Source organism: Phyllobates terribilis, unplaced genomic scaffold (genome assembly GCF_046119375.1).
Source record: "Phyllobates terribilis strain yellow unplaced genomic scaffold, ASM4611937v1 Scaffold_66__1_contigs__length_7565176, whole genome shotgun sequence".
Lineage (NCBI taxonomy): Eukaryota > Metazoa > Chordata > Amphibia > Anura > Dendrobatidae > Phyllobates > Phyllobates terribilis.
Genome location: NW_027362826.1, coordinates 2,899,977 through 3,188,334, shown reverse-complemented (window position 1 = coordinate 3,188,334; position 288,358 = coordinate 2,899,977). Strand labels below are relative to the sequence as shown.

The 288,358-nt window shown below is 48.2% G+C and overlaps 2 protein-coding genes and 1 long non-coding RNA gene across 6 annotated transcripts; all 3 read right to left on the bottom strand.

Moving 5' to 3' along the window:
- Nucleotides 1-67,434: 67,434 nt before the first annotated feature.
- On the bottom strand, nt 67,435-68,199 carry LOC141193549 (uncharacterized). The gene is made up of 3 exons (XR_012266459.1): nt 68,019-68,199; nt 67,600-67,661; nt 67,435-67,517 (listed from the first exon to the last, which is right to left on the bottom strand). It is a non-coding gene; the product is annotated as an uncharacterized lncRNA (long non-coding RNA).
- Nucleotides 68,200-122,749: 54,550 nt separating this feature from the next.
- LOC141193548 (uncharacterized) lies at nt 122,750-173,368 on the bottom strand. 4 transcript variants are annotated; one of them, XM_073662148.1, is made up of 5 exons: nt 173,032-173,368; nt 165,807-165,974; nt 127,688-128,095; nt 124,418-124,549; nt 122,750-123,559 (listed from the first exon to the last, which is right to left on the bottom strand). In XM_073662148.1, exons 3-5 carry the CDS (start codon nt 127,893-127,895, stop codon nt 122,964-122,966), a joined length of 936 nt encoding a protein of 311 aa, XP_073518249.1. In that variant the 5' UTR covers nt 127,896-128,095; nt 165,807-165,974; nt 173,032-173,368; the 3' UTR covers nt 122,750-122,963. The 4 variants fall into 4 exon arrangements, with proteins under 4 accessions (XP_073518249.1, XP_073518248.1, XP_073518251.1 ...); XM_073662147.1 differs by having other exon boundaries at nt 173,133-173,360; XM_073662150.1 differs by lacking the exon at nt 127,688-128,095 and having other exon boundaries at nt 173,032-173,358.
- Nucleotides 173,369-201,363: 27,995 nt separating this feature from the next.
- Nucleotides 201,364-243,005, bottom strand: LOC141193547 (isovaleryl-CoA dehydrogenase, mitochondrial-like). Its single transcript, XM_073662145.1, has 4 exons — nt 242,704-243,005; nt 240,456-240,542; nt 207,466-207,538; nt 201,364-201,853 (listed from the first exon to the last, which is right to left on the bottom strand). Exons 2-4 carry the CDS (start codon nt 240,498-240,500, stop codon nt 201,720-201,722), a joined length of 252 nt encoding a protein of 83 aa, XP_073518246.1. The 5' UTR covers nt 240,501-240,542; nt 242,704-243,005; the 3' UTR covers nt 201,364-201,719.
- Between the last annotated feature and the right edge of the window lie 45,353 nt (nt 243,006-288,358).

Sequence of the window (288,358 nt, the reverse complement as noted above, 5' to 3'; positions counted from 1 at the left end):
ATCTAGACTGTATGCTTCTGTTAATACATCCCAGAATTGTATTTGCCTTTTTTGCTGCTGCATCACACTGTTGACTCATGTTCAGTCTATGATCTATTAGTATACCTAAGTCTTTTTCACATGTACTGTTGCTTAGCTCTATTCCTCCCATTCTGTATATCCTTTTTTCATTTTTATTGCCCAGATGTAGTACTTTGCATTTTTCCCTGTTAAAAACCATTCTGTTGGTTGCTGCCCAATGCTCCAGTTTATTTAGGTCTTTTTGAATCCTCTCTCTCTCTTCTCTAGTATTAGCTATCCCTCCTAGCTTTGTGTCATCAGCAAATTTAATCAGCTTACCCTCAATTCCTTCATCTAAATCATTGATAAAGATGTTGAACAATACAGGTCCCAGGACGGAGCCCTGTGGTACCCCACTTGAGACATTCATCCAGCTAGATGTGAAGCCATTTACAACCACCCTTTGAGTCCGATCACTAAGCCAGTTATGAATCCACCTAACAGTTGCCTGGTCCATTGCATACTTGGTCATTTTTTCAATAAGGATGGTGTGAGATACTTTGTCAAATGCTTTGCTGAAGTCAAGATATACTATATCTACAGCATTTCCCTGATCCACCCAGTCAGTGATTCTGTCATAGAAGGAAATTAAGTTAGTCTGACATGACTTGTTAGTTACAAACCCATGCTGACTCTGGTTAATCACTTCATTCTTATCCATGTACTTACATACATGTTGTTTAATAATTTGTTCAAAGATCTTTCCTGGTATAGAAGTCAGACTCACCGGCCTATAGTTCCCTGGGTCCACCTTCTTCCCCTTTTTGAAGATAGGAACAACATTTGCTCTTCTCCAGTCTTCTGGGACTTCTCCTGTTCTCCAAGAATTTTCAAAGATTATGGAGAGTGGTTCTAAAATTTCTTCTACGATCTCCTTCAGTACTCTGGGGTGTAATTCATCTGGACCTGGAGACTTGAACTCATTTATGTTAGCTAAATATTCCCTCACAATCTTTCGGTTTACAGATAACTTGGATTCCTCTATTCCTTTAAAAGGACAGTGAAGATCAGTTGATGTTACATTTTCTTTCTGAGAGAAAACAGATGCAAAATAGGAATTAAAAAGTTCGGCCTTCTCAACATCCTCTCTTACCATTTCTCCATTTTCATCCTGTAAAAATCCTATAGCATCTTTGACTTTTCTTTTACTTTTGACATACCCCCAAAATCCTTTTTTATTGCTTTTGACATCTCTTGCAAGCCTTAATTCATTGTCAGCTTTAGCTAACCTGATACGTGCCCTGCAGGATCTGCAGACTGCATTATAATCTTCTTTAGATATGCCTCCCTCTTTCCATTTAATAAACATTTCTTTCTTTCTTTTTAGCATGTGTTTAAGTTCTGTGTTCATCCATCCTGGTTTCCTTAAATGCTTCCCATTCTTCCTACTTTTCGGGATTGTTAACGATTGTGCTTTGAGAATCTCATTTTTAAAAATTTCCCATCCTTCCTGGACATTTTTGTCCTTAAGGACATCCAGCCATTGGATCCCTCCTATTCTCTTTCTGAGTCTCTTAAAATCTGCCTTTCTAAAATCTAACCTTGAAGTTTGAGTCTTCACATGTCTTCCTCCTCTAGTTATCCAAAATTCTATAATAGCATGATCGCTGCCTCCTAGGGTCCCAGCCACCTTTACCTCCTCAACCATTTCCTCCCTGTTTATAAGGATTAGATCCAAAGTAGCAGATCCCCTTGTTTTCTCCCCTACCTTTTGGAAGATAAAGTTGTCAGCAAGAGAGGATAAGAATTTGCTTGACCTGTTAGTTTTACTTGAGAGAGATTCCCAACAAATGTCTGGATAGTTGAAATCTCCCATGACCACTACGTCATATTTTTTGGAGAACTTGGTCATTTGATACATAAAGAGTTCATCCATATCTTCAGCTTGCCCAGGTGGCCTGTAGTAAATGCCTACAATGGTGTCCTTTCCGTTGTTCTCTCCTTGTATTCTTACCCAAACAGTTTCCACAGAACTCCCAGTCTCTGAAGCTTCAATCTCTGTGCAGATATACGCTTTTCTAACATACAATGCAACACCTCCTCCTCGTTTATCAAGTCTGTTTCTTGCAAATAAGTTGTATCCTTTTAGCCTTTTAGTCCAATCATGTGTATCGTCCCACCAAGTTTCAGTGATTCCAATGACATCATATTCCTTTTCCTTCATTAGTAGTTCCAATTCTCCTTGTTTGTTGCCCATGCTTTGTGCATTTGTATAAAAACATTTTAGTTTGTGATTGGTTTCTCTTCCTCCCATATTTTTATTATTTAGATTTTTTTGTCTTTGTTCTTCCTTTCCACTTCCAGTAGCAGAGATCTCAATAGTATTTGTCAGCTGTATGGCTTTTTCAGGCCTTTTGCTTCCCTTCCCACATTGTTCTAGTTTAAAGCTTTCCTGATGAGTGTAGCAAGACGACTTCCAAATACATGTTTTCCAGTCTTCGTAAGGTGCACCCCATCTCTAGCAAGTAGTCCATCGTATAGGTAATTCATTCCGTGATCCAGAAATCCAAATCCTTGTTGACGGCACCATCGACGTAGCCAGTTGTTCACCTGTAGAATCTTATTCCACCTCATTGTTCCATGGCCATCCACTGGGAGGATGGATGAGAAGACCACCTGCGCTCCCAATTCTTTCACTTTCTTGCCTAAGTCTTCAAAGTCACTGCAGATGGTTTCCAGGTCCTTTCCTGCGGTGTCATTTGTCCCCACATGTATTAGCAGGAATAGGTAGTGATCTGTAGGTCTGAAGAGTCTTGATATCCTGTCAGACACATCTTTAATTTTTGCTCCTGGAAGACAGCACATTTCTCTTGAGGTTATGTCTGGTCTGCAGATAGTGGCCTCTGTTCCTCTTAACAGGGAATCCCCCATAACCACCACTCTCCGTTTTTTCTTCACAACATTCTTCTTTCTCCATCCAGGAGGATTCTGAGGGCTTACAAGGTTATTCATTGCTGGCAAAGTCTTATTTTGCTGTATTTCTTCATGGTTCTCCTGCGTGAGAGCCTGGTAATGGTTCCTGAGCAGTATGGGTGCTGACTGCCTCTCGATCCTCCTGCTTCTGTGGGTCACATGCTTCCATTCCTCTGTTTCGTCAGGTGCAGTTCGAATTTCTTCTCTTTCTGAATCATGAAGAGATAATTCTGCTCTGTCTAAGAACTCTTCACCTTCCTTAATGATTTTCAAGGTAGTTAACCTCTCTTCTAGATTTCGCAACTTTTCCTCCAACAGGGACACAAGCTTGCATTTCTGGCATGTGAAGTTTGGCTTTTCCACTGGCAAGTCTGTGAACATGTAGCAGGATATGCAGCTCACCAAATGGCTCCTGGACTCTTCCATGTTCTTACTGTTAATGTTCTGAAAACAGTGAAAAAAGCTTAAAAAAAAAAAAGCTGCAAAATGCCGGCGCGCGGTTTACCGATGTCCTCTTTTCAGCTCCAACAGCCAAAATCCAGTGTTCTTTGAGCTCGCGGAGACTCTTCACTTACCGCAAAATGCAGTGGGAATATGCAAATTATCTCCTCAGGACTCCTCCCCTGGTTTACCGATGTCCTCTTTTCAGCTCCAACAGCCAAAATCCAGTGTTCTTTGAGCTCGCGGAGACTCTTCACTTACCCCAAAATGCAGTGGGAATATGCAAATTATCTCCTCAGGACTCCTCCCCTGGTTTACCGATGTCCTCTTTTCAGCTCCAACAGCCAAAATCCAGTGTTCTTTGAGCTCGCGGAGACTCTTCACTTACCCCAAAATGCAGTGGGAATATGCAAATTATCTCCTCAGGACTCCTCCCCTGGTTTACCGATGTCCTCTTTTCAGCTCCAACAGCCAAAATCCAGTGTTCTTTGAGCTCGCGGAGACTCTTCACTTACCCCAAAATGCAGTGGGAATATGCAAATTATCTCCTCAGGACTCCTCCCCTGGTTTACCGATGTCCTCTTTTCAGCTCCAACAGCCAAAATCCAGTGTTCTTTGAGCTCGCGGAGACTCTTCACTTACCCCAAAATGCAGTGGGAATATGCAAATTATCTCCTCAGGACTCCTCCCCTGGTTTACCGATGTCCTCTTTTCAGCTCCAACAGCCAAAATCCAGTGTTCTTTGAGCTCGCGGAGACTCTTCACTTACCCCAAAATGCAGTGGGAATATGCAAATTATCTCCTCAGGACTCCTCCCCTGGTTTACCGATGTCCTCTTTTCAGCTCCAACAGCCAAAATCCAGTGTTCTTTGAGCTCGCGGAGACTCTTCACTTACCCCAAAATGCAGTGGGAATATGCAAATTATCTCCTCAGGACTCCTCCCCTGGTTTACCGATGTCCTCTTTTCAGCTCCAACAGCCAAAATCCAGTGTTCTTTGAGCTCGCGGAGACTCTTCACTTATATACACAAGTCCCCCCCACACAGCATACAGTATATAGACAAGTCCCCACACACAGCATACGGTATATAGACAAGTCCCCCACACACAGCATACGGTATATAGACAAGTCCCCCACACACAGCATACAGTATATAGACTAGTCCCCCACACACATAGCATACAGTATATACACAAGTCCCCCCCACACAGCATACGGTATATAGACAAGTCCCCCACACACAGCATACAGTATATAGACAAGTCCCCCATACACAGCTTACGGTATATAGACAAGTCCCCCCCATACGGTATATAGACAAGTCCCCCCCACACAGCATACGGTATATAGACAAGTCCCCCCACACAGCATACAGTATATAGACAAGTCCTCCTCACACAGCATACGGTATATAGACAAGTCCCCCCCACACAGCATACAGTATATAGACAAGTCCCCCTCACACAGCATACGGTATATAGACAAGTCCCCCACATACAGTATATAGACAAGTCCCCCACACACAGCATACGGTATATAGACAAGTCCCCCCCACACAGCATACGGTATATAGACAAGTCCCCCCCACACAGCATACGGTATATAGACAAGTCCCCCCCACACAGCATACGGTATATAGACAAGTCCCCCCCACACAGCATACGGTATATAGACAAGTCCCCCCCACACAGCATACAGTATATAGACAAGTCCCCCTCACACAGCATACAGTATATAGACAAGTCCCCCACACACAGCATACGGTATATAGACAAGTCCCCCACACACAGCATACGGTATATAGACAAGTCCCCCACACACAGCATACGGTATATAGACAAGTCCCCCCCACACAGCATACAGTATATAGACAAGTCCCCCCCACACAGCATACGGTATATAGACAAGTCCCCCCCACACAGCATACGGTATATAGGCAAGTCCCCCCCACACAGCATACGGTATATAGACAAGTCCCCCACATAGCATACGGTATATAGACAAGTCCCCCACACAGCATACAGTATATAGACAAGTCCCCCATACACAGCATACAGTATATAGACAAGTCCCCCACACACAGCATACGGTATATAGACAAGTCCCCCCCACACAGCATACGGTATATAGACAAGTCCCCCACACACAGCATACGGTATATAGACAAGTCCTCCACACACAGCATACGGTATATAGACAAGTCCCCCACATAGCATACGGTATATAGACAAGTCCCCCACACACAGCATACGGTATATAGACAAGTCCCCCACATAGCATACGGTATATAGACAAGTCCCCCACACAGCATACAGTATATAGACAAGTCCCCCATACACAGCATACAGTATATAGACAAGTCCCCCACACACAGCATATGGTATATAGACAAGTCCCCCACACACAGCATACGGTATATAGACAAGTCCCCCACACACAGCATACGGTATATAGACAAGTCCCCCACACACAGCATACGGTATATAGACAAGTCCCCCACACACAGCATACGGTATATAGACAAGTCCCCCACACACAGCATACGGTATATAGACAAGTCCCCCATACACAGCATACAGTATATAGACAAGTCCCCCACACAGCATACGGTATATAGACAAGTCCCCCCTACACAGCATACAGTATATAGACAAGTCCCCCACACACAGCATACGGTATATAGACAAGTCCCCCACACACAGCATACGGTATATAGACAAGTCCCCCGTACACAGCATACAGTATATAGACAAGTCCCCCCCACACAGCATACGGTACATAGACAAATCCCCCACACACAGCATACAGTATATAGACAAGTCCCCCACACACAGCATACGGTATATAGACAAGCCCCCCCCCACACACACAGCATACGGTATATAGACAAGTCCCCCCCCACACACACAGCATACAGTATATAGACAAGTCCCCCCCACACACAGCATACGGTATATAGACAAGTCAAACCACACCCCCCCACACACAGCATACGGTATATAGACAAGTGCATAGCTGTGCTAGGGTAGGAGTGGGAGGAGCCTTCCTTCTCTTGTCAGTGCTGGCCCTGCAGTGGAGCCCAACGGGGAATTCCCCAGCAGGCCAGTCCGAGCCTGGTCACATGCTGACTAGAGTCTCAGACACCTCTCTGAGTAGCCCACTGATAGAAGTGGATGAGAATCTAGTCGGCATTTGACCTCAACTATTACATCATAACACCGGCTTTATCTTTTTAAAGCTTTGTAACCTTTACTCACTTTATGAATCAGCCACAGATAAAACTCAATAAGGATGGGTTGCTACTGTGTGCAATTTGCCAGCCAGCCCAGAACAGCGGTGACCTGAGCCGACAGCAGCGACTTGAGTAGACTGTGGCCACCTGAGCCAACAGCGGCATTTATATTGAGCTATCGCCAGGAAATGGATGACAATGGCAGTCAGGGGAATGGTGAAGGCCTGCATGGCTGCCATCTTGGTACTCCTGTGAAGTTCATCCACAGTCTGGACTTAATCTTATAAACTGTATACTGCATTACTAGAGGATTACTGTATATAGAATAAGCAGTCAAGAGATGGCAGGTTCAAGTGCCCTAAGGGGACATAAAAAAATAAAGTAAAAATGGAAAAAAAAGAAAAAAGTTTTATAAAAGAAAAAAAATAAACAAAAATGTTAAATCACCCCTATTTTCCGAGGTAAAAAAAAAGAAATTAAAAAAGAAACATTTTATATTGTCGTGTCTGTAAAAGTCCGACCTATCAAAGCCCAAATTATTTAAACCGCACGTTAAATAGCGGAAAAATAAATTAAGAAGCCAGAATTGCCGTATTATGGTGTCACCAAACAGTAATAAATAACCCGGTATTGTGTCACCATTTTGTGAGACCCTGCATCTGTTCCATGTTTCTGCTGATGAATCTGGGCGAGGTTCGCTTTCTGCTCGCCGACCTGCGGGGGTTATTGATGCCATTCTCTGCTGTCTACAAACTTTTCATCTCTTTTTGATGCATTTTTTGGGAGGTAAAATTACCCAAAAAGAAAAAAAAATTGGGTGTTTAGATTATCTTTGCTGTTGGGCATTTGCTGTAGGGGTTAATATATTTATGATTTGATAGATCGGACTTTTTGTCAGTGTGTCAATACTAAATAAATAAATATATATATATATAATCTTTTAGTCTTGCTTTGTATTGACAAATGGAGGTAGGAAATTTAAAAGGATTTTTTTTATATATATAAATTTTAATTTTAATCCTTTTCTATCACATTATTTTTTGCTCCCGTTGGGCAACTTGAACCAAAAATCCACAACTCATTGGAATTGCGACACTTAAATTCTGCGGATGTCGGGAAGGGGATAAAGAGAATAAAGTAACTTTGCAGAATGCTTCCGTTTTGTGTACACAGCTCCTGTGCTGACTTAGTGTTCTCTTTGGTTACACCACACACCGATTCTGTGTCCGGCCCCCACAGATCGCCATCTCCATATATATATGGGGGGATTTCCTCATGTGACGACCCCTCTGCCGATGTATACAGATCACATGTGGCTTCACCTTCAGCTTTGATCTCCGCACTCTTCAGTTCCGGATCCTCCAGGATGAGGGATAAATCTTTCTTGCTCTTCATTCCCCTCCGTGGCTGATACAGCAGCTCCACCGCGCCGACGTTCCCCTCATAGGGAGGAATCGCTCCGCAAAGACTGTTCTCAGCCACAGGACGATCCGCCGGATACAGGAGGAAAGTTCTCCTCTCTGCAATGAAGGATTATTCAACTTTTCTGCCATTTGTAAGATCTCTGCTTGTTGTCTGAGAATAAAATCATTCTTGTTAATATCCAGAACCTGAAAAAAATCTAATCCTGACAGCAGCGGAGCATTTATTACAATGGTATTCAGTGTAGACAATCCCCCTCCTGTCCTGACCGTTTGCTACAATGTATCAGTGCAGGGAAAATCTATCAGTTCGGACTTGGTTTCCCTTACAGAGGATTGTCCAGGCCAGACACCATTGTACCCAGTGGCGTCCCGCCAATGGCGGCAGGCCACGCGACTGCTATGGGGCCCGTGAGCTGGGGGGGCCCCATAGCAGTCGCCTGCACTGTGTACCCCCGCATCGGGTCCCCCTCCTGCACCCAGGCAAGAGGCGGGGCCCTGAGCAGGCGGGGGGCTTACTCGCCGTCGGGCATCCCGGCGCGCCATGGGCCCCCCCTCCTGCTCAGGGCCCCGGCCGGCACAATACTTACCTCTTCCCGTGCCCTAGACGCTAGAATGTATGGGATCCTTCCAGGTATGATGTAATTTCCGGGGGCGTGTTCTAGTTCAGCACCAGACGCCAGAGTCTCATGCAGAGACAGAGCTGCCGGTGAAGCTGCAGGAGGAGGTCAGTATCCTAAGCTGAGAAACAGGAGATTGTTCTATTAATTGCAGGTCTGATGTCTTTTCTTCTTGTTGTTTTTGGGGTGAGGGGGCTTGATACTTGCGAGTGAGGGATTTGGGGGGGTTAATGCTGGAGGGCAGTCTGGTGGGGTTAATTAATGCTTGTGGAGATCTTAGGGGCTCTGGGGAATAATGCAGGGATAATGTGTGCTTGTGGGGGCCCTAAGGGGATGCTGTGGGCTTGTGAGGGATCTGGGGGGGATGCTGCGGGCTTGTGGGGGCCCTAAGGGGGATTTTGCGGTCTTGCGGGGGCTCTGGGGGGGATGCTGCGAGCTTGTGTGGCCCTGGGGGAGATGCTGCGGGCTTGTGGGGCCCTGGAGGGGATGCTGTGGGCGTGTGGGTGCTCTGGGGGGGATTCTGCGGGCTTGTGGGGCCCTGGGGGGGATGCTGTGGGCTTGTGGGGGCCCTGGGGGGGATGCTGTGGGCTTCTGGGGCCCTGGGGGGGATGCTGTGGGTTTGTGGGGGCCCTTGGGGGGATACTGTGGGCTTGTGGGTGCCCTGGGTGGGATGCTGCGGGCTTGTGGGGCCCTGGGAGGGATGCTGTGGGCTTGTGGGTGCTCTGGGGGGGGGTGCTGCAGGCTTGTGGGTGCTCTGGGGGGGATGCTGTGGGCTTGTGGGTGCTCTGGGGGGGGATCCTGCGGGCTTGTGGGTGCTCCGGGGGGATGCTGCGGGCTTGTGGGGGCTCTGGGGGGGATGCTGCAGGCTTCTGGGTCCTCTGGGGGGGGGGGTGCTGCAGGCTTGTGGGGGCCCCTGGGGGATGCAGCCGGCTTGTGGGCGCCCCGGGGAGGATGCAGCCTGCTTGTGGGGCCTCTGTATGGGGTCCAGTCTGCATATGGCATTACATGGGGACCAGGCAGTATTCTCTATGGTGAATTATATGGGATCCAGTATTTTGTATGGAGCATTATATGGGGCTCATAATACTGTATGGAGGACTATGTGGTACCCATAATATTGTATGGAGGACTATGTGGTGCAATTACACTGTATGGAGGACTATACTGTCCGGACTGCACTGTGCGCTGTCAGGATTCACCGGTTTCTGAGCTATTGTAGAATTTACAGAAGATATCACTCATGAAATGTAAGAAGTCAGTGAAATGTTTGGCATTGTACTATATCTATATCTATAATTTCTCTGCTGTATCTGTGCATCATGAATGGTTGGATGTGTTAAAGGGGCCACTGAGACTCTTTCGCCCGGGGCCCACGAAAACCTGGAGGAGGAAGCATCATGTGACACTCCCTCTCCCATCATTCCTCCTCTGCGTCTGACGCAGCGGCATGATGACGCGCCACGCTGTGTCAGACAGTGGAGCTGGCAGCTGCTGAGGTGATCAGCTGCAGAGACTGAAGCAGCGGGGAACGAGGAGCGGTAAGTATGTATTTATTTTTTAAATCATTGTGTACTGATAATACTGGAGGACTGGGGCTGCATTTTACCCTACGGGTGGGGGGGGCTGCATTTTACCCTATGGGGGGCTGCATTATACTGCGTACAGGACCATAGGGGAATGCATTATACTGTGTGGAGAACCATGGCGAGTGTCTTATACTGTGTGGAGGACCATGGGGGAGTGCATTATACTGTGTGGAGGACCATGGGGGAGTGCATTGTACTGTGTGGAGGACCATGGGGGAGTGCATTGTACTGTGTGGAGGACCATGGGGGAGTGCATTATACTGTGTGGAGGACCACGGGGAGTGCATTGTACTGTGTGGAGGACCACGTGGGAGTGCATTATACTGCGTGGAGGACCACGAGGGAGTGCATTATACAGCGTGGAGGACCACGAGAGAGTGCATTATACTGCGTGGAGGACCATGGGGACTGTATTATACTGCGTGGAGGACCATGGCGAGTGCCTTATACTGTGTGGAGGACCATGGCAAGAGTCTTATACTGTGTGGAGGACCATGGGGGAATGCATTGTACTGTGTGGAGGACCATGGGGGAGTGCATTGTACTGTGTGGAGGACCATGGGGGAGTGCATTGTACTGTGTGGAGGGCCATGGGGGAGTGCATTGTACTGTGTGGAGGACCATGGGGGAGTGCATTGTACTGTGTGGAGGACCATGGGGGAGTGCATTGTACTGTGTGGAGGACCACGTGGGAGTGCATTATACTGCGTGGAGGACCACGAAGGAATGCATTATACTGTGTGGAGGACCACGAGGGAGTGCATTATACTGCGTGGAGGACCATGGGGACTGTATTATACTGCGTGGAGGACCATGGCGAGTGCCTTATACTGTGTGGAGGACCATGGCGAGTGCCTTATACTGTGTGGAGGACCATGGCGAGTGCATTGTACTCTATGGAGTATGTAGAGGTGTGGGGCGGTTGGGGGATCATACTGTGTTGGTGTCATCATACTTTACCCTGGGAGTTGAGGTGGGGTACAGTAGGGTCATTATACTGTGCATATGGAGGAATTCACCATGGGGGTATCATACCGTGTTTGGGGGGCACTTTTGTTGGCACCACACTTTATGGGCAATGAAAAAGGGATCTAGGACTTCAGCAGGAGGAAAATTACTATGTAAAGGCTGGAAGGTTGTGAGATCTCCTCTTCTGTGACTCCGACAATTATTTACATTTTTAAATTTTTTTTTGGGGGGGGGCCCAATTAGAACTTCTGCTATGGGGCCCCATGATTCCTATGTACGCCCCTAATTATACCAAATCCTCAGCTGTGCTGGTACTAAGGATATGGACACTCAGACATTTTGGGCTAAATATATACATACAAATATTTTTTCAATAACGTTTCATAAACAATTTGGCTTTTTTATTTCCTTTGCATTGCTAGTTGCAGAATGAGCTCACTGAGAATTTATCAGTGAGCTCATTCTGACCTTCTCTGTGCTGATTATGTTCACAGACCAGCATGAAAGTTGGGCTGATCTCTGATGCAGTCATAAATCATCGCAGAAATAAAAGCGCTGGAAACTCCACATCATAAGGAGCTCACTGACTGAATCTCAAGTTAACTCATTCTGCAGCCATCAATGTGCTGCTGGGAAACAAAAAGCTGGTAAAGGCCGAACAGAGCAAATATTACATGAAGAGAAATAGTAAAAAGTATTTTTAGACCAATATACATGTATTTAAAGGGATTGTCCGGTGTGAAGCTGAAGGCTGCAGTCATCTGTGTGACTCTCTGTGACTGCAGACTTGTAATCCTCACATCATGTAGACTGCGCGCTGCCAGCATTATTCTCAGCCCAGAGATGGCAGAAGCCCCTGTATCATGTGTACAGGAATTGTGCCCCCTCTCCCCGAGGAGCAGCAGTGCCTCGTCCTCCAGATACATGAGGGTCCCATCGGGGAGATCCGCATGTACCGGCCATGATGTCATCTCCATGGATACGGCATCAATGTGCAGAGCAGAAGACCCCTGTAAGGGAGAGCTCAGACGTGGGGGGATTGATGTGGATGTGAGGAGCAGATCCCCCCATATTCACAGATTATCGCACAATACATGTGGCCTTGCACAGGAAAAACTGTGAGGAAAGAAGAAATCAGATTTCTTACAATATAGAATAATGTCCTCCTGCCCTCGCTCATGTCCAGTATTATTTATCCCCTGACCTTTTGGGTGGGGAACCCCTCCTGAGCCCCCTCCATTATATAGGAGCCATATATCTGCTCCATTACTGGCAGAAGGTAAGGAGCCAATCACACTGCACGGCTTCTACTTCCTGCTCTAAGCCCCGCCCACCTGCCTTCCCTTGAGATCTCCATGACAACCCTTGTGTGACTACAGTGACAGGCCACGCCCCCGAGGATTCTGATCAGTGCGGATGTCTCCATATTGCTGAGGACTGTGAGCGGCTGATGGGCGGAGCCAGCAGCGATGTGAGGGGCAGAGCCAGCAGCGATATGAGGGGCGGAGCCAGCAGCGACATGAGGGGCGGAGCCAGCAGTGATATGAGATGCGGAGCCAGCAGCGATGTGAGGGGCGGAGCCAGCAGCGATATGAGGGGCGGAGCCAGCAGCGATGTGAGGGGCGGAGCCAGCAGCGATATGAGGAACGGAGCCAGCAGCGATATGAGGAGCGCTCACAGCACTGACAGGAGCAGGTGTGTGTGCAGCCAGTTCCTCTGCTGTGGGTGTTGTGTTGTGTGAGCTTCGCCGTGTATATATTATACACATATATATATATATATATATATATATATATATATATACAGAGTTGAAATCAGAAGTTTCCATACACTGTATAAATAGACACATCTGCATGTTTTTCTCAATATCTGACATGAAATCAGAATAAACCTTTCCCATTTTAGGTCAATTAGGATTACCATCATTTTTAATATTTGCCAAATGCCAGAATAATGAGCGTCTCTTGTAAGGGGCATTAAAACCGTCTTGTTATACCACTCTGACCTCCACGTGTCTTGTAAGGGGCATTAAAACCGTCTTGTTATACCACTCTGACCTCCACGTGTCTTGTAAGGGGCATTAAAACCATCTTGTTATACCACTCTGACCCCCACGTCTCTTCAGAGGGGCATTAAAACCGTCTTGTTATACCACTCTGACCTCCACGTCTCTTCTGAGGGGCATTAAAACCATCTTGTTATACCACTCTGACCTCCACGTCTCTTGTAAGGGGCATTAAAACCGTCTTGTTATACCACTCTGACCTCCACGTCTCTTCTGAGGGGCATTAAAAGCGTCTTGTTATACCACTCTGACCTCCACGTGTCTTGTAAGGGGCATTAAAACCGTCTTGTTATGCCACTCTGACCTCCACGTCTCTTCTGAGGGGCATTAAAAGCGTCTTGTTAAGCTACTGGGACCTCCACGACTCTTCGAACGGGCATTGCATTTCCTCATAATTTTTGGAAGCTTTTGCTTGGAAGGCATAAGCAAATACTATGGGAGACCCACTCCCCAATAATGGGAATAATGTTTTTAAGATGCTGTACTGTATGGCTCTTGTAAGGGGCATTAAAACCGTCTTGTTAAGCTACTGTGACCTCCACGTCTCTTCAAAGGGGCATTAAAAGCGTCTTCTTAAGCCACTCTGAACTCCACAGCTCTTCCAAGGGGCATTGAAATGTTGTTTTTAATTACCTTACCTCTAATCTCCATGACTCTTCCAACGGGCATTGCATTTCCTCCTAATTTTAGTCAGCTTTTGCTTTTCAATGCAAAGGTGAAAACTAAGGGAGACACACTCCCCATTAATGGGTAGAAGGTTTTTAGTACGCTGTAATCCACATCTGTTTCCAGGGGCATTGCAGTTCCTTATAATTTTTGGAAAGCCTTCCATTCACTGCTTAGGCCAACAGTGCACAGGAGACCCAGTTGCCATAAATGGAAAAAAAGGTTTAGTTAAGGCCCTCTGACCTCCATGTCATTTCCAAGGGGCATTGGAGTGCCTCAAAAGTTTTGGTAGGCATTGCACTCACTGTATGCCCTATAACTGTGTAGCCAAACCGCTCCTTTTGTTACAGAAACATATCCTACAAGACATATGTGGTTGACTGGCCTGATATTGATGTGAATGGTCCCTGTTCCTCCTGCTCTTTCTCCTTTGCCACTACCTCATCCATCATTTATCACTTGAAGCTTTGTTTTAACGAGAGTCATAGAACTTGGATAGTAGCAGGAAAACATCCAGCAATCCTCGGAGGAGGTAGGATATGCGCCAAAACGCTGACCACCTCAGGCCTAGCCGCTACTACATACATGCGCTTGCATTCCTTGAAAACAAAGCAGATGCTAACTTCTATCATCCTCATCATGCTCCTCACCTTGGCACTCTCAATTCCCCTGATAAAGAAGCCAGGGCCCACCGGAGAAGTCGGGTTCTTTGGTGGGCTCGTCCAATGCTGCCCTAAAGCAGGCCAGTCTAAGAAAAGTGTGTGGGGATGTTCCGCGGAGAAATCGGGGCGGCTTGGAACCGTTTATGGACACCTGGCCGCGGGGCGGCTGGGGACCGAGTGTGGACACCCGGCCGCCCCCTGGCGGCTGGGGACCGAGCATGGACACCCGGCCGCCGGGCGGCTGGGGACTGAGTATCGATACCTCGCTGCCGAAGCACCCATGAGGTAGTAGCCAGCTCTGGCCTCCACATGCCTAAAAGGCCCAATTTCAAGTGCACGCATGCTAGCAGTATGGTATTGCAGCCTCGGGGTGGGTTGGTGGCAGGTTGCACACTTATGCTTGCATTCCAACAAAACAAAGCAAATGCTAACTTCTGTCATCATCATGCTCCTCACCTTGGCATTCTCACCTCCCCTGATGGAGTCGGTTTCTCTAGTGGGCTTGTCCAATGCTGCCCTAAAGCAGGCCAGTCTAAGAAAAGTGTGTCGGGATGTTCCGCGGAGAAATCGGGGTGGCTGGGGACCGTCTATGGACACCCCGCCGCCCCCAGGCGGCTGGGGACCAGGTGTGGACACCCGGCCGCCGGGCGGCTGGGGACTGAGTATGGATACCTCGCTGCCGAAGCAGCCATGAGGTAGTGGCCAGCTTCGGCCTCCTCAAAACTAAAAGGCCCAATTTCAAGTGCAAGCTAGCAGTATGGTATTGCAGCCTGGGGGTGGGTGGGTGGTTGGCTGCATATTTGCGCTTGCATTGCAAGGAATGGGGGAGGTATAATTGAACACTGCCCTGGGACAAGGACTTGCACGGGGATAGTTGCAAGTCTGCATCTTCTGATGCGGCAAGGATCACTTCTGATGGGCACACTTTTAGGCAGTGACCTGGGAGTCAGAGATCCTTCCAGGGGTCTTCCCCATGCTGTTCCCATGTCTTTTCAGCACTATATGCATGTGTCACACAGCACATGGCCAGATAAGGTTGTAAAATGTTAAAATGACATTTCCCGGTGAATGCATTTGTCACAGTTGAAAGCAATACAAAAGTGCAAAAACGCATAAAAAATGCTACTTGTGAACATAGCCCAAGGTGTGGAGGAGTATTTTTGTTTTTGGTTATTTATTTTACCTTATACACAAGTCTTTACCCTGGAAAAGAAATTCCTTAACATATTTCACAGGAAAAATGTTTCACTTTCGTTTTTGAACATTTTCTTATGAGCCTGTAAAAGTGGCTTAATACCTCTGACCACGTTGTTGACAACAGTGACCTGGGGGTCAGAAATGCTTCCTGGGGCGATCCCCATGCTGTCCCCATGTCATCTGAGCACTGTCACTATCATTTTGGGCACTTTTTAGGCTTTCTACAGACTGCCGGGGGTGCCGCCGCAAAAATGCTCGGGTCTCCCATAGACTAACATGGGCTCGTTGCTCAGGTCGAGCACCCGAGTATCACGGCGAGCTTGGGCCGAGCTTCGAGCACCCGAGCATTTTAGTGCTCGCTCAACACTATTTATAACGGGGGCACAAGCTAGTGACTGATTTATATTCTCAGTGGAGCAGACTTCATTGCGGTGAATGATATACTCATGGGCACAGTGTGGCACATATTTGCATTTGGTGGCACAGTGGGCGGCATTATTTATTTAAGTCGCTTATATTTGTAACATTTTTGTTTTTCAGGAGTGCGGTGATCTGCTGAAAAGTGCGGAGCAGCCGAAACCTGGACAGCAAACTGCAAAGACGAATCATGGCGGGAAGTCGTCACGAAAGACTGGACTAGGTAATGAAGAGAAGAAAGAGAGCGACTGCAGTGTATAAACTGGAGGGTTAGGTGGGGCCCATTATATTATAATAAATCTATGTGGGGCCCATCATATTATAATAAATCTATGTGGGGTCCATAATATTAAAGGGACGGATATGTGGGGCCCATTATATAATAATAAAATCTATGTGGGGTCCATAATATTATAATAAATCTATGTGGGGTCCATAATATTATAATAAATCTATGTGGGGTCCATAATATTATAATAAATCTATGTGGGGTCCATAATATTAAAGGGACGGATATGTGGGGCCCATTATATAATAATAAATCTATGTGGGGCCCATTATATTATAATAAATCTATGTGGGGTCCATAATATTATAATAAATCTATGTGGGGCCCATTATATTATAATAAATCTATGTGGGGCCCATAATATTAAAGGGACGGATATGTGGGGCCCATTATATTATAATAAATCTATGTGGGGCCCATTATATTATAATAAATCTATGTGGGGTCCATAATATTATAATAAATCTATGTGGGGTCCATAATATTATAATAAATCTATGTGGGGTCCATAATATTAAAGGGACGGATATGTGGGGCCCATTATATTATAATAAATCTATGTGGTGCCCATTATATTAAAGGGAAAGCTATGTGGGGCCAATTATATTAAAGGGAAAGCTATGTGGGGCCAATTATATTAAGGGGAAAGCTATGTGGGGCCTTTTATATTAAAGGGAAAGCTATGTGGGGCCCATTATATTAAAGAGAAAGCTATGTGGGGCCCATTATATTAAAGAGAAAGCTATGTGGGGCCCATTATGTTAAAGAGAAAGCTATGTGGGGCCCATTATATTAAAGAGAAAGCTATGTGGGGCCCATTATATTAAAGAGAAAGCTATGTGGGGCCCATTATATTAAAGAGAAAGCTATGTGGGGCCCATTATATTAAAGAGAAAGCTATGTGGGGCCCATTATATTAAAGAGAAAGCTATGTGGGGCCAATTATATTAAAGGGAAAGCTATGTGGGGCCCATTATGTTAAAGAGAAAGCTATGTGGGGCCCATTATATTAAAGAGAAAGCTATGTGGGGCCCATTATATTAAAGAGAAAGCTGTGTGGGGCCCATTATATTAAAGAGAAAGCTATATGGGGCCCATTATATTAAAGAGAAAGCTATATGGGGCCCATTATATTAAAGAGAAAGCTATGTGGGGCCCATTATATTAAAGAGAAAGCTATGTGGGGCCCATTATATTAAAGAGAAAGCTATGTGGGGCCCATTATATTAAAGAGAAAGCTATGTGGGGCCCATTATATTAAAGAGAAAGCTATGTGGGGCCCATTATATTAAAGAGAAAGCTATGTGCGGCCCATTATATTAAAGAGAAAGCTATGTGGGGCCCATTATATTAAAGAGAAAGCTATGTGGGGCCCATTATATTAAAGAAAAAGTTATGTGGGACCCATTATATTAAAGGGAAAGCTATGTGGGGCCCATTATATTAAAGGGAAAGCTATGTGGGGCCCATTATATAATAATAAAATCAATGTGGTGCACATTATATTAAAGGGAAAGCTATGTGGGGCCCATTATATTAAAGAGAAAGCTATGTGGGGCCCATTATATTAAAGGGAAAGCTATGTGGGGCCCATTATATTAAAGGGAAAGCTATGTGGGGCCCGTTATCTTAAAGGGACATCTACGTATATGATAAATTCTATATGGGGCCCATGATATTTAATGGAAGGCTATGTGAGGCCCATTATATTAAATAGAGGACTATGTGGGGACCAATACATTAAAAAGAAAGCTATATTGGGGCCCACTATGTTATCTGGAAGGTTTTGTGGGGCCCTCTGTATTAAATTGAGGGCTATGTGAGGCCTATTAAATTAAATGGAAAGCGTTGCGGGGCCCATAATATTATATGGAGGGCTATGTGAGGCGCATTTATCAAATAAAGGGCTATGTAGCGCCAATTATATTAAATGGAAGCCTGTGTTTTGTCCATTATATTAAATAGAGATGTATCTTGGCTCCATTATAATAAATGGAAGGCAATGTGGGGACCATTATATTAAATGGAGGGTTATGTGGGGCCCATTATATTAAATGGAAGCCTATATGGAGCCCAGTAAATTAAATGTAAAGCTATGTGGGGCCCAATATTTTAAATGGAAGGTTAAGTGGGGCCAATTGTATTAAATAGAGGGCTATGTGGTGCCCAATATAAAACATGGAAGGCTTTTTGGTGCCCATTATATTAAATAGAGGGATATTTTGGCCCCATTTTATTAAATGGAAGGCTATGTCAGGTCCAATATATTAAATGGAGTCCAGTGCGGCCTATTATATTAAATTGACGGTTATGTGGGGTTCAATAAATTAAATGAAAAGCTATGTGGAGCCCAATAAATTAAATTATAGTACATGGAAGGCAATGTGCGGCTCATTATACTATATAGAGGGCTATGTGGGGGCCATTATACTTTATAGAATTCTATGTGGGGGTCCATTATACTTTTGCCAATGGCAAATTGTGTGTTCCGGTGGCACTCCAAAGGTAAAGGGTGTGCTCCGGTGGCACTCCAACGTCATAGGGTGTGCTCTGGTGGCACACCAATGGCAAAAAGGCCAAAGAGTAGACTCTGGTGGCAGACTGAGCAGCCCTAGAGTGCGCCCCAGTGATAAGCAATAAGGCCAAAGAATGTACCCTGGTGGTAGGCTAAAAAGCCCTAGAGTGCGCCCCAGTGGTAAGCAATAAGGCCAAAAAGTGCACCCCGGTGGCAGGCTAAAAAAGCCTAAAATGAGTGCCCCGGTGGTAAGCAAAATGGTCAGAGTGTACCCCGGTCGCAGTTAAAAAGCCCAAGTTGGGTGCCCCGGTGGTAAGCTAAAAGGCCAAAGAGTGCACCCCGGTGGAAGCTAAAAAGCCCAAGATGGGTGCCCCGGTGGTAAGCAAAAAAGGTCACATATTGGGCCCCTCTGGTAGGCCTACGGGAAATAGAGTTCTCCGATGGCACACCAACGGTAAAGGGTGTGCCCGATGGTACTCCAATGGTAAAGGGTGTGCTTCAGTGGCATGCCAGTGGCAAAAAGTGTACTCCGGTGGCATGCTAATGGTGAAAGGTGTGCTCTTTTGGCACCCCAACTGTAAAGAGTGTGTTCCAGTGGCACCCCAGCAGCCAATGGTGTACTTCGGTGGCAGACCATCGGGAAATGGTGTGATATGTAAGGCTCATCATAACAAAAGGGAGGGCTATGTGGGACCCATTATTTTATATGGAAAGCAAGGTGGGGCCCATTATATTAATTAGGGGCTTATGTGGGGCTCTTTATATTAAATAAAAACATATGTGGGCCCCATTAAATAAAATGGAAGGCTATGTGGACCCCATTAAATTAAATGGAAGGCTATGTGGACCCCATTAAATTAAATGGAAGGCTATGTGGGGCCCATTATATTAAATGGAAGCCTATATGGGGCCCAATAAATTAAATGAAAAGCTACAGTATGTACAGCAATAATAAAAATGGTAATAATACAGGGTGGGCTATTTATATGGATACACCTAAATTAAATTGAATGGTTGGTGATGTCAACTTCCTGTTTATGGCACATTAGTATATGGGAGGGGGAAACTTTTCCAGATGGGTGGTGACTATGGCGGCCATTTTGAAGTCGGCCATTTTGGATCTAACTTTATTTTTTTCAATGGGAAGAGGGTGATGTGACACATCAAACTCATTGAGAATTTCATAAGAAAATACAATGGTGTGCTTGGTTTTAACATAACTTTATTCTTTCATGAATTTTTTACAAGTTTATGACCACTTATAAAATGTGTTTAAAGTGCTGCCCATTGTGTTGGATTGTCAATGCAACCCTCTTCTCCCACTCTTGACACACTGATAGCAACACCGCAGAAGAAATGCTAGCACAGGCTTTCAGTATCCGTTGTTTCAGATGCTGAAAGGTTATATGGTGCCTATTAAAATAAATGGAAGACTATGCAGGACCTCTTGTAATAACTAGAAGGCAATTTGTGGCCCATTATATTAAACTAGATGGTGGCCCGATTCTAACTCATCGGGTATTCTAGAATATGTATGCGGCCGGCCGCGACCAATCAGCGAACCGTGTTAGTGAGGACCGGAGAGCATGTTTAAATTTGGCGCCAAAACCGGTGATTGGTCACGGCTGGCGGCCGCGACCAATCAGCGAATCGTATTAGTGAGAACCGGGGAGCGGGTACTTCCACTGTGAGCAGCCGGGAGATGACCGGCTGCTCGCAGCAGAAGTATCCCAACCAGCGGCGCCGCTCCCCGGTCCTCCCTTCACACTTGCCGTCGGGAGATCAGCGGCCCTAGCCGCTGATCTAGCGAAGGTAGCCGCATGAAGGTCAGCGGCGCCGCAGGTCGGGGTACTTCTGCTGCGAGCAGCCGGGAGATGACCGGCTGCATCGCCACTGACCTCTGTGCAGAGCGGTGTTTAAATTTGGAGCCAATATCGCTGATTGGTCGTGGCCGCCGAATCGTATTAGTGAGGACAGGGGAGCGGCGCTGCCTGTGCGGGTACTTCCACTGCGAGCAGCCGGGAAATGACCGGCTGCTCGCAGCAGAAGTATCCCGACCGGTGGCGCCGCTCCCCGGTCCTCCCTTCACACTTTCCGTCGGAAGATCAGCGGCCCTAACCGCTGATCTCCCGACGGTAGCCGCATGGAGGTCAGCGGCGCCGCTGGTCGGGGTACTTCTGCTGCTAGCGCCGGTCATCTCCCGGCTACATCGCCGCTGACCTCCGTGCGGTAGATGAGCTGCTAATGGCCGCCATCTTTTTCTGAAATCCCACGTAGCTGATTGACCACGGTCGGACCAATCAGCGACGCAGGACTTCCTGGACAGAAGGACAGACAGACATGATAAGACGATTATATATGTTAAATGTAAGGTTATGTAGGGCCCAATATATTCAATGAAAAACTATATGGACCCATTATATAAAAGAAAAAGCTAAGTGTGGCCCATTTTATTAAATGGATGATGGCGTGCTCCCTTGGCAAGCCAGCGGGAAAGTGGGGTGCTTCCGGTGGCAAGCCAGCGGGACAGTGGCGTGCTCCGGTGGCAAGCCAGCGGGAAAGTGGCGTGCTCCGGTGGCAAGCCAGCGGGAAAGTGGCGTGCTCCGGTGGCAAGCCAACGGGAAAGTGGCGTGCTCCGGTGGCAAGCCAACGGAAAAGTGGCGTGCTCCGGTGGCAAGCCAACGGGAAAGTGGCGTGCTCCGGTGGCAAGCCAACGGAAAAGTGGCGTGCTCCGGTGGCAAGCCAACGAGAAAGTGGCGTGCTCCGGTGGCAAGCCAACGAGAAAGTGGCGTGCTCCGGTGGCAAGCCAACGGGAAAGTGGCGTGCTCCGGTGGCAAGCCAACGGGACTGTGGCGTGCTCCGGTGGCAAGCCAACGGGAAAGTGGCGTGCTCCGGTGGCAAGCCAACGGGAAAGTGGCGTGCTCCGTTGCCAAGCCAACGGTAAAGTGGCGTGCTTCGGTGGCAAGCCAACGGGAAAATGGCGTGCTCCGGTGGCAAGCCAACGGGAAAGTGGCGTGCTCCGGTGGCAAGCCAACGGGAAAGTGGCGTGCTCCGGTGGCAAGCCAACGGGAAAGTGGCGTGCTCCGGTGGCAAGCCAACGGGAAAGTGGCGTGCTCCGGTGGCAAGCCAACGGGACTGTGGCGTGCTCCGGTGGCAAGCCAACGGGAAAGTGGCGTGCTCCGGTGGCAAGCCAACGGGACTGTGGCGTGCTCCGGTGGCAAGCCAACGGGACTGTGGCGTGCTACGGTGGCAAGCCAACGGGACAGTGGCGTGCTCCGGTGGCAAGCCAACGGGAAAGTGGCGTGCTCCGGTGGCAAGCCAACGGGAAAGTGGCGTGCTCCGGTGGCAAGCCAACGGGAAAGTGGCGTGCTCCGGTGGCAAGCCAACGGGAAAGTGGCGTGCTCCGGTGGGAAGCCAACGGTTAAGTGGCGTGCTCCGGTGGCAAGCCAACGGGAAAGTGGCGTGCTCCGGTGGCAAGCCAACGGAAAAGTGGCGTGCTCCGGTGGCAAGCCAACGGGAAAGTGGCGTGCTCCGGTGGCAAGCCAACGAGAAAGTGGCGTGCTCCGGTGGCAAGCCAACGGGAAAGTGGCGTGCTCCGGTGGCAAGCCAACGGGAAAGTGGCGTGCTCCGGTGGCAAGCCAACGTGAAAGTGGCGTGCTCCGGTGGCAAGCCAACGTGAAAGTGGCGTGCTCCGGTGGCAAGCCAACGGGAGAGTGGCGTGCTCCGGTGGCAAGCCAACGGGAGAGTGGCGTGCTCCGTTGGCAAGCCAACGGGAAAGTGGCGTGCTCCGGTGGCAAGCCAACGGGAAAGTGGCGTGCTCCGGTGGCAAGCCAACGGGAAAGTGGCGTGCTTCGGTGGCAAGCCAACGGGAAAGTGGCGTGCTCCGGTGGCAAGCCAACGGGAAAGTGGCGTGCTCCGGTGGCAAGCCAACGGGACTGTGGCGTGCTCCGGTGGCAAGCCAACGGGAAAGTGGCGTGCTCCGGTGGCAAGCCAACGGGAAAGTGGCGTGCTCCGGTGGCAAGACAACGGGAAAGTGGCGTGCTCCGGTGGCAAGCCAACGTGAAAGTGGCGTGCTCCGGTGGCAAGCCAACGTGAAAGTGGCGTGCTCCGGTGGCAAGCCAACGGGAGAGTGGCGTGCTCCGGTGGCAAGCCAACGGGAAAGTGGCGTGCTCCGGTGGCAAGCCAACGGGAAAGTGGCGTGCTCCGGTGGCAAGCCAACGGGAAAGTGGCGTGCTTCGGTGGCAAGCCAACGGGAAAGTGGCGTGCTCCGGTGGCAAGCCAACGGGAAAGTGGCGTGCTCCGGTGGCAAGCCAACGGGAAAGTGGCGTGCTCCGGTGGCAAGCCAACGGGAAAGTGGCGTGCTCCGGTGGCAAGCCAACGGGACTGTGGCGTGCTCCGGTGGCAAGCCAACGGGAAAGTGGCGTGCTCCGGTGGCAAGCCAACGGGAAAGTGGCGTGCTCCGGTGGCAAGACAACGGGAAAGTGGCGTGCTCCGGTGGCAAGCCAACGTGAAAGTGGCGTGCTCCGGTGGCAAGCCAACGTGAAAGTGGCGTGCTCCGGTGGCAAGCCAACGGGAGAGTGGCGTGCTCCGGTGGCAAGCCAACGGGAAAGTGGCGTGCTCCGGTGGCAAGCCAACGGGAAAGTGGCGTGCTTCGGTGGCAAGCCAACGGGAAAGTGGCGTGCTCCGGTGGCAAGCCAACGGGAAAGTGGCGTGCTCCGGTGGCAAGCCAACGGGAAAGTGGCGTGCTCCGGTGGCAAGCCAACGGGAAAGTGGCGTGCTCCGGTGGCAAGCCAACGGGAAAGTGGCGTGCTCCGGTGGCAAGCCAACGGGACTGTGGCGTGCTCCGGTGGCAAGCCAACGGGACTGTGGCGTGCTTCGGTGGCAAGCCAGCGGGAAAGTGGCGTGCTCCGGTGGCAAGCCAACGGGAAAGTGGCGTGCTCCGGTGGCAAGCCAACGGGACTGTGGCGTGCTCCGGTGGCAAGCCAACGGGAAAGTGGCGTGCTCCGGTGGCAAGCCAACGGGAAAGTGGCGTGCTCCGGTGGCAAGACAACGGGAAAGTGGCGTGCTCCGGTGGCAAGCCAACGTGAAAGTGGCGTGCTCCGGTGGCAAGCCAACGTGAAAGTGGCGTGCTCCGGTGGCAAGCCAACGGGAGAGTGGCGTGCTCCGGTGGCAAGCCAACGGGAAAGTGGCGTGCTCCGGTGGCAAGCCAACGGGAAAGTGGCGTGCTCCGGTGGCAAGCCAACGGGAAAGTGGCGTGCTTCGGTGGCAAGCCAACGGGAAAGTGGCGTGCTCCGGTGGCAAGCCAACGGGAAAGTGGCGTGCTCCGGTGGCAAGCCAACGGGAAAGTGGCGTGCTCCGGTGGCAAGCCAACGGGACTGTGGCGTGCTCCGGTGGCAAGCCAACGGGAAAGTGGCGTGCTCCGGTGGCAAGCCAACGGGAAAGTGGCGTGCTCCGGTGGCAAGACAACGGGAAAGTGGCGTGCTCCGGTGGCAAGCCAACGTGAAAGTGGCGTGCTCCGGTGGCAAGCCAACGTGAAAGTGGCGTGCTCCGGTGGCAAGCCAACGGGAGAGTGGCGTGCTCCGGTGGCAAGCCAACGGGAAAGTGGCGTGCTCCGGTGGCAAGCCAACGGGAAAGTGGCGTGCTTCGGTGGCAAGCCAACGGGAAAGTGGCGTGCTCCGGTGGCAAGCCAACGGGAAAGTGGCGTGCTCCGGTGGCAAGCCAACGGGAAAGTGGCGTGCTCCGGTGGCAAGCCAACGGGAAAGTGGCGTGCTCCGGTGGCAAGCCAACGGGAAAGTGGCGTGCTCCGGTGGCAAGCCAACGGGACTGTGGCGTGCTCCGGTGGCAAGCCAACGGGACTGTGGCGTGCTTCGGTGGCAAGCCAGCGGGAAAGTGGCGTGCTCCGGTGGCAAGCCAACGGGAAAGTGGCGTGCTCCGGTGGCAAGCCAACGGGAAAGTGGCGTGCTCCGGTGGCAAGCCAACGGGACTGTGGCGTGCTCCGGTGGCAAGCCAACGGGACTGTGGCGTGCTTCGGTGGCAAGCCAGCGGGAAAGTGGCGTGCTCCGGTGGCAAGCCAACGGTAAAAGGTGTGCTCCGGTGGCATGCTAATGGTAAAGGTGTGCTCCAGTGGCATTCTAACGGTAAAGGTGTTCTGCGGTCACATGCTAATGGTAAAGGCGTGCTCCGGTGGCAAGCCAACGGGAAAGTGGCGTGCTCCGGTGGCAAGCCAACGGGAAAGTGGCGTGCTCCGGTGGCAAGCCAACGGGAAAGTGGCATGCTCCGGTGGCAAGCCAACGGGAAAGTGGCGTGCTCCGGTGGCAAGCCAACGGGACTGTGGCGTGCTCCGGTGGCAAGCCAACGGGACTGTGGCGTGCTTCGGTGGCAAGCCAGCGGGAAAGTGGCGTGCTCCGGTGGCAAGCCAACGGGAAAGTGGCGTGCTCCGGTGGCAAGCCAACGGGAAAGTGGCGTGCTCCGGTGGCAAGCCAACGGGACTGTGGCGTGCTCCGGTGGCAAGCCAACGGGACTGTGGCGTGCTTCGGTGGCAAGCCAGCGGGAAAGTGGCGTGCTCCGGTGGCAAGCCAACGGTAAAAGGTGTGCTCCGGTGGCATGCTAATGGTAAAGGTGTGCTCCAGTGGCATTCTAACGGTAAAGGTGTTCTGCGGTCACATGCTAATGGTAAAGGTGTGCTCCGGTGGCATGCTAACGGGAATAGGTGTGCTCCGATGGCATGCTAACTGGAATAGGTGTGCCCGGTGGCATACTAACGGGAAAAGGTGTGCTACGGTGGCATGCTAGCTGGAAATGGTGTGCTTTGGTGGCATGATAACGAGAAAAGGGGTACTCCATTGGCACCACAATGGTCAAGGGACTTGGAAATGTCACATGTGAAGTCATACTCGCATAGTGTCTGTTGTTGCAGGGATCAAAAGAGCGACCCGGTGGAACAAGATGTGGACACTGTGCGGCAGATGGTGGTTTAAGGACAGCAAACAGCAAAATAAGACCAAGCAACAGCAAGAAAACAATCCAAGAATTACCGCAGCAGACAAGTAAGTGATTGTGATTCTTTTAAACGGTGATGTACGATCAGATGAAGTGGAATGCAGTAAGTTTGGAAATATGATTAACATGTTAATAAAGTGTCTGAAATGTATGAGCGAGAAAGAGAAAAAGGTGGATTGTTACAGGGGGACAGCTGAGAGTAGGGAGTTGCAGAGAAAGTCCTTGTGACAGGTTTAGGATGTATACGGCTGTTTATTGCCTCCTCCACATACAAAGGCAGGAGATGAGACTATCAAACTATTGAACTTGGAGTTGTCAGTAATGTTGGAGGTGAAATTAATAAAGCAAGTAAAATGGGAAAGAAAAAAAGGGGTTGTATGTTTGCCTGGTCAGAGGGATGTTTGCCTGGTCATGGGGATGTTTGTCTGGTCAGAGGGATGTTTGCCTGGTCAGAGGGATGTTTGCCTGGTCAGGGGGATGTTTGCCTGGTCAGGGGGATGTTTGTCTGGTCAGGGGGATGTTTGTCTGGTCAGAGGGATGTTTGCTTCACGTTGGGGAAGAGGGAAAGGACTGAATGATCCGGCACCTGTCCTTTCCACAGGATGGTCAGCTAGTGCCGCCATTGGGAAAGAGCTGACCTAATGTCACTATCAATCATCAGAGTCTGCAGTACAACTGATTAGGGGTCCAGCAGGGGGGCGCTGATGACACAGGTGGACCTTGGGCGGTTTTCCGGTTGCGGACGCTGCACCTAGAGGGTTTTCTTCATGTAATTATCCTCCTCACATTGCAGACTTGTGAACTTTATAAATTTTCTTCATTTGCTTATTTTCTTCCTTCTCTCCCAAACACGTTGCTGAAGTGCTGTCTCACCCCCACTGCCCCCATCCAGAAGCTTCTTGTGGCTGCTGTTCAGTGAGATTTGTCCTCTATATACCAACAGTCTGTGTATGGGCCTGTCCCTGTCTGATCCTCTCTGCTCTCCACCCCTGCACTCAGACATGGGAAACCCTGTACTCGGATTACTTCACATCTTGGTGAACAACAGCTGAAAGGACCCTATAAAGGAGCCTGTACCAGGCAGGTGACAGCGGTGCAGCATTGTGCTTGTGGGGGCAATCGGGCGGTGGAGTCAGAAATTGGGGAATACTTGGGTGCTCTCTGGGTGGACAATATTAGTGCTGCAGTAATTTCCCACAAGTTTTTGCACAGAGCGGCCACTAATATAGAATAAAGTAAAACAATTGTGCTCTGTAAATAATGGCTGTGCTTTGCTACAAATGCTTCATGTTCGCAGGAGGTTTTTTTTTCTTTAATAAATTTTATTTAGTTTATAATTGATTTTTTCTCTTTCTGCTAGATATCAGGACATGATAGAGGCCGTACGGGACTGGTATAAGAAGTTCTTGGCTGAGAAGGAAAGAAGCTTCATTCCTCCATGAGCTGCAGTTCTTTGTGTCCAGTCGGGAACTCTATTAGTAAGTAGATTTTATCACCGGCGCAGACATTTCCGGGAAGGTTCCAATTGGCCGAATACAAGACGTTCATTAAACTCTTCATTTGAAATAAACGTCTGGTTATCATCCACAATACTTAATACCGGTCACTTGTCACAAATTTGTATATTTTTTACCTGTTATAAAATGCTGCTGATCCCTTGAATCTTTTCTTTTTTTTTGTCATTTTAGACAAAACATTACATATTTCTGACAAGTCGCAGGTCTTTTCACACCACTCGTTTTGCAGGTTCTTTAATGCTACAGCACTTATGTTATTGGGGTCATTTTTGTGCAGTTTGCAGTTACATGATTTTTTATACATGTTTTTTTTTAGGTTTGTCTTGTTATTACATCACATTCATCTTTTTCCTCTCTTGCTTTCCTGGACTGAAGGAAACATATCTCCAAGTCACTCTGAGCTGCCGGCAGGAGAGATGGACCCTCAGGAGCCTCCTAGTCTTCAGAATCCACATGAAGGAGAAGTCCAAGAACAAGAAAGGCCTCCGACAGCAGAGCAACCTGTCCGCCAAAAAGTCCCAGAAGAAGAAGCGATGGTCCCGCAGCTCATCTGTGTTTTTCCTAAATGTGGATTATACTTTTACTGATTGTAATTTTCTTGGTCGATACCAGATAAAGTTTTGGATGACAACTGTCTGAACTTGTGTCTTATTTTACATTTCTCCTTTTTTCTTCTTGCTTCCCCTCCAGTGAGATCTGGCTTAGGTGATAAAAGCCTTTCTCTATCCGGTATTTTTGCAGCAGGCTGGAGAATGACTTTCTGGATGATAACTTGCCTTAGTCTCAGGTGCCCATACACTAGTTAGCTTTAGACCGGACGCTTGTCCACACAACACATCCCGACTCCCCCATATACATGAATGTGGTTATATGTGTGGGGGAGATGGCCCCATACACAGCACATGGTCGGCTGCTCCAGCAAAAATCCTTGGGTTTGACCTACCTTCCTGTAATATATATGGGGGGCCATTAGTTGGATGTTTGCAGGACCCCTCTTTGTCCGACAGCTTCCCTCCCCCACACATAGCAAGCAGTGTACAGACAAGCTCCCTTCCCGCACATACAGCATATATATCATATAAAGAAAAAACCTAGAAGTCTGAACTGAAACATAAATTGATGTGCATGCAAAATGTAAATGCATGTTCACACACGGCCACTAGACAAAGAAAAACCAAAGACAAGCAAAATACCCAAGTAACTGGAAGTAAATGGGTAAATCGCACAGTGCAAAAATAATAAATAATGAAGGGTATTTAGTTAACATAATTTTGATCAAAATAATGTAAAAGCTATCCCGCCACGTCATAGCAACCCTTATGGGACAGTCCTAACTCTAATATTAAAACCTTACCATTTGTCAAGTGACGTACATATGGATAAGGGCAGAGAGACTGACCCCCTAGTAGAAGCATAGACCTGAGGCAGAATAAACATTTCAGCTCAGACAAAGGGTGGCCACACCCTAATATGTACTAAAGCACACTGAACTACAAAGAAAAAACCTAGAATTCTGAACTGAAACATAAATTGATGTGCATGCAAAATGTAAATGCATGTTCACACAAGGACACTAGACAAAGAAAAACCAAAGGCAAGCAAAATACCCAAGTAACTAGAAGTAAATGGGTAAATCGCAAAGTGCAAAAATAATAAATAATGAAGGGTATTTAGTAGTGAAGAGCGAGCACTAAAATGCTCGGGTGCTCAAAGCTCGGGCCGAGCTCGCCATGATACTCGGTTGCTCGACCTGAGCCACGAGCCCAATGTTAGTGTTATGTTCTGCTACCAAAGCTAAGGAAAGAGAGGAGATCTGTCCCTACTATAGGACTCAGCTGAATCCCTACGATGTAACAGGGAACCTGATCCTGCGATCAGACCTGCTAAAGTCCTAATCTAGTCTGTACGAAGACCTATAGATGTGGGGAGGGAATCCCTACAAGTACTAAGGACTGGGAGGAATATGGGACACCTCCTAACAGAAATGGTAGCAGACAGACGAACAAACAAAATAGATAGAACATAGAGGTCCGTAGACCAAGCAAACTAACAGAGTAGATACAGAGCACAGGCTAGCTAGAAAGTAGATATACAATGAAGTCCAGCAAAGCCAGAAGGGCGGAGCAGGATTAAATAGGCCAACAAGGTCATGTGACCAGCAAAGGAAAAAAAACCTAACAGCAAGGTTCTAACAGTACCCCCCCTTCTAAGAGGATCCTCCGGATCCCCTAGGACCAGGCTTATCAGGAAATCTCCTGTGAAACGCTCTGATAAGTCTGGACGCGGAAACATCATCTGACCTCACCCAAGAGTTATCCTCGGGTCCGAAACCTTTCCAGGCCACAAGATACTGCAAACTACCTCTATTCCGTCTAGAGTCAAGGATGCGAGAAATTTCATATTCCCTGTCCTCCACCACCGGAGGAACAGAGGCATAGGCGTCACCATCCGACACAACAGCTTTTTTTAACAGAGAGACATGAAAGACCGGATTAATTCTCCAGGAGGTAGGAACCTCCAACCTAACAGCAGATTGGTTGACAACCTGAAGCACCTTAAAGGGCCCTACAAACTTGGGACCCAATTTCTTAGAAGGAATCCTTAACCGCAGATTCCTAGAGGACAACCAAACCATGTCACCAACAGCGAACAAAACCTCCTGTCGTTTCCTATCAAAGTAGTCTTTAGATTTTCTGTTGGCCTCCTGAAGATTACCACGCACATCCGTCCAAACTCTTTCCAAATCACCGGAAAAATTCTCCTCCTCAGGCACGGCAGATCCCAACTTGGAGAACGACCCAAACGACGGATGTCTCCCAGAACAACAAAAAAAAGGCGAACAACCAGCAGAAGAAGATGTATGATTGTTCAGAGCAAATTCGGCAAGTGGCAGAAACTCAGACCACCCCTCTTGATTGTCTGCCACAAAACAACGCAAGAACTGCTCAACATCCTGGTTTTTCCTTTCTGTCTGGCCATTAGATTCAGGATGATATCCGGACGAAAACGACAAATGAATTCCCAACCTGTCACAAAAGGCACGCCAAAAACGAGCCACGAACTGAGGACCCCTATCAGAAACAATGTCAGTCGGAACGCCATGAAGTCTGACAATTTCCTTGACAAAGGCCTTAGCGAGAGTTTTAGCGCAGGGCAGTTTGACGAAGGGAACCAAGTGACACATCTTGCTAAAACGGTCCACGACCACCCAGATGACAGTAAAACCCTCAGAGGGGGGAAGGTCAGTTATAAAGTCCATAGCCAAATGTGTCCAAGGAGCACTGGGGACCTCCAAAGGACAAAGCAACCCCGCAGCAGGAGTATGTGAGGACTTAGATCTAGCACATATAGTACATTGGCGCACCCACTTAATGACTTCCTTCTGCCATCCAGGCCACCAAAAACTGCGACCCACCAGTCTCTTGGTCTCAGAGATTCCGGGATGACCTGCCAACCGAGATTCGTGACACTCAACAAACAAATCTCTCCTAAAGGTCCCAGGCACAAACAACCTCCCATGAGGAGTGTTAGATGGGGCATTCTCCTGAGCTTTAAGAATCTCATCTTCCAAAACGGAGTCTAAAGCAGCTATCACAACACCTTCTTGTAAAATGTTTTCCTCTTTCTCAGCACCGACTATGGGAGAAAAACTGCGAGACAAGGCATCCGCCTTAACATTCTTAGTACCAGGGATGTAAGTAACGGAGAAATTAAACCGCGAGAAAAACAGTGCCCACCTAGCCTGACGGGCATTCAGGCGCTTGGCAGCGTCAAGATATATCAGATTTTTATGATCCGTAAGAACCTGAACGGGAAATTCCGCACCTTCCAAGAAGTGGCGCCAGTGTTCAAATGCGAGTTTAATAGCCAATAATTCCCGATTACCAATATCGTAATTCAATTCAGTCTCCGAAAATTTTTTTGAAAAAAAGGCACAGGGATGTAATCCATCCCCGTTATCCTGAGACAATACTGCGCCAACCCCCACAGAGGAAGCATCAACCTCAACCAAAAACGGCCTAGTAACATCAGGCTGCATAAGGATGGGAGCAGAGGTGAACCTCTCCTTGAGATACACAAAAGCTTCAATGGCCTCAGAAGACCACTGAACCGCATCAGCACCTTTCCTGGTGAGATCAGTCAGAGGTTTGACAATACTAGAAAAAATTTTTATGAATTTTCTATAGTAATTGGCGAAACCCAAAAACCTCTGTATCGATTTCAAACCAATAGGCCTAGGCCATTCCTGCACAGCCTGAACCTTAACCGGATCCATCTCAAAACCTTTGCTGGAGATAATGTAGCCCAAAAAACTAATTCTCTGTACAGCGAACTCACATTTCTCCAGCTTAGCAAAAAGCGAATTGTCCATTAATAACTGTAATACCTCACGCACGCTCCGCCAATGAGACTCCAGATCTGGCGAATAAATCAAAATGTCATCCAAATACACAACCACATTTTTACCGATCAAAGGTCTAAGGATGTCATTAATCAGATTCTGAAAAAATGCAGGAGCATTAGTAAGACCAAAAGGCATAACCAGATTCTCAAAATGACCCACAGGAGTGTTAAAAGCAGTCTTCCATTCATCACCCTCCTTCATGCGCAACAGATTGTATGCCCCCTTAAGGTCAATTTTAGAGAACCACTTGGCCCCCAATAACTGGTTAAACAGATCAGGAATCAATGGCAGTGGGTAAGGATTGCGTACCGTAATTTTGTTAATCTCACGAAAATCCAGACAAGGACGTAAACCGCCGTCCTTTTTTTTTACAAAAAAAAATCCAACCGCCACAGGAGACTTAGAGGGCCTAATGTGACCGGCGGCCAAACTTGTCTGTATGTATTCCTCCAAAGCCTTCCTCTCAGGAATAGTAAGGTTAAATAAACGACTTTTAGGAAGAGTCGCTCCAGGGACAAATTCAATAGAACAATCATAGTCTCTATGGGGAGGCAAAACCTGCGATTCTTTCTCAGAAAAAACTCTCCAAAAATCCTGAATAGGAACAGGCAATTCTCCCCTATCCAAAGCTGCAATACGCCCGTTACAACACTTGTCATAACATTTATGGCTCCAGGATTTAATTTCACTGGTAGACCAATCCAGTACAGGATTGTGAAATTTTAACCAGGGCAAACCCAATATTACTGGAGAAGGCAAGTTATTCAACACTACCAAATCCAATTTCTCATGGTGAACACCATTAATAGTGAGAGGAAATTCACAGACCTTGAGAGTAATATTCTTCAAAGGGGAGCCATCCACAGAAACCACAGCAATGGGGGATGATAAAGGTTCAGGTTTTAAATTGAGTTTTTCCACGAATCCCCCATCAATTACATTCAGTGTAGACCCGCAATCAACAAACACCCGAAATTCCATTAATTTTTCCTGAGCAATCGTGGAAGCAGCTAAAAATATACCCTTGGAATTTAAACAGGCAATACGGGCGTGACTGACCATTTTTTTTTCTTTCTTCATACGAAGCTCACAGCCTTTAATCAAATGACCAGATTTCCCGCAATAGAAACACAAGCCTTCTGAAAAACGACGGTGTTTTTCTTGAGAGCGAGGTGCCACCGATCCAATCTCCATCGGTTCACCACTGTTAGTACACACATTATCATAACCAGAAACTGACATAGCAGAGGATTTGCTCTCATTAACCCTAGCACGCAGTCTTCTATCCACCCGTATAGCTAATTGCATAGCCTGTTGCAAATCCTCAGGTGTAGGATAAGCAATTAGCAGGTCTTTAACCCTTTCACTGAGCCCAGCAAGAAATAGACTTTTCAGAGCAGAATCGTTCCACCCTGTTTGAGTGGACCAACGACGAAAATGTGTACAATATTTTTCCATATTACCTGATCCTTGTTTTAAACGTCTCAACTCAGTCTCAGCTGATGCCACACGGTCAGGATCATCATATAATAGTCCTAAAGCAGAAAAAAAACTATCCACTGATCTGAAGCATGTATCACTAGGTTGCAAAGAAAAGGCCCACTCCTGAGGCTCTTTGCGCAAAAGTGACATTATGAACCCTACGCGCTGGGATTCATCCCCAGAGGACTTGGGTCTCAAACGAAAATACAATAAGCAAGCATTTTTAAATGAAAAAAATTCTCGATGTTCACCAAAAAATAAATCCGGCAAACATACCTTAGGCTCCAAGAAATATGCTCCAGGACAGTTACTCACGTGCTGACGGAGCTCGGCCACTTCCAGAGAGAGTCCCTGCAGGTGTTTAGCCAAATCCTGAACCGACACCATGATGGAACAAAAAAAAATCTTTCCTTAGAGAATTTACAGGCTGGACTTACTGTTATGTTCTGCTACCAAAGCTAAGGAAAGAGAGGAGATCTGTCCCTACTATAGGACTCAGCTGAATCCCTACGATGTAACAGGGAACCTGATCCTGCGATCAGACCTGCTAAAGTCCTAATCTAGTCTGTACGAAGACCTATAGATGTGGGGAGGGAATCCCTACAAGTACTAAGGACTGGGAGGAATATGGGACACCTCCTAACAGAAATAGTAGCAGACAGACGAACAAACAAAATAGATAGAACATAGAGGTCCGTAGACCAAGCAAACTAACAGAGTAGATACAGAGCACAGGCTAGCTAGAAAGTAGATATACAATGAAGTCCAGCAAAGCCAGAAGGGCGGAGCAGGATTAAATAGGCCAACAAGGTCATGTGACCAGCAAAGGAAAAAAAACCTAACAGCAAGGTTCTAACAGTTAGTCTATGGGAGACCCGAGCATTTTCGCGGCGGCATCCCCGGCTGTCTTTTAAAAGCCTAACAAGTGCCCAAAACGATAGTGACAGTGCTCAAATGACATGGGGACAGCATGGGGATCGCCCCAGGAAGCATTTCTGACCCCCAGGTCACTTCTGTCAACAACGTGGTCAGAGGTATTAAGCCACTTTTAAGGGCTCACAATAAAACGTTCAAAAACTAAACTGAAACTGCTTTCCTGTGAAATATGTTAAGGAAGTTCCTTTCCAGGGTAAAGACTTGTGTATAAGGTAAAATAAATAACAAAAAAAATAAAAAATACTCCTCCACACCTTGGGCTATGTTCACAAGTAGCATTTTTAATGCGTTTTTGCACTTTAGTATTGCTTCAACCGTGACAAATGCATTCACCGGGAAATGTCATTTTAACATTTTACAACCTTATCTGGCCATGTGCTGTGTGACACATGCATACAGTGCTGAAAAGACATGGAGACAGCATGGGGAAGACCCCTGGAAGCATCTCTGACTCCCCGGTCACTGCCTAAAAGTGTGCCCATCAGAAGTCATCCTTGCCGCATCAGAAGATGCAGACTTGCAACTATCCCCGTGCAAGTTCTTGTCCCAGGGCAGGGTTCAATTGTACCTCCCCCATTCCTTGCAATGCAAGCGCAAATATGCAGCCAACCACCCACCCACCCCCAGACTGCAATACCATACTGCTTGCTTGCACTTGAAATTGGGCCTTTTAGGCATGTGGAGGCGGAATTTGGCCACCATGTCATGGCAGCGTTGGCGGCCTGGTATCCATACTCAGTCCCCAGCCGCCCGGGGGCGGGGTGTCCACACTCGGTCCCCAACCGCCAGGGGGCGGCCGGGTGTCCATAATCGGTCGCCAGCCGCCTGGGGGCAGCCGGGTGTCCATAAACGGTCCCCAGCCGCCCCTATTTCTCCTTGGAACATCCCCCCACACACTTTTCTTAGCCTGGCCTGCTTTAGGGCAGCATTGGACGAGCCCACCAGAGAACCAGACTCCTCCGGTGGGCCCTGGCTTCTCCATCAGGGGAGTTGAGAGTGCCAAGGTGAGGACCATGATGATGATACAAGTTAGCATCTGCTTTGTTTTGTTGGAATGCAAGCGCATGTATGTAGTAGCGGCAAGGCCTGAGGTGGTCAGCGTTTTGGCGCATATCCTACCTCCTCCGAGGATTGCTGGATGTTTTCCTGCTACTATCCCAGTTCTATGACTCCCGTTAAAACAAAGCTTCAGGTGATGAATGATGGATGAGGTGGTGGCAAAGGAGAGCAGGTGGAACAGGGACCATTCACATCAATATCAGGCCAGTCAACCACATATGTCTTGTAGGATATGTTTCTGTAACAAAAGGAGCGGTTTGGCTACACAGTTATAGGGCATACAGTGAGTGCAATGCCTACCAAAAATTTCGAGGCACTCCAATGTACCTTGGAAATGACATGGAGGTCAGAGGGCCTTAACTAAACAGTTTTTTTCATTTATAGCAACTGGGTCTCCTGTACACTGTTGGCCTAAACAGTGAATGGAAGGCTTTCCAAAAATTATGAGGAACTGCAATGCCCCTTGAAACAGACGTGGATTACAGCGTACTAAAAACCTTCTACCCACTATTGGGGAGTGGGTCTCCCTTAGTATTCGCCTTTGCATTGAAAAGCAAAAGCTGACTAAAATTAGGAGGAAATGCAATGTCCGTTGGAAGAGTTGTGGAGGTTAGAGATAATTAAAAACAACATTTCAATGCCCCTAGGAAGAGCTGTGGAGTTCAGAGTGGCTTAAGAAGACTGTTTTAATGTCCCTTTGAAGAGACATGGAGGTCACAGTAGCTTAACAAGATGGTTTTAATGCCCCTCGGAAAAGACGTGGAGGTCCCAGTAGCTTAACCAGACGGTTTGAATGCCCCTCGGAAGAGGGGCTTTTAATGCCCCTTCCAAGAGCCATACAGTACAGCATAGTACAAACATTATTCCCATTATTGGGGAGTGTGTATCCCATAGTCATTGCTTATGCCTTCCAAGCAAAAGCTGCCAAAAATTGGGACGGAGGAACTTGCAATGCCCCTTACAAGAGCCATGCAGTACAGCATATTCCAAACATTATTCCCATTATTGGGGAGTGGGTCTCCCATAGTCTTTGCTTATGCCTTCCAAGCAAAAGCTGCCAAAAATTAGGACGAAGGAGCTTGCAATGCCCCTTACAAGAGCCATGCAGTACAGCATATTACAAACATTATTCCCATTATTGGGGAGTGGGTCTCCCATAGTATTTGCTTATGCCTTCCAAGAAAAAGCTGCCAAAAATTAAGAGGAACTGCAATGCCCGTTCGAAGAGTCGTGGAGGTTAGAGTTAATTAAAAACAACATATCAATGCCCCTTGGAAGAGCTGTGGAGTTCAGAGTGGTTTAACAAGACGCTATTAATGCCCCTCAAAAGAGATGTGGAGGTCCCAGTAGCTTAACAAGACGGTTTTAATACCCCTTGGAAAAGTGGTGGAGGTCCCAGTAGCTTAACAAGACGGTTTTAATACCCCTCGGAAAAGTGGTGGAGGTCACAGTAGCTTAAGAAGACGCTTTTAATGCCCCACAGAAGAAACGTGGAGATCCCAGTAGCTTAACAAGACGGTTTTAATGCCCCTTGGAAAAGTGGTGGAGGTCGCAGTAGCTTAACAAGACGCTATTAATGCCCCTCAGAAGAGACGTGGAGGTCCCAGCAGCTTAACAAGACGGTTTGAATGCCCCTTGGAAGAGACGTGGAGGTCACAGTAGCTTAACAAGACGCTATTAATGCCCCTCAGAAGAGACGTGGAGGTTCCAGCAGCTTAACATGACGGTTTTAATGCTCCTCAGAAAAGTGGTGGAGGTTCCAGTAGCTTAACAAAATGGTTTTAATGCCCCTCAGAAACGTAGTGGAGGTCCCAGTAGCTTAACAAGACTGTTTGAATGCCCCTTGGAAGAGACGTGGAGGTCCCAGTAGCTTAACTGGCCGGTTTAAATGCCCCTTGGAAAAGTGGTGGAGGTCACAGTAGCTTAACAAAACGCTATTAATGCCCCTCAGTAGAGACGTGGAGGTCTCAGTAGCTTAACAAGACGGTTTTAATGCTCCTCAGAAAAGTGGTGGAGGTCCCAGTAGCTTAACAAGACGGTTTTAATGCCCCTAGGAAAAGTGGTGGAGGTCGCAGTAGCTTAACAAGACGGTTTGAATGCCCCTTGGAAGAGACGTGGAGGTCCCAGTAGTTTAACAAGACGGTTTTAATGCTCCTCAGAAAAGTGGTGGAGGTCCCAGTAGCTTAACAAGACGGTTTTAATGCCCCTTGGAAAAATGGTGGAGGTCGCAGTAGCTTAACAAGACGGTTTGAATGCCCCTTGGAAGAGACGTGGAGGTCCCAGTAGCTTAACAAGACGGTTTGAATGCCCCTTGGAAGAGAAGTGGAGGTCCCAGTAGCTTAACAAGACTGTTTTAATGCCCCTCGGAAAAGTGGTGGAGGTCACAGTAGCTTAACAAGACGCTTTTAATGCCCCTCGGAAGAGACGTGGAGGTCCAAGTAGCTTAACAAGACGGTTTGAATGCCCCTTGGAAGAGACGTGGAGGTCCCAGTAGCTTAACAAGACGGTTTGAATGCCCCTTGGAAGAGATGTGGAGGTCCCAGTAGCTTAACAAGACGGTTTGAATGCCCCTTGGAAGAGACGTGGAGGTCCCAGTAGCTTAACAAGACAGTTTTAATGCCCCTCGGAAAAGTTGTGGAGGTCACAGTAGCTTAACAAGATGCTTTTAATGCCTCTCAGAAGAGACGTGGAGGTCCCAGTAGCTTAACAAGATGGTTTGAATGCCCCTTGGAAGAGAAGTGGAGGTCCCAGTAGCTTAACAAGAAGGTTTTAATGCTTCTCGGCAAAGTGGTGGAGGTCCCAGTAGCTAAAAATACGCTTTTACTGCCCCGCGAAAAAGTGGTGGAGGTCGCAGTAGCTTAACAAGATGGTTTGAATGCCCCTTGGTAGAGACGTGGAGGTCCCAGTAGCTTAACAAGACAGTTTGAATGCCCCTTGGAAGAGACGTGGAGGTCCCAGTAGCTTAACAAGACGGTTTTAATGCCCCTCGGAAAAGTGGTGGAGGTCACAGTAGTTTAACAAGTCGCTTTTAATGCCCCTCAGAAGAGAAGTGGAGATCCCAGTAGCTTAACAAGACGGTTTGAATGCCCCTTGGAAGAGACGTGGAGGTCACAGTAGCTTAACAAGACGGTTAGAATGCCCCTTGGAAGAGACGTTGAGGTCACAGTAGCTTAACAAGATGGTTTTAATGCTCCTCGGAAAAGTGGTGGAGGTCCCAGTAGCTTAACAAGATGCTTTTAATGCCCCTCGGAAAAGTGGTGGAGGTCCCAGTAGCTTAACAAGACGCTTTGAATGCCCCTTGGAAGAGACGTGGAGGTCACAGTAGCTTAAAAAGATGGTTTTAATGCTCCTCGGAAAAGTGGTGGAGGTCCCAGTAGCTTAACAAGATGCTTTTAATGCCCCTCGGAAAAGTGGAGGTCCCAGTAGCTTAACAAGACGGTTTTAATGCCCCTTGGAAAAGTGGTGGAGGTCGTAGTAGCTTAACAAGACTGTTTGAATGCCCCTTGGAAAAGTGGTGCAGGTCCCAGTAGCTTCACAAGATGGTTTGAATGCCCCTTGGAAGAGACGTGGAGGTACCAGTAGCTTAAAAAGACGGTTTTAATGCCCCTCGGAAAAGTGGTGGAGGTCTCAGTAGCTTAACAAGACGGTTTTAATGCCCCTCGGAAAAGTGGTGGAGGTCCCAGTAGCTTAACAATACGCTTTTAATGCCTCTCAGAAGAGACGTGGAGGTCCCAGTAGCTTAAAAAGACGGTTTGAATGCCCCTTGGAAGAGACGTGGAGGTCCCAGTAGCTTAAGAAGACAGTTTGAATGCCCCTTGGAAGAGACGTGGAGGTCCCAGTAGCTTAACAAGACGGTTTTAATGCTTCTCGGAAAAGTGGTGGAGGTCCCAGTAGCTTAATAAGACGCTTTTAATGCCCCTCGAAAAAGTGGTGGAGGTCGCAGTAGCTTACCAAGACGGTTTGAATGCCCCTTGGAAGAGACGTGGAGGTCCCAGTAGCTTAACAAGACAGTTTGAATGCCCCTTGGAAGAGACGTGGAGGTCCCACTAGCTTAACAAGACGTTTTTAATGCCCCTCGGAAAAGTGGTGGACGTACCAGTAGCTTAATAAGACGCTTTTAATGCCCCTCAGAAAAGTGGTGGAAGTCCCAGTAGCTTAACAAGATGCTTTTAATGCCCCTCGGAAAAGTGGTGGAGGTCCCAGTAGCTTAACAAGACGCTTTGAATGCCCCTTGGAAGAGACGTGGAGGTCACAGTAGCTTAACAAGATGGTTTTAATGCTCCTCGGAAAAGTGGTGGAGGTCCCAGTAGCTTAACAAGATGCTTTTAATGCCCCTCGGAAAAGTGGAGGTCCCAGTAGCTTAACAAGATGGTTTTAATGCCCCTTGGAAAAGTGGTGGAGGTCGTAGTAGCTTAACAAGACTGTTTGAATGCCCCTTGGAAAAGTGGTGCAGGTCCCAGTAGCTTAACAAGATGGTTTGAATGCCCCTTGGAAGAGACGTGGAGGTACCAGTAGCTTAAAATGACGGTTTTAATGCCCCTCGGAAAAGTGGTGGAAGTCCCAGTAGCTTAACAAGACGGTTTTAATGCCCCTCGGAAAAGTGGTGGAGGTCCCAGTAGCTTAACAATACGCTTTTAATGCCTCTCAGAAGAGACGTGGAGGTCCCAGTAGCTTAACAAGACGGTTTGAATGCCCCTTGGAAGAAACGTGGAGGTCCCAGTAGCTTAAGAAGACGGTTTGAATGCCCCTTGGAAGAGACGTGGAGGTCCCAGTAGCTTAACAAGACGGTTTTAATGCTTCTCGGAAAAGTGGTGGAGGTCCCAGTAGCTTAATAAGACGCTTTTAATGCCCCTCGAAAAAGTGGTGGAGGTCGCAGTAGCTTACCAAGACGGTTTGAATGCCCCTTGGAAGAGACGTGGAGGTCCCAGTAGCTTAACAAGACAGTTTGAATGCCCCTTGGAAGAGACGTGGAGGTCCCACTAGCTTAACAAGACGTTTTTAATGCCCCTCGGAAAAGTGGTGGACGTACCAGTAGCTTAATAAGACGCTTTTAATGCCCCTCAGAAAAGTGGTGGAGGTCCCAGTAGCTTAACAAGATGCTTTTAATGCCCCTCGGAAAAGTGGTGGAGGTCCCAGTAGCTTAACAAGACACTTTGAATGCCCCTTGGAAGAGACGTGGAGGTCACGGTAGCTTAACAGGATGGTTTTAATGCTCCTCGGAAAAGTGGTGGAGGTCCCAGTAGCTTAACAAGATGCTTTTAATGCCCCTCGGAAAAGTGGAGGTCCCAGTAGCTTAACAAGATGGTTTTAATGCCCCTTGGAAAAGTGGTGGAGGTCGTAGTAGCTTAACAAGACTGTTTGAATGCCCCTTGGAAAAGTGGTGCAGGTCCCAGTAGCTTAACAAGATGGTTTGAATGCCCCTTGGAAGAGACGTGGAGGTACCAGTAGCTTAAAATGACGGTTTTAATGCCCCTCGGAAAAGTGGTGGAGGTCCCAGTAGCTTAACAAGACGGTTTTAATGCCCCTCGGAAAAGTGGTGGAGGTCCCAGTAGCTTAACAATACGCTTTTAATGCCTCTCAGAAGAGACGTGGAGGTCCCAGTAGCTTAACAATACGCTTTTAATGCCTCTCAGAAGAGACGTGGAGGTCCCAGTAGCTTAACAAGACGGTTTGAATGGCCCTTGGAAGAGATGTGGAAGTCCCAGTAGATTAACAAGACGGTTTTAATGCTCCTCGGAAAAGTGGTGGAGGTCGCAGTAGCTTAACAAGACGCTTTTAATGCCCCTTACAAGAGCCATACAGTACAGCATTTTAAAAATATTATTCCCATTATTGGGGAGTGGGTCTCCCACAGTCTTTGCTTATGCCTTCCAAGCAAAAGCTGACAAAAATAAGGACGGAGGAACTTTCAATAATGGCAACACGGACCACGGTCACCCTGGTGGTATAGTGGTGGTGGAGGCTGAGGATAAGGAGAAGAACATAAAACAGCCGAAATGAGGAAGCGTATACCCATGTGTGGGTGTGAAGCGGTGCATGTGAATACACCTTCCGAAATAACACAGTGGATTTGACTTTATGTTACTCTGCTGTCATTTGGTGGTGATGAGAAGTCTGGCCCAATCCAGCTACTGTTCATTTTGATAAGGGTCAGCTTGTCAGCATTGTCAGTTGACAGGCGAGTGCGCTTATCAGTTATAATTACCCCAGCAGCACTAAAAACACGCACCGATAACACGCTAGCGGCAGGGCAGGCCAGGACCTCCAAGGCGTACAGAGCGATTTCATTCCAGGTGTCCAGCTTGGATACCCAATAATTAAAAGGCACAGAGGAATCACGGAGGACGCTGGTACGGTCGGCAAGGTACTCCCTCACCATCGTTTGAAACTTTCCACTGCTTGTGAGAGTACCCCGCGCCTCAGGGCCTGTAAGCTGGGCAGGTCTCAGAAAACTGTCCCAGAATGTTGACAGTGTTCCCCTGCCTCTGCTGGATTGGAGTTGCCTCTCTCTCGCTTGTACGCCTTGGTTGGTCAACGAACTGTGACCTCTGCCGCTAGCGTGTTCAGATGGGAATTTTTTTTTAACAGTTCTGCAGCAAGGGCCTTCTGGTACTGCCCCATTTTCGTAGACCTCTCCACCTCAGGAATAAGAGAGTGAAAGTTCTCCTTGTAGCGGGGGTCTAAAAGTGTCACCAACCAGTAATGACTGTCACCCAACATTTTGACAACGCGAGGGTCACGGTTAAGGCAGAGTAACATAAAGTCAGCCATGCGTGCCAGACTGGTAACGGGCAAGACTTCCGTGTCCTCACCAAGATGACGACTGACCATGCTCTGCCCCCCCCCCCCCCCCTGTCCTCAGGCCACCCACGCTGAACTGACAGTATGACAGTTGTACAGGTACTACCGTCTACAGCGCATGATACAAGCTCCTGTTCTTCCTCCTCCTCCTCTCCCTCATTGTCCCCCAATGCACGTTGGGATGAGATGAGGCTGGGCTGTGTGTAATCGACCGCTACGGCTTCTTGATCCATTTCATCATACTCTGGCAGCAATGCCTCCTCTTTAATTCTCTGCAGAGAGCATTGCAAAAGACAGACAAGTGGAATGCTGACGCTAATGATGGCGTCATCGCCACTCACCATCTTGGTGGACTCCTCAAAGTTTGTCAAGATGGTACATACAGTACAGACCAAAAGTTTGGACACACCTTCTCATTTAAAGATTTTTCTGTATTTTCATGACTATGAAAATTGTACATTCACACTGAAGGCATCAAAACTATGAATTAACACATGTGGAATTATATACTTAACAAAAAAGCGTGAAACAACTGAAAATATGTCTTATATTCTAGGTTCTTCAAAGTAGCCACCTTTTGCTTTGATGACTGCTTTGCACACTCTTGAGAGACTGCCATAAAGACTGAGAGGAGGGGGCATCTTTGCATGCAGTATGGACAGGGGATTGCCATGCGCACACAACAGGTGACACCCGCTGACACTGGTCATGGACCCTGGGGTTCGCCCCACAAAGTCGGGTGCTTTGCTGCCATGTGCCTGATCATGCTGGTGGTGGTCAGGCTGGTAGTTTTGTCACCCCTGCTGATGCTGGCATGGCAGGTGGTACAAATGGCCTTTTTGGGGATATCAGCAGAGTCTTTAAAAAAATTCCAGACTCTGGAAGACCTACAGGTTGTACTGGCAACGTCCCTCGTGTTGGTGTTACGGGGAACTGTTGCCGGCCTTCTGTGTGCGGCCACCACACTGCTTTTTTTTGCCTGTTGGGGTACTCTGCCTCCCTCACCCTGTCTGCTGCTGGCCTCGCTCTGCATGTCCTCCTGCCACATTGGGTCAGTTACTAGATCATCCACCACCTCCTCCTCTTCCACTTGCGCACCACGATCCTCCTCCTCACTTCCTGGCAATTGTGTCTCGTCATCGTCAACCTCTTGTGACAAATTGCCAGCGTTGACTTCCTCTGGCCGTGGCTGTTCAAATATTTGGGCATCTCTACATGGGATCTCCTCTTCCACCACTTCAAGCGGAGCAGGTGAGGGGCACAAATCTGGAAATGGACCAGTGAACAGCTCTTCAGAGTGTCCAAGTGTGGGATCAGTTGCTGTCTGACGACACTCGGCATGGTGGGAGGGAGGAGCATCAGGGTGAGGAGGAGTATGCGGTCGAGACTCATGGCTACTAAGAGTTGACCGTGTGGAAGACAGACCGGAGGTGGTGGTGCCCAGGTAACTGGAAGTATTATCTGCTATCCAATTAATAACCTGTTCACACTGATCTGGTGTTGTTCTGTGCTTCCCTAGTAATTCGGTCAAGAAGTGGGAGCGAGAAGATATGGCTGTTGGTTGTGGCACATTTTCACCTTGGCCACGGCCCCGTCCTCTGCATGCACCATCACCAGAACGTCCACTTCCATGTCCCTTGCCACGCGCCTTGCCCATTGTAAAGTAAGTAAAATAGCTTACACTCGCACCATCAATGGAAAAAGGGTAATAAAGTAGATTAGAACCGTGGAAGAGGAAAACCACAGTTCTATTTCTCTGGCCTACACCCGACTCTTTTAAACAATCTGAACAATCAGGGAGAAACTATTACTGTTTTTCTTTACGGAAAAAATACCAAAAGGTGAATAATAGAGATTTTTTACCGTGGAATGGCAAAACCACAGTTATTGTTTACTGGGGTATACCAGAAAATTTTAAATAGATATATTTGTGTCTGAACAATCAGGAGACAGTACGGTTTTTCTTTACAGCAAAAAATGCAAAAAAGCAGGATAATACAGAGATTTGACCCGTGGAACTGCAAAACCACACTTGTATTTCTCGGGCCTACACCAGACTATTTTCAACAGATATATTTGTGTCTGAACAATGAGGAGACACTACTACTGTTTTTCTTTGCGGCAAAAAATGCCAAAAGCAGGATAATAGAGATTTTTTACCGTGGAACAGCAAAACCACAGTTATAATTTACTGGTGTATATCAGACTATTTTCAACAGATATATTTGTGTCTGAACAATCAGGAGACACTATTAGTTTTTTTTTTTACGGTGACACATATTACTATAACTTGCACCCATAGTGCAAAAAAAAAACAAAAACCCCAAAAAAACACAATGGGTTCAACCGTACTCAAATTGTTAACTAGGAGCAATGATTAGTGTGAATAATATAATATTTTGATTGGAGATGATCCAACCTCTGGTTCCACCACTGATCCTGAGAATGAAGGAATGGGGAACCTATCAGCTTTTTTTTTTCCTGCACAGCTGTGCTCCCAACCACCCACAGTGCAAAAAAAAACCCTAAAAAAACAATAGGTATAACCGTACTCAAATTGATAATTGGGAGCAACGATTAGTGTGAAGGATATAATATTGTGATTGGCGATGTTCCATCCACTGATTCTGAGAAAGAAGGAATGGGGAACCTATCAGCTTTTTTTCCTGCACAGCTGTGCTCCCACCCATTGCGCAAAAATACCCTAAAAAAATGCACGTACTCAAATTGTTAATTGGGAGCAATGATGAGTGTGAAGGGATATAATATCTTGATTGGCGATGGTCCGACCTGTGGTTCCGCCACCGATCCCAAGAATGAAGGAATTGAGAACCTGTAAGCTTTTTTTTTCCTGCACAGCTGTGCTCTCAACCACCCACCCATAGTGCAAAAAATAAAAAAAACAATAGATCCAACTGTACTCAAATTGTTAAATTGGGAGCGTGAAAAAAATAATGCATCCACTTCTTTCTAAATTAGGCTGTCAGACCCCCAAGAATGACATCCTAGTAATATGCCATGACTTATACCTCTTTAAATGTATGCAAAGGATAAACCTGGATATCCAGGTATACGTTCTATTGATTGATTTCTATAAGGGCCTATTTACACATGTAAATGTGTATCTGCTACGGACATGAATGATCGGCTGCAGCCCTTCCACGTGGCCAGTCAATGGATCCGCAAATCACAACAAGTAATTCAAGGAAATGGAAAAGTAAAAAAAAAATTTCTAGTAACATTGCATAGCGTACCGGTGATTGCGCTATTTAACTTGCCATCAGTGATTGACAGCATATAAATGGTTAAACAGCAGTGATTGACGCTTCGCTCTGGCCGCTGCTGTTACAGCAAGATGTCAGCTGTGTAGGATGGGGGCTCTGCTCCTGAGCCCACCCGAAACAGCAATCCAATGGACGGTTTCACACACCACATTATCCAGTGGTGTTTAATTTGCTTTTCTATTTAGGAAACAAAACCGTTTTAATAACGTTTTCCTTCTCTGGTATCTAGGAGCCATTTCAGCTATTTGTAAAGGGAATCTGTCAGCAGGTTTTTCTTGGCTATTCTGAGAGCAGCATGATGGGGTGAGCGCCACACTAGGAGTAGGACCACCGAGCCCAGAGCTATTGCAAGACGTGCAGACAATATATACCAGGTATGAATGAATCCAATACAACATTATTGTTACTTGGGAATTAACCTACTTGGATATAATACATCCCTTGATATGTATATACCAAAAGGTCATTATCTTGGGAATGCCTATATTGGCTTTTATTATTTGGGATTATATCCTTTTACTATGTGACCTAGGATATACTATCAGTATGCATTAGCACAATTGGAGCTACTACTATTTAGCCCTGGTGTCTCTGCAATTCAAATATTTACATTATACCTCCTCACTATTATATGGTATTACTATATATATGTGTGTCTGCTCTTTTCTTTCCCGCCATGTACCCAAATTATTATAATAAAGGTCTTTTGACACATTGACCCCTTGTCGGATGTACTATATATTGGTTGTTGTTGAGAGCAGCATGATGTAGAGACAAAGACCCTGATTCTAGGGACGTCTCACTTACAGGGCTGCTGGTTGTAGTTTTGATAAAAATCACACTTTTATTAGCAGAAGATTATCACTAGAGGACTAGTAAACCTGCAGCCAGGTAGTCCAACCACGCCCCCCACCACTGATTGGCAGTTTAAATACAGTGTACACAGAAAGCTGCCAATCAGAGGTGTGGGTGGGGTTATTATACAGAGCTCAGCATTCAGAGATCTGCATGAGATAAAAAACCTGCAATTTTATCAAAATAACACCAAGCAGCCCAGTAAGTGATACATCGTTGGAATCAGGGCCTCGGATTATGGTGCTCTCAAATGGGATAGCAAAAACCTGCTGACATATTCCATTTAAAGGGGCAGCTGCTACTAAATCCAGACATGGTGCAAAATTTAAATTCTGCTGCAGATTTACTGCTGTAGATTTTTAATTCCTAAAAATCCCTGTAGATTCAGAGGATCTCAACCTTTTCAATGCAAATTATTTTCAAGACTTATTCACAGATATTATGAAATATTACAGTAGAAATAAAAAAAAAAAAGCACAATACCTAAACCCCTTCCTTGGGAAAAATATACGGCAAGTTTAAGAACGACAAAAATTTATTCTGGAGTCATATTGAAGTCTAAATAGACTTGTAACCATACAATGTAAACAGCAGCAAATGTAAGTAGGATCCACTGGATCTATATAAGAGGAACGTTTTCCAAAGCTGATCTTCTGAGCCCACCGCTATGCTGGCTGCACCGGCATTGTGATCGTCAGCACCTGGAATATACGTCACGTTTTACTGCAGCTCATAGAACCAAATGATAAGACGCAGAGCAGTGCGAGGCTTGTGACTCGCTATACACAAAATATACGACATGTTTGATGAATGGCATAAAGGAAAGCCGATGCATTCAGATGTCTCTGGGCAACTATATGTTGTGATAGATAAGTTCCTGTCAGGGTGAGGGGCAGCATCCTATCTGCTCACTCATCATGACAGGTTTACAACATGTTGACTCATGGACGTGATCAGTCAGTCAAACAATGACAGATGCACGTTCTTGATTCCGACAGGTAGGTCAGAGATGTCCGTCTCAATCAGTTTACCTTCACCCATCTAGGATGGATGGCTGCTGACATCGTTGGCCATTATGTCCATACGCAATTATTATCCCCTAATTGTGATGTACAGTACAAATTTATATTGTGGTACCGTGTTAGCCAGAAAATTTGATGGAAATAATTTTATGCCCAAAAATGGCAAAAGTATTCTCGGAGTGATACCTTTATTGGCTAACCAGAAAAAAAATATATATATATGCAAACTTACAGAGCACACAGGCTCCTTCTTCAGGCAGGATTACAAATGTTATGAATTCATTTGTAATATTGCCTGAAGAAGGAGCCTCTGTGCTCTGAAAGCTTGCATATATATTTTTTTTCTGGTTAGCCAATAAAGGTATCACTCCAAGAATACTTTTGCCATTTTTGGGCATAAAAGTATTCACATAGAATTATCCACTAATTAAAAGAATTTATTTTTGCTAAATAAATGTATACATTTTTTAAAATTTTATTTTATACATTTTCTTAGAGAACCTCTTTAAGAAGGAGATTTCAGAATGGGCTATAAGACATGTCCAGCTTTGCTTAATTGTCTCACCTTACTGTCCTTGTTGAACTGAGCTCCACTTTGTTCTTGGATGATATTGTAAGGAATGAAGACGTCTAGATGGTACAAATCGGGACGTCTGACTATTCTGTCTTCACCCAAGTCCAACACAAGAGATCTAGCAGAAGACTGTAAAGAGAAGACCAGCGTGGTAACAACGCTTATGTCGCTGAATGCTTCTGTACGGGAAAGAAAGTTGTAACCAACAAGTGCACAAAAATCTAAACTTTTATCTTGATACGTGGCCAACTAGAAGTTACTGTGTAGCTCCAGACGTCTCCTACATTAAATCTGACACGTGGAGGAACTGCTCACAGAAAATGCTGAAAAATATTTTTTAGGATTCACACTGCATTAAAAGGGGTTGTCCTTCACTTTAATACTAATGGAATATCCTTAGGATAGGTCATCAATATTAAAGTGCCAGGCAACCCCTTTAAGTGAGGCATAATGAATGGTACCAGAATTTCAGATAATGTAGCCTTCATTAGGCAGAAGGCCCACTCGGTTATATGAAGAAATCTGGGGTCCCCAAAAGCAAACCCAGTAATCACCAGATTCCTGTGTGGTGACTACTTCATCTGCTTTTTGGGAAGACCAGAACTGACCCCTATATTTAACCAAGTGGGTCCCCTCAAGCTACATTATCCTGTCTGATGAAGGCTACATTAGCTGAAGCATTCTTAATCTTCATTATGCCTCATTTAACGCAATGTGAATCATGGACATGAGAAAAATCAAATTAAAAAATAAATACATTTAAAGCATTTTCTGTGCGATTCCTCCAAATGTCACATTAATATAGAAAAAATAAAGAGCGGCGTGTTCTACACTATTGCAACAAGCCTCTTTCATCATTTCTATCATCATTATAACATCATTTATATGCACCAGCACCATGGAATCAATGGCACTATATAATTAAATAATAATAATAATATATACATCTTCGCACCAGCTTGTTTTCCCTCTATCTCCTCTCTGGATCTATGAAGCCAGAACTGTCAAAGAAGAGGTGATGGTGGAGATGGAGGGGAAACAAGCAGGGGGGAAGGCTTATATAAATGACTGGTCCCGCCGTGAAGCACTGGGCATCTGTGCTTGGTTTGAACAGTCATTCTCCGCTGACAGAGTCGTTTACAGAGATCTTCTTTCCCATTCCAACAGCTTGCAAACAACCCACCATGGTATGAAAAAAATAATTATATCATCATCATCCAGTAAATGTGTCACAACTGCCAGCAATTGGCTACTGTGGACACATCAAAGCTGTGATGATAAAAGTTGGCAGAGGAGGACCGGTATCACGAGGTTGGCACAGACTTTTAATAAGGGAAGACTATTGGAAATCACATGAAATGCAAAAAGGTCACAATCCTAAACCACATCTGAGGGTCTCACCACTTTAGGTAAAGAGACTTCAGCCACCAGAAAACTTGGGTGTCCTACAGGAGGTTCCGCCACAATCATGTAATCTGGTTTCACGGGTGAACTGATAAAAAAAGGAAGGAAGCAGTATATTGCAAGGGTACACCATCAATTTATGATCTGTTGGGGTCAATCTCTAATATAATAAAGGGGCACTGATGCTGGTAATGAGGAACAGCCCCTTTCAGGGTCATTCCCTGCACATTGGCATCATGGCCTCCACTGTGCAGCGGAACGACAGCATAGATCCAGCAAAGTGAATGGGCTTAGCTGCAGTTCTCCTGCACAGTGAATATCCGGGTAGCTGCCCCACACCAGCATATTCTTTAAAAAGGGCAGCGGGGTTACTTCCAGGCTGCAGCCCCCTTATTCTTGGAGTCCAAGAAGTTGGATATCCTATATCTTTTGTAAGATGGGATTTTAAAAAAAGTAAATGCATGCATTAAACCTCAAAGTAACCCAAACCTTTCAACTTCTGAGATGAGGGACTTGCTTGGAGTTAGCTGGGAGGGTCTGTAGGAAAAAAATAAAGACCATAAAGGCATAATAGTTAAAACAAAAAAAAAAACAATGTCCACATTGTTCTTGCACCATAACAAGCCATTCTGCAACTTCCCCCATCTGTTGGGTTTAACCCATCACCACGAGGAGTGGCGCTCCCCCATCTGTTGGGTGTAACCCATCACCATGAGGAGTGGCGCTCCCCCATCTGTTGGGTGTAACCCATCACCATGAGGAGTGGCGCTGCCGCTTCTGTTGGGTATAACCTATCACCAGGAGGAGTGGCGCTCTTCATACTTTGTGTACCTAGAGGAAATGTGGTATTATAAGACATCCAATCAATTGAATGGCCGACCATGTACTGCATGGATGAGCGAGGAACATCAGAGAAGAAGCCGCCGATGCTCAACAGCAGCCTACTCTGTCGTCTTTTACAGACTGTATGCCATAGACTTGTACCTTAGAGTTGGGACTTACCCCATTATGTTCATTTCCTGAATCATCGGTTTTGATTTGGTTCTGATATTCTGTTCAAAAATGGATCCCAGGAACTTCCGATTTTTCGGCATTTTCCACTCTGAAGGGAAACCATAGATGATTAACAGGGTCGGACTGGAACTGAAACTCAGCTCTGGCATGTGAGAGCACGCAGGCCCGCCCGACGCGCGTTGAATTTGAAATATTTTCGTGAATGATTTGGGTATATGTCACAATAAAAATTGCTGCAAACTGCACTTTATCATCGATAGACAAAAACTGACATAATGTAAAATATAAAACTTCCTTCCAGGAAAATGTTAATTTCTTTCAACTGGAGGGACGGACATATTTGTAATATAGAGCTCCAAGTTCCCAAAAACACTATGTTTGATAGTACCAGGAAAAGCAGGAAAAGTGAATCCTTGCAGATTTGAAGCAGTTTCATGTCTATTCTTTCAGTATTTTTGCAGCGTTTCTAAAGAACGGGAAAAAAAAAATCTAAAAAAAAGCAATATCAAGGGGATTTTCCTGCCGAGCGACAGGTTTTTTGTGCAGAAATGTTCTTCCCTTTCTTTTTTGTTTATATTTTGTGTTATACACTAGTGGCGAAAATTGAGGTAACACCTTCAGTTTTTCACCATCACCAATATTTAATGGAGGATTTCACTGACCTACTTACTTGTACACACGCCCTCTTCTGCCATATGTATTCTATGTTGGTTTATAGTGACCTGAGTGTGATTTAAGACAGATATTGTGCGATTAAAATGCGGTTTTTATATTTTAAAGCCAGTTTGTCATCAAAAGGTAAGCAATTACATGTTTTCGTTCTCAAAGTGTGTAAGCGGTTTCAAGAGACTGGTTCGATAAAGAATAAACCAGGTAGAGAAAGGAAGAAGGCTACAAGTCCTCAGACTGATAGAAGAATTGTTAGAATCGCCCTAAATAACAGGAAATAAACTGATGTCAAGGAGCTTGTCAACACCGGAGTGACAGTGTCTGATCGGACGGTTCGACGACGATTGGTAAATGCGGGGTTAAGAGCCAGAATACCAGGTAAAAAGCCATTTTTGAAAACCTCACAGCGTCAGAAACGTCTGCAGGGGCCAAAGAACATTGTAAATGGACCATTGAACAATGGTGAAATGTTATATGGAGCGATGAGACACGCATATCCATCTTTGGCAGCGACGGTGTCCGCTACGTTCGACGACGACCTGGAGAGGACTGGTTGCCAGAGGGTACAGTACCCACCATGAAGCCTCCTCTGAGTGTTATGGTAGGGGGCTGCGTGTCCAGAGATGCAGGTGGTCGGCTGCAGGTAATTGAAGGAACAGTTAATGCTGAAAAGTACATCAAGGAAGTCCTTCAGCCTAAACTCATTCCTTCGGCACGTGATGTATTTGGTGAAGGGACACCGTTTATTTTAAGATGGAGCCCCATGCCATATAGCTAAAAAATGTCTCTCTTGGTTCAAGGACAAAAATGTCCAGCTATTGAATTGGCCAGGAAACAGCCCAGATCTCAATCCTATTGAGAATCTCTGGGCTCGGCTCAAAAGAGCGGTGTCAAAACAGCGGGCTTCACACAAGCAGGAACTCATTGCAGCCATCATCAAATCATGGCTTCATATCATCACACCATCTGATTTACACAAACTGGTAGATAGCATGCCAAGTAGATGCCAGGCAGTCATCAAGGCCGAGGGCTATCCAACTGAGTATTAACATTTAGTGTTAGATATGAAAATAGGACAAATCAATGGCTTTTCTCCCACAGTCATCTGAGTGACAATAGTGTCCAATTTGTTGACAAATGAACAAATTTCCTGCTAATATTGTGTTTCTATATGAGATTTTATTTCTACTTAAAAACTTTACTGTGAAATCAAAAACATTCATGAAATTTGTATTTGTATTGGCAAAATGCTAAAAATTCATAAATCTTGGGGGTGTTGCCTCAATTTTGGCCACTAGTGTATAGAGTTCCTCAGTATATTTATATGTTGTCCCCCATCACCTTTTTCATCTCTCCTTACAAGTATGCCTTGTATCTTAGCTAAAACACGGTAGTAAGTAGCATATGAAACCCTTTTATAATAGATAGTGTAGAATCGCTGCATATTTCAGGGTTATGCGCTCCTGAGGACTCATTAGTGCTGCCCTCCTCAGGCGAAACCTGTTTGTGACCTCGTATAATATGGGGCTAGCCGGTCTCACCTACCAGTTTGGGTCACAAACCCTTTTTTATTTGCTTTGATGTTTTACTCATTGTTTATTACTAGTGTTGAGCGAGCACTAAAATGCTCGGGTGCTCGAAGCTCGGGCCGAGCTCGCCGTGATACTCGGGTGCTCGACCCGAGCAACGAGCCCAATGTTAGTCTATGGGAGACTCGAGCATTTTTGCGGTGGCACCCCGGGCAGTCTTTTAAAAGCCTAACAAGTGCCCAAAACGATAGTGACAGTGCACAAATGACATAGGGACAGCATGGGGATCGCCCCAGGAAGCATTTCTGACCCCCAGATCACTGCTGTTAACAACGTGGTCAGAGGTATTAAGCCACTTTTACGGGCTCACAATAAAACGTTCAAAAACGAAAGTGAAGCTTTTTTCCTGTGAAATATGTTAAGGAACATCCTTTCCAGGGAAAAGACTTGTGTATAAGTTAAAATAAATGACCAAAAACAAAAATACTCCTCCACACCTTCGGCTATGTTCACAAGTAGCATTTTTTATGCGTTTTTGCACTTTTGTATTGCTTTCAACTATGACAAATGCATTCACCGTGAAATGTCATTTTAACATTTTACAACCTTATCTGGCCATGTGCTGTGTGACACATGCATAAAGTGCTGAAAAGACAAGGGAACAGCATGGGGAAGACCCCTGGAAGCATCTCTGACTCCCAGGTCACTGTCTAAAAGTGTGCCCATCATAAGTGATCCTTACCGCATCAGAAGATGCAGACTTGCAACTATCCCCATGGAAGTTCTAGTCCCAGGGCAGTGTTCAATTGTACCTCCCCCATTCCTTGCAATACAAGCTCAAGTATGCAGCCTGCCACCCACCCACCCCCAGGCTGCAATACCATACTGCTTGCTTGCTTGAACTTGAAATTGGGCCTTTTAGGCATGTGGAGGCGGAATCTGGCCACCACGTCATGGCTGTGTTGGCGGCCTGGAATCCATACTCAGTCCCCAGCCGCCCGGCGGCCGGGTGTCCATACTCGGTCCCCAGCCGCCCCGCGGCCGGGTGTCCACACACGGTCCCCAGCCGCCTGGGGGCAGCCGGGTGTCCATAAACGGTCCCCAACAGCCCCTATTTCTCCTTGGAACATCCCCCCACACACTTTTCTTAGCCCGGCCTGCTTTAGGCAGCATTGGAAAAGCCCACCAGAGAACCAGACTCCTCCGGTGGGCCTTGACTTCTCCATCGGTGGAGTTGAGAGTGCCAAGGTGAGGAGCATGATGATGATGACAGAAGTTAGCATCTGCTATGTTTTCTTTTAATGCAAGTGTAAGTGTGCAGCCTGCCACCCACCCACCCCCAGACTGCAATTCCATACTGCTAGCTTCCATACTGCTAGCTTGCACTTGAAATGGGGCCTTTTAGTTTGGAGGAGGCCGAAGCTGGCCACTACCTCATGGCTGCTTCGGCAGCGAGGTATCCATACTCAGTCCCCAGCCGCCCATATTTGTCCTGGTGTGCCTTATACATAAGATTAAGCATGTATACCAAAACATTACCTGTGCCCTCCCCAGTGCATTTAGTGGGAAGGAGAGCCTATTCCGCTGTAGTGTGTGCATGCCAAACCCCTGTTCATGGTACATGCGAAGATGCCTCCCACCTTGCACCTGTCGTTGCAGACTTGCAACTATCCCCATTCAAGTCCTTGTCCCAGGGCAGTGTTCAATTGTACCTCTCCCATTCCTTGCAATGCAAGCGCAAGTATGCAGCCTGCCACCCACCCACCCCCAGGCTGCAATACCATACTGCTTGCTTGCTTGCACTTTAAATTGGGCCTTTTAGGCATGTGGAGGCGGAATCTGGCCACCACGCCATGGCTGTGTCGGCGGCCTGGTATCCATACTCAGTCCCCAGCCGCCTGGTGGCCGGGTGTCCCCGCTTGCTCCCCAGCCTCCAGGGGGTGGCCGGGTGTCCATACTCGGTCCCCAGCCACCCCTATTTGTACCGGTAACCTTTCCCACACTTTTCTTAGCCTGGCCTGCTTTAGGGCAGCATTGGCCGAGCCCACCGGACTATCAGACTCCTCCGGTGGGCCCTGGCTTCTCCATCAGGGGAGTTGAGAGTGCCAAGGTGAGGAGCATGATGAGGATGATAGAAGTTAGCATCTGCTTTGTTTTGTTGTAATGCAAGCGCATGTATGTAGTAGCGGCTAGGCCTGAGGAGGTCAGCGTTTTGGCGCATATCCTACCTCCTCCGAGGATTGCTGGATGTTTTCCTGCTACTATCCAAGTTCTATGACTCTCGTTAAAACAAAGCTTCAAGTGATAAATGATGGATGAGGTAGTGGCAAAGGAGAAAGAGCAGGAGGAACAGGGACCATTCACATCAATATCAGGCCAGTCAACCAGATATGTCTTGTAGGATATGTTTCTGTAACAAAAGGAGCGGTTCGGCTACACAGTTATAGGGCATACAGTGAGTGCAATGCCTACCAAAAATTTTCGAGGCACTCCAATGCCCCTTGGAAATGACATGGAGGTCAGAGGGCGTTAACTAAACCTTTTTTTTCCATTTATAGCAACTGGGTCTCCTGTGCACTGTTGGCCTAAGCAGTGAATGGAAGGCTTTCCAAAAATTATGAGGTACTGCAATGTCCCTTACAAGAGCCATGTGTGGCACCCCAGGGGTCTGGTCACCACAGTAATAGAGATTACGTCGGAGAGCAAGTGGGAGGTTTCCTGGTCAGGATCCCTTAAACATGCAACATCCTCCTGCCCCAGTCCTGGGAGGGGAGAATTCTGCCCTTATAAACTGGATCTGGGGCGGGGTTTAGTGAGTCAGAGAACAGTCAGAGTCAGAGTGAGAGCAAGGGAAAGTAACAGCAAGGAGCTCTGTAGGAGCTAGGAGCTAAAGACCAGGGGCTGGAAGCTGAGCAGAGCTCGCCCTGGCAGAAGACAATAGGAACCGGACACAGGAGTCCGAAGCTGTGAGGACTTATATATCCAGCAGCAGAAACCACCCGGCAGGGGATTTCAGGTCCTCTGGCCATAGAAGCCCGGAGGCTCAGTCACAAGCAAGGGACCAGCACCGCCTTCGTGGAGCGGAGGCTAACAGAAGGCCCCAAGTCACCAGCCATATGGGTGAGCACTACAAGGTACACTCAGGGACGTGGGCTACTTCTACCCGCTTACAGCAAGGTAGCCAGGAAGAGTGCAGACAGACGGGGAGGCCTACAACTCCACCTGGCCAGGGGAACTCCTGCTTGCTCACAGACTGACCAGGCCTCTTATGCTAGCCAGTACTCCCGGGAGGGTCTACCTTATAATCATCAGTAAAGACCCTGAACTGCACTGCAAAGACTCTGAGTCGTTCCTGCTGCGCTCGTGCACCATCACCCCCATCATCCACACTCACTGCCCTGAGGCTATACTCCTCCCGAGGGGAGTTATCCCATTCTATGCTGCGCGCACAACAACAGCCTCAGCGGACTGCCTCGCAGCGGTGGTACTCCCTGACCGCAATCCACGGGTGGCGCAGTCGGACAATTAACCTCAAAACCTAAGAAAGACTGCCACTGGTTTGACCAGCCTGAGCCACGGGACCGGGTCACTGCCACGGAGACTACAGACCCCAGAGACCCGGCACCGGGTATCCCACACACGTGTGCACACGGCCCAGGGGGCGAGTCACATGCAGTACAGCATATTACAAACATAAGTCCCATTATTGGGGAGTGGGTGTCCCATAGTATTTGCTTATGCTTTCCAAGCAAAAGCTGCCAAAAATTAGGACGGAGCAACTTGCAATGCCTCTTACAAGAGCCATGCAGTACAGCATATTACAAACATAAGTCCCATTATTCGGGAGTGGGTGTCCCATAGTATTTGCTTATGCCTTGCAAGCAAAAGCTGCCAAAAATAAGGACGGAGGAACTTGCAATGCTGGCACCCTGGTGGTATAGTGGTGGTGGAGGCTGAGGATAAGGAGAAGAAGATAAAACAGCCGAAACGAGGAAGCGTATACCTATGTGTGGGTGTGAAGCGGTGCATGTGAATACACCTCCCGAAATAACACAGTGGATTTGACTTTATGTTACTCTGCTGTCATTTGGTGGTGATGAGAAGTCTGGCCCAATCCAGCCCTTGTTCATTTTGATAAGGGTCAGCTTGTCAGCATTGTCAGTTGACAGGCGAGTGCGCTTATGAGTTATAATTCCCCCAGCGGCACTAAAAACACGCTCCGATAACACGCTAGCGGCAGGGCAGGCCAGGACCTCCAAGGCGTACAGAGCGAGTTCATTCCAAGTGTCCAGCTTGGATACCCAATAATTAAAAGGCACAGAGGAATCACGGAGGACGCTGGTACGATCGGCAAGGTACTCCCTCACCATCTTTTGAAACTTTCCACTGCTTGTGAGAGTACCCCCGCGCCTCAGGGCCTGTAAGCTGGGCGGGTGTCAGAAAACTGTCCCAGAACGTTGACAGTGTTCCCCTGCCTCTGCTGGATTGGAGTTGCATCTCTCTCGCCTGTACGCCTTGGTTGGTCAACGAACTGTGACCTCTGCCGCTAGCGTGTTCAGATGGGAATTTTTTTAAGAGTTCTGCAGCAAGGGCCTTCTGGTACTGCCCCATTTTTGTAGACCTCTCCACCTCAGGAATAAGAGAGTGAAAGTTCTCCGTGTAGCGGGGGTCTACAAGTGTCACCAACCAGTAATGACTGTCACCCAACATTTTGACAACGCGAGGGTCACGGTTAAGGCAGCATAACATAAAGTCAGCCATGCGTGCCAGACTGGTAATGGGCAAGATTTCCGTGTCCTCACCAAGATGACGACTGACCATGCTCTCCTGCTCCTCCTCCTCTTCCTCCTCCCCCCTGTCCTCAGGCCACCCACGCTGAACCGACGGTATGACACTTGTACAGGTACTACCGTCTACAACGCATGATAGCAGCTCCTGTTCTTCCTCCTCCTCCTCCTCCTCTCCCTCATTGTCCCCCAATGCATGTTGGGATGAGATGAGGCTGTGCTGTGTGTAATCGCCCGCTACGGCTTCTTGATCCATCTCATCATACTCTGGCTGCAATGCCTCCTCTTTAATTCTCTGCAGAGAGCGTTGCAAAAGACAGACAAGTGGGATGCTGACACTAATGATGGCGTCATCGCCACTCACCATCTTGGTGGCCTCCTCAAAGTTTGTCAGGATGGTACATAGTCAGACATCCAGGTCCACTCCTGAGGTCTTATGTGTGGAGTCTGACCTCAATATCGACGGCCTTGTTGCAGCTGGTACTCCACAACTGCTCTCTTTTGCTCACAAATCCTTTGCAACATGTGGAGGGTAGAGTTCCAACGTGTGGGGACATCACACATCAGTCGGTGTGCCGGAAGCTGCAAACGCTGCTGCAACAAAGCAAGGGCGGCGGAAGCTGTAGCCGACTTGCGAAAATGAGCTGACAGGCGGCGTACTTTCACGAGCAGATCTGGCAACTCGGGGTCCGATTTAAGAAACCGCTGAACCACGAGGTTAAGCACATGAGCCAGGCATGGTACGTGTGTGATCTCACCTCGCCTCAGAGCCGCCACCAGGTTACGGCCATTGTCACACACGACCATGCCGGGATGTAGGTTCAGCGGTCTCAGCCACAGATCTGCCTGCTCTTTCACAGCTGTCCACAACTCACAAGCAGTGTGAGGTTTATCACCTAAGCTTATGAGTTTCAGCACAGCCTGTTGCCGCTTGGCGGAGGCAGTACTGCAATGCTTCCAGCTTGTAACTGATGTGGTGATATCTGAGATGGAGGCTGAACATGAGGAGGATGCGCAGGAGGAGGAGGATGCGCAGGAGCTGTACACTGTGGGGGCAACTCTGACTGACATAGGGCCAGCAATCCTCGGTGTGGGGAGGATGTGTTCCGTCCCAAGGTCCGACTGGGTCCCGGCTTCTACTATGTTTACCCAGTGTGCCGTCAGAGAGATGTACCGATTGCGGTAGGATTCCGTCTCCATCAGCCTAAAAGGCAGCATTTCCAATGCAAGCAGTCGTGAAATGTGCGAATTTAGGACTGTGGCCTGTGGGGCGTTAGCTGCGAATTTCCGCTTTCGTTCAAAGGTCTGGGATATGGACAATTGAACGCTGCGGTGGGACGTGGACGTTGATGCTGTTTCTTGAGAAACTGCCATAACAAGTGAAGACTGAGAGGAGGGGGCATCTTTACATGCAGTATGGACAGGGGATTGCCTTGCACGCACAACAGTGGAAGAAGCAGTGGTGACATCCGCAGACACTGGTCGTGGACCCTGGGTTTCGCCCCACAAAGTCGGGTGCTTTGCTGCCATGTGCCTGATCATGCTGGTGGTGGTCAGGCTGGTAGTTTTGTCACCCCTGCTGATGCTGGCATGGCAGGTGGAACATATGGCCTTTTTGGGGTTATCAGCAGTCTTTAAAAAAATTCCAGACTCTGGAAGACCTACCGCTTGTACTGGCAACGTCCCTTGTGTTGGTGTTACGGGGAAAGGTTGCCTGTCTTCTGTCTGTGGCCACCACACTGCTTCTTCCTGCCTGTTGGGGTACTCTGCCTCCCTCCCCCTGTGTGCTGCTGGCCTCACTCTGCATGTCCTCCTTCCACGTTGGGTCAGTTACTAGATCATCCACCACCTCCTCCTCTTCCACTTGCGCACCACGATCCTCCTCCTCACTTCCTGGCAATTGTGTCTCGTCATCGTCCACCTCTTGTGACAGATTGCCAACGTCGACTTCCTGTGGCCGTGGCTGTTCAAATATTTGGGCATCGCAACATGGGATCTCCTCTTCCACCACTTCAAGCGTATCAGGCGAGGGGCCCAAATATGGAAATGGTCCAGTGAACAGCTCTTCAGAGTGTCCAAGTGTGGGATCACTTGCTGTCTGAAAAATATACAAGACCCAGCACCACCTTATGATAAGACATACACCTGTGCCAAAGTCCCTGAGAAATAAATGGGAGAAAAAAAGCAAAGGATAGAGCAGGCACCAAGCATAGTAAATAATCAAATATAGAGGCAGTGTATTGAAAACATTGTAGAAATTTTATTATAGAAAAGACATACAGCACCACTTAATTAAAAAGTACAATTAAAAAACATATAAGACAAGAAAAAACAAAAAAACGCATGGACAAAAATAATTTTTTGTTTTTTCTTGTCTTATATGTTTTTTTACATACAGTTATTGTTTACTGGGGTATACCACACTTTTTTAAATAGAGATATTTGCAGCTGAACAGTGAGCGACACACTCAAACTGTTTTTTTTTTAGATACCAAAGGCCCAAAACTGGATAGTACAGCGATTTGACCCGTGGAACTGCGAAACCACACTGGGATGTCGGGCCTACACAAGACTATTTTCAACAGATATATTTTTGTGTCATAGAATGGTAGAATTGGAAGGGACCTCCTGGGTCATCTGGTCCAACCCCCTGCTCAAAGCAGGATTCACTAGATCATCTCAGACAGATGTCTGTCCAGCCTCTGTTTGAAGACGTCCATTGAAGGGGAACTCACCACCTCTCGTGGCAGCCTGTTCCACTCATTAATCACCCTAACTGTCAAAAAGTTTTTTCTAATATCTAATCTGTGTCTCCTCCCATTTAGTTTCATCCCATTGCTTCTAGTCTTTCCTTGTGCAAATGAGAATAAAGATGATCCTTCTACAATGTGACAGCCCTTGACATATTTGTAGACAGCTATTAAGTCTCCTCTCAGTCTTCTTTTTTGCAAGCTAAACATTCCCAAATCCTGCAACCGTTCCTCATAGGACATGGTTTGCAGACCAGTCACCATTCTGGTCGCTCTTCTCTGAACTTGCTCCAGTTTGTCTATGTCTTTTTTAAAATGTGGTGCCCAAAACTGTACACAGTATTCCAGATGAGGTCTGACCAAAGAGGAGTAAAGACCGATAATGACTTCACGTGATCTAGACTGTATGCTTCTGTTAATACATCCCAGAATTGTATTTTCCTTGTTTGCTGCTGCATCACACTGTTGACTCATGTTCAGTCTATGATCTATTAGTATACCTAAGTCTTTTTCACATGTACTGTTGCTTAGCTCTATTCCTCCCATTCTGTATATGCTTTTTTCATTTTTATTGCCCAGATGTAGTACTTTGCATTTTTCCCTGTTAAAAAACATTCTGTTGGTTGCTGCCCACTGCTCCAGTTTATTTAGGTCTTTTTGAATCCTCTCTTTCTCTTCTCTAGTATTAGCTATCCCTCCTAGCTTTGTGTCATCAGCAAATTTAATCAGTTTACCCTCAATTCCTTCATCTAAATCATTGATAAAGATGTTGAACAATACAGGTCCCAGGACGGAGCCCTGTGGTACCCCACTTGAGACATTCATCCAGCTGGATGTGAAGCCATTTACAACCACCCTTTGAGTCCGATCACTAAGCCAGTTATGAATCCACCTAACAGTTGCCTGGTCCATTGCATACTTGGTCATTTTTTCAATAAGGATGGTGTGAGATACTTTGTCAAATGCTTTGCTGAAGTCAAGATATACTATATCTACAGCATTTCCCTGATCCACCCAGTCAGTGATTCTGTCATAGAAGGAAATTAAGTTAGTCTGACATGACTTGTTAGTTACAAACCCATGCTGACTCTGGTTAATCACTTCATTCTTATCCATGTACTTACATACATGTTGTTTAATAATTTGTTCAAAGATCTTTCCTGGTATAGAAGTCAGACTCACCGGCCTATAGTTCCCTGGGTCCACCTTCTTCCCCTTTTTGAAGATAGGAACAACATTTGCTCTTTTCCAGTCTTCTGGGACTTCTCCTGTTCTCCAAGAATTTTCAAAGATTATGGAGAGTGGTTCTAAAATTTCTTCTACGATCTCCTTCAGTACTCTGGGGTGTAATTCATCTGGACCTGGAGACTTGAACTCATTTATGTTAGCTAAATATTCCCTCACAATCTTTCTGTTTACAGATAACTTGGATTCCTCTATTCCTTTAAAAGGACAGTGAAGATCAGTTGATGTTACATTTTCTTTCTGAGAGAAAACAGATGCAAAATAGGAATTAAAAAGTTCGGCCTTCTCAACATCCTCTCTTACCATTTCTCCATTTTCATCCTGTAAAAATCCTATAGCATCTTTGACTTTTCTTTTACTTTTGACATACCCCCAAAATCCTTTTTTATTGCTTTTGACATCTCTTGCAAGCCTTAATTCATTGTCAGCTTTAGCTAACCTGATACGTGCCCTGCAGGATCTGCAGACTGCATTATAATCTTCTTTAGATATGCCTCCCTCTTTCCATTTAATAAACATTTCTTTCTTTCTTTTTAGCATGTGTTTAAGTTCTGTGTTCATCCATCCTGGTTTCCTTAAATGCTTCCCATTCTTCCTACTTTTCGGGATTGTTAACGATTGTGCTTTGAGAATCTCATTTTTAAAAATTTCCCATCCTTCCTGGACATTTTTGTCCCTAAGGACATCCAGCCATTGGATCCCTCCTATTCTCTTTCTGAGTCTCTTAAAATCTGCCTTTCTAAAATCTAACCTTGAAGTTTGAGTCTTCACATGTCTTCCTCCTCTAGTTATCCAAAATTCTATAATAGCATGATCGCTGCCTCCTAGGGTCCCAGCCACCTTTACCTCCTCAACCATTTCCTCCCTGTTTATAAGGATTAGATCCAAAGTAGCAGATCCCCTTGTTTTCTCCCCTACCTTTTGGAAGATAAAGTTGTCAGCAAGAGAGGATAAGAATTTGCTTGACCTGTTAGTTTTACTTGAGAGAGATTCCCAACAAATGTCTGGATAGTTGAAATCTCCCATGACCACTACGTCATATTTTTTGGAGAACTTGGTCATTTGATACATAAAGAGTTCATCCATATCTTCAGCTTGCCCAGGTGGCCTGTAGTAAATGCCTACAATGGTGTCCTTTCCGTTGTTCTCTCCTTGTATTCTTACCCAAACAGTTTCCACAGTACTCCCAGTCTCTGAAGCTTCAATCTCTGTGCAGATATATGCTTTTCTAACATACAATGCAACACCTCCTCCTCGTTTATCAAGTCTGTTTCTTGCAAATAAGTTGTATCCTTTTAGCCTTTTATTCCAATCATGTGTATCGTCCCACCAAGTTTCAGTGATTCCAATGACATCATATTCCTTTTCCTGCATTAGTAGTTCCAATTCTCCTTGTTTGTTGCCCATGCTTTGTGCATTTGTATAAAAACATTTTAGTTTGTGATTGGTTTCTCTTCCTCCCATATTTTTATTATTTAAATTGTTTTGTCTTTGTTCTTCCTTTCCACTTCCAGTAGCAGAGATCTCAATAGTATTTGTCAGCTGTATGGCTTTTTCTGGCCTTATGCTTCCCTTCCCACATTGTTCTAGTTTAAAGCTCTTCTGATGAGTGTAGCAAGGCGACTTCCAAATACATGTTTTCCAGTCTTCGTAAGGTGCACCCCATCTCTAGCAAGTAGTCCATCGTATAGGTAATTCATTCCGTGATCCAGAAATCCAAATCCTTGTTGACGGCACCATCGACGTAGCCAGTTGTTCACCTGTAGAATCTTATTCCACCTCATTGTTCCATGGCCATCCACTGGGAGGATGGATGAGAAGACCACCTGCGCTCCCAATTCTTTCACTTTCTTGCCTAAGTCTTCAAAGTCACTGCAGATGGTTTCCAGGTCCTTTCTTGCGGTGTCATTTGTCCCCACATGTATTAGCAGGAATGGGTAGTGATCTGTAGGTCTGAAAAGTCTTGATATCCTGTCAGACACATCTTTAATTTTTGCTCCTGGAAGACAGCACATTTCTCTTGAGGTTATGTCTGGTCTGCAGATAGCGGCCTCTGTTCCTCTTAACAGGGAATCCCCCATGACCACCACTCTCCGTTTTTTCTTCACAACATTCTTCTTTCTCCATCCAGGAGGATTCTGAGGGCTTACAAGGTTATTCATTGCTGGCAAAGTCTTATTTTGCTGTATTTCTTCATGGTTCTCCTGCGTGAGAGCCTGGTACTGGTTCCTGAGCAGTATGGGTGCTGACTGCCTCTCGATCCTCCTGCTTCTGTGGGTCACATGCTTCCATTCCTCTGTTTCGTCAGGTGCAGTTCGAATTTCTTCTCTTTCTGAATCATGAAGAGATAATTCTGCTCTGTCACAACAGTCAGGAGACACTACTGTTTTTCTTTACGGAAAAAAACTACCAAAAGCTGAATAATAGAGATTTTTTACCATGGGATGGCAAAACCACAGTTATTGTTTACTGGGGTATACCACACTTTTTTAAATAGAGATATTTGCGGCTGAACAGTGAGCGACACACTCAAACTGTTTTTTTTTTTAGATACAAATGGCCCAAAGTGGATAATACAGAGGTTTGAACCGTGGAAGTGCAAAACAACACTTCTGTTTCTCTAGCCTACACCAGACTATTTTCAACAGTTATATTTGTGTCTGAAAAATCAGAGACACGCTTTTTTTTTGGGGGGTGGGGGGGGACGGGGACACACCAAAAGGTTAATAAGACGGGTATTTGTACAGTGTGAAGGAGAAAAAAAAAAGGAGGATTTAGATGAAAAAAAAAAGGATTTTTCCTGGCCCCCGACACCTGGTGCTAAGTCCAGCAATTTCAGCAACAGGAGCACACAGGACTGTAATGCAGCGTTTGCTGGTATAACCACTGTGTCTCCTATACAGCCTTCCTGCCTGGTATCTGGGATGGATATTAGTCCTGAAAAGGACTGTTTGTTTGTTCTGGCAGCCTTTACAGACCCTACACTAACTATTTTGCAGTTTATATCTCTCCCTAAATCAGCAGCGCTGTCCCTACACTGTCTAATCCGGAGCGACTGTGTCCAAGATGGCGGCGCCCCATTTTAAATACTCGAGGTGACGCTGTGCGGCCAGCCAATCACTGTAATGCCCACAACCAACATGGCTGCGGCATTACAGTGACTGGCTGGCAATCCCTGCATGTTCATTGGCTCTGTAAAGAGCACCAAACATGCAGGGCGGAGACCCGAGCTCCCGCCCGAGTAACCCGGAAATGCTCGGTGCTCGCCGAACATCCCGAGTAGCGTGATGCTCGGGCGAGTACCGAGCAGTGTCGAGCATGTTCGCTCAACACTATTTATTACGTTTACACCCAAAATCTCTCCTAATCCTGGAGATCAAACCTATGAAAGCAATTTATGAATGATCGTAACACCTCTATGAAGGGTAATTATCATCGCCTTCATAAATATACATTTATATGTATAAATACATATGAGGTCAATGCATAGTACTGGCACATGACTTATCACTTTCCAGGACCTTACAAAGCACCAGGAACATTCATAACAAGCGGAGGTGAAGCGATTCTGGCAACTTAATAGGAAAGTATTCTTTACAGTTAGAGCAGTCAGACTGTGGAATGCCAACCACAAGATATAGTAATGGCAGATAGTATAACAGCATTTATAGAAGGGCTGGATACTTTTTTAACAAAACATGACATTGTGGGTTATAAATAATCTAGTAATAGAAAATGTATAACTTTGGAGATAGACCTAGGACATTAAAGTTCAAACTTTTTCAACCTATGTAACTATGCAAGTATGCAGAATGCACATTAGGAAAATGCTTGAAATGCAATTCCCTATAATATTATTTTACAAGTAATTTCCTCTTAACTTTCTGCTTTGTAAAGTGCTAGTTATAAGCCCAATCTATGGATCTAAAAAGTGCAAAACACTCCTGAAACACTTGTACGTATGTTCTATAATCTGTATTTCTTATGGTGCCTAAGGGAAGCCGTAATGATAAGACTCCTGCTTGGTAACAAGTGCAGTTATTTGCCTCCATAATGAAAGTGAATTACAAATGATGAAAGGGTTAATACTTGGACCCTGCATCAGTAATAGCCCTTGTAGTAACCATGACAACTATTGTGAGGGCATAAACAAGTGTCATAAAGAAGATTCCATAAAAGAATGCCGCGCTGCCACGATCAGCGCCATTATTGATGATGCGCCTGAGGACCTTGAGCTTGACCACCCCACGTAATGTGCCAACGTTGGTGTAATTTGGAGGTTCTGGCAGGGAAAGGGGTTGTCTTCTTAGACACCCCGGGGGGAAGGGAATGTAACAGAGGGGGGGGTCCCCAAAACAAGATCCCCTTCTGTTACTATGTACAAATAGCTGCTCTTCTTTGGGAGTTCATGGATGGATCCTTGACTTTAATGGGTGATAAATTGGGAGGGGGAGGGGATATTCTTCCTAAGAGGGGTTATCCATAATGAGCAACCCCTGTAACCAAGTACCCAACTTCTTGAGAGACGGAGCTGGATCTGTAAGGGAGAAGTGGTAGATCCACCTGGGAAATCAGATCAACTAAATTCGTTCCAGCAATAAATGTGGTGACAGATATCGCAGCCAGATCTCTCCCACATCCAGTTTATCACATTAATAGTCTATATTTGTTATGTCGTTCCCTGTAAATATGTAGAAATTCTAAAACTCCGTCATATATCGGCACTAACTCTCTAAGACCAAGGGAAGGGCAGCCCTCCAGCCATGGTTCCCTAGAGGTTTCCTCCACAGGGGGTTTTCCTCTCCTGAGCGCTGCAGGGTGACTCTTCGTGAGTCGAGGGTTGTGCCATTTTCGGTGTCATGTAAATTTAAATAAAGTTGAGAACATTTGACACCTAATTGCAATGCTTTGTGTATTTATTTTGTATGTGTCTGATTTATTTTGTTTGGGAGTCGGGGTCCATCACACTTCACTGAGTCATACGTCTGGACATCTGCCGCCAGCAGTTTTGCCCCAGGGGTTGCCCCTGCTCTGGGGAGTTTGATGGAGCAGAGAAGACAAGAATTACAGCACTCATCCTCAGAATAAGGACTTCTATTACAGTACTACAAGCAGCTTCCTCACCTCATTCAAACAGTGAGTATTTTGGGCTCTAATTTACATCAGTATTTGTAAGCTGAAAACCAGAGGGGAACAAACACAGTGAAAAATAGTAACTGAAACACTTTCACCTCTTCTGTTTTGGATCCACTCCTGGCGTCTGCTAACAAATACTGATGCAAAATATCGCCATGGAAGTGCCCTAAATTCTTACGGACTGATTTGACTGTTTGAGTTGCAGTCAAGCAACAGAGGTTGCAAGCGTTAAAGGAGTAATCTGGTATCAAAAACCCCTGTCCCCCTTGCCATTTTTCTCTATCCTGAACCTGTGCTGCCTGCCCCGATCTCAGATTGTCTGACCTAGTCCTTGTCTTCGCTCTCCTGTGTCTGGTACCCTGGTACCTCCGGAATGCTGCTGCAGTCCAGGGGACTGCACTGAAGTGGTACCTGGTGTCTACCGGCGGCCCAGTCTAGCCTCACCACCAGAGGTTCTAGTGGAGACCCAATAGACATCTAGTCACAACCCTCCCGTGGGGCAGTGGGTCCATATCCACCAGCGCTACACCCACATAGCAAATGTGGTACCAATATTCAAGAAGGGGATAACATCTGAGCCTGGAATTTATAGGCCGGTAAGTTTAACTTGTACTGTGGGCAACATCTTTGAGGGTTTTCTAAGAGATACTAACCTGGAGCACCTCAATAAGATTAACTAATCTGCAAACTAATCTGAAAAGATTCTATGGGGAGGTAAGTTCTAGGTTGGACCAGGGAAACTTAGTGGATGTTGTCTATCTGGACTTTTCAAAGGCATTTGATACGGTGCCATACAACAGGTTGGTACATAAAAATGTTCAATATATTATATGGTAAACTTGCTCCACGAAAGAACAAGTCCTTGTGTGGTCGATGGAAAAATCAAGGAAAATATCAGTGATGCGGTCGTTACCTCTTGACAGCTCCATTTCGTACTTGTTCTCTAGTCCCTCCATGGCCACGGTGATAAAAAATTCCCTGAAAAGCTCATTATTCTAATAAAAAAAAATACAAAGTAAGGAGCTGACACAAAGGAGAGCAGACAGCTCGTATGTCGGAATAAGCAATTGCAGTTACCTTAATTTTCTCAAAGAAGGTGCCATTAATCACTATGTCGTACGCCGTACAGCCGCCTCCACCTGTAGGACAAAGTGCACCAGGACTTAGATACTTTGCGGTGCCGACTCAATCCATTGACCTTAGTAGGGCTGCTATGAATAAGTGGTATAAGTTCTTAAAGGGGAATCCAAGTATTGGACAATCCCTTTAAGTCCTAAATCTAAACCAAAAAAAGTTCAAAAGTCAACAACAAGATGTCAAACTTTATTCCGCAGACTGGAAGTGGACCTACCAGAACCTGTGGAGATGGCACCTTTGACCATTGAGGATTAGTAAGTTGTAATACTTGCTATTTTAACCCCTTTAAGGATATCTCTGGACTACCCCTTTAAAAAGAGACGCGCTGTATTAAAAAAACAAACAAAAAAAAAACGTACTATTATCAACTTCAACGTGGGGCTCTCCAAGGCTCATGGGGACTCGATAGCCGGAGGGATCATCAGATTCCAGGATGCTGACTAACTCCTGCTCCGTCAGGTCCGGGGCCGCTGGGATCTGGTTTGACTTGCAGATGTTAATAAAGATTTTGGTATTTTTGGATGTGCGAGTTTTAATGCAGAAACCTAACACAGAAATAAAAACAAAAAGTGAACAAAAACACAATAAAATCGGCAAAAGCCAAGCAGCATTTACATGTAATCAACTGTATAAGAAAAAACGATGTGACCCCCCACGTTGGTTGCATCATGTGACCGTTGCAGTCAATAAGACCCCACTGCCCCACTGTGGTATCTGTCACATAATATGCACAAAGTAATCTGGATAATAATCAGAGGACGCCCATCTCACCAGGCTGGGGTCTGATCTGTCTGCTTTCTGGTAAGTTCGGTATTCTGCTCTGTATCTCCTGTTTGGCCTGAAATGAGGCAACAAGTGAGAATCAGTGAGTAACATGAACAGGATGGTTCTGCAAACTGATTTTTCCTGCAACAAAATAGTACAACTGTGAGGGGTCTAAAGCCAACAATACACATTAGGTAAATGTTGGAGACTGCCGCGCCCCCGGCGGATGACGGAGGAGACAATCACCCGGTGATTGCTGGCCTCTCCAATTCATCTTTCGTACCTTCATCAGCATCTGTTCATACAGCGCTTCCGCCATGTTTGTGTTCAGTTCTGCAGAGAGCAGCGACTTGTCAGACTCCATTTTTTCGGTCAAAGACAGAAGCTCAGGGATCTTGTTTTATAAGAGAAAACCTGAAAAATGAAAATATGTATTAATCTTCTCCACAGACAACGACAAGGGGAGAGTGCGGGAGCCCGACGGTCCGCGGCACGAGGGGGTGCGGGAGCCCGACAGCCCACGGCACGAGGGGGTGCGGGAGCCCGACAGCCCACGGCACGAGGGGGTGCGGGAGCCCGACAGCCCACGGCACGAGGGGGTGCGGGAGCCCGACAGCCCACAGCGCGAGGGGGTGCGGGAGCCCGACAGCCCACGGCACGAGGGGGTGCGGGAGCCCGACAGCCCACGGCACGAGGGGGTGCGGGAGCCCGACAGCCCACGGCACGAGGGGGTGCGGGAGCCAGACAGCCCACGGCACGAGGGGGCGCGGGAGCCCGACAGCCCACGGCACGAGGGGGCGCGGGAGCCCGACAGCCCACGGCACGAGGGGCTGCGGGAGCCCGACAGCCCACGGCACGAGGGGGTGCGGGAGTCCGACAGCCCTCGACACCAGGGGGTGCGGGAGCCCGACAGCCCACGACACCAGGGGGTGCGGGAGCCCGACAGCCCACGACACCAGGGGGTGCGGGAGCCCGACAGCCCACGACACCAGGGGGTGCGGGAGCCCGACAGCCCACGGCACGAGGGGGTGCGGGAGCCCGACAGTCCACGGCACGAGGGGGTGCGGGAGCCCGACAGCCCACGGCACAAGGGGGTGCGGGAGCCCGACAGCCCACGGCACGAGGGGGTGCGGGAGCCCGACAGCCCACGACACCAGGGGGTGCGGGAGCCTGACAGCCCACGACACTAGGGGGTGCGGGAGCCCGACAGCCCACGGCACGAGGGGGTGCGGGAGCCCGACAGCCCACGACACCAGGGGGTGCGGGAGCCCAACAGCCCACGGCACGAGGGGGTGCGGGAGCCCGACAGCCCACGGCACGAAGGGGTGCGGGAGCCCGACAGCCCACGACACCAGGGGGTGCGGGAGCCTGACAGCCCACGACACGAGGGGGTGCGGGAGCCCGACAGCCCACGACACCAGGGGGTGCGGGAGCCCGACAGCCCACGGCACCAGGGGGTGCGGGAGCCCGACAGCCCACGACACCAGGGGGTGCGGGAGCCCGACAGCCCACGACACCAGGGGGTGCGGGAGCCCGACAGCCCACGACACCAGGGGGTGCGGGAGCCCGACAGCCCACGACACCAGGGGGTGCGGGAGCCCGACAGCCCACGACACCAGGGGGTGCGAGACCCTGACAATATTGCGAGTGGGATTCTGCACACCTACAGCTAGCTACTTATTGTCCTGAATGTAGTAATCACCTTGGCACATTCCCATCTTCTTACCTGTAGTACATACGCCAAACACCACTACTCTGACTACAATCACCCAGCTACAGCGTCACCACGCCTCAGCAACAGGAGAGCGTCTAGATTGGAGTTGATTTCTTGAGGGGGAGGAGTCATGACATCACCAGAAGGGGCGGGGCCGTCTCAGTACAGTGGACACTATTCCACCTGCAGCTGCAGTAGTGTGCACATTGTGCCGGAACAGGAGGACTGGTGATGAGGAGCTCGTGTTCAGCGTTGTGCTGTGAGGACTGAGGCGGGGAGAACTGACCATGTGAATAAATGCTGTGCTGGCATAAAGGGGGGTGGTGTGAGGGGCATCCAGGGGGCTGTGTGGGTGGTGTGAGGGGGCCAGGGGTGGAACACACACACACACACACCTGATATATCACGTGACATGTCACATGATCCCCTGTGATAGATCATGTGATAGTTCATGTGAAATTAATTTGGCACAATATTAATTATAATAATTTTTTTTAGGCTGTGTGCCCACTATGCGTTTTTTAAGCGTTTCCGCGGTGGCAATTCCGCTGCAGAAACGCTTAAAAACGCTTGGTAGAAGGCCTGCCATGTTCCCCAATGATAATCCGCATGTGCTGTGCACATGCTGCGGAAATTTCCACTGCGGATTACCATTGCGGAAAAATCCGCAGCACTACCAATTATTTTGCGGAAGCGCGGCGTTTTCGCCGCCATTGACTTGCATTGGAACACATGGAATCCGCGTGACTGCATCTGTACATGCGGATTCCATGCGTTTCAATGTGCGGATGGTACCCGGGTTTGGAGAAGAGGAGACTCTCCTCCGGACCCGGGTACCATAGAACCTGTAAAAAAAGAATAAAATAAAAAATAAATATTATACTTACCTTCTGATGGCCCACGGTGTCTTTATCCGATGCGTCCTGGCTTGCCGGCAGCTCGCGATGGTCTGAAAAGGACCTGCCGTGACGTCATTTAGTCATGTGACGGGTCACGCGACCGCTGACGTCGGCAGGCCATCAGAAGGTAATTATATATTTATTTTTTACCATTCTTTTATGGTCACACTATATAAATCCATGCCGGTTGCATGTATTTATATAGTGTGACCAAGTTGTCAAGCACTTTTCAAGTGATGCTAAAATCGCTTGGAAAGCGCTTGTCAACCCGCATGCGGAAATGCACGTGAAGAACGCTTCACATCAGCAAGTCCCTGGCAGGAAAAACGCATGTACAATCCACATGCGTTTTTTCTGCCAGGGAGATGAGGAAACGCTCAAAAAAAATCCGGAGAATTTCTGCATCGTGGGCACATAGCCTTACATTAATTGTATGACTCAATATTGAGCACACGTAACCATCTATACACAGCTGGAGGCCGCACGTAGCCATCTATACACAGCAGGAGGCCGCACGTAGCCATCTATACACAGCGGGAGGCCGCACGTAGCCATCTATACACAGCGGGAGGCCGCACGTAGCCATCTATACACAGCGGGAGGCCGCACGTAGCCATCTATACACAGCGGGAGGCCGCACGTAGCCATCTATACACAGTGGGAGGCCGCACGTAGCCATCTATACACAGCGGGAGACCACACGTAGCCATCTATACACAGCGGGAGGACGCACGTAGCCATCTATACACAGCGGGAGGCCTCACGTAGCCATCTATACACAGCGGGAGGCCACACGGCGCCATCTATACACAGCGGGAGGCCGCATGGCGCCACCTATACACAGCGGGAGGCCGCATGGTGCCCCCCCCAGAGACAGCGGGAGGCCGCACAGCGCCATCTATACACGGCGGGAGGCCCACGGCGCCCCCCCCAGAGACAGCAGGAGGCCGCACGGCGCCATCTATACATAGCGGGAGGCCGCACAGCGCCCCCCCACAGAGACAGCAGGAGGCCGCACAGCGACATCTATACTCAGCAGGAGGCCGCACGGCGCCCCCGACCCGAGACAGCAGGAGGCACGGCGCCATCTATACTCAGCAGGAGGCCGCACAGCGCCACCTATACACAGCAGGAGGCTGCACGGCGCCACCTATATACAGCGGGAGGCCGCACGGCGCCACCTATACACAGCAGGAGGCCGCACGGCGCCACCTATACATAGCGGGAGGCCGCACGGCGCCACCTATACACAGCGGGAGGCCGCACGGCGCCACCTATACACAGCGGGTGGCGCCACCTATACACAGCAGCAGGCAGCACGGCGCCACCTATACACAGCGGGAGGGCGCACGGCGTTACCTATAAACAGCGGAAGGCCGCACGATGCCATCTATACACAGGGGGCCGCACAATGCCATCTATACACAGCGGGAGGCCGCACGGTGCCATCTATACACGCGGGAGGCTGCACGGTGCCATCTATACACAGCGGGAGGCCGCATGGCGCCCCCCCCAGAGACAGCAGGAGGCCGCACGGTGCCATCTATACACAGAGGGAGGCTGCACAGCGCCCCCCCCCAGAGACAGCAGGAGGCCGCACGGCGCCATCTATACACAGCGGGAGGCCGCACGTAGCCATCTATACACAGCGGGAGGCCGCACGTAGCCATCTATACACAGTGGGAGGCCGCACGTAGCCATCTATACACAGCGGGAGACCCCACGTAGCCATCTATACACAGCGGGAGGACGCACGTAGCCATCTATACACAGCGGGAGGCCTCACGTAGCCATCTATACACAGCGGGAGGCCGCACGGCGCCATCTATACACAGCGGGAGGCCGCATGGCGCCACCTATACACAGCGGGAGGCCGCATGGTGCCCCCCCCAGAGACAGCGGGAGGCCGCACAGCGCCATCTATACACGGCGGGAGGCCCACGGCGCCCCCCCCCCAGAGACAGCAGGAGGCCGCACGGCGCCATCTATACATAGCGGGAGGCCGCACAGCGCCCCCCCACAGAGACAGCAGGAGGCCGCACAGCGACATCTATACTCAGCAGGAGGCCGCACGGCGCCCCCGACCCCAGAGACAGCAGGAGGCCGCACGGCGCCATCTATACTCAGCAGGAGGCCGCACAGCGCCACCTATACACAGCAGGAGGCTGCACGGCGCCACCTATATACAGCGGGAGGCCGCACGGCGCCACCTATACACAGCAGGAGGCCGCACGGCGCCACCTATACATAGCGGGAGGCCGCACGGCGCCACCTATACACAGCGGGAGGCCGCACGGCGCCACCTATACACAGCGGGTGGCGCCACCTATACACAGCAGCAGGCAGCACGGCGCCACCTATACACAGCGGGAGGGCGCACGGCGTTACCTATAAACAGCGGAAGGCCGCACGATGCCATCTATACACAGGGGGCCGCACAATGCCATCTATACACAGCGGGAGGCCGCACGGCGCCATCTATACACGCGGGAGGCTGCACGGTGCCATCTATACACAGCGGGAGGCCGCATGGCGCCCCCCCCAGAGACAGCAGGAGGCCGCACGGTGCCATCTATACACAGAGGGAGGCTGCACGGCGCCCCCCCCAGAGACAGCAGGAGGCCGCACGGCGCCATCTATACACAGCGGGAGGCCACACGGCGCCCCCCACAGAGACAGCAGGAGGCCGCACGGCGCCATCTATACTCAGCAGGAGGCCGCACGCAGTCACACACACACAAACATATACAGACATATACATACACGCATAAACACATTTGAAACACAAAAATACATATAAACAGACATCACACAATGACATCTGCCTGCACACACACACACACACATACATACATATACACACACACACACACACACACTCACCATCCCCCGACTCGCCTCCAGCTCTTTTCCGGTGCAGCACTGAAGGCCGGGTGCGCACTGCGTGACGTCACAGCTAGGAGACACGACCGCGCACAGGGCCGTGTCTCCTAGCAGTGATGCGGCCGGGCCAGCACAGGGAAGTTAACTGCTGCAGTGCTGGCCCGGCCAAAGAATATATATATATATAACCTATACTCGTTATCCATCATTATAAATTAAGAAGATTTTCCACTTTATCCGATATATCCACACTCAATCAGTAGATTAGATGTCTGCTGAAGAGGCGATACGCATGAACGTCTCCATGTCATCCTCCCCGACTGTATCTATATGTGCCCCGTGACCCCCGATCATGTGTCTCCATCACGTGCTCGCAGCGTCACAGGTGACATGTCGCCGTAGTTGCCTCGTAGCGTTGTGTATCGCGCCGCGCCTCCTCAGCACCCATTGGTTGGTGGAGACATACCCCCATCCCGATTAGCTATAGTTGGCCGTTTAACTCTTAGCTCTTTCCGAATGATGCCACCCCCTGACGAAGACAAGAAGCCGAAACATATGTCGGGTGGACGCCATTCAGGAGTGGGATCTGCATCTGCTATAGCGTGAGTACAATGCACATGTGGTCACCTTTTTTAAAAACGCTTAAAGTGGATACAAATACAGATCTGTCAACAGCACATATGCCCAAGTCAGTGCACTACTCTCTACAGGATTCACACCGACCTCCAAATAATAAGGGACCAGCCCTTGTATATATACATATACAGGTGCATCTCACTAAATTAGAATATCATCAAAAAGTTAATTTATTTCAGTTCTTCAGTACAAAAAAGTGAAACTCGTATAGCCATAATCATCAGCATTAACAGAAATAAACAATAACTGTTTGATTATATTCTAATTTAGTGAGAAACACCTGTATTTGTTCACATATGAGATATATAATTTATGTAGATTTATTCTTTGGAGGCACTTGCACTTTATGTAAAGTTTATGATAATTAAACAATCATATGTACAGATATATCTAACTAATGATATGTATATATATTTTTAGATACTGGATTAATTTGTGGCTTGATTCTCTGTATTATCCCTTTGCTGTTCTAATCATGATCCATTCCCACTGGTGTTAATTGTAATTCCTGTCTCGACGTCCCCTTTGCGTATAGTTTTTAATTCCCCCCTTTTTTTGCATTTCCTCCTCTTCCACCTGGTTATCAATATAATAATTATTAGCATCACCCACATGCCTGGACTCTTCTGGTCGATGTCTCCTTTCTGCTATATACTAGAGTGGTACACTATGTGCACAGATACATGGAGTGCCATATACTTCTCAGGAGGTGCGCAGCGTCCACCTCCTCACCGCACAGGCCCACAAGCTCCTCTCCGGCAGGAAGAAGATGCATTCAGGCGGCTCCTACCACTGCAGCAGACGGCAGTGCACAAGTATACAGGGTGCAGTGTGGATGTGTCTGCACCACTGGGATGTGGCCGACCTGCATGTATACATATGCCCCTCTGCAGGGGATACTGGCCGACCGGAGGATCGGGAAAACCCCCGGGTCCCGCCCCCTACCCCCCTGGGCCCTGTACAGAGAACAGAGGACCACCCGGTTCGCAGCACTGCCGATATGATTAGTGATGGGCCCTCTGCCTCCTCTGCGCAGTGCGACACTGCCGGCGCGTGCGCAGGAGGTCAGTCTCAGGGTGATGACGTCATCGCCCTGGGACTGCTTTCTGTGCGCGCTGTGGAGTACGGACCCTGCGTCGCTCCAGGCAGCGGCTGCAGCTCATCTCGACGCGTGAGTATGAAACGGGGAGGGGAGGGAGGAAGGGATAGGGGGGAGGGGTGACTGGGAGGACCCCTGGCCGGGGCTGGCAGTAAATACTACTGGGCAATGGGCATGATTATCATCATGCCCATTGCCTAGCATGTCCTGCTGCCAGCCTCTGGTTACTGGTACTATGCCTAGCAGCATGTACTACCACCAGGGGCTGGCAGGACATGCTGGGTGGGCATGATAGTACCAAGGGGGCTGGCAGGACATGCTAGATGGGCATGATAGTACCAAGTAGGCTGGCAGGACATACTAGGCATGAATCATGCCTGCCTAGTGTGTCTTGCCAGCCTCTGTGGTACATCATGCCCACCCGGCATGTTCTGCCAGCCACTGGTGGTGTGGTAGTCAGGGCCGGCGTCAGCACCCAGCGCACCTGGGCAAGTGCCGGGGCCCTGAGCAGGCAGGGGGCCCACTCGCCGTCGGGCTCCCCGCCGGGCTATGGGTGGAGAAGAGCGGTGCCACCACCCACCCTTCTCCCCCGCTTGCTCAGGGCCCCGGCAGCCGGATACTTATCTCTCCTCGTGCCTCCGCAGATCCGCTGTCTTTCTGCTGTGCGCTCCCTGTGACATCTCAGGTCAGAGGGTGCGGTGACGTCTTTACACCGCGCCCTCCCCTGAGCCGTCACAGGCAGCGCAGAGCGGGAAGACGCCGGCGACGCTGGAGTACAGACCTGAGCAGCGGCAGCAGGTGAGGAGGAGGGAGGTGAGTATTTGATTATTATTTTTTTAATGTATGGAGGCATGGGGCATCATATGGGGGGTGACAGCCTGCATGGGGCATTATATGGGGGGGGTAACAGCCTGCATGGGGCATTATATGGGGGGTTAACAGCCTGCATGGGCCATTATATGGGGGGTGATATCCTGCATGGGGCATTATATGGGGGAGGTGACATCCTGCATGGGGCATTATATGGGGGGTGACATCCTTCATGGTGCATTTTAAAGAGGGGGTGACCTCTTGCATTGACCATCATAAAGAGGGGGGGTGACATCCTGCATTGGGCATTATAAAGAGGGGGGGTGACATCCTGCATTGGGCATTATAAAGAGGGGGGGTGACATCCTGCATGGGGTATTATATGGGGGATGGAAGGGACATCCTGCATGGGCATTATATGGGGGGGACTTCCTGCATGGGGCATTATATGGGGGGAAGTGACATCCTGCATGGGGCATTACATGGGGGGGGGACATCCTGCATGGGGCATTATATGGGAGAAGTGACATCCTTCATGGGGCATTATATGGGGGGGGACCTCCTGCATGGGGCATTATAAGGGGGGGTGGACATCCTGCATGGGGCATTATATGGGGGGGTTGACATCCTGCATGGGGCATTATATGGGGGGGAAGGGACATCCTGCATGGGGCATTATAAGGGGGAGGACAGCCTGCAAAGGGCATTATGTGGGGGGAACAGCCTGCATGGAGCTTTATATGGGGACCAGTATCCTGTATGGAGCATTTTATGGGGGCCAGTATACTGTGTGGAGCGATTCGCCGGTTTCTGAGCTATTGTAGAATTTACAATAGATATCACTCATGTAATATAAGAAGTGAAATCTTTGCATTGTACTATACTTATATTTCTCTGCAGTATCTGTGCATCATGAATCGTGGTATGTGTTAAAAGGGGCCCACTGAGACTCTTTCGCCCGGGGCCAAGAAAAACCTGGAGCCGGCCCTTTGTGGTACTATCATGCTAGTACTACTACCACCAGTGGCTGGCTGGCAGGACATGCCGTGTGGGAATGATAGTACCACAGAGGCTGGCAAGACATGCAAGGCATGAATCATGCCCAGCATGTCCTGCCAGCCACTGGTGGTACCATCATGCATGCCCATTGCCCAGCCACTGGTGGTGTGGTACTATCATGCTAGTACTAACACCAGTGGCTGGCTGGTAGGACATGCCATGTGAGCTTGAATGCTAGTACCACATAGTTACATAGTTAGTAAAGCCGAATAAAGACTTGCGTCCATCAAGTTCGACCTGTTAGTTCTGTAATTGCTAAAGTTGATCCAGAGGAGGGCAAAAACCCCAAATGATTTGGCCAATCTTCACCTGAGGAAAAATTCCCTCCCGACTCTGAAACCAGCAGTCAGAATAAATCCCTGTATCAACCTACTATTTTATTCTATTTTTAAGTATATGCTGAAATCTGCTTGGTATCTAGAAATGCATCCAGTCCCCGCTTGAACTGGTGTAGTGAATCCGACATTACCGTCTCCTCACTCAGTGAATTCCATATTCTCACTGCTCTTACCGTAAAGAACCCCTTCCTATGCTGGTGCTGAAACCTTTTCTCTTCCAGTCTTAGTGAGTGCCCTCTTGTTACCGTAATATCCCTCCTTTTGAACAAATCCCGGGCAAGGTCTCTATACTGTCCCCTAACATATTTGTACACATTTATTATGTCCCCCCTCAACCTTCTCTTTTCCAGGCTGAATAGTCCTAGTTTTGCCAACCTCTCTGGGTATTGCAGTCCCTCCATTCCCCTTATTAATTTTGTTGCCCTCCTTTGTACCTTTTCAAGCTCATTTATATCCTTTCTATATATTGGGGCCCATAACTGAGCACAGTATTCCAAGTGTGGTCTGACCAGTGCTTTGTACAGTGGAAGAACAATGTTCTCATCCTTTGCAGCTATACCTCTTCTGATACATCCCATTACCCTGTTTGCCCTTACAGCAGCGGCCTGACTTTGGGCACTCCAATTTAGTTTGCTATCAATCAAGATGCCCAAGTCCTTCTCCATCTCTGAATTCCCCAATGGTTTCCCATTCAGTGAGTACTGGTAACTTCCATTTTTCCTTCCCATATGTATGACCTTACATTTCTCCTCGTTAAACCTCATTTGCCATTTAATGCTCCACCTACCCAGCTTATCCAAATCCCTCTGTAGGTCATCACTATCCTCTTTTGTATTAATTGTTTTACATAACTTTGTGTCATCTGCAAATATTGATATTTTACTATTTATCCCGTTGACTATGTCGTTAATAAAGATATTAAATAACATTGGGCCTAGTACAGACCCCTGTGGTACCCCACTAGTGACGCTTACCCAATCTGAGTATATTCCATTTATAACCACCCTCTGCCTTCTATCCTTTAGCCAGTTAGCTACCCACTTGCAGACATTTTCCCCCAGCCCCATCATTCTCATTTTGTATACCAACCTATTATGTGGCACGCTATCGAACGCTTTTGAGAAGTCGAGATACACGACATCCACTGGTTCCCCCTGATCTACTCGAGAACTAACCTCCTCGTAGAAGTCAATCAGGTTTGTTTGGCAGGAGCGATTCCTCATGAATCCATGTTGGTTCGGGGTTAATAGATTATTAGCATCAAGATGCTCCATGATTGCCTCATTAATAAAGCCTTCAAAAATTTTGCCCACAACGGACGTCAGACTCACCGGCAGATAGTTTCCGGCGTCACTTTTTGCTCCCTTTTTGAATATTGGCACTACATTCGCCTGTCGCCAATCAAGTGGTACAGACCCAGTCTCAACAGAGTCCTTAAATATAAGATATAACGGTCTGTCTATCACATTACTTAGTTCCCTTAGTACCCGTGGGTGTATGCCATCAGGTCCTGGTGATTTGTTTATTTTAATGTTACTGAGGCGTTTCTGTACCCCAGCTTGGGTTAGATTTGTCATACTTAGTGGAGGATTAAGTTTGTCACTTCTCATTTCGCCTGTTAGTTCTTTTTCCTTTGTGAAAGTTGACGAAAAAAATTTATTTAATAGATTAGCTTTATCCTCATCTTTCTCTATGATTTTGCCTTCATCACTTTTTATCGGTCCAATATTATTCGATTTAATCCTTTTACTATTTATATACGTAAAGAACAGTTTGGGATTTGATCTACTTTCCCTAGCAATACGTCTCTCTGTTTCCTCCTTTGCTATTTTTATTTGTTTTTTGCAGGTTCTCGTTTTTTCCTTGTAACACATTAGTGCCTCCTTGCTGTTTTCCTGTTTTAATCTCTTGAATGCCTCTTTTTTGCTATTTAACGCCCCTTTTACGTTCTTGTTCAACCATATTGGTTTCCTCTTATTTCTGGCCCTTTTATTCCCATACGGTATATACCTCTCGCACTGAGTATTCAGAATTCTTTTGAAGGTTTCCCATTTACTATTCGTATTTCCTTGATTAAGAACTTTGTCCCAGTCAATAAGTTGAAGGCTTTCTTTCAGCTGATCAAACTTCGCCCTCCTAAAGTTTAATGTTTTAGTTGTTCCCTTATTGATAACCCTACTGAAGGGCATTTTGAAATTGATAATATTATGATCGCTATTTCCTAGGTGCCCCCCTATCTGTACCTCAGTTATTCTATCAGGCCTATTAGTCAATATTAAGTCCAACACTGCCTTCCCTCTCGTTGGTTCCTGCACTAGTTGGGAGAGATAATTATCCTTGATATTTGTCAAGAACCTTTTTCCTTTCTGCGATCTACAGGTTTCTGTTTCCCAGTCAATATCCGGGTAGTTGAAGTCCCCCATTACAATCACCTCATTATGTTTTGCTACTTTGTCTATTTGTCCTAATAGCAGTTTCTCATTCTCCTCTGTTATATTAGGTGGCTTATAGCAGACCCCCAGTAATATTTTATTATTATTTTTTGCCCCCTCTATCTCTACCCACATGGACTCGACCCCCTCTTCTCCCTCTCCTATATCTTCCCTTAGTCTGGGCTTTAGACGTGACCTTACATATAAGCAGACTCCTCCGCCCTTCCCCTGTTTCCGGTCCCTTCTAAATAAACTATAATCTGTTAAATTTACCGCCCAGTCTTAGCTATCGTCTAGCCAAGTCTCTGTTATACCTACGATGTCATACCTCTCCTCCGATATAAGCGCCCGCAGCTCATCCGCCTTATTGGTCAGGCTTCTTGCGTTGGTCAGCATGCAAGATAAAACTTTGGGGTTATTTAGCATCCTATTCTTCTCTAACGATCTAACTGTACTATCCCCACCCCCCTCTCCACCCTCATTATATTCATTTCTCCCCTTCCCCCTTGCTTGCCTCACATCCCACCTATTTCCTTGGTTTCCCCCCCCGTCTCTAGTTTAAAAACTCCTCCAACCTATTAGCCATCTTCTTCCCCAGCACCGCTGCACCCTCCCCATTGAGGTGCAGCCCGTCCCTACGGTAGAGCCTGTAGCCGACAGCGAAGTCGGCCCAGTTCTCCATGAACCCAAACCCTTCTGCCTTGCACCAACTCTTTAGCCACTTATTCACCTCCCTAACCTCCTGTTGGCGCTCCTGTGTGGCTCGCGGGATTGGTAGTATTTCTGAGAAAACTACCTTGGAGGTCCTTGCCCTAAGCTTCCTACCTAGATCCCTGAAATCATTTTTAAGGACCCTCCATCTACCACTCACTTTGTCATTGGTGCCAATGTGGACCATGACCGCTGGGTCTTAGCCAGCCCCACCCAGTAACCTGTCAACCCGATCCGCGATGTGCCGGACTCGAGCGCCAGGGAGGCAGCACACCGTTCGGCGATCCCGGTCTTTGTGACAGATTGCCCTGTCTGTCCCCCTAATAATAGAGTCACCCACTACCAGGACCTGTCTAGCCTGCCCTACACTTCCCCCTTCCCCCTCATTACTGGAGCATACACTCCCCCGGCGGTCAGAGGATCTGTCGTGCTCCAATAATGCCGGTTCTGAACCAGCCTTCCTATACTTCTTCCCTCTATCCCTTCTAACTGTTACCCAGCTCCCTGCCTGTTCAGCCTGCACTTCCCCACTAAGCTCCACCCCCAGTGTTGACCCATTGAGTGTCTGCTCGGTGAGCAGCAAACTCCGTTCCATGTTGTCGATGCTCCTCAGTACCGCTATCTGAGCACTTAGATCCAGGATTTGGGCTTCCAAGTGCACGATATGCTCACATCTCTCGCAGCAGTATGGATCCCTGAGCGGTAGCTCAGGGAATGCATACATTGCGCAAGATGTACACTGCACGGCTCCGGCCAACATGGACGTCATTCTAAATATGGGGATACAGTCAGTATATATGTACAAGTACAAAACACAATTATTTATATATAGGTGTATGGACGGGGATCAATTAGGGATGTGCAAGTGTATCGATTAGATATCGGCGCGGGATCAGTTAAGTATGGACGGGGGATCAATTAAGTATCAATTAAGTATGGACGGGGGATCAGCTGAGTGGGTCAGGTGGATTAATTAAGTATGGACGGTGTGTCAATTAACTATGGACTGGGATCAATAAGTATGGACTGGGGAAATAATTAATTGTGGACTAGGGAATCAATCAATTAATTATGGACAGGGGGTTTAATTAAATAGGATGGGGGGTAAAGCAAATAAATAGGTATGGACGGTGGGTCAATTAACTAAGGACTGGGGATCAATAAGTATCAATAATATCAATAAATATGGACTGGGGAAATAATTAATTGTGGTCTGGGGAATCAATCAATTAATTATGGACAGGGGTTAATTAAATATGGTGGGGGATAAGGCAAATAGATAGGGACTGGGGATGAGTAAAAGTGGACAAGGGGAATCTATTAAATAGGACAAGGGGGATCAATCAATTATGGGCTGGGGGGGTCAATCATTTAAATGTGGTCAGGGGGATCACTTTAATATGGAAGGGGGGTGGTCGGGGATCAATTAAATGAGGACGGGGGGGTCAATTTAATGTGGTCAGAGGGATCAGTTAAATATGGACGGGGGTGTTCAGGGGAATCAATTTAAATATGGACGGGGGTGATCAATTAAATATGGACGGGGGGGTAATCAATTAAATATGGACTAGGGAATACAATACAATTACAATACAGATACAAATACAATACAGTACAGTACACACTTGGGTTCAGTAGGGCCGCTTATCGCGGCCTCCTGCCCCTCACTCACCTCCTCTAGGGACGCTGCACGCTATCACAGCGCGCTTGTCCCTCCGGTCGCCTCTTACCGGTCCTCCTGATCACCTCCTGGTCACCACCACCTGGCACCCTCCGCTGGCCGGCACTGCACGCTGCCACAGCGCTCTCTTGCGCTCGTCCCCCCGGTCGCCTCCTACTGGTCCTCCCGGTCCGCTCGGTCACCTCCGCCTGGCTCTCCTGCCAGCCACAGAGGCTGGCAGTACATACTGGGCAATGGGCATGATAGTACCACCAGTAGACTGACTAGGCGGTCTCCAGGGCTCCCTCTCCCCTTCTCGCTGCTGTTAGGCTGGGTTAACATTGCGTTTATGCTGTGCGTTACAACGGATCCGTTGTAAATCAGCGCAGACGCAATGTACCGTAGACTTGCATTGCAAAAATAGGCATGCGTTTGAAAGTATGCATTATTTGCAACGCACAGGAAAACATGGTCGGCGGCTGGAGGCCAGCTGAGCACTTCTCTGACAACTGGGTTCTAGTGTCATTCTGTGCCTGCTCATCTCTGTCAGCAGGCATATTTGTCTAATGGCAAAGATGTAGCAGAGCTGGAGACAGAAGATCCGTGGATTACGTCAGAGCCAGGATTTTGTTTTTAATTAAAGATGGAGTCCCTACATGTGTTTTGTGTTTTATTTTTATTAAAAAAAAATTCTGTGTTGTGTTTTTTTTTCTGTTTACTAGAAATTCATGGTGGCCATGTCTAGTTTGGCGTGACGCCATGAATTTCAGGCTTAGTGCTAGCTGATAATGCAAAGCTGGTACTAACCCCAGTATTACCCAGCGTGCCACCCCCCACCAGGGCCGTTGGAAGAGCCGGATAAAGTGCCTGGAAATGGCGCTACGATGAATGCGCCAATTCCAGGGGTGGCTGCGGGCTGCCGTTTTCAGCGTGGGGGGCCCAGAATGCTTGGGCCTTACCATGCTGAGAATCCCAGCCCCCAGCTGCCTGGTTTTACCAGACTGACGATCAAAATATGGCGGAAGCCCACGCATTTTTTTTTTAAATTATTTTTTTAAATAAAAAAAACATTGGGCTTTCCTGACTTTTGATCGCCAGTCAAGGTAAAACCAGGCAGATAAAGCAGACAGCTACGGGCTGCCACCTCTATCTGCGCTGAGAATCAAAATTTCTGCGGAGCGCTATGTCATTTTTGTTTTATTATTTATATATTTTCATACTTCTATATGTGTGACAGTCCCAACAGCCAATCACAGACGCTGACACAGAGAATGGGCGTCTGTGATTGGCTGCTTGAGTAACCTGAAAGCAGCCCATACATAGTACCATACTAGAATGTATGGGCTGATTGTACATTACTCAAACAGCCAATCACAGAAGCCCATCCTCTTTGACAGCGTCTGCGATTGGCTGTTGGGTCTGTCACATATAGAAGTGTGAAAAGAAATTTTTAAAAACGATGTAGCACTCCACAGAATTTTTGATTCTCACCGCAGATAAAGCAGACAGCTACGTACTGCCACCCCCAGCTGCCTGGCTTTACCTTGGCTGGCGATGAAAAGACAGAGAAGCCAAATATTTGTTTTAAACTTACTTAACTTTTTTTTTCCCGCCATATGTTGATCGCCAGCCAGATAAAACCATGCAGCTGGGGGCTGGGATTCGCAGCATGGTAAGGCCCAAGCGTTCTTGGCCCTCCACGCTGAAAATCGCAGCCCACAGCCATCCCTGAAAATGGCGCATTCATCATGGCACCATTTCCTAGGTGCTTTACCCGGCCCTTCCAGCGGCCCTGGTGGTAAGTGGCACCCTGGGTAATAATAGGGTTAGTACCAGGCCAGCTTTGCATTATCAGCTGGTACTAAGCCCGAAATTCATGGTTTCACGCCAAATTAGACATAGCCACCATCAATTTCTAGTAAACAGAAAAAAAAGACAGATTTTTTTTTTTTAATTAAAAATAAAACACATTTAGGGACTCCATCTTTAATAAAGAAAAATCCTCACTCCAACGTAATCCATAGGTCTTCTGTCTTCATCTCTGTTAGATCTTTGCCATCAGACAAATATGTCTGCTGACAGATGAGCCGGCACAGAATGACACTGGAGCACTGTTACTGTGTAGTGCAGTGCTATGTTGCTTTTTTGTCATTTCATGCAGTGTAGAAATCTTGGGAAAAGTGTGGATTGTGCTCTGGAAGTGATCAGTTATAGCTAACTATGTTATTTTCTGCAGAGATAAGTCCGCATAGAAGATGTGATATATCGGTCTGCAGTTAAAGAACTTCACCTAGAGACATCACTGGTGAGTAGGTGTATTACCTATACACACACACACACACTGACACTATATACAGAGCTCCTGTGCATAATGTCACTGCTGATCCCTGTATTACCTATACACACACACACTAACACTATATACAGAGCTCCTGTGCATAATGTCACTGGTGATCACTGTATTACCTGTACACTGACACTATATACAGAGCTCCTGTGCATAATGTCACTGGTGATCACTGTATTACCTGTACACTGACACTATATACAGAGCTCCTGTGCATAATGTCACTGGTGATCCCTGTATTACCTGTACACTGACACCATATACAGAGCTCCTGTGCATAATGTCACTGGTGTTCCCTGTATTACCTGTACACTGACACTATATACAGAGCTCCTGTGCATAATGTCACTGGTGATCACTGTATTACCTGTACACTGACACTATATACAGAGCTCCTGTGCATAATGTCACTGGTGATCCCTGTATTACCTGTACACTGACACTATATACAGAGCTCCTGTGCATAATGTCACTGGTGATCCCTGTATTACCTCTACACTGACACTATATACAGAGCTCCTGTGCATAATGTCACTGGTGATCCCTGTATTACCTCTACACTAACACTATATACAGAGCTCCTGTGTATAATGTCACTGGTGATCACTATATTACCTGTACACTGACACTATATACAGAGCTCCTGTGCATAATGTCACTGGTGATCACTGTATTACCTGTACACTGACACTATATACAGAGCTCCTGTGTATAATGTCACTGGTGATCCATGTATTACCTATACACACACACACTGACACTATATACAGAGCTCCTGTGCATAATGTCACTGGTGATCCCTGTATTACCTGTACACTGACACCATACACAGAGCTCCTGTGTATAATGTCACAGGTGATCACTGTATTACCTGTACACTGACACTATATACAGAGCTCCTGTGCATAATGTCACTGGTGATCACTGTATTACCTGTACACTGACACTATATACAGAGCTCCTGTGTTTAATGTCACAGGTGATCACTGTATTACCTGTACACTGACACTATACACAGAGCTCCTGTGTGTAATGTCACTGATAATCTCTACATTATCTGTACACTGACTCTATATACAGAGCTTTTTACATTTTCATTATCAGTCACTATCTGGTGCCATTATGTGCCATGGTCATGGCGTGGCGGTATTTGTCCCTTGTATGTGGTATTATTCAGACAGTCACTATGTTGTGCTAATATGTGGTCTTATCATGGTGTGGCAGTATATATACCTTGTACTTGGTAGTATTTGATCACTATGTGGTGGTATGTGTTCTGGTCATGGTGTGGCGGTATTTCTCTCTTCTATATGGTATTATTAGTCTAGGTATAGTGGATTGTTGTCAGTCATTTGTTTTTTCGGATATTAAGAATGGGAACATTCTTTATTTGCAATACATATTAAATACTTGGATGTTTAACCTCTCCCTGTGTTGTGACTACTACACAGCAGCAGAGATTTATTGGTTAATAAAGTTGATTCATTTTGAAAGAGTTTGTGGACTTATGTTATTCCTATATACGGTAACTGCATGGTGCTGGTGGGCCCCAAGATTGATTTTTTCCTGGTGGGCCCCAGGTACTCCAGTGCGGCGCTGGTCCCAGACAGTTACCTCCTCATCTGTCCTGCTGCCGGCTGGGAGTCCTGTACAGTGCAGCATGTAGGGTGATGTGAATGCCACACTATGGAGATGCTGCTCCTACTACTGCCAAGTGAGGATCTCACCTCCCCAGTATGGTGCCCTCAGGAGCTCCCACAGGGCATCACAGGCCTTAGTATGAAGCAATTCCACAAGTCTTCTAGTATTGCTTCATACTAAGGCCTGTGATGCCCTGTGAGAGCTCCCTGAGGAGGTGAGAGCCTCACCTCATACGGCCCCATGATCTCTATGTACGATCCCTGACTGGGCCCCATGATCTCTATGTACGATCCCTGACTGGGCCCCATGATCTCTATGTACGCCGCTGACTCGGCCCCATGATCTCTATGTACGCCGCTGACTGGGCCCCATGATCTCTATGTACGCCGCTGACTGGGACCCATGATCTCTATGTACGATCCCTGACTGGGCCCCATGATCTCTATGTACACCGCTGACTGGGCCCCATGATCTCTATGTACACAGCTGACTGGGCCCCATGATCTCTATGTACGCCGCTGACTGGGCCCCATGATCTCTATGTATGCCGCTGACTGGGCCCCATGATCTCTATGTATGCCGCTGACTGGGCCCCATGATCTCTATGTACGCCGCTGACGGGGCCCCATGATCTCTATGTACGCCGCTGACGGGGCCCCATGATCTCTATGTACACTGCTGACTGGTCCCCATGATCTCTATGTACGCCCCTAACCTGATTGGCCCCATGATTTCTATATACGCCCCTGACTGGACCACATGATTTCTATGTACGATCCCTGACTGGGCCCCATAATCTCTGATCTCTCTCATGATTTTTTTTTTTTTTATTAAAGATGGAGTCCCTAAATGTATTTTGTGTTTTATTTTTACTGTGTAGTGCGGCACTATGTTGCTTTTTTGTCTTTTCATGCAGTGTAGAAATCTTGGGAAAAGTGTGGATTGTGCTCTGGAAGTGATTAGTTATAGCTAACTATGTTATTTTCTGCAGATATAAGTCCTGTATAGAAGATGTGATATATCGGTCTGCAGATAAAGAACTTCACCTAGAGACATCACTGGTGAGTATGTGTATTACCTATACACACACACTGACACTATATACAGAGCTCCTGTGTATAATGTCACTGGTGATCACTGTATTACCTGTACACTATATACCGAGCTCCTGTGTATAATATCAATGGTGATCATTGCATTACCTGTACACTGACACAATAAATAGAGCTCCTGTGTATAATGTCACTGGTGATCACTGTATTACCTGTACACTATATGCAGAGCTCCTGTGTATAATATCAATGGTGATCATTGCATTACCTATACACTGACACTATATACAGAGCTCCTGTGTATAATGTCACTAGTGATGACTGTATAACCTGTACACTATATACAGAACTCCTGTGTATAATGTCACTGGTGATCACTGTATAACCTGTACACTGACCCAATATACTGAGCTTTTTTACATTTTTATTATTTTAGCATTATTTGTCACTATGTGGTGGCATTATGTGCTTTGGTCATGACATGACGATATTTGTCCCTTGTATGTGGTATTATTCAGTCACTATGTGGTGGTAATATGTGGTCTCATGGTGTCAGTATTTATACCTTGTATCTGGTAGCATTTGATCACTATGTGGTGGTATTATGTGCTTTGGTCATGGTGTGGCGGTATTTGTGCCTTGTATGTGGCATTATTTGGGCACTATGTGGTGGTAATATGTGATCTGGTCACGGTGTGGTGGTATTTCTGCCTTCTATCTGGTAATATTGGTCTTGGTAGAGTGGATTGTGGTTGGTCATTTGTTTTATCTGATATCAATAAGGGGAAACCTCTTTATTTCCAATAGATATTAAATACTTAGATGTTTAACCCCTCCCTGTCCTGTGACTATTACACAGCAGCAGAGATGCAGTTACAGAGGATCACCAGAGAAAGCAAGTTGGCATTTGGTGAGATTTTCACCTCTGTATTTATAAGACAAAACCAGGAGTGGGTGAGAAATGCATAAAACATGACCTCGGATTGCTCCACTCCTGGTTTTGTCTTACAAATACTGAGGTAAAAATCTCACCAAATACTCAAAGTGCCACAATCTTCTGACAGTGCGGATTCCACCAATAAATAAGTGATCACCTTCCCAACCTGTGCATCGCTGAGAACTTGTTTTCACCAATAAAAACCCTTTAATGCAAACTACAGTAATTGTACATCGCAGTTCTGGTGAGCGCACAGTGATGGGCAGGAGCAGCCAGTATAATGGGTATAACGGCTAACACGTATTTGCAAATAGCTGAAGGGTGGGTGGGCCCTGGTGGGCCCCAGACACCCCAGTCCGGCTCTGCCCCCGACCCAGTCCGCCCCTGATTTGTCACGCACGGACCCGAAGCGACTGTGCACTGCGATACACACATCCTGTTGAAATTTGTGCTGGCGTTTACAAGCCCCAATCCCCCCTGGGCCCGGTCGCAGTGACTGCCACTGCGACCGCGGACATTACGCCCCTGGCTACGTGAATCATATGTCCCATTTTGGTGCTCCTCACCGTTTGCATGGCACAGTCATGCATGTTTCTCTATCACCATAGCATGCTGCAAACAATCAGGATGGCTTCTGCTACATCTCTATATAAAAAGATAGTACATCTGTATTTCTATGATACGTAGAGTGGATGGAAATCATACATCTTGCTAATATTTATTATATTACATTCATGTGATGCTCTGTAGTAACAATGTAAATTAAATTGGCGACTTAGTGCAGTTCTATTACTATTAGTAAATGTGGGACCTTGTGTTCCACAGAATATCTGAATATTGCCTGAATATTTAATCTCAGCTAATGTTCATTTATCTCTTAAATATCATTGGTCAGATGCTGATCACATGACCAGTGGTGGTGCATGCATGATGATTCCATATGAAGTGCACTGAGTGACAGTTGGAAGTGACAGTTGGAATTGACCAACAACAGTGGAGGAGATGTCGGCTAAATCTAAGCAAAGCAATAATATGGATATAAAAGAGGAGGAGATTGTGGTGAGCAGAGAAAGAGTGAAGACACGAAGACCTTCCCATGACACATCTGATGATGAGAGGAAGTCTTCAGTCAACAGGACAAAACCACCAGTCCAGAAGAAAGAAGAAGTAGAGGAGAACGTGGTGAGGAGAGAAGCAGCGAAGAGACTAAGACCTTCCCATGACACATCTGATGATGAGAGGAGGTCTTCAGTCAACAGGACAAAACAACCAGTCCAGAAGAAAGAAGAAGTAGAGGAGAACGTGGTGAGGAGAGAAGGAGCGAAGAGACTAAGACCTTCCCATGACACATCTGATGATGAGAGGAAGTCTTCAGTCAACAGGACAAAACAACCAGTCCAGAAGAAAGAAGAAGTGGAAGAAAAGGAGGAGGTAGAAAGTCAGAAGATGGGAGCCAAGAAGAGAGGAGCCATCTTCATCTCATCAGGGGACAAAAAGGAGAAGAAAAGAAAAAGGATTACATTAGGACAGAAACCCATGGATCTAAAGCAGAAGGCTGAAGAAGCTGAAGGAAGCAGCGGTGTTCGGCCAACCGGCTCCAAAAGCACAGTCTCTGATACCATCAAGAGGAGATTATTATTCCATCAAGTGCTTGGCCGGGGATGCTATGGAACGGTCCTGCTGGCGGAAGATTCATCTACCCGCAAACATTTTGCTGTTAAGATCATCGGCAAAAGAGCCCTGCTTGCTGACGGTGATGAGCGTGTGATGGTGGAGCGACGGGTTTTACAGCTGGCATCTGGGAGCCCCTTCCTTGTCCACGCAGACTTTGCATTCCAGACCAAGGTACAGTATTGATTGCTCGATATTAGGAAATGTCACACGTACCACACACTGCTCTGCCTCATGGACCCCACTGATATCATCTTACATTTCATTATAGCATGTCCCAAGGTAACCGCAGACAATAAGATGAATGTGATGACTATACACATGGGATATTGTGGCCCCTACTGTAATCAATAACATTTATGGCGGGGCTTGGTACATTGGGAATCATTTATTAAAACAGCCTTTTTACTTATCCCAGCCAATCACAGAACAGCTTTTACTTTTCCAGGTCAGTTAAAACAACCTTAGCTGAGCTCTAATTGGTTAGTATGGGCAACTAGTTTTCTAGTGAGCAGATTTATTAATGAGGCCCAATGTACCCCGCTCTATAAATGATTGAAAATATTAGATGTCATCATAGAGGTCAATGAACTGTAGAAAATCACTTGCCCGGACCTCATGTTTCTAATTGGGTGACTGGTAATATTTGTATCATTTACAGCATTAGCTGGGCATTATCTTGTGTGTAGGCATCATCGCCATGTAGTAGTCTCTAGCTCATTTCTTTGACACTGTAGAATTTTACATATTATTATCTTGCATAGACATGGGATTTCAGAATAGATTAAAGGTATTTGTTATTTTTTGTTATTTCCTGGATGACATTGTATTTTGTGTATACCATGTGGGGGACCCTGTGTACACTATATGTCAGGGCTATTGACTTTTGTGCACTTTATATACAATTTGAGAATGTGTTAATATTTTTGTATACAAGTATTATCTGTATCTTAAAGGCTTTTTTTAATTAATGTTGGGACATTTTTATGCACGTGCATCTACTTGTTTTTCATTGCCATGTTTTCTATGTATAAATATACTGGAATAAAGTACAAAATCCACTGTCTTGGAGTGAAATTTCTTCTAACCTCACCAACTAATGAAAAAGATGGTATCATATTGAGCAGGGGCGAGGTGGGCCAGAGGGGCACATGCCCTCCAAGCCGGTGGCCAAGCAGCTGCTTCTTTACAGACTGCAGGGCGGCCCTGTATCTTTCATTGTGTACATGTGCCAGCTGGGCATCTGCAGCCCAGAACAGCCGGCACAGGCCACGTTCTTATGCCTGCCGGAGAGAAGCTTCAGCCGCTGAGCAGTACGAGAGGGCAGACATCTTTGATTCTTGTAAGGCCACGACCCCACTATCAGTATTTGGTCAGTATTCGATCAGTATTTTTTCACAGGAGTGGGAGACAAAACCAGGAGTTGGTGATAAATGCAGAATTGGTGACTTGTTTCTATTATACCTTTTCTCTGATTGTTACTGACCTGGTTTTGGCTCCCACTCCTGAGAAAATATACTGACCAAATACTGATAGTGGGGCCGTGGCCTTAGCCTGAGCTCCGGATAGTGGTCAGGACAGGAGATTTATACTTTTTGTAGAGTGTGGAAGTGGCAGGATGCTGCTCACCTCCTGACAAGTCCAGGGCCAGATCCTGAATGTTATCTATGGTCGCTCTGCTGAGGGTCAGAAAGATTTATTGTAGCAGATGGACCCTTCAAGCAGGTTGGGGTCGTGCTGTCAGTGTGAGATCATCGGCTCTCGATCTGTATGAATGTTCAAATCACATCGGACCTGAGATCGAGACACTTCAGACCTTACTATACAGACCCCTGCCCCAGACTGATCCTGCACCAGCTACAGGGCCAGAGCCGGCATAACCACCCATTGCACCAGGGCAAGTGCCAGGGCCCTGGGCAAGAGGGGGGCCCCACTCACAGTTGGGGACACTGGAACGCTATTGGGCCTGAGAGTTGGGGGGTCCGGGTAACCCCCCCCCCCTCCCCGTGCTTTACGGTGTTTGAAATACTCACCTCTCGTCATACCCTGCTGGCCGCAGGTCCAGTCTCTTCTGCGTCTTCTGACTCTGTGACGTCTCAGTGTTGAAGAGACAGGACCTGTAGCCAGCAGGGTATGAGGAGAGGTGAGTATTTTATTTATTTTTTATGTATGGAGCCCATTCTCTATGGAGCATTATATGGGGCCCATTCTCTATGGAGCATTATATGGGGCCCATTCTCTATGGAGCATTATATGGGGCCCATTATTCTGCATGGAGTAATATATGGGGTCAATTATGGTGTAATGAGCATTATATGGGGTTCATTATTGTGTATAGAGCATTTTATGGGGCCTATTATTCTTTATGGAACATTATATGGGGTCCATTATTCAGTATGGAGCCCATTCTGTATAGAGGACTATGTGGTGCCCATAATACTGTATGGAGTACTATGTAGTGCCCATAATACTGTATGGAGGACTATGTGGTGTCCATAATACTGTATGGAGGACTATGTGGTGCCCATAATACTGTATGGAATACTATGTAGTGCCCATAATACTGTTTGGAGGACTATAATGTACAGTCTAAAATGAAAACTTTTGAATCCCCACTTGACACGCCCCATGCACTGTGAGGATTCGCAGGTTTCTGAGCTATTATAGAATTTACAATAGATATCACTCATGTAATGTAAGAAGTACCGTATTTTTCGGACTATAAGATGCACCAGACCATAAGACGCACCTAGGTTTTAGAGGAGGAAAATAAAAAAATAAAAATTTAAGCCAAAAATGTGTTCATGATGCACTTTTAAGGGGGAGGGGGTCTTCTGCTGACACTGGTATAGGGGTAATGTCCCCCAATTCTGACAATATCCCCCATCCTGGTATATATGCCCCCCCCCTTCCTTTTATATGTGGTCCCCATCCTGGTATGCATGGAACCCCTCATCTCTATCCCGGTATGCATGGCACCCCTCATCCCTATCCCGGTATGCATGGCACCCCTCATCCCTATCCCGGTATGCATGGCACCCTTCATCCCTGTCCCGATATGCATGGCACCCCTCATCCCTGTCCCGGTATGCATGGCTCCCCTCATCCCTGTCCCGGTATGCATGGCTCCCCTCATCCCTGTCCCGGTATGCATGGCACCCCTCATCCCTGTCCCAGTATGCATGACACCCCACATCCCTGTCCCTGTATGCATGGCACCCCTCATCCCTGTCCCGGTATACATGGCACCCCTCATCCTTATCCTGGTATAGTGGTATGCATGGCACCCCTCATCGCTGTCCTGGTATGTATGGCACCCCCCATGCCTGTCCCGGTATGCATGGCACCCCTAATCCCCATCATGCTGCATATGGCCCCCTCAGCGTTACCCTGGTATGCATGGTACCCCTCATCCCTGTCCCGGTATGCATGACACCCCTCATCCCTGTCCCGGTATGCATGGCACCCCTCATCCCTGTCCTGGTATGCATGGCACCCCTCATCCCTGTCCCGGTATGCATGGCACCCCTCATCCCTGTCCCAGTATGCATGGCACCCCTCATCCCTGTCCCAGTATGCATGGCACCCCTCATCCCTGTCCCGGTATGCATGGCACCCCTCATCCCTGTCCCGGTATGCATGGCACCCCTCATCCTTATCCTGGTATAGTGGTATGCATGGCACCCCTCATCGCTGTCCTGGTATGTATGGCACCTCTAATCCCCATCATGCTGCACATGGCCCCCTCAGCGTTACCTTGGTATGTATGGCCCCCTTAGCGTTACCCTGGTATGTATGGCCCCCTCAGCATTACCCTGGTATGTATGGCCCCCTCAGCATTACCCTGGTATGTATGGCCCCCTCAGCGTTACCCTGGTATGTATTGCCCCCTCTTCCTTATCCTGGTATGCATGGTCCCCCTAATCCCCATCATGCTGCACATAAAAGAAAATAAACACTGATACTCACCTTTCTTCTCTCCTCCAGCGCTGCGTCCTGTCTGCCCGTACTGATCTCTCCATGTGAGCCGCGCATGACATCACTGCCATACGTGGCTCACAAGGAGAGATCAGCTGCCAGAAGTCACTGCTCCCCATGCCGGGACTGTGTGCGCTGGGAGCAGTGACTTCACTCTCCTTCATAGCCGGCACACACCGTAGCCGCGCTGCGGCTCCTGCTACTGCCGGGCTATCGCGTGTGCCCGCTTATTAAAGGGCATGAATATTCACCCCCTCACCATGCCCATGGACGTGGAGAGAGGTTGAATATTCATGCCCTTTAACAGCGGGCACAGGCGATTCTGGCAGGAGCCACAGCGCGGCTACACTGTGTGCTGCTAATAAGGAGCATGAATATTCATTTTCTTTAGCAGCGGGGACAGTGTAGGCTGCAGCGGGCGGCTGCTGCCTCCTGTGCCCCGCTCCTCTACCGCTCCACCCACACCCCACATATATATACCCCCCCCCAACATTTGGACTATAAAACGCACCCCCCATTTTCCTCCAAAATTTTGGAGGGAAAAAAGTGCGTCTTATAGTCCGAAAAATACTGTAAGTGAAATTTTTGGCATTGTACTATATCTATATTTCTCTGCCTTATCTGTGCATCATGAATTGTGGTATGTGTTAAAGGGGCCACTGAGACTCTTTTGAGCCTACGAAAACCTGGAGCCGGCCCTGTGCAGGACGTCACAGATTATATCTATACTGCCATCTATACAATGTGATGTCTGGTAGTCGGTGCAGGATCAGTCCAGGGCATATATGATCTAATGTCAGTGCACAATAAAGTACATGCTGTACATTGCTGACATACTGTGACTACAGACATCAGATCTTATACAGTATATATATTGCTGTATGTATATACATGTATATGACTGTAGATACCACCAAAATGAAACAATAGGTGCTTATTGATACTAAAATAAATATTGCAAAAATTAAAAGACAATTCTACAGAGTATAACAATGGAGGACCTCAAGTCACCAACACATGAGTATCACATATATAGAGACAGTAGTGAATATATATATACTAGATGGTGGCACGATTCAAACGCATCGGGTATTCTAGAATATGTATGCGGTACACCGGGCGCAATCAGCACAGCGGTGTTTAAATTTGGCGCCAATATCGCTTATTGGTCCCGGCTGCGACCAATCAGTGAATTGTATTAGTGAGGATCGGGGAGCGGCGCTGCGGGAGATGACCGGCTGCTCGCAGCAGAAGTATCCCGACCGGCGGCGCCGCTCCCTGGTCCTCCCTTCACACTTGCCGTCGGGAGATCAGCGGCCCTAGCCTCTGATCTCCTGACTTTAGCCGCATGGAGGTCAGCGGCGCTGCCGGTCGGGGTACTTCGGCTGCATCGCCGCTGACCTCTGTGAAGAGCGGTGTTTAAATTTGGCGCCAATATCGCTGATTGGTCACTGCCGACGGCCGCGAACAATCAGCGATATTGTCGCCAAGTTTAAACACCGTTGTGCTGATTGGTCTCGGCCGCCGGCCCCGACCAATCAGCGATATTGGCGCCAATTTAAACACCGCTGTGCTGATTGGCGCAGAGCAGTGTTTAGACTTGGCGCCAATATAGCTGATTGGTCGCGGCCGTCGGCAGCGACCAATCAGTGTCATATTAGTGTGGGCCTGGGAGCGGCGCTGCTTATGCGGGTACTTCCGCTGCTAGCAGCTGGGAGATGACCGACTGCTCGCAGCAGAAGCATCCCGACCGGCGGCGCCGCCGCTCCCCGGTCCTCCCTTCACACTTACCGTCGGGAGATCAGCGGTCCTAGCCGCTGATCTCCCGACGGTAGCCGCGTGGAGGTCAGCGGCGCCGCCGGTCAGGGTAGTTCTGCTGCGATCAGCCGGGAGATGACCGGCTAGCGCCGGTCATCTCCCGGCTGCATCGCCGCTGACCTTCGTGCGGCAGATGAGCCGCTAACGCCTGCCATCTTTTTTCTGACATCCCGCGTCGCTGATTGGCCGCGGCCGAACCAATCAGCGACGCGGGATTTTCTAGACAGACAGACAGACGGGATAAGACAATTATATATATTGGATATATGCCTATAACATGGTTGCCAAAAAAAATCCTAATGATTGCACGCATATGTAGCACAATGTGAATGTTAATCTATATATATAATCGTCTTATCCCGTCTGTGTGTCTGTCTGTCCAGGAAATCCCGCGTCGCTCATTGGTCCGCCAGCGGCCAATCAGCGCCGCGGGATTTCTGAAAAAAGATGGCGGCCGTTAGCGGCTCATTTGCGGGACGGAGCTCAGCGGCGATGCAGCCGGTAGATGTCCGGCGCGTGGCGCTCATCTCCCGGCCGGTACCAGCAGAAGGAACCCGACCGCCGGACCCATCTGCGGGACTGAGATGCATCCGGGAGATGAGCGGCGCGAGGCGCTCATCTCCCGGCCGGTATCAGCGGAAAGACCGCCGGCGCCGCTGACCTCCATGCGGAAGGGAGGACCGGGGAGCGGCGCTGCGGGTCGGGATACTTCTCCTGCGAGCGCCCGCTATGTCCCGGGTTCTCGCAGCGTAAGTAGCCGAACAGGCAGCGCCGCTCCCCGGTCCTCACCAAGACGATTCGATGATTGGTCGCGGTCTTCGGACCCGACCAATCACTGATCTTAGCGCAAAACTTAAACACCGCTGTGCTGATTGGTCGCCGACGCTGCCCGCGACCAATCACCGATTTGGGCACCAAATTTAAATATCGGCCGCGACCAATCAGCACAGCGGTGTTTAAATGTGGAGCCAAGATCGGTGATTGGTCGCGGCCGATATTTAAATTTGGCGCCCAAATCGGTGATTGGTCGCGGGCCAAGACAGCGACCAATCACCGATTTGTGCGCCAGATTTAAATAGCGGCCGCGACCAATTGGATGTCAGCGGCGCTGCCTGTGCGGGTACTCCCGCTCCGAGAACCTGGGACATGAGCGGGCGCTCGGAGCAGAAGTATCCGGACCCGCAGCGCCGCTCCCCGGTCCTCCCTTCACACCCTAGCCGCTGATGTCCCCACAGTATCCGCATGGTGTTACAAAGGTCCGGACATTTGTGTTAAAAATCGCTGATTGGTCGCCGCCGCTGCCCGCGACCAATCACCGATTTGGGCGCCAAATTTAAATATCGGCCGCGACCAATCAGCACAGCGGTGTTTAAATGTGGAGCCAAGATCGGTGATTGGTCGCGGCCGATATTTAAATTTGGCGCCCAAATCGGTGATTGGTCGCGGGCAGCGCCAGCGACCAATCACTGATTTTTAACACAAATGTCCGGATCTTTGTAACACCATGCGGATACTGTGGGGACATCAGCGGCTAGGGTGTGAAGGGAGGACCGGGGAGCGGCGCTGCGGGTCGGGATACTTCTGCTGCGAGCGCCCGCTCATGTCCCGGGTTCTCGCAGCGGAAGTATCCGCACAGGCAGCGCCGCTGACATCCATGCGGCTAGGGTGTGAAGGGAGGACCGGGGAGCGGCACTGACATCCAATTGGTCTCGGCCGCTATTTAAAAGTGCCGCATAAATCGGTGATTGGTCGCTGTCTTGGCCCGCGACCAATCACGGATCTTGCCGCAAAAGTTAAACACTACGGTGCTGATTGGTCTCGGGCAGCGTCCGCGACCAATCACCGATTTGGGCGCCACATTCAAATATCGGCCGCGACCAATCACCGATCTTGGCTCCACATTTAAACACCGCTGTGCTGATTGGTCGCGGACGCTATTTAAATGTGGCGCCAAAATCGATGATTGGTCGCGCCCTACGTCGGCGACCAATCAGCACAGCGGTCTTTAAATGTGGAGCCAAGATCGGTGATTGGTCGCGGCCGATATTTAAATTTGGCGCCCAAATCGGTGATTGGTCGCGGGCAGCGCCCGCGACCAATCAGCGATTTTTAACACAAATGTCCAGACCTTTGTAACACCATGCAGATACTGTGGTGACATCAGCGGCTAGGGTGTGAAGGGAGGACCGGGGAGCGGCGCTGCGGGTCGGGATACTTCTGCTGCGAGCAGTCGCTCATGTCCCGGGTTCTCGCAGCGGAAGTACCCACACAGGCTGCGGCGCTCCCCGGTCCTCACTAATACAATTCCGCTCCCCGCTCCTCACCAATACGATTAGCTGATTGGTCGCGTGCGGAGAGCGTGACCAATCAGTGATCTTGGCGCTAAAGTTAAACACCGCTCTGCTGATTGGTCGCGGCCGCTGCCCGCGACCAATCACCGATTTGGGCGCCACATTTAAATAGCGGCCGCGACCAATCACTGATCTTGCCGCCACATTTAAACACTGCTGTGCTAATTGGTCGCGGATGCCAGCCGCAACCAATCAGCGACCTTGGCTCCAAATTTAAACAACGCTCTGCTGATTGGTCGCGGATGCCGGACGCGTCCAATCAGCAAGATTGGCGCCAAATTTAAACAACGCTCTGCTGATTGGTTGCGGAGTCCAGCCGCGACCAATCAACGAGATTGGCGCCAAATTTAATCAACGCTCTGCTGATTGATCGCGGTCGCTGGCCGAGATCAATCAGCAGTATTGGCGCAAAATTTAAACACCGCTCTGCTGATTGGTCGCGGTTGTCGGCCGTGACCAGTCAGCAGTATTGGCGCCAAATTTAAACCTCACTCTGCTGATTGGTCGCAACCACCGGCCACGACCAATCTTCGTTTTTTGTGGCAAATTTAAACAACGCTCTGCTGATTGGTCGCGGTCGCTTGCCGCGACCCATTAGCAGTATTGGGGCCAAATTTAAACCCCGCTCTGCTGATTGGTCGCGGTCGCCGGCCGCGACCCATCAGCATTATTGGTGCCAAATTTAAACCCCGCTCTGCTGATTGGTCGCGGCCGCCGGCCGCGAACAATCAACGATTTTGGCGCCAAATTTAAACAACGCTCTGCTGATTCATCGCGGTCGCTGGCCGAGATCAATCAGCAGTATTGGCGCAAAATTTAAACACCGCTCTGCTGATTGGTTGCGGTTGTCGGCCGTGACCAGTCAGCAGTATTGGCGACAAATTTAAACCTCACTCTGCTAATTGGTCGCAACCACCGGCCGCGACCAATCTTCGTTTTTTGTGCCAAATTTAAACAATGCTCTGCTGATTGGTCGCGGTCGCTTGCCGCGACCAATTAGCAGTATTGGGGCCAAATTTAAACACCTCCCTCTTTGCTGATTGGTCGCGGTCGCGACTAATCAGCGATTTTGGCGCCAAATTTCAACCCCGCTCTGCATCGCTCTGCTGATTGGTCGCGGTCGCCGGCCGCGACCAATCAGCAGTATTGTCGCCAAATTTAAACACCTCTTTGCTGATTGGTCGCGGTCGCGACTAATCAGCGATTTTGGTGCCAAATTTAAACACGCTCTCCAGTCCTCACTACCACGGTTCGCCGATTGGTCGCGACCGCCGCCCGCGACCAATCAGCGCTTTTGGCCCAAAATTTAAACACCGCTTTGCCGATTGGTTGCGGCCACCAGCCTCGACCAATCAGCGAGATTGGTGCCAAATTTAAACACCGCTCTGCTGATTGGTCGCGGCCGCCATCCGCGACCAATCAGCGATTTTGGCGCCAAATTTAAACAACGCTCTGCTGATTGGTCGGCGGTCGCGACCAATCAGCAGTATCGGCGCCAAATTTAAAAACCGCTCTGCTGATTGGTCGCGACTAATCAGCGATTTTGGTGCCAAATTTAAACACGCTCTCCAGTTCTCACTAACACGGTTCGCTGATTGGTCGCGGTCGCCGCCCGTGACCAATCTCCGATATTGCCGCCAAATTTAAACACCGCTTTGCTGATTGGTCGCGGCCGCCATCCGCGGCCAATCAGCGATTTTGGCGCCAAATTTAAACAACGCTCTGCATCGCTCTGCTGATTGGTCGCGGTCGGCGGTCGCGACCAATCAGCAGTATCGGCGCCAAATTTAAAAACCGCTCTACTGATTGGTCGCGACTAATCAGCGATTTTGGTGCCAAATTTAAACACGCTCTCCAGTTCTCACTAACACGGTTCGCTGATTGGTCGCGGTCGCCGCCCGTGACCAATCTCCGATATTGCCGCCAAATTTAAACACCGCTTTGCTGATTGGTCGCGGTTGCCAAACGCGACCAATCAGCGATTTTGGCACCAAATTTAAACACCGCTCTGCTAATTGCGCCGGTCGGCCGCATACATATTCTAGAATACCCGATGCGTTAGAATCGGGCCACCATCTAGTCTATATATAGTTGACAATAACCAAGGGGAAATGTAAGTGTTTTTAGAACTACTAAGAAGATAGCTTCTTACACTCACAAGCCCAAGTGAGTACACATATATAGTATATAATATTAAACTCTGTAAAGAATCTCCTATAAAATAATACATTCAAAATGGAGGAGCAGTAGTTACAAGGCAACTTAAGTGTCCAAGTGAGTAAATGTGGGATGTGGTCCTATGTGCACCAATGTACCTTTCGTCCTTGCTTCATCAGGGGCCCCCAAAACATCCATTTTGGATGTTTTATTTTATAGGAGATTCCTTATAGAGCTTAATATTATATACTATATATGTGTACCCACTTGGGCTTGTGAGTCTATTGTGGTATAGCGACAAGCTCGGCTGTATGCGTAGGTAAAACACAAGATACTGTCTCTTTAAATTCTCAGGTTAGTTTATTTAGCAGTCATAAACTACCGTTGAGTCCATAAATAAAAACACAGCCCATTCAGCTAAAGAGACAAAACAAAATGCAAAACTTTCAGAACTTTCAGCAGAGTCCTTATCTCGGCCAAGGTCTGGCCACTCAAAATTAGCTACACACAGGTTCATCACAGCATGTGCTAGCTCCTTCCTGGAACAAAGTTTCCCCAGGTACTGAACACACCTGAGTGTCAGGGCTGACTGTTTAAAGCCCAGACACTCCCCTGATTGGAAGGATGGTGGATAACGTTCCTCCCTACACTTTCGTTATCCACTGAAAACAGTCCCTTGTAAATGTGGTTCTATTAACTCTCTCTGCACCTACTTGTGCATGAGAACTTGCATGTTTTCACATCACTGAGTCTAAGAGTCTCCGCGACACATACCTCCCTTCTGACACACTACCAGTGACTTTGTCACACTATGAAGATATCCTTTTAGTAGTTCTACAGACGCTTACATTTCCCCTTAGTTAATGTCAATTATATAGATTAACATTCACATTGTGCTACGTATCTGTGCAATCATTAGGATTTTTTATTTTTTGCAACCATATTATAAATATATATATACAGTACAGACCAAAAGTTTGGACACACCTTCTCATTTAAAGATTTTCTGTATTTTCATGACTATGAAAATTGTACATTCACATTGCAGGCTTCAAAACTATGAATTAACACATGTGGAATTATATACTTAACAAAAAAAGTGTGAAACAACTGAAAATATGTCTTATATTCTAGGTTCTTCAAAGTAGCCACCTTTTGCTTTGATGACTGCTTTGCACACTCTTGGCATTCTCTTGATGAGCTTCAAGAGGTAGTCACCGGAAATGGTCTTCCAACAATCTTGAAGGAGTTCCCAGAGATGCTTAGCACTTGTTGGTCCTTTTGCCTTCACTCTGCGGTCCAGCTCACCCCAAACCATCTCGATTGGGTTCAGGTCTGGTGACTGTGGAGGCCAGGTCATCTGGCGTAGCACCCCATCACTCTCCATCTTGGTCAAATAGCCCTTACACAGCCTGGAGGTGTGTTCGGGGTCATTGTCCTATTGAAAAATAAATGATGGTCCAACTGAACGCAAACCGATGGAATAGCATGCCGCTGCAAGATGCTGTGGTAGCCATGCTGGTTCAGTATGCCTTCAATTTTGAATAAATCCCGAACAGTGTCACCAGCAAAGCACCCCCACACCATCACACCTCCTCCTCCATGCTTCACGGTGGGAACCAGGCATGTAGAGTCCATCCGTTCACCTTTTCTGTGTCGCACAAAGACACGGTGGTTGGAACCAAAGATCTCAAATTTGAACTCACCAGACCAAGGCACAGATTTCCACTGGTCTAATGTCCATTGCTTGTGTTCTTTAGCCCAAACAAGTCTCTTCTACTTGTTGCCTGTCCTTAGCAGTGGTTTCCTAGCAGCTATTTTACCATGAGGGCCTGCTGCACAAAGTCTCCTCTTAACAGTTGTTGAAGAGATGTGTCTGCTGCTAGAACTGTGTGGCATTGACCTGGTCTCTAATCTGAGCTGCTGTTACCTGCGATTTCTGAGGCTGGTGACTCGGATAAACTTATCCTCAGAAGCAGAGGTGACTCTTGATATTACTTTCCTGGGGCGGTCCTCATGTGAGCCAGTTTCTTTGTAGCGCTTGATGGTTTTTGCAACTGCACTTGGGGACCCATTCAAAGTTTGCCCAATTTTTCGGACTGACTGACCTTCATTTCTTAAAATAATGATGGCCACTCGTTTTTCTTTACTTAGCTGCTTCTTTCTTGCCATAATACAAATTCTAACAGTCTATTCAGTAGGACTATCAGCTGTGTATCCACCTGACTTCTGCACAACACAACTGATGGTCCCAACCCCATTTATAAGGCAAGAAATCCCACTTATTAAACCTGACAGGGCACACCTGTGAAGTGAAAACCATTTCCGGTGACTACCTCTTGAAGCTCATCAAGAGAATGCCAAGAGTGTGCAAAGCAGTCATCAAAGCAAAAGGTGGCTACTTTGAAGAACCTAGAATATAAGACATATTTTCAGTTGTTTCACACTTTTTTGTTAAGTATATGATTCCACATGTGTTAATTCATAGTTTTGATGCCTTCAGTGTGAATGTACAATTTTCAAAGTCATGAAAATACAGAAAAATCTTTAAATGAGAAGGTGTGTCCAAACTTTTGGTCTGTACTGTATGTGCTCATTTCTACAGTGGGGAAAATAAGTATTTGATACTTTGCCGATTTTGCAAATTTTCCCACCTACAAAGAATGGAGAGGTCTGTAATTTTTATCGTAGATCACTTCACTTGTGAGAGACAGAATCTAAAAGTAATCCAGAAAATTACTTTGTATGATTTTTACATAATTCATTTGTATATTATTGCATGAAATAAATTTTTATGCAATAGAAAAACAGAACTTAATATTTTGGTACAGAAACTTTTGTTTGCAATTACAGAGGTCAGACGATTCCTATAGTTCTTGACCAGGTTTGCACGCACTGCAGCAGGGATTTTGGCCCCTTCCCCCATACAGATCTTCTCCAGATCTTTCAGGTTTCGGGGCTGTCACTGGGCAGCATTGAGTTTCAACTCCCTCCAAAGATTTTCTATTGGGTTCAGGTCTGGAGACTGGCTAGGCCACTCCAGGACCTTGAAATGCTTCTTACGGAGCCACACCTTAGTTGCCTGGCTGTATATTTCGGGTCATTGTCCTGCTGAAAGACCCATTCTTGACCTTTCTCAGAATTATCTCATGAGGCGAGATCTTGCATGGAGCCCCAGACTAAGGAAGATTAACAGTCATCAATCTATATAGCTATAATATATGACGCGCCCCCTGGGCCGTGGGGTACTCGGTGCAGGGCCGGTCGGTGCAGGGGAGATGTCACAGTGGCGGTGACCCGGTCCGTGACCCAGGGCGGTCAATATAAGGAGATATTTACAGGGGATATATAGTTTTTATATACAGTTCGTGACGCCATCTGTGGTATGCGGCTATATGGAGCTGCCGCTGCGGAGCAGGTCCTCTGGAGCTGGTGTAAATGCAGCACAGTTGGTTTACCCCTCCACAGGTAGAGCTTAGCTCCAGGGCTGTGCTGAGATGTTATGGATGTTGCTGTTGCAGTTGTAGTGCAGGGGGTGATGGCGCGGCCAGAATAATTCACAGAGACAGTGGGGTGCAGTCTTCAGGGCTTACTCACAGTTGTTTAGTTCCTCAGGTTACACTTTCTGGACTACGACCTCCCACATCGCGCTACTTTCACCAGGCAGGGGTGCAGCAAACTCCCAGGTGTTTCAAGAGTGCCTGACAGGACCCCGTTCTATATGACCTCCTCAGCCGTCTTTCTGCGCTGGCCCTCACCCTTCTTGCCCTGTGCCTCGCCAAACAATGTCCCTAGTCGGTATCCTCGGATCTTTCTGGGCAACCTGGAGTTCCCTGGATCCTATGTGGTTACCTTTTTGGCGACTTGAGTGCGGATGTGGCAACTGCACCCTGAAAGTACAGAAGCCTCCGGTTCCTAGTTGAACTTTGTAATTCTCACTAGTTAGGGGCCGGTCCCCTCTGCGGCTTGATCCCTCCACCGCCTGGCAGATTCGGCATACAGGTGGCCTCCAGCACTGCCCGTACCCCTGGGATCCCTTCCACGCTCCTGGAGCCTTTCTCCTGCTCCTCTCTCTCTCTTTTCAGTCTTGGGCCTCTCTGGCTAGGCCCTCCTCCTGAGCAGAGCTCCTACAGAGCTCCTGCTCCCAACTCTTCCTCTCACTGAAGAACCCTTCTAGATTGTTCCACCTTCTTTTTATATCACTTCTTACTGAGCTCCCCTGATTTACTTCCTCCACCCACACCCACTACATGGTTCCCCCTATTTTCGTTCCCCCCACTCCAGCCCGGGACAGGGCTCTTCAGGGAAGCGACGCATCTTGCCCCTCCTGCTGGTCTGGAGTAGTGTAGTGTTGGATGCAGGTGTTAGGGTCCCGGGCAGCACTCTATCCTTACCTGAGAGTGAGATACCACACCTCTGGGTGAGATGCAGTACCTCTGTGGCGACTGAACCCACTGGGGCGCAACATATACACACATATATAATTCTAGACAATCGTGTTAAAAATGATGGTCGGCTTCCAGAAGAAAAGAGATCTCCCAGACAAGTAAGCAAATGTCCCGGGCACAGCCAAAGTCTACTGAAACCTCTTGAAAAGCTGCTTTTCTAATACTTCTTGTATGAGAACCTGAGATGCTACGTTAACCACTTCGCGCCAGAGCCTGTTTTTGCCTTCGTGACCGAGCCAATTTTTTAAATTCTGACCACTGTCACTTTATGAAGTAATTACTCTGGAACGCTTCAACGGATTCCCCTGATTCTGAGATTGTTTTTTCGTGACATATTGTACTTCATGTTAGTGGTAAAATTTCTTCGATATCACTTGCGTTTATTTGTGAAAAAATCGGAAATTTGGCGAAAATGTTGAAAATTTTGCAATTTTCAAACTTTGAATTTTCATGCCCTTAAATCAGAGAGATATGTCACACAAAATAGTTAATAAATAACATTTCCCACATGTCTACTTCACATCAGCTCAATTTTGGAACCAAATTTTTTTTTTGTTAGGAAGCTATAAGGGTTAAAAGTTGACCAGCGATTTCTCATTTTTACAACAAAATTTACAAAAACATTTTTTTAGGGACCACATCTTATTTGATGTGACTTTGAGGGGCCTTTATACAGAAAATACCCAAAAGTGATACCATTCTAAAAACTGCACCCCTCAAGGTGCTCAAAACCACATTCAAGAAGTTTATTAACCCTTCAGGTGCTTCACAGGAATTTTTGGAATGTGGAAGAAAACAATGAACATTTAACTTTTTTTCACAAAAAATTACCTTAGACCCAATATTTTTTAATTTTCGCAAGGGTAACAGGAAAAAATGGACTCCAAAATATGTTGTGGAATTTCTCCTGAGTACGCTGATACCCCATGTTGCATTTGGAGAGCACCTGAGGTGCCTAAACAGAGGAAACCCCCAACAAGTGACCCCATTTTGGAAACTAGACCCCTCAAGGAACTTATCTAGATGTGTGGTGAGCACCTTGAACCCCCAGGGACTTCACAGAATTTTATAATGTTGAAGTGTGAAAATAAAAAACACATTTTTAACACAAAACTGCTACTTTAGCCTCAAATTTTTAATTTTCACAAGGGCAGCCAGAAAAATGGACCCCAAAATGTGTTGTGCTCTTTCTCCTGAGCACGCTGATACCCCATATGTGGTGCAAAACCACTGTTTGGGCGCACGGCATGGCTTGGAAGGTAAGGAGCGCCATTTGACTTTTGGAATGGAAATTTGGCTGGAATCGACAGCGGACGCCATGTTGCATTTGGAGAGCCCCTGAGGTGCCTAAACAGAGGAAACCCCCAACAAGTGACCGAATTTTACAATCTACTCCTCTGTATAAATTAATCTAGTGGTGGGAAAATAAGTAGATAGGTAAATGGTCACTAATCCCATAGATGAATTCCCAGAGAGGTGTCATTTCCAAAATGGGGTCACTTCCGGGGGGATTCTGCTGTTCTGGCACTTTTCAGAGGCGCTAGGTACCAGAACTAAAGAATCCCCCCTGAAGTGACCCCATTTTGGAAATGACACCCCTCTGGGAATTCATCTATGGGTTTAGTGACCATTTTAACTCAATGGATGATTTCCAGAAACAAGCACGTAATGGAAGGTTTAGATTCTGGAGAACCCCCCCCCCCACCCACCCCTGGAAATTAAGTGAGCTCTACTCGAATGTGTCATTCACTAAATGAACCAAATGTTTGAATGACAAAATGGGATACATTTTTACAGTTTAAAAACGTGGTTCTGTGTGGAAGATTTTAAAGCAGTCAGTGATGCATAAGGCTGGCAATGATGGGCATTGTGGGCAATAGTAGCGGGTATCACACCTTATTCCTCTATTAGTACATACACGACATCTTTTCTGGGGCTTCCTTCTCGTTTCCGTTGCTGGAATAAGTGCAATAAAATGTCGCTCAGTGAGTCTTTTCACATCCTCAGATTCTAATGGATGAGCGGGGCTAACACTTTCAAAAACAAGATTTTCAATTACCTTTTCTTGATAATCAAGAAAAGGATCTGAATTTCCTGCTTTCTTGTACAACACAAAAGGATTGTATGTGGCCACCTGAAACAAATAAATAACCAACTTTTTATACCAGGTATAGGACTTTCTTGATACCTGGCATGGCTGTAGAACCTGGTCTGCAAGGTCCACACCCCCCATGTGTTTGTTGTAGTCAATGACTGCCACAGGTTTTTGCTTCGGAGTGGTGGATCCTAGCTCTACAGTGGCCCTTGTGGCATCTGTGTGGATCGAGCTGAGGACAAAAATATCCCTCTTATCCCTATACTTCAGGGCAAGCAGCTCTCCGTTGCGTACAGCCCCTGACTGCCCCTTTTGGAACTTTTGGTTGACAAATGGTTGTGGAAACCCCTGATGGTTTTTACGAATGGTCCCACAAGCTCCGATGTTGTGTTCAACCAGACTTGCTGGTGTAATAATTGTCCACATATAGATTGTAGCCTTTTTGAAAAAATGGACTTATCAGCTCCCAAACAATTTTTCCAGATGTCCCCAGATAAGTAGGGCATCCTGGTGGGTTTAGTTGGCTGTCTTTCCCCTCATATATGCGAAAAGCGGATGTGTATCCGGTTGAACTTTCGCACATTTTATAGAGCTTTATTCCAAACCTTGCCCTTTTAGATGGGATAAATTGCTTGAGGTGCAGTCTTCCTTTGAATTTTTACAAGGGACTCATCTATAGAAATATTTTGTGTTGGGGTGTAGAGCCTTCAGAATTTTTCTGACAAATTTTCAATGATGGGTCTAATTTTATATAGCCTGTCATGTTCTGGGGTATTTCTGGGCAGGCATTGACTATTGTCGTTAAAATGCCAAAACAGCATGAGCATTTCATAACGGGTCCTAGGAAGAACGACTGAAAACATAGGGGTGGCTTGAACAGGGTGGTTGGACCAGTAGGATCGAATGCTCGGTTTTTTAACAAGCCCCATGGCAAATGTAAGTCCTAAATTTTTTTTGATTTCCGGGACATTAGTTGGTGTCCATAAATTTGCCCTAGCATAGTAAGATCGGGGATTCTGGCTTATGAATTGGGATGCGTATAAATTTGTTTACACGACAATATGCTCTAGCAAGCTGTCTGTAAAAAACAAATTAAAAAAATGAATTGGTCCAAAATCTTCCACCTCCACATTTATACCAGGAATGGCGTTGAAATCAGGGCTGAATGGAGCAGCCGAATCCGAAGCCTCCCATCTGGGAAATGCTATATCATGTGGCAAAGCCCCTTGTACACTGGCATGCGCCAATTCACTAGTAGCAGGGACAGCGCTTGTACTGGGCAGTGTTCCCTGATTTGGAGACGTTTCTCCAGTAGCGCTATTTGCCCCTATTGCTGTACTGGTCCTTGGGCTTGAGGATGGACCAGAATCACTGCTCATTTCTGAGCTCTCAGTGTCGCCGCTACTAAAGCCCTCAAAATCCACATCTCCATCTGACATTGCACTGTCATCAGTGTCAGAACACAGCAGGGCATTCACCTCCTCTGCGGTATAAGTCTGACGGGCCATTTTATTTGTTTTTATATTTTTTGACTGGACAGGACTGACGGGACTGACCTGCCAGGACTGACTGACCCGACAGGACTGACTGACAGGACTGACGGGACTGACCTGCCAGGACTGACTGACCTGACAGGACTGACTGACCTGACAGGACTGACTGACTGACAGGACTGACTAACCCTAACCTAACTCTTACTTTCTTTTTTTTTTTTACTTTCACAGTGGCAAGGCTGACACAGCTCTTGTCACACTGTTTCTCCTCTGCTCTCTCACTGAGATCGGAGGGGAAACCGTGTATTTATCAGGCAGATCGCCTGGGAAAGTTTGTTGCTAAAACAAACTTCCCTAGTGATCTCTCTGATTGGCTGGTGTGACGCTGACATCATCGAGACCTGAGCCAATCAAGTCTCGATGAGGTCAGAGGTCACAGCACCGGGATCCCCTCGCTGCTAAGGTATGTGGGGGTCCCGATCACCGACTGTCACTATCTTTTAAACGCCTCGATCGCTATGGATCGCGGCATCTAGAAGATAGGAGCAGGTTAACATTATGGGGACCTGATCCAATCAGGTCCCCATGATGTCACATGTCAGAGCTATCTCTCTGCACCGGAACCGCAGCGCTTGCAGGACCCTGGGTACAGTGGGCGGTCCTGAACCGGTTAACAGATGGAGCATCATGTCCTTCAGACCACCACTTTTATGGCCTGGTATTATTGTAGCTTGGATTAGGGTATACAACAACCATGCTTTGTGCACTGCAGTCTACACTCGTCCAGTCCAGTCGGGCCTCCCTGACTGTTGGTCAGTAAGATATGTGTAAGTATTTTCTGTATGATATATTATTCTGCTGATACAACTAGTGAGAACTCCGGGCACAAAGATTTCATTCTTTTGTCTGAGTTAAATGCTTTGAAAAACATGATTCAATCCGAGCACCATATCTAAGGAGTCTCGCCACGTGAAGCTAGTTTCATGAAAACGTGCCTCCATTTTTTACTTATTAAAGTGTTGTACAAGGTCTGACCTCGTGTTTTTGCCATAAACCAGAATCATTTTATAATAAATCTGCCAGATGCTGCGGGGGAAGAGATACTGGCACCATGCCTGCCCTGTGCATCAGTAATCACAGGACACCCCTATAAATATCTGACATAAAAGGACATTGAACATTAACTGAACAAAATGTACAGCAATTCTTTCTATCTCTGTATGCCCCTGAAGAAAATCATTCTACATATCCGCATATTTAAGTGACCCTCCACAGGAGCATCACTATGAACCCTAAGGTGTCATTACAGGGGTCTCATGGTCATCAGCTAGAACATTGAAACAAATGATGGGACATGTGAAATGTAATCCTTCTTACATGGGACATGTAGACCACCTTCCATTTATCCTGTGGCCTATAGTTATACGGAGCTATTCTGTAGTAGGTGTGTAGATATTGTGATCTTTTGGCCACTTTACCTGCATACAAATCTACTTCTGTATTTCTGTGCTCCAGCTCTGTGTGCTGCTTGGTCTGGAATACGTGAGCTGCGGGGACTTTAACACCTTCCTTCTGGAGAAGGGGCGGCTTGACATCCCCAGCGCAAGGTACATTTTATGTTACCTACAAACCTGATCATAACTGTATAGAAATGTCTAGCATTCATCCGTTCACTTCCCTGCTGTATTATCTGCCTTTGGGTTCTGGTGTTTTTAATATAAAAAATATTGTAGATTGCAGCGAAATTAACCAGAACATTGACAGAAATCTGAGTGGCCTCATTATTCTTCAGTGGGATCTGGCAGGATTTGTTGTATGTTCTGCATATGGTCATCTTGTTCTAATCGTCTAGTCAATGTAGATAATATTGGCTGGAAGCAATATCTTTGTGTTTCTTGTCTTCTCCTCGGAAAGTTACACTCATTCATGTCTTTCTGTCAGATTCTATGCCGCTGAACTCGTCTGTGGAATCCAGTACCTCCACTCCAAGGGCGTCATCCACAGAGACCTCAAGCCCGAGAACATCTTGGTGGCTGAAACGGGCCATATTAAGATCACAGATTTCGGTCTCGCAATTGACAACATGCATGGAGACCGAACAGCCACCGAATACGCTGGGACTGCAGGTTACATGGCTCCTGAGGTGGGATAATAGTGCTTTCCTATTTAGTTTTCGCTAAAATTACAGTCCATGGGAATGTTAACATTTTGACCTTTCTGTTCTCTCTTCCATGATAGATTTTTGCTGGCGAGGAGTATAACGCCGGAGTAGACTGGTATTCTCTTGGCGTCATCTTAAAAGATATGGTTACCAGTGAGTGTACGTTCCATCTGACACTCGATGAGGCATCCTCCGGCATTGATGACATCATTAAACAGGTCAGTATAATTCCAGGTTATTAGTACTATGGGTTGTACAATATTCATTTAAATGGTGAAGTTGTGAGAATGTTTTATTGCCTCTACCGCTTACCTTCATGGGTTTTACTTTATTGTTTTTAGCTCCTACAGAAAGATCCAGCCAGACGCTTAGGAGTCCATGGTAACATCCGAGAGCACGTGTTTTTCCAGTGTATTGATTGGGTCTCTGTGGAAGCCCTGAAAGTGCCTCCACCTCACATCCCTGTAGTAAGTATATGGCCAGATCACATTGCACCTCTGTTAAGTATTAGTTAGCGCTGACACTTAGGCTATGTGCCCACGATGCAGAAATGCTCAGGATTTTTTCCTGAGCGTTTCTGCATCTCCCTGGCAGAAAAAAACGCACGCGGATTGTACATGCGGATCGTACATGCGGATTGTACTTGCGGATCGTACATGCGGATCGTACATGCGGATCGTACATGCGGATCGTACATGCGGATCGTGCATGCGGATCGTGCATGCGGATCGTACATGCGGATCGTACATGCGGATCGTACATGCGGATCGTACATGCGGATTGTACATGCGGATTGTACATGCGGATTGTACATGTGGATTGTACATGCGGCTTGTACATGCGTTTTTCCTGCTGGGGACATGCGGAAATGGAGCGTTATTCACTGACATTTCCGCATGCGGATTGTACATGCGGATCGTACATGCGGATCGTACATGCGGATTGTACATGCGGATTGTACATGCGGATCGTACATGCGGATCGTACATGCGGATCGTACATGCGGATCGTACATGCGGATCGTACATGCGGATCGTACATGCGGATCGTACATGCGGATTGTACATGCGGATTGTACATGCGGATTGTACATGCGGATTGTACATGCGGATCGTACATGCGGATCGTACATGCGGATCGTACATGTGGATCATACATGCAGATTGTACATGCGCATTGTACATGCGTTTTTCCTGCCAGGGACATGCGGATGTGAAGCGTTCTTCACATGCATTTCCGCATGCGGATTGACAAGCGCTTTCCAAGCGATTTTAGCATCACTTGGAAAGTGCTTGTGACAACTAGGTCACACTATATAAATCCATGCAAACTGCATGGATTTATATAGTGTGACCCGAGAGAGTGGTTAAAAATAAAAAAAACAAATGTATACTTACCCTCCGATGGCCCGCGCTGGCTTGCTTTGCTCGGTGCTGGCACTTTGCAGTGGATTGAAAGACCTGCCGATGTCAGCATCGCATGACCCGTCACATGTCTCTGACGTCAGCGCAGGTCCTTCAATCCACTGCAAAGTGCCGGGAAGCAAGTAGGAGCGCAGCGCGGGCCGCCGGAAGGTAAATATACATTTATTTTTTATTTTATTCTTTTTTTACAGATTTTTTAATGGTGCCTGGGTCTGGAGGAGAGTCTCCTCTCCTCTAGTCCTGGGTACCATCCACACATTAGAACGCACCAATTACGCAAGTACAGATGCAGTCTTGCGGAATTGGCGCGTTCTAATGCAAGTCAATGGCGGCGATAAACGCAGCATTTCCGCAAAATAATTGGTAGTGCTGCGTTTTTTTCCGTAATGATAATCCTCAGCGGATATTTCCACAGCATGTGCACAGCACATGCGGATTATCATTGCTGCCCTTCTACCATGCGTTTTTAATGCGTTTCCGCGCTGCAAAAACGCTGCAGAAACGCATTAAAAACGCATCGTGGGCACACAGCCTAACATTGGAAAATCAACATCATCCAGAGCTGCTGGTCCTGGTCTGATGGTCCAGATCATTTCATATCATCCTTCTCCAGAACGTTTGAGATTTTGGTAATAATTATTTTTTTGTTTGTTTTATAGCCATCTAAAGCTCATCACAGTTCTCGACCACACCATCTGGAGAAATTAGAAGCAGCAGAGGCCAAAAAGTCACCTCTATCAGCAAAGGACCAGGCCATGTTCAAGGGATTTTCTTTTGTCAACTTGGAAACCCTTGACAAGACACCAGCTCCATAGTCATCAGAGCCAGCTGTCTTCCTCAGCCTCCAGAAGACCTTGAAGAACTGAAGATTGGACATCACTTTGATGATCATCTGAAAGCACTGCTGGAATGAAGATGACCATGGATACGACACTGAGGGACCCAAAACACAGACCCCAAAGATGAAGAAGCCAGACAATGTAATCATGCGCTGGCAGTAAGTATAAGCGCCACAACATCTGCGCTTCACTATACTCATAGGCATGTGCAGAACATTTTACACTAACCGGTAATTGGATTTCCTCTTGCTCATGACAGCTCCATCTTTCGGTGCTGTCTTGGGCTAAGAAGAAATAACATGGTGTGCGATGGCCGGCTATTAAGGGGAGGAAGGAGGCCGGATTTTTTTTTTAACTAACATTGCACATGTCTATGATCATTTTTACCATTACCGGTAGTAAGATTTCCTCACACTCATGAAAGTGCTGTCATGGGTGTTGGGAAGAGGTGTGTGATGGCCGGCTATTAAGGGGAGGAAGGAGGCCGGATTTTTTTTTTTTTTTTAAAAAATGATCAGTTAATAATGAAGATAAGCATAGCAATGACAGAGGATCCCAATATATGACACCAAATACAGAGATGCCAGCAGATCTACTCCTATTCTGGCAGCAAGTATAAGCGCCACAACATCTGCGCTTCATGATACTCATAGGCATGTGCAGAACATTTTACCTTAACTGGTAATTGGATTTCCTCTTGCTCATAACAGCTCCAGTCTTTGGTGCTGTCTTGGGGTAAGAAGAAATAACATGGTGTGCGATGGCCGGCTATTAAGGGGAGGAGGAGGCCAGATTTTTTTTTAACCAACATTGCACATGTCTATGATCATTTTTACCAGTAACAGTAGTAAGATGACTTCTGAGACCCAACAACAAAATTTCCCCAAAAAGTCCCATGTAATAACGACAACATACAGAATTTAACCAAAACTCCTTTTAATGGTTAGAGGTCGGTCACAGCCAAAAAGGATGTGCTCAGCGCGTAACTGGTATAAAACCCGGTTAAGGCACTATTGGCCAGCTGAAACGGGTACAAATCCATATTCCACTGCCGGACTCCCGGCGCATATCATACTTCGTACTGGAGAAAAACATCAAGATAGAGCAAATGACTGCTGCTGTGACTTAAATACAGAACAACCAAATAATACCAACAAAACACACTGTACATGGGAAAAAAGGGGAGGGGTGGTGGGAAACGCAGACTGCGGGTCCCATGCTTGTGTGGAGAGAGGCAGGAAGAGGCAGGTGACTAGCCCAGGGGATGGGGGAAGACTCGGTTACCCGGGCCTTTAGCCTTAAGGAGGTCGCGGTGGTCGGCTCCCGGGCCCGTACTCTGGGGTCTCTCTTTAAAAAGGCGTTGATAGATGTTAAGTTTATAAAAGTTCGTGACGCAACCTGTGGCTTCTGGTGAGGATCACCAGCGCTGCGCAGTCCACTGAGGCCGATGATAAGGCAGCTGGATGGTATAGCTCCCCACAGGTGGAGCTAGGCCTCAGGGCAGTGTATGACGGGGTATGCAGGACAAGGAGACTCAGCCGCGTCAGAGCAAGAACAGGGACAGACACGATAGTCACTTCAGTACCTTTTACTGATGGAAATTCAGGCACTCCCCGGAGCACTGTAGGGTGAAGAGTGTATGTCCGGATCCTCCCCAATGAGCGGGTTTTGGGCCTCCTGTTCCTTGCCTCTGCGTAGTAAGTTTCTGACCTGCCTGGAGCTAGGCCTAACTTTGTCTCTGTCCTGCGCTGGCTGTCCTTGTGGTAGGGCCTTCTCTTGGAGTGCACGCTCCCGACCTACGGGGCCTATGTGTCTCCTGGCTCTGGTACGTATCAGCACTTTAGCGATCCTGGGACTTGTAGTTCTCCAGGGATTCCGGTTATATCTTACTGGGTCGGGGATATCCCGGTAAGCTTCGGACCCGGTGTCCGGTAATTTCTTCTTCGGGGTGAGCTAGTTAAGCTCCTCTGCCCCCTATGTACTAACTCTCTCCTCTCGCCTTCGGCCTACTCGGGCCCTCAATAGGCTACTCACACTAACGGCAGCTTGCCGCGCTTCACTGATCTTATGGCGCCGGCACACCTAAGCTCACTATTCTGAGCTACGACTCAACCGGGCTCAACTCTGTATTCAGGCTTGCACTAACTGAACTCTCCAGAGGAATTGCTGAGTCACTGAGCTCCACTGCAGACTGACCTGTTTCTGTGTCTCACTCTGCAGGAACTGACTGCCTGGCTCCACCTTCCCTTCTTTATATATCCCTAACGGGCTCCCTCTGGTGGTCTGAGATGGAAGGTGGAGATGTGTGAATGGTTATGGGGGCCTCTTGTGGAGGAATCCGTCAATACACCCTTCTAGGATCTGTCATACCAAGCACAGCTGGGCTTCACATTCCCCCCTAGTTAATCTCAGCACTCCCGAGCTGAAGTACATTTTATAAAACAATAACAATAGTAAACTTAAGCAATACATGAACAATATTCCCTTTATGGGAGGCACGAATCTTAAACGTTGCATAACAAAACAATTACAGAGTGTCCTCAGAATCCAAGTCTCCTGTGGTGAGGTTCCCAGCAAGGATGTCCATCTCACAAGGTAGAGTACTTTGGTAGTTTTGAGGGACCTGTCCTAAACCTTCTACGTTGGCCCTGGGGTAGCTGCAGGGCATGAAGATCCCGAGTTGGACCTCCAAAAGAGCCACTCCAAACAGGTTTTGCTTCTGAGGTCACCTAAAGGGCACTCCAGGGAGCGCTATTATATATAGTAAGAGTTTTTGGGCTGCACACAGTCCTCAGCCACGAAGTTCTTAGGCAAATAAAGAATTAATGAGAAAAAAGCACAAATGGATAAGCATGCATAAAAATAAACAGTCATGCAGTACATTACAATTTAATATACAATACCCCAGGGGTAACTATATATATTTTCAGAGATTTTTAACTATCTACTGAGTGTACCTAACAGGAGGTTTACCTCTTGTACTACATATTGACCTGCGTAGTGCTGTGGTTGGTGGAGTGTCAGTGTCTGTATCCTCAGTTACTCTACCAGTTCTACATGTAACCATGTTGTAAAACTGCCTTAACCTCTCTCTTGGACTGGCAAGTCTACCATTGGCTGGGCCCTGTTGCTCTGCTCCTGCCGGGGATCCTTCATCCGGGGATACTTCTTGAGCTGGCTCTTCTACAGCACTTACAGGTTTAACTTGCTGTGGAGGGTTTGCTGGCTGTTCATAGAATTGGAGTACTGGAATAATTACTGCACCTCCTATTTGAGGCCAATCCGCTGGGAAGTCTCCTAGGTCAGTGTGGGTCACTGCTTCTTTAGGTTCTTCCTGGGTTGTGAGAGGCACTTTTTCTTGGTGTTTCTGTAAGTCTGGACACAACTTTAGGTGGTCCCTGGACACTGTGGCAGATGTTCTTCCTCCATCACGACTAATTATGCATGTCTTTTTGTTGTTAAACCGTGACGGTAACACAGTGTAGGGGTCTTTTTCCCACTGGTCATCAAGTTTGTGGTTACTTCTTTTTCTTTTTAACACTGTTTCACCTGGTGTGAAAGGTTCTGCGGGTGCGTTTTTGTTGTATTAAACTTCCTGCTTTTCTCTCACCCGAGTAAGACTGTCCTTGACACAAGCTTGTACCCTTCTGTACTGCTCTTGTCTGGTTTTGTCCCAGTCCTCAGTGGTCATATCAGCTTCAGGTTCAACAACACCAAGCTCCAGATCCATGGGCTGCTTTCCTGGCCTTGCCCGCATGAGATATGCCGAAGTGCAGTTGGTGGAACTCACTGGTATATGATTCTACAGATCCACTAGGTCAGGTAGTAGGTCTGGCCACTGGTTTCTCTCCTCAAGTGGTATGGTCTTTAGCAGGTCGATGATAATGTTGTTCATCTTTTCGCAGAGACCGTTTGTTTGCGGGTGATACGGTGTAGCTCTTATATTTTTACACCCGTAGAGATGGCAGAACTCCTTAAACAGCTCAGCCTCAAAGGCCGGGCCCTGGTCCGTCAGCACCTGCTCAGGGTAACCATGGGGTCTGCAGAAATACGCTTGGAACGTCTTTGCTGCTGTCTCTGCCGTCAGGTCTTTGACGGGGGCGACCACCAAGAAACGTGAGTAGTGATCCACCATAGTCAGAGCATAGGAGTACCCTGACCTGCTGGGGGAGAGCTCAACATGGTCCAGGGCCACGATCTCCAGGGGTCGAGTCGTCTTGATGGGTTGCAGGGGTGCCTTCTGGCTGCTGAAGTCTTTCCTTCTTAGGCCGCAGGGTCCACAGTCCCAGCACCACCTCTCAATGGAGCTGCGCATTTCTACCCAGTAGAATCGACATTTCAGCAGGGTCTCTAGCTTTTTCCAACCAAAGTGCCCCGCCTGATCGTGGTAAGCCTCTAATACCATCTGGATGTCTGTCTTAGGGACTACTATCTGCCATACCATCTCATGAGTCTTTGGATTGACGCACCTCCGGCACAGCTTCTCATGGTAGATAAACAGCCGACTTCGCTCATTCCACAGCTGCTTTGCTTGCAGAGACGCATCTTTCTCCAGGGAGGCACCTTCTTGAGTTATCAGCTGTTTGATGCGGCTGACAACCGGGTCGCTATCCTGGGTCTCTTTCCAGCTGTGCTGAGACAGGGGGTTTAACGTTTTTCCACGCTGATTCCTGGAGGCTCGTTGCTCATGGATCATCCCACTTCGATGAAGGGCAGGTAGCTCAATCTCTTCCAGGTCATCCACTTCTTCTTCTGTGTCTGACTGGTGAGGCATCCTAGACAGGGCATCGGCTTTGGCGTTCTTGCGGCCCGCCCGGTATTTGATTGTAAATTGGTAGTTTGACAGCCGAGCCATCCATCGTTGTTCCGGAGCTCTCAACTTAGCTGTTTCAAGATGGGTCAAGGGGTTGTTATCAGTAAAGGCAGTGAACTTGCTGGAAGCCAGATAGTGCTTGAATCTTTCAGTGATGGCCCAGACCAAGTCCAGGAACTCCAACTTGAAGCTGCTATAGTTCTCTGGGTTCCTCTCAGTCGGGTGGAGCTTCCTACTTGCGTATGCGATCACCTTCTCCTGCCCATTCTGCTTCTGACTTAGAACAGCACCCAGGCCTTCGTTGCTGGCATCTGTATACAGTAGGAACGGTTGGCTGTAGTCAGGGTAGACTAGGATCTCATCACCTGTCAGGATCTCCTTCATCTCCTGAAACGACTCGGCTTGCTCCTTACCCCAGTGGAATGGGGGTTTTTTGCCTTTGGGGGACTGTCCTACCAGGAGGTCTTGCAGAGGAGCTGCTCTCTTAGTGTAGTCCTTTACGAACCTCCGGTAGTATCCTACTAGTCCCAAGAACTGACGCACCTCCTTGAGGTTCTTCGGCTCTGGCCACTTCTGGATGGCTGTGACTTTCTCCGGGTCTGGTGCTTCCCCTTCCGGACTGACAATGTGCCCCAAGTACTGTACCTTTCTCTAGAGTAGGTTGCACTTTGAGGGCTTCAACTTCATCCCATACCGGGACAGTGACTCAAATACCTCTGCCAGGTGTTTCAAGTGGTCCTCGTACGTGCTGGAGTACACAATTACATCGTCCAGGTAAAGTAACACAGTCTCGAAGTTGCGGTGTCCCAGGCAGCACTCCATCAATCTCTGGAACGTTCCGGGGGCATTGCAGAGTCCAAACGGCATACTGTTGAACTCGCAGAGTCCCATCGGGGTGGTGAAGGCCGTCTTCTCCCGATCCTCCTCAGCCACAGCTACTTGCCAGTACCCACTAGTGAAGTCAAGGGTGGAAAAGTAATTTGCAGACTTTAAGGCAGCTAGGGACTCCTCTATGCGTGGTAAAGGGTATGCATCTTTATGTGTAATGCGATTTACTTGACGGTAATCTACACACATTCTCATGCTCCCGTCCTTGTTCCTAACCAGCACTAGGGGAGCTGCCCAGGGACTACAACTATCCCTTATCACTCCCGCCTTCCTCATGTCATGCAGCATTTCTTTTTCCTTCTGGTAGTGAGCTGGGGGTATAGGCCTATAACGTTCTTTGATTGGGGAATGGTTGCCTGTGGGGGTATGATGTTGAACCCCCTTAACCCTTCCGAAGTCTAGTGGATGTTTACTGAACACCTGCGAGTACTCTTGAACCACCCAGTGTACACCCTGTTTTTGGTGGGTAGGAGTGGTGTCCGACCCAACAGGGAGCGGTTGACACCAATCCTCCACCTGGGTTGCAGGGTCATTATCCTCCACTTCTTCTGGTGAAGTTAAGGACTCCGCCTCATGGATGCAGTTGTTGTTGACAGCATGTAATTTGGCAACAGTGGCATAACGTGGCAGTTTGACCTCATCTTCCCCTAAGTTGAGAAGATGGACGGGCACCCTCCCATTACGTACATCTACCACTCCCCTGGCAGTTAAGAGCGTGGGTATGTGCTCAGAGCATAGGGGTTCTACTACCGCCTGGTAGCTCTGTCCTCTAAGACCTATGGCAGCTCTTCATCAGATGAGCATTTCACTCATTGGGGAAACGACAATGGGTATGGGGTCTGTTACCCGCACGTTACTGATTTCACCATCTGTTAACTTTACTTGCTGTTGATACATCAGGACGCGGATCTCCCTCTGCAGTGCCCTCCTCTCTCTCGGTCTGGCAGTGTCGGCGATCTGTTGGAGCAAGAACACAACTTCTCCCAAACAGTTACCAACAACGTTAGTGCCCAATACCATATACGGGTTGCTGTCATCAGGGTTATTCTCCACTACAATTAGTCCCTGGTCCTTCAGCTCCACTCTCCCCACCTTTACAGTCACATTCTTAACCCCGAGTAGGTTAAGGAGGAGTCCATTTGAGGCATACACAGACAGATTTGGAGCTGGCGGACGTAGGTCGTCCATGGACCAGAACCTCTTGTAGAGGACTTCAGGCATGATGGTTACCTGAGATCCTGTGTCCAGCAGGGCATGCGTCGGGATCCCGTCCAGTACAATGGACAGGAAAGGTCTTCCTCCGACGAACCTGTTGTACCAGTCTGATGGGCCTGGTGAGTCTACTCCTGGGTGTCGGCCCTCGGACCCAGGGTTTTCTCGTTTAAAGGACAATTCTGGGCGATGTGTCCGGTCTTGCGGCAGCGGTAGCAGGCTGGGTCCTTTGGTGGACGGCGCTAGTCACTGATCCTCGGCGAGGGTGGTGTTGGTCTCCTCCTCCTTCGCATCCAGGGGACATTCTCAGGGCTATCGGCTAACAGGATCTTCCCTCCTTCCTCAGGCTCCGTCCGCAACTGCAGAGCACTCAGCACAGTGGTCAGGGTTTTACTCAACTGACGCACCTCAGAGCGCAGACTGTCCAGTTCTTTAGGGGACGTTGCTGGAACTTTAGCTTCAGCAGCCACCGGGGAAAAGGTGGGTGTTGCAGGTACTGGGGTCGCCCCACCCTGGTAACGTTGGATGGCATTTGTTTCCAGGGGCTGCAGTCCTTTTATAGCCATGTCCTTAAGATTGTCAAAGGTAGCTTCTGGATGATCCAGGGACCACCAACGCACAGTCCTGCTCTCCTCTGGAGACCTCAGTCCCCGGACAAACTGTTCCTTCAGCATTTTGTTCTCATTTTCAACGCTGGTTGGACTAACCTGGTTTAGAGCCCGCAGGGCCCCCTGTAGACGCCAGGCGTAGTCCCGAACATTGTCCTCTGGTTGTTGGGAACAGCTGTAAAACCTCATCTGGAGGTCCGCCTCAGTAAGGTCCTCAAAGACAGTCTGTAGTTTTTGAAATATTGCGGACACTGACTCCTGGTCTGCGGCCGATCATGTTTCCACTTCCCGCTCCGCAGCACCGGTCAGCTGTCCTAATACAACGGCGGCTCTTTGTTTGCCGGTCATGGAGTACATGTCCAAGATACCACATATCTTCCGTTTGAATCCAGACAGGGTATTTGGTTTGCCGTTGTACTGGGGGAGCCACTTTGCTCCAGGAATGTACGGTAAAGTCATAGGAATTACGGGTGTTACAGGCGCTGCTGGTGGAGCGGCGGCTTCGGCCTGCTCATCATCGGGCTGAACTTCAGGGACGTTGACCGGTAGGTTGGCGTTCTGCTGCTTGTCGGACATCTTGGCACCCCCCTAGTTAACCGTGGCCTACCTTCTGTTTTTTTTCTTCCGGTAGGCCGCAGCTCCGCAGGTGACGGTTGTCTTCAGGACCTTGCGTCCTACGTCAGAGCGTTCAGCGATGCTCCTTACAGGAACTGGCGCTTCTAGCTTTGACGTCAAGGCGTGGGGCGTGTCCGGGGCTTAGCGCTCTTTTGAAGGTACGCCCCTTATTTTCCCGCGGTTACGCCCTTCTTCTTGCTCAACGGCCCAACAATGGCGGCAACCTTCACCACAACTTTACGTACACAGTTCAGAATAAAGGCGCACAGTACCCGGTGGCAACGGGCACAACACTCTGTCGTTGCAGCGGGCACGTAATCCTGTTCGTGACGCCAGTTGGAGATGACTAGCCCAGGGGATGGGGGAAGACTCGGTTACCCGGGCCTTTAGCCTTAAGGAGGTCGCGGTGGTCGGCTCAGGGCAGTGTATGACGGGGTATGCAGGACAGAGAGACTCAGCCGGGTCAGAGCAAGAACAGGGACAGACACGATAGTCACTTCAGTACCTTTTACTGATGGAAATTCAGGCACTCCCCGGAGCAATGTAGGGTGAAGGGTGTATGTCCGGATCCTCCCCAATGAGCGGGTTTTGGGCCTCCTGTTCCTTGCCTCTGCTTAGTAAGTTTCTGACCTGCCTGAAGCTAGGCCTAACTTTGTCTCTGTCCTGCGCTGGCTGTCCTTGTGGTAGGGCCTTCTCTTGGAGTGCACTCTCCCGACCTACGGGGCCTATGTGTCTCCTGGCTCTGGTACGTATCAGCCCTTTAGCGATCCTGGGACTTGTAGTTCTCCAGGGATTCCGGTTATATCTTACTGGGTCGTGGATATCCCGGTAAGCTTCGGACCCGGTGTCCGGTAAATTCTTCTTCGGGGTGAGCTAGTTAAGCTCCTCTGCCCCCTATGTACTAACTCTCTCTACTCGCCTTCGGCCTACTCGGGCCCTCAATAGGCTACTCGCACTAACGGCAGCTTGCCGCGCTTCACCGATCTTATGGCACCGGCACACCTAAGCTCACTATTCTGAGCTACGACTCAACCGGGCTCAACTCTGTATTCAGGCTTGCACTAACTGAACTCTCCAGAGGAATTGCGGAGTCACTGAGCTCCACTGCAGACTGCCCTGTTTCTGTGTCTCACTCTGCAGGAACTGACTGCCTGGCTCCACCTTCCCTTCTTTATATATCCCTAACAGCTCCCTCTGGTGGTCTGAGGTGGAAGGTGGAGATGTGTGAATGGTTATGGGGGCCTCTTGTGGAGGAATCCGTCAATACACCCTTCTAGGATCTGTGATACCAAGCACAGCTGGGCTTCACACAGGGTCTGGACTTATAAAGAGGGGAAGAGGGAGGAAGAAGAGGATTATTGGGTGAAAGCCAGGAGGAGAGGAGAAAAAGAACATGGGACACACAATTTAACCCCTTCAGCAGGGCACAGCAGTCAAGGGGCATTCAATTAAAGATTGACGTGCCCTGCAGACTGCTGAGACCCAACAACAATATTTCCTCAAAAAGTCCCATGGAATAACGACAACACACAGATCTTAACCAAAACTCCTTTTAATGGGTAGAAGTCGGTCACAGCCAAAAAGGACATGCTCAGTATTTAACCGGTATAAAACTCGGTTAAGGCACTATTGGCCAGCTGAAACGGGTGCAAATCCATATGCCACAGCTGGACTCCCAGCGCAAGTCAGACTTCGTCCCGGAAAAAAACATCAAGATGGAGAAAATGACCGCTAAGGAGGAGCGGAGTATTTATACTGCGCTCCGCCCCCCACCCATTTGGTAAAAAGCTTGTTCTATGCTATCCTGGAGACCGGAGAGAAAAATATCCAGCCCTATTTCCGTCAGATGGACTCCATCGGGTAGCATAAGACTGGAATTGTCTCCCTCAAGTTGGTGATGCCTCATGACCACTCCGGCCTTAAAACGGATAAAGCGGGACAAGCGGGCATTAAGCGTGCGCACAGAACGTTCAACTGCCGCCACATCTCTCGCGCCCTGCCATGCAACACGTGACATGACCTCTGACCAAATCAGAGTAAGCTCTGGAAAAAGTCTGTGGAATTTATCCACGTCGGAGCGCATGATTGTGAGGAGTTCCGCTAGGTGAAAGGAGCAGAGATCATTCCCGCCCGCATGCAGGACTAGAATTAAGGGAGAGGAAGCAGTCTGAGCTATCCGCACCACCTCGGGAAGAACCTGAGGCCAGGTCAAGCCTCTTATTCCTCTCAAAAAAACGTTGATGCCGTGGAACCCAAGACCTCTGCCACCTGGTCGACGTTCTGCTCTTTGGGATGCCCAGAAGATGTAAGAGTGGCCCAGTATCCTCACTGTGTGTTTTACACCATCTATGAAGAGATAATAAAGTTAGTGAAGCAATAAATTCGGTCTGATGTATCTTGCAAAACAGGAGGAACGCCATCTACCAATGTGCTGGATCTCGGAGTTAGGCAAACCAGCACGGGCTGCTTCGGTAGCAGCTGCTATCCTAAAGGAGTACGTACCAAATACCTTGAGAGGAAGGCCTACGAAAGCTAAACATTTCCAAAAAAACTAGATTGAAATTGAAAAACCGTAAGAGGAGAACCATCCTCATGTGAGAAAAAGGAGTCACCAGATCGCCAGAATGATAAGTAATTATTAACAAGGGTTAAAGGACAAATAGGACCGGGGATGGTAAGAAGGGGAACCCATGAACAAATACCGGACGGGTCAATTTTCGATTTCCGAAAGTGGATACGGAGACCTCGGTCACAGGGAGTGATACCATCATACTGGAGTCCTCCTGAAGTGCGCTTGGATGGGGACACCAATTCACTAATGCGCAAAGCACCAAACCAAAAAACGCGAGTCAAAAAGCGGCAGAGAGTAGAGCAGACTTGAAAGGAGAAGAGCGGACAGCGGGAGTGGGTTGATTAGGCGGGTAAGTAAACTGAAAGAAATGGGCCGTCTGTTCTCCTGACGAGTGTGCTCCCTCCTCCAATCCATAATAGCCTGCCGAATGATGAAAACCTTAGTAACATCGTTCCAACCTAAGAGGCGAAAATAAACACCGAGATCAGATAGGCGGTTCTGTGCAACGGCTCCTGAAACACCCATGCTACGCAAGTAAAGTAAATATTCGATTGTGACCTCCAGACGGGCAGCGTCGGATGCTGCTGCTGATCTATCCCCAAATAGGTTATGCCACTCATTCCATGCCTTACCGTAAGAACGCCATGTAGATGAGGCCACTGAAGATCTCACCAACTCCATCAATCTTTCTCTACCACCTCCCACATGAGGGATGGGCATGGATGCCCCTCTGGTTTGGCTGCGGGGAAACATTCCCGGAATTTCTGCCAATCGAAACGAGAAAGAGAATCAGCAATGACTTATTTGTACCCGGAACATGGCGGGCTTAAAACCAGATGTTTAAACGTAAGCATTTTAATACCAGGAATCTGAGTAATTTGATAACCAGGGGAGATGAGGATGACAAGTGATTTATGGCGTGTACAATACTCATATTGTCAGTCCAATAACAGATCCGTTTATCCCTGAGGGATGGGCCCCATAAAGAAATGGCTGTGATGATAGGAAATAACTCTAACCAAGTAAGGTTTTTAACCCAGCCCTCAGTGCGCCAAGATTCCGGCCAAGGTTCGGCACACCATTGGTCTCCAAAAATGACACTGAAACCAGTAGATCCAGCGGCATCGGAAAAAAGGGAGAGATCCTCATTAGTCAATTCCGATGACTAAAAGAATGTATATCCATTATAGGACAAGAGGAACTCCTTCCCAACCAGCAAGTCTGCTTTCAAAGGAGGTTTTATCCGAATTCTATGATGGGGAAGCTTGATGCTTTTGGTCGAGAGGGATAAACGTCTGGAAAAATTCTCCCCATAGGCATTACTGTGCAAGCAAAGTTAAGGAGGCCTAGCATGGACTGCATTTGACATAGTGTTACTTTGAGGACAGAACAAAATCCTTCAATCTGGGACAGCAATTTTGAATTTTTTTCTGAGGGAAGGCGAAAAACCATGGCAACGGAATCAATCTCAATTCCTAAAAAGGATAGCGAAGTAGTAGCAAAAGTTTTTCCACTGGATAAGGGAACGCCAAAATACGACGCGAAAAAAATAAAATTGTCCAGCAAAAATTGACAGGACCTGGAATCTGGTGGTCCCACAAAAAGAAAATCGTCAAGATAATGGATTATAGCGGAGGAACCTGTTTCATACTTAACCACCCATTCTAGGAAAGAACCAAATAATTCAAAATAATAGCAAGAGATGGAACAACCCATGGGAAGGCAGGTAGATCTCACATCACCGTTACTTTCTGAGTAGCAACGTCTTCGGAAAGTTTATGAAGCTACATTTACAGAAAACATTGGTCCACTGGCTTTACTAAACGCCATCTACAAATTCGAGCTTCAAGATTTGGAGAGGTGTGTATTGCAAGAATTTTTATCACCCAACCACTTTGAGTAGCAGAAGGAGAGATAGCATTAGCAAACTCTCAAGAACTATCTGCATTCTACAATGACGGAACAACGGTTAAACAGCCGAGCCCTTCTGTCAATTGAACATGAGCTCGCCAGACACCTGAATATTAAAGACCTGATTAAGGATTTTTCTAACCAGCAGGTAAAACGACTGCCTGTTCCATACATGTAAATTTGCATCTTCACATCTTCTACATGTAGCCAGTTTTACATTAGTGTGTTATTGCCATGTATGTTCCCCTGTATTATGGATGAGTGTCCTAGCCTGACTGCGGGATTACTGACCCAAAGTCCTAGTATTAGACAGATGTAACAGATCGGATAGTAATGTTTCAGTTCTGAGACCTGCACCTGACTGACCCTGCGATGCACTATCCGTACCCCAGATGGGAATACCCATTTAATATTAGGGCTCAGTTTTTAGGATAGAGCGCACTATTGTTTGTTGTTCTTGAATTTATGGAAATACATCTTTATTATTATGGTTCATTTCCTTAGATCGTGTGCAAAACTGTTTGTTGTTTTAATATGTTTTCTGACCTCACAAAATGACCTTATTTTCATTGTATTAATTGGTTATACGTTTTGTCTTTGTTTTGTTACATTATAATTTTGCACTTTACATAATTGACCAAAGGATTTAACTAAATGACTCTTATGAAAAATAGATTTAATTAGCGAAATGTTTAGTGGGAATGTTTTACAAAACTTTTATGTTAAGGGCATTGACCATGCTCTGGTTATTCTTAACCAATGTGTGTGTGAGATGATTAAAAGGCCCTTAATGCAGAAATTCAACATAGAAATATAGTCTATTTCCCATATTTCGTATTTAGTGCCGAAGTTCAAGAAAGACCATAATACTAAGTGCCTTATCATCATCTCAAACACATTGGTAAAGAATAACCAGAAAATTGCCAATCCTTTTAATCATAGTTTAACTTTTTGGAAGAATTTACTTTAAAGTTTGTCACCCCTTATATCATAAATAATAAATAAACAGAAATTGCTTTTCTAATAGAATAACACGTCCAGAAGAGATTCCTTTTCAGCAGTCACCTCATTATCATAGCCAGCAGGATTACAATGAGAGATAACAGAATCCACCATTCACATTAGGTCGTGTCACAGCTCACCTCTTCCCCTTTCCTGCACAATGACATCTGCATGTCACTAAACATGAGAACATGTATAGAAAACTCTCCCTAGGAATTAGACTCCCATATTTTGTCTTGTGATATATATACATCCATATGTCTATTGTTCATATCTCCAAACAGGCAAGACAGCAGATTTCCATAAATGTACAGAAAACAGGATACAATAATCTGAAGTCAGAAATACAGATTATAAAAAAATTATCACAATCTGGTTTCAATTAGTTTAAAAAATGTACGTCACTCATTCCCTTAAAGAAAAATAAGCAAAATATACCTAAAAAGAATATTGGATAGTTTAAGAAATGTTTAATAGGTTAGAGTAGAGTAGGGCCCTGCCAAAAGAGTCTACCTTGTCGTGGTGGCAGGCTTAAAAAATCTTTTGGCCAAAACAAAAGCTGATGGCTGTGTATGTGATATGGTGTTCGATGGGAACTGTTTATGTGTGATTGGTGAAACCGAGGTGCAGAAGCAGAGTTTTTCCAAGAGTGGGAGGTGGGACGGTGGAAAGTTTGAGGGGTGGAGGCGGGGCTGGTGTGGAGTCTCAAGGGTGCCCGGAAATGTTGCCAGTATGGGGTGCTGAAATTCCTGGTGGCAGCCCTGCTTCAGTATGTAGCAAAAATCACAGTCTCCTACTCTCCACAGGCATGTGTTCAAAGGAGTATGTTACGGATCCGGGTGGTGGAACCTCTGTGCTGCGGTGCAAGGAGGGACCAGAGGGGCGTAAGTAGCTGTCAACTCGGACTGACCAAGGTCATACGGCGGCTCAATCGACTCCGTGACCAGGGAAGACCGAGCAGAGAGACCAGGTGCTACTCTGGGACCAACCTTGTATGAGAGCAGGTGACTCCCACGGGTCAGAAGGCAGGAACTGACCGGTACAGCAGATGAGCACGGCAGGCAGGCTGACGGGTGATCCGGGTAGGCAGACTGGCAGACACGGCAGATAACAAGCAGGAGCCTCCAGATAAGCTGACTGGTAGGCACGGTAGGTAACAGGCAGGTGCTTCCAGGTAAGCAGGCGGGCTAGGCCCATAGACAGACTGGCGGACTTGACTGTAGACAGACTGTCGGGCTGGAGAGTAGACAAGCTGGCGGACTGGACTAGTAGTCAGGCTGGCGGGCTGGACTTGTAGTCAGGTTGGCGGGCTGGACTTGTAGTCAGGCTGGCGGGCTGGACTTGTAGTCAAGCTGGCGGGCTGGACTGGTAGTCAGGCTGGCAGCAGGACCTGAGGGCTGAAGCAGAGTTTAACACACAAAGCTACAACCTTGCATGGGCACCTCCATCTTGGAGGAGGTGCCTTTTATATGAGAGGTCCTCCGGTCATTGGCCGGGGACTCCTTAGGACGGCGTGCGCGGCCCCTTTAAGAGGGCGCCCTAAGCACAATGCCCGGGAAGCTGCGCGCCGGCAGAAGCAGGAGCGCCGGAGGACGCCGGGAGGGGAGCGCGGCGGTAAGAGGGACGGCGTCTCTGCCTGTCAAGGCGCAGAGACACCGATACTACAGAGTATTGTCATGACAAGCACTGGGGTGTTCAGAAAACCTCAAGCTGTCATGACAACCCTTTGGCACCCCACAATCATGATGCAGGGACAGTTAGAACAGTGTGCCCCACCTGGACCAGTCGCTGTAAATTCTGCCATCACAGATAGTTAGCGGCATATAACAGGTTAACGGTCGCTTCCCTCCACTCGCATCTGTTAGAGGCAGATGATGGCTGAATAATGCAGCCATCATTTGTCGGCTCAGTTCCCAAGTCCACATCAAAGAACGGGACGTGGGATTTGTTATTTTTTTCTATGAACCGTTTTGTTTTTTACTTTTTTTACTTTAGTCCCTTTACAGAACGTGAACCTGGTTGAGCTTTATTGCACGATGCTGCGAGGCATGATTTACAATTACAGCTGTGGGGGCCATTGTGTGAGTTGGTTGACTAAAAGAGCCCCCTACCTTTATTTGACAACCTAGATGCCACTGATACTATAGGTTGCTGCATCAAAGGCGTTAATTAAAGATAACAGCTAGGATCACAGACATTGACTGCTCAGTTCCTGCGGGAGCCCCTCAGTGATCCAGCTGGAATAGTGCCAGCACCGGAGGTGAGTATAGCTCCTATTATTTTACTTTGTGGAAACATATTGATTGAGAAGGGTTGGTCCTAGTAGTGAACATCAGAGAGAGACTTGCGGCCTAGCCGGAAAACCCAGTGATCCCCGCTAGGGCCAGAGCTTCATAGAGAACTTACATGGAAACTCACACGACTGGGCACACCACCTTTGTGAAGAGAACATTAACGTTAAATAGTGAAAGACTTTCTCTGCTATCCCAAGCTTACTGTTATTAGTTCTACTGTTGATTTGCCTTGTTACTAACACTTTACAGTTTAAAGTATATACCGTATATACTCGAGTATAAGCCAACTGTTTCCGCACACTGAACTCATCATCTTTCCTTCATCTCGCATATCTTCCCCACCTGATCTTTCTATCACAATAAATGACATCACACTTTCCCCGGTCCCCGGAGTAACCCCTGACTCTGCCCTGTCCTTCAAACCCCACATCCAAGCTCTTGCCACCTCCTGTGGCCTCCAGCTCAAAAGTATTCCCAGAATCCATCCTTTCCTCAACCCTCAATCTATTAAACTGCTTGTTCATGCCCTCATCATCTCCCGCCTCGACTACTGCAACACCCTCCTCTGTGGCCTACCTGCTAACACTCTCGCACCCCTCCAGTCCATCCCCAACTCTGCTGCTCGACTGGTTCATCTCTCGCCTCACTATTCCTCTGCTACCCCCCTTTGCAAATACCTTCACATGCTAATAATAATAATAAAAAGTAATTTTTCATTTAACTTTGCATGAAGCCCTGTGGGTTATACAAAATTTCTGAATACGGTTTTGAATATTTTGAGGTGTATACATGACATATAGATCCCTCAAAATCTTTTCAAATGTGTAGATGGTCCTGAAAAACTGAGGGATGGGACATTTCATTGGCATACAAAATTCAAAGTACAAAAATGAGACTTTTTCTAAATATTTATCAAATTTCCGATATTTTTTATATAAATGTCTATCATATTGACCTAAATTTACCACGAACGTAAACTACAATGTGTCAAGAAAAAAATTATTACCACATAAAATGGCACATATTAGTTTAAAAAATTTGGCTTGGTCAGGAAAGTAAAAAGTACCTTAAGTGGGAAGGGGTTAAAGAGTTATTCCCAATATATGTAATAATTCTGAAGTGGAGCAGACTCCACAATACAAACTGTTTATTTTATTAAAATAAATACATTTCTTAGACCTGATGAGGCTTGTTTGGTTGCATTAAAAATCCACTTGCTTTTGAGCCGAAACATTGGCACCTGTTCACACGGGCCAATAAATACACCATTTTTTATGTAATTTTCTATTAAGTGCTACCATCTTTTTTGCTTACTTATATGCCGACACTGGGGTATCGTGTGCCGGGACCCTTGGAGCTCTCACCGCCATAAAACCTGAACGGCCGTGCAGTCCCTCCGCCTCTTATGGGACGTGCTGGTGAAGGTGCGTACGCAATGACATCATCGCGTACGCGTCTGCATAGAGGGCCAAGATGCCAGTACAGAAGTGCAGCTGCAGGGGATTATATGAGAGGTAAGTATCAATTTATTTATTTTTAATAGAATTAATTAAATGGTCTTGGGGGAGAGCTCATGATGAACTGGGAGTGGAGGTTGGGGAAAGCACTTGGAGAATAGGGAGTGGGGGAAGGGGAGAGCACATGATGAATTGGGAGTGGGGGGGGAGAGAGCACATGGTGAATTGGGGGTGGGGAGAGCAAATGATGATTTTGGAGTGGGGGTGGGGAGAGCTCATGATGAACTGAGAGTCGGGGTGGGGAGAGCACATGGAGAATTGGAAGTGGGGGGTGAGGAGAGCACAAGGTGAACTGGAATTAAGGGGTGGGGAGAGCACATGGTGAACTGGGAGTGGGGGGTGGGGAGAGCACATGGTGAATTGGGAGTGAGGAGTGGATAGAGCACATTATTAATTGGGGGTGGGGAGAGCACATGGTGGGTGGGGAGAGCAAATTATGAATTGAAGGTGGGGGGTGGAGAGAGCAAATGGTGAATTGCGAGTGGGGGATGGGGAGAGCACATGGTGAATTGGGGGTGGGGAGAGCAGATAATGATCTGGGGGGTGGGGAGAGTACATGGTGAATTGGAAGTGGGGGGTGGGGAGAGCATATGCTGAATGGGGGGGTGAGGAGAGCAAATGATGAATTGGGAGTGGTTGGGGAGAGCAAATGATTAATTGAGAGAGGTGAGTGGGGAGAGCAAATTGTGAATTGGGAGTGTGGAGAGCACATGGTGAATTGGGGGTGGGGAGAGCAAATGATGAAGTGGGGGTGGGGAGAGCAAATGGTGAATTGGGGGTGGGGAGAGCAAACGGTGAATTGGGAGTGGTGGGTGGGGAGAGCAAATGGTGCATTGGGAGTGGGGGTGGGGAGAGCTAATGGTAAATTGGGAGTGGGGAGAGAAAATGGTCAATTGGGAGGGAGCGGTAGTGAGAGCTAATGGTGAATTGGGAGTGTGGAGTGCACATGATGAATTGGGGGTGGGAAGAGCAAATGGTGAATTGGGAATAGGGGGTGGGGAGAACTAATGGTGAATGGAGCAAATAGTGAGTGGGGGGTGGGGAGAGCAAACGTTGAATTGGAAGTGGGGGTAGAGAGCAGATGGTGAATTAGGAGTGCGGGTGGGGAGAGCAAATGGTGAATTGGGAGTGGAGGGTGGGGTGAGCAAATGGTGAATTGGGAGTGGAGGGTGGGGAGAACAAATGGTGAATTGGGAGTGGGGAGAGCAAATGATGAGTTGGGAGTGGGGAGAGCAAATGGTGAATGGGGAGTGGGGATGGGGGGAGCAAATGGTGAATTGGGAGTGGGGGGTGGGGAGAGCTAGTGGTGAATTTGGAGTGGGGAGAGCTAATGGTGAATTTGGAGTGGGGAGAGCAAATGTTGAATGGGGGGTGGGGAGAGCTAATGGTGAATTGGGAGTGGGGGAGAGCAAATAATGAATTGGGAGTGGGGGAGAGCAAATGATGAATTGGGAGTGGGGGAGAATAAATGATTATGAATACAGGTTGGGAGAGAGCATGAACATGACATAATGAATTGGAGTGGAGGGGTTCATGTAAATATAATGAATTGGGGGAGCGGAAGGTACAGAGTGGGGGGTGTTGAGGATGCAGGAGTGTGACTGGTAATGAATTGGGAAAGAGTACAGGTGCTATTTAATTTATATATTTATTGGGTGGAGAAAGTGGCTATTTACAGTTAGTGGGGGGGGCCGTGGTGGATTACAATTTGTATTTGGAATGGTGGGTTGCATAATAACTAATTATATATTAATGGTGGGTGCACATCTGTATTCAGCTGCGTAATGTAGAAATTGGGGAATGTGCTCTAGATAACTGTGTGCTATTTTATGCAGAGACGAGTCCTGGCTGGAAGAAGTGAGGTCGGTCTGCGCTGGATGAAAGTGAAAAAAAGCGAAGATGAAGGACTTCAACTAGAGACGTCACTTGTGAGTCAGTGTGTTCTCTGTACAATGACACTATATACTAATGTGCAGAGCTCCTGTGTATGTCACTGGTGATCACTGTATTACCTGTACACTATACACTATATGGAGAGCTCCTGTGCATAATGTCACTGGTGATCACTGTATTACCTGTACACTATATACACAGCTCCTATGTATAATGTCACTGGTGATCACTGTATTACCTGTACACTGACACTATATACAGAGCTCCTGTGTATAATGTCACTGGTGATCACTGTATTACCTGTACACTATATACACAGCTCCTATGTATAATGTCACTGGTGATCACTGTATTACCTGTACACTGACACTATATACAGAGCTCCTGTGTATAATGTCACTGGTGATCACTGTACACCGTCTACTATGTAGAGAGCTCCTGTGTATAATGGCACTTATGGTAATATTAGTATTTTTTTTTTTTTTTATTAATGATCAGTATTGTATTATTTGGTCACTATGTGGTGGTAATATGTGGTCCGGTCATGGTGTGGCGGTATTTGTCCCTTACACTGTGTGCAGAATTATTAGGCAAGTTGTATTTTAGAGGATTATTTTTATTATTGATCAACAACTATGTTCTCAATCAACCCAAAAGACTCATAAATATCCAAGCTTAATATTTTTGGAAGTTGGAGTGTTTTTTTTTTAGATTTGGCTATCTTAGGAGGATATCTGTGTGTGCAGGTAACTATTACTGTGCAGAATTATTAGGCAACTTAATAAAAACCAAATATAATCCTATGTCAGTTGTTTATTTTCACCAGGTAAACCAATATCAGTGCACAAAATTTAGAAATAAACATTTCTGACATGCAAAAACAAAAACCAAAAAAATTAGTGATCATTATAGCCACCTTTCTTTATGATGACACTCAACAGCCTTCCATCCATAGATTCTGTCTGTTGCTTGATATGTTTTCGATCAACATTGCGTGCAGCAGCCACCACAGCCTCCCAGACACTGTTCCGAGAGGTGTACTGTTTTCACTCCCTGTAGATCTCACATTTTATGATGGACCACAGGTTCTCTATGGGGTTCAGATCAGATGAACAAGGGGGCCATGTCATTATTTTTTCTTCTTTTAGACCTTTACTGGCCAGCCACGCTGTGGAGTAGTTGGATGCATGTGAGGGAGCATTGTCCTGCATTTAAATCATGTTTTTTTTGAACGATACCGACTTCTTCCTGTACCACTGCTTGAAGAAGTTGTCTTCCAGAAAGTGGCAGTAGGTCTGAGAGTTGAGCTTCACTCCATCCTCAACCCGAAAAGGTCCCATAAGTTCATCTTTGATTATATCAGCCCATACCAGTACCCCACCTCCACCTTGCTGGCGTCTGAGTCGAAGTGGAGCTCTCTGCCCTTTACTGATCCAGCCTCTGGCCCATCCATCTGGCCCATCAAGAGTCACTCTCATTTCATCAGTCCATAAAACCTTTGAAAAATCAGTCTTAAGATATTTCTTGGCCCATTCTTGACATTTTATCTTATGTTTCTTGTTCAAAGGTGGTCGTTTTTCAGCCTTCCTTACCTTGGCCATGTCCCTGAGTATCGCACACCTTGTGCTTTTTGATACTCCAGTAACGTTGCAGCTCTGAAATATGGCAAAGCTGGTGGCGAATGGCATCTTGGCAGCTTCACGCTTGATTTTCGTCAATTCATGGGCAGTTATTTTGCGCCTTTTTTGGCCAACACGCTTCTTGCGACCCTGTTGGCTATTTGCCATGAAACGCTTGATTGTTCGGTGATCACGCTTCAAAAGTATGGAAATTTCAAGATTGCTGCATCCCTCTGCAAGACATCTCACAATTTTGGACTTTTCAGAGCCCGTCAAATCTCTCTTCTGACCCATTTTGCCAAAGGAAAGGAAGTTGCCTAATAATTAAGCACACCTTATATAGGGTGTTGATGTCATTAGTCAACACCTCTCCTCATTACAGAGATGCACATCACCAGATTTACTTAATTGGTAGTTGGCTCTCAAGCCTATGCAGCTTGGAGTAGGACAACATGTATAAAAATTATCATGTGATCAAAATACTTATTTGCCTAATAATTCTGCACACAGTGTATATGTGGTATTATTTGGTGACCATTTGGTGGTAATATGTGGTCTGGCCATGGTGTGGCGGTATTTTTTCCTTGTATGTGGTATTATTTGATCACTATGTGGTGGTAATATGTGGTCTGGCCATGGTGTGGCGGTATTTTTTCCTTGTATGTGCTATTATTTGATCACTATGTGGTGGTAATATGTGGTCTGGTCATGGTGTGGCAGTATACCTTGTATGTGGTATTATTTGGTGACTATGTGATGGTAAATTGTGGTCCGGCTATGGTGTGATGGTTTTTGTTCCTTGAATGTGATATTATTAGTCATTTTAAAAAATGTATGTGACACATTCCTTTAAAGAAAAAGAAATAAAAATATACCTAAAAAGAGTATTGGATATTTTAAGAAAGGTTTAATAGGTTAGAGTAAAGTAGGGCCCAGCCAAAAGAGTCTAACTTGTCGTGGTGGTTGATTAAAAAAATCTTTTGGCCAAAACAAAAGTTGCTGGCTATGTATGTGATATATGGTTGAGTGGGAACTGTAAATCTGTGATTGGTGAGGGCGTGGTGCAGAAGTGGAGTTTTTCCAATATTTGGTGGTGGGACTGTGGAAGTTTCGAGGGGTGGAGGTGGAGCTGGGGTGGAGCCTGGGCGGAGTCTCAAGGGAGCTTGAAAATGTTGCCAATATTGGGCCCTGAAATTCCTGGTGGCAGCCCTCTATCTATCTGTCTATCTAAATAACAAAGTAAGGCTATGTGTGTTATGATCTGCAAGAAGAAATAAGGAAAGATAGGGGAAAGCTGTCCCTACAGTAAGACTAAGCTGAATCCCTACGATGTAGCGGGCTGCCTGTTCCTAGTCAACAGACCCACTTTTTTCTTCGGCTAGTCTGAACGAAGACCTATAGAATTAAGGAAGGGCTCCTAAAGAACTAAGGACTGGGACAAAAATGGGACACTTCCTAAACAGAAATTGTTGTAGAACACAAAAGACAAATTGACAAAAAGTACTAGAGGTCCAAGAGGACCAAGCAAACTGACAGAGCTAGGCACCGAAGCACCAGGCTAGCAAAACAGTCAAACAACACTGAAGTCCAGCAAAGCCAGAAGGGCAGAGCTGGAATATATAGGCAGGTGGTCACGTGGCCACAAAACACAAGATAGCAAAAACTAACAGGAGGGTTCTAACAGAACCCCCTCTTCTATGAGGATCCTCCTGATCCTCCAGGCCCAGGCCTTTGAGGAAACCTCCTGTGGAAAGCTTTAACTAGCCTAGGAGCAGAGACATCATCCGTCCTTACCCAGGAGTAGTCTTCGGGACCGAAACCCTTCCAGGAGACAAGATACTGTAATTTCCCTCTATGCCATCTAGAATTCAAAATACGAGAAATTTCATATTCGCCGTCTTCCACCACAGGAGGAACTGTGACAGTGGCGTCCCTATTAGATACGTCAGCCTTTTTCAAGAAGGAAACATGAAATACAGGATTAATCTTCCAGGAAGTAGGGACATCCAACCTAACAGCAGGTGGGTTAACAACCTGAAGCACTTTAAATGGACCCACAAACTTAGGACCCAGTTTTTTAGAGGGAATCCTCAAACGCAGGTTCTTCAAGGACAACCAAACCATGTCACCCACAGTAAACAAAACCTCTTTACGTTTCCTGTCAAAATACTTCTTGGACTTTTTGTTAGCCTCTTGAAGGTTACAACGTACATTAGTCCAAACTCTCTCTAAATCACCGGAAAAATTCTCCTCCTCCGGCACCGCCGACCCCAATTTGGAGAAAGAACCAAAAGACGGATGTCTCCCAGTACAACAAAAAAAAAGGAGAACACCCAGCAGAGGAGGATGTATGACTGTTAAGAGCAAATTCTGCGAGAAGCAGAAACTCCGACCACACCTCTTGATTGTCCGCCACAAAGCAACGCAAAAACTGCTCAACATCCTGGTTCTTTCTTTCAGTCTGTCCATTAGACTCAGGATGATAACCAGACGAAAATGACAAATGGACTCCCAACCTGCACAAAAAGCACGCCAAAAGCAAGCCACAAACTGAGGTCCTCTATCAGAAACAATATCCGTGGGAACACCATGGAGCTTGACAATCTCCTTAACAAATGCCTTAGCGAGTGTCTTGGCGCAGGGCAACTTAATGAATGGAACCAAATGACACATCTTACTAAAACGGTCCACGACCACCCAGATGACAGTAAAACCCTCGGACACAGGAAGATCAGTAATAAAATCCATAGTGAGATGCGTCCAAGGCGCACTAGGAACATCCAGAAGGCAAAGCAACCCCGCAGCAGGAGTATGTGAAGCCTTTGACCTAGCGCACACAGTACACTGACACACTCACTTGATGACTTCCTTCTGCCATCCAGGCCACCAAAAACTGCGACTGATCAGTCTCTTAGTCTCCGAAATTCCTGGATGACCTGCCAACAGAGACTCATGACACTCCACAAACAAATCTCTCCTAAAGGCTCCAGGCACGAACAACCTCCCATGGGGAGTGTTAGATGGAGCATCATCTTGAGCTTTCAGAATCCCATTCTCCAAAACAGAGTCCAAAGCCGCCACCACAACTCCTTTCTGTAAAATGCTCTCCTCCTCCTCGGCACCGACCGTAGGAGAGAAGCTGCGAGATAAAGCATTGGCTTTAACATTCTTAGTACCAGGGAAATAGGTAACAGAAAAATGAAACCGAGAAAAAAAAAGTGCCCACCTAGCTTGACGGGCATTCAAGCGCTTGGCAGCATCCAGATAAATCAAATTCTTATGATCTGTGAAAACCTGAATAGGAAATCTAGCGCCTTCCAAAAAATGACGCCAATGTTCAAACGCGAGTTTAATAGCCAGCAGCTCCCGATTTCCAACATCATAATTCAGTTCGGTTTCCGAAAAAATTTTCGAAAAGAAGGCACAAGGATGTACTCCACCCTTGTTCTCCTGAGACAAAACTGCTCCGACCCCCACCGATGAAGCATCGACCTCGACCAAAAAAGGCTTGGTCTCATCAGGCTGCATAAGGATAGGGGCAGAACTGAACCTCTCTTTGAGATACTCAAAAACTTCAATGGCCTCAGTAGTCCACTGGGCCGTATTCGCACCTTTCCTGGTGAGATCGGTTAGAGGTTTAACAATTACAGAAAAATTCTTAATGAATTTCCTGTAATAATTGGCAAAACCCAAAAATCTCTGTATAGATTTCAAACCAATAGGCCTAGGCCATTCCTGCACAGCCTGAACCTTCACAGGGTCCATCTCAAAGCAATCGCTGGAGACAATGTAGCCCAAAAAACAAATTTTCTGCACAGCAAACTCACATTTCTCCAGATTAGCAAAGAGTGAAATATCACCCAATAACTGCAAAACTTCACGTACACTCTGCCAATGGGACTCCAGATCTGGTGAATAAATCAAAATGTCATCCAAATACACAACCACATTCTTACCAATCAGAGGTCTCAGGATGTCATTAATAGGGTTCTGAAAAAATGCAGGTGCATTGGTAAGACCAAAAGGCATCACCAGATTTTCAAAATGACCTACCGGAGTGTTAAAAGCAGTTTTCCATTCATCACCCTCCTTCACACGTAACAAATTGTATGCCCCCCGGAGATCAATTTTGGAGAACCACTTGTCTCCCACTAACTGGTTAAACAAGTCAGGAATTAACGGTAACGGGTAGGAATTGCGTACGGTAATCTTATTTCACGAAAATCCAGACATGGACATAAACCGCCGTCCTTTTTTTTAACAAAGAAGAATCCGACTGCCACAGGCGACTTAGAAGGTCTAATGTGACTAGCAACCAGGCTAGTCTCTTTGTACTCCTCCAAGGCCTTTCTTTCAGGGATAGTCAGTTTAAACAAGCGACTTTTGGGAAGAGTAGCACCCAGAACAAACTCAATGGCGCAATCATAATCCCTATGAGGAGGTAAAACTTGCGACTCCTCCAAAAAAACCCTCCAAAAATCTTGAATAGGTACAGGTAATTCCACTTTTTCCACAGCCGCAGAGCGACCATTACAACATTTATCATAGCACTTCGGACTCCAAAACTTAATCACATTAGTAGACCAGTCCAATAAAGGATTGTGCAGTTTTAACCAAGGCAATCCTAGAACAACTGGAGAGGGTAAATTATCCAAAACAACCAAGTCCAAAATTTCTTGGTGAACTCCATTGATAGTGCGAGAAAATACTGCAACCTTGTGAGTAATACAGTTCAAAGGAGTGTTATCAATTGCAACCACAGAAATAAGTGATGACAAAGGTTTGGATTTCAATTTAAGGTTTTCCAAAAACCCTTTATCAATCACATTAAGTGCTGAACCACAATCCACAAATACCTGAAATTCAATCAAATCTCCCTGCAGAGTAGTACTCCCAGAAAGAAATACTCTTGCAGAGCATAAACAAGCTATACGGGCGTAACTGACCTTTTTTTTTCTTTACTTAAATGACGCTCACAATACTTAATCAAATGGTCACCTTTACCACAATAAAGACACAATCCCTCAGCGAATCTCCAGTCTTTTTCCTGAGAGTGGAGTGACATCTCCCCAACCTCCATCGGTTCCCCGCCGTCAGTGCAGATTTTCTGGGGACTAGGACCTGACATTACAGGAGTCTTTACGTCATTGAGCCTGCACCTCAGTCTCCTGTCTATACGAACAGCTAACTGCATAGCCTCCTGCAGAGTCTCAGGTGCAGGGAATGCAATTAGCAAATCCTTAACCCTTTCACTCAGACCAGCAAGAAATAAACATCTAAGCGCCGAATCATTCCACTTAACTTCTGAAGCCCATCTCCTGATGTGTGTGAAATAATTTTCAACATCATCAGACCCCTGATTCAAACGTCTAAGTTCTGATTCAGCAGATGAGATTCGATCAGGATCGTCATATAATAGCCCCATAGCAGAAAAAAATTCTTCAACAGAATTTAAACACGGATCATTAGGCTGGAGGGAAAAGGCCCAACCCTGTGGTTCTTTGCGCAAAAGTGACATAATAAAACCAATGCGCTGTGATTCATTCCCAGAGGAACTTGGTCTCAAACGAAAATATAACAAATAAGCATTTTTAAAGGAAAAAAATCTTGCTGTTTACCATAAAAAACATCAGGCAGTCCTACCTTTGGTTCCACAAAATGCGCTCCAGGACAGCTACTCACGTGTTGCTGAAGCTCGGCCACCTCCAGAGACAATCCTTGCACGCGTTGAGCCAACTCCTGGACGGAAACCATACTGATCCCTGAATTTCTTTCCTTTTAGTTTTTTTTTTGGGCTGGACTTACTGTTGTGATCTGCAAGAAGAACTAAGGAAAGATAGGGGAAAGCTGTCCCTACAGTAAGACTAAGCTGAATCCCTACGATGTAGCGGGCTGCCTGTTCCTAGTGAACAGACCCACCTTCGTCCTCGGCTAGTCTGAACGAAGACCTATAGAATTAAGGTAGGGGTCCCTAAAGAACTAAGGACTGGGACAAAAATGGGACACCTCCTAAACAGAAATTGTTGTAGAACACAAAAGACAAACTGACAAAAAGTACTAGAGGTCCAAGAGGACCAAGCAAACAGAGAAAGGCACAGAAGCACCAGGCTAGCAAAACAGTCAAACAACACTGAAGTCCAGCAAAGCCAGAAGGGAGGAGCTGGAATATATAGGTAGATCGTCACGTGACTGCAAAACACAAGATAGCAAAAACTAACAGGAGGGTTCTAACAATGTGCCCACGATGCAGAAATGCTCCGGATTTTTCCTGAGCGTTTCTGCATCTCCCCTGGCAGAAAAAACGCATGTGGATTGTACGTGCGGATTGTACATGCGGATTGTACATGCGGATTGTACATGCGTTTTTCCTGCCAGGGACATGCGGATGTGAAGCGTTCTTCACATGCATTTCCGCATGCGGTTTGACAAGTGCTTTCCAAGCGATTTTAGCATCACTTGGAAAGTGCTTGACAACTTGGTCACACTATATAAATCCATGCAACCAGCATGGATTTATATAGTGTGACCCAAGAGAATGTCAAAAAATAAATATTTACTTACCTTCTGATGGCCCCCGGTGTCTAGCTTCACCGTCCCGGCTGCCGGCAGATCATGTTACACTGAAGGACCTGCCGACGTCAGTGTCGCGTGACCCGTCACATGACTATGACGTCAGCGCAATTCCTTCAGTCCATCGAACTGCCGGCATGAGAGGAGGAGCTCATCGGGGGCCGCCAGAAGGTAAAAAATAAATATATACTTATTTTATTCATTTTTTTTTACAATTTTCTATGGTACAAGGGTCCGGAGGAGAGTCTCCTCTTCTCTAGACCTGGGTACGATCCACACATTAGAACGCATGGAATGCGCATCTACATATACAGTGATGCGTAATCCATGCGATCTAATGCAAGTAAATGGCGGCGAAAACGCAGCACTTCCGCAAAATAATTGGTAGTGCTGCGTTTTTTTCCGCAATGATAATCCGCAGTGGAAATTTCCGCAGCATGTGCACAGCACATGCGGATTATCATTGGGGACCATGGCAGGCCTTCTACCATGCGTTTTTTAAGCGTTTCTGCAGCGTTTTTGCTGCTGCGGAAAAGTTTAAAAATGCATCGTGGGCACACATCCTTATGGAGACCAATCTCTGTGATGGGGGAAGGGCACTAAAATAGTGTATGTCCTACACAACAAACTACCTGCTTGAAGACTGAAGACCGGGACACAGAGACACCGAATACAAGAGACACAAGCAGTGTCTGACTGGTGCCAGAGACCCCCACTGTCCAACTTTAGGGCCCCACTTCTCAACTAAATGCAAATGTGACATTATCCTCAATCACAAATTTATATAACCATGAACTGGGTAGATTGGTAAATGAATAAGATGCTACCTTTGTCTGCACATAGTGAGTAAAGTTTATTGTGCCAAGTACTGCTCATATAAAAGGGTGGTGGCCACTCTGCACAGGGGTCCACTGGAGGATTCTCCTGTCGGCCAGTCCAAGCCTGAGCACAGAGCTGGCACAAAAATGCTCCCATCCCATCCAAAGTTCTGGCCAGAAGTGGTCTTCAAGGAAGAATTGTAATCAAAAACAATATCTTAGTCATAGAAACAAGGGTGCCGAAAAATGTCAGCCTTGGCTATGGACTAATGAGCAAAAATGTGAAATATTTGCCGTTCACAGAAGACAGTTAGTTTGTCAAAGGGCTGGAGAGTGGAACAATATAGAGGGTCTGCAAGCAACAATGAAGTATGGTGAAGGTGTAAGGGACGAGACAAGGGGTTCCTCGTTGTGTGCACATATTACGGATTCAGCTGATGGCACCTTCAGACTATGTTCTGCCACAGTTGGTGAGACACTGGGACTCTTTAACTCCGCAAAGAAGAAGACAGACATGTTTCCGAAAATAAACTCTCATTTACTAGGTCTGGAAAAAATGTACAATGGGTAGCAGGAATAATGCTTTAAACTTTCATCTGTATAGTATGACAGAGGTTCACATTTGATGGTTGAGGACGGTGGCGCAATGCTTGTGTAGAACTTTGCAAATGAACAACAAGCTCCACCGAGGGCCTTCATATTCCCAGTACAGGGCTACATGGGTCGATGTATTGCGCTGTGACCATTGTACCAGCCTGACTGATCCCATATTTCTTCACAAAGACCTCCAGGTCTGGCTAACACTGAGACTAGCTTTAAAATGATTTATTTTTCAGTGGGTGCCCCAACTTGCCTTTGGTATGGAGTACTGCTGCCACTGTTACTTGAATGCTGAAATGTATTCCCTAGTATGTCTGTGACGCGCCCCTGGGCCTGTGTCGCGCAGCGTTGCGCACGCGGGAGCTTACCCGGAGCCGGATCTGTTGAGGGTTGTAGTCTCGTGGCGGTGATCCGGTCCGTGCCCAGGGAGTCAGACTAAGCGGCGATGTTTTAGCAGTAGATGTTAGATGACTACGCCACCCGTTGAGTGCAGCCAGGGAGCTGCTGCTGCAGGGCAGACCGCTGAGGCCGGTGGTAGGATTGTGCAGCGTGATAGTATAACCCCCAACGGGAGGGGTATGGCCTCAGGGCAGCCGACGTGGATGATGGGGGTAGCAGGAACCACTCGGAGACGGTACTGTGTAGTTCAGGGTCTTTACTGGTGACAAAGATAGACCCTCCCGGAGTACTGGCTAGCGATTGGGGCCTGGTCAGTCCTTGAGCAGATGGGATCTCCCCTGGCCAGGCGGAGTTGTAGGCCTCCCAAACTAACTGTACTCTTCTGGCTACCTTGCTAGAGGCGGGTAAAAGTAGCCCACGTCCCTGAGTGTGCCGTGTGGTGCTCACCCGTATGGCCGGTGACTCGGGGCCTTCTAGTAGCTTCCGCTCCACGATGGCGGTGCTGGTCCCATGCGTGTGACCGTGCCTTCAGGTTTCTTGGCCAGAGGACCTGGAATCCCCTGCCTGACGGATTCTGCTGCTGGGCAGGAGTTAGTCCCCACAGCCTCGGACTCCGGGTCCGGTAAGAAATCTTCTCAGTCAGGGCGAGCTCTGCAGCTGCCAGCCCCTGACTCCTTGTACACTGCTCCCACAGAGCTCCTGTTGTTTCTTCCTATATTTGCTTCTTTTCTCTGCTTCTTCTCTACTCACTAACCCTGCCTCAGCCCCAGGTTTATATAGGGGAAGTTCTTCCCCTCCCAGGACTGGGCAGGAGGTGTGGCATGCATAGGATCCCTGACCAAGAGACCTCCCACCTGCTCTCAGACGTAATATCTCTATCACTGTGGCAACCAGACCCCTGGGGTGTCACATTCCCCCCTAGTGAAATTTAGTACTCCGGGACTAAACATATTTTTAGAAAAACATAACAAGGTATAAACAATAATAATACAATAAGAAAAACACATAAAGATGGTTACGGCGTGTCCGCAACCGGGTGCAGTTTTGAAGAAAACAAAGGTGTCCATTTCACCAAAACAGGGAGACGTAACCAGGTAGGGGTCTGTCTTGCCCCGAGTCCTTAACAGTCTCTAGTCCATCCTGGGTTACGCTCCAACTAATTGTACAAGGATTCCCGGAAGATCCACCAAGGACTCCTAAAAATAACTAGAAACACAAAATTATACACAAGCAACAATACACAGGTAAACATAAATAAAACAATTTATACACTTTAAATCCTCCAGCGTGCGGGTAACTGGCCTCTAGTGGCTCTGGTGGACCTACGGAGCTGACTGTCTGGCCCCGAACTACAGGGTGTAGGAGCTGTCAAGGGTAAACTGGGCAGCTGTCTACGAGTTCCCTGGCTCACTAGGGATATGGCAGGCTCACTGCAAGCAGAGGATTGATCCTCCTGGTCTGCGGGTGTGGGGTCTTCTGCCTCCTGGACCGGCTGTTCTTCCAGCTCTACCCGTTGCTCCGTAGGTGCTTGGGATGACGGTTGGAGGAAGGTGAGTACGGGTACCACAACTGCACCATTGACTTGAGTCCAAGACCGAGGGAAGTCCCCGAGCACAGTACTAACCATATCTTCCCTTTCCTCTACGGGTCGATGGTCTTCTTGTTCCTCTTCAGGGTTCCTCAGTTGTTCGGGACACTTCTTCAGGTGGTCCCGGGATACAATGGCTGTGGTTTCCCCTCCGTCTTTACTGATGGTACAGACCTTCGGGTTATCGTGGCTTGAGGGCAGTACGGTGTACGGGTCCTTCTCCCACTGGTCGTCCAACTTGTGGAGCCGTCTTTTCCTCTTTAAGACCTGCTCTCCGGGTACCAGGGGAACGGCGGGAGCATATTGGTTGTAAGTTTTCTCTTGTCTTTCCCTAGCCTGACAGAGACTTCGCTCCACGCTCTCCTGTACTTTCCGGTTCTGGTGAAGTGTCCTCGGGTGTCAGGACTCCCATTTCCAGGTCAACAGGTAACTTACCAGGTCTCGCCCTCATTAGGTAAGCCGGGGTACAGTTGGTGGAACCTACCGGGATGTGGTTGTATAGGTCCACCAGATCGGGCAACTTCTCAGGCCACAGACTGCGTTCTTCTAGAGGCAACGTTTTTAGAAGATCCATTACCACCTGGTTCATTTTTTCACAAAGTCCATTAGTTTGCGGATGGTAGGGTGTCGTCCTTATCTTCCGGCAGCCATACAGATTGCAAAATTCCTGGAAGACCTCCGCTTCAAAGGCAGGTCCCTGGTCCGTCAGCACTTGGTCCGGGTACCCGTGTGGACGGCAGAAGTGCTGCTGGAAGGCTCTAGCTGCTGTTTGAGCCGTTAAGTCCTTGACGGGGACGACAACCAAGAACCGGGAGTAATGATCCACGATGGTTAACGCGTAGACGTAGCCACTTCTGCTTGGGGTCAGCTTTACATGATCCAAGGCTACCAGTTCCAACGGTTGCCGGGTGACGATGGACTGCAGGGGAGTCTTCTGGCTGGCACGGTCCTTCCTTCTCAGGTTGCACGGGCCACAGTCTCTGCACCACTTCTCGATGGTTCCCCTCATGCCTACCCAGTGGAACCGCTCGCGCAGCAGGAACTCCAGCTTCTTCCACCCGAAGTGTCCAGCTCCGTCGTGGTATGCCTCCATCACCATGGCTGCGTCTCTTCGTGGCACCACTACTTGCCAGAGTAATTCATGCGTCCGGGAGTTAACCATTCTGCGGCACAACTTCCCTTTGTAAAGGAACAGTCGACTCTTCTCTGCCCATAGTTGTTTGGCTTCCTCCGGAGCGTCTGATTCAAGGCGAGCCTCCGGCCGAGTCAGCATCTCCTTCACCAGTCGGACGGCAGGGTCGCTGTCTTGCGTTTCTGCCCAGTTGTAGTGGGGTAAGGGGTTCAACGTAGCAGCCTGCTTACTCCTTACCCGGTGGGAATACTGGATAGTCCCATGACGGTGGAACGCAGGGAGTTCAACTTCTTCCAGTCCCTCCGGATCTTCTCCTCCGTCCGGCAGGTTGGGCATCCTGGACAGGGCGTCCGTGTTGGTATTGGAGCGTCCTGCCCGGTATTTGATTGTGAACTCGTAGTTGGACAGACGGGCCATCCACCTCTGCTCCAGGGCACCGAGTCTTGCCGTGTCCAGGTGTGTCAACGGGTTGTTATCCGTGTACACGGTGAACCGGGAAGAAGCGAGGTAATGCTTAAAGTGCTCGGTGACTGCCCATACCACGGCCAGGAACTCTAGCTTAAATGAGCTGTAATTCTCGGGGTTCCTTTCGGTGGGTCGCAGTTTTCGGCTGGCGTAGGCGATTACTCGTTCTTTCCCCTGCTGAATCTGGGACAGTACGGCTCCTAGCCCGATGTTACTGGCGTCGGTGTAGAGGATAAAGGGCTGGCTATAATCCGGGTACGCCAGGATTTCATCCCCCGTGAGGGCCATCTTCAGCTGGCGGAAGGACTCTTCTTCCAGCTCCTCCCATTTGAAGGGCGGCTTCTGGTTCTTGGCCTTCCGGGACTGGCCTATCAGGAGGTCCTGCATAGGTGCTGCCTTTCTGGTGAAACCGGGAATAAACCTTCGGTAGTAGCCTACCAACCCGAGGAACTGCCGCACTTCTTTTACGCTGGAGGGGCTTGGCCATTCCTTAATTGCGGTGATCTTATCAGGGTCGGGAGCCACTCCGTCAGCGCTCACCACGTGTCCCAGGTACTGCACCTTTGGTTTCAGGAGGTGACACTTGGAGGGTTTCACCTTTAGGCCGTAACTCGCCAGAGCTTCGAACACCTCCGCCAGGTGTTTCAGGTGGTCCTCATAAGTCTTAGAATATACGATGACATCGTCCAGGTACAACAGGACCGTCTCGAAGTTTCTGTGGCCCAGACAGCACTCCATTAATCGTTGGAAGGTTCCTGGTGCGTTGCAGAGTCCGAACGGCATGCAGGTGAACTCACTAAGTCCCATCGGGGTGGTGAATGCAGTCTTCTCCCGGTCCGCCTCTGCTACAGGAACCTGCCAGTACCCGCTAGTGAGATCCAAGGTAGAGAAGAAGTTAGCAGATCTTAAAGCAGCCAATGACTCCTCTATCCTTGGTAAGGGGTACGCATCCTTGTGTGTGATACGGTTGATTTTCCGGTAATCTACACACATCCTCATGGTGTTGTCTTTCTTTCGGACTAAGACTAGTGGAGCTGCCCAGGGGCTACAGCTATCCCTGATCACCCCAGCCTCCTTCATGTCTCTAAGCATCCCCTTAGCGTGTTGGTAGTGGGCAGGGGGTACGGGTCGATACCTCTCTTTTATAGGAGGATGGTCTCCCGTGGGGATGTGGTGTTCTACCCCCTTGACTCGCCCGAAGTCTAACGGGTGTTTACTGAACACTCTCTCGTACTCTTGAACCACCCGATAGACTCCTTGTTTCTGGTGTGAGGGAGTGGAGTCAGTACCTAGATGTAGTTGCTGACACCAGTCCTCCATGTTTTTCTTAGAGCCGTTACCTTCCTCCGGGTGAGATGGAGGCAAGGGTTCCACAGATTGTATAGAATTTTGGTTAATGGTATATAATTTGGCTAGCGTGGCATACCGGGGCAGGTACACTTCCCTCTCCCCGATATTTATTATGCGAACGGGCACCCTCCCATGGCGTACATCAACCACCCCCCGGGCTGTCAAAATGGTGGGCCTACTGTCTGAGTAAACTGGTTCTACCATTGCCTGGTAATCCCTACCTCTCAGACCAATAGCTGCCCGGCACCAAATCATCATTTCACTTTTTGGGGGCATGGCAATAGGAAAAGGGTCACACATTCTTACACTACCAATCTCACCGCCGGAGAGTTCCACCTGTTGCCGTCGCATCAGTGCCCGGATCTCTTTCTGGAGCACCCGCTGCTCGCCGGCGCTGGCGTTCTTGGCAACCTGCTGTAGAAGGAAAATCACCTCTGCAAGACAATTTTCAATTACATTAGTTCCCAGAGTTATTTTTGGGTGACTCTCATGTTTGTCAATATCTACAATGATCAGTCCCTGTGCTGCCAGTTCGACTCTTCCGATTTTGATGGTCACCTCTTTAAATCCGATCTGTGGCACGGGCTGGCCATTGCTGGCGATGATACTCAAGTCGTCGTCAGGGTAGCGGGTAATATCCGAGTCATTCCAGTACTGCTTAAAGAGCACGTACGGGATGGTGGTGACCTGTGACCCGGTGTCCAGTAGGGCACTCATGGGAATGCCATCCAGTACCACAGGCAAGACTGGACGTCCTCCCACATATCTGTCTCGCCAGTTCGATGGGCCTGGTGATCTTTTTCCTGGGGGTTGGCCCTCTACCCCAGGTTGTGCCCGTTTAAAGAACAGTACCTTGCCATATGTCCGGGTTGATTGCAGCGGCGGCAGATGGGTCGTCCGTCCTCGCTGTATCGGTCACTGGGTCTTCCTCTGGCCGGTGGGGTCCTCCTTGGTCGACGCCACGGGATGTCCTCCGGTCCGGATGCCAGCTGGATCTTCCCTGGGGTGGAAGCCTGTAAAGACTGCACAGTTCGGGTTAGCGCAGCAACGCTCTTAGCTAGCTCTTGGACCTGATGGTGTAGGTCTGGAGCCGGGTCATTGTCCAAAGCCTGCGCATCAGCTCCCACAGGCCCCGCCGACAAGGGCGCCGCCTCCTGGTGGTAAGTGATAGCAGGGCGCCTGTGGGTCACAACGCCACCCGGTGCCGGTTCTCGGAGCACCCGGATGGCTCTGTCCTTGAACTGTGCAAAGCCCAGATGGGGATCCTGTAAGGCCATTGCCCGCAACTGGGTTCGGTGGGTATTACAATATAGTCCCTCTATAAACTGTTCGGTCAACAGCCTGTCCTCGTTTCCCACTCCATCAGGGTCGGTCTGCTTAATGGCCCTCAGGGCCTCTTGTAGGTTTAGTGCATAGTCCCTTATACTCTCATGCGCTCGCTGCTTGCACCCGTAGAATCTAAGCTTAATCTCGGCTGAGGTGCGGGTATCAAAGGTGTCCTTCAGCCGGGTTAGTATCCCTGCGACAGTATTCCTCCCAGGTGGCCAGGATTTTACTTCCCTTTTGGCTGCCCCGGTTAGTTGGGCCACCAGGATGCTCACTTTTTGCTCTTCTGTGAGGGGGTACACCTGGAAGAGGCTATCCAGCTTTTCTCTAAAGTCATGCAGGGTATGTGACTCCCCTGAGTACTGGGGTAGCCAAGCTGCTCCCGGGATATAGGGCATGGTGAAGGGCATAACTGCAGCAGCGGTAGCGCTGGCAGGGGTTGAGGCAGTGAAGCTCTCCTCCGTATCCGACATCTTCCTCCCCCCTAGTGGACCGTGGCCTACCTTGCGATGATCCTCTTCCGTAGGCCGCGGCTCCGCAGTGGATCGTCAGGTTTGAGGACCTTCCGTCGCGCTCTTGTGACGTCGGCGTCTGCTGGGCTCCTTCCAGGACCTTACGCAACGTCCGGACGTGAGGCGGGGCTTCAGTTCTCGCGCGCTTTCGGAGTCCACGCCCCCTCTTCTTCCCGTGCGGCGTCCTCAAGATGGCGTCCAATGGCGGGAAAACTCCACGGATGGCGGGAAGAAGGCAGAAGATGGCGCCGGATGGCGGGAAACTTCACCGATGGCGGGAAGAAGGCTGAAGATGGCGCCGGAAGGTAAGTTTGAAAAGTCTCTTTTTCAGGCACGCAGTACCCGGTGGTTGCGGGCACGAGATCCTGCCGACTACGCCAAAGTTGACGCGCCCCTGGGCCTGTGTCGCGCAGCGTTGCGCACGCGGGAGCTTACCCGGAGCCGGATCTGTTGAGGGTTGTAGTCTCGTGGCGGTGATCCGGTCCGTGCCCAGGGAGTCAGACTAAGCGGCGATGTTTTAGCAGTAGATGTTAGATGACTACGCCACCCATTGAGTGCAGCCAGGGAGCTGCTGCTGCAGGGCAGACCGCTGAGGCCGGTGGTAGGATTGTGCAGCGTGATAGTATAACCCCCAACGGGAGGGGTATGGCCTCAGGGCAGCCGACGTGGATGATGGGGGTAGCAGGAACCACTCGGAGACGGTACTGTGTAGTTCAGGGTCTTTACTGGTGACAAAGATAGACCCTCCTGGAGTACTGGCTAGCGATTGGGGCCTGGTCAGTCCTTGAGCAGATGGAATCTCCCCTGGCCAGGCGGAGTTGTAGGCCTCCCAAACTAACTGTACTCTTCTGGCTACCTTGCTAGAGGCGGGTAAAAGTAGCCCACGTCCCTGAGTGTGCCGTGTGGTGCTCACCCGTATGGCCGGTGACTCGGGGCCTTCTAGTAGCTTCCGCTCCACGATGGCGGTGCTGGTCCCATGCGTGTGACCGTGCCTTCAGGTTTCTTGGCCAGAGGACCTGGAATCCCCTGCCTGACGGATTCTGCTGCTGGGCAGGAGTTAGTCCCCACAGCCTCGGACTCCGGGTCCGGTAAGAAATCTTCTCGGTCAGGGCGAGCTCTGCAGCTGCCAGCCCCTGACTCCTTGTACACTGCTCCCACAGAGCTCCTGTTGTTTCTTCCTATATTTGCTTCTTTTCTCTGCTTCTTCTCTACTCACTAACCCTGCCTCAGCCCCAGGTTTATATAGGGGAAGTTCTTCCCCTCCCAGGACTGGGCAGGAGGTGTGGCATGCATAGGATCCCTGACCAAGAGACCTCCCACCTGCTCTCAGACGTAATATCTCTATCACTGTGGCAACCAGACCCCTGGGGTGTCACATTTGCTCTTCGCAAACGCAAAATTATGGCTAGATCCGATTGAAGTTGTCCTTTCTTCTCTGCAGCTCTACTCAGACTCTCTATTAAAACAGGAACTAACTCCTGGTGCCCACTTACTCCTCCCCAAACTATGGGCTGGCCCTACAGTTAACCATGTCCACCCCTGTACAGAGGAAAACTGGAGCCTACATAAGGATAAAACACATAAAACCACAGGTCACACTAACTATACAGTCAGGAGTCTTCAGAGAGGGTGTTCAGACATCTTTTACACCAGGGGTCCTCAAACTTTTTAAACAGGGGGCCAGTTCACGGTCCCTCAGACCATTGGAGGGCCGGAATATAGTTTTTAAAAAAAACTATGAACAAATTACTATGCACACTGCACATATCTTATTTTGTAGTTAAAAAACAATACAGGAACAAATACAATATTTAAATGAAGAACAAGTAAAGTTAAATCAACCGGTATTTCAATAGGTAGGTAACTGTGCCCAATAGGCAGCATAGGTCCTCAATAGGCATGTAAATGTCCCCAATAGGCAGCATAGGTCCTCAATAGGCAGGTAAATATCCCCAATAAGCAGCATAGGTCCCCAATAGGCAGGTAAATGTCCCCAATAGGCAGCATAGGTCCCCAATAGGCAGGTAAATATCCCCAATAAGCAGCATAGGTCCCCAATAGGCAGGTAAATGTCCCCAATAGGCAGCATAGGTCCTCAATAGGCAGGTAAATATCCCCAATAGGCAGGTAAATATCCCCAATAGGCAGCATAGGTCCCCAATAGGCAGGTAAATGTACCCAATAGCCAGCATAGGTCCCCAATAGGCAGGTAAATGTCCCCAATAGGCAGGTAAATGTTCCCAATAGGCAGCATAGGTCCCCAATAGGCAGGTAAATGTCCCAAATAGGCAGGTAAATGATTCCAATAGGCAGCATAGGTCCCCAATAGGCAGGTAAATGTCCCAAACAGGCAGGTAAATGTACCCAATAGGCAGCATAGGTCCCCAATAGGCAGGTAAATGTCCCCAATAGGCAGGTAAATGTTCCCAATAGCCAGCATAGGTCCCCAATAGGCAGGTAAATGTCCCAAACAGGCAGGTAAATGTACCCAATAGGCAGCATAGGTCCCCAATAGGCAGGTAAATGTCCCCAATAGGCAGGTAAATGTTCCCAATAGCCAGCATAGGTCCCCAATAGGCAGGTAAATGTCCCAAATAGGCAGGTAAATGTTTCCAATAGGCAACATAGGTCCCCAATAGGCAGGTAAATGTCCCAAATAGGCAGGTAAATGTCCCAAATAGGCAGCATAGGTCCCCAATAGGCAGGTAAATGTCCCCAATAGGCAGCATAGGTCCTCAATAGGCAGGCTGTTTCCCCCTTATAATGCCCTATGCAGGCTGTTCCCCCCTTATTATGCCCCATGCAGGATTTCCCTTTCTCCCACCATATAATGCCCCGTGCAAGATATCACCCCCCTGTCTTTATAATGCCCCATTCAGGATGTCACTCCCCCATATAATGCCCCATGCTGGATGTCACCCCCCATATAATGCCCCATGCAGCATGTCACCCCCCCATATAATGCCCCATTCAGGATGTCACCCCCCCATATAATGCCCCATTCAGGATGTCACCCCCCCATATAATGCCCCATGCAGCATGTCACCCCCCCATATAATGCCCCATGCAGCATGTCACCCCCCCCCATATAATGCCCCGTTCAGGATGTCACCCCCCCCATATAATGCCCCGTTCAGGATGTCACCCCCCCCCATATAATGCCACAGGCAGGATGTCACCCCCCCATATAATGCCACAGGCAGGATGTCACCCCTAATATTATGTCCCATGCCTCCATACATTAAAAAAAAAAATCCAATACTCACCTCCCTCCTTGCCTGCTGCCGCTGCTCAGGTCCGGACTCCAGTGTCGCGGCAGTGACGTCCCGCACTGCGCTCCCTGTGACGGCTCAGGGGAGGGCGCGGTGTAAAGACGTCACCGCACCCTCTGACCTGAGACGTCACAGGGAGCGCAGACCAGGAAGACAGCGGATCTGCGGAGGCACGGGGAGAGGTAAGTATCGGGCTGCCGGGGCTCTGAGCAAGCGGGAGGAAGGGCGGGCGCTGACACCGCTCTCCTCTGCCCACAGCCCGGCGGGCCGGATAAAAGTCCTCCGCGGGCCGCATGTGGCCCGCGGGCCGTAGCTTGAGGACCCCTGTTCTACACCATTACAGAGGGACCTAGCATATTTGGAACTCCAGTTCAACAAATGGAGTTGGGGATTTGGTCATCATGAATGGTGTCTTCAATGCAGAGAAATATAGCAGATAATTATTAGTGTTGAGCGAGTATGTCCTGTTAACACTTTTGGCGAGTATGACAACTTTAATACATGTGAGGAATGTGTAATAAATAGACATTCCTTACATGTACTAAAGCTGTCAAACAGTCGCAAATCATGCACACGGGAGTGATTTAAACATAACACCGAGCAGCTGTAACTACTCGGTGCTCGGCCCAAGCATACTCGCCGAAAGGGTTAACAGAACATACTCGCTCAACACTAATAATTATCCATCATGCAATACCATCAGTTAAGCGTCTGACTGGCTCTAAATTTATTATTCAGCAGTGTTATGCGCTAACGCAGAAAGACCCAGGAAGACTGGCACCAAACCAGCAAATCCGCAGGGACAGACGCACTTGGCGCAAGCTGCCCAGCTAGGTGAGCTCTTTAGGACCGGGAACACTTTTCACTCAGCTCCCAGTGATGGAAGGGGGACTTTGGCAGAGCCTTCCCAGGCCCACTGTCGCCAGCCAGCTGGGGTCTGGTGACACGGCCGGTGCCTAGTCAAGAACCAGGTGGGTACCTCTATAAGAACACCTAGTAAAAATTAAAAGGGAAAGAGAGGACTCCTAAGACAAAACACTGGAAAGATAACAGCTAATAATGATAGCACCCCTCACCACCACAGCACATTGAAACTGTAATAAACAGCAAAGGACTGAGCAGGGAACAGGTTTAAATAGCCCGCCTAATGATCAGGTGTTGAATACCTCTCAATCATCCCAAGACAACCACTCCCTGCTAACTTGCACAGCAGCTTGGACCCAATCCCACCACTGCCTAGTGCCAGACACCGCAGTATCGTGTGTTGCCTGGCAATCAGGGGAACACAGCATCCCATGTTAACCGGGCATTATATCAGCGGGAGATACGGCATCCCGCGTCCTCACAAATCCTACTACTCCAGAGCGCGATGCTCCATAAGATTGAGGCGGTTTTCCTGCATGCGTAGTAGCTTCGCCTGCAGAGTCAGGACAATGGTGGCCCCTGCAAACCGGAGTAGCGTAGCACTGGACTTGATCCATTCTCAGGTGGGAGCACAGAACCACAATTCCTAACAAGTAGGACAATGACTCCAAACATAAAGCCAATGTGACTAAGTACTATCTACAGTATAAAAAAGAACAACGAACCTGGAAGTGATGATATGGCCCCCACAGAACACTGATCTCAAAATCATCAAGTCAGTCTTGGATTACATAGAGAGACAGAAGTATTTTTGTCCAAGCCTACATCCACAGAAGATCTGTGGTTATTTTTTAGTGAGCCAAGATATTGGGAACAGTCTCCTTGTTGAGGTCCTTCACAAAACTGTATGCAAGTGTACCTGATGCTTTGATGTTGTTTTGCAGCAGTTTTCCATACCTGTTTAAAAATATTGCACAGTACTGTATGTACCCATTTGACTGACTGGTTATAGCTGCATGCAGTGGCGTAACTAGAGTCGTATGGGCCCAAGTGCAAGATCTGGACCGGGTCCCCCTTCTATCTTGAATAAATTATTATATTATATTATATTATATTATATTATATTATATATATATATATATATGCGCGTCCTCCATCCTGGTATATACTGTATATCACTCATCCTGGTATATATGTCCCTCATCCTGGCCCCATCCTGGTATTTATATCGCCCATTCTGGTATATGTCCCTTATCCCGGGCCCATTCTGGTATATACAGTATATCCCTCATCCTGGTACATTTTCCCCATTCTGCTACTGTTCTTTAATGTATAGAAGAAAATAAACTATGCTCATCAGGGGCGTACATAAAAGTCACGGGGCTCCAAAGAAGAAGTATAATGGACATCTCATAGTCCTTTATATTGTATAATACATCCCATAGTCCTCCATATAATACACTGCACAGCCCATAGTCATCCATATTAGCATAATACACAGCCCATATCCTTCATATAATATAATACACAGCCATTAGTCCTCCATAAAGTATAATGTACAGCCCATAGTCATCCATGTAGTATAGTGCACCCCATAGTCATCCATAAATTATATAGAATCATAGAATCATAGAATGGTAGAGTTGGAGGGGACCTCCTGGGTCATCTGGTCCAACCCCCTGCTCAAAGCAGGATTCACTAAATCATCTCAGACAGATTTCTGTCCAGCCTCTGTTTGAAGACGTCCATTGAAGGGGAACTCAACACCTCTCCTGGCAGCCTGTTCCACTCATTAATCACCCTAACTGTCAAAAAGTTTTTTCTAATATCTAATCTGTGTCTCCTCCCATTTAGTTTCATCCCATTGCTTTTAGTCTTTCCTTGTGCAAATGAGAATAAAGATGATCCTTCTACAATGTGACAGCCCTTGACATATTTGTAGACAGCTATTAAGTCTCCTCTCAGTCTTCTTTTTTGCAAGCTAAACATTCCCAAATCCTGCAACCGTTCCTCATAGGACATGGTTTGCAGACCAGTCACCATTCTGGTCGCTCTTCTCTGAACTTGCTCCAGTTTGTCTATGTCTTTTTTAAAATGTGGTGCCCAAAACTGTACACAGTATTCCAGATGAGGTCTGACCAAAGAGGAGTAAAGACCGATAATGACTTCACGTGATCTAGACTGTATGCTTCTGTTAATACATCCCAGAATTGTATTTGCCTTTTTTGCTGCTGCATCACACTGTTGACTCATGTTCAGTCTATGATCTATTAGTATACCTAAGTCTTTTTCACATGTACTGTTGCTTAGCTCTATTCCTCCCATTCTGTATATGCTTTTTTCATTTTTATTGCCCAGATGTAGTACTTTGTATTTTTCCCTGTTAAAAACCATTCTGTTGGTTGCTGCCCACTGCTCCAGTTTATTTAGGTCTTTTTGAATCTTCCCTCTCTCTTCTCTAGTATTAGCTATCCCTCCTAGCTTTGTGTCATCAGCAAATTTAATCAGTTTACCCTCAATTCCTTCATCTAAATCATTGATAAAGATGTTGAACAATACAGGTCCCAGGACGGAGCCCTGTGGTACCCCACTTGAGACATTCATCCAGCTGGATGTGAAGCCATTTACAACCACCCTTTGAGTCCGATCACTAAGCCAGTTATGAATCCACCTAACAGTTGCCTGGTCCATTGCATACTTGGTCATTTTTTCAATAAGGATGGTGTTTTTTTTCAATAAGGATATTGCACAATCCATAGTCATTCATAACGTATAATGCACAGCCCATAGTCATCCATGTACTATAATGCACCCCCATAGTCATCCATAAAATATAATGCACCCCATAGTCATCCATAAAACATAATGCACCCTATAGTCATCCATAAATTATAATGCACAGCCCATAATCATCCATGTACTATAATGCAGCCCCATAGTCATCCATAAAGTATAATGCATCTCCATAGTCATCCATGTAGTAGTGTGGCGCCCCTGAGGGTTTGGTCGCCACAGAGGTACTGCTCCTCACCCAGAGGTGTGGTGTCTCCCTTCTCTCAGGTAAGGAGGGAGTGCTGCATGGAACCCCAACACCTACATCCAACACTACACTACCCCAGGCCAGCAGGAGGGGCAAGACGCAATGTAGTTTTCTGCTGAGCCCTGACCCTGGCTGGGGTGGGGGGAACCCAAAGTTAGGGGGAACCAGTAGTGGGTGTGGGTGAAGGAAGTAGTTTATGGGAGCACTCATACAGTAGATATATAAAAAGGTAGACATCTTAACAAGAGCAGGAAGTTGAGGAGTGTGGTTCAGAGGAACAGTCTGGGAGCAGAGTCTCTGTAGGAGCTCCGCTCCACTTCAAGGGCCCAGGACTGAGGCCCAGGAGGGGAGCAGGGAGTAAGCTCTGTTCTGTAGAAGGGATCCTAGGGGAGTACGGCGAGTGCAGGCGCCACCCGTACACCCCGAACCTGCCAAGTGTCAGGAGGATCTAGGCTGCAAGAAGGGGACCGGCCCCTGGCCCAGTCATGCAGCTTCAGGCCTCGGCTGGAAAAACCTGAGGCTTCTGACTTCTATAGCCAGGAGCCAAACCCCCACTTCAATCCGAGTAAGGTCAAGCAGGTCTGTGCAACTCCGACGGACAGGGCGGACCTCGCAGCCACCCGAACAGGATTCACAGTGGGAAGCGCAGGGCAGGAGGGAGTAAGACCGAGCGTGAAGTCAGTCTAGAGAGGTACATAAGAAAGTGGGGTTCTGCCAGGTACACCCAAACTGCCTGAGGAAAGATGGAACCCCTGCCCGGTGAACGCGGCGCGACGCGGGAGGCTTGCACCAGTACAGTGCACCTGTGGACTGTCTAAGAACTGTGAGTAAATCTTGGATGACTGCACTGAGCTGCCTCCGCTCCTTTCTTTCGCCGGTGCCATTTGCCTCCCTGCACTACAACGCCCAGCGCACCTCCATTTATTCTACACTGCCCTGAGGCCTGCTCCACCTGTGGGGAGCCATTCCATCTGAAGCTGCCCTATCATTGTTAAATGGTTAATTATGGAAATTCATTTGGAATGTTAAATAATTAATAATCGATAATCATTTTTCTTAAATCTGAGTTCTATGCCTCAGCCATCGTGTCTAGTTGACATGCGCTATTTGTGTGTGTATTTTTAGTTCACTACCATATGTAGAACAGGTGTGCCATACGACTGGCTATAAAAGCCCATGGTACAGAAAGGGGGGCTCTCTTGCTCTGCCCACCCCACAAGAAGAATCTTCATGCTGAGAAGCAGATGACATGTAGGCTTGGACACGTGCTGGACAAAGACATGATTTACCAGCCAGGATCCAAGGAAAGATGGGTGAATCTCAACCATTAAGCTAATTATGGACAAATGGACAATTACTTTATAACTAATTATTGTATGTACCTGCTGCAATGTGATTCTTTTTAATGGACAATCCAAGAATAAATCGATACATTTTTTTATAAGAATATCGTGATATTGATACTTTGAGAAGTCCTCAGTAGAAAAAATAATACAGAGAAGAGTATTATTTTACAATGGTGAGCCAGCCAGTCCTGTTTTTCGTTTTTTTTTTAATTAAGTGAATTTCTTCCGTGAACAAGGGGGGAAGTCCTGACGAGCTGAACAGCTGTTGTTCACGTGTCAGTAAATTCACTAATTTGTCACGAGAAGCAGAAAGGATCTATAGACTGAGGTACTAACAAGGAACAGAATCACACAGGAAAAGAATCAGACGAACTGAAGACAGGATGTGCTGATAAAGAGAAGCTAAGGAATCTTAAGGTAAGCAAAATATGGATATAATTTCTTCTTTTGCTAAACAAAGTAATATTAATTTCAAAGTTAATGTAGGAGATGATATAGAAGTTTTGTGGCTCAGTTTATACAAAGAATGTGAATTGCAGAATTTACAGTTAACTTTTAAATTGGTAAATAGAGACAAACAGAAATTGAGAAATATTCTACATTTGGTAGATTTTTTTCATAGTCTTGTGTTAGAGATTTCTAAGCAGAAAAATAGTGTAGAAATGTCAGATGGTGATACTGATTCTGACTGTAATGTGGAAAATAAACAAGAAATAAGACACGTGTCTGTAACTGAAGGTGACCTTGGGTCTGACCAAGAGATGGACATACAGAAACCTGACATGGGAGGAGACATGACTGACATACGAGAAACCGACATACTAGGTGATGTGGGAGGAGACGTGAGTGACGTAGGAGGAGCGGACGTACAAGAGCCACTAAAAATATCAGAGAATTCAGGAATTACCCAGGCTCAACTGCAAATTAAAATGAGGAAAAATTTGCTGAAATTATACAAAATCATGCCAAAATATGATGTCAAAATCCATGCCTGTAGAAATTCAGAGACATTTGAGAGCTTCTCTGATAAGTTTGATTTATCCAATGAGGAGAGGAATCAATTATTTAAAATATGGATTCCTGTGACATTGTCCAGACGTTTACATTTAATGCCCTGTGAAAATGACTCTCCTAATGGATGGGAAAATGATTCGGACAGATTAAGATATTTGATTTATTGTGTCACAAAGGATTTTCCCAACATAGAAGATCTGCAGAAACTAAGGATTGGTAGGAAGGAATGTACATATACATTCATGTCCATATTTGAACGGTTGTACAAAGCTCTCATCAAAAATGGAAAAGTACAACATATGATAAAAAGTTTTGTACAAAAATTCAAATTCCTAGATCCAGTATCTAGAGTTATAGCGTCACAAAAAGAATCCCTATTCAAATGTGTGCAGTTGCTGGATTCTGTTAGGAAACATGAGAATCGTGAAAAGGAAAAAAATCAAGTTAATTTTATAAAACCAGGAAAGGTAAAATCTTATCAAAAGCCAATATCAAACTCTCCTAGACTGAGTCATCCCCATAGTGAACTCTATCAAATACGCAGGAGATTTCATATCTGTTATAAGCCATATCAGCCAGTGCAAAGGTCCATCTCTTCACAGAATGAGTTAATTCTCAGTCAGAACTGTGATTCTCTAAAAAGGAAAATGGCCGAAACTGATGGACAGAGTCAGGTGAGACGACCGGCTCACAGTGACGTCATGGAATGTGGACAGAAGGACAGGCAGTTCTCTGAGGTTTTGAAGGATAGAAAAATGTCTTTCCTAAATAGGGCGTTCCTGGAGATATTTGAGAGAGACAGAAGATTTGGTTTAGGGAGTGGCTAAGGAAAAACTGTAATTATAATGTAGCATAGAAGTGTTACAATGTCTCAATATTTATTTATAATCTTATACAGTAAAATTGTAGTTACATAGTTTCTACCGTGTTTCCCCGAAAGTAAGGCCCCCCCGAAAGTAAGGCAGGGTGGGGGGTTTCGGGGGGTCCGCCAATGTAGGGCACCCCCCGATTGTAAGGCAGGGTAGCGGCGGGGGGGGCGGGGAATGTAAGGCTGATTGGCCGATCAGCCTGTTCGTCACAGGCTCCGTACCGTAGTCCCTGCTGGCCACCAGCCCGAGCTGTGATTGGCCAGTCAGCCGGCTCGCAGCTGATTGGCCGAATCAGCTGCGACGTCACCGCCTACAGGCTCGCTCCGATTGGTCCAGCTTCCCCGGCATCCGAATCGTCAGCCCGGCACCGCAGAGGAGATCGAAACAGAAGGAAAGTAACGGTAAGTTCCGAAACTCTCTCTGTGTGTGTGTGTGTGTGTGTCTGTGTGTGTGTGTGTGTGTGTACGGTATGTGTACGGTATGTGTATGGGTGCCGTATGGGGCTGTATGTGTCAGTGTGTGTACGGTACCGGTACGATATGTGTGTGGGTGCCGTGTGGGGCTGTACCGGTACCGTATGTGTCAGTATGTGTGGTGGCAGAGTGGGGGGCAGAACCACTGTATGGGGATGCTGCAGGGGGGAGGATGGGGAGGGTTGCCGGACTGTTAATAAATGTTAATTTTATTGTTAAAAAAAATTGTCGTCATTTTTTTTCCCAATGTAAGGCCTCCCCCGAAAGTAAGGCAGGGTGGGACTTTTGGGGGTAAAATTAATGTAAGACAGGGCCTTACTTTCGGGGAAACACGGTAGTAGTTCATGTATGTATATATATATACACTTGTCTAAGTAGAGATTGTGTATAATTGTATTTATATATATGTTTATAAAATATATATATATATTAATTAATAAATTAGAACTTCATATATAAATTTAAGTAACAATATTTTGAATTACATTAGAACCAACCAATATATGTATAAGATATTTAAATAATTCTGTTTCTGTATGAATTTGATATTTAATTTTATTTTCTTATATTTCCTTAGAGTTTTCATTCCAAAGCAGGATTTGATCAAACAACTCTAAAATGGATTTATTTCTTTATTCACACAGGAAGCTGAAAATTGCATGATTTATGTGTAACATTAATTAATTAATATTTTCTGTGCATGAAGTGTTCGTGCAAATTAAAGTAGCTTTACAGCATGACGTGTGACAGCTGCGGCCTTTGAACTTTGAGCTAATAGTATAGATCCTATTCATTCTATTTTCAGCTGATGTAACTTAAGACCGGGCAGCCAGTGAAAAAAGAATCTATAAGGCTGAGTTCACACGATGCGTATTTCATGTGTTTCCGCAGCGTTTTTGCAGTTGCGTAAACGCCGCGGAAAAGCATGAAAAACGCATGGTAGAAGGGAAGCAATGTTCCCCAATTGAAATCCGCATGTACTGTGCCCATGATGCGGATTTTTCCGCAGCGTAAACGCTGCGCTCAAAAATCCGCAGCATGTCATTTAATTTTGCGGAAATGCGGCGTTTTCGCCGCCATTGACTTGCATTAGAACGCGCCAATTCCGCAAGACTGCATCTGTACTTGCGTAATTGGTGCGTTCTAATATGCGGATGGTACCCGGGTGTGGAGGAGAGGAGAGTCTCATCCACACCCAGGTACCATTAAAAAAGCTGTAAAAACAAGAATAAAATAAAAAATATATATATACTTACCATCTGTCGGCCCGCGCAGCGCTCCTGCTTGCTTCCCGGCACTTGCAGTGAGTTGTAGGACCTGCGGTGACGTCAGAGTCATGTGACGGGTCACGTGACGCTGACGTCGGCAGGTCTTTCAATTCAAAGTTGCCGGCAGCCGGGAGAACGGAGTGAGCAGGACAGCGCGGGCCATCGGAGGTAAGTATATACACTCTCTAGGGTCACACTGTATAAATCCATGCTGTTTGCATGGATTTATATAGTGTGACCTAGTTGTCAAGCACTTTCCAAGAGATGCTAAAATCACCAGTAAAGCGCTTGTCAATCTGCATGCGGAAACGCATGTGAATCTGCATGTGGATCCGCATGTATTCTGCAGGAAAAACGCATTTCTGCATGCGTTTTTTCTGCCAGGGAGATGCAGAAATGATGCAGAAATTTTCTGCTTCATTTCTGCATCGTGTGCACATAGCCAAACAAGAGGTTTTTTTTTCAAGTATCTGAAATTTCAGCAACTTACTCTCATATTATATAATATGTACTTGGGGAATATTCAAAGAATATTAAGATATTTAATTGATATGACAATGCGCATTAATAAATTGGGATACAACAATTTTGGGTTAAATATATATATATCTAAAACTTCATATGTGGAATGTTTGAGTTGAACAGATCTGTGAATGTCAGAGTGAAGGTGACAGATGAGTAAATCAGCAGCTGCTAAGTGTGATTGATGTGACAGAGGCCTCGTATGTTTGTATGTTTGGAAAGAAAAAAAAAAGTTTCTTTATGTGAAGGTACAAAAATATATTTAATTCTGAAAAAAAATTATAATACATAATTAGGTATTATCTACATATATATATACTTCTATATTTCTTTAATAATTATTATTTCTTGATTTAACTAATAGTGGATAAGGGCAACCACACATCAAAATGGTTTACAAAGCAAATTTATATTTAGAATAATTTTCCACATGATAATATTCTTGAATAACTATGATATTATTTTTAATGGTTACCTAAATAGGTACACACCTCTCTGTAGACAAATCTATGCTACTCATCGATATGAAATTTATGCAAAATGTTCATAGAAGAATAATTATTTTTAATTTGGTTCTGATATATACATAAATTTTATAAAATAATATTTTTTGGTATTAAAGGGGAAAATGTGTTTTTGATCCTGATTACATAATCACTTTTGATCAATACTTATTTTTTCACACATTTTAATAAAGAAGAAACAATAATAGAATCATAGAATCATAGAATGGTAGAGTTGGAAGGGACCTCCTGGGTCATCTGGTCCAACCCCCTGCTCAAAGCAGGATTCACTAAATCATCTCAGACAGATGTCTGTCCAGCCTCTGTTTGAAGACGTCCATTGAAGGGGAACTCACCACCTCTCGTGGCAGCCTGTTCCACTCATTAATCACCCTAACTGTCAAAAAGTTATAAGGTACTATGGTATAATTAAGAAGGGTATTACATGCAAAGTTGCATAGTTTAATAATTTTTTGGTGATACAAGGTTATGACAAATATGAAATCATCCAGATAATGGAAATATAAAGGTATTTTTTATGGAGAATATAATTACTCTTCATTTGTCATTAACATATGAAGGCCTTATTTTTATTTTCATTTTTACATTTTTATTCTTACTTATTTTCTTATTTTTCCATTTTTCAGTTTTAATTTTCAATTTTTGATTTTAATTCAGTTCAATATTTCAACTGAGAAAACACATTAATATTTAATGGGGTAATGTCTAGTACAAAGAATATTGCTTCATTAAATATAATGATGATATGAATTAATATAAGAAAAATGTTTACATTTTCTGAGTAAACACAACAATTCATTCATTCATTCTTACATTCATATATTTATTCATTTTAGTTCAGCAGTATACATTCTTTGGTATTATTGGTTTAATAAAGATATAAACACTTGTTGTTTCAAAACACACTGACACCTATGGGTTGGAAAAGGCAATTACACCTATGACATAAAAATGTTCTATCACATGAAGAACTTGATTAATAATGAATTATTATCTATTATTGTTTATTATTCCAAACATAATTTATTTTAATATTTTGATAATAATTAGATGGATATTATTGATTGCTATGGTACGCTGTGATATTATAGGTTAGGAAAGTTGCCAGATTTGGTATCAGATTAGGGAATGAAGACTTCAATCAAGACATCGCAATTATGAATTCTATCTTAATAAAGACTTTTCATATTTATAAATCAAAGAGACTCTCAGAGGTTACAAGAAGACGCAACCGATATCCGGAGGTCTCAGAAGGTAACAGGTGTGAATGCTGAGTGATAATAGACTGTGTCAGATACAATTCACACCACTGATCACCGGGACGGCAGAGGACGATGATCCTATATGAACTGTGTTGTGTTCAAGTTTCATCACGTTCCAGTGGTTTCTTATCACCTGCAACGCTTCAGTGAAAGCTGGTGAACAGGTAATACCTGGCATATGTGTCCTGTATATAAAGGACTGAGTACTGGTTATGGGGCTATATAAAGCAGGGAAGTGTCAAGTTAACCCTTGCTTTACTGACCAAAGACGTCACATCTGTTCCAAAAGTGACATGAGACCAGTGCGGATGACACGGGGAAGATTCCAGAATATCCAACGTCAGTCCAGGTGACATCACACAGATATTAAAGCTACATTTCATCCATGGACTTTGTTTTCTTATCATCTGACACACATGATCTTTCTAATAAAGAATACAGTTTATGGACTGCACAATGATGAATACAATTATGGACTGTACAATATCTACACGCTGTCATTTATTTCAAAGGAGTTTTCATCTAAAGACTGTGTTATAAAAGAACCAAGAAGAAGACGAGACGACGACCCGATGACATCAGATGATGACGATTGGACCCGCGATTACTTCAATTTAGATATAGGGAAGTATAATTATACATATTAAATGAATATTAGTCACGGCTTACCATAACATGAATTCACATCATTATATAACAATAATCAGATATTGATATTATTATTATTATTATTATGGAAATTTAATGATATTGCCAAGGAAGAAGGAAAGAAAAAATGATTGTTATCCTAATGATAAACCTGTCTTCTTTTGAGGATTTTTCAGTCCTTTTTATCCTCAAAAAGGGGGGAATGTTAAATAATTAATAATCGATAATCATTTTTCTTAAATCTGAGTTCTATGCCTCAGCCATCGTGTCTAGTTGACATGCGCTATTTGTGTGTGTATTTTTGGTTCACCACCATATGTAGAACAGGTGTCCATACGACCGGCTATAAAAGACCATGGTATAGAAAGGGGGGGCTCTCTTGCTCTGCCCACCCCACAAGACACAGAATCTTCATGCTGAGAAGTATCTGACATGTAGGCCTGGACACGTGCTGGATAAAGACATGATTTACCAGCCAGGATCCAAGGAAAGATGGGTGAATCTCAACAATTAAGCTAATTATGGACAAATGGACAATTACTTTATAACTAATTATTGTATGTACCTGCTGCAATCTGATTCTTTTTAATGGACAATCCAAGAATAAATAGATACATTTTTTTATAAGAATATCGTGATATTGATACTTTGAGAAGTCCTCAGTAGAAAAAATAATACAGAAAGAGTATTATTTTACAGCCGCGCATGACGTCACTGCCATGCGCGGCTGACATGGAAAGATCAGCTCCCGGAAGTCACTCCCATGCCGGGTCTGTGTGTGCGGGGAGCAGTGACTTCACTCTCCTTCATAGCCGGCACACAGCTTAGCCGTGCTGCGGCTCCTGCTGCTGCCGGGCTATAGCGTGTGCCCGCTTATTAAAGGACATGAATATTCACCCCCTCCCCACGCCCATGGGCGTGGAGAGAGGTTGAATATTCAAGCCCTTTAATAGCGGGCACAGGCGATTCCGGCAGCAGCAGGAGCCGCAGCGCGGCTACACTGTGTGCTGCTATTAAGGAGCATGAATATTCAGTGCTCCCCATGCCCCATGGGCGTGGGGAGCAGTGAATATTAATTTGCTGTAGCAGCGGGGACAGTGTAGGCTGCAGCGGGCGGCCGCTGCCTCCTGTGCCCCGCTCCTCCACCGCTACCCCCACACCCCACATATATATATATATATATATATACACACCCCCCCCCAACATTCGGACTATAAGATGCACCCCCCATTTTCCACCAAAATTTTGGAGGAAAAAAGTGCGTCTTATAGTCTGAAAAATACGGTAGATTATTAAATTAAATAGAGATTTAGGATTAAATCAGTGTAGGGTGCGGACAACCCCTTTAAATTGTTAATTGAAATAAAAACAGTTCCCCGTTGTATTAATAAGGCAGTGATTCCAACTGTATTACCACTGGGAGACCCCCAACTCACACTCCTATTTCCCGAGTGCCTTCCATGCCAAGCTTGGTTATGGAGGCTTTGGATTACCATCCATACTGTTCAGCACAGATCATGCTTCTTATGTCTTCATCGATCCCCCAGAACACAACCCTGCATTACCGCGTCCTTCAGGCTTTGTCCAATTATTTTCTCCAAATTTGTTTGCCGATCAGTGGCAAGAGGCTGTTGAGCTACTCAGTCTCCTTGTTTCTTTGGAAAATTGGCACACTCTTGCATATAACAGTAGAGAATGGCCAAATCTTACGGAGACACTGGTAGATCGCAACGAAACATGGAGAGAGCAGATGTTCAGCAGTGAACTTGGAGTCTCCCTCATCTATGAAGCTTTGCCGTACACATCTGACTTACTCCTGAGGACTTCTCGTAATTCACATGTGCAAAAATAGTTCAATCCACAACTAAAACGCTGGAACCAACTCGTGGAAAACTGGATAAAGATAGATAAAAGGCACATTACCTGTGGGTAGCCCAAGTGTGAAGTAATTGTCAGGTCCAGGATTGAACTGGGCGATGCGATTACTTAGGTATTTTGCTGCCCATTCGCTGGCCAGGGCATAGTCATCAAGAATCACCAGCCGCATGATTGTGCCCACAAGCTCTCGCCTGGCAGCATGTGGCTAACAAACTGAAAAGAGAAGCGATACACAAGATAAGAGGTGACACAATAATATACAAAAGAGGTAACACAATAATACACAGTCGGCAAGTTTGGAGACTGAAACACATTCTGGCTTTCATAAAGTTTGCTGCTTCAGTTTTTATAGTGTCAATTTGCATTAACTGTAGATTGTTATGAAGAATGATCAGATGAATTGTTAAAAAAAAAAAAAATGCATATTAATTTTTTCCCAAAGAAATTACTTAACCACAAAACCCTATCACTACACTATGTGTGCTGTAGCCTGCTTCTCCGGGTCCTACATCACCAAAGCTTGGCACTTCGGGGACACATACCTCCCGTCCACGACCTGTCCGGCAGCAACCTTACATACCCCCCCCCTCTGCCCAAAGCAGGGGGGGGGCTTGGCACCTTCTGCCACCATACAATAGATACACAAAAGGTATAACGCAGTGTTTCCCAAACCCCATCCTCACAGACCCCACAGGTCGTATTTTCAGGATTTCCTTAGTATTACACAGGTGACTGAAGTATCATCAAGGCATCAGGAATTCTCTCACCTGTGTAATACTAAGGAGATTCTGAAAACATGACCTATGGGGGTCCGTAAGGATGAGGTTTGGGAAACACTGCTATAACAGAACAAAACTAAAAATAACCAGTCCATACAGCACGGCATCAGCCGTTTAAATGTAGTGCTTTTCTCGGCCTCCAGCAGACTGAGCAGCACATGCAAGGTTTGCTCACCTTGCACAACACACAGCACCACTGAGACAGGCGCAGCTGTCTTAAATCAGGCCTTCCAAGACCTGGACTGGAGGTAAGTGAGCAGCTATTTCCCCCCAACTCTTTCAGCTGCTCTTAAAACCCGGCCCTTTAATCCGGGCCCATTAACTCCCTCCCAGCACTATGTGTTCTGGAGCCTGCTTCTCCATGTCCTACATCACCGAAGTTTGGTACTTCGGGGACACATACCTCCCATCCACGACCTGTCTGGCAGCCACCTTACAGTGTGCTGCACTGAGTTAGACCAGAAATGAACCAGAAGATACCTGAAGGTAACTGCACAGCCAGAGTAAAAAATGTTTCTCTTTGTTTTCACTCTCACCCCTATAGTCCTACACGTTCTACTAACCCTTCTAATCCCTACACCTAGTAATGAACTGGTCATCTCTCCCTCCATCTCACCTCCTCCTCAGATCTGTTCCTCAACATACAATCCTCTGTCTCTAAACACAGACAGCCACCTCACGCTCGCTCCTTCTGCTCCTCACTGCTGGCGATATCTCTCCAAATCATGGCCCTCCTCACCACATCCCCACAGTCACTTCTACCTCTCATCCACAATCTATCAAATTTCCGCAACATTTCTAACCCTATACCCATTGCCCATCCCCAGCTTCCCCAATCCCACTAACAGGAGCTCTATGGAATGCTCTCTCCGTCTGCAACAAACTTTTCATTACTAACAAACTTTCCTTCCTTGGCATCAATGGTACCTGACTCACCCCCTCTGACATGGCCTCTCCAGCTGCACTTTCATACGTTGGATTCCACCTTTCCCACACCCCTCGCCCCATCGGCAAGCATGGCAAAGGAGTTTGTTTTCTCCTGTCAGATAACTGTACTCTGCTGCCCGACTAATCCACCTGTCCCCCCCACTATTCCCTGGCCTCTCCCCTCTGTCAATCCCTTCACTGGCTCCCCATTATCCAGAGACTCCAGATGAAAACCCTAACCATGACATACCAAGCCATCCACAACCTGTCTCCTCCATATAACTGTGACTTAGTGTCCTGGTACTTACCTGCACGCAACCTCCAATCCTCACAAGATCTCCTTCTCTACTCCCCTCTTATCTCCTCTTCCCACAATCGCACGCAAGATTTCTCCCATGCATCCCCCTACTCTAGAACTCTCTACCCCAATATATCAGACTGTTGCCAACCGTGGAAACCTTCAAAAGGAAGCTGAAGATCCACTTCTTCTGACAAGCCTACAATCTGCAGTAACCACCGCTCCATCATACCACTGCACGACCAGCTCTACCCTCACCTACTGTATCCTCACCCATTCATTGTAGACTGTAAGCCCTCGCGGGCAGGGTCCTCGCTCCTCCTGTACCAGTCGGTGATTCGTTTTTGTTCAAGATTATTGTACTTGTTTTTTGCTATGTATATCCCTTTTCACATGTAAAGCTCCATGTAATAAATGGCACTATAAAAAATAATAACTTAATAGGGGGAGGTTAATTTGCTGTGGAGACTTCAGGACTCCGAAAAAAGTCCAGCAAGTCCCTGTATCACTTCCTACATAGGATTCAGCTATGGAATTGGTTCAACACCAGTGCAGAGCTTGCTCAAGAATGGCAGCAGGCGGGCGTCAGTGCATCTGTACACACCGTGAGGAGAAGGATTTTGGAGGCTGTGCTGGTGTCAAGTAGGGCAGCAAAGAAACCACTTTTCTCCATGAAAAAGATGAAGAACAGGATTATAAAATGCAGTAAACTACAGTGATTGGATTACAGAGGACTGGGGTAAAGTTATTTCCCTGATGAAGGCCCCCTGCAAACTGTTAGGGACATATGGAAGAATGAATGTCCGGAGAAGAAAAGCTGAGTGCTACTTTGAGTCCTGTGTTATGCCAACAGTAAAGCACCCGAGACGAGTCATGTGTGGAGTTATCCATCATCAAAAGGGAGTGGGCTCACTCACAATTTTGCCTAAGAACACTGCAGGAGCATTTTTGGTGATTAACAATGCATATATGAGCATGACGGAGAATATGTCACAAGGCAAAAGTGACAACTAAGTGTCTGGGTAACATTAACATTTTGGGTTCATGGCCAGTAAACTCTCCAGATCTCAATTCGATTGTGGTCACTCCTCAAAAAGCGGGTGGACAAACAGAAATGTATGTAGTCAGCTCCTAGCACTGATTAGACAAAAATTGTCCATCGTCAGTCAGGATTTGGCCCAGCAGCCGATATCCAGCTGCCAAGGCGAAGGGAACGAGTCTTGAAAAATAAGGGTCAACACTGAATATTGAATCTTTCCATAAACTTGATGTATTTGTCAATAAAAGTGTAAAACTTATAAAATGCTGATAATTGTACTACAGTAACCACAGAAACATCTGACTAAAAGATCTAAAAACACTGAAGTGAACACCAAAATTTGTATCAGTCACAAGACTTTTGGCCAGAACTGTACATAAAGTGACACAAAACAAGATACAAGACATAGGTCAAAAAAAATTCTCCATCTTCTTCGTTCCGTCAATCCGTGAAAAATGGGACTGCACTCAGATGTCATCTGAGTGCAGTGCGATCTTTTCGAAGGACTCATTAACTTGCATGGCCGAACGTGATCCGAATATTAGATGAAACTCAAGCATAGTGATTTTTGTCCTCGGACAGACTGTCTATGGGGCCGTGCACATGTGCGATTTTTCTCCTTGGACAAACACTGGTCACAGTGCGATTCAATGTTTTGTCAGATCGCACTCCGACCGAAAACACTGCTATCTGCACCTGCCTTAACATTGCAACGCTAACAATAGTGATCTCAGCAAGGACTGCTGGGAGATTTCAGCTCAGAAGCCTGCAGATCTCTGAACGCAGCTCTAGACTATCACTGGCTGTAACTCAGGATTAGTAATCGATACGTTTTTCGAAAGTTACACAATAAACTATAATAAATTACTCTCATGTGAACACAAATTCTAAAGGAGAACTCTAACACTAAGATATTAACTTAAGGAGGAATTCACACATCCGTGGTGGGATCCGAGGACCCGGCCCGGCTCTCCGGACCTGATCAGTGCCACATCTATTCCTAGGAGGTAATCACAGATCAGCACTGGTGACCCAGCGGTTGTCAGATCTGAGCTCGCTCCGTGGAGCACAGATGTGTGAATTCAGCCTTACAGAAGTTGTCCCAGAGTAGAAAGCCAGAGCTGTTGGATTACAGCGCCACCCCTAGGTACAGGCTGTGTGTGGCATTACAGCTCAGCACCTGTCACGTCACTAGACCGGAGCTGTAGTACCAGACACAACCTGGGGCCAGGACTGGCGCTCTGTGTTCCTTTTTCTCATGGACAAACCCTGTGCAGAAAAATACAGAATCCAGGAACCTCCAAACATGGCAGACATCGCCAAGTTCTAACAGTGCATAATGGGCGCAGCTCCAGCCATACTGTCAGTGACTGGAAACCTGGTTTATAGTCCAACTGCTGACAGGTGAGAGGCTGCGGCCCCCTGTAATCCCCGGCTCTGACCCGTCACCGACCATTGCTGCAGGGGACTAACCACATCCACAGGAAGCCAGGGTGCCCCCCCCCCCGGACTGAGACTGCCCCCCCCGGGAGCTCAGTGTGGGGTGCGCAGTCATCCGCCATGTCTCCCCAATACTCAGCAGCCTCACCACCCACAACTCGCTCTGCAGCCTCCTCCCTGGTAAACGTTAGAATGTATGGGCTCCTTCCAGGTATGACGTAGTTTGCGGGGGCGTGTCCTGACTGCATTATGGGCGTGTTCTAGTTTAGCACCAGACGCCAGAGATTCATGCAGAAAGTGATACGGTGAAGCTTCAGGAGGAGGTCAGTGCTGGGCTCTGGGGGATGCTGCTTGCTTTGGGTGGTCTGTGGGGCTGGTGGGGGCATGTTCTGGGTATTCTGGGGGGATGTTGCACGTGTGTGTGTCTTTCCTAAATTCCTAAACACCCACCGGAAAACTAAGGCGCCCGCGAGTTGCGGGGTGAATTGGCAACTCGGGGGTGTACTTATTTCCTCTGTGGGTAGGTCACAATTTTTTTTTTTACCGTCCAAGATCCATCTTGGCAAAAGTATGGTGGTAATTTCTGCCTTTCTGGACATTGGGGCGGGGTTTATTTTGATCGACGCTAGGTTCGATCAGGACCTCAAACCTCATAAATTTTCTGGCTCAACACCCATAATCACCATTGACTCTGCACCCTTGAGCTAGGGGTATTTTACTCTTGTCGCTCGTGTGCTACATCTGCAGGTAGGGGCCTTGCACTCTAAATTTATTGACTGTTATGTGCTAGAGGGCTTGCCCTCTCCTGTGGTCCTTGGACTACCTTGGTTTACGCTGCACAATCCTGTGGTAGGTTGTGTGCCCACTATGCGTCTTTTAAGCGTTTCCGCAGCGGCAATTCCATTGCAGAAACGCTTAAAAGCTTGGTAGAAGGTCTGCAATGTTCCCCAATGATAATCCCCATGTGCTGTGCACATGCTGCGGAAATTTCCGCTGCGCATTATCAGTGCGGAAAAATCCGCAGCACTACCAATTATTTTGCGTAATCGCAACGTTTTCGCCTCCATTGAATGGCTTAATATCCGCATGACTACATGTGCACATGCGGATATTAAGCGATTCAACGTGTGGATGGTACCCGGGTCTGGAGAAGAAGAGACTCTCCTCAAGACCCGGGTACCATGGTACCTGTAGTAAAAAAAAAAAAAAAGAAAAGAAAAAAATACATTATTCTTACCTTCTGATGGCCCCCTGTCTTTTCTCCGCTGCGCCCAGTCTCTTGTACGGCTCGTCAGCGGTTGCGTGATCTGTCACATGACTAAATGACGTCATGGAAGGTCCTTTCACACCACCGTGAGCCGTACAAGAGACCAGGGGCCATCAGAAGGTAAGTAAAATGTTTTTGTTTTTTGTTTTTTTTACCATTTTTAATCTTTTTTCTTCAACTATTAACTTGGTCACACTATATAAATCCATGCTGGTTGCACGTATTTATATAGTGTGACCAAGTTGTCAAGCACTTTCCAAGTGATGCTAAAATCGCTTGGAAAGCGCTTGACAACCCGCATGCGGAAATGCATGTGAAAAAACACTTCACTTACACTTGTCCCTGGCAGGAAAAACACATGTAAAATCCGCATGCATTTTTTTCTGCCAGGGAGATGCAGAAACGCTCAGGAAAAATCCAGAGCATTTCTGCATCGTGGGCACTTAGCCGTAGACTGGCAGACTCGGGAGGTGGTAAAATGGAGCGAGTATTGCCAAGAACACTGCTTGGTCACTCGGATAGCCACGGTGGGTCTGATTTTAGGAATGTGTTTTCTGAACAGGGGAGTCAAGAACTTCCTCCCCATCATCCTTATGATTGCGTCGGCAATATTATTCCTGGGGCCAAGCTACCAAAAAAACAGGTTATATAATATCTCTGGTTCAGAGAGGCAGGCCATGAAAAACTAGATCACTGAAAGTCTACCAAAGGGCCATAAGACTTTCTTCATCTCCCGTTGCAGTGGGGTTTTTCTTTGTCAAAAAACAAACAAACTAGGGGTTGTGCCCCTGCCTTGATTTTTGCGAGTTTAATCAGATTAAGGTCTGGGATGCATATCCTCTCCCTCTCATCCCAGACCTCTTTAGAAAACCATTTGGCTCCTACAATTTGATTAAACTAGACCTCAGGGTGGCTTATAATCTCATTCACATTGAGGAGATGAGTGGAAGACGGCCTTCAATACTCCTGAGGGGCACTATGAAAACCTTGTGATGGCATTTGGGTTGACTAATGCTCCCATTTTTACTCATCTGGCAGGTAGATCACAACAAACCCATCTTGATGACATAATGGTAGACTCCATACTAAATAAGGAGGGAGTCACTGACTGTGGTGGCCCCTCCCTGGGCCGTGGCGATTGGTGACCCCCCCTTCTCTGCCCCTTACTGACCAGTGATCCTGAAGCCCCCGGAAGGATCCAATGAAGCGAAAGGGACGGCTGCTGCAAGCCGTCCCCTGGATACATAAACACCGGGACATCCCACGTTACTTCCTTTCTTTGCTGGTCCCGGAGTCGAATGTCATGGAGATTTCAGGATCAGGTCAGATTGCTGAGGCCCTCCAGGCTGGGTTTGCACAGGGGGGCGAGCGCTGGTTACAGGCTCTCATGTCGGGGCTCAGCGCTCATCCCCCTGGCCCCAAGCTCTAAATCCCCAGATCACCCTGCCCCTGGCCCTCAACCCCTTATGGGAACATCATATTCCCCAGTCCCAGTCCCCTCACCACTTGGGCCTACTCACTCCAATTGCCCACGATACAACGGTCCCCTCCACGGCGGTCGGGTCATCTGGAACGGGGGGCTGCATTACTTCCGCGGCCTGGTCCCGATCCCCATCCTCACCTGACCGCCGCATCCGCACAACTTTACAGTGTTCATCGGGCCACTCAACCCGGCACGGGACGGCAGGTGGCTGCGGTAGTGCTGCAGGCGCGCGCTGACTCGGGGAAGCGGGCAGACGTGGCGGTCCGGAAGCGGGCGCGCGACTCCACTAGGCCGAAGAGGCATGTTGGGGGAGGCGGAGCTGGAGGGCAGGAAGCGCTCGATGCGCATGTGCGGGGCGCATGTCCGCCTCACGTGACCCCGCAGGTCACGCCCCCCAGTCCAGAAAGCTGCGGGGCGGAGCAGGAAGCTGAAGCTAGTGCGGCAGTGGACCCTGCGCCTCACTCACAGCGGGCGCAGGGCTCCACTGCACTAATAAATGAGTGCGGGCTGTCTTCCATGTCGGCGGCGGGCACAGAGGGGATTCAGGTCTCCTGCCTGCCGCCGGCGCTGGAGACAGCATAGAGCCTGTTGTTCCCCACCCCTGTTAACACTCCCGTCCCGCATCCTGCCGAGGAGCGCCCTGGAGGGCGGAGGTCCAGCAGGCACTCCCGTCCTCCAGAGCGCTTTAGGCACAGCACCCCGCAGCCTCACAGAAGAAGCTGCGGGCCACTTAGTAACCATTCCCCGCCCCCTCAACACACAGCAGGGGCTGTGGCAGAGCAGAGCTCCAGACAGGAATCCTCTGCCGGGGGCTGTGCTCTGCCTCCCCCCCAAACAATCCCCCACAGAAAAACTCCTATTAAAAATAAAAGAAAAAGTTCCCAAAACAGAACACGTGACACTACACATCCAGGGGACATTGCGGCCCTGTAATCACCGCAGCCCATCCAGCGCCCAGTCACAGTATCAATACCCCACTGATGGACACGATACGGAGCCTAAACACTTCAGCGACCATCCTCGCCTCCCCCATATACCCCTATAATAGCGCAGCGACGCACGCGCTTGACACCGCTATAGCATTGCCCTGGCCACAAATAGCACCGACATGTCCCGGTGGGACACATGTAAACTGCGCAGAACCCCCCATACACCCTCAGGGACACAGAGACTCCAGGCGTACTCACTCTAGGCGAACTCGCTGTAGTTCCTCCGACGACAGATCTATGCCATCGCACACAAGTCACCGGCGAAGGAAGCGGACATCTCAAGCTAAGCGGAGATCGGCATCCCACAGGAGGGGTCACAGGTCGCAGTCCTCAAGGTGGCGCTCACCATCCTCTGCATCAGAGATGTCGAGCGCATCGTCGAGCCCCAACAGCCGCTTGCACCGATCCCGTCCTCCCGGGGACAGAAACTATACAATAGCACCCTCCAGAGCTTACAGTCTGCACGATACAACGATTTCACGCAGGTCTACGAGCACAGGCACGCCGCTCACCCCGAGCGAGACAGGTGTCAGAGTCCCTCCACACATCGGAGTCCCTCCTCCAGCCGCAGGAATGGGTGCGTGCAATATAAGTATAACTGAAATGGGAAATAGTAACACCAACTTAATAGCGGCCCTTAAGGCCATAGTCGAACAACTATCCGCGCCACCAGGCGCTATACATAATTCTACTAAAAGAACTCCACCATTAGCCAGCATACACAAGGACACATTCTTTTGCGGGAAAAGCCCATTGGGCTCACACATAGACGAGGAAACCAGAATTAAAATATGGAATAATGACTGCATCGACATTTGGTCACTTGTAACCGCTGACCAACATACTATAGACAAAGAGAAAAGGATAGCCGACAGACCATTCGACAGAAACAGACAAAAGGTTGCAATGACGATGAGTAACTGGTTACAGGCGTTTTCTGTGCTGGGTTCATCATGGGCCAAAAGCATCCGGAACGCTGCTCGGAACTATTCATATACCAGGATAGGGTGTATAACTCGTACAAAGCCCACGGCGGTTCAGCATGGTGGCGCTACGATGAAGAGTTCCGGAGGTGGTTGGCCCTGCAACCACAGTTAGGCTGGGGGGTAAAAGCTACAGACGTATGGTTGCGATGAATGCTGTCACAGAAACACCATCCCTTTCCAACAACGGCTACTGGACAACAGACAACAGCAGGCCAAAATTCAGTGGTAGTACGTAGACCAGGGGCCAGCTGGCAGTACAATGAGGGACACTGTCGTTTCTACGCCTTATGCAGATACAAACATGAATGCTCAGCCTGCGGTGCAGCCCACCCCGCGGCAAGATGTTCTCGTCCCACAAGCAAATTATCAATTAAACTCCCACAGTCAGAATCCAAGGACCCCGGTGAGCGTAAACGCGATGGGCCCCTGGCTAGACCAATATCCTAAGAAAGACGCAGCGGGACAGTTACGTTTTGGTTTCACATACGGTATTTTTCATCCCTTTCAAACTTAATAAATCGCCCACCTTTGCAAATAACCTTAAATCTGCAAAAGAGCACCCTGAAATACTTAGGCAAAAAATACAAAAAGAAGTAGCTCTAGGCAGAGTGGCGGGCCCTTTCCCAACACCACCATTCAGTAACCTAAGAGTTTCCCCTCTGGGAATAATCCCCAAAAAAGAGCCAGGTTCATTCCGGCTTATCCATCATTTATCTTACCCAAAAGGAGAGTCTGTAAATGACGGTATTTCGTCTGAAGACGCCTCGGTCTCCTACGCGTCGTTCGACAGAGCAGTAATGTTAGTACGCGATGCGGGGCCCGGAGCGCTGCTCGCTAAATCCGACATAGAATCCGCCTTTCGCCTACTACCGGTGCACCCAGATTGCTACCACCTGCTGGGATGCCAAGTGGACGATGAATACTTCTACGACACTTGCCTCCCAATGGGTTGTTCAATATCTTGTTATTACATCGAACTATTCAGTTCCTTCCTAGAATGGGTGTTGAGGTATGAAACCGGCAATAGGTCCGTCACACATTACCTAGATGACTTCCTATTCGTCGCACCCAAAGACTCATATCAATGCCAATCATTTCTTAACGAATTCACAAACATCTCTCGACGGTTCGGAGTCCCATTATGCCCTACAAAAACCATAGGCCCCACAACAAAGCTATCGTTCTTAGGCATCGAAATCGACACCACAGCAAGGTTATTCCACCTCCCAACAGAAAAAATACAAAAAACACTACACCTCGAGTGATTTTGCACAGTACGGAAAGTAACACTACAACAGATGCAAGTGTTACTAGGCCTCCTCGTGTTCGCGAGCCAGGTGATGCCAGTCGGAAGGGTTTTTTCTCGTCGTTTATACCTTGCAACAAAACGTGCATTAAAACCGAGTCATAGAATCAGAATCAGCAGGCAGCTTCGGGCGGACTTAGAGGTGTGGAAAACATACTTACAATCATTCAATGGTCACACGTTATTTATGTCAGCAGAACAGTCCAACATTGAACTAACATTATTCACCGGGGCAGCAGAAGTGGGCGGATATGCAGCGATACTAGATAACCAGTGGTGCACAGGCTTATGGCCTCCGTATTGGTCTGAACAAGGGTTAACAAAAAAACAGACACTCCTGGAACTTTTCCCAATAGTGGTAGCCATAGAAATATCGGGCACGTACCTAGCGAACAAAAATATACGCTTCATAACAAATAACACCAGCCTAGCGCACTGCATTAATAAGATGGCATCATCGTTTCTCCCAGTGCTAGGCCTACTACGCCGGCTAGCATTCCTGTGCCTAAAACACAATGTATGGGTCCGCGCTAGCCACAATGTGGAGGGGGGATCTAACGCTGCTGCTAACGCTTTATCACAATTCAATTGGCAGGTTTTCAGAGAGCGCCTCCCCAAAGCCCACCCGTCGGGCACCAGTTGCCCACCCTCCCCATGGGATCTAGTGGCGAACAGCTGATGCCATTAATCAGAGCGTCAGTCGCCCCGTCAATGTGGAAAGCATACGGTAAGGCATGGGAAGACTGGACACGACTAGTAGCAGGCAGACTGGATGTAACCATAGAATTTCTCCACCAGCTAATAATGAGGGGAATATCAGGGGCGTCAGCGCAGCGGTGGCGGACCGGAGTAGCATTTCATTTCCAACTACTGAATTGGGGAGATGTGACAAAAAGATTCATCATCAGTCAAGTCTTAAAAGGGTGGAAAAGAGGTCAGACAAGTCAGGAGTGCAGACATCCCGTGTCACTAAATCTGCTCTCAAAAATCATATCCCTAACACCATTAACATGCCACTCACAATTTGAAGCAACACTACTGTCTACTGCATTTGTGATCGCCTTTTTCGGGGCACTACGCATAAGCGAATTAGTCCCTCGATCCAAAATCACCACCAGTGGAGGCTTATTACACCAGGACGTAGTCATAGCCAATAATGCAATACGCCTACGCATACGCAAATCCAAAACAGACCCAACGGGCAAGGGCACTTGGGTGCTTCTAAAACCCACAAACAGTACACTGTGTCCGGTAACAATAGAAAAAACATATGCAGCCATCAGGCCACAAAGTAATTTCTTCCTATCACACATTGATGGAACGCCATTATCAAGATACCAGTTCCAATTTATATTTAATAAATGCCTAACATCAGCAGGGAACCACCCCAAAGATTACGGGACACACTCATTCCGCATAGGCACGGCCACGGAAGCAGCTAGAGCAGGACTGTCTGGAAGTGCAGAGGATAGGCAGATGGCGATCCGTGTGTTTTGCGAGATACATAAGACCGGACTTGTTATCCTAACGTGGTTTGTTTCTTTTACAGGTGACGATAAGCCAACAGTGTGGGTGATAGGACACTCGTACATATACTGGGCAGAAAAAAGGGCGACAGTCCGCCCAGGCGGGAGGAATATGGGGTTTCATGACACATATTTCAACTGGAGAGGTATTAGAGGCCTGCGATGGCCACAGGTACTAATGGAGGTAATCAACATAGGGAGAGAAGCAACAGGTCCGGTTATCTTAGTTATACACGCCGGGGGGAACGACTTCGGTCATTACAAGAGCGCATAACTAATGGCAATAATGAAGCTAGACACTGAGCGCTTCAGAGCATTTTTTAGTAAACTAACTATAATATGGTTAGAGATTGTGCCGAGAACGGTATGGCGAGGTGCGCGAGACAGTGCAGCCATCGAACGGACAAGGCGGCTAATAAATATTCGGATGGCAAAATTTGTAAAGGAAAGAGGTGGTGTAGTGATAAGACACCGAGAACTGGAAGGAGATAAAGCTGGCCTCATACGGCCCGACGGTGTTCATTTTACGGATATTGGACTGGACATATTCCTGTCAGGACTCCAGGACGGAGTGGAGCAAGCGTTAATGATGATGGGTGGGGGTCGGAGTCCTGCATACGAGTACGCAGGATCCTCCTTGGCCTGAAATAGAAAGGACATGTTGGAAAGTTACTCTTGTTGGCCAACTTGCCGGTGTGGAGACACAGGGCATGCTGCAACAAGCGGAATTATTTTTGGAAATAAAATGCCTTTCTAATGGAATGAGTTAAAGAGTTAATAAAGCTGTGACCTATCCTCACCCATCCAGTTGTAAGAGTTACATTATTGTATTGTTAAGGAAGGGGTGGCGGTAGGGGGCCTGAGCGTCGGGGTTTGGTTGGGGGTCCCCACAGTCTAATTTATTCACCTCGTATCACATCAGGTACATGTCAGGCAGGTCTTACAGATACTCAAAGATAATACATTTCTCTGGTTTGACAAATAATTTATGTTCTCCATCAAGAGGTCCCTTTTTTGGGTTATTTCTTATCATTCACTGTTTTTGCATGGATCTGGCAAAAGTCCGGACGGTACTGGATTGTTATTATATTCAGGACTTAAAGGTGTTACAAAGTTTTTTGGGTTTTGCCAGCTGCTACTGTAAGTTCATCAAAAACTTTTTGGTAGTGGCCAAACCTCTGATGAACGATTTTGCCAAATAATAAACTCTTAATTTTTTTTTTCTATTTTTCTTTCCATTCTTGTACCTAAACACAATCCAGCTAAGTTTTAAAATTGAAATGAAGCCCCTGTACCCCCCTCTCTAGGTGCTTCTGTACCAACTCCTCCCTGGTCCAGGACAGTCTCTGTATCACGGCCTCCATCAATAACCTATTGACACATGATTGTGGCAGCCCTCACGTGCTGGTATATCACGCTGCCAATAGAAATGGGAAGCGGCACAGAAATCACAAAATAAAGGCAGTGTTTGTGGTAATGCAAGAATCCAACAAGCAGAGTAGTCCACACGTCGTACAACAGCCCAACATGGATGATGAAAAGCAGTGACCAGCCCAGGGGATGGGGATGACTCGGTACCCGGGCCTTTGCCTGGCCTTGGGGATGTCGCGGTGGTCGGCTCCCGGGCCCGTACCCTGGGGTCACTCTTTAAAAGGGTGGTTGTTTGTTAATTTTATGAACGTTAATGACGCCACCTGTGGTTTCTGATGATAATCACCAGCGCTGCGGCAGTCCACTGAGGCCGGTGATAAGGTTGCTCGATGGTATAGCTCCCCACAGGCGGAGCTAGGCCTCTGGGCAGCGTATGCAAGGGGAATGCAGGACAGGCGAGACCCAGCCGGGTCAGAGCAAGAACGGGGACGGACACGGTAGTCACTTCAGTACCTTTTACTGATGGAAAGTCAGGCACATCCCGGAGCACTGTAGGGTGAAGGGTGCATATCAGGATCCTCCCCAATGAGCGGGTGTAGGGCCTCCTGTTTCTTGCCTCTGCATAGTAAGTTTCTGACCTGCCTGGAGCTAGGCCTAACTTTGTCTCTGTCCTGCGCTGGCTGACCTTGTGGTAGGGCCGTTTCTTGGAGTACACGCTCCTCAGCTTGCGGGGCCTATGTGTCTCCCGGCTCTGTTACGTATCAGCACTCTAACGATCCTGGGACCTGTAGTTCTCCAGGGATTCCGGTTATGTCTTACTGGGTCGTAGAGATCCCGCTAAGCTTCAGACCTGGTGTCCGGTAAATTCTTCGGGGTGAGCTAATTAAGCTCCTCTGCCCCCTATGTATTCACTCTCCACTCACCTTTGGTCCCGCTCGGGCCCTCACTAGGCAACACACACTGCAGCCGGGACACTGCTCTTCTTCGCCGCTCTCAGAGCGTCGGCACACTCCTAGCTCTCTATCCTGAGCTGAGTTCTAGTCTGGAATCACTCTACAGACTGTACTGAACTCTTTCTGCAGGAACTGCTAGGCTCTGGCTCGACTGCACTGAGTCCTTCTGTGTCTGAGCAGGAAACTGCTGAATCACTTTCTGGGCTGCCTGGCTCCACCTTCCCTTTATATATCCCTAACGGGCTGCCTCTGGTGGTCTGAGGTGGAAGGTGGAGGTGTGTGAATGCTTATGAGGGCGTCTTGTGGAGGAATCCATCAATGCACACTTATAGGATCTGTGATACCAAGCGCAGCTGGGCGTCACAGCAGCGAACGTCGCGTCTTCAGGCGTCTGTGTAAGAACATCACATTTTTGTTTTCCTCCCTGAATAAGCACCAAATGGAATAGCTGAATGCCAGGATACAGAGACCGGCGGGGGGCAGGGAGGCGCTGTCCGCTGGATTTTGTGCTGGTTTCACAAGCGGTCACCCTGCAGTTTTCTCTGAATTTGCTGTGGAGACTTTTCACAACACATCTAATAATTGTGAACCTTCCACCTCACATGTTTATTATCTTGTCAGCTGGGCGGAATGAAAGCCGGACAAGAATGATCCTTATTACATATAATGGCTGCACTGAGCGATGGGGAAAAGCCGCAGAGGTCTGAGAGCAGAAGGGCAGAGGGGTTTCCTCTTCCTCATAGAAGAAAGTCTACAGGGACCAGTACAGAAGCCGGTGCAGAAGGGGAGACAAGGGCTGAGCCACTTACACAGACAGAAAGCTGAGGAGAGGAGGACATGTTATTACTCCAGGATCCGCTCCATTCCTTCCCTATGTGGCATTCAAGCCCTGAGCTCGGCTTTTCTGGAGCCCCATAGAGAATGAATGGAGCTGCAGTTGATCCCTGACTTTCCACTCCTTCCCGATCAGACAATGGTTCGCAGCGGTCAGACCCCACAATCAGTAAGTGATTACCGAGCCTGTGGATAAGTGATAACTTGTTTTCTTCAGACATCCCCTTTAAGCAATGGAGCATGGCAGCAGAGAAGGTGGGAGAAGGCGCTGGTTACAGGGGAGACTTTACCTCTGGAGGCCGCATATAGGACATGTGAGGGGCGGACACTTCCCGTATTCATCATTACTGAGCCCCCGCTCTGTATGGCTCTTACCTGAGCTGCAGGAGACGCAGCAGTTACTAATCAGCCGCTCTCCGTTCACTTGCAGCCGTCCGAGCTCTGCTGTGCCTGTTAGGGGTGAAGTTCGGGTCCTAGGAGGCATCGTCTATGCAGCCTGCACAGCAGATCACAGCCCGGGCACCACGTCTCTGGGTAAATCTCCACCTTTTGAGTTACTTCTTGTGCAGCAGCCCCATGCAAGTTGCTCCGCTCTCCTCGGCCAGCTCCTGCTGAAGACTGAGCTCCTCTGCCCAATCTAGGAGCTCAATAGCCCTGATCACGTCAGTGGTAGCCCAGCACTGCTGGATCAGATTTACAAATGGCAAACTAATCAGCTCTAGGCATTTCTAATATGTGCAGAGCAGGCGACAAAAGTCTCACCGGCGTCCTCATAGACCTTTGCTCAGCCGGGGTCTAATAGGAGCAGTTAGATGGCCGTCATGGGGTCCATTGTTAGATCTCGGCTGCCATAGAAACTCATCGGCACCATGATCGCGCCTCCCTCTCCTGTCTAAAGTGCCTAAATGCTGTGGAAGCCCCCTACTGTGTCATACAGTGGATTAAATTGCCAGGGTCAGGGTTGGCTCCACTGTCGGTGGCTGAGGCAGGAGCAGGAATGTGTTATACAGCCACACTTCTGCCGCAGATCTTGTAAGAGCCCTGACAGGACCTGCCTGATGATAATGTGTCCTATAGAGCGGGTCCTGGTACCGGACTGCCCTGTACATATTCACCACTAGCTGGGAACCAGTTACTAACAAGGTCTAGTTTCAGATGTGTTTCCAGGATCTGTAGTTGTCAGCATTTTATCCTTAAGGCCAAGTTATAATATCACTGTAACACTCTCACCCTGTACCTGTATACCTGCCCTGTGTGCTGCACAAAAGTATATAACAAAGTGTGTGTGTACACAGATATCTATCTCCTGAATGGAATTACTGCTAGATCTCCTGTACATAGAAATATGAGGTTCTTAGCGCACATTTTGAGCAAATTGTGCGAGCCCATCTGCCAACGTCAAGGCGACCTCTTCAGATGGGTCCCTACACTAACACTACACTAACTTAGTAACTGGGACTAGTTTTTTTATTATTACCACCATTTTTACTATTTATTATTATTGCATTAATCCAATTAATTGTAACTGTTATAAAACTAATTAAAAAAATTAAATTCTATTTTTTTTTATTAATCTTGTGATTCTAATAATGGTATTACTAAAATCCCTATGCCTAAAGCTGTTGATCCAGAAGAAGGCAAAAACCCCAGGACACCTAACGCCAATTTGTGTCACGGGAAAAATTCCTTCTTGACCCCGGGAAAAGGCGGTCAGTCCTAGGACCCTGGATCAAACCTAATAATGTTATTACAAGTTAAATATTACACTAATTATTGTACTACTGGAGTTATTTTAATTTGTTTTTATAAATCTAACTATTTGATATGGTTATTATTAACATTGTGCTATCTTATTATAGTATTACTCTTCTTTCCTATCACTACTAATACTGCCCTATACCTACAGTGTTGATCCAGAAGAAGGCAAAAAACCCAGGACACCTTCAGCCAATTTGTGTCACAGGGAAAAAATTCCTTCTTGACCCCGAGAAAAGGCGATCAGTCCTAGAACCCTGGATCAAACCTAATTATGTTACTAGTTATGTAATTACTATTACTGTACTAAATGTACTACTATAGTTGTTTTTAATATATTTTTTTTTATATATTTTGTCTTATGTCCTGCTTTCTTATTAAAGTACTACTCTAACTTTTCTATAACTATTTAATATTACTGTATTGATTAAACTACGTCTATAATTATTTTTATTTACTCTTTGTTCTTTCTATAGATATAACTAGTTTATATTTATTATTAATAATAATAATAACCCGCTATCTTATTACGGTATTATTCTTCTTTCCTATTGCTACTAATACTACCCTATTCCTAGAGTGTTGATCCAAAAGAAGGCAAAAACCTCAGGACACCTTCAGCCAATTTGTGTCACAGCGGAAAAATTCCTTCTTGACCCCGAGAAAAGGCGATCAGTCCTAGAACCCTGGATCACACTGCTATTCTACCTACTACTATTACTACTGTTATTTTATTACTTTCTTACTATTATCACTAGTATTATTACTCAAATTACACTAATACTGATATACTGCCACTATATTACTACTATCCTGCTATTATTACTTTGGTGGATTTATACTTACCAGCCGGTATTGCCGTATGATGTTATCGGCAGAGAGGTCCCAGCAGGATGGTCCACATGATGTTCCTCTTTCCTCTCAAATACCGGTTGATGTAATGGCGGACTTTGTTCTGGTTCTGCTTCTTCCTTTTTGTTGTAGGATCGATTGTTGTCTTTTCTGGCCTTTGGCCATCCCTTTCCCCCTAGGGATCTTAAGGTGCAGTTCTGTCCTCTTCGGTCTCCTCTTCGGTTTCCTCTTCAGTGGGTCTCCCCTTCGGTCTCCTCTTCGGTGGGTCTCCTCTTCGGTGGGGCTCCTCTTCGGTGGGTCTCCTCTTGGGTCTCCTCTTCGGTGGGTCTCCTCTTCGGTGGGTCTCCTCTTCGGTAGGTCTCCTCTTGGGTCTCCTCTTCGGTGGGGTCTCCTCTTCGGTGGGGTCTCCTCTTCGGTGGGTCTCCTCTTCGGTGGGGCTCCTCTTCGGTGGGTCTCCTCTTCGGTGGGTCTCCTCTTGGGTCTCCTCTTCGGTGGGTCTCCTCTTCGGTGGGTCTCCTCTTCGGTGGGCCTCCTCTTCGGTGGGTCTCCTCTTCGGTGGGCCTCCTCTTCGGTCTCCTCTTCGGTGGGTCTCCTCTTGGGTCTCCTCTTCGGTGGGGTCTCCTCTTCGGTGGGTCTCCTCTTCGGTGGGTCTCCTCTTCGGTGGGGTCTCCTCTTCGGTGGGGTCTCCTCTTCGGTGGGTCTCCTCTTGGGTCTCCTCTTCGGTGGGTCTCCTCTTGGGTCTCCTCTTCGGTGGGGTCTCCTCTTCGGTGGGGTCTCCTCTTCGGTGGGTCTCCTCTTGGGTCTCCTCTTGCACTGAAGTCTAAAATATGGTGTTAAATTGTCCTGTTCTGCCGGAGGCCGGGGGAGGAGTGCGGCGACAGAGCTCCGCGCTGTCCGGCGCCATTTTGCTGAAGACACACTGTAAATGTGTCTTCAGTAAAATGGCGCCGGATAGCGCTATGCGCACGCGCCGATCCGACGTCTCACTCCGCCCCCGGTCTCCGCTGAAGAGAGGCGCCGCGGCAACGCTCTTCCCGGTCAGGTAAGTAAGTATGGCGCCGGAGATCGCAGTGTGCGTTCAGTGCCTACGCATACAGCGATCTCCGACGCCATACACCTCCTCTTACCTGTAACGGCTGGATGCGGTCTTCTGCCTGGAGCCAGACTGCGCGTCACGCATGCGCAGTCTATCGAGGCTTCGGACAGAGACCCGCATCCCCGGTTATATTATAGATATATATATATATATACACTACCGTCCAAAAGTTTGGGGTCACCCAGACAATGTTGTGTTTTCCATGAAAACTCATACTTTAATTTATCAAATGAGTTGCAAAATGATTAGAAAATATAGTCCAGACATTGACAAGGTTAGAAATAATGATTTTTATTATAAAGAATAATTTTCTCCTTCAAACTTTGCTTTCGTCACAGAATGCTCCTTTGCAGCAATTACAGCATTGCTGACCTTTGGCATTCTAGCTGTTAATTTGCTGAGGTAATCTTGAGAAATTTCCCCCCATGCTTCCTGAAGCCCCTCCACAAGTTGGATTGGCTTGATGGGCACTTTTTGCGTACCATACGGTCAAACTGCTCCCACAACAGCTCAATGGGGTTGAGATCTGGTGACTGCGCTGGCCACTCCATTACAGACAGAATACCAGCTGCCTGCTTCTTCCCTGCATGCATAATTTGGAGGTGTGCTTTGGGTCATTGTCCTGTTGTAGGATGAAATTGGCTCCAATCAAGCGCTGTCCACAGGGTATGGCATGGCGTTGCAAAATGAAGTGATAGCCTTCCTTTCTCAAAATCCCATTTACCTTGTACAAATCTCCCACTTTACCAGCAACCCCAGACCATCACATTACCTCCACCATGCTTGACAGATGGCGTCAGGCACTCTTCCAGCATCTTTTCAGTAGTTCTGCTTCTCACAAATGTTCTTCTGTGTGATCCAAACACCTCAAACTTTGATTCGTCTGTCCATAAAACTTTTTTCCAATCTTCCTCTGTCCAATGTCTGTGTTCTTTTGCCCATAAAAATATTTTCCTTTTATTAGCCAGTCTCAGATATGGCTTTTTCTTTGCCACTTTGCCCTGAAGGCCAGCATCCCGGAGTGGCCTCTTCACTGTAGACGTTGACACTGGCGTTTTGCGTGTACTATTTAATGAAGCTGCCAGTTGAGGAGCTGTGAGGCGTCGATTTCTCAAACTAGAGACTCTAATGTACTTGTCTTGTTGCTCAGTTGTGCAGCGGGGCCTCACATTACTCTTTCTACTCTGGTTAGAGCCTGTTTGTGCTCTCCTCTGAAGGGAGTAGTACACACTGTTGTAGGAAATCTTCAGTTTCTTGGCAAGTTCTCGCATGGAATAGCCTTCATTTCTAAGAACAAGAATAGACTGTTGAGTTTCACATGAAAGTTCTCTTTTTCTGGCCACTTTGAGAGTTTCATAGAACAAACAAATGTAATGCTCCAGATTCTCAACTAGCTCAAAGGAAGGTCAATTTTATAGCTTCTCAAATCAGCCAAACCATTTTCAGCTGGGCTAACATACTTCTGCAAGGGTTTTCTAGGGTTTTCTAAACATCCATTAGCCTTCTTACACAGTTAGCAAACACAATGTACCATTAAAACACTGGAGTGGTGGTTGTTGGAAATGGGCCTCAATACACCTATGTAGATCTTGCAATAAAAACAAGACGTTTGCAGCTAGAATAGTCATTTACCACATTAACAATGTATAGAGTGTATTTCTGATTCATTTAATGTTAGCTTCATTGAAAAAAATGTGCTTTTCTTTCAAAAATAATGAAATTTCTAAATGACCCCAAACTTTTGAACGGTAGTGTATATATATATTTATGAACCAGATAAACCTGACCAGCACCTCCTAGTGTGAACTGGTGCCAGCTCCTCTAACTATAAAATATATTAAAAAATAATGCAGCAGCGCTCCATATGGCCAAGATATGTCTTAACAATGAAAATATTGGATCTAGACTGTTTTTTTGCTCAGTAACAAGTACTTACAAAAAATAAAGGTTTTTAGCTCATAAATTGGCCAATTCATGTGTGCCCATCAACCATGGCAAGGTAACCTCCCCCTGATGGGTAACTACTCTGCCTTACATGCCACTTTCGGGCTACAAGCCTACAACTAAACGGACAATCGTCTTTTTCTGGGCTAAATACATCTACATTTAGAGGGCAAGTAGAACTGTTTATACATCACCAGCTGGTTACTGGGAGGAGTGCAGAATCAGCAAGAGGCAGTTACACCCCCTTATAACAATATGAGCCAATTTATGCGCTAAAAACCTTTGTTTTTTTGTAAGTACTTGTTCCTGAGCAAAAAACAGGAACATGGAGCCATGGAGCCATGCTGCATTATTTTTTAATATATATATATATATATATATATATATATATATATATATATATATATATATATAACATTTTTTTTCTCTGCCGTATCTGTGCATCCTGAATGGTGGTATGTGTTAAAAGGGCCACTGAGACTCTTTCTCCTGGGCCACACGAAAACCTGGAGCCGGCCCTGGTTGGAAAGCAATGATGGAGCGTCATGTGACACTCCCTCTCCCATCATTCCTCCTCTGCGTCTGACGCAGCGGCATGATGACGCTCCACGCTCTGTCAGACAGTGGAGCTGGCAGCTGCGGAGGTGATGACAGACGCGCTGCAGAGACTGAAGCAGCGGGGAGCGAGGAGCGGTAAGTATGTATTTATTTATAAATCAGTGTGTACTGATAATACTGGAGGACTGGGGGCTGCATTTTACCCTATGGGGGGCTGCATTATACTGTGTACAGGACCATAACGAGTGTCTTATACTTTGTGGAGGACCATGGTGAGTGCATTATACTGTGTGGAGGACCATGGCGAGTGCATTATACTGTGTGGAGGACCATGGCGAGTGCATTATACTGTGTGGAGGACCATGGCGAGTGCGTTATACTGTGTGGAGGACCATGACAAGTGCATTATACTATGTGGAGTGTGGAGAGGTGTGGGGTCATTATAATGTATATAGGCCCATTATACAGCATGGGGGGCTGTGTGGTGGTCACAGTTGGGGGATCATGCTGTGTTGGGGGTCACCATACTTTGACTTGGGAGTTGGTGGGGTACGGTAGGGGTCCAGTAGGGATCATTATACTGTGTATGTGGAGGAATTCACCATGGGGGTATCATACTGTGTTTGGGGGGCACTTTTGTTGGCATCATACTTTAAGGGGGCATGGGGCAATGAAAGAGGAATCTAGTAAGGGCACTAAAGCCCCGATGGCAGCGCTGGTCCAAGGTGTTGTTTTCAGATGAAAGTAAATTTTGCATTTCATTTGGAAATCAAGATCCAGAGTCTGGAGGAAGAGAGGAAAGTCCACAATCTCAGCTCTAACACTGACTTGTATTGTAACGTAACAGCGTCTTCCCAGCAGCAAACTCCAGACAGCGCTCAGGTCGCTTCTTTTAGTCTCTTGGCGTTTTTAGGAATTTGAAGTGGTTAAAAGACGTTCAGAAGTCGGAACATGAGCAAAGCAAGTGGCTTTACATGGAGATGAAGATGTTCTTTCTTTTGGACATTGGTTGGGAGGTTTTCCAGGCAGTTTCTGCAGAGGAATCCGCCTGAGAAGATGTTGTGTGCACAGAGCCCTCAGTTACATTTTCTGCATTGTATGGATTCCCATAGGATTGTTTTTATTTGGTAACAATATGGCGGTATTATTCAGTCTTTGGTCTTGTTATTCAGTCACAGCATAGTGGTATTATTCAGTCTATGTATGATGGTTCTCCAATCCCAGCAAGGTGGCGGTGATATGATGGGACTATATACTCATTGTATGGGTGTGTGGTGCTGTTATTAGGAAGTGATATAGCGGTATTATTCTGTCTCTGTATAGGAATAATATTTAGTCTCAGCATTTATTACTATGTGCTCCAGAAGACCAGATGATTAGGACACAATCCCCACCACTGACCACCAGGACCAGGCTGCTCGCTGGGGGGATCAGACTTCTGGAAATTGTACAACTGGTGCCAATTATTATTACATTATTATAACTAGTGATCAGTTATAGACAATAGTTTTATTATTCAGGTTCTCCTTTGTTATTACTGACTGATTAGCATTGCGCCTGACTAGACATGACCTTCCCATACGGATAATTGTTATAAATGGCCTGTAATCAGGGGGCATTTATGACCAGTGCCTGGGGCAGCATGACCTGTGAATACGGCCCTGGGGATCACTGCATTCGGAGGAATTACATAACAATATATGGATCCATTTCATCCTATTATCCCTTGTGGAAATTGCAAACTTGGGCTAACACAGTATTTCAGTGGAAAATATTTATTTTTTGTTTTCACATCTAATTGTTATAAAGTTTTGTGAATCATCTGTGGGTTAAAAATACTCAGCGCACAGCTAGAAGAATTCCTTCCGGGGTCTAGTTTCCAAAATGGCGTCACTTGTGGGTTGTTTCTGCTGTTTTGGCATGTCAGGGGGTCTTCACATGTGAGACAGCATTCACAATCTATTCCAGTCCAAAATCCAATAGCGCTCTTTCCTCTCCCAGCCCGGCCGTCTGCTCCCACTGCAGTTTTTGACCGCACAGGGGTCATCATTACGTTCGGGAGAAATTGTGTAACAAATTATGGGGTCCGTGTTCTCCTATTATCCCCTGTGAAAATTACAAATTTGGTACTAAAACAACATTACAGCCATCACTCACATTGCTGAGAGTGGCGGTTGTGAGCACGGCCTGGCACTGACTGCACTGCATAGCCGGCTGTCAGTCAGTGCCGGGGCATGCTTACAGCTGCTGCTCTCAGTCCTGTGAGCGGTGACAATAATTGCTCTGGGCCATGTCTGAATGACTGAAAGATGGCGTCTCCTAGGATAAATAAAGTTAATTTTCTCTCGGGTGCCACACTTACTGTCCAGCGGTTGGGCACCTTCCTAAAGCTATTAACCTGCAGATTAACCCTATATGTTCAGGTTTATAGCGTTATCAGACATAAAAGTTTCCCTTTAAGGAAGCATTATTTTGAGGCTGCCCCTTAGGTCGGGGGTGCAGCTCCCATCTGGTGGCAGGGATGACCCATCAGGATAAAGAAGATTTTGTGTAGCCCCTGTTCCCACAGACCATCTTGCATGCAGCTTTCTCCTTTGAAAACAATGTGAGCTACAGGAATAGACAAGTAATCTGCTTTTTAATAATGTTGTAATACAATTCTTTATTCCAATGATGAGAGCACACGTTCAGGAGTTGTGCTGTAATGCTTGTCTCCTCTTCTCCATCATCATCATCAGAGCAGGGGCGACCCCCGGGGCATAATATGCTTACTACGTCCTGTGCGGCCGGCAGATGTCCAGCCGTATGTGATGGACCCCAACCCCCAAATAAAATGAATCAGACAGAAGCACACAAAATAAATACACAAAGCATTGCAATTAGGTGTCAAATAGTCAGAATTTTATTTAAATTTACATGACACCGAAAATGGCACAACCCCCGACTCACGAAGAGTCACCCTCCAGCACTCAGGAGAGGAAAACCCCCTGTGGAGGAAACCTCTAGGGAACCATGGCTGGAGGGCTGCCCTTCCCTTGGGCTTAGAGAGTTAGTGCCGATATATAACAGGTGGAACTGCAGAGTTTTACAATTTGTACATTTATCCAGATTTACAGAGAACGACATAACAAATGTAGATGATAAATGTGATAAAGTGGATGTTGGAGAGATCCAGCTGCGATATCTTCCACCATATTGATTGCTAGAACGAATTTGGTTGATCTGATTGCGCAGGTGGATCGACCATCTCTCTGACAGGAGAATTTCACCTACAAGTGAGATCGGACAACACCTGAATCCAGGAAGGAGATCTCTGCTTATTTACTGGATATTCTATGTGTTCCCACCTTTGTCCAATGAAGGCCTGTAAAGGAGGAATATGGCAGCACAGTGTAATTGACGAGGATAACAATACAAACACACAATTCACAACAACTTTCACAATCAGCGTTTGGACAACCACGCACATGAAGACATGTGACCCACAGAATTAAGACAAGAGAAACGATAAGACAATAGACAAAAGTTCCCTCGTATTCCTAGACCTGAAGTGCTGAGATAAAGTCTATCGACACCGTCTCTTTATATCCAGAGACGTTCCCGTTCTTAAAATCAGGTATTCAGAACACCACCGTCGCGGACTCTACTAACTCCACAGTGATCGTGACGAGGTCTCGCTCAACCGCCACAGGTTTAACCCTGCGTTCACTTTTGAAACGTGGAGGTTTCAGTCACTCTGTGTTATTATAAGAAGTATACATAGAACAATACAGATTGTATTCTGTAAGACGACAAGAAATATCATCCATGGGATCAGGTGCCGTGTACCTTGGTGTTTACACAGTTATAATAACCTATCAATTGTCTTCAGTCCACAAATGACCGTCAACCGCACCTAACTGGACTCCCTTATACACTCAGGATTTTATATCTAATCCTCATACATTCACTCTAGAGATCATTCAAGGAGCCTCATGTGTCTACAGAAAACATACATTTTATGTCTTTGATTTTACGATATTAAAAGACAAATGACAATGACACGATTGACAAAAGACAAAATTCAACAAAATACCGGCATATACATAAATATATAACAACAAAATACCGGCATATACATAAATATATAACAACAAAATACCGGCATATACATATATACATAAATATATAACAACAAAATACCGGCGTATACATATATACATAAATATATAACAACAAAATACCGGCGTATACATATATACATAAATATATAACAACAAAATACCAGCGTATACATATATACATAAATATATAACAACAAAATACCGGCGTATACATATATACATAAATATATAACAACAAAATACCGGCATATACATATGTACATAAATATATAACAACAAAATACCGGCATATACATATATACATAAATATATAACAACAAAATACCGGCGTATACATATATACATAAATATATAACAACAAAATACCGGCGTATACATATATACATAAATATATAACAACAAAATACCGGCGTATACATATATACATAAATATATAACAACAAAATACCGGCGTATACATATATACATAAATATATAACAACAAAATACCGGCGTATACATATATACATAAATATATAACAACAAAATACCGGCGTATACATATATACATAAATATATAACAACAACATACTGGCATATCATATAAACATAAATATATAACAACAAAATACTGGCGTATACATATATACATATATATATAACAACAAAATACCGGCGTATACATATATACATAAATATATAACAACAAAATACCGGCGTATACATAAATATATAACAACAAAATACCGGCATATACATATATACATAAATATATAACAACAAAATACCGGCGTATATATAAATATATAACAACAAAATACCGGCGTATGCATATATACATAAATATATAACAACAAAATACCGGCATATACATATATACATAAATATATAACAACAAAATACCGGCGTATACATAAATATATAACAACAAAATACCGGCGTATGCATATATACATAAATATATAACAACAAAATACCGGCGTATGCATATATACATAAATATATAACAACAAAATACCGGCGTATACATATATACATAAATATATAACAACAAAATACCGGCGTATACATAAATACATAAATATATAACAACAAAATACCGGCGTATACATATATACATAAATATATAACAACAAAATACCGGCGTATACATATATACATAAATATATAACAACAAAATACCGGCGTATACATATATACATAAATATATAACAACAAAATACCGGCGTATACATATATACATAAATATATAACAACAAAATACCAGCGTATACATATATACATAAATATATAACAACAAAATACCGGCGTATACATAAATACATAAATATATAACAACAAAATACCGGCGTATACATATATACATAAATATATAACAACAAAATACCGGCGTATACATATATACATAAATATATAACAACAAAATACCGGCGTATACATATATACATAAATATATAACAACAAAATACCGGCGTATACATATATACATAAATATATAACAACAAAATACCAGCGTATACATATATACATAAATATATAACAACAAAATACCGGCGTATACATATATACATAAATATATAACAACAAAATACCGGCGTATACATATATACATAAATATATAACAACAAAATACCGGCGTATACATATATACATAAATATATAACAACAAAATACCGGCGTATACATAAATACATAAATATATAACAACAAAATACCGGCATATATATATGTTTTTCTGGGCCCCGGGCGAAAGAGTCTCAGTGGCCCCTTTAACACATACCACGATTCATGATGCAGAGATACAGCAGAGAAATATATATATATAGTACAATGCAAAGATTTCACTTCTTACATTACATGAGCGATATCTATTGTAAATTCCACAATAGCTCAGAAACCGGCGAATCGCTCCACACAGAATACTGTCCCCCATATAAGGCCCCATACGGAATACTGTCCCCCATATAAGGCCCCATACAGGATACTGGCCCCCATATAACGCTCCATACAGAATACTGGCCCCCATATAAGGCCCCATACGGAATACTGGCCCCCATATAACGCTCCATACAGAATACTGGCCCCCATATAAGGCCCCATACGGAATACTGGCCCCCATATAACGCTCCACACAGAATACTGGCCCCCATATAAGGCCCCATACGGAATACTGGCCCCCATATAACGCTCCATACAGAATACTGGCCCCCATATAAGGCCCCATACGGAATACTGGCCCCCATATAAGGCCCCATACGGAATACTGGCCCCCATATAAGGCTCCATACGGAATACTGGCCCCCATATAAGGCTCCATACGGAATACTGGCCCCCATATAAGGCTCCATACGGAATACTGGCCCCCATATAACGCTTCATACGGAATACTGGCCCCCATATAAGGCTCCATATGGAATACTGGCCCCCATATAAGGCTCCATACGGAATACTGGCCCCCATATAAGGCCCCATATGGAATACTGGCCCCCATATAACGCTCCATACGGAATACTGGCCCCCATATAACGCTCCATACAGAATACTGGCCGCCATAAAATGCCCCATACAGGATACTGGCCCCCATATAACGCTCCATACAGAATACTGGCGCCCATATAACGCTCCATACGGGATACTGGCCCCCATATAAGGCTCCATACGGAATACTGACCCCCATATAAGGCTCCATACGGAATACTGGCCCCCATATAAGGCTCCATACAGAATACTGGCCCCCATATAAGGCTCCATACGGAATACTGGCCCCCATATAAGGCTCCATACGGAATACTGGCCCCCATATAAGGCTCCATACGGAATACTGGCCCCCATATAAGGCTCCATACGGAATACTGGCCCCCATATAAGGCTCCATACGGAATACTGGCCCCCATATAAGGCTCCATACGGAATACTGGCCCCCATATAAGGCTCCATACAGAATACTGGCCCCCATATAACGCTCCATACGGAATACTGGCCCCCATATAACGCTCCATACGGAATACTGGCCCCCATATAACGCTTCATACGGAATACTGGCCCCCATATAACGCTCCATACAGGATACTGGTCCCCTTATAACGCTCCATACAGGATACTGGTCCCCTTATAAAGCTCCATACAGGATACGGGCCCCCATATAACGCTCCATACAGGATACTGGCCCCCATAAAACGCTCCATACAGGATACTGGTCCCCTTATAACGCTCCATACAAGATACTGACCCCCAAATAATGCTCCATGCAGGCTGTCCCCCCCCTTATAATGCTCCATGCAGGCAGTTCCCCCCACATAATGCACTATGCAGGCTGTCCCCCCCCCCTTATAATGCCCCATGCAGGCTGTTCCCCCCCCCCTTATAATGCCCCATGCAGGCTGTCACCCCTCCTCTTTATAATGCCCCATGCAGGATGTACCCCCCTCTTTATAAGGCCCCATGCAGGATGTCACCCCCCCTCTGTATAAGGCCCCATGCAGGATGTCACCCCCTCTCTTTATAATGCCCCATGCAGGATGTCACCCCCCCCCTCTGTATAATGCCCCATGCAGGCTGTCCCCCCCTCTCTTTATAATGCCCCATGCAGGATGTCACCCCCCTCTTTATAATGCCCCATGCAGGATGTCACCCCCTCTTTATAATGCCCCATGCAGGATGTCACCCCCCCCTCTGTATAATGCCCCATGCAGGATGTCACCCCCCCCTCTGTATAATGCCCCATGCAAGATGTCACCCCCCCTCTGTATAATGCCCCATACAAGATGTCACCCCCCTCTCTTTATAATGTTCCATGCCGGATGTCACCCCCCTCTCTTTATAATGCCCCATGCAGGATGTCACCCCCCTCTTTATAATGTCCCATGCAGTATGTCACTCCCCTCTTTATAATGCCCCATGCAGGATGTCACCCCCCCTCTGTATAATGCCCCATGCAGGATGTCACCCCCCCTCTGTATAATGCCCCATGCAGGATGTCACCCCCCCTCTGTATAATGCCCCATGCAAGATGTCACCCCCCACTCTTTATAATGCCCCATGCAGGATGTCACCCCCCCCCTCTCTTTATAATGCCCCATGCAGGATGTCACCCCCCCCCCATATAATGTCCCATGCCTCAGCTCCGGACTCCAGCGTCGCCGACTCGCCGGTATATTCCCGCTCTGCGCGGCCTGTGACGGCTCAGGGGAGGGCACGGTGTAAAGACGTCACCGCACCCTCTGACCTGAGACGTCACAGAGAGCATAGAGCAGGAAGACAGCAGATCTGCGGAGGCACGGGGAGAGGTAAGTATCCGGCTGCCGGGGCGCTGAGCAAGCGTCGGAGAAGGGCGGGCGCTGGCACAGCTCTCCTCCGCCCATAGCCCGGCGGGGTGCGCGACCGCCAGTGGGCCCCTCTACCTGCTCAGGGCCCCGGCATTTGCCCGGGTGCGTCGGGTGCTGACGCCGCCCTGATGGTGACTGTGGAGCTATTTTTTTTTTTTTATATGTAAGGAGGTTTGCTATTTACCTGGAGGATGGGCACCCACCCATTTACAAGTTGGTTGTTTGCTTGTGCTGCTCTTTTTCTTTTCTTTTTTTCTATATTATATATATATATATATATATATATGTATATGTGTGTATATATATATATATGTGTATATGTATATATATATATATATATGTATATATGTGTATATATATATATATATATATATATACATACATACATACATACACACACACAACCATCAGTATTATTGCAAGTTAGCCCAGCGGATTATTAACAATGCCCCCTGGTCCTAGACCCTCACCATGTAGATCGTTTAATGGGCACACAGAGTTATTTATTCCTGTAGTCTTCTCACATAGACTATGGACTATTTGCAACTTCCAGGGGGTCAAACAAACCCCAATTGCAGCAATTTACAGGGGTCACAGAAACCCCAATTGCAGCAACTTACAGGGGTCACAGAAACCCCAATTGCAGCAACTTACATGGGTCACACAAACCCCAATTGCAGCAACTTCCAGGGGTCAAACTTCCAGGGGTCACACAAACCCCAATTGCAGCAACTTACAGGGGTCACACAACCCCAATAGCAACAATTACAGGGGTCAAACAAACCCCAATTGCAGCAATTTCCAGGGGTCACACGAACCCCAATTGCAGCAACTTATAAATACCATTAATACTGGACTAATAATATTACCTAATTAATAATAATAATACCATTTTTCTTACCCAAATTCAGATGTGGTCGACTCTCAATTCTCCTTGGCCTCTTTTGACGCCAATTCAGGCGGAGGACTTGTTCCACAGAGGGTATTTCCATCCCTCCTCGTGCGCGGTATCAGCACTTACCTCATGTTGGAGGAGATGATGAATTCCGGCTCGAAGGACCAAGATGACAGGAGAATTTCACCTTTTACCAAGAGGATAAGACGACACCTGAATTCTGAAGTAAAACTCTGTTTACCTGTTAACAAGGAGACAAACAAGCTGAGCGGCTGTCTGACCCTAATACATTGTGATCAAGGTTATACAGACAATGCAGAATCAGATAATAGTCAGTTACAATTAATTCTTGCTGCTGACTATAGAGAACATAACTAAGGATTCAAATCTCCACTAATGGACACAGTGAATATATATATACAACATGGATGACATGATATACTCATTACAGAAATTATTATAACTCTCCCTTACAGATCCAGGTCCAAGTCACAAGAAGTTGGACACTCGGTTACAGGGGTTGTTGGTTATGGATGACCCCTAATAGGATAAATCCCCCCTCCCCATCTCCCCACAGCACCCATGAAATTCATAGGTCTATCCATGTTCACCCTGAGGAGAGGGGCTGTATGTAGAGGGTCTCTCTATCCTCTGCTGCGGACCCCCATCTATTATCTTCATACACCCTGGGGGCGTCTAAAGCGGACAACCCCTCCCCCTGCTAGAACCTCCATATTACACCCAGGTGGGTACATTACGTGGGGGGCCGCGCTCCAGGTCCTCGGTCCATCAGTAATGGCGCTGATCGTGGCAGCGCGGCCTTCTCTCACGGAATCTTCTTTATGACATGTGTTTATGACCTCATAACAGTTGTCATGGTGACTACAGGGGCTATTACTGATGCAGGGCCCCAGTATTAACCCTTTCACCACAGGCCATTCTCTTCACTGTAGCGGCCATTAATCTGCACTTGTTACCAGGCAGGCGCCTTATCATTATGGCGTCCCTTACACGGCCTGAGAATACAGGTTACAGGCTCCATGTAGAGGTGTTTAGGTGACCTGTAACGCTGAGGTCCATAGACCGGGCTTATAACCAGCACCAGGGTCGCCGGCCCACCACAAACTCCAGCACAGAACAATACGGCACTTTATCGCCCGCTCTGGAGAAACAATTACATTTTCTGAAGCTGAAGAAACTTCTGCAGATTATTGTGAGTAATTCTCATCATGTTACAGATGACAGTGACTGCAGCTGACGTTACACATCAGGATTATGGGCTGTGGACATTTATCACTTATAATCACAAGCATTTATTATGGTTTTCCAATGTGTCCGTAATAAATATCGTCTGGCCGTGATTTTTTTCATAAATCGTCTAGAAATAGTAAAAGTGCAGTTTGTCATTTGCAAACAGGTAGTAAACTATTTTTTTAATTCAATTTCATTTTATTGCATAAAGTGTTTTAGGCTGCGTGCCCACGATGCGGATTTAATGCATTTCCACCACGAAAGTGCATTAAAAACGCTTGGTAATCTGCATGTGCTGTGCACATGCTGCAGAAATTTCCGCTGCGTATTATCATTGCGGAAAAATCGACAGCACGTCCATTTCTTGTGCGTAATTGCCGCCATTGACTTGCATTGAACTGCATAACATCCGCATGTATGCATGCGAATGTTATGCGGTTCAATGCGTGGATGGTACCCGGGTCTGGAGCAGAGGAGACTCTCATCCGACCCGGGTACCATTAGTAAAAAAAAAAAGAATTAAAACGTAAAAAAAAAAAAAACATTATACTTACCTCTTCCGCGGTGTCCTCTGTAATTGGCGTCCTGCCGTGTTCTAAAAGGACCTGCGCTGACGTCATTTAGTCATGTGATGGTCACACGACCGCTGATGTCGGCGGTTGCATGACCCGTTTTTTACATGCGGAAATGCATGCAAAAATGCTTAAAAAACGCTTCTCCCTGGCAGAAAAAAACGCATGTAAAATCTGCATGTGTTTTTTTTTCTGCCAGGGAGAGGCAGAAACGCTCAGGAAAAATCTGCATCTATTCTGCATCGTGGGCACATAGCCTAAATCTGATTTTGATGTTACATACATCTACTGGAGTACGGAGGAGTTTCTGTACAATCAGTACCCATTGATAGGCAGAAGTGCTCACGGCAGCCTGCGTTGTAGGACGCAGATCACTCAGGATCCGGTTTATGGTGAATATATAATTATTTTACATTTTTGGGCCCTATTTTTTGTGGGCGACAGTGTCAATATAACTGTAAAAGGAATCCTCAGGGGGGCATTATTAGCAGTTCAGTGGACACCTAAAGGGCATTATTACACTATAGGGACACTCAGGGTATGATAACTTTCCAATGAATCCACAGGTAGCATTCATGTTTCTAGAAGGCAATTTTACCAACTATAGGGCACAACGGGGACATGAATACTATGTGACTCACGGAGAGGAGCACGTACAGTAATAGGGAAAAATAACTGGTATCTACCACTACATGGCCGCTATAGAAGAGACCTCGGTGCAGATACCTGCGAGCTAGTGAAGGCAACAGTGAAATGGACGTACAGACCCCCAAATTCGGCATATACTGCTGTGAGGGAGGCTCCAGATGAGAAATATTAAAACAGGCTGCAAATATTGTTCCTTTGTCAGTGGCCTTTAAAAGGGTTTTTCCTCATCTTCATAGATGGGCACTGTCAGATAGTGTTGGTAAAAACAAGCACTTTTGCATTTCATTGCTTATTAAACTTTTCAGTCGTTCTTGAGTTAACGCTTTTCTTTTGTTTACAGCTTGTTGCCTTGGAGACCGACCACCGCTGTGGTCTACCTTGTGCTGAAACTGGTTAGGAAGTTGTGGTGCGCTTCAGCGTTTCGGGACAGGTTCAATACAGCGCTTACAAGCTCAATGGAAAAGAGCATGTAAGCACTGCTTATGTTCTGCTGTCCAGCAGCAGTGGTCGGTCTCCAAAGCAATGAGCTGTAACTAAAAGAATAAAGTGTTAATATTTCAAGAACGACTGACAATTTTAATAAGCAGTAAATTGCAAAAATCACTTGTATTTACAAGAACTATCCAACAATACCCATTTGGGAATAACCCTTTTAAGGCCACGACCCCACTATCAGTATTCAGTCAGTATTTTTTCTCAGGAGTGGGAGACAAAACCAGGAGTGGGTGATAAATCCAGAATTGGTGACTTGTTTCTATTATACCTTTTCTCTGATTGTTCCTCATCTGGTTTTGGCTCCCACTCCAGAGGAAAGATACTAACCGAATACTGATAGTGGGGCCGTGGCCTAAGTGTGATTTCTGCCCCTGCCGCGGTCAGTCCGTCGGGTGTCTGGCAGGTTATTCATTTACTGCATATTAAACAATTCTGTGGTGATTATTTCCCATGTTAGGAGCATATGTGCTAATGGATAGAATAACTTTCTTTTAGATTTTAATAATATGCCCATAGGGGCGATCTATTAAATGTTTTATTTAGAAATCTGTCTTGTGCTAAAACTTGCACTTGTTTCTTTTTATAAAGTGTCTGTGATTAGGCCTGAGGGGCGGCCTATACATCTGATAGACTTTCTATAATATACCAGAATTCAGCACATAAAGCAGCTCTATGGCTGCTCACAGCAGATGGAGATTTCAATTTGCTTCAAGAACGGCTAAATCTTTACCTTATTTATTACATGGTGTTCCCCTCTTCATAAATCCAGCACAAATCAGACTGGACTGTGACTCGCCTGTCTTAGGAAATTTCCCTCCTTAGTATTTATTGTGAGATGCAGCAAGAATAGAATTAAAATACAATTGAAAACAAATCCCCACCACTACCAGCAGGGGTCACTAAAGTACATTGTGACACCTGCCTGCAATCTACTAAACCTCCACCGGGGGGATATATTTCTATTATTTTACTCCTCGTATCAACTCTTTCCCCATTTATTCCATGTGTATTTTATTTAGGACTACTGCTAAAGAGAACCTGTCGCTTGCTTAAAAACAAAAAATTGAGTTATATTCTTTGTAAAAATTCCAGATCTCCCCCTGATTCTGCCACAGAAGAATCAGTGATTTTTACAAGTAATTTAACTGAAATTTTCTATAATTTTTCTTAAGAGCTTATATTTTCTTAAAGCCCTTCACATAAATCCTGTAGAAAAGCAGAGTGAAGCCGACCACATACACCACAATAAGCTAAAACCGCCACTGGTGCTGATATAGTCTAATATGTCCAAAAACTCTCATACTCTGAATGTGCAGTATTTCATCAGCACTATAGGAGCTGGAACTGACTTCCTTTCACCTCCCAGCATGCATTTCTCCTGCCATTGCCTTCACTGGACTATGCAGGATGACAGACAGGACAGGAATGAAGAGATGAAGCATCCACTTTCTGTAATGCATCTCTGCTCTTACAGGGTGGGTTACACTTAGACAACCCCTTTAAGACTTACATTGGTGACAGGTCACTAATGTATGATTGGTGGGGGTGAGACACCCGGGACTCCCACCAGTCAGCTGTTCCTGATGTCGGCGGCGTCACAAAACTGCTCAGTTATGGATCTGCACAGCGCCTGTATAGTGGCCGCGGCCGGTACTGCACATCCGCCCCCTATTCAAATCAATAGCAGGTGGAGTGCAGTGCCCGGTGGAGTGCAGTGCCCGGTCGCACCCACTGTGCAGCTCTGTAACTGATCAGTCCTGGCCGCTGACACCAGGAACAGCAGATTGGCGGGGGTGCAGAGTGTCGCACCCCCACCGATCAGACATTGATGACCTATACTAAGGATAAGTCATCAATGTTAAATGTTTAAGTCCCAGACAACTCCTTTAACAGGCTGTAGATATCACTATAGACAGCACTGGGGAAAATAATGACAGATGATTGACGTATGCTTTATTTGTTCCTGGAGCAATACACAGACTCCATAAACAGTGATCAGTGGGGGTGATCAGAGCCCCCCATCTCTTGGATATAACTATACGGTTCATGGTTTCATGTCCCCGGTATAAGAATCTTCACATTCACTTGATAAAGAGTCGGTAGACAGAGCACTGGACCGGTCCGGTCTCCTAACAGTCCAGTCTGTGCGGCCACGAGGCTCGCAGCTACGAGGTAAGTGTTTTAGGCAGTGAGTGCCCATCGCTCCTCATCCACCCGGGTGCAGAGAGATTTTTGCGGATTGAGTTCGGAGTTAGAGCCATGATCGGTGATCTCCAAGGTCGGCAGGTTACTTGTACAGAGCATTGAAGGCTCTTCCTATGACCAGTCTCCGAACCTCGGTAGTACCAGCCCCTATTTCATAAAGCTTGGCATCACGAAGGAAGCGGCCCATCGGGTAGTCGTTTATATAGCCATTGCCCCCTGTGGAGAAATAAACATTTATAAAAGAACAGTGAACATGGGGTGGTCTCAGTCTTCATGGGTAAAATTGCAAAATACGGTAAAAACTTTTCAATTTACTTCTTATTAAAAATCCTCTCAGACCTAGAGAAGAGAGATATTTTTAGGTCACCAGCCACCTCTGCCAGTCTGTCAGAGGTGGTCGGTCTCCTAGGGAAGGAGTGCTGTCCGCTCTGGATCCGGCCGGCTTCATTATGCCTCTGTCCTCTGATTCTCCAGGAGGGAAGGCTGCTTCTGATTGCAGCACTGGAGAGCGCACAGGACGGGTGGCACCTCTGGTCCGAACTGTCAATCATCAGGAGCAAGCAGGAAGCCAGAGGATGGGGAGCAGAGGACGGGAAGAACCTTTTAATGGGAATCTGTCAGCAGGATTGTCTATGTAATCTGAGATCAGAATAATGTCCGGCCAGATTCCAGCAATGTGTTACTACAGGGCTGTGTGCTGCTGTATCAATAAAATCAGTCTTAAATCAGCAGGATATTATCATTACAGCACTAGGTGTCTGATCAGCAGCTTTCTATCAATATATAGTGTACACAGGAAGGTGCCAATCAGTAGTGTGGGTGGGGTTATACACAGCTGCCAATCAGTGCTGTGGGCGGGGGTTATACACAGCTGCCAATCAGTGCTGTGGGCGGGGGTTATACACAGCTGCCAATCAGTGCTGTGGGCGGGGGTTATACACAGGAAGGTGCCAATCAGTAGTGTGGGTGGGGTTATACACAGCTGCCAATCAGTGCTGTGGGCGGGGGTTATACACAGCTGCCAATCAGTGGTGTGGGCGGGGGTTATACACAGCTGCCAATCAGTGGTGTGGGCGGGGGTTATACACAGCTGCCAATCAGTGGTGTGGGCAGGGGTTATACACAGGAAGGTGCCAATCAGTAGTGTGGGTGGGGTTATACACAGCTGCCAATCAGTGGTGTGGGCGGGGGTTATACACAGCTGCCAATCAGTGGTGTGGGCGGGGGTTATACACAGCTGCCAATCAGTAGTGTGGGCGGGGGTTATACACAGCTGCCAATCAGTGGTGTGGGCGGGGGTTATACACAGCTGCCAATCAGTGGTGTGGGCAGGGGTTATACACAGCTGCCAATCAGTGGTGTGGGCGGGGGTTATACACAGCTGCCAATCAGTAGTGTGGGTGGGGTTATACACAGCTGCCAATCAGTGGTGTGGGCGGGGGTTATACACAGCTGCCAATCAGTAGTGTGGGCGGGGGTTATACACAGCTGCCAATCAGTGGTGTGGGCGGGGGTTATACACAGCTGCCAATCAGTGGTGTGGGCGGGGGTTATACACAGCTGCCAATCAGTGGTGTGGGCAGGGGTTATACACAGCTGCCAATCAGTGGTGTGGGCGGGGGTTATACACAGCTGCCAATCAGTGGTGTGGGCGGGGGTTATACACAGCTGCCAATCAGTAGTGTGGGCGGGGGTTATACACAGCTGCCAATCAGTGGTGTGGGCGGGGGTTATACACAGCTGCCAATCAGTGGTGTGGGCGGGGGTTATACACAGCTGCCAATCAGTGGTGTGGGCGGGGGTTATACACAGCTGCCAATCAGTGGTGTGGGCGGGGGTTATACACAGCTGCCAATCAGTGGTGTGGGCGGGGGTTATACACAGCTGCCAATCAGTGGTGTGGGCGGGGGTTATACACAGCTGCCAATCAGTGGTGTGGGCAGGGGTTATACACAGCTGCCAATCAGTGGTGTGGGCGGGGGTTATACACAGCTGCCAATCAGTGGTGTGGGCAGGGGTTATACACAGCTGCCAATCAGTGGTGTGGGCGGGGGTTATACACAGCTGCCAATCAGTGGTGTGGGCGGGGGTTATACACAGCTGCCAATCAGTGGTGTGGGCGGGGGTTATACACAGCTGCCAATCAGTGGTGTGGGCGGGGGTTATACACAGCTGCCAATCAGTGGTGTGGGCGGGGGTTATACACAACTGCCAATCAGTGGTGTGGGCGGGGGTTATACACAGCTGCCAATCAGTGGTGTGGGCGGGGGTTATACACAGCTGCCAATCAGTGGTGTGGGCGGGGGTTATACACAGCTGCCAATCAGTGGTGTGGGCGGGGGTTATACACAGCTGCCAATCAGTGGTGTGGGCGGGGGTTATACACAGCTGCCAATCAGTGGTGTGGGCAGGGGTTATACACAGCTGCCAATCAGTGGTGTGGGCGGGGGTTATACACAGCTGCCAATCAGTGGTGTGGGCAGGGGTTATACACAGCTGCCAATCAGTGGTGTGGGCGGGGGTTATACACAGCTGCCAATCAGTGGTGTGGGCAGGGGTTATACACAGCTGCCAATCAGTGGTGTGGGCAGGGGTTATACACAGCTGCCAATCAGTGGTGTGGGCAGGGGTTATACACAGCTGCCAATCAGTGGTGTGGGCGGGGGTTATACACAGCTGCCAATCAGTGGTGTGGGCGGGGGTTATACACAGCTGCCAATCAGTGGTGTGGGCGGGGGTTATACACAGCTGCCAATCAGTGGTGTGGGCGGGGGTTATACACAGCTGCCAATCAGTGGTGTGGGCGGGGGTTATACACAGCTGCCAATCAGTGGTGTGGGCAGGGGTTATACACAGCTGCCAATCAGTGGTGTGGGCGGGGGTTATACACAGCTGCCAATCAGTGGTGTGGGCGGGGGTTATACACAGCTGCCAATCAGTGGTGTGGGCGGGGGTTATACACAGCTGCCAATCAGTGGTGTGGGCGGGGGTTATACACAGCTGCCAATCAGTGGTGTGGGCGGGGGTTATACACAGCTGCCAATCAGTGGTGTGGGCGGGGGTTATACACAGCTGCCAATCAGTAGTGTGGGCGGGGGTTATACACAGCTGCCAATCAGTGGTGTGGGCGGGGGTTATACACAGCTGCCAATCAGTGGTGTGGGCAGGGGTTATACACAGCTGCCAATCAGTGGTGTGGGCGGGGGTTATACACAGCTGCCAATCAGTGGTGTGGGCGGGGGTTATACACAGCTGCCAATCAGTGGTGTGGGCGGGGGTTATACACAGCTGCCAATCAGTGGTGTGGGCAGGGGTTATACACAGCTGCCAATCAGTGGTGTGGGCGGGGGTTATACACAGCTGCCAATCAGTGGTGTGGGCGGGGGTTATACACAGCTGCCAATCAGTAGTGTGGGCGGGGTTATACACAGCTGCCAATCAGTGGTGTGGGCGGGGGTTATACACAGCTGCCAATCAGTGGTGTGGGCAGGGGTTATACACAGCTGCCAATCAGTGGTGTGGGCAGGGGTTATACACAGCTGCCAATCAGTGGTGTGGGCAGGGGTTATACACAGCTGCCAATCAGTGGTGTGGGCGGGGGTTATACACAGCTGCCAATCAGTGGTGTGGGCGGGGGTTATACACAGCTGCCAATCAGTGGTGTGGGCGGGGGTTATACACAGCTGCCAATCAGTGGTGTGGGCGGGGGTTATACACAGCTGCCAATCAGTGGTGTGGGCGGGGGTTATACACAGCTGCCAATCAGTGGTGTGGGCAGGGGTTATACACAGCTGCCAATCAGTGGTGTGGGCGGGGGTTATACACAGCTGCCAATCAGTGTTGTGGGCGGGGGTTATACACAGCTGCCAATCAGTGGTGTGGGCGGGGGTTATACACAGCTGCCAATCAGTGGTGTGGGCGGGGGTTATACACAGCTGCCAATCAGTGGTGTGGGCGGGGGTTATACACAGCTGCCAATCAGTGGTGTGGGCGGGGGTTATACACAGCTGCCAATCAGTAGTGTGGGCGGGGGTTATACACAGCTGCCAATCAGTGGTGTGGGCGGGGGTTATACACAGCTGCCAATCAGTGGTGTGGGCAGGGGTTATACACAGCTGCCAATCAGTGGTGTGGGCGGGGGTTATACACAGCTGCCAATCAGTGGTGTGGGCGGGGGTTATACACAGCTGCCAATCAGTGGTGTGGGCGGGGGTTATACACAGCTGCCAATCAGTGGTGTGGGCAGGGGTTATACACAGCTGCCAATCAGTGGTGTGGGCGGGGGTTATACACAGCTGCCAATCAGTGGTGTGGGCGGGGGTTATACACAGCTGCCAATCAGTAGTGTGGGTGGGGTTATACACAGCTGCCAATCAGTGGTGTGGGCGGGGGTTATACACAGCTGCCAATCAGTGGTGTGGGCGGGGGTTATACACAGCTGCCAATCAGTAGTGTGGGCGGGGATTATACACAGCTGCCAATCAGTGGTGTGGGCGGGGGTTATACACAGCTGCCAATCAGTGGTGTGGGCGGGGGTTATACACAGCTGCCAATCAGTGGTGTGGGCAGGGGTTATACACAGCTGCCAATCAGTGGTGTGGGCAGGGGTTATACACAGCTGCCAATCAGTGGTGTGGGCGGGGGTTATACACAGCTGCCAATCAGTGGTGTGGGCGGGGGTTATACACAGCTGCCAATCAGTGGTGTGGGCGGGGGTTATACACAGCTGCCAATCAGTGGTGTGGGCGGGGGTTATACACAGCTGCCAATCAGTAGTGTGGGCGGGGATTATACACAGCTGCCAATCAGTGGTGTGGGCGGGGGTTATACACAGCTGCCAATCAGTAGTGTGGGCGGGGGTTATACACAGCTGCCAATCAGTAGTGTGGGCGGGGGTTATACACAGCTGCCAATCAGTAGTGTGGGCGGGGGTTATACACAGCTGCCAATCAGTAGTGTGGGCGGGGGTTATACACAGCTGCCAATCAGTAGTGTGGGCGGGTGTTATACACAGCTGCCAATCAGTGGTGTGGGAGGGGTTATACAGGGCTAAGCATTTAGAGCTCTGCAGCAGAGAAAACTGTTTTTGTATCAAAAATGACACATCGCTGGAATCAGGGTCTCTGCCCCTCCACCATGCTGCTCTCCGATTATATAACAAAAACCTACTTAAAGATTCCCTTAAAGTGAATACAGGCAACAATCTAAACCTGACACCTTTACTTGCACAAATCGCAACGCTTGTCAACACTGAATTCCTAAACATTGGAGATGCCTATATATGAAAACACAGCGGTGGTGGTGCGCTTGCTCCCAGAGCCATCCCAGTCTTTTCATACAGGTGAAGACACATAGGGCAAGTTTCATTTGCAGTTAAAATTTAAAGTCATTTTCTCATTTTTTTTTTTTTTTTACATCTTGGATCATTACTTGATGGGGTTTTTTTTGCACCAAAATAATTCTTCAAAATGGCGCACACAGTACAATGAATTCTTTATTTTCGTCTTTAATCTTTTTTTTTTTGTGACTTTAATGAAAAAAAAATTGGATGCTCCTCTAACACAGCGCAAAATTTTGTGCGAGAAATGTATCATATAAAATCAATTATGGAGGTTATATTTTTCGGGCACAGAGTTTGCTCAATTGATGAATCGGCTGAAAACATTAGGCAAAAAAAAAACCAAAAAAAACCCCCACAGCCGTAATGGTGATCGCTTTGTGTTGTGGACTGCTGGAAACATCGAGGGCAAAACTGAAGAATAAATATGCATCAGTAGTGCTGGTGGATTTAGGTGTTGGCCAAAAGGCACAGGTTAGACTCTCCTTACCTAGACACTGAATACCATCGAGGGCCACTTGGGTAGCAGATTCAGCAGAGTAAAGGATAACGCCAGCACAATCCTGTAAGTAAATGACATGTTCCCAATTTATCACATACAATAACCAGAATTGAAGAAGAACAAAAATTCTACTTTAAAGAGGACATGTCACCAAGTCAGAAGTGACCAGTGTTTGCCCTTACTTTATTCCCGCTGCTCCCCCGAGTATTACACTTTTTCATTTTTTTAAATCCACCATACGGTTGCAGAGATATGGGCCTTTTTATTTAGTGTTGATTGTGTGTAATCTTTATAAGGGGGCGTGGCCCACAGGATAATTATGCAGAGCAGCCTAAAGACACGCCCCTGAGGATCCTGTGAGCCACGCCCCCTTTGATATAGATCATAAAATTTAGCAGTAAGTAAAAAGGCCCATATCTCTGGAACAGTATGGCAGATTTAAAAAAAAATAAAAAATCATGTTCAGGGAAGAAGTAGGAATACAATAAAAGAAAGAAAGGAAAAAAAAAGCTCCCTTTTCATCTAAAGACAGGTCAATGTTTAATAAGACCCCTCTTCGGTGGGGTCTCCTCTTCGGTGGGGTCTCCTCTTCGGTGGGGTCTCCTCTTGGGTCTCCTCTTTGGTGGGCCTCCTCTTGGGTCTCCTCTTCGGTGGGGTCTCCTCTTTGGTGGGGTCTCCTCTTTGGTGGGTCTCCTCTTCGGTGGGTCTCCTCTTGGGTCTCCTCTTCGGTGGGTCTCCTCTTCGGTGGGGTCTCCTCTTCGGTGGGGTCTCCTCTTCGGTGGGGTCTCCTCTTCGGTGGGGTCTCCTCTTTGGTGGGTCTCCTCTTGGGTCTCCTCTTCGGTGGGTCTCCTCTTCGGTGGGGTCTCCTCTTCGGTGGGGTCTCCTCTTCGGTGGGGTCTCCTCTTTGGTGGGTCTCCTCTTGGGTCTCCTCTTCGGTGGGTCTCCTCTTCGGTGGGGTCTCCTCTTCGGTGCCAATTCTGGTGTTCTTAACAGAAGCATACAGTCTAGATCACGTGAAGTCATTATCGGTCTTTACTCCTCTTTGGTCAGACCTCATCTGGAATACTGTGTACAGTTTTGGGCACCACATTTTAAAAAAGACATCGACAAACTGGAGCAAGTTCAGAGAAGAGCGACCAGAATGGTGACTGGTCTGCAAACCATGTCCTATGAGGAACGGTTGCAGGATTTGGGAATGTTTAGCTTGCAAAAAAGAAGACTGAGAGGAGACTTAATAGCTGTCTACAAATATGTCAAGGGCTGTCACATTGTAGAAGGATCATCTTTATTCTCATTTGCACAAGGAAAGACTAGAAGCAATGGGATGAAACTAAATGGGAGGAGACACAGATTAGATATTAGAAAAAACTTTTTGACAGTGAGGGTGATCAATGAGTGGAACAGGCTGCCACGAGAGGTGGTGAGTTCCCCTTCAATGGACGTCTTCAAACAGAGGCTGGACAGACATCTGTCTGAGATGATCTAGTGAATCCTGCTTTGAGCAGGGGGTTGGACCAGATGACCCAGGAGGTCCCTTCCAACTCTACTATTCTATGATTCTATGATTCACATGCTGTTGTGCAAATGGAATAGACAATAGATGGAAATTATTGGCAATTATCAAGACACCCTCAATAAAGGAGTGGTTCTGCAGGTGGGGACCACAGACCACATCTCAGTACCAGTGCTTTCTGGCTGATGTTTTGGTCACTTTTCAATGTTGGTTGTGCTTTCACACACGTGGTAGCATGAGACGGACTCTACAACCCACAGAAGTTGCTCAGGTAGTGCAGCTCATCCAGGATGGCACATCAGTGAGAGCTGTGGCAAGAAGGTTTGCTGCATCTGTCAGCGTAGTGTCCAGAGGCTGGAGACACTACCAGGAGACAGGCCAGTACACCAGGAGACGTGGAGGGGGCCGTAGGAGGGAAACAACCCAGCAGCAGGACCGCTACCTCCGCCTTTGTGCAAGAAGCAACAGGAGGAGCACTTCCAGAGCCCTGCAAAATGACCTCCAGCAGGCCACAAATGTGCATGTGTCTGCACAAACTGTTAGAACTGACTCCATGAGGGTGGTATGAGGGCCCGACGTCCACACATGGGGGTTGTGCTCACAGCCCAACACTGTGCAGGACGCTTGGCATTTGCCACAGAACACCAGGATTGGCAAACTCGCCACTGGCTCCCTGTGCTCTTCACAGATGAAAGCAGGTTCACACTGAGCACATGTGACAGACGTGACAGAGTCTGGAGACGCCGTGGAGAGCGATCTGCTGCCTGCAACATCCTTCAGCACGACCGGTTTGGCAGTGGGTCAGTAATGGTGTGGGGTGGCATTTCTTTGAAGGGCCGCACAGTCCTCCATGTGCTCGCCAGAGGTAGCCTGACTGCCATTAGGTACCGAGATGAGATCCTCAGGCCCCTTGTGAGACAATATGCTGGTGCAGTGGGCCCTGAGTTCCTCCTAATGCAGGACATTGCAGTGTGTATTTTCTTATGTCCATGTATTTACTACTAAAAGTAATTTTTTACATTTAGATTTCATTTTTCATTGGTTATTACAGACTTATTGCTTCCCTGCACATTCAAGTTTCATGTTTTCTTTGGGCATAGATCAGCTAAAAGGCACTCAGGAAAAAAAAACAGATGAAAGATCTACAAACTCTCCCTTAAGACTGTCAGAAGGAGCTCACTGATAGATTCTCAGTTAGCTAATTTTGCAGCCAGGAATAGACAGTGCAGCACAGATGCTACAGAACGCAACATTTTTAATGAAACTCAATAACGGAAATCAATTTTAGCCCCAAATACTTGCATTAAAGTAAAAAAAACAAATGGTCGCAAAGCAGGACAACCGCTTTAACTCCTTACCAACATCTGCCGTACATGTATGGTATAAGTCAGTAGCGGGTGCATGGAGCAGAGTCAGCTCGCCCCGTACATGGCAGATAATGGCTGTGACAAACAACCAGGACCTGCCTCTAAGAGCTGCGAGTGGAGCGAAGATCTGCTCACCACTGTTAACCTGTTCAGTGCTGCTGTCAATCTCTAACAGCAGCATTAACAGCGCGCCGGCATTGGGATGCATCGTTCCATGCGCCCACCGGCGCTCCTGTGACGCGATCACAGGGCGCAGATGGACTGCTATGACATCCGGGGGTCTGCTGAAGCCTCCGTGCCTGTCATCATAAAGCTTCATTTGGGCTGTAAAGAAGAAAGTGATTTTGCTATATGGAGCATTACTGTGGTATCGCTGTATATAGCCCAAGCAATCAGATAATGTATACAAATACAGTGAAAATTAAAAAAAAAAAAAAAAGTCTAAAATATTAAAACCCCACACGTTCAACTCACCTCCCACTAAAAATAAAGATAATAAAAATATACACATTTGTGGTATGGTCTCTTTCAGAGAAATACAATCTATCCAAATATAAAAAACAAACGATCAGAGAACACAGAAAAAAATTCAAAAAGACAAAATTGCATTTTTTTCGTTCGGCACAATACTGCAGAAAATCCTGTAAGAAGCGATGACCATGTCATATGTGTCCCAAAATGTTATCAATAAAGTCCTCTTGCCCTTCAAAAAATAAGCCCCCACACAGCTCCATCAACCCGAAAAACGAAAATGTTACGGGTCTCAGAAAAACTCTTGGAGAAGTTTGGTGTTGCTGTAATCACACTGAGGAGTAGGATCCTATTACCAGGTCATTTTCACCACACTATGTGCGCCGTTAAAACCCTTCCCAGAAAAACAAGGTCAGGCTTTTTTTTTCGCACTTTTACTGCACTTGGAATGTTTTTCCCGTTTTCTAGTACTATGTGGTAAATGAATGGTGGGATTTATAAGTACCGCTCATCCTACAAAATAACAAGACCTCACACTATGTGGACAGACATGAAAAAGTTATAGCCCTTGGAAAAAGCCAAGGAAAAAACAGAAAAAACCATCAATTGGTTCTGTTGGGAAGGGGTAAAGCTGAAGAAACGCATGTAAGAGCAGAATATGGAGGAAGGTGAGATATCACCGGCTGGTGGATACTACCTGCTCCATCGCGGGCAGAGTAACCCATCCCCATGGTGGCCGCTGAGATCTTCTCTTGTAGAAACGGATCCAAAATCTATAAAACATGGGGAACAGTCAGCAGAGGGTTTGGTGATTGGCTCATATTGGCGATATACCCAGGGGCATTACTGGGCACAGGGAAGATTGGGAATGAATAGGATTGGCTGTTAGATATGTGATCTCTTCAATTAAAGGGGATGTCTAGTTGGAACAAGTTCTCACTGATCTCTGGATAGGTGATGACTCTTAGATCGGTGGGTTTGGCCGCTATGACCCAATCAGCAGAACAGCACTTATAGATAGAAGTGAGCGAAGTGCAAATGTTCAACCGCCGGTCCGTTCATTCTCTATGGGGGGCGCTGTACTCAGCTTTCTCCTGCATAGAGAATGAATGGAGCGGTGGTCCGGGGAGGTACTAGCAGGGATTAGTTGGGTTCCCAGCAGATCTAGAAGTTGTCACTTATCATGTGTTGGGGAATAATGACTTCTCCTCTGATAAATGTGCTGATTCCTGTCAGTTGTGGTCGCTGAGTGCGTGTGATGGGATGTGGCTCCGTCCGTTATATTATATCACGTCTTATACCTATAATCTCGCTGATCGCAGGTGTCTGTCTTCACACTCAGATGAGATGGAACAAACTGACGATATAGGACTTTTTTTTTTTCTTCAAATTCAAACCGAGCAATCCTATTGGCTGAGTATGAATGCAGTTACCATGGTGACAGAAGTAGCTGCAGATTTAAAGGGACAAGATACTAATATTGTACTAAAGTGTATTTTATTATATACTTCACATAACTGACTGGGTACACCTTGGTGCTGGTGGGATGGCTTTTTTTTTTTTTTAATCAAACAACATGTTTACTAAGTACCCTATATTATATATATTTCCTATTGCTTTTTACTTACTTATAGCAGGGTATATGTTCATATTGTTTCTATCCTAAGTTTGTCTATTTTCTAATAAAGACATGACCAGTCCTCTTTATAATTTTATAGTGACCCCATTGAGGTCATGGACTGATATTGGGGATTGCAGAGTTGGGGCAAGGTGTTGGTGCTAAGTAAGTGACATCAAATGAAGGCTATGGTGCATATGACTCGCCCCCTGGGCCGTGGGGCACTCGGATCCGGGCAGTAGGGGAACGATGGGAGTAGTAGTGGCAACTCGGTTCCGTGGCTCAGGGTGGTCAGGCCAGTGGTAGTCCGTTATGTGCTGATGTTTATGTCCGACTACGCCACCCGTGGATTTGCGGTTATTAGGAACCGCCGCTGCATGCAGACCGCTGGGGCTGATGAGGTGTGCAGCTAGGGTAGTGTGACTCCCCACGGGAAGAGTGCGGCCCCAGGGCAGTATAGTGGATGGTGGGAGTGATGGTAGTGAGGGTCCCAGTGCTGATAGTGCTGGAGAAGCAAGGAGCACACAGACAACAGGTTGCAGTCCAGGGTCTTTACTAGAACAGGTAAATTGACCCATAAACAGTCCCGGCTAGGAGGGGGACCTGGATGTCTGAGAGCAACGGGGAAATTGGCCCTGGTCAGGGTGAGGGTGTAGGCCTACCGTGCTTTCTGCGCTCCTTCTGGCTATCTCCTCCTGATAGGGTAACAGCCCACGTTTCCGAGCTTTCCATGTATTCTCGCCTGTATGGCCTGCGACGTGGGTTCCTTTCTGCTCCCAGCCTTGTACGGCTTTACTGGTCCCTTCGGTTGTGGCAGGGCCTCCAGGCTTCTTAGGCCAAGGAATATACAGTCCCTTGCGGACTGGTTCTCTGCTGGGGGATGTGGAATCCTTCCAGCCTCAGACACCAAAGTCTGGTAAGGTCAGTCTCTGATTTGCCAAGACAGGCTCTCTTCGCCTCTCGTCTCTGGCTGGTGGCTCTCCTACTGCCACACTTCCTCTTAGGTGCAATCAACTTTCTGTCCCTGCTCCACTCTGGGACACGTCTCAGTGCTGAGACAGGCCATCCATTCTCTCTAACCCTGCCCCCAGTACCAGCTTTTATAGGGGCAGCCAGCTCCCCCTACTGGCCTGAGACAGGAGGCATTGCATGCTAATGTTCCCCTGACTAGAGAACCTCCCCCTTGCTCTCAGACACAGCTTTAATTACACTTGTGGCATCCAGGCCAGGGTGACACACATACATAGTAAATCAGTCTTGTTGTGCCACAGAAATCCTGTTCTATAACACAAAATATCTTCATATGGTGAGGAGTTGTGTTGTGTTTTTCTCCATTTACATTCTAGCGTGGTGATCACATAAAATGTAAAATTCCTATTAAATAATTACTGAATGACAGTAGCCTGTATCCCTGGAGGACAAGTCATTTACCGCTTCACCAGGTTTGATGTTCTAATGCATTTAGATGTTTCAGTATTTGTATATATCTTTTTTTTCCCCCCTTAAGGGTATTCAAGCGCAGACTGTGGCAAACTTCTTCCTCGCCTTTGAAGCACAGCTTTCAATTATTCCTGTCGTAAACAAGGTAAAAAGCTTCGAGCCGAGCGCGATCAGACTCCTTCAGTCCCGCAGCAGGTAAATCTGTGAACATCGCCGGCACTCCTGCTGTTCCTAGCACCGATCCCTCTATGAGCGGCTGTGCAGTAATGAAGGCAGGATTCACCCCAAACTTGCTCGTCTTTTTTTTCGATTTCCAGTTCTGGTAATTAGTGATACACATGTGTATATCCAGTGGTCAACTCAAAACCTATGTATGGAAAATCAATTGTTTGCTGTATGCATCTCATTTGTAGGATGCACACTATTCATTTCAATATGGAGCGGAGTAGGAGGAGACTTTCATTACTGTTCCCTTTACTTCCTCCCTGCTGATAGGAAATGCCATGCTGTTTGCTTGTGTCCTGTGATTACAGCAGCCTGCAACAGTTTTCAGTGTGCACTCCCCGGCTCAGGCATCAAGCAGTAAATGATAACATTAAAACGCTGCTACCCCTTTGTTAGTCACTTTTTTATCTTCTTCCCCTTCTACGAATGCTATAGTCCGTTATTCTAGAACTGCTCTGAAAATGGTTCTCTGGAGTGTTGGGATTTGGGTTTAGGGTGGGTTATGGGAATTGAAGTTCAGAATGATTTGATTAAAAAAAATATGAAATTAAAATTCCTCTGTTCTTGAGAAGGTCAGGAGAAAATGAAAGGATTCATCTAGTCTGTTCAGCGCTCCCAGGAGACAGGCACCAGGCGGAGGTATTAAAAGTCTTCAGAAATTTACTTAGATAAAAATCATCATAAAAAAACGATACATAGAACAACGCGTTTCGGCTATATATTGGTACAGAATAGCCTTCCTCAGGTAAGATATTGCTTTACAGTCTGTTAGAGTTATATAGTCTATATAGGTTCACTTGAATAAATTAATTAGGTTAAATGGTCAAGACCTGGTGGTTCTTCATTAGCTTAATTGCTGCTTGGTGGTTTTCAGTATGCTTGTTTCTTTTGTTGTTACAGGTATATTTGCAGTACATGATAAAATATATGGTGAAAAACACACACACATGAAAAACATTACAAACATTGATTTGCGTGTGTACAGTAGAGATGAGCGGTGTTCTACTCGAACTGTTCGCCAATCTCAAATTCGAGCTGTTTTGGGCGGTGTTCGAGCCGTTCGGCGAACACGAACAATTTGAGAAAAATTCGGCTGTTCGAGGTTATGTTCGATAACTGTTCGTGCACCAAAATCATAACTGGATTTTTTCTCAGTAATGATGAAAATTAATGTTAATACGCAGTTTGAGTGTACAGCGGGGTGGGGGGAGGGGCAGGGGATGGATCTCTGCAGGAATAATGAAGATCTCCATTTTTTTTTCTCTTTCCCGCATTTGCAGTGGGGAGGTGCAATCTGTCAGCCTATCAGCAGCGCACACACGGAGCGAAGTGCTTTTTTTCACACAAGCAAGGGCATGTGTGATTGGCAGTGTATGTCACATGTCCTTGCCCTATAAGACCAAGCCATTTTCCCCGTCGCCACCATTTTCTCACTGCTGCAGCTGCGTGTTAGACGGCACCGCTGTTGCTGTGTGCGCTATACCTTGTTAATTTCAAGCCAATTTTCGCACAAATCTACAGATAGCTTGGGAGTAGGGAATAGTTGTGATTGCAGTCCTTTTAAGGACTAGGTTACAGCATTTCCTACGACTTTTATCAGGCAGGTCTGTGCTCTTAAATAGATAGGTTGTGGGAGTAAAGACTAATTGTAATTGCAGTCCTTTTCAGGACTAGGTTACATCAGTTCCTATCAGTTTTTGCCAGGCAGGTCTGTGCCAGTGCTGTGCAAGTTTTTTTCACAGCATTTGGCTGAATCTAGCAAAGCTAATCCTTTTTGGCCTATTGCAGAGTGTGTTAGTCAGTGGAGTAGCCTATCTGTGTTGCAAGATATACCACCTGTGTATAGAATACCAATTTTTTTACTGCACCTAGTGAAGTAAAATCTTTTGGGCATAGCATCATTCTATTAGTCCATCTATACTGACCTCCATCAGGTTGCAAATTAAAAATAATTTTTATCTGCATCTACCTCTGAAAAAATATTTGGGCTTCTAGCTGTGTGTGGGACTTGTTCTATTAGTCCATCTATACTGACCTCCATCAGGTTGCAAATTGAATATAATTTTTATCTGCATCTAGCTCTGAAAAAATATTTGGGCTTCTAGCTGTGTGTGGGACTTGTTCTATTAGTCCATCTATACTGACCTCCATCAGGTTGCAAATTGAATATAATTTTTATCTGCATCTAGCTCTGAAAAAATATTTGGCCTTCTAGCAGTGTGTGGGACTTGTTCTATTAGTCCATCTATACTGACCTCCATCAGGTTGCAAATTAAAAATAATTTTTATCTGCATCTACCTCTGAAAAAATATTTGGCCTTCTAGCAGTGTGTGGGTCTCATTGTATTAGGCCATCTATACCAAGCTCCACCAGCTTTGAAATTAATAATAATTTTTAGCTGCATCTAGCCCTGAAAATAATTTTTCCCAATAGTGGTAGCAATAGAAATATGGGGCGCGCGCCTGGCTAACAAAAATATACGCTTAATAACACAAAACACCAGCCTAGCGCACTGCATTAATAAGATGGCATCATCGTCTCTCCCAGTGCTAGGCCTACTACGCAGGCTAGTATTCCTGTGCCTAAAACACAATGTATGGGTCCGCGCTAGCCACTATGTTGAGGGGTATAAAGCTGCTGCTAACGCTTTATAACAATTCAATTGGCAGATTTTCACAGAGCTCTTCCACAATGCCCACCCATCGGGCAACAGTTGCCCACCCTCCCTATGGGATCTAGTGGCGAATAGTTGATGCCATTAATCAGAGCGTCAGTTGCCCCGTCAACGTGGCAAGCATACGGTAAGGCATGGGAAGAGTGGACACGACTAGTAGCAGGCAGACGGGTTGACCAATGTGAACAAGCCAGATCACAAGTCACCATAGAATTTCTCCACCAGCTAATGATGAGGGGCATATCAGGGGCGTCAGCGCAGCGGTGGCGGACCGGAGTAGCATTTCACTTCCAACTACTGAATTGGGGAGATGTGACAAAGATTCATCATCAGACAATCCATAAAAGGGTGGAAAAGGGGTCAGCCAAGTCAGGAATGTAGACGTCCCGTCCCGTGTCACTAAAACTGATTTCTCACATCTTATCCCTAACACCATTAACATGACACTCACAATTTGAAGCAACACTAATGTCTACTGCATTTGTGATCGCCTTCTTCGGGGCGCTATGTATAAGCGAATTAGTCCCTCAATCCAAAATTACCACCAGTGGACGCTTATTACACCAGGAAGTAGTCATAGCCAATAATGCAATACGTGTACGCATACACCAATCGAAAACGGTTCCAGCGGGCAGGGGTACTTGGGTACTTCTACAACCCACAAACGGTACACTGAGTCGGGTAACAATAGTAAAAACATATCTAACCATCAGATCACAAAGTAATTTCTTCGTATCACACATTGATGGAACGCCATTATCAAGATACCTGTTCCAAGCTATATTTAATAAATGCATAACATCGGCAGGGAACCACCCCAAAGATTACGGGACACACTCATTCCGCATAGGTGCGGCCACGGAAGCAGCAAGAGCAGGACTGTCAGAAACGGAAGTTCAGAGGATAGGGAGATGGCGATCCACGTGTTTGGCGAGATACATAAGACCGGACTTGTTATCCTAACGTGGTTTGTTTCTTTTACAGGTGACGATAAGCCAACAGTGTGAGTGATAGGCCACTCGTATATATATTGGGCACAAAAAAGGGCGAAAGTCCGCCCAGGCGGGAGGAAATTAGAGTTTCATAACACATATTTCAACTGGAGAGGTATTAGAGGCCTGCTATGGCCACAGGTACTAATGGAGGTAATCAAGGTAGGGAGAGAGGCAAGAGGTCCGGTCATCTTAGTTATACAGGCCGGGGGAAACAACCTAGGTCATCACAAGAGCGCATAACTAATGGCAATAATGAAACTAGACACTGAGCGCTTCAGAGAATTTTTCACAAAATTAGCTATAGTATGGTCAGAGATTGTGCCGATAGCGGTATGGCAAGGTGCGCGAGACATCACGGCCATCGAATGGACAAGGCGGGTAATAAATATTCGGATGGCAAAATTTAGAAGAGACAGAGGCGGTGTAGTGATACGACACTGACAACTGGAAGGAGATAAAGCAGGCCTCATACGGCCCGACGGTGTTCACTTAATAGATATTGGACTGGACATATTCCTGTCAGGACTCCAGGACAGAGTGGAACAAGCGTTAAGAGTGATGGGTGGGGGTCAGAGTCCTGCATACGAGTACGCTGGATCCTCCGTGGCCTGGAAATAGAAAGGACATGTTGGAGAGTTACACTTGTTGGCCAACTTGCCGGAGTGGGGACCCAGGGCATGCTGCAACAAGCTGAATTATTTTAGAAATAAAATGCCTTTCTAATGGAATGAGTATAAAGAGTTAATAAAGCTGTGACCGATCCTCACCTATCCAGTTGTAAGAGTTACATTATTGGGTTGTCCATAAAAGGGGGGCGGTAGGGGGGCTGAGCATCTGGGTTTGGTTGGGGGTCCCCACAGTCTGCCTAGGCTAGATTAATTTAAAAATTCTTATTAGATACACAGGCGGTGCAGCTTGCTTCGCAGCTGGGCTACTATGCCCAAAGTATTGCCTAGGCTAGATACAGTTAAAAATTCTACGCTGACTAGCAGACACTGAAGATTTGGAGCAGACCTCTGAGTAAACAGCTCTTCAGACTCAACCATCTGTGTTACCCCAAGCCATAGTGTATGTAGTTTCTTACAGTTAAAAGGGGGGGTGCGACCCAACCCACCTGGAATTGACGATGCCAACGTCACGTAAGACACAGCAAGGGGACTCCCAAAATTGTGGCACAGACACCACTTAACCCTAGAACGCATACCTGTGGCCTTGCAGGCCCGCCCAGTTAATTGTTTTCTATTTTCTGCAAGATTACTTTAGTTAGAATTTTGAAACTCTAGGTATTCTTCATGTATATAGTTGTTTGTCATTTGAGTTTGAGTTATTCCATGTTATTTGCACACGGGCCTAAAGGGCCCCAGGTATGTGAAAGTGTAGATTTTTATGGTCATGCGTTCTAGGGTTAAGTGGCATCAATTGCCCCACTGTTGCTTAAAACGGTTGGTGAGGTGATTTTACCAAATCCCCAAGCTTTTAGTCTCCCAAGGATGACACAGGGGTAGAAATGTCCTTGCGAATCCATGATTTGATCATCTTTATGAACGTGAGTCTGTCTACATTCTCAGTGGACAGCTGCGTGCGCTTATCTGTCAGCACACCACCAGCAGCGCTGAACACACGTTCAGAGAGAACGCTGGCTGCATGGCATGACAAGATCTCCAAGGCGTGAGTGGCGAGCTCCGGCGATTTTTCAAGATTGGAATACCAAAATGAGCAAGGGTCCAGTGACACAGTCATGGCTTCGATGTTCACTTGGAGATTCTCCTGTACCATCCTCTCTAGGCATTGACTATGTGTCAGACTTCTTGTCTCCTGTGGCCTTGCAAAGGATGGTCTAAAAAAGTGGTGAAACGATTCCACAAAATTGCTGTTACCAGCAGATACTGTGTTACTGTTACTGTTTGAGTGATGAAGACTCGACAGTCCCACCGTTGGCAAGTTAGAACTGTGAGATTCACTACGTGCACCACTGGTGTTTTGTGGAAAAGCACATGTAAGATTCTGCAACAGATACTCCTGCATTCGTCAATACCTTTTTATGGCAGGAATTATTTCGGCAAATATACTTTTGTACCGGGGATCTAAGAGTGTGGCAACCCAGTAGTCGGAATTACTTCGAATTCTGACAATCCGGGGGTCATGTTGCAGGTAGTGCAGCAAGAAGGCACTCATGTGTCTTGCGCATCCAGAAGGACCAAGTCCTTGTTGTGTTGGTAGCGAGGTAAGAATCATGCTTCCTTCCTCTGCCCTCTCCCTCCAACCTCGCACAACAGAAATGTGATCAAGGTCTCCCTCATCTGATGAGTCTTCCATGCCCATTGCCAGTTCGTCCTCCACTTCTTCCTCGGCTCCTGCACCTTCCTCAACAGTTTGGCTGCTACCATGCGCCCTGGTTAATCCCTCTCCCCCACCCTCCCATGCCTGCCGCCTTGGTGCTGCCAACCGTCTGGACCTTGGAGATGTTATCCCTTCCGCATACGACTCCTCCTCTACTTCCTCCACCTCCTCTTGTCCCACCACCTGACTCCGAATTCTGTTTAACATGTGCTCCAGCATGTAAATCACCGTAATAGTCATGCTGATAATGGCATCGTCAGCACTAAACATCTTCGTCGCCATTTCAAGACTGTGCAGAAGGGTGCATAGGTCCCTGATCTGAGACCACTCCTCCAGCGTGATTTGCCCCACCTCTGGATCTCGTTGGCCCAGGCTATACGTCAGAACGTATTGCACCAGGGCTTGTCGGTGCTGCCACAGTCGCTGCAACATGTGCAGAGTTGAATTCCACCGTGTCGGCACATCGCATTTCAGCCGGTGAACTGGCAGGCCCAACGACTTCTGTAGAGATGTAAGTCGTTGAACTGCGGGATGCGAACGGCGGAAGTGAGCACACAGCGACCGTGCACTCTGCAGAAGGCCATCTAGTCCGGGATAATGGGCTAAAAATTGCTGGACAACCAGGTTCAACACGTGAGCCATACAAGGCACGTGTGTGACATTGCCCCTGCGAAGGGCCGCACCCAGGTTTGCAGCATTGTCGCACATGGCCTTCCCTGGTTGCAGGTCCAGTGGAGACAACCTTTCATGAAACTGGGTCTCCAGAGCTGACCAAAACTCCTCAGCTGTGTGACTCACATTTCCCAGACATTTCAAAGTAAACACTGATGCGTTGAGCCCAGCTGCCAGCATAGTAAGGAGGTGTGCAGGATTCCTTCTGCGCAGTTAGAAAGCAGGTGGCATTACCAGACAGGCTTTGGGTGCAGGTGGAGGACCGAGAGGAGGTTGAGGAGGCAGAAGCAGTGGAGGAAGTTCGAGATAAAGAGGATTAACACACAACTCGTGGGGACGGTAAGACTTGGACAGCAGCCCCTTGTCCTGCTGTCACCATAGTTACCCAGTGCCCAGTCAGCGACATGTAACGCCCCTGTCCATGCCTTCTCGTCCAAGTGTCTGTGGTGAAGTGCACCCTGTCACACACAGAGTTTCTCAAAGAAGCGGTGATGTTGTGTGCGACATGCTAGTGGAGTGCAGGCACACCTTTCTTTGAGAAGTAGTGCCGACTGGGCATCTGGTACTGGGGCACTGTGACGGACATAAGGTCTTGAAAATCCTCTGTGTCCTCCAGGTGGAAAGGCAGCATTTCTGTAGCCAACAGCTTGCAGATGGTGAAATTCAACCTCTTAGCTTTCTCATGGCTAGGAGGAAATGGTCTTTTACTTTTCCACATCTGAGGGACCGAGGGCTGGCTGTTGTGCTTAGACGGTGTTGAGTAGGGTGTCCCCGGCAACTGCCGATCTGTGAGGAAGATGCAGGCGGACATGTTAGGTTGCCTTGATCCAAAGGTGGTGCTCTCGATGTCGGAGAGCGCTCAACACTAGCAGGTGTTTCCACTTCCCAATGAACTGACGACCTGCCAATCACACTGGCTGTTGCGGGTAAAGAGGTGGCAGGTCTGCGTCCAAAAACATGTGTGACTGCTGTCCCCCCAGTCACAGAGGATGAAGAGGCTGCGGATGCACAAGATGGGGCAGACGGTGGTTGGCCCAGCCGGCTAGGCCGCATTGTAGCACAGTGAGCTTCCCACTGCAACTTATGCTTCATATCCATGTGACGGTACATGCATGAAGTACTCAAACTATGGATTTTTTGGCCTCTACTTAGCTTTTGCTGACAAATATTACAGATAACACGAGTTGGGTCATCCTTATCGATCTGAATAAATGCCCAGGCTATGCAAGGCTTAGAGCCCATGTGACCTGAAGAGCCACTACGACTTGTGGTCAGAGGCAGAGTTGTGGTTGAGGATGCAGTTGTTGACGTGCTTCCAGTACTCCGTCTCTGTTCAGGAAGGCGCAACCTAACCTCGTCGTCAATAGCATCTGTGATGCCCCGCTGCGCTTGGTATCACAGATCCTACAAGAGTGCATTGATGGAATCCTCCACATGAGGCCCCCATAAACATTTGTAGAGCCCCGAGGGCTCGGCCGCTACAGGGGTATTGCACCTCTGCCAGAGGTGTGGTATTCCACTCCCGGGTAAGGATGGAGTGTGGACCAGGGCTCAGTTAGCTGCATGCAGCACACACACCCCATTTCCGAGGGACAGCTCAACGGTGCTCCCACTAGACATAAGTGCAGGCACGACCGACCATGTCCCTGCTGGAGTGGGGAGGGAGGGGTGGAACACCCAGTGCTGTAGGGGCAGATAGTAGGCGGTTCCTGAGTGTAGGAAGGAGCCCATTGGTTGCTGGTCACCTGGGCTCATGGCTAGAGGGAGGTATAAAAGGTGGGCACCATCTTAGTTCTGGGTCAGTTCAGCCAGAGGAGAAGACAGGGAGTAGAGGCTCTGTAGGAGCTCTACTCCAGGAGGGCCTAGTGAGAGGCCGAGGAGGAGGTGAAGGGGAGCTGAGATTCTGGCTCATCTCAGCTCCAAGAGAAAGGAACAGAAAGGAACAGAACAGGAACTGCAAAGAAGGAGAGACAGAGAAACAGAAGGGCTCAGGAACAAGAAGGTGGAAGGGACCCTAAGAACCCACGAGAATCCAGGGTGCAGGGTCAGGCAGATTAAGGGTACCGGATCCCAAGTTGGTGGAGGAGAAACAACCCTCAGCCAAAGACCGGTCGTCGTGATCATCTATTGGTGCGACACCTCATCAAACCTGCTAGGAAGGCACCATATAGGACAGCGGAGGACGGGGCCCACGTTTAACCGCACAAGTCCGCGGCAGCTGGACAAAAGTGGGTCACTGGTGAGGCAGGCCAGAGAAAGGATTAAAGGGGGTCCTGTGCCATGCTCCTGAGCTGCCTGGGAGTTGACCAAGCCCCTCACCTGGTGGACGCAGCACGGCTCGGGCGGTCACTGCTGACAGAAGTGACCCGGAACAAACGAACTGTGAGTAAAGACCCTGGACTGTAACTTGTTGTCTGTGTGCTCCTTCGCGCCTCCAGCACTATCAGCACCGGGACTCGCACTACCATCACTCCCACCATCCACTACACTGCCCTGGGGCTGCACTCTTCCCGTGGGGAGTCACATCACCTCAGCTGCACCCATCATCAGCCCCAGCGGACTGCCTTGCAGTGGCGGTTCCTAATAACCGCAATCCACGGGTGGCGTAGTCGGACATTATCTAAAGTACAGTAGCAGACTACCATTGGTCTGACCACCCTGAGCCGCGGGACCGGGCCGCCACTACTACTCCCAGCATCTCCCTATCGCCCGGATCCGCGTGCCCCACGGCCCAGGGGGCGAGTCAGCTTTGGCGTAGTCGGCAGGATTTCGTGCCCGCTAACCACGGGTACTGCGCGCCTGAAAAGAGACTGTTTCACGGTACTAAAGATGGCGCCCGCCCCAGAAGAACGAGCGCCATAATGTGCGCGCCAAAAGACCACAGGAGGCCGCCTCCCATCGTGGGCCGGGTCCCAGAATGGCGCCAAAGAGGAAGCCCGCCCCCAACAACCATGAGCACTGCTGTGGAAATGTCCGTCAACGTGGGGGGGCTGCCCCTGAGAGTGATTGTCAGCAGAATGCCCCAGGACCACCCCCCATGGGGGCGGATAGGAAAGAAAACTGCGGGGCAGGGAGTGGTCTGGATCAGTCCAGACAGACCGCACCCGGGAATGGACGCCCTGAGCAGCACCAGCCTCCTGGCCCGAAGCCTGCTGCAGGCCGAACCGTTCTGCAGCCTAGCAGAAGTCCTGGCGCAGCTCCCCAGAGATCCGGAGCGTGCGCAAGCTGCACTGGAGGACCTAGAGCGGAGGATGGTCCGGGCGCAGCGGAGTGCACTCACCGAGTGGAGAGAGGAACTGGCCCGGCAGGCCGAGACCCACCAGCGACAGGCTTCAGCCGCACCCCGCGGTTTGCCTGTCTCGGAGGACGGCGCAGGAGGAGAGAGGACCGGAGGCGACGCCGCAGAGGGAGCCACGAGGACTGAGGCAAGTGAAGGGGACGTCACCACCCCAAGCCCAGCACCCGCAAGCCTGCCCCAGCCTCCCGTCGCAGCACCAGAGGCCCCACTCACCGCACCTGTTGCCGCGCCGCCACTGCTCCCGGCTAGGCCTCAAGCGGCGAGCGCCGCGGCCACGCCCCGCCCAGCGCCATGCCCCTTGACCCCGGGTGCCGTAAAGCAGGAAGCATCATCGGCCCGGTCGCAAGGCCTGGATCATAGAATCATAGAATGTAGAGTTGGAAGGGACCTCCTGGGTCATCTGGTCCAACCCCCTGCTCAAAGCAGGATTCACTAAATCATCTCAAACAGATGTCTGTCCAGCCTCTGTTTGAAGACGTCCATTGAAGGGGAACTCACCACCTCTCGTGGCAGCCTGTTCCACTCATTGATCACCCTCACTGTCAAAAAGTTTTTTCTAATATCTAATCTGTGTCTCCTCCCATTTAGTTTCATCCCATTGCTTCTAGTCTTTCCTTGTGCAAATGAGAATAAAGATGATCCTTCTACAATGTGACAGCCCTTGACATATTTGTAGACAGCTATTAAGTCTCCTCTCAGTCTTCTTTTTTGCAAGCTAAACATTCCCAAATCCTGCAACCGTTCCTCATAGGACATGGTTTGCAGACCAGTCACCATTCTGGTCGCTCTTCTCTGAACTTGCTCCAGTTTGTCTATGTCTTTTTTAAAATGTGGTGCCCACATTTTATGACCCGGGCGCCATCGCCAAGCCTGCGCCCCTGTCCCGGATGGGACTGCCACCTAGCGCAGCCACAAGACCCCCGGCCTGGTCGCAAGGCCGAGTGCCCCCGGGCGCTGCTCCCAGATCAGGTCCCCCCACTATACCATCGCTGGGCGTGGACCTGTTTGCCCATCACACCGGTCCGGATGGACTGCCGCTGGAGTGGCCGGCTGAAGTGACCGGCAATCATCCATGGAAGGCCCAGCCCCCGCGCGAGCCTCTGATACCGGCTCCTGAACCCGTCGAGGTCACCCTACCCCCACTAGAAGACGTCCAATTTGCGTGGGACTCCACCGGCGAGAACTTGATGGGGTTCTCTCAAGAGACCCGGACAGACGCGGTCCGTCGTCTGGAGGCCTGTCACCAGCAACTGGTGACCTTTGAGCGGGAGCAACGAGAGAGGCGCGTCAGGGAGGAACGGCTCCAAGTCCAGAGTGCTGAACAAAAGCGCAAGGCCCGCCAAGACCCCCAAGCAGCCCGTGGTCCCCGAATCACCGGGACCGTAGTCAAGTTCCACATGGAGAACGGCTGGGGCTTCATCAGGGGCCCAGAAACCGCAGGCGATGGTCTTTGTGACCCGCAGGGACGTGGAGAGTCATCTACCTGAGGGGCATCGTGGCCGTGACCTGTACCCTGGTGATGTGGTCGCCTTTACCCGCCACGTGGGTGCAAAAGGACCATACGCCCTACATGTTCATCGGCTCACCGAGGAGGAGCTACAATACCGCGGCTATGAGGAGAGCCAAGAGGACCCGGACGGGTCTGAAGAACCATATGAGGAGGAAGAAGGAGCATATGGAGGACACCGCTACTAGTAAGTAGCAAAGTACCCGTGTACATAGTTACCCGTCAGGGTATCAGAACTGTTTTTGGGACTGTTCCCGTCTTGAAAGTGTGGTCCCCGTTGGGACAAATATTGAACTGCTACCTGTGTGCCCCTCATCCCCTATCAGGCTGAGGACTGTGAGCAGCCATTCCCTCCCCAAAACTGGCCGAGGACTGAGAGCGGTCAACCCTTTGTATATAGTTGCGCTTCCTAAAGCGCCCCCTACTGGTTTTATACAAAAACCGCAACGTCTACCTCAAGATTTACTGGACTGTTGCACCTTTACCTGGTTGCAAGTTGCACCGCAGCCAAGAATCCAAGAATGTGCTTTACTTAAAAATGTGTTACATGAGAAAGTTTTATATGCTGCTAGAAAATGTTTTACATAATTTTGAGACCGTTTTATATGATAAGTGACAAAAGAGTTCCAGAGGCATTAGCAAAGTGTTTTGTGGTAGTGGCAAGAGAAGAGGAGTGTTTCCCATAAAGGGAATTGAACCATGTTACCTGTTTTCTGATGTGAAAAGTTATTGAAAAAGTTTTTGCATGTCCTGTAATTATCTGTTTTTGCTCTTTTCCAGCCCGAGGACGTGCTGTGGTTTACCGGGGGGGAATGTAGCGCCCCGAGGGCTCGGCCGCTACAGGGGTATTGCACCTCTGCCAGAGGTGTGGTATTCCACTCCCGGGTAAGGATGGAGTGTGGACCAGGGCTCAGTTAGCTGCATGCAGCACACACACCCCATTTCCGAGGGACAGCTCAACGGTGCTCCCACTAGACATAAGTGCAGGCACGACCGACCATGTCCCTGCTGGAGTGGGGAGGGAGGGGTGGAACACCCAGTACTGTAGGGGCAGATAGGGGGCGGTTCCTGAGTGTAGGAAGGAGCCCATTGGTTGCTGGTCACCTGGGCTCATGGCTAGAGGGAGGTATAAAAGGTGGGCACCATCTTAGTTCTGGGTCAGTTCAGCCAGAGGAGAAGACAGGGAGTAGAGGCTCTGTAGGAGCTCTACTCCAGGAGGGCCTAGTGAGAGGCCGAGGAGGAGGTGAAGGGGAGCTGAGATTCTGGCTCATCTCAGCTCCAAGAGAAAGGAACAGAAAGGAACAGAACAGGAACTGCAAAGAAGGAGAGACAGAGAAACAGAAGGGCTCAGGAACAAGAAGGTGGAAGGGACCCTAAGAACCCACGAGAATCCAGGGTGCAGGGTCAGGCAGATTAAGGGTACCGGATCCCAAGTTGGTGGAGGAGAAACAACCCTCAGCCAAAGACCGGTCGTCGTGATCATCTATTGGTGCGACACCTCATCAAACCTGCTAGGAAGGCACCATATAGGACAGCGGAGGACGGGGCCCACGTTTAACCGCACAAGTCCGCGGCAGCTGGACAAAAGTGGGTCACTGGTAAGGCAGGCCAGAGAAAGGATTAAAGGGGGTCCTGTGCCATGCTCCTGAGCTGCCTGGGAGTTGACCGAGCCCCTCACCTGGTGGACGCAGCACGGCTCGGGCGGTCACTGCTGACAGAAGTGACCCGGAACAAACGAACTGTGAGTAAAGACCCTGGACTTTAACTTGTTGTCTGTGTGCTCCTTCGCGCCTCCAGCACTATCAGCACCGGGACTCGCACTACCATCACTCCCACCATCCACTACACTGCCCTGGGGCTGCACTCTTCCCGTGGGGAGTCACATCACCTCAGCTGCACCCATCATCAGCCCCAGCGGACTGCCTTGCAGCGGCGGTTCCTAATAACCGCAATCCACGGGTGGCGTAGTCGGACATTATCTAAAGTACAGTAGCAGACTACCATTGGTCTGACCACCCTGAGCCGCGGGACCGGGCCGCCACTACTACTCCCAGCATCTCCCTATCGCCCGGATCCGCGTGCCCCACGGCCCAGGGGGCGAGTCACATTCACACATCTCCACCTTCCACCTCAGTCCAGCAGAGGGAGCCCGTTAGGGATATAAATAGGGAAGGTGGAGCTAGGCAGTTCAGTTCCTCTGAAGAGTTCCTGCAGTAGAGAAGCCTAAGAGAGGTCAGTCTGCAGTGGAGCTCAGTCTAGTCTAGAGAACGCAGTTAATAGTTCAGCAGTGGAGCACGAAGCTCCTGCTTGCTAGATTCAGCGAGCCCAGATAGAGCTTAAGGTGTGCCGGTGCCGTAAGATCAATGAAGCGCGGCAAGCTGCCGTTAGTGTGTATAGCCTAGTGAGGGCCCGAGTAGGCCGAAGGCGAGTGGCGAGTTAGTACATAAGGGGCAGAGGAGCTTAACCAGCTCACCCCGAAGCATTTACCGGACACAGGATCCGAGCTTACCGGTATCTCTATGACCCAGTAAGGCATAACCGGAATCCCTGGAGAACTACAAGTCCCAGGATCGCTAAGGTGCTGATATGTAACAGAGCCAGGAGACGCTTAGGCCCCGCATACTGGGAGCGTGAACTCCAAGAGAAGGCCCTACCACAAGGTCAGCCAGCGCAGGACAGAGACAAAGTTAGGCCTAGCTCCAGGCAGGTCAGAAACTTACTGCGCAGAGGCAAGAAACAGGAGGCCCTACACCCGCTCATTGGGGAGGATCCTGATATGCACCCTTCACCCTACAGTGCTCCGGGATGTGCCTGAATTTCCACCAGTAAAAGGTACTGAAGTGACTACCGTGTCCGTTCCCGTTCTTGCTCTGATCCAGCTGGGTCTCGCCTGTCCTGCATTCCCCCTGCATACGCTGCCCTGAGACCTAGCTCCACCTGTGGGGAGCTATACCATCGAGCTGCCTTATCACCGGCCTCAGTGGACTGCTGCAGCGCTGGTGCTTGTCACCAGATACCACAGGTGGAGTCATGAACTCTTATAAAATTAACAATTATCCACCCTTTTAAAGAGAGACCCCAGGGTACGGGCCAGGGAGCCGACCACCGCGACATCCCCAAGGCCAGGCAAATGTCCGGGTACCGAGTCATCCCCATCCCCAGGGCTAGTCACATCCTCCTCCACCTCCTCTGCTGACCTCATCGACTGTCTGACTGTGGGTTGACAGTAAGTGGGATCTCCAACCTCGTCATCATCACCCTGTGTGTTATCACACCCGTCGCCCTCAGAGCCAACCTCTTCCTGCCCTGACCGAAAAGTCAAGTTGTCGCTCCAATCAGGTATTTGAGTCTCATCATCGTCTTCATCATTGTCTCCACCAACAGGAGTTACAGTTTGGGAACAAGGGTCTACATTATGCTCAGAACCTTCTTCATCTGGTCCTGGATCCAACTTATAAAGATTCTGGGCATCGGATCAGATCATTTCCTCATCTGGATTAACAGAAGCTCTGGAGCAGACCTCCGTTTCCCAGGCTATAGTATGAGTAAACAGCTGGGCAGACTCAGCCATCTGTGTTATCCCATACTCAGACGGGCAGCTGGAGACTTGGGAGCTGTGAGGAAGCAAGTGCGATTGGGGTGACACCTCTGAGGACTGGAGTATTTGTGATGTTGAAATTGAGGTGATGGAGAGCCCACTTGAAGGAGCACTTGATATCCGTTGAAGCACCTGCTGTTTTTGTGCCTCATCTAGAATTTGTAGCGATGGGCGTGTCCGTAAGAATGGGATCGTATCACATTGTCCACGAAAAGAAGTCGACATCTTAGTTTGGCTGGAAGATGGTCTTTCTTCTGCAGATGTTACTCCCCCCCCACCGTGGGGGGCCTCGACCCACCGGCGGACAGGCACCAGTATTGGGATAGGGGGGCTGGCCGTCAGGGTCCACCGCGGCTCTGGCACAAACCCGGCGACACGGAGGTGGCACAGGCAGGAACGGACTGGCCGTGTCGGCTTCTCACTTTTTGGATTTTAGAAGGGCATGACATGCCTATATCTGTGTCTCCCCCTCCTTTTACTCCTCCACCTCTTTTCTTTTCACATGACTATATGTACTTGTCACTTTTCCATGTGTTAGTTGTGTCTTCTGAGCAGTTTGTCAGCTTTTGGACACCTTTGAAGGTGTTTTCTATGTGTTTCTGTGTGTTTTTGTTTGCCTGCCATTGGTTTCAACGGTGTTCGAAGGTGTTCGACGAACAGTTCGACGAACACACGGGTGTTCGACGAACCGAACCGAACTCGAACACTACGGGGGTGGCTCAACACTAGTGTACAGCATGAGTGGATGTATAAAAAAATGTAAATCTATGGCATTATCCACACATACAGCATATATTCAATGATCATATTAGGACTATTATATTATACTTCTTTTACTAGAAAAACTTTTCTTATGAGAGAAAACACAACACAAAAAAAAAATAATTAAAAAATAAAAAGAATAATCATATTACATTAATCTAATCATATTGTGAGTTCTATATCTTTAATTGCTGTGGGAACTTTTTAGATAAGTTAGTTTTTTCTATTGGGATTGAACTCGTGTAGTCCACACTCCAGGGTCTATTGTGTTTCTCTCATTGGTATTTACTTCTATGCTGTGGATGTCCTCATGATGCTGGCTTCACTAGTCAGGGGTTTATGGGCAAACCCAAGAATATATCATAAAAAATATCTAGCCTGGGTTACCATATATTCCATTCTTTCTATATATTTCTATTGGTCAGCATCGCTGTCCTGATCTAATTCGATGTTCTATATGTTCTCCAGTCTATCATTGAGGCCGTCCGGATGTAGAGAGCGCAATCTGTACATCCAGAAAGCCTCTTTCTTGTTCAGTAGATGGATTCTGTTTGATATATTCTGCGGAATTTCTTCGACAGGAGTCAAACTTATCTCAAAGCTCTTATTATGATTTAGTAAGAGATGTCTCGATAGGCTATGTGATAGTAGCCCAATTTTTGCATTATGTCGGTGTGCGTTTAAACGTGATCTGACCATCTGTGTCGTCCGGCCACCATATTGCATTCCGCAACTACATGTAATTACATATATAACATAGCTGCTAGTGCAAGTCAGGTGATGTTTTATGGGAAAGGTTTCTCCTGTACTATTGGAGGTGATAGATTGATGGCCATGGGTTATTGTTTGGCAGCATTGGCACTTTTTCTGGTTGCATTTAAAAGTGCCATTGAGTGTATTGGTTGTCTTTTTTATTATAGGATTAGTAGTTTTAGATTGGAGAGACGTTTGTTTTTTTCCAGAGCTTTTCACTACAGATTTTTTCAAGCGACTAGGTGCTATAATGTTTCTGAGTGTTTTACCCCTTCTAAAGGTGATGCCTGGTCTCTCTGGTAGTACATCCCGTAGAAGGGGATCTTGTCTCAGTATGTACCAGTATTTTTGTAATATTTCTCTAATTTTTTGGTTACCTTTATTACAAAGGTGAGTGTAACTTTTTTTTTTTTGTTTTTTTTTGTGTACAGTGTGAAAGGGATGAGGGGGCCACACATAAAAGGATTGTGGGGTGAGGGGACCATGTATATATCAGGATTGGGGGGTGAGGGGTACCACGCATACCAGGATTGGGGGGTGAGGGGTACCACGCATACCAGGATTGGGGGGTGAGGGGTACCACGCATACCAGGATTGGGGGGTGAGGGGTACCACGCATACCAGGATTGGGGGGGGTGAGGGGTAACACGCATACCAGGATTGGGGGGTGAGGGGACCATGCATACCAGGATTGAGGGTGAGGGGTGCCACCCATACCGGGATTGAGGGGTGCCATGCATACCGGGATTGGGGATGAGGGGTGCCACGCATACCGGGATTGGGGATGAGGGTTGCCACGCATACAAGGATTGGGGATGAGGGGTGCCACGCATGCCGGTATTGGGGGTGAGGGGTGCCACGCATGCCGGGATTGGGGATGAGGGGTGCCACGCATACCGGGATTGGGGATGAGGGGTGCCACGCATACCGGGATTGGGGATGAGGGATGGAATGCCATGCATACCGGGATGAGGGATGGGGTACCATGCATACCAGGATGAGGGATACCATACACACCAGGATAGTGATGATGGGTGCCATACATACCAGGATAGGGATGAGGGGTGCCACACATACCGGGATGAGGGGTGCCAAGCATAACGGGATTGGGGGTGAGGGGTGCCACGCATACCGGGATTGGGGGTGAGGGGTGCCACGCATACCGGGATTGGGGGTGAGGAGTGTCACGCATACCGGGATTGGGGGTGAGGAGTGCCACGCATACCGGGATTGGGGGTGAGGGGTACCACGCATAACAGGATTGGGGGGTTAGGGGTAACACGCATACCAGGATTGGGGGGTTAGGGGTAACACGCATACCAGGATTGGGGGGTTAGGGGTAACACGCATACCAGGATTGATGGTGAGGGGTGCCAAGCATACCGGGATTGGGGGTGAGGAGTGCCACGCATACCGGGATTGGGGGTGAGGGGTGCCACGCATGCCGGGATTGGGGGTGAGGGGTACCACACATACCGGGATTGGGGATGAGGGGTGCCACGCATACCGGGATTGGGGATGAGGGATGGAGTGCCATGCATACCGGGATGAGGGATGGGGTACCATGCATACCAGGATGAGGGATACCATACACACCAGGATAGTGATGAGGGGTGCCAAACATACCAGGATAGGGATGAGGGGTGCCATGCATACCGGGATGAGGGGTGCCAAGCTTAATGGGATTGGGGATGAGGGGTGCCACGCATACCGGGACTGGGGGTGAGGAGTGCCACGCATACCGGGACTGGGGGTGAGGGGTGCCACGCATACCGGGACTGGGGGTGAGGGGTGCCAGGCATACCGGGACTGGGGGTGAGGGGTGCCAGGCATACCGGGATTGGGGATGAGGGGTGCCACGCATACCGGGATTGGGGATGAGGGATGGGGTGCCATGCATACCAGGATGAGGGATACCACACACACCAGGATAAGGATGAGGGGTGCCACGCATACCGGGATTGGGGGTGAGGGTGCCACGCATACCGGGATTGGGGGTGAGGGGTGCCACGCATACCGGGATGAGGGGTGCCATGCATACCGGGATTGGGGGTGAGGGGTGCCACGCATACCGGGATTGGGAGTGAGGGATAGGGTGCCAGGCATACCAGGATGAGGGATATCATACACACCAGGATAGGGATGAGGGGTGCCACACATACCAGGATTGGGGGTGAGGGGTGCCACGCATACCAGGATTGGGGGTGAGGGGTGCCATGCATACCAGGATTGGGGGTGAGGGGTGCCACGCATACCGGGATTGGATGGTGGGTACAGGATGGGGGCAGCACATACCAGCATGGGAGACGATATACCAATAAAAATGCTCACCACCCGGGCGTAGAACGGGTTCAATAGCTAGTATGTATATATATATATATATATATATATATATATATATATATATATATATATATATATATATATATATATATATATATATATATATATATATACACACACACACACACAGAGTTGAAATCAGAAGTTTCCATACACTGTATAAATAGACACATCTGCATGTTTTTCTCAATATCTGACATGAAATCAGAATAAATCTTTCCCGTTTTAGGTCAATTAGGATTACCATAATTTTTAATATTTGCTAAATGCCAGAATAATGAGAGAATGTTTTAAGGCATCATTTTTATTAGTTACTGCAAAGTCTGTAACATCTGTCCCTGCTGAAAAGACACTATGATTATCATCTTTATATATAAGTACAAAGTCAATAGGCTATAACATAATTGTGTGACAGGAGCCATGCAGTAATCATCAGTAACTGTAATAGGAGTTTTTAACCCCCTCGGTGGAGAACTTCAGTGGCCCCATATGGTGCCCCACAGCGTAATGGACCTATATGGTGAGCCACAGCGTAATGGCCCCATATGGTGAGCCACAGCGTAATGGCCACATATGGTGAGCCAAAGGCGTAATGGCCACATATGGTGAGCCAAAGGCGTAATGGCCACATATGGTGAGCCAAAGGCGTAATGGCCGCATATGGTGAGCCAAAGGCGTAATGGCCCCATATAGTGCTCTACAGCGTAATGGTCCCATATATGCCCCACAGTATATGCCCTCCCCATACTTGTATATGGCCACATCTTCGTATATGGTATATGGTCCCCATCCTGGTTAGGTGTATATGCCCCTCCATCCATCCATTCTGGGTAGGTATATATGCCCTTCCATCCATCCATCCTGGGTAGGTGTATATGCCCCTCCATCCATCCATCCATGCTGGGTAGGTTTATATGCCCACCCATCCAGGCTAGATGTATATGCCCCTCCATCGATCCATCCATTCTGGGTAGGCGTAGATGCCCCTCCATCCATCCATCCTGGGCAGGTGTAGATGCCCCTCCATTCATCCATCCTAGGTAGGTGTAGATGCCTCTCCATCCATTCTGGGTAGGTGTATATGCCCCTCCATTCATCCTGGGTAACTGTTAATGCCCCTCCATCCATCCAGGGCAGAAGTATATGCCCCTCCATCTATCCTGGGTAGGTGTATATGCCCCTCCATTCATCCTGGATAGGTGTATGTGCCCCGTCATCCATCATGGGTAGGTGTATATGCCCCTCCATCCATCCATCCTGGGTAGGAGTATCTGCCCCTCCATCTTTCCTGGGTAGGTGTGTATGCCCCTCCATCCATCCATCCTGGGTAGGTGTATATGCCCCTCCATCCATCCTGGGTAGGTGTATATGCCCCTCCATCCATCCATGCATGCTGGGTAGGTTTATATGCCCCCCAATCCATCCATCCTGGGTAGATGTATAAGCCCCTCCATCGATCCATCCATTCTAGGTAGGCGTAGATGCCCCTCCATCCATCCTGGGCAGGTGTAGATGCCCCTCCATCCATCCTGGGTAGGTGTAGATGCCTCTCCATCCATTGTGGGTAGGTGTATATGCCCCTCCATTTATCCTGGGTAGGTGTTGATGCCCCTCCATCCATGCCGGGCAGAAGTATATGCCCCTCCATCCATCCATCCTGGGTAGGTGTATATGCCCCTCCATTCATCCTGGGTAGGTGTATGTGCCCCGCCATCCATCCTGGGTAGGTGTATATGCCCCTCCATCCATCCATCCTGGGTAGGAGTATCTGCCCCTCCATCTTTCCTGGGTAGGTGTGTATGCACCTCCATCCATCCATCCTGGGTAGGTGTAAATGCCCCTCCATCCATCCATGCTGGGTAGGTTTATATGCCCCCCCATCCATCCATCCTGGGTAGATGTATATGCCCCTCCATCGATCCATCCATTCTGAGTAGGCGTAGATGCCCCTCCATCCATCCATCCTGGGCAGGTGTAGATGCCCCTCCATCAATCCTGGGTAGGTGTATATGCCCCTCCATCCATCCATCCTGGGTAAATGTATATGCCCCTTCATCCATCCATCCTGGCTAGGTGTAAATGCCCATCCATCCATCCTGGGTAGTTGTAAATGCCCCTCCATCCATCCATCCTGGGTAGGTGTAAATGCCCCTCCATCCATCCATCCTGGGTAGGTGTAAATGCCCCTCCATCCATCCATCCTGGGTAGGTGTAAATGCCCCTCCATCCATCCATCCTGGGTAGGTGTAAATGCCCCTCCATCCATCCATCCTGGGTAGATGTATATGCCCCTCCATCCATCCATCCTGGGTAGATGTATATGCCCCTACATCCATCCATCCATTCTGAGTAGGCGTAGATGCCTCTCCATCCATCCATCCTGGGCAGGTGTAGATGCCCCTCCATCAATCCTGGGTAGGTGTACAGTACAGACCAAAAGTTTGGACACACCTTCTCATTTAAAGATTTTTCTGTATTTTCATGACTATGAAAATTGTACATTCATACTGAAGGCATCAAAACTATGAATTAACACATGTGGAATTATATACTTTACAAAAAAGTGTGAAACAACTGAAAATATGTCTTATATTCTAGGTTCTTCAAAGTAGCCACCTTTTGCTTTGATGACTGCTTTGCACACTCTTGGCATTCTATTGATGAGCTTCAAGAGGTAGTCACCGGAAATGGTCTTCCAACAATCTTGAAGGAGTTCCCAGAGATGCTTAGCACTTGTTGGCCCTTTTGCCTTCACTCTGCGGTCCAGCTCACCCCAAACAATCTGGATTGGGTTCAGGTCTGATGACTGTGGAGGCCAGGTCATCTGGCGTAGCACCCCATCACTCTCCTTCTTGGTCAAATAGCCCTAACACAGCCTGTTGTCCTGTTGAAAAATAAATGATGGTCCAACTAAACGCAAACCGGATGGAATAGCATGCCACTGCCAGATGCTGTGGTAGCCATGCTGGTTCAGTATGCCTTCAATTTTGAATAAATGCCCAACAGTCTCACCAGCAAAGCACCCCCACACCATCACACCTCCTCTTCCATGCTTCACGGTGGGAACCAGGCATGTAGAGTCCATCCGTTCACCTTTTCTGCGACGCACAAAGACACGGTGGTTGGAACCAAAGATCTCAAATTTGGACTCATCAGACCAAAGCACAGATTTCCACTGGTCTAATGTCCATTCCTTGTGTTCTTTAGCCCAAACAAGTCTCTTCTGCTTGTTTCCTGTCCTTAGCAGTGGTTTCCTAGCAGCTATTTTACCATGAAGGCCTGCTGCACAAAGTATCCTTTTAACAGTTGTTGAAGAGATGTGTCTGCTGCTAGAACTCTGTGTGGCATTGACCTGGTCTCTAATCTGAGCTGCTGTTAAACTGCGATTTCTGAGGCTGGTGACTGGGATAAACTTATCCTCAGAAGCAGAGGTGACTCTTGGTCTTCCTTTCCTTGGGCGGTCCTCATGTGAGCCAGTTTCTTTGTAGCGCTTGATGGTTTTTGCAACTGCACTTGGGGACACTTTCAAAGTTTGCCCAATTTTTTGGACTGACTGACCTTCAGTTCTTAAAGTAATGATGGCCACTCGTTTTTCTTTACATAGCTGCTTTTTTCTTGCCATAATACAAATTCTAACAGTCTATTCAGTAGGACTGTCAGCTGTGTATCCACCTGACTTCTGCACAACACAACTGATGGTCCCAACCCCATTTATAAGGCAGGAAATCCCACTTATTAAACCTGACAGGGCACACCTGTGAAGTGAAGACCATTTCTGGTGACTACCTCTTGAAGTTCATCAAGAGAATGCCAAGAGTGTGCAAAGCAGTCATCAAAGCAAAAGGTGGCTACTTTGAAGAACCTAGAATATAAGACATATTTTCAGTTGTTTCACACTTTTTTGTAAAGTATATAATTCCACATGTGTTAATTCATAGTTTTGATGCCTTCAGTGTGAATGTACAATTTTCATAGTCATGAAAATACAGAAAAATCTTTAAATGAGAAGGTGTGTCCAAACTTTTGGTCTATACTGTATATGCCCCTCCATCCATCCATCCTGGCTAGGTGTAAATGCCCCTCCATCCATCCATCCCTCCTGGGTAGGTGTAAATGCCCCTCCATCCATCTATCCATCCTGGGTAGGTGTAAATGCCCCTCCATCCTTCCATCCATGGTAGGTGTAAATGCCCCTCCATCCATTCATCCTGGGTAGGTGTAAATGCCCCTCCTTCCATCCATCCTGGGTAGGTGTAAATGCCCCTCCATCCATCCATCCTGGATAGGTGTATATGCCCCTCCATCCATCCTGGGTAGGAGTATCTGCCCCTCCATCTTTCCTGGGTAAGTGTATATGCCCCTCCATCCATCCTGGGTAGGTGTAAATGCCCATCCATCCATCCTGGGTAGGTGTAAATGCCTTTCCATCCATCCATCCATCCTGGGTAGGTGTAAATGCCCCTCCATCCATCCATCCTGGGTAGGTGTATATACCCTTCCATCCATCCATCCTGGGTAGGTGTATATGCCCCTCCATCCATCCATCCTGGGTAGGTGTATATACCCCTCCATCCATCCATCCTGGGTAAGTGTATATGCCCCTCCATCCATCCCGGTCAGTATATGCCCCCCTCCATCCATCCATCCTGGTGGGTATATCCCCCCCTCCATACTGGTGGGTATATGCCCCCCCTCCATCCATCCTAGTGGGTATGTGCCCCCCCCCTACATCCATCATGGTGGGTATATGCCCCCCCTCCATCCATCCTGGTGGATATATGCCCCCCCTCCATCCTGGTGGGTATATGATTCCTCCTCCATCCTGGTGGGTTTATGACTCCTCCTCCATCCTGGTGGGTTTATGCCCCCATATATTCAATGCAAAGGAGAAAAAAAAAAAACAATAAACGCTTCTACTCACCTTCCACGTTCCCACGCAGCGCTGTGTCTGTGTTGCCTGAAGATGTCGGCAGTGATAACAGCAGAGAAGCTGAGATCACCGCACGGCGCCGCCGCAGATACTCACTCGAGACGTCCACTCCCAGGCATTTCCTCCCCGGCAGCTCCTGTCATGGCACGCTCTGACTGAGCAGTGCGTGCGACGACAGGGGGAATGTACAGCTTACACTGCAGGCTCCACAAAGATGGCTGCAATCTCCTCCCACGGCTGCGACCTGAACAGCCAAGGGGGCGTGCCCAGGTCACAGCTAGAGGCAGGAGGAGCGGCCTCTAATGTTAGAGATGGGGTCGGTGACAGACTACTGTCTCTTATGGCCAGGGCTGCTGTAAATGAGGTGTGTAAGAGCACTTTTTACACCCCCCCCCAAATAAAAATGGCAGCCCCCAGTGGCCAATGTCAGCATAAATAACTAAAAAACTAATAAAGTCGGACATTTAATTTTGTATTAAAAATAATTGATTACATAATCAATAATTATTAATACAAAACATAAAATGGTGGCCCCTTCCCTGTAAGAATAGCACATGGCTCTTTTCACGTCTGGTTATTTCTCTAACAGGTAGAATATGCTCCGTTATAGACCGGGGACAGGTTTACAGCTCTATTTTTTGTGGACGATTGATCTGTAAATCAGAACTGAGACCGGTCCGATTTTCATCCGATTTGTAGATAAAGATCATCTATTGAAGTCAATGAGTCTGTCAGAAAAATGGCCAGAACCAACCATGTTGCCTGTACTGCCTGTTCTCCAGTGTCTATAGGCCGGGCAAGCGAGGCTAGGAAACCTTTAGCTTTTTACTTTACATATAAAAAAATATGCCCCACTGAGGAGAAAAACTGCCACACTGACCAAAATCAGATGAAAATGAGAAAAAAAACACTGATTAAAACCTGACATGTGAACGGGGCCTTAGGCCTTAATCAGATGTCAGCAGGGTCGGACTGGGGCGTCTGGGGCCACAGGGGACATTGACTCTAGGGGCCACCTACAGCAATATGCAGATGTCTTTTCTCTGCTCTCCCTGTTATAGTGGAGCAGTGACCGGCGGCTCCTCACATCTACTGTGCACAGACTAGAACAGGGACGGACAATTTCTGGAGTTTGCATGAAAGAGCTTCTGTGGTTAAAACAAGTGATCACAGATTCATGGGCTACACAGGATAGGTGATCACTTATTGATTGGAAGAATGGGGAAGTTTTATCCCTGACAGGACACTTATCCCCATTTTACAATGCAGCGACAGGTGGGACGTATGACCACAGCCTCATTCGTTCTCTTGGGGGCTTCCAAAAAAGGGCTTCTTTGGTGAAAACAAGTTATCACCGATCCATGGGCTCCTCAGGATTGGTGATAACTTAATGATCGTTTGGGTCCGACCATTGGAAACTGCACTGATCAGAATTGGGAAGTTTTATCCCTGACAGGACACTTTTATCCCCATTTTAAAATGCAGCGGCAGGTGGGATGTCTGACCGCAGATCCATTCATTCTCTTTGGGGCTTCCAGAAAAAAACAAGAGCAGCGCTCGCAGCCTCTGAGGGAATGAATGGATCAGTGGTCGAGTCGCACATGAGCTCCAGTCTAATGGGGAGAAAAGCTCCACATTCTGCCGATCGGTGCAGGTCCCAGTAGTCAGACCTCCACCAATCAATAAGTTATCACTTATCCTGTGGAGAGATGATGACTTGTTTTCACCGGAGAACCCCTGTAAGTGCATCTCTGACGCTCTGCTCCAAGTATTTCATCTCTAAGGCCACAGCCCCACTATCAGTATTCAGTCAGGATTATTCTCAGGAGTGGGAGCCAAAACCAGGTGAGGAACAATCAGAGAAAGAGAATAATAGAAACAAGTCACCAATTCTGGATTTATCACCCACTCCTGCTTTTGCCTCTCACTACTGAGAAACAATACTGACCAAATACTGATAGTGAAGCCGTGGCCTCATGGAAAAAAATCTTTTCCTAGTTAATCTCAGCGAGAACAAATGACCGCCATACACAACATAATCCACTATAATAACACCAATAATACCACATACAAAAGGGACAAATATCGCCACACCATGACCAGACCACATATTACCACCACATAGTGACCAAATACTACAATACTGATCAGGAATACAAACCACAATACTAACAACACTGTCACTATACATATGAGCTCTGTATATAGTGTCAGTGTACAGGTAATACAGTGATCACCGGTGACATTATACACAGGAGCTCTGTATATAGTGTACAGGTAATACAGTGATCACCGGTGACATTATACACAGGAGCTCTGTATATAGTGTACAGGTAATACAGTGATTACCGATGACATTATACACAGGAGCTCTGTATATAGTGTATAGGTAATACACTGGTCACCAGTGACATACACAGGAGCTCTGAATATACTATATAGTGTAAGTGTACAGTAATACACTGACTCACCAGTGATGTCTCTAGGTGAAGTTCTTCATCTTCGCTTTTCTTCATCTGGCACAGTCCGCCATCACTTCTTCCAGCGAGGAATCATCTCTGCAGAAAATAACACACAGTTATCAATAACTGATCTCTTTTAGAGCACATTCCCACTTTTCCCCAGGCTTCTACACTACACCAGTTGAAGAAATAAAGCGACATAGTGGCGCCCTGCACAGTAACAGGACCCCCCTTTTGTCCCCTCTTATGGAAAACAGTTTCCTAAAAAGTAAATTATATTACAGAAGTAATAATGTCCCTAATTGGACTTTAAAGTAATAATGTTCCCCACTCGCCATCATAAACTAATAAAGTTCCTCAATCTGGCCACTAAACAGTAATAAAGTCCCTTGTCCAGCGAGGCCACCCATCTATCCATCCTGACCCCCCCCCCACCCATATATCCATTCTGGTCTCCATGTGTCCAGCCTGCCCCTCCCATATATCCATCCGGGCCTCCATGTGTCCACCCTGTCCCCCCCATATATGCATCCCACCCCACCCCATATATCTATCCAGGTCCCCATGTGTCCAGCTTGCCGCCCTTCACCTCCATGTGTCCATCCAGGTCCCCAACTTGGCCACCTTCACCTCCATGTGTCTCCCCATGCGTCCAGCCAGCCCCCTCTTCAGCCCCGTGCCTCCATCCATAAGTCCCCCCATGCGTCCAGCCAGCCCCCCCTTCAGCCCCGTGCCTCCATCCATGTCCCCACGCGTCCAGCCAGCCCCCCCTTCAGCCCCATGTCTCCATCCATGTCCCCACGCGTCCAGCCAGCCCCCCCTTCAGCCCCATGTCTCCATCCATGTCCCCACGGGTCCAGCCAGCCCCCCCTTCAGCCCCATGTCTCCATCCATGTCCCCACGGGTCCAGCCAGCCCCCCCTTCAGCCCCATGTCTCCATCCATGGCCCCACGGGTCCAGCCAGCCCCCCCTTCAGCCCCATGTCTCCATCCATGGCCCCACGGGTCCAGCCAGCCCCCCCTTCAGCCCCATGTCTCCATCCATGGCCCCATGGGTCCAGCCAGCCCCCCCTTCAGCCCCATGTCTCCATCCATGGCCCCATGGGTCCAGCCAGCCCCCCCTTCAGCCCCATGTCTCCATCCATGGCCCCATGGGTCCAGCCAGCCCCCCCTTCAGCCCCATGTCTCCATCCATGGCCCCATGGGTCCAGCCAGCCCCCCCTTCAGCCCCATGTCTCCATCCATGGCCCCATGGGTCCAGCCAGCCCCCCCTTCAGCCCCATGTCTCCATCCATGGCCCCATGGGTCCAGCCAGCCCCCCCTTCAGCCCCATGTCTCCATCCATGGCCCCATGGGTCCAGCCAGCCCCCCCTTCAGCCCCATGTCTCCATCCATGGCCCCATGGGTCCAGCCAGCCCCCCCTTCAGCCCCATGTCTCCATCCATGGCCCCATGGGTCCAGCCAGCCCCCCCTTCAGCCCCATGTCTCCATCCATGGCCCCATGGGTCCAGCCAGCCCCCCCTTCAGCCCCATGTCTCCATCCATGTCCCCATGGGTCCAGCCAGCCCCCCCTTCAGCCCCATGTCTCCATCCATGTCCCCATGGGTCCAGCCAGCCCCCCCTTCAGCCCCATGTCTCCATCCATGTCCCCATGGGTCCAGCCAGCCCCCCCTTCAGCCCCATGTCTGTCCCCATGGGTCCAGCCAGCCCCCCCTTCAGCCCCATGTCCCCATGGGTCCAGCCAGCCCCCCCTTCAGCCCCATGTCCCCATGGGTCCAGCCAGCCCCCCCTTCAGCCCCATGTCCCCATGGGTCCAGCCAGCCTCCCCTTCAGCCCCATGTCCCCATGGGTCCAGCCAGCCCCCCCTTCAGCCCCATGTCCCCATGGGTCCAGCCAGCCCCCCCTTCAGCCCCATGTCCCCATGGGTCCAGCCAGCCCCCCCTTCAGCCCCATGTCCCCATGGGTCCAGCCAGCCCCCCTTCAGCCCCATGTCTCCATCCATGTCCCCACGGGTGCAACCAGCCCCCCCTTCAGCCCCATGTCTCCATCCATGTCCCCACGGGTCCAACCAGCTCCCCCTTCAGCCCCATGTCTCCACGGGTCCAGCCAGACCCCCCCCCTTTAGCCCCATGTCTCCATACATGTCCCCACGGGTCCATCCAGCCCCCCCTTCAGCCCCATGTCTCCATCCATGTCCCCATGTGACCAGCCTGCGACCCCTCCATATATGGATGATGACCAATGCTGGGAACACTCACCCAGAAAAATGTGGCTATTGCACTTGACTTGAAGTTGAAGCAGGGAGAGCTGTAGCCGGGGCCGGCAGCCTTGTTTCCAGGGTGATGGTGAGAGAGCAGAGTGCAGGTCACCGCATACTCAGCCCAGGAGCCGGCTTAAAAGGCCAAGAGAGCAGGAGAGAAGAGGGCGGTGCGCGGTGCTGGTGCGGTGTTACATACCCGGACGGGAGCCGGTGTTACAAGGCCAATTCCAAGGGAGCAGGAGCCGGGACTGGAGAGCAGAGCGCGGCGTCGGCGTATCAAAAACCGGCAGGGGAGCAGGGAGAGGAGAGCGTGACGTCAGCGTGTCACCTGACACCACACAACTGCCAGCCACCAGCGGGAAAGCAGAGCGCGGTGCGTGTCACCGCCCACCAAGATCACGTCCTCCTGTCATGTGACTATGCGCGTCACCCGCTGTCACCACTGAATAGTATGAGCGCCGCACGCGACGCTACATTTCCTTCGGCTGCGCTTTTAAAGGGTCCGCACTTTTTAAGAGCCCCCGCTACCAATTCTCTCACTCTCTCATCGGGGCCCACCGGGAATTTATCACACCAGGCCAGTCCGACCCTGCATGGGCCCATCAGGTAAAGTGATGGAATGAAGTTTTCTCTCCTCATGTTGTAAAATGACATTTTCTGCCACCTATTGATGAGAGAAAAAAAGTGATGAAGATTTACAAACTTCTAACATTAGTCAGTGAAAAACATACAGAACAAGGATGCAAATGGATCTTTTTTTGTCAATCCAATCATTTGAATGGGCCAGTTTTATCTGCAAATCAGATTACAATCAAACATGTCTCAAATTTCTTTTGTGAACCATCAGCATCAGAAAAGGTCCATAGACTATAATTATTATGTTTTTATAAGCTAAGAAAAGGAACACAATGCAAACTCTAAAATCAGACATTTAAATGGATGAGTTTGGTGGGCAAACAGGGTCTGACTGGAGCACCGGGACACTGGACGATTATCCGGTGGGCCAGGGTCCTTGGCAGGACCCTGAGCAGGACGTAGAGGGGGCCCACTGGTTTCAACTGAATGTGCATCCGAGGACATTTCATTAATGATCAGTATTGTAATATTCGGTCACTATGTTGTAATATCTGGTCCGGTCATGGTGTGGTATTTATCCCTGTATGTGTTATTATTTGGTCACTATGTGGTGTGGACATGGTGTGGTGGTATTTCTCCTTTGTATGTGGAATTATTTGGTCGCTATATGTTGGTAATATCTGGTCTGGTCATGGTGTGGCGATATTTCTCCCTTTTACAGTATGAGGTATTGTTCGGTCACTATGTGGTGGTCATATGTGGTCTGCTCACGGTGTGACGGTAGTTCTCCCTTCTATGTGGAATAATTTGGTCGCTATATGCTGCTAAAATCTGGTCTGGTCATGGTGTGGCGATATTTGTCCCTTATACAATATGTGGTATTGTTCGGTCACTATGTGGTGGTCATATGTGGTCTGCTCACGGTGTGACGGTAGTTCTCCCTTCTATGTGGAATAATTTGGTCGCTATATGCTGCTAAAATCTGGTCTGATCATGGTGTGGCAATATTTGTCCCTTATACAATATGTGGTATTATTCGGTCACTATGTGGTGGTAATATGTGGTCTGGTCACGGTGTGGCTGTATTTCTCCCTTCTACGTGGGATTATTCGGTCGCTTTATGCTGGTAATATGTGGTCTGGTCACAGTGTCACTTTAGTTCTCCCTTGAATGTGGTATTATTGGTCTTGAAAAAGTGGAGTGTGTTGTGTACAGCAGTCAATTGTTCTCTCTGATATTAGGAGAATAATCTTTATTTAGATTTGTGATTAAATACTTGGAACAAGATGCACTTACAGGAATTCTACTGTGAAAACAAGTAATCACCTTTCCAAAGGATAAGTGATAAGGTATTGATTGGTGGGGGTCTGACTGCTGGGACCCGCACCGATTAGTAGAATGTGGAGCTTTTCTCCCCATTAGACTGGAGCAGCATGTACGACTTCACCACTGATCCATTGATTTCCTCAATGGCTGCGAGCGCTGCTCTTGTTTTTTTCTGGAAGCCCCAAAGAGAATGAATGAATCTGCGGTCAGACATCCCACCTGCCGCTGCATTTTAAAATGGGGATAAAAGTGTCCTGTCAGGGATAAAACTTCCCAATTCTGATCAGTGCAGTTTCCAATGGTCGGACCCAAACGATCATTAAGTTATCACCAATCCTGAGGAGCCCATGGATCGGTGATAACTTGTTTTCACCAAAGAAGCCCTTTAATGCAAACTACCGTAATTGTCCATCCCAGTTGTGCTGTGCGCACAGTAGATGTGCAGGAGCCGCCTGTGTTTTACAGTCGAGGTCCCACTATAACGGGGATAACGGCTAACAGGTATCTGCATCTAGCTGTAGGGTGGGCCCCAGTCTCCCCAGTCCGACGCTGTGGACAAATATAACCTGTCTGGGCAATTGTAGCCAATTTTGCTGCAAAAAAAGAAAAGTCTTTTTACCTTTTTAACCATAACTTTCAATGTCTTGGATAAATGTGTAACCCTTTATTAAATTCTGCCTTTATTATGGGGATCTCATGGTAGTAGAGCATACCAGAGGTTGACTATATTTTATTTTTTATTTATTTATTTTTTACAGATCCACGTAAAGAAAAAAAAGAAGAAAAGTAAAAAAAAATGGAAACCAAAAGAAAATAAACAGAACACACCTTTTTGGTAAATTTTTATACTCTGAGCAGCCCCATGATATAAGCTGGTGCAGGTCACTAATCAGACAAATCCACATGAATGAGTGTAAGAAGTGAATGCAGCACTCACCGCTATAATAAAACATTGTATTCCATCATTAATAACCATCAGCTTCTCACAGAGGGAGGTCAGCGAGTGGTAGATACAGTGCATTGTGAAAGGATTTGGCCCCCTTGAACTTTTCCACCTTTTGCCACATTTCTGGCTTCAAACATAAAGATATAAAATTCACATTTTTTGGGGAAGAATCAACAAGTGGGAATGAAATTTATTGGATATTTTAAACTTAAAAATAAAAAATGAAAAGTGGGGCGTGCAATATTATTCGGCCCCTTTACTTTCAGTGCAGCAAACTCACTCCAGAAGTTCAGTGAGGATCTCTGAATGATCCAATGTTGTCCTAAATGACTGGTAACGATAACTAGAATCCACTGATCCAATGTTGTCCTAAATGACTGGTAACGATAACTAGAATCCACCTGTGTGTAATCAAGTCTCTGTATAAATGCACCTGCTCTGTGATAGTCTCAGGGTTCTGTTTCAAGTGCAGAGAGCACCATGAAGACCAAGGAACACACCAGGCAGGTCCGAGATACTGTTGTGGCGAAGTTCAAAGCCGGATTTGGATACAAAAAGATTTCCCAAGTTTTAAACATCTCAAGGAGCACTGTGCAAGCGATCATATTGAAATGGAAGGAGTATCAGACCAATGCTAATCTAACAAGACCCGGCCGTCCCTCTAAACCAGTGTTTCCCAAACTCCAGTCCTCACGGACCACCACAGGTCATGTTTTCAGGATTTCCTTAGTATTGCATAGGTGATGGAAGTATCATCAAGGCATCAGGAATTTTCTCACCTGTGCAATACTATGGAAATCCTGAAAACATGACCTGTGGGGTCTGTGAGGACTGGAGTATGGGAAACACTGCTCTAAACTTTCATCTCGAACAAGGAGAAGACTGATCAGAGATGCCGCCAAAAGGCCCATGATCACTCTGGATGAACTGCAGAGATCTAGAGCTGAGGTGGGTTAGTCTGTCCATAGGACAACAATCAGTTATACACTGCACAAATCTGGGCTTTATGGAAGAATGGCAAGAAGAAAGCCATTTCTCAAAGATATCTATAAAAAGTCTCGTTTGAAGTTTGCCACAAGCCATCTGGGAGACACACTAAACATGTGGAATAAGGTGCTCTGGTCAGATGAAACCAAAATCAAACTTTTTGGCCACAATGCAAAACGATATGTTTGGCGTAAAAGCAACACAGCTCATCACCCTCAAAACACCATCCCCACTGTCGAACATGGTGGTGGCAGCATCATGGTTTGGGCCTGCTTTTCTTCAGTAGGGACAGAGAAGATGGTTAAAATTGATGGGAAGATGGATGGAGCCAAATACAGGACCATTCTGGAAGAAAACCTGTTGGAGTCTGCAAAAGACCTGAGACTGGGACGGAGATTTATCTTCCAACAAGACAATGATCCCAAACATAAAGCAAAATCTACAATGGAATGGTTCAAAAATAAACATATCCAGGTGTTAGAATGGCCAAGTCAAAGTCCAGACCTGAATCCAAACGAGAATCTGTGGAAAGAGCTGAAAACTGCTGTTCACAAACGCCCTCCATCCAACCTCAATGAGCTCGAGCTGTTTTGCAAGGAAGTATGGGCAAGAATTTCAGCCACTCGATGTGCAAAACTGATAGAGGCATACCCCTACCACTACAAAGTATTAACTCAAGGGGGCCGAATAATATTGCACGCCCCACTTTTCAGTTTTTAATTTGTTAAAAAAGTTTAAAATAGCAAATAAATTTCATTCCACGTCACGATTGTGCCCCACTTGTTGTTGATTCTTCCCCCAAAAAATAGAATTTTATATCTTTATGTTTAAAGCCAGAAATGTGGCAAAAGGTAGAAAAGTTCAAGGGGGCCAAATCCTTTCACAATGCAGTGTATAGGCGACGGCAGTACTGTGTATCTACAGGATTCCAGGCCAGTATCTGCCACCCGCTGGATTTCCCATGTGAGAAGCTCTGGGATTTTATTACAGGGAAACTGTCATCAGGTTTTTGCTATGTAATCTAAAAGCAACAAGTCGGGGCAGAGGACCTTATCCCAGCGATGTGTCACTTGCTGGTCTGCATGATGTCATTTTGATATAATCCCTCTTTTATCTGCCGCAGATCTAGCAGTTCCCTGAATTCACAGATCATGTAGAGACCAATGCGGGAAAGTTACCCCAAATGTTCTAGAAGTCAGCACTGGATTTTCTGCTTTCAGATCACCTCACAGACCAATGTAAGTTAAGGGACAAGTTCAGATGACGGTTTATCCCACTGTTTTTTGAAAGAATTTCGCCATTAAAACTCATGCACACAGTACAAAAAGAAATAGATGCCACAACCAGGGCCGCTCCAGGATTTCATGGGCCCCGGGCAAAAGTCTCAGTGGGCCCCTTTCACACCTACCACGATTCATGATGCACAGAAATATAGGTATAGTACAATGCTAAAGATTTCACTGACTTCTCACATTACATGAGTGATATCTATTGTAAAGTCTACAACAGCTCAGAAACCGGCGAATCCTCCCAGCGCACAGTTCAGACCAGACAATATAGTCCTCTATACAGTATTATGGGCCCCACGTAGTCCTCCATATACAGTATTATGGGCCCCACGTAGTCCTCCATATACAGTATTATGGGCCCCACGTGGTCCTCCATATACAGTATTATGGACACCACGTGGTCCTCCATTTTCAGTAGTATGGGCACCACGTGGTCCTCCACATACAGTATTATGGGCACCACATGGTCCTCCATATACAGTATTATGGGCACCACGTGGTCCTCCATACAGTATTATGGGCACCACGTGGTCCTCCATATACAGTATTATGGGCACCACATGGTCCTGCATCCAGTACTATGGGCACCATATATTGCTCCATACAGAATAACGGATCGTATATAATGCTCCATACAGTATGATCCCCATATATTGCTCCATTCAGTATAATGGATCCCATATATTGCTCCATAAAGTAAAATGAGCCCCATATATTGCTCCATACATAATGGGTACCATATAATGCTCCATACAGAATAATGGAGCCCAAATATTGCTCCATACAGTATGGGCCCTATATATTGCTCCATAAATAGTGGGACCAATATATTGCTCCATAAAGAATAGGCCCCATATAATGCTCCATAGATAATGGGCCCTATATAATACTCCATACATAATGGGCCCCATATATTGTTCAATAGATAATGAGCCCCATATAATACTACATACATAATGAGCCCCATATATTGTTCAATAGATAATAAGCCCTATATAATACTCCATACATAATGGGCCCCATATATTGTTCAATAGATAATGAGCCCCATATAATACTCATAACATAAAAAAAAAAATCAAATACTCACCGCTCCTTGCTGGAAGCAGGCCTGTCTCATCAGCGTCTTCTGACTCTCTGCACTGGGACTGCTCAGCAGAGGGCGCTCTGTAGTGACGTCATCGCGCCCTCTGCCCTGAGATGTCACAGAGTAAGAAGACGCAGAAGACAGAGGAGCAGCAGAGGAACAGGGAGAGGTAAGTATTGCAAACAGTTTAAAGCACTGGGGAAGTCCCAGTGCAAGTGCCCATTCGCTGGCATCAGGCCCCGCTGACTCATGGGCCCCATAGCGTGCTGGTGTCCCAGAGGGTGAGTGGGCCCCCTGCTCGCTCAGGACCCAGGCACTTGCCCGGGTGGTGATGCCGGCCCTGGGTACAACACATACGGCACCCGTTTTTAACTGATCCGCTGCAATGATTATGTAGGAAACTGTATTCATTTACAATCATCCACAGCATGAGAGAAAACAGCTACAACATTACTGAATAAACAGAAACCCTGCAAGTATACGAAAATGATTTTATTAAAAATATTTTGCATATCAATCCAGTTTGAAAAAAAATAACTCATTAAGCATTTTTTGGAACGTAGCAGTCCACATCTGACAGACTCCTGTAACTCTGGACACAGTATAATAGTGTGGCCGCTGTTCTCTAGCAGGACCCTCTAATGATAGAAGCAGGACGGCATACTGGATCTCGCACAACGCTACCTGCACGCCATCTGATTGGCTACTGTAAGTGCTCCAGCCGTATAGAGATCACTATGTATACAATATACTCCGAAAAGATGTCAGTGATTACTGTGAAGTAAAAATATTGTGGCCCCCATTGAGCAGGAATGATTAGAGATGGACGAGCTCCAGTTGGCAGACAGTCAGTGATGGCGGAGAGCTGATCATCTTTACTCGCTGCTCATTAGGAAAGTGGTCGCTTTCTGAAACCATTTGACTCTGAACTCGGCGTCAGACGGCATTATGTAAGAGGCCAATGTCTGAGTGGTTTTTGTGTCCGTTTGTCCTTCCTCTGTTCTTTCTGCCAAAAGATCCTCACCCATAACCTAAGCATTAAAATAAAGTTGAATTGTTACTAATATTTTTTTACATTTATCACATGAATTGAATTTCATAAATTAAAAGAAAACTTTCCCTCCGATGTCCACAAAACTGAGCGCCACTACATAAGCCACAAATAGTCTCCCCTCTCTCTCCCAGTCTGTGCAGCGGACGGGAACCATTTAAATGGGTGCCGGGTCGATTTTAGATAAAGTGGGGCCCTGGGGAAAAGTTTAAAGTGGGGTCCCAAATGCTGACATACAGCACCACACAAACATTTAGCTTGTATGTACATGCGCTGAGATCAGGCCGCTAAACGAGCGCAATCCACAATACTGAAGCCGTTCGACGCTTGTTTCCCGACCTCTTTACACCAGCTGAGGAAGAATGATGGATACAGAACAATCACTAATAGATCAATCTGTCCCCATACAGCATCATGTTATCAGCAGCACATCTGCAGGTTACACCGGGCGATGTGCTGCTGAGAACAAGGATTTTTGTTCTGGCATAAACAATCCAATTACTCGATGAATAGGCAGCATTTTGCTTGTTTAGTATAATACATGCCATAGTCCTCCATATTTTATAATGTGCACCACAACCCCCCATATTGTATAATGAGGCCCATAGTCCTCCATATAGTATAATACACTCCCGATAGCCCTCCATATAGTATAATGCACTCCCCATAACCCTCTATATAGTATAATATACTCCCCATAGTCCTCCATATTGTATAATGTGCCCCACAGCCCTCCATATTGTATAATGTGGCCCATATTCCTCCAAATAGTATAATACACTCCCCATAGCTCTCTATATAGTATAATGCACCTCATAGTCCTCCATATAGTATAATGCACCTCATAGCCCTCCATATAGTATAATATACTCCACATAGTCCTTCATATAGTATAATGCACTCCCCATAGTCTTTCATATTGTATAATGTGCCCCACAGCCCTCCATATTGTATAATGTGGCCCATATTCCTCAATATAGTAAATACATTCCCCATAGCTCTCTATATAGTATAATGCACCTCATAGTCCTCCATATAGTATAGTACACTCCCCATAGCCCTCCATATAGTATAATACACTGCCCCATAGCCCTCCATATAGCATAATACACTGCCCCATAGCCCTCCATATAGTATAATACACTGCCCCATAGCCCTCCATATAGTATAATACACTGCCCCATAGCCCTCCATATAGTATAATACACTGCCCCATAGCCCTCTATATAGTATAATATACTGCCCCATAGCCCTCCATATAGTATAATACACTCCCTATAGTATAATGCACTCCCCCAAAGTCTTCAATATAGTATAATGTGCCCCACAGAGCTCCATATTGTATAATGTGACCGATATTCCTCCAAATAGTATAATACACTCCCCGTAGCCCTCCACATAGTATAATGCACCTCATAGTCCTCCATATAGTATAATGAACCTCATAGTCCGCCATATAGTATAATACACTCCCCATAGCCCTCCATATAGTATAATGCACTCCTCATAGCCCTCCATATAGTATAATGCACTTCATAGTCCTCCATATAGTATAATACACTCCCTATAGCCCTCTAAATAGTATAATGCACTACCCATAGTCCTCCATATAGTATAATATACTCCCCATAGTCCTCCATATAGTATAATGCACTCCCAATAGTCCTCAATATAGTATAATGTGCCCCACAGCCCTCCATATTGTATAATGTGGCCCATATTCCTCAATATAGTATACTACATTCCCCATAGTCCTCCATATAGTATAATACACTTCCCATAGCCCTCCATATAGTATAATACACTCCCCATAGCCCTCCATATAGTATAATACACTCCCCATAGCCCTCCATATAGTATAATGCACCTCATTGTCCTCCATATAGTATAATTTACTCCCCATAGTCCTCCATATAATGGAATGCACCTCATAGTCCTCCATATAGTATAATGCACTCCCCATAGCCCTCCATATAGTATAATACACTCCCCATAGCCCTCCATATAGTATAATACACTCCCCATAGCCCCCCATATAGTATAATGCACCTCATAGTCCTCCATATAGTATAATACACTCCCCATAGCCCTCCATATAGTATAATGCACCTCATAGTCCTCCATATAGTATAATACACTCCCCATAGCCCTCCATATAGTATAATGCACCTCATAGTCCTCCATATAGTATAATACACTCCCCATAGCCCTCCATATAGTATAATATACTCCCCATAGTCCTCCATATAATGGAATGCACCTCATAGTCCTCCATATAGTATAATACACTCCCCATAGCCCTCCATATAGTATAATATACTTCCCATAGTCCTCCATATAATGGAATGCACCTCATAGTCCTCCATATAGTATAATGCAATCCCTATAGCCCTCCATATAGTATAATGCACTCCCTATAGCCCTCCCTATAGTATAATGCACTCCCCATAGCCCTCCCTATAGTATAATGCACTCTCCATAGTTCTTCATAGTGTATAATGCACTCCCCATAGTCCTTCATATAGTATAATGCATTCTCCTCAGTCCTTAATAGAGTATAATGCAGCCTCCCTATAGTATAATGCAGCCAAACATATAGTACATATAATATAATGAAACCCATAGTCCTCGTAATGTATAATTCGGCCCCAACCATAGAGTATAATTCAGCCACTCCATACAGTATAATGCAGCCCCCCAGTTCTGCAGTATTATGGTCACCACGTATAAAAAACAAATACATACAATACTCACCTCTCCTCGTTCTCCAGCTGCTCCATGCTCTGCAGAGCGTCTCAGCAGCTCCACTCTGCAGGCACAGTCATTCCCCCGCTACCGATACAGTTCAATGCCCAATGCGGGGGAACGAACTCACGGGCCCTATAGCGGCACGCCACGGGCTGGAGGCCCCAGGCAGATGCCTAGTCTGCCTGCCCTTACATCGGCCCTGAATGGGTGTCTCATATTGGGGACGTGTTTTTCTGCTTTTTTTCTTGCCATAGTACAAATTCTATTCAGTAGGACTATCAGCTGTGTATCCACCAGACTTCTGCACAACAAAACTGATGGTCCCAACCCCATTAATAAGGCAAGAAATCTCACTTATTAAACCTGAAGTGAAAACCATTTCCGGTGACTACCTCTTGAAGCTCATCAAGAGAATGCCAAGAGTGTGCAAAGCAGTCATCAAAGCAAAAAGTGGCTACTTTGAATAACCTAGAATATAAGACATATTTTCAGTTGTTTCACACTTTTTGTTAAGTATATAATTCCACATGTGTTAATTCATAGTTTTGATGCCTTCAGTGTGAATGTACAATTTTCATAGTCATTGAAAATACAGAAAAATCTTTAAATGAGAAGGTGTGTCCAAACTTTTGGTCTGTTACTGTATATATCCAGGATGTGTGATCAAGGGGTGCCATACATACCAGAATGGGGGATCAAGGGGTGTCATGCATACCAGGATGGGTGATCAAGGGATGCCATGCATAACAGGATGGGGGATCAAGGGGTGCCATGCATAGCAGGATGGGGGATCAAGGGGTGCCATGAAAACTAGGATGGGGATCAGGGGGTGCCATGCATACCAGGATGGTAGATCAAAGGGGTGCCATGAATACCAGGATGGGGGATCAAGGGGTGCCATGCATTCCAGGATGGGGATGAGGGCCACGTATACCAAGATGGGATGGGAGCCACATATAACCAGGAAGGAGGGACCATACATACCAGGATGGAGGATATTAACAGAATTGGGGGACATTACCCCAATACCAATGTCAGCAGCAGACTCCTATTAGACAAAGATAGCACAAGTATACAGAAAATGCAGTTTTTAAAAGGAAGGTTTTTATGATTAAGGGAAAAGGAAATCCAAACCTACAGGGCCCTGTGTGAAAAAGTGATGCACCTCCCTCCTTAAAACATAAATTAACTGTAATTTGTCACATCTTTGGGAAGCTGAGTTCAATTTCCGTAGCCCCACACAGCCCTGTTTACTCCCACACGTGTTCTCAATCAAGAAATCACTTAAATAGGACATGCCTGACAAAGTGAAGTAGAACAAAAGATCCTCTAAAGCTAGACATCATGCTGCGATCCAAAGAAATTCAGGACCAAATGAGAAACAAAGTAATTGAGATCTATCAGTCTGGAAAAAGTTCTAAAGCCATTTCTAAAGATTTGGGACTCCAGCGAACCACAGTGGGAGTCATTATCCACAATAGGCGAAAATATGGAACAATGGTGAACTTTCCTAGGTGTGGCCGGCTGATCAAAATTACCCCAAGAGCGCAGCAACGACTCATCCAAGAGGTCACAAAAGACCCCACAACAACATCCAGAGAACTGCAGGTCTCACTTGCCTCAGTTAAGGACAGTGTTCATGACTACACCATAAGAAAGAGACTGGGCAAAAATGACACGTATAGCAGAGTTCCAAGACGAAAACCACTGCTGAGCAATAAGAACAAAGGCTCATCTCAGTTTTGGCAGAAAACATCTTGATGATCGCCAAGACTTTTGGGAGAATACTCTGTGGACTGACAAGACAAAAGTTGAACTTTTTGGAAGGCGTATGTCCCATTACATCTGGCGTAGAAGTAACACTGCATTTCAAAAAAGGAACATCATACCAACAGTAAAATATGGTGGCGGTAGCTTGATGGTCTGGGACTGTTATGCTGCTTCAGGACCTGGAAGACTTGCTGTGGTAAATGGAACCATGAATTCTGCTGGTTAACCAAAAAATCCTGAAAGAGAATGTCCGGCCATCTGTTCATGACCTCAAGCTGAAGTGCACTTGGGTTATGCTGCAGGACAATGATCCAAAACACACTATTAAGTCCACCTCTGAATGGCTTAAGGAAAACAAAATTAAGACTTTGCAGTGGCTTAGTCAAAGTCCTGACCTTAAGAAAGCGGTTCATGCTTGGAAACCCTCCAATGTGGCTAAATTACAACAATTTTGCAAAGATGAGTGGGCAAAAATTCCTCCAGAGTGTTGTAAAAGACTCATTGCCAATTATCCCAAACACTTGATTGTAGTTGTTGTTGCTGAGGGTGCTTCAACCAGTTATTAGGTTTAGAGGGCAATCACTTTTTCACACAGGGCCCTGTAGGTTTGGATTTCTTTTTCCCTTAATAATTAGGATCTTCATTTAAAAACTGCATTTTGTGGTTACTTGTGTTATCTTTGTCTAATATTAAAATTTGTTTTGAGATCTGAAATATTTAAGTATGACAAACATGCAAAAGAATGAGAAATCAGGAAGGGGCAAACAACTTTTCACACATACACATATACATATATATATATATATTCATCCCACAATGTCACATTCATGGTAGAAGAGAGGGATTGGTAAGATGGGACAACCATTACAAACCAGCCACCTGATCAGACGTTATTGAACACCTTTCCAGAAGCTTTAATCAATCTTATCTACTGTTATTTTCTGAAGAGAGGAAACAAATGTCCTAAAAATAAAAAAATATAAAAAAAAGTTAAAAAATAAAAATAAAAAAAAATAATCGGCTCACCTCCACTATGAGCATTTTTTGCTCTTCTAATAATCCAAGCTTTCCTAATTGTTCTTCTATTTGCTCCTGCGTCTTCATATTCCTCTCCAGCACAAATGATGCATGCTGGGGCTGTAAGAGCTGTAATAGAAGCCTAGAAGAACCATCAGAGGTCAGGCCCATCTGGTTACAGAAAGAACACAGATACACGCTGTATAAGACAATGGGATGGAAACAAGATTTATCAAACACTTTTATACTCCACTGGATAGGTCATTAATATAAGATAGGTGGGGGTCCAACCATCGGCCCCCCGATGATCAGCTGTCATCACCTCTGGCAAGATGCAGGCAATGTTCAAAGTGGAACAAAACCGCTCCGTACACTGCGGCCGCTGCCGGGTGCAGACCAGCTATTGAGGAGTACCGGAGGTGATCTGCAGCACCAGGCAGTGGCCACTGGGGTGCGCTCTGTTCACAAGTTACATCCGGCCGTTGCCAGAGCTATAAACAGCTTATTGGTGGGGAGCCAAGAGTCGGACCTACAACGATCTGATATAGACCACCTATTTTATGCATAAATCATCTGCATTAAAGCATTAGAGAACGTCTTTAAGAGCCCTGCATTTTCAGAGCCAAACTTCAGTCAACATCTAATAACCAATTCCAATGTCTTTCTTAGGACTCGTTCACACGAATGTATTTTCAGTAGGAAAGTTGTCTGTGGAACAATTGGACGGCACTCAGATCAATGGGATTCAATGGGAAAGTGCAGAGGAGTCATTTTTCTTTTTTGTCACTGATCGAATCTGTGTGTGAGCAAAAAATAAAGAAAGAAAATGGCAGCATGTCCTCGTTTCATCCGTCAGACAAGATTCACCCATTCAAGTCTATGGGTACAGAAAAAAATCTGCTTTTTACAGATACATTGCAATCCTGTAGCCCTGGAAACTGTAAATGGTTAAAAAGCCAGATTAGATCTGGACTGCACATGGACGACAAGTGAGAAAAGAATTCTCCCACTTTTCTGGATGAAACTCTGAATGATATTTTATCTGCTTGTGTGAACCGGCCCTTAGAGGTCTCGACAAGACGGAGGAGCTGATCCAGAGTGTCCAGGGAAAGCTAGCAGTCCAGGTAATGGCGGATACGGAGGCAACCATCCACATCGTGCTCCATGCCCTTCTAATCTGACCTCCGTGACAGTGATGCTCAGTGTAAAGCCTGAGCTCAGGAGATGTGGGCTCGGACCCTGTTCAGACACACTGGAACTGATCAATCTCCATTCAACATTATGAACGTAAAACTGGAGCACTGGTCCCACTCAAATATATTGTATTATGGTCAAATCATTCTCTTTAGGAGCTGAGTGCTGTGTAATAGAGGAGGATAAGGCCCCCCGTATACAGCCATCTATTCTCTGATAGGCGAGAGGGCAGAGACGTCATCTCCTCCTTTCTGATAATGTCCCCTGTATCCTGCTGACAGTGATTGTGCCATCCCAGCAGGTGACACTAGAGCCGCTCCCCGCTCTTAGGCTATGTGCCCATGTAAAACCGTCTGCCATGCAAAGCAATGTGAATTGGGATGTGCTGTGCACATGATGCGCTAATTAGCGCGCCGAATTCGCATTGCGTTGCAAAACGCAGCATGACCATTTCTACCGCGATTACGCGGCCATTGAAAAGCAGCAAACCCGCAGGTATATGTGGATTTGCTGCGTTTGAATTAAATTCAATGGCCGAGAATTTGCAGCGTAATCGGGGTGCGTGTGGCACCCAGGATGAAGAAGAGACTACAACTCCTCTTCATCCCGGCTACCAAGCGGTGAAAAAAAGAAATAAATAAGTTAAAAATAAAAAACCCTGTATACTCCCCTCTCCGGTCTGCTCCCGGCGGCGTCCTCTCTCCTCGGCGTCCAGCGGTGTACTGGCAGGACCTGCGGTGACGTCATTTAGTCAGCTGATGGTCACTCGACCGCTGACGTCAGAGGTCAGGTGATGGTCACGTGACCATCAGCTGACTAAATGACGTCACCGCAGGTCCTGCCAGTATACCGCGGGACGCTGAAGAGAGAGAACGCCGCCAGGAGGAGACTGGAGAGGTGAGTATACAGGGTTTTTTTTATTTTTAACTTCTTTTTTTTTTTACTATAGATGCAGCATTTAAAGCATCTAAGTTGGTCACACAATATAAATCCATGCCGGTTGCCGGTTCCATGGATTTATATTGTGTGACCAACTTGTCAAGCACTTTCCAGGTGATGCTCAAAATCACTTGGAAAAGTGCTTGAAAAAACGCTGAAAAAATGCTGAAAAAACACTTCTCTCTGGCAGAAAAAATGCATGTAAATCTGCTACGTGGGCACATAGCCTTAGCGTGTATGTGCTGTACTTATCATTCAGGACTGTGCAAAGACCTGCCTGTGACCAAAAGAACAACAAGGCTGTGTGCACACGCTGCAGATTTGGTGCGTTTTTCAATGGAACAGGCTGCCACGAGAGGTGGTGAATTCTCCTTCAATGGAAGTCTTCAAACAGAGGCTGGACAGACATTTGTGTGAGATGCTTTAGTGAATCCTGCATTGAGCAGGGGTTGGACACTAGGACCCTGGAGGTTCCTCCAATTCTAATGTTCTAGGATTCTATGTATAAACACCAGCTGCAATCTTCCATGGAGAAGTAACTGTGGTTTCAGGAGAACTTGCAGCAGAAGGTCTGTGCCTTCCGCTAGCTCCTCCCCCTTCCGCTAGCTCCTCCCCTTCCTTCTTTAAAGAGTATTAATAGCACTAACTGTCATCTATCTCACTAATAGGAAAGTTTGTCTTCACTGAATACAGATTTTACAGATGTTACCGCGAATTGAGACTGAAAGATCAATCCAGCAGGAAAAAGAAGACTTCTCTGATAAGATTATAAAATTACTTATTTTCATGTGTAATATTAATTTACAAAACAAAAATTAAAACAACGGTTATTCTTTAACTAATAAAGCACTTAGGACACGGATTCATTAAGACTGGCCATATTCAAGCTGCTCTTGATGAGGGAGCGTGCTGGAGTCAGACGGTCCACATTCATTAAGTGGAGCATGAATTATGCACTTCTGACAAGTGGTGTGTGCACCTTGCCACAAATCTTACTCCAGTCACGGACTGGAGTAAGATTTCTGGTGTAAGGGAAGCCACAGTTCGCTATGAATTAGACAAGCTGTGGTGCCACACTTCCATCCTGCCCCAACTCTGCCCATTTTGGTGAAGCTGGGCAAAACTGACGTGAAAACACCAAACGTCACAACATTTTTGATCAACTCAACAATGTACGAGGTGTATGAAGCGGAGCCGCGCGTGTACGAGGTGTGTGGAGCGGAGCCGCGCATGTACGAGGTGTGTGGAGCGGAGCCGCGCGTGTAGGAGGTGTACGGAGCAGAGCCGCGCGTGTACTAGGTGTGCGGAGCGGAGCCGCGGGTGTACGAGGTGTGCAGAGCAGAGCCCCGCGTGTACGAGGTGTGCGGAGCGGAGCCGCGCGTGTACTAGGTGTGCGGAGCGGAGCCGCGCGTGTACGAGGTGTGCGGAGCGGAGCCGCGCGTGTACGAGGTGTGCGGAGCGGAGCCGCGCGTGTACTAGGTGTGCGGAGCGGAGCCGCGGGTGTACGAGGTGTACAGAGCAAAGCCGCGCTTGTATGAGGTGTGCGGAGTGGAGTCGAGCGTGTACGAGGTGTGCGGAGCGGAGCCGCGCGTGTACGAGGTGTGCAGAGCAGAGCAGCGCATGTACGACGTGTAAGGAGCGGAGACGCGCGTGTACGAGGTGTGCGGAGCAGAGTCGCGCGTTTACGAGGTGTGCAGAGCAGCGCATGTACGACGTGTAAGGAGCGGAGACGCATGTGTACGAGGTGTGCAGAGCAGAGCCGCGAATGTACGAGGTGTACGGAGCGGAGCCGCACGTGTCCGAGGTGTGTGGAGCGGAGTGGAGCCGCACGTGTACAATGTGTACGGAGCGAGGCCGCGCAAGTACGAGGTGTACGGAGCGAAACTGCGCAAGTACGAGGTGTACGGAGCGGAGCCGCGTGTGTACGACGTGTACGGAGCAGAGCCGCGCGTGTACGAGGTGTGCGGAGAGGGGCCGCGCGTGTACGAGTTTTACGGAATGGAGACGCGCGTGTACGAGTTGTACGGAGCGGAGCCGAGCGTGTATGATGTGTGCGAAATGGAGCCGCGCGTGTACGAGGTGTATGGAGCAGAGCTGCGCATTTACGAGTGTGCGGAGCGGATCCGCGCGTGTTCAAAGTGTACAGAGAAAAGCCGCGCGTGTATGAGCTGTACGGAGCGGGCCGCACGTGTACGAGGTGTACGGAGCAGAGCAGCGCGTGTACGAGTGTGCGGAGCGGAGCCGCGCGTGTAAGAGTGTGCGGAGCCGAGCATGTATGAGGTGTGCAGAGCGGAGCCGCGCGTGTACGAGGTGTGTGGAGCGGAGACACGCGTGTACAAGGTGTGCGGAGTGGAGCTGCGCGTGTACGAGGTGTGTGGAGCGGAGCCGCGCGTGTACGAGGTGTATGGAGTGGACACAGGTGTGTACAAGGTGTGCAGAGCAGAGCCGTACGTGTACGAGGTGTGTGGAGCAGAGCCGCGCGTGTAAGAGGTGTGCGGAGCGGAGCCGTGCGTGTACAAGGTGTGCGGAGCAGAGCCGCACATGTACGAGTGTGCGGAGCGGAGCCAATCGTGTACAAGGTGTTCGGAGTGGGGCGGATCCACACGTGTACAAAGTGTACAGAGCGGAGCCGCGCGTGTATGAGCTGTACAGAGCGGAGCCGTGCATGTACGAGGTGTGCAGAGCGGAGCTGCACGTGTAGAAAGTGTATGGAGCGGAACCATGCGTGTACAAGGTGTACGGAGCAGAGCCAATCGTGTATGAGTTGTATGGAGCGGAGCCGCATGTGTACGAGGTGTGCGGAGCGGATCCGCCCGTGTACAAAGTGTACAGAGAAAAGCCGCGCGTGTACGAGCTGTACGGAGCAGGCCGCACGTGTACGAGGTGTACGGAGCAGAGCAGCGCGTGTACGAGTGTGCGGAGCGGATCCACGCATTTACAGGGTGTACGGAGCGGAGCTTAGCGTGTACGAGGTGTGCAGAGCGGAGCCGTGCGTGTACGGGGTATGTGGAGCAGAGCCGCACAAGTACGAGGTGTGGAGAGGAGACACGCGTGTACGAGGTGTGTGGAGTACAGCCGCGCGTGTACGAAGTGTGCGGAGCGGAGTCGCGCGTGTACGAGGTGTGCAGAGCAGAGCCGCACATGTACGAGTGTGTGGAGCGGAGCCAATCGTGTACGAGGTGTGCGGAGCGGATCCGCGCGTGTACAAAGTGTATGGAGCGGAGCCGCGCGTGTACGAGGTGTGTGGAGCGGAGACACGCGTGTACAAGGTGTGCGGAGTGGAGCTGCGCGTGTACGAGGTGTGTGGAGCGGAGCCGCGCGTGTACGAGGTGTATGGAGTGGAGACAGGTGTGTACAAGGTGTGCAGAGCAGAGCCGTACGTGTACGAGGTGTGTGGAGCAGAGCCGCGCGTGTACGAGGTGTGTGGAGCAGAGCCGCGCGTGTAAGAGGTGTGCGGAGCGGAGCCGCGCGTGTACAAGGTGTGCGGAGCAGAGCCGCACATGTATGAGTGTGCGGAGCGGAGCCAATCGTGTACAAGGTGTGCGGAGTGGGGCGGATCCACACGTGTACAAAGTGTACAGAGCGGAGCCGCGCGTGTATGAGCTGTACAGAGCGGAGCCGTGCATGTACGAGGTGTGCAGAGCGGAGCTGCACGTGTAGAAAGTGTATGGAGCGGAACCATGCGTGTACAAGGTGTACGGAGCAGAGCCAATCGTGTATGAGTTGTATGGAGCGGAGCCGCATGTGTACGAGGTGTGCGGAGCGGATCCGCCCGTGTACAAAGTGTACAGAGAAAAGCCGCGCGTGTACGAGCTGTACGGAGCAGGCCGCACGTGTACGAGGTGTACGGAGCAGAGCAGCGCGTGTACGAGTGTGCGGAGCGGATCCACGCATTTACAGGGTGTACGGAGCGGAGCTTAGCGTGTACGAGGTGTGCAGAGCGGAGCCGTGCGTGTACGGGGTATGTGGAGCAGAGCCGCACAAGTACGAGGTGTGGAGAGGAGACACGCGTGTACGAGGTGTGTGGAGTACAGCAGCGCGTGTACGAAGTGTGCGGAGCGGAGTCGCGCGTGTACGAGGTGTGCAGAGCAGAGCCGCACATGTACGAGTGTGTGGAGCGGAGCCAATCGTGTACGAGGTGTGCGGAGCGGATCCGCGCGTGTACAAAGTGTATGGAGCGGAGCCGCGCGTGTATGAGTTGTATGGAGCGGAGCCGTGCATGTACGAGGTGTGCAGAGCAGAGCTGCGCGTGTACAAAGTGTATGGAGCGGAGCCGCGCGTGTACGGAGCGGATCCGAGAGTGTACAAAGTGTACGGAGCGGAGCCGCGCGTGTGCGAGCTGTACGGAGCGGAGCCGCGCGTGTACGAGCTGTACGGAGCGGAGCCGCATGTGTACGAGCTGTACAGAGCGGAGCCGTGCATGTACGAGGTGTGCAGAGCGCAGACATGCGTGTACGAGGTGTGCAGAGCGCAGACATGCGTGTACGAGGTGCGGAGCGGACCCACGCGTGTACGAGGTGTGCGGAGCAGAGCCGCAAGTGTACGAGTGTGCGGAGCTTAGCCGCTCGTGTAGAAGGTGTACGGAGTGGAGCCGCGCGTGTACGAGGTGTATAGAGCGGAGACACGCGTGTATGAGGTGTGTGGAGCGGATCCGTGTGTGTACAAGGTGTACGGAGTGGAGCCGCGCGTGTACGAGCTGTACGGAGCGGAGCCGCGCGTGTACGAGCTGTACGGAGCGGAGCCGTGCGTGTACGATGTGCAGAACGGAGCTGCGCGTGTACAAAGTGTATGGAGCGGAACCGTGCGTGTACGAGATGTGCGGAGCAGAGCTGCGCATGTACGAGTGTGCGGAGTCACGCGTGTACGAGGTGTGCAAAGCGGAGTTGCGCTTGTACAAGGTGTGCGGAGCGGAGCCGCGCATGTACGAGGTGTGTGGAGCGGAGCCGTGTGTGTATGAGGTGTACACAGCATGGCAGCGCGTGTACGAGTGTGTGGAGCGGATCCGCGCATGTACGAGTGTGCGCAGCAGAGCCGCACGTGTACGAAATGTGCAGAGCGGAGCCGCGCATGTACGAGGTGTGTGGAGCGGAGACACGCATGTACGAGGTGTGTGGAGCTGAGCCGCGCGTGTACGAGGTGTGCGGAGCGGAGCCGCACGTGTACGAGTTGTGGAGCACAGCCGTGCGTGTACGAGGTGTGCAGAGCGGAGACACGCGTGTATGAGGTGTGCGGAGCAGATCCGCACGTGTACAAGGTGTACGGAGCGGAGCCGCGCATGTACGAGCTGTACAGAGCGGAGCCACGCGTGTACGAGCTGTACGGAGCGGAACCTTGCATGTACGAGGTGTGCAGAGCGGAGACACGCGTGTATGAGGTGTGCGGAGCAGATCTGCAAGTGTACAAGGTGTGCGGAGCGGAGTCACGCGTGTACGAGGTGTACGGAGCAGAGCCACACGTGTACGCGGTGTACGGAGGGGTATTGCGCGTCTATGAGGTGTACGGAGCAGAGCCGCACGTGTACGAGGTGTATAGAGCGGAGCCGCGCTTCTACGAGTTGTACGGAGTTGAGCCGCACATGTACAAGGCGTACGGAGCAGCGTCGTGTGTGTACGATGTGTGCGGAGCAGAGCCACCCATGTACGAGGTGTACAGAGCAGAGCAGCATGTGTACGAGTGTGCAGAGCTGGAGCGGATCCGTGTGTGTACAAGGTGTACGGAGTGGAGCCGCGCGTGTACGAGCTGTACGGAGCAGAGCCGCGCGTGTACGAGCTGTACGGAGCGGAGCCGTGCGTGTACGATGTGCAGAACGGAGCTGCGCGTGTACAAAGTGTATGGAGCGGAACCGTGCGTGTACGAGATGTGCGGAGCAGAGCTGCGCATGTACGAGTGTGCGGAGTCACGCGTGTACGAGGTGTGCAAAGCGGAGTTGCGCGTGTACAAGGTGTGCGGAGCGGAGCCGCGCATGTACAAGGTGTGCGGAGCGGAGCCGCGCATGTACGAGGTGTGTGGAGCGGAGCCGTGTGTGTATGAGGTGTACACAGCATGGCAGCGCGTGTACGAGTGTGTGGAGCGGATCCGCGCATGTACAAAGTGTGCGCAGCAGAGCCGCGCGTGTACGAAATGTGCAGAGCGGAGCCGCGCATGTACGAGGTGTGTGGAGCGGAGACACGCGTGTACGAGGTGTGTGGAGCTGAGCCGCGCGTGTACGAGGTGTGCGGAGCGGAGCCGCACGTGTACGAGTTGTGGAGCACAGCCGTGCGTGTACGAGGTGTGCAGAGCGGAGACACGCGTGTATGAGGTGTGCGGAGCAGATCCGCACGTGTACAAGGTGTACGGAGCGGAGCCGCGCATGTACGAGCTGTACGGAGCGGAGCCACGCGTGTACGAGCTGTACGGAGCGGAACCTTGCATGTACGAGGTGTGCGGAGCGGAGCCGCGCGTGTACGAGTTGTGGAGCACAGCCGTGCGTGTACGAGGTGTGCAGAGCGGAGACACGCGTGTATGAGGTGTGCGGAGCAGATCCGCAAGTGTACAAGGTGTGCGGAGCGGAGTCACGCGTGTACGAGGTGTACGGAGCAGAGCCACACGTGTACGCGGTGTACGGAGGGGTATTGCGCGTCTATGAGGTGTACGGAGCAGAGCCGCGCGTGTACGAGGTGTATAGAGCGGAGCCGCGCTTCTACGAGTTGTACGGAGTTGAGCCGCACATGTACAAGGCGTACAGAGCAGCGTCGCGTGTGTACGATGTGTGCGGAGCAGAGCCACCCATGTACGAGGTGTACAGAGCAGAGCAGCATGTGTACGAGTGTGCAGAGCTGGAGCGGAGCCGCGTGTGTACGAGATGTACGGAGCGAAGCAACGCGTGTACGGAGCGGAGCCACATGTGTACTAGGTGTACGGAGCAGAGCCGCGCATGTACAAGGTGTGCGGAGCGGAGCCGCATGTGTACGAGGTGTACAGAGCAGAGCAGTGAGTGTACGAGTGTGCGGAGCAGATCCGCGCTTGTACTAGGTGTACAGCGCGGAGCCGCACGTGTACTAGCTGTACGGAGCATAGCTGTGCATGTACGAGGTGTACGGAGCATAGCCGCACGTGTACGAGTGTGCACAGCGGAGCCGCGCGTGTACGAGGTGTACAGAGCAGAGCAGCGTGTGTACGAGTTTGCGGAGCGGATCCACACGTGTACAAGGTGTACGGAGCGGAGCCGCGCATGTACAAGCTGTACGGAGCGGAGCCACGCGTGTACGAGCCGTACGGATCGGAGCCGCGCGTGTACGAGGTGTATGGATCAGAGCAGCGCGTGTACGAGTGTGCGGAGCGGAGCCGCACGTGTATGAGGTGTACGGAGTGGAGCCGCGAGTTTACGAGGTGTACGGAGCGGAGCCACGCATTTACGAGGTTTACAGAGCGGAGCCGCGTGTGTACGAGGTGTGCGGAGCCGCACGTGTACGACATTTAAGGAGTGGAGCCGTGCGTGTACGAGCTGTAGGGAGAGGAGCCGTGCGTGTACGAGGTGTGCAGAGCGGAGCCCAGCGTGTATGAGGTTGTGGAGCAGAGCCGCCCGTGGACGAGGTGTGCGGAGCGGAACCGTGCGTGTGCGAGGTGTACGGAGCGGAGCCACGCGTGTATGAGGTGTACGGAGCGGAGCAGCAAGTGTACGAGCTGTACGGAGCGGAACCGTGCGTGTACGAGGTGTGCGGAGCGGAGCCGCACGTGTACGAGGTGTGTGGAGCAGAGACACGCGTGTACGAGGTGTGTGGAGCAGAGCCGCACGTGTACGAGGTGTGTGGAGTGGAGTCGAGCGTGTACGATGTGTGTGGAGCTGAGCCACGCGTGTATGAGGTGTGCCGAGCGGAGCCGCGCGTGTACGAGCTGTACGAAGCAGAGTCGGGCGTGTACGATATGTGCAGAGCGGAGCCACGCGTGTATGAAGTGTACGGAGTAGAGCCGCGCTAGTACCAGTGTGCAGAGCGGATCCGCGCGTGTACAAGGTGTACGGAGCAAAGCCACGCGTTTACAAGGTGTGCGGAGCGGAGCCGCACGTGAACGACGTGCAAGGAGCAGAGCCGCGCGTGTACGAGGTGTACGGAGCGGAGCCACGCTTGTACGAGGTGTACGGAGCGGAGCCGCGCGTGTTCGAGGTGTTCAAAGCGGAGCCACGCGTGTAGGAGGTGTATGGAGCAGAGTCTCCAGTGTACGAGTGTGCGGAGCGGAGCCGCGTGTGTACGAGGTGTACAAAGCGGAGCCACGCGTGTAGGAGGTGTATGGAGCAGAGTCTCCAGTGTACGAGTGTGCGGAGCGGAGCCGCGTGTGTACGAGATGTAAGGAGCAGAGCCGCGCATGTACGAGTGTGCGGAGCGGAGCCGCGAGTGTACGAGGTGTACAGAGCAGAGTCACGCGTGTATGAGGGGTACGGAGCAGAGCTGCGCATGTACGAGGTGTACGGAGCAGAGCCACGCATGTACGAGTGTGCGGAGCGGAGCCATGCGTGTACGAGTGTGCGGAGCGGAGCTGCGAGTGTACGAGGTGTACGGAGCAGAAACGCGCGTGTACGAGGTGTACGGAGCAGAGCCGCGCGTATACGAGTGTGCGGAGTGGAGCCGCGCGTGTACGAGTGTGCGGAGCCGCGGGTGTACGAAGTGTACAGAGCAGAGCCGCGCGTGTACGAGTGTGCGGAGCGGAGCCGCGTGTGTACGAGATGTAAGGTGCAGAGCTGCGCGTGTATGAGTGTGCGGAGCGGAGCCGCGAGTGTACGAGGTGTTCGGAGCAGTCACGCATGTGTGAGGTGTACGGTGCAGAGCCGCGCGTGTACGAGGTGTACGGAACAGAGCCGCGTGTGTACGAGTGTGCGAAGCGGAGCCGCCCATGTACGAGTGTGCGGAGCGGAGCCGCGCGTGTACGAGGTGTACAGAGCAGAGCCGCACGTGTACGAGGAGTACAGAGCAGAGCAGCGAGTGTACGATGTGTAAGGAGCGGAGCCACACGTGTACGAGGTGTATGGAGCGGAGCCGCACGTGTATGAGGTGTGCAGAGCGGAGCCGCGCATGTACGAGGTGTGCAGAGCAGAGCCGCACGTGTACGCGGTGTACAAAGCAGAGCAGCGAGTGTACGACGTGTAAGGAGCGGAGCCACGCGTGTACGAGGTGTATGGAGCGAAGCCGCACGTGTATGAGGTGTGCGGAGCAGAGTCGCGCATTTACAAGGTGTGCAGAGCAGAGCAGCGCGTGTACGAGGTGTACGGAGCGGAACCGCACGTGTACGATGTGTGCGGAGCGGAGTGGAGCCGCACGTGTAAAAGGTGTACGGAGAGACGCCGCCAAGTACGAGGTGTACGGAGCAAAGCTGCGCAAGTACGAGGTGTACGGAGCGTAGACGTGCGTGTACAAGGTGTGCGGAGCAGAGCAGCGCGTGTACGAGTGTTCAGAGTGGAGCGGAGCCGCGCATGTACGAGGTGTACGGAGCGGAGCCACGCTTATATGAGGAGTACGGACCGGAGCCACGCGTTTACGAAGCGTACGGAGCAGAGCCGCGCGTGTTTGAGGTGTACAGAGCGGAGCCGCGCGTGTACGAGTGTGCGGAGCGGAGCCGCGTGTGTACGAGATGTAAGAGCAGAGCAGAGTCACGCGTGTACAAAGCAGAGCTGCACGTGTACGAGGTGTACGAAGCAGAGCCGCGCGTGTACGAGTGTGTGGAGCGGAGCCGCCCGTGTACGAGGTGTACGGAGCGGAGCCGCACATGTACGAATTGTACGGAGCTGAGCCGCGCGTGTACAAGGCGTACGGAGCGGCGTCACACGTGTACGATGTGTGCGGAGCAGAGCCGCCCGTGTACGAGATGTGCAGAGCGGAGCCGCGCATGTTCGAGGTGTACAGAGCAGAGCAGCACGTGTACGAGTGTGCCGAGCTGGAGAGGAGCCGCACGTGTACAAGGTGTACGGAGCGAGACCGCACAAGTACGAGGTGTGCGGAGCCGCCCGTGTTCGAGGTGTACAGAGCAGAGCGTGTACAAGTGTGCAGAGCTGGAGCGGAGCGTGGCGTGTACGAAATGTACAGAGTGAAGCCACGTGTACGAGGTGTACGGAGCAGAGCCGCGGGTGTACGAGTGTGCGGAGCGGATCCGCTTGTGTACAAGGAGTACGAAGCGGATTCACATGTGTACAAGGTGTACGGAGCGAAGCCACGTGTGTACGAGGTGTACGGAGCAGAGCCGCGAATGTACGAGTGTGCGGAGCGGATCATCATGTGTACAAGGTGTACGGAGTGGCGTCGCGCGTGTACGATGTGTGCGGAGCAGAGCAGCGCTTGTACGATGTGTGCGGAGCTGGAGCGGAGCCGAGCGTGTACAAGATGTATGGAGCGAAGCCACGTTGTACAGAGCGGAGCCACAAGTGTACGAGGTGTACGGAGCAGAGCCGAGCGTGTACGAGGTGTACAGAGCAGAGCAGCGCGTGTACGAGTGTGCGGAGCGGATCCGCACGTGTACAAGGTGTACGGAGCGGAGCCGCGCGTGGACGAGCTGTACGGAGAGGAGCCGAGCGTGTACGAGCTGTACGGAGCGGAGCTGAGCGTGTACGAGGTGTATGGAGTGGAGTCGCGCGTGTACGAGTGTGCGAAGCGGAGCCGCGTGTGTACGAGGTGTACAGAGTAGTTTGCACGAGTTGTACGGAGCGGAGTTGAGCTTGAATGATGTGTGCGGAGCGGAGTCGCGTGTGTACGAGGTGTATGGAGCAGAGCCGCGCAATTACGAGTCTGCGGAGCGAAGCTGCGCGTGTACGAGGTGTGCGGAGCCACGCGTGTACGAGGTGTACAGAGCAGAGCAGTGCATGTACGAGGTGTACGGAGCGGAGCCGCATGTGTACTAGGTGTACAGAGTGGAGCCGCACATGTACGAGTTGTATGGAGCTGAGTCGCGCGTGTACGATGTGTGCGGAGCAGAGCCGCGCGTGTACGATGTGTGCAGAGCAGAGCCACGCGTGTACGATGTGTGCAGAGCAGAGCCACGCGTGTACAAGATGTGCAGAGCGGAGCCGCGGGTGTACGAAGTGTACTGAGCAGAGCAGCGCGTGTACGAGTGTGCGGAGCTGGAGCGGAGCCGCGCGTGTACGAGATGTACGGTGCGGAGCCACGCGTGTACAAGGTGTGCGGAGGAGAGCCGCATGTGTACGAGGTGTACAGAGCAGAGCAGCGCGTGTACGAGTGTGCAGAGCGGAGTTGCACGTGTACGAGGTGTAAGGAGGTGTGCGGAGCCACGCGCGTACGAAGTGTACGGAGCAGAGCCACGCGAGTACGAGTGTGCAGAGCCGCGTGTGTACGAGGTGTGAGGAGCGGAGCCGCGCGTGTACGACGTGTAAGGAGCGAAACCGCGCGTGTACGACGTGTATGGAACGGAGCCATGCGTGTACGAGGTGTGCGGAGCGGATCCACGCGTGTACAAGGTGTACGGAGCGGAGCCGCGCGTGTATGAGGTGTGCGGAGCGGAGCCACGCGTGGACGAGGTGTACGGAGCAGAGCCGCGTGTGTACGATGTGTGCGGAGCGGAGCCACGCGTGTACGAGGTGTACGGAGCGGAGCCGCACGTGTACGAGGTGTGCGGAGCAGAGTCGCGCGTATACGAGGTGTGCAGAGCGTAGCTGTGCGTTACGAGGCTTGTGGAGCGGAAACACGCATGTACGAGTTGTACGGAGCGGAGCTGCGCGTGTATGAGGTGTGCGGAGCGGAGCGGATCCGTGCGTGTACAAAGTGTACGGAGCGGAGCCGCGCGTGTACGAGCAGTACCAGAGCGGAGCCGCGCGTGTACGAGCTGTATGGAGTGGAGCCGCGCGTGTACAAGCTGTACGGAGCAGAGCCGTGCATGTACGAGGTATGCAGAGCGGAGCTGCGCGTGTACAAAGTGTATGAAGCGGAACCATACGTGTACGAGGTGTGCGGAGCAGAGCCGCACGTGTACGAGTGTGCGGAGTGGAGCCACTCATGTACGGAGCATAGCCGCGCGTGTACGAGGTGTATGGAGCAGAGACACGCGTGTATGAGGTGTGCGGAGCGGAGCGGATCCATGCGTGTACAAGGTGTACGGAGCGGAGCCGCGCGTGTACGAGTTGTACGGAACGGAGCCTGCGTGTACGAGCTGTACGGAGCGGAGCCGTGCATGTACGAGGTGTGCAGAGCGGAGCTGCGCGTGTACAAAGTGTATGGAGCGGAGCCGTGCACGTACGAGCTGTACGGAGTGGAGGAGTGCGTGTACGAGGTGTGCAGAGCGGAGCTGCGCGTGTACAAAGTGTATGGAGCGGAGCCGTGCACGTACGAGCTGTACGGAGTGGAGCAGTGCGTGTACGAGGTGTGCAGAGCGGAGCCGCGTGTGTACGAGGTGTGTGGAGCAGAGCCGCACGTGTACGAGGTGTCTCTGCATACAGCTGAATTTTACCACCACAAAAGGACTAGGTGGACTCTGGCTAGCAACAGAAAAAAAATTATATTTTTTTTACTGTGCATACAAATCAATTTCACCCCCAAAAACTGATAAGGTGGGCTACTATACCTTGCGCTATCACACTGGCAAATTATAAAAATATATTTTTGTGTTCTGCACTCAGCTCTGTATAACAGCTGAATTTCAATCCCACAAAATGAAAAGGTGTGCTAGTCTTTATTAAAGCCATAAAAATTAAATAAAAAGTTGAATAAAATGTAACACTAAAGCCAAGTTCACACAACATGAAGACTGCATTTTTTTATGCAGGTGTCCGCACCATACAACAAAATAACAATCTTATTATTGTGTGTTTGCTGAGTTTCTTTTGAGTTTTCCCCCTTAAAATGTGTTTTGGTGAAGCTGTGAATCTACATTTTTAATACTACAGAAAAACTTAGATTTTTGAGCTTAAAAATGTTTTTTTTTTTACAGGCTCCACAGAGGCTTATATATATATATAATAAAATGCATGAAATCCGCACAGTTCAGCAGCGTCTTTAGACTCACTGCAGGCGTAGATTTCATTAAATCACATCCACTGCACTTGCACATTTAGGCCGTGTTCAGATGTAGCATAAGTGCTGTGTTTTTTCAGCTGCTTTTTTGGAACAGTCATTTTGCAGCATTTAAATGGCCAAGAAAAGTGAATGTGATTTCATGAAAACGGCTCTGTGGTCTAAAGACGCTGCTGATCTGTACGGTTATGGTTTATTTTACGTCTGGAGGCTTCTATGTGGAGCCTAAAAAGAGAGAAAACGCATGTAAAAAGACTGCAGTTACCTTAAGTGCAGAATCAAAGCCATTCTGTATTATAACAAAAAATGAACAATGCGGCTTCACATCTGCACCAAAAAACATCAAATAAGGGGGAAAAGGCATAAAAAATACAGCAAGTACGCAATAATCAGAGAAGATTGTTATTGTGTAGTTTGGTGTGGACATCTGCAGAAAACAAAAAAAAAAATACAGTATTTATTCAACATGTGAACACGGCCTTGCAGACACAAAAAAGCCAATGTCAAATAGTGAAGCTACATAAAGATGAGAAAGTGGAATGGACAGAAAATAAATCCATAGATCCCAAGTGAAAGAAGCACGACGCACAGATGACACCATGCCAGCTTCATCAAAAGTCACGCCGGATGAGGTAAGGTTAGTAGTGATGCATGAGCGTGTTCTCTTAACCCTCTCACAGAGCATGCTCAGGTGCTGCCTGAGTATTTTCGGCATCTATGCTCGAGCCGCCGCGGCTGCATGTGTCGCGGCTGTTAGACAGCTGTGACACATGCAGGGATTGCATGTTTGTTAGGCAATCCCTGCATGTGTCACAGCTGTCTAACAGCCCCAGCGGCCCGAGCATAGATACCGAGCACGCCGAAAATACTCGGGCAGCAACCGAGCGTGCACGGTGAAAGGGTAAACCGAGCATGCTCGTGCAACACTATAGGTAAGGGATTTGTGGCCTCCTGTCCAGCGTCCCAAGAATTGATCCTCTCAGCTCTAGTTCCAACTGTCCCGGATACGGTGAACAGCCCCGTATAAATAAACTAGCTACTGTGAGCGAAATACGCTCTCTTCTATGCCTTCCGAACTCCAAATTAATAAGATTTGTTTTACGAGCGCTCGGGAAATCAATACAGCACAGCCTTGTATGGTGTACTAGAAAAGACTTCTGCTTTATTAGCACATGTGGCACTTTAAATAGGGTCAGCGACAAAGGAATGTTTCCCTCTGACCTATGAACCAATAGTAACCTTAAGGGAGTGAATAGTAATGTGAAACCTCACTGCCCATCAGTGTTACCTGATGACCATTACATAAGAGTGAAAACAAAATGGATACCACAGAGAAACAAGATGGATTCTTTTCTCTCACACTACTGAATCCGTTCTACACCCGGGTGGCGAGCATCTTTATTGGTATATGGTCTTCCATGCTGGTATGTGCTGCCCCCCTCCTGGTATTTGTGCTGCCCCCATCATCCTATACTGGGATGCATGGCACCTCTCACCCCAATTCTGGTATGCGTGGCCCCCCTCATCCCCCAATGCTGGTATGTGTGGCCCCCTCATCCCCCAATCCTGGTATGCATGGTACCCCTCATCCCCCAATCCTGGTATGCGTGGCCCCCCTCATTGCCCAATGCTGGTATGCGTGGCACCCCTCATCCCCAATCCTGGTATGCATGGCACCCCTCATCCCCCAATCCTGGTATGTATGGCATCCCTCATCCTCTAATCCTGGTATGCATAGGGCCCCTCATCCCCCAATCCTGGTATGGATGGGGCCCCTCACCCCCCAATCCTGGTATGTATGGCATCCCTCATCCCCCAATCCTGGTATGCATGGCGTCCCTCATCCCCCAATCCTGGTATGCATGGCGTCCCTCATCCCCCAATCCTGGTATGCATGGCATCCCTCATCCCCCAATCCTGGTATGCATGGCGTCCCTCATCCCCCAATCCTGGTATGCATGGCGTCCCTCACCCCCCAATCCTGGTATGCATGGCGTCCCTCACCCCCCAATCCTGGTATGTGTGGCCCCCTCATCTCTTTCACGCTGCACACACATACAAAAAAATAAACACTTATACTCACCTTTTTTACCTGTGCTCCAGCGCTGCTGTGTCCTGCTCTGCCGGAGGAGGAGTGCAGCGCCGGAGTACGTGCGTGCCCATACCGCGCTGTCCGGCGCCACTTTGCTGAAGAGACACTGCAAATGTGTCTTCAGTAAAATGGCGCCGGATAGCGCTATGCACATGAGCTGATCCGACGCCTCACTCCTGCCCCGGTCTCCGGCGAGAAGAGAAGCGCCACTGCAACGCTCCTCCCGGTCAAGTAAGTATATAAGTATGGCGCCGGAGAACGCGGTATGTGTTCAGTGTCTCGGCATACCGCGATCTCCGGCGCCATACACTCCTCTTACCTGTAACAGCTCCATGCGTTCTTCTGTCTAGAGCCAGACTGCGCGTCACACATGCGCAGTCTATCGAGGCTTCAGACAGAGGGACGCTTAGCTGATTATATTATAGATATAATTATAACACTGTTTATCAATGTACTATATTTTGTTGCTGTGGTGCTCTTTCAGTCATATTTTGATTTCTTTTTTTTATCTGCAGCATGTGGTCTGAAGAGCGGCAGGCACTATCTAGTACCGTCCTCCCGTGCGGTCTGAAGAGCGGCAGGCACTATCTAGTACCGTCCTCCCGTGTGCTCTGAGGCACGGCAGGCACTATCTAGTACCGTCCTCCCGTGTGGTCTGAGGCACGGCAGGCACTATCTAGTACCGTCCTCCCGTGCGGTCTGAGGCACGGCAGGCACAATCTAGTACCGTCCTCCCGTGTGGTCTGAAGAACGGCAGGCACAATCTAGTACAGTCCTCCCGTGCGGTCTGAGGCACGGCAGGCACAATCTAGTACCGTCCTCTCATGTGGTCTGAAGAGCGGCAGGCACAATCTAGTACCGTCCTCCCGTGTGGTCTGGGGCACGGCAGGCACAATCTAGTACCGTCCTCTCGTGTGGTCTGAGGCACGGCAGGCACAATCTAGTACCGTCCTCTCCTGTGGTCTGAGGCACGGCAGGCACAATCTAGTACAGTCCTCCCGTGTGGTCTGAGGCACGGCAGGCACAATCTAGTACAGTCCTCCCGTGTGGTCTGAGGCACGGCAGGCACTATCTAGTACCGTGCTCCCGTGTGGTCTGAGGCACGGCAGGCACAATCTAGTACCGTCCACTCGTGTGGTCTGAAGCACGGCAGGCACTATCTAGTACCGTCCACTCGTGTGGTCTGAGGCACGGCAGGCACTATCTAGTACCGTCCTCCCGTGCGGTCTGAGGCACGGCAGGCACAATCTAGTACAGTCCTCCCGTGTGGTCTGAGGCACGGCAGGCACAATCTAGTACAGTCCTCCCGTGTGGTCTGAGGCACGGCAGGCACAATCTAGTACAGTCCTCCCGTGTGGTCTGAGGCACGGCAGGCACAATCTAGTACCGTCCACTCGTGTGGTCTGAAGCACGGCAGGCACTATCTAGTACAGTCCTCCCGTGTGGTCTGAAGAGCAGCAGGCACTATCTAGTACCGTCCTCTCGTGTGGTCTGAGGCACGGCAGGCACTATCTAGTACCGTCCTCCCGTGTGGTCTGAAGCACGGCAGGCACAATCTAGTACCGTCCTCTCGTGTGGTCTGAAGCACGGCAGGCACAATCTAGTACAGTCCTCCCGTGTGGTCTGAAGAGCGGCAGGCACTATCTAGTACCGTCCTCTCGTGTGGTCTGAAGCACGGCAGGCACTATCTAGTACAGTCCCTCCCGTGTGGTCTGAAGAGCGGCAGGCACTATCTAGTACCGTCCACTCGTGTGGTCTGAGGCACGGCAGGCACTATCTAGTACCGTCCTCCCGTGTGGTCTGAGGCACGGCAGGCACTATCTAGTACCGTCCGACTTCTTTACAGCATTCTAGGTCATACAGGTGGTGGTCGTACTTTATATGGGGAAAAACAGGTGACAGGTTCCCTTAAGGCTGTGTGCCCACGATGCATTTTTTAAGCAAAAACGCTGCAGAAACGCTTAAAAAACATATGGTAGAAGGCCTGCCATGTTCCCCAATGATAATCCGCATGTGCTGTGCACATGCTGCGGAAATTTCCTCTGCGGATCATCATTGCGGAAAAAAACACAGCACTACCAATTATTTTGCGGAAGTGCTGCGTTTTCGCCGCCACTTACTTGCATTAGATCGTATGGATTACGCATCACTGTATATGTAGATGCGCATTCCATGCGTTCTAGTGTGCGGATGGTACCCAGGTATAGAGGAGAGGAGACTCCTCCGGACCAGGGTACCATAGAAAACTGCAAAGAAAAAAAAAAGAAAAAAAGAAAAAATAAATATATACTTACCTTCTGGCGGCCCCCCGCTGCACTCCTCCTCTCATGCCGGCAGTTCGCGATGTACTGAAGGACCTGTGCTGACATTATAGTCATGTGACAGGTCACGCGACGCTGACGTCGGCAGGTCCTTCAGTGTATCGCTGCTGGCAAGGGAGAACGGAGGGAAAGCAGGACACCGGGGGCCATCAGAGGGTAAGTATATATTTATTTTTTTAACATTCTTTCGGTCACACTATATAAATCAATGCCGGTTGCATGGATTTATTTAGTGTGACCAAGTTGTCAAACACTTTCCAAGTGATGCTAAAATCGCTTGGAAAGCGCTTGACAACCCGCATGCGGAAATGCAAGTGAAGAACGCTTCACTTCCGCTTGTCCCTGGCAGCAAAACGCATGTACAATCCGCATTGTGATGCAGCAGGCATCCCTTTAATGGTTCAGTGTGTGTTTTGACGGACCACGTACCTCCCTCAGCTGACTGGTCACATGACTGTGACATCACACAGGTCCTTTTGCACAACAGAAGGTCTGGACATGTGACTGTGAGATAAGCACAGGTCCTGTGGCTGTTTCTAAAGGATATAAAAACCCTGGTAATTTGAGACAGAAGTATGCAGGGGTGCAAGGGGTGTGATAGGCGTGAGGCCTGAGGCCTGAGGCCTGTTACCTGTGTGTGTGGCACCGTGTGAGGCCTGATGAAGCTTGGTGGACTCCTGGAGGGTGAAGCCTGGATCCTTGTGTGTGTAAGTGATGCCAGTAAGCCTTGGAGAGCCACAGGTTTTGGAGGATAAGCGTCCTGGAGGGCAGAGCCTGGATCTGTGTGTGTGAGAGATGCCAGTGGCCTTGGACGGGATAAGGGCTGGAGACCACGTGTGGTAAGCTGTAGAGCCACAGTGGTGGCGGAACCAAATGGACTGAAGCAGCTAAAACCTGACAAAGGTAATACACTTTGTTATATGGACATTGCTATAGTATTACCTTGCTGAAGGCTGTATCTGAAGCCAAGTGGGCCTGTCTGCCACTTGAGCTCGTGGACATTATATGTGTGAACTGCGGTTTATGAAGTATAATAAACTGCTGAAGTGTGAAAACCAGAAAGACATTGCTGGTGTGCATTAATTGACGCGCTGCAGCGAGTATTCCCCAGGATGATGACTAGCGCTGCCTTACAGCATGCACGATCTGCATGGACAATCCGCATGCTCGATCCGCATGGACAATCCGCATGCGTTTTTTTCTGCCAGGGAGTTGCAGAAACTCTCAGGATAAAATCCTGAGCATTTCTGCATCGTGGGCACACAGCCTAAAGCAGGTTTTCATCTATGCAGCTTGTACAAGTGAACTTCATTGTTTGAAAAGTGGGTTACCTGTCTAAGCCATGTTATTATAGTACCTTTTATATGGTTTACACAGGTGCATCATGGGCTTTTCCTGCCCTAAGAGTAAAATGAAAGGCTAAAATACAATGTGGAAACTTAATCAGAGAAATGTTTTATTTACATTCAGAACAGGTTTAAAAGAAACAAAATAACCATTACCACAGAAATCTCAAACGTTTAATTGTAGAAATATTATAGAAATAACATTTTACCATTATGTATAGAAATAATTCTAATTTTATAAAAGTGCATTTATGGGAGGATTGTGGGTAAGGTCTTTGGCTTTGCCCCGACCCCCCGGCCTGCCTCCGGTGTCTGATGTCTCAGCGTCCTGGAACTGAGATCATGATGCCTGCTTTGGATAGCAAATCAATAGCCTTGAAAAACCCAGGAATAAGGGAAGGGGGTCTTTAGGGAAATTGGTCTCGAAAACAAGGCAGCGTGGAAAAATCTATTTTGTGGCTGTAGTCGACAACGTCTCAGACCCAAGAGTTGTTGACTACCGAGAGCCACTCATCCTGGAACCAAAGGAGACGGCCACCCACCCTGAGAAACATCCCAGGTGGGAATCTTCTAGATCCGGGCCTGGCAGACCAGCGCTGGTGGGTTCGTTGATGCCAGGAGGGGGCTAGCCTAAAGGAAGGTCTCTTCTTTTCCTGGTGGGCCGGAGTGTTGTCCTTTTGGTTGCTTTTCTACACTGAAAATTTCCGAAAGGACCAAAACTGGACTGTGCGTCTCTTGGGAGGAGGGCATTTGGCCCTCTGTTGCAGAAACAAAATACTCTTACCCCCCATGGCATTAGAGATCATCTTATCTAGCTATTCGAAAAGGCAGCAGCCCTGGAAGGTGAGGCTGATGGACTTTTTGGAAGCTGAATACAAGTTCCATGATTTCAGCTATGAGGCCATGGGGATGGTGATGTTGCCGGCTGCCAGGGCTGAATAGGGGGCTGCAGGGGGGCGGGCACACTCTCCTTATGGGGTCTCTGGGGGGATATAATGTTTGCAGGGGGCCATCTGCTGGGACGCCCCCCCCCCCCACAAGCGTGCATCATCCGTCCGTCCCCCACAAGCGTGCATCATCCGCCCGTCCCCCACAAGCGTGCATCATCCGCTCCCCCCCACAAGCGTGCATCGTCCGCCCCCCCCCACACAAGCGTGCATCGTCCGCCCCCCCCCACACAAGCGTGCATCGTCCGCCCCCCCCACACAAGCGTGCATCGTCCGCCCCCCCCACACAAGCGTGCATCGTCCGCCCCCCCCACAAGCGTGCATCGTCCGCCCCCCCCCACAAGCGTGCATCGTCCGCCCCCCCCCACAAGCGTGCATCGTCCGCCCCCCCCACAAGCGTGCATCGTCCGCCCCCCCCCACAAGCGTGCATCGTCTGCCCCCCCACAAGCGTGCATCGTCTGCCCCCCCACAAGCGTGCATCGTCTGCCCCCCCACAAGCGTGCATCGTCTGCCCCCCCACAAGCGTGCATCGTCTGCCCCCCCACAAGCGTGCATCGTCTGCCCCCCCACAAGCGTGCATCGTCTGCCCCCCCACAAGCGTGCATCGTCTGCCCCCCCACAAGCGTGCATCGTCTGCCCCCCCACAAGCGTGCATCGTCTGCCCCCCCACAAGCGTGCATCATCTGCCCCCCCACAACCGTGCATCATCCAGCCCGCAGCATCCCCCCCAGAATACCTCCAGAGCCCGCAGCATGCCCTCAGTATCCCCACAGAGCACCCAGAGCCCGCAGAATGCACCCAGAGCCCCCACAAGCCTGCAGCATCCCTCCAGAGCAACCACCAGCCCGCAGCATACCCCCACCAGAGCCATAGACATGCCACCACAGCCCGCAGCATCCCCACAGAGCCCCCACATGCGTGCATCATCAGCCCCCCCAGAGCCCCCACGAGCAAGCAGCATGCCCCCAGCGTCCCCACAAACCCGCAGCATTCCTCCAGAGCCACCACCAGCCCGCAGCATGCCCACACAGCCCCCACCAGAGCAATAGACATGCCACCACAGCCCGCAGCATGCCCCCAGCATCCCCACCAGCATCCCTCCAGAGCCACCACCAGCCCGTAGCATGCCCATAGAGCCCCACCATGCCCTCAGCATCCCCACCAGCCCGCAGCATCCCCCCAGAGCCACCACGAGCCCGCAGCATCCCCCCAGAGCCACCACGAGCCCGCAGCATCCCTCCAGAGCCCCCACCAGCCCGCAGCATGCCTAGACAGCCCCCACTAGAGCAATAGACATGCCACCACAGCCCGCAGCATGCCCCCAGCATCCCCACCAGCCCGCAGCATCCCCCCAGAGCCACCACGAGCCAGCAGCATCCCTCCAGAGCCACCACCAGCCCGCAGCATGCCCCCACAAGCCCGCAGCATTCCTCCAGAGCCACCACCAGCCCGTAGCATGCCCACGGAGCTCCCAGAGCCCCCACACGCGTGCATCATCCCCCCCCCAGAGCCCCCCCAAGCGTGCATCATCCCCCCCCCAGAGCCCCCCCAAGCGTGCATCATCCGCCCCCCCCCCAAGCGTGCATCATCCGCCCCCCCCCCAAGCGTGCATCATCCGCCCCCCCCCCCAAGCGTGCATCATCCGCCCCCCCAAGCGTGCATCATCCGCCCCCCCAAGCGTGCATCATCCGCCCCCCCCAAGCGTGCATCATCCGCCCCCCCCCAAGCGTGCATCATCCGCCCCCCCCCCAAGCGTGCATCATCCGCCCCCCCCCAAGCGTGCATCATCCGCCCCCCCCCCAAGCGTGCATCATCCGCCCCCCCCCCAAGCGTGCATCATCCGCCCCCCCCCCCACAAGCGTGCATCATCCGCCCCCCCCCACAAGCGTGCATCATCCGCCCCCCCCACAAGCGTGCATCATCCGCCCCCCCACACAAGCGTGCATCATCCGCCCCCCCCACAAGCGTGCATCACCAAGCCCGCAGCATCCCCCCCAGAATACCTCCAGAGCCCGCAGCATGCACCCAGAGCCCCCACAAGCCTGCAGCTTCCCTCCAGAGCAACCACCAGCCCGCAGCATGCCCCCACCAGAGCCATAGACATGCCACCACAGCCCGCAGCATCCCCCCAGAGCCCCCACAAGCGTGCATCATCCCCCCAGAGCCCCCACAAGCGTGCATCATCCGCCCCCCCCACAAGCGTGCATCATCCGCCCCCCCCCACAAGCGTGCATCATCCGCCCCCCCCCACAAGCGTGCATCATCCGCCCCCCCCACAAGCGTGCATCATCCGCCCCCCCCCCACAAGCGTGCATCACCAAGCCCGCAGCATCCCCCCCCAGAATACCTCCAGAGCCCGCAGCATGCCCTCAGCATCCCCACAGAGCACTCAGAGCCCGCAGCATGCACCCTCCAGAGCAACCACCAGCCCGCAGCATGCCCCCACCAGAGCCATAGACATGCCACCACAGCCCGCAGCATCCCCACAGAGCCCCCACACGCGTGCATCATCCGACCCCCCCCCCCCCCCAGAGCCCCCACACGGGTGCATCATCCCCCCCCCGCAGATTACCTCCAGAGCCCGCAACATGCTCCCACAGAACCCGCACCAGCCCCATAGAGCACCCACGAGCCCGCAGCATGCCCCCAGAGCCACAAGCCCACAGCATGCCCCCACCATCCCCCACAGAGCCACCACGAGCCCGCAGCATCCCTCCAGAGCCCCCACCAGCCAGCAGCATGCCCGCAGCATCCCTCCAGAGCCCCCACAAGCCCGCAGCATCCCTCCAGAGCCACCACCAGCCCGCAGCATCCCTCCAGAGCCACCACCAGCCCGTAGCATGCCCATAGAGCCCCCACCATGCCCTCAGCATCCCCACGAGCCCGCAGCATCCCCCCAGAGCCACCACGAGCCCGCAGCATCCCTCCAGAGCCCCCACCAGCCCGCAGCATGCCTAGACAGCCCCCACTAGAGCAATAGACATGCCACCACAGCCCGCAGCATGCCCCCAGCATCCCCGCCAGCCCGCAGCATTCCCCCAGAGCCACCACCAGCCCGCAGCATTCCTCCAGAGCCACCACCAGCCCGTAGCATGCCCACGAAGCTCCCAGAGCCCCCACAAGCGTGCATCACCCGCCCCCCCCACAAGCGTGCATCATCCGCCCCCCCCCACAAGCGTGCATCATCCGCCCCCCCCCACAAGCGTGCATCATCCACCCCCCCACAAGCGTGCATCACCAAGCCCGCAGCATCCCCCCAGAATACCTCCAGAGCCCGCAGCATGCACCCAGAGCCCCCACAAGCCTGCAGCTTCCCTCCATAGCAACCACCAGCCCGCAGCATGCCCCCACCAGAGCCATAGACATGCCACCACAGCCCGCAGCATCCCCCCCAGAGCCCCCACAAGCGTGCATCATCCGCCCCAGAGCCCCCACAAGCGTGCATCATCCGCCCCAGAGCCCCCACAAGCGTGCATCATCCGCCCCAGAGCCCCCACAAGCGTGCATCATCCGCCCCCCCCCACAAGCGTGCATCATCCGCCCCCCCCCACAAGCGTGCATCATCCGCCCCCCCCCACAAGCGTGCATCATCCGCCCCCCCCCACAAGCGTGCATCATCCGCCCCCCCCACAAGCGTGCATCACCAAGCCCGCAGCATCCCCCCCCAGAATACCTCCAGAGCCCGCAGCATGCCCTCAGCATCCCCACAGAGCACTCAGAGCCCGCAGCATGCACCCAGGGCCCCCACAAGCCTGCAGCATCCCTCCAGAGCAACCACCAGCCCGCAGCATGCCCCCACCAGAGCCATAGACATGCCACCACGGCCCGCAGCATCCCCACAGAGCCCCCACACGCGTGCATCATCCGACCCTCCCCCCCAGAGCCCCCACACGGGTGCATCATCCCCCCCCCCGCAGATTACCTCCAGAGCCCGCAACATGCTCCCACAGAACCCGCACCAGCCCCATAGAGCACCCACGAGCCCGCAGCATGCCCCCAGAGCCACAAGCCCACAGCATGCCCGCAGCATCCCTCCAGAGCCCCCACAAGCCCGCAGCATGCCCCCAACATCCCTCCAGAGCCACCACCAGCCCGCAGCATCCCTCCAGAGCCACCACCAGCCCGCAGCATCCCTCCAGAGCCACCACCAGCCCGCAGCATGCCCACAGAGCCCCCACCAGAGCCATAGACATGCCACCACAGCCCGTAGCATCCCCACAGAGCTCCCAGAGTCCCCACACGCGTGCATCATCAGCCCCCACCAGCCCACAGCATGCCCCCACCATCCCCCACAGACCCGCAGCATCCCTCCAGAGCCACCACCAGCTCGTAGCATGCCCACAGAGCCCCCACCAGAGCCATAGACATAGACATGCCACCACAGCCGGCAGCATCCCCACAGAGCTCCCAGAGCCCCCACACGCGTGCATCATCATCAATCATCATCATCCCAGACCACCCAAAGCCCGCAGCACCCCCCCAGAGCCCAGCACTGACCTCCTCCTGAAGCTTCACCGTATCACTTTCTGCATGAATCTATGGCGTCTGGTGCTAAACTAGAACACGCCCATAATGCAGTCAGGACACGCCCACGGAAATGACGTCATACCTGGAAGGAGCCCATACATTCTAGCGTTTACCAGGGAGGAGGCTGCAGAGCGAGTGGTTGGTGGTGAGGCTGCTGAGTATTGGGGAGACATGGCGGATGACTGCGCACCCCACACTGAGCTCCCGGGGGGCAGTCTCGGTCCGGGGGGGGCGCACCCTGGCTTCCTGTGGATGTGGTTAGTCCCCTGCAGCAATGGTCGGTGACGGGTCAGAGCCGGTGATTACAGGGAGCCGCAGCCTCTCACCTGTAAGCAGTTGGACTATAAACCAGGTTTCCAGTCACTGACAGTATGGCTGGAGCTGCGCCCATTATGCACTGTTAGAACTTGGCGATTTCTGCCATGTTTGGAGGTTCCTGGATTCTGTATTTTTCTGCACAGGGTTTGTCCATGAGAAAAAGGAACACAGAGCGCCAGTCCTGGCCACAGGTTGTGTCTGGTACTACAGCTCCGGTCTAGTGACGTGACAGGTGCTGAGCTGTAATGCCACACACAGCCTGTGCCCAGGGGTGGCGCTGTAATACAACAGCTCTGACTTTCTACTCTGGGACAACTTCTGTAAGGCTGAATTCACACATCTGTGCTCCACGGACCGAGCTCAGATCTGACAACCGCTGGGTCACCAGTGCTGATCTGTGATTACCTCCTAGGAATAGATGAGGCACTGATCAGGTCCGGAGAGCTGGGCCGGGTCCTCGGATCCCACCACGGATGTGTGAATTCCTCCTTAAGTTAATATCTTAGTGTTAGAGTTCTCCTTTAGAATTTGTGTTCACATGAGAGTAATTTATTATAGTTTATTGTGTAACTTTCGAAAAACGTATCGATTACTAATCCTGAGTTACAGCCAGTGATAGTCTAGAGCTGCGTTCAGAGATCTGCAGGCTTCTGAGCTGAAATCTCCCAGCAGTCCTTGCTGCGATCACTATTGTTAGCGTTGCAATGTTAAGGCTGGTGCAGATAGCAGTGTTTTCGGTCGGAGTGCGATCTGACAAAACATTGAATCGCACTGTGACCAGTGTTTGTCCAAGGAGAAAAATCGGACATGTGCACGGCCCGATAGACAGTCTGTCCGAGGACAAAAATCACTATGCTTGAGTTTCATCTAATATTCGGATCACGCTCTGCCATGCAAGTTAATGAGTCCTTGGAAAAGATCGCACTGCACTCAGATGACATCTGAGTGCAGTCCCATTTTTCACGGATTGACGTAACGAAGAAGATGGAGTTTTTTTTTTACCTATGTCTTGTATCTTGTTTTGTGTCACTTTATGTACAAATCCTGACTGACGATGGACAATTTTTGTCTAATCAGTGCTAGGAGCTCACTACATACATTTCTGTTTGTCCACCCGCTTTTTGAGGAGTGACCACAATCGAATTGAGATCTGGAGAGTTTACTGGCCATGAACCCAAAATGTTAATGTTACCCAGACACTTAGTTGTCACTTTTGCCTTGTGACATATTCTCCGTCATGCTCATATATGCATTGTTAATCACCAAAAATGCTCCTGCAGTGTTCTTAGGTATAATTGTGAGTGAGCCCACTCCCTTTTGATGATGGATAGCTCCACACATGACTCGTCTCGGGTGCTTTACTGTTGGCATAACACAGGACTCAAAGTAGCACTCAGCTTTTCTTCTCCGGACATTCATTCTTCCATATGTCCCTAACAGTTTGAAGGGGGCCTTCATCAGGGAAATAACTTTACCCCAGTCCTCTGTAATCCAATCACTGTAGTTTACTGCATTTTATAATCCTGTTCTTCATCTTTTTCATGGAGAAAGTGGTTTCTTTGCTGCCCTACTTGACACCAGCACAGCCTCCAAAATCCTTCTCCTCACGGTGTGTACAGATGCACTGACGCCTGCCTGCTGCCATTCTTGAGCAAGCTCTGCACTGGTGTTGAACCAATTCCATAGCTGAATCCTATGTAGGAAGTGATACAGGGACTTGCTGGACTTTCTTCGGAGTCCTGAAGTCTTCACAGCAAATTAACCTCCCCCTATTAAGTTATTATTTATTATAGTGCCATTTATTACATGGCGCTTTACATGTGAAAAGGGATATACATAGCAAAAAACAAGTACAATAATCTTGAACAAAAACGAATCACCGACTGGTACAGGAGGAGCGAGGACCCTGCCCGCGAGGGCTTACAGTCTTCAATGAATGGGTGAGGATACAGTAGGTGAGGGTAGAGCTGGTCGTGCAGTGGTATGATGAATCGGTGGTTACTGCAGATTGTAGGCTTGTCAGAAGAGGTGGATCTTCAGCTTCCTTTTGAAGGTTTCCACGGTTGGCAACAGTCTGATATATTGGGGTAGAGTTGTAGAGTAGGGGGATGCATGGGAGAAATCTTATGTGCAATTGTGGGAAGAGGAGATAAGAGGGGAGTAGAGAAGGAGATCTTGTGAGGATCGGAGGTTGAGTGCAGGTATGTAGCGGGACACTAAGTCACAGTTATATGGAGGAGACAGGTTGTGGATGGCTTGGTATGTCATGGTTAGGGTTTTCAACTGGAGTCTCTGGATAATGGGGAGCCAGCGAAGGGATTGACAGAGGGGAGAGGCCAGGGAATAGCGGGGGGGACAGGTGGATTAGTCGGGCAGCAGAGTACAGTTATCTAACAGGAGAAAACAAACTCCTTTGCCATGCTTGCCGATGGGGTGTGGGAAAGGTGGAATCCAACGTATGAAAGTGCAGCTGGAGACGCCATGTCAGATGGGGTGAGTCAGGTACCATTGATGCCAAGGAAGGAAAGTTTGTTAGTAATGAAAAGGTCATGGATGTAGGAAAGTTTGTTGCAGATGGAGAGAGCGTTCCATAGAGCTCCTGTTAGTGGGATTGGGGAAGCGGGGGATGGGCAATGGGTATAGGGTTAGAAAGGTTGTCGAAATTTGATAGATTGTGGATGAGAGGTAGAAGTGACTGTGGGGATGTGGTGAGGAGGGCCATGATTTGGAGAGATATCGCCAGCAGTGAGGAGCAGCAGGAGAGAGCGTGAGGTGGCTGTCTGTGTTTGGAGACAGAGGATTGTATGTTGAGGAACAGATCTGAGGAGGAGGTGAGATGGAGGGAGAGATGACCAGTTCATTACTAGGTGTAGGGATGAGAAGGGTTAGTAGAACGTGTAGGACTATAGGGGTGAGAGTAAAAACAAAGAGAAACATTTTTTACTCTGGCTGTGCAGTTACCTTCAGTTATCTTCTGGTTCAATTCTGGTCTAACTCAGTGCAACACAATGTAAGGTGGCTGCCAGACAGGTCGTGGACTGGAGGTATGTGTCCCCGAAGTACCAAACTTCGGTGATGTAGGACATGGAGAAGCAGGCTCCAGAACACATAGTGCTGGGAGGGAGTTAATGGGCCCGGATTAAAGGGCCGGGTTTCAAGAGCAGCTGAAAGAGTTGGGGGGGAAAACAGCTGCTCACTTACCTCCAGTCCAGGTCTTGGAAGGCCTGATTTAAGACAGCTGCGCCTGTCTCAGTGGTGCTGTGTGTTGTGCAAGGTGAGCAAACCTTGCATGTGCTGCTCAGTCTGCTGGAGGCCGAGAAAAGCACTACATTTAAACGGCTGATGACGTGCTGTATGGACTGGTTATTTTTAGTTTTGTTCTGTTATAGCAGTGTTTCCCAAACCCCATCCTCACGGACCCCCATAGGTCATGTTTTCAGAATCTCCTTAGTATTACACAGGTGAGAGAATTCCTGATGCCTTGATGATACTTCAATCATCTGTGTAATACTAAGGAAATCCTGAAAATATGACCTGTGGGGTCTGTGAGGATGGGGTTTGGGAAACACTGCGTTATACCTTTTGTGTATCTATTGTATGGTGGCAGAAGGTGCCAAGCCCCCCCTGCTTTGGGCAGAGGGGGGGGTGTGTAAGGTTGCTGCCGGACAGGTCGTGGACGGGAGGTATGTGTCCCCGAAGTGCCAAGCTTTGGTGATGTAGGACCCGGAGAAGCAGGCTCCAGCACACATAGTGTAGGGAGTTAGTGGGCCCGGATTGAAGGGCCGAGTTTTACGAGCAGCTGAAAGAGCTGTTATATTTTGTTTTCCTGGTTGGTTTATGGACATTTAATAAACCACCAGTTTGTTTTGGAACCTGCGGACTGCATACCTGTGTGAACCTGCGCCTACCCAAGAGCTGATCCGTCACAGCACGTATATGATGCACCGCAGACTAAATTCTTAATGATCCGATAAATGGTTGATCTAGGGGCAATCTTACAAGCAGCAATGTCCTTGCCTGCAAAGCAATGATGACTGCACATGTTTCCTTGAAGGTAATCAGAAGACCATGATTTGAAGCACCAGCCTGCTCTTGTAATTCAGTAAGCATGACTGTGGAAATGGGGGTTTTGTGGTTAAGTAATTTCCTTGGGAAAAAATTAATATGCATTTTTTTTTTTTAACAATTCATCTGATCATTCTTCATAACAATCTACAGTTAATGCAAATTGACACTATAAAAGCTGAAGCAGCAAACTTTATGAAAGCCAGAATGTGTTTCAGTCTCCAAACTTGACGACTGTGTATTATTGTGTTACCTCTTTTGTATATTATTGTGTCACCTCTTATCTTGTGTATCGCTTCTCTTTTCAGTTTGTTAGCCACATGCTGCCAGGCGAGAGCTTGTGGGCACAATCATGCGGCTGGTGATTCTTGATGACTATGCCCTGGCCAGCGAATGGGCAGCAAAATACATAAGTAATCGCATCGCCCAGTTCAATCCTGGACCTGACAATTACTTCACACTTGGGCTACCCACAGGTAATGTGCCTTTTATCTATCTTTATCCAGTTTTCCACGAGTTGGTTCAAGCATTTTAGTTGTGGATTGAACTATTTTTGCACATGTAAATTACGAGAAATCCTCAGGAGTAAGTCAGATGTGTACGGCAAAGCTTCATAGAGGAGGGAGACTCCAAGTTCACCGCTGAACATCTGCTCTCTCCATGTTTCGTTGCGATCTACCAGTGTATCCGTAAGATTTGGCCATTCTCTACTGTTATATGCAAGAGTGTGCCAATTTTCCAAAGGAACAAGGAGATTGAGTAGCTCAACAGCCTTTTGCCACTGACCGGCAAACAAATTTGGAGAAAATAATTGGACAAAGCCTGAAGGACGCTGTAATGCAGGGCTGTGTTCTGGGGGATCGATGAAGACATAAGAAGCATGATCTGTGCTGAACAGTATGGATGGTAATCCAAAGCCTCCATAACCAAGCTTGGCGTGGAAGGCACTCGGGAAATAGGAGTGTGAGTTGGGGGTCTCCCAGTGGTAATACAGTTGGAATCACTGCCTTATTAATACAATGGGGAACTGTTTTGATTTCAATTAACATTAAAGGGGTTGTCCGTACCCTACACTGATTTAATCCTAAATCTCTATTTAATTTAATAATCTACCGTATTTTTCGGACTATAAGACGCACTTTTTTTCCTCCAAAATTTTGGAGGAAAATGGGGGATGCGTCTTATAGTCCGAATGGGTGTGTGTGTGTGTGTGTGTGTGTGTGTGTGTGTGTGTGTGTGTGTGTGTGTGTGTGTGTATATATATATATCTATTGAACCCGTTCTACGCCCGGGTGGCGAGCATTTTTATTGGTATATGGTCTCCCATGTTAGTATGTGCTGCCCCCCTCCTGGTATTTGTGCTGCCCCCGCCATCCTATCCTGGAATGCGTGGCTCCCCTCATCCCCAATCCCGGTATGCGTGGCTTCCCTAATCCCCCCCACTATACACACATCCCCAAAAAAATAAACAGTTATACTCACCTTTCTTCTCTGTACTCCAGCGCTGCAGCGTCCTGTTCTGCCGGAGGCCGGGGGAGGAGTGCGGCGACAGAGCACAGCGCCGACCGGCGCCAATTTGCTGAAGACACACTGTAAATGTGTCTTCATAAAAATGGCGCCGGATAGCGCTATGCGCACGCGCCGATCCAACGTCTCACTCTGCCCCCGGTCTCCGCTGAAGAGAGGCGCCGCGGCAACGCTCTTCCCGGTCAGGTAAGTATGGCGCCGGAGATCGCAGTGTGCGTTCAGTGCCTACACACAACCGCGATCTCTGACGCCATACACCTCTTACCTGTAACGGCTGGATGCGGTCTTCTGTCTGGAGCCAGACTGCGCGTCACGCATGCGCAGTCTATCGAGGCTTTGGACCGAGACCCGCATCCCCGGTTATATTATAGATTGTGGGGTGTGAGGGGAGTGGTAGCTGTGGAGGAGCGGGGCACAGGAGGCAGCGGTGCACCCTACACTGTCCCTGCTGCTAAAGAAAATGAATATTCACTGCTCCTTAATAGCAGCACACAGTGTAGCCGCGCTGCGGCTCCTGCTGCTGCCGGAATCGCCTGTGCCCGCTGTTAAAGGGCATGAATATTCAACCTCTCTCCACGCTCATGGGCGTGGGGAGG

Coding starts and splice junctions, on each gene's coding strand:
- LOC141193548 (XM_073662148.1), bottom strand. CDS start 127,895: ATGGGCCTAGCCCGCCTGCTTACCTGGAAGCACCTGCCTGTTACCTAC. Junction 124,550..127,687: donor GTCACCTGCTCTCATACAAG/GTTGGTCCCAGA, acceptor TTCGATTGGCAG/AAATTCCGGGAATGTTTCCC. Junction 123,560..124,417: donor ATCTACATGGCGTTCTTACG/GTAAGGCATGGA, acceptor ATCTCTTCATAG/ATGGTGTAAAACACACAGTG.
- LOC141193547 (XM_073662145.1), bottom strand. CDS start 240,500: ATGAAGAAAAGCGAAGATGAAGAACTTCACCTAGAGACATCACTG. Junction 207,539..240,455: donor TTCACCTAGAGACATCACTG/GTGAGTCAGTGT, acceptor ATTTACTTACAG/GATTGTGCTGGCGTTATCCT. Junction 201,854..207,465: donor CGATGGTATTCAGTGTCTAG/GTAAGGAGAGTC, acceptor ATTTCTCCACAG/GGGGCAATGGCTATATAAAC.